At 40.2% G+C, this 252,041-nt stretch overlaps 11 protein-coding genes across 34 annotated transcripts in view; 2 read left to right on the top strand and 9 right to left on the bottom strand.

Moving 5' to 3' along the window:
• Positions 1–50,824, bottom strand: part of LOC109993119 (nebulin) — a 59,940-nt gene extending 9,116 nt beyond the window's left edge. For all 3 annotated transcript variants that reach the window (XM_065948754.1, XM_065948755.1, XM_065948756.1), the window contains exons 1-60: positions 50,697–50,824; positions 50,550–50,606; positions 45,532–45,863; positions 42,095–42,166; positions 40,628–40,729; positions 40,444–40,554; positions 40,166–40,276; positions 38,736–38,846; positions 38,223–38,333; positions 37,313–37,426; positions 36,686–36,796; positions 36,490–36,600; positions 36,082–36,192; positions 35,723–35,833; positions 33,854–33,964; positions 33,637–33,747; positions 32,020–32,127; positions 30,941–31,048; positions 30,722–30,832; positions 30,525–30,635; positions 28,872–28,982; positions 28,469–28,579; positions 28,198–28,308; positions 26,828–26,938; positions 26,333–26,443; positions 26,076–26,183; positions 25,357–25,467; positions 25,170–25,280; positions 24,754–24,864; positions 24,518–24,628; positions 23,952–24,062; positions 23,257–23,367; positions 22,519–22,629; positions 22,302–22,409; positions 20,479–20,589; positions 19,664–19,774; positions 18,408–18,518; positions 17,537–17,647; positions 16,858–16,968; positions 16,658–16,768; positions 15,710–15,817; positions 13,742–13,852; positions 12,530–12,640; positions 12,272–12,382; positions 11,839–11,949; positions 10,985–11,095; positions 10,270–10,380; positions 9,870–9,977; positions 9,299–9,409; positions 8,602–8,712; positions 5,733–5,843; positions 5,264–5,365; positions 4,531–4,635; positions 4,269–4,382; positions 2,397–2,501; positions 2,070–2,174; positions 1,836–1,943; positions 917–1,027; positions 406–522; positions 81–191 (exon numbers count right to left, since the gene is read on the bottom strand). In XM_065948754.1, coding sequence (XP_065804826.1) covers positions 81–191; positions 406–522; positions 917–1,027; positions 1,836–1,943; positions 2,070–2,174; positions 2,397–2,501; positions 4,269–4,382; positions 4,531–4,635; positions 5,264–5,365; positions 5,733–5,843; positions 8,602–8,712; positions 9,299–9,409; positions 9,870–9,977; positions 10,270–10,380; positions 10,985–11,095; positions 11,839–11,949; positions 12,272–12,382; positions 12,530–12,640; positions 13,742–13,852; positions 15,710–15,817; positions 16,658–16,768; positions 16,858–16,968; positions 17,537–17,647; positions 18,408–18,518; positions 19,664–19,774; positions 20,479–20,589; positions 22,302–22,409; positions 22,519–22,629; positions 23,257–23,367; positions 23,952–24,062; positions 24,518–24,628; positions 24,754–24,864; positions 25,170–25,280; positions 25,357–25,467; positions 26,076–26,183; positions 26,333–26,443; positions 26,828–26,938; positions 28,198–28,308; positions 28,469–28,579; positions 28,872–28,982; positions 30,525–30,635; positions 30,722–30,832; positions 30,941–31,048; positions 32,020–32,127; positions 33,637–33,747; positions 33,854–33,964; positions 35,723–35,833; positions 36,082–36,192; positions 36,490–36,600; positions 36,686–36,796; positions 37,313–37,426; positions 38,223–38,333; positions 38,736–38,846; positions 40,166–40,276; positions 40,444–40,554; positions 40,628–40,729; positions 42,095–42,166; positions 45,532–45,863; positions 50,550–50,606; position 50,697 — 6,633 coding nt within the window. In that variant the 5' untranslated portion in view covers positions 50,698–50,824. The remainder of the gene's footprint in view (positions 1–80; positions 192–405; positions 523–916; positions 1,028–1,835; positions 1,944–2,069; positions 2,175–2,396; positions 2,502–4,268; positions 4,383–4,530; positions 4,636–5,263; positions 5,366–5,732; positions 5,844–8,601; positions 8,713–9,298; positions 9,410–9,869; positions 9,978–10,269; positions 10,381–10,984; positions 11,096–11,838; positions 11,950–12,271; positions 12,383–12,529; positions 12,641–13,741; positions 13,853–15,709; positions 15,818–16,657; positions 16,769–16,857; positions 16,969–17,536; positions 17,648–18,407; positions 18,519–19,663; positions 19,775–20,478; positions 20,590–22,301; positions 22,410–22,518; positions 22,630–23,256; positions 23,368–23,951; positions 24,063–24,517; positions 24,629–24,753; positions 24,865–25,169; positions 25,281–25,356; positions 25,468–26,075; positions 26,184–26,332; positions 26,444–26,827; positions 26,939–28,197; positions 28,309–28,468; positions 28,580–28,871; positions 28,983–30,524; positions 30,636–30,721; positions 30,833–30,940; positions 31,049–32,019; positions 32,128–33,636; positions 33,748–33,853; positions 33,965–35,722; positions 35,834–36,081; positions 36,193–36,489; positions 36,601–36,685; positions 36,797–37,312; positions 37,427–38,222; positions 38,334–38,735; positions 38,847–40,165; positions 40,277–40,443; positions 40,555–40,627; positions 40,730–42,094; positions 42,167–45,531; positions 45,864–50,549; positions 50,607–50,696) is intronic.
• On the bottom strand, positions 50,783–77,544 carry nebl (nebulette). The gene is made up of 4 exons (XM_029279720.2): positions 77,284–77,544; positions 73,632–73,726; positions 56,367–56,451; positions 50,783–51,126 (listed from the first exon to the last, which is right to left on the bottom strand). The coding sequence occupies exons 1-4, from the start codon at positions 77,350–77,352 to the stop codon at positions 50,926–50,928; spliced, it is 450 nt and encodes a 149-aa protein (XP_029135553.2). The 5' UTR covers positions 77,353–77,544; the 3' UTR covers positions 50,783–50,925.
• A 13,765-nt stretch (positions 77,545–91,309) lies between these two features.
• On the bottom strand, positions 91,310–108,015 carry ezh2 (enhancer of zeste 2 polycomb repressive complex 2 subunit). The gene is made up of 19 exons (XM_020645948.3): positions 107,661–108,015; positions 103,485–103,608; positions 102,780–102,908; positions 102,572–102,691; positions 101,899–102,019; positions 101,579–101,758; positions 101,027–101,132; positions 100,694–100,857; positions 99,809–99,906; positions 99,408–99,648; positions 99,141–99,307; positions 98,920–99,055; positions 98,494–98,619; positions 98,231–98,409; positions 97,224–97,319; positions 96,020–96,101; positions 95,806–95,886; positions 95,632–95,716; positions 91,310–94,563 (listed from the first exon to the last, which is right to left on the bottom strand). Exons 2-19 carry the CDS (start codon positions 103,599–103,601, stop codon positions 94,503–94,505), a joined length of 2,289 nt encoding a protein of 762 aa, XP_020501604.2. The 5' UTR covers positions 103,602–103,608; positions 107,661–108,015; the 3' UTR covers positions 91,310–94,502.
• A 3,315-nt stretch (positions 108,016–111,330) lies between these two features.
• On the bottom strand, positions 111,331–139,700 carry LOC109993127 (cullin-1). Its single transcript, XM_020645937.3, has 22 exons — positions 139,543–139,700; positions 125,199–125,607; positions 122,013–122,187; positions 121,736–121,903; positions 120,967–121,017; positions 120,656–120,746; positions 119,670–119,833; positions 119,381–119,543; positions 118,590–118,720; positions 118,123–118,230; positions 117,896–118,002; positions 117,509–117,557; positions 116,600–116,731; positions 116,323–116,440; positions 115,449–115,525; positions 114,881–114,999; positions 114,601–114,706; positions 114,397–114,444; positions 113,420–113,502; positions 113,193–113,298; positions 112,514–112,627; positions 111,331–112,220 (listed from the first exon to the last, which is right to left on the bottom strand). Exons 2-22 carry the CDS (start codon positions 125,336–125,338, stop codon positions 112,140–112,142), a joined length of 2,331 nt encoding a protein of 776 aa, XP_020501593.1. The 5' UTR covers positions 125,339–125,607; positions 139,543–139,700; the 3' UTR covers positions 111,331–112,139.
• A 2,471-nt stretch (positions 139,701–142,171) lies between these two features.
• On the bottom strand, positions 142,172–149,583 carry zgc:194621 (uncharacterized protein LOC795037 homolog). Of its 4 annotated transcripts, none has more exons than XM_065948645.1 (7): positions 149,454–149,583; positions 146,756–147,167; positions 145,021–145,079; positions 144,826–144,909; positions 144,538–144,567; positions 143,377–143,453; positions 142,172–142,627 (listed from the first exon to the last, which is right to left on the bottom strand). In XM_065948645.1, exons 1-7 carry the CDS (start codon positions 149,536–149,538, stop codon positions 142,583–142,585), a joined length of 792 nt encoding a protein of 263 aa, XP_065804717.1. In that variant the 5' UTR covers positions 149,539–149,583; the 3' UTR covers positions 142,172–142,582. The 4 variants fall into 4 exon arrangements, with proteins under 4 accessions (XP_065804717.1, XP_065804718.1, XP_020501566.2 ...); XM_065948646.1 differs by having other exon boundaries at positions 147,310–149,562; XM_020645910.3 differs by lacking the exon at positions 144,538–144,567.
• A 47-nt stretch (positions 149,584–149,630) lies between these two features.
• On the top strand, positions 149,631–165,768 carry si:ch211-230g15.5 (polyhomeotic-like protein 3). 4 transcript variants are annotated; one of them, XM_065948641.1, is made up of 12 exons: positions 149,631–149,771; positions 153,816–154,458; positions 155,078–155,230; positions 155,929–156,027; positions 156,157–156,364; positions 158,036–159,169; positions 160,145–160,488; positions 160,848–161,013; positions 161,682–161,793; positions 162,129–162,249; positions 163,289–163,610; positions 165,056–165,768. In XM_065948641.1, exons 2-12 carry the CDS (start codon positions 153,835–153,837, stop codon positions 165,208–165,210), a joined length of 3,438 nt encoding a protein of 1,145 aa, XP_065804713.1. In that variant the 5' UTR covers positions 149,631–149,771; positions 153,816–153,834; the 3' UTR covers positions 165,211–165,768. The 4 variants fall into 4 exon arrangements, with proteins under 4 accessions (XP_065804713.1, XP_065804714.1, XP_020501565.2 ...); XM_065948642.1 differs by lacking the exon at positions 149,631–149,771 and adding an exon at positions 149,941–150,116 and having other exon boundaries at positions 158,051–159,169; XM_020645909.3 differs by lacking the exon at positions 149,631–149,771 and adding an exon at positions 149,941–150,116.
• A 300-nt stretch (positions 165,769–166,068) lies between these two features.
• Positions 166,069–171,609, top strand: cldn11b (claudin 11b). Its single transcript, XM_020645908.3, has 3 exons — positions 166,069–166,733; positions 167,706–167,870; positions 168,391–171,609. The coding sequence occupies exons 1-3, from the start codon at positions 166,508–166,510 to the stop codon at positions 168,648–168,650; spliced, it is 651 nt and encodes a 216-aa protein (XP_020501564.1). The 5' UTR covers positions 166,069–166,507; the 3' UTR covers positions 168,651–171,609.
• A 153-nt stretch (positions 171,610–171,762) lies between these two features.
• Positions 171,763–178,474, bottom strand: slc7a14b (solute carrier family 7 member 14b). Of its 2 annotated transcripts, XM_020645949.3 has the most exons (8): positions 178,333–178,474; positions 177,021–177,462; positions 175,817–176,053; positions 175,477–175,694; positions 175,193–175,339; positions 174,213–174,421; positions 173,355–174,139; positions 171,763–172,405 (listed from the first exon to the last, which is right to left on the bottom strand). In XM_020645949.3, exons 2-8 carry the CDS (start codon positions 177,319–177,321, stop codon positions 172,026–172,028), a joined length of 2,277 nt encoding a protein of 758 aa, XP_020501605.2. In that variant the 5' UTR covers positions 177,322–177,462; positions 178,333–178,474; the 3' UTR covers positions 171,763–172,025. The 2 variants fall into 2 exon arrangements, with proteins under 2 accessions (XP_020501605.2, XP_065804716.1); XM_065948644.1 differs by lacking the exon at positions 178,333–178,474 and having other exon boundaries at positions 177,021–178,318.
• Positions 178,475–183,516: 5,042 nt separating this feature from the next.
• Positions 183,517–185,568, bottom strand: rpl22l1 (ribosomal protein L22-like 1). The gene is made up of 4 exons (XM_020645951.3): positions 185,425–185,568; positions 184,322–184,435; positions 183,853–183,974; positions 183,517–183,721 (listed from the first exon to the last, which is right to left on the bottom strand). Exons 1-4 carry the CDS (start codon positions 185,524–185,526, stop codon positions 183,577–183,579), a joined length of 483 nt encoding a protein of 160 aa, XP_020501607.2. The 5' UTR covers positions 185,527–185,568; the 3' UTR covers positions 183,517–183,576.
• Positions 185,569–186,773: 1,205 nt separating this feature from the next.
• On the bottom strand, positions 186,774–192,333 carry eif5a (eukaryotic translation initiation factor 5A). The gene is made up of 5 exons (XM_020645932.3): positions 192,212–192,333; positions 190,602–190,789; positions 189,235–189,339; positions 188,737–188,868; positions 186,774–188,457 (listed from the first exon to the last, which is right to left on the bottom strand). The coding sequence occupies exons 2-5, from the start codon at positions 190,767–190,769 to the stop codon at positions 188,392–188,394; spliced, it is 471 nt and encodes a 156-aa protein (XP_020501588.3). The 5' UTR covers positions 190,770–190,789; positions 192,212–192,333; the 3' UTR covers positions 186,774–188,391.
• A 4,853-nt stretch (positions 192,334–197,186) lies between these two features.
• On the bottom strand, positions 197,187–249,029 carry tnikb (TRAF2 and NCK interacting kinase b). Of its 15 annotated transcripts, none has more exons than XM_065948627.1 (34): positions 248,199–249,029; positions 242,203–242,268; positions 234,847–234,903; positions 234,493–234,618; positions 233,488–233,598; positions 232,930–233,020; positions 232,497–232,627; positions 230,534–230,588; positions 230,109–230,187; positions 228,559–228,734; positions 228,406–228,472; positions 227,741–227,939; positions 226,624–226,740; positions 225,444–225,530; positions 223,208–223,405; positions 221,805–222,110; positions 218,600–218,764; positions 217,423–217,662; positions 216,728–216,834; positions 216,298–216,413; positions 215,818–215,909; positions 215,121–215,144; positions 212,866–213,047; positions 211,959–212,073; positions 210,903–211,049; positions 209,599–209,707; positions 208,942–209,118; positions 208,713–208,856; positions 208,115–208,249; positions 207,857–207,957; positions 207,347–207,496; positions 206,069–206,228; positions 202,158–202,297; positions 197,187–201,972 (listed from the first exon to the last, which is right to left on the bottom strand). In XM_065948627.1, exons 1-34 carry the CDS (start codon positions 248,304–248,306, stop codon positions 201,889–201,891), a joined length of 4,362 nt encoding a protein of 1,453 aa, XP_065804699.1. In that variant the 5' UTR covers positions 248,307–249,029; the 3' UTR covers positions 197,187–201,888. The 15 variants fall into 15 exon arrangements, with proteins under 15 accessions (XP_065804699.1, XP_065804700.1, XP_065804702.1 ...); XM_065948628.1 differs by having other exon boundaries at positions 225,444–225,512; positions 248,199–249,027; XM_065948630.1 differs by having other exon boundaries at positions 218,600–218,716; positions 248,199–249,026.
• Positions 249,030–252,041: the final 3,012 nt, after the last annotated feature.

Raw genomic sequence — 252,041 nt, 5'->3', positions numbered from 1 at the left:
AAATGTAATTTGTTCTGATTAAATAAATTTTGCCGCTGTAAGGATCAACAATTATCAAAAAACACAGACTGAGGAGTTACCTGGCTCTGGATCTCTGACGCTCTCTTTGCTCTCTGAATCTCCAGGACATCTGTGCTCAGCTCCATACCTTTACCCACAATCTCCCTCTCTAGATCTCTGCGATACTCCTTCTGCAGAGTCACACACACACACACACACACACACACACACACACACACACACACACACACACACACACACACACACACACACACACACACACACACACACACACACACACACACACACACACACACACACACACACACACACACACCAACAATGCTTAGATTAGAGTCACATCTTTAGTACTTTTTAAGAGTGTGTATCTGCTGTCCAGTTTACCTGGTTCAGTATCTGAGTGGCATTTTTGACCCTCAGCAACTCAGGTGTTTCCTCCAGCCCGATGCCGGATAAGCCCCGCCCCTTCACTTCCTGCTCCAGGTCTTTCCTGTACTCTTTCTGTAGGGAGAAATAGTAAGACTATATAAATCAATACTGATTCTGATATAATGATTTAATATCAGTGGAGTGCAGTGTAGAGGAAGTCAGAAAGATACTGATGCAGGACTTGACTGGGAGTCAATGAAGGTGGATAAGTGTGTGAGGGATTTGCTGCAATGCCATAATCCAGAGGAGAAGTGATCAAAGTGTGTATGAGATAAAATAAAATAAGTTAAAGACGGATTAAATCAACTTTTAGGATTACTAAAATACTTTAATTAAATTAATTATTAACTCTATACTATATAACTATACTTAAAAAAATACTGAAAGTTCTTACGTCTTTACTTTCAGAAATTACTTCAAAGAGTAAAATACTTCATCTCCAATTCTTTCCTCTTGTGTGTGTTACCTCGCTGAGCAGGCTGCTGGCGTGAAGGGCTGTCAGGTATCCAGGTGTCTGGTCTGCATCAACTAAAGCTTTCCCCTTTATCTGCTCCACATAGTCCCTACGATACTCCCTCTGAGAGAGAGAGAGTGAGAGAGAGAGAGAGAGAGAGAGAGAGAGAGAGAGAGAGAGAGAGAGAGAGAGAGAGAGAGAGAGAGAGAGAGAGAGATTAGCAGGTTGGTTGTCAGAGATAGGCTGTGTTATAGATCTAGATGAAGTTAGTGATTTGTGATTGATTTGTTTATAGATATCCTGATTGTGGTCACAGTTAAATATTCTTTCTGGTGTAAATTTTAGGGCAGTCAAACAATTAAAATGTTTAATGCTGTTAATCACCCTGTTTTTATTTTGAAATAAAGTAAGCACCTTCTAGTATATCTAAGGTTACAACATTAACTAAACCACAAAAAAAGGAAGTTGTTACAGATCAAAAAACTAAATGAAAGTAAAAATGGGAAATGTTTCATGTCATATCGTTGATTTTACTTTGACTCGAAAACTGAGATGTCTAGGAGGTTTTTTAAAATGAAATGAGGAGTTCAAAGATGCAGCAACGTGTTCTATTCCATCACTGTGACGACAGGAAGACACCGTGATTATCCACGTTGTGCCTCAGAGGACAAAATAGAATGCCATTTATCTCTACTTTAAAAAATGGATGCATTCATTTCAGACCTTAATTCATTGTGATTAACTGTGCTGACAGCCCTAGTACATTTTCATTTTTATAATTGACCCCATCTTTGCTGTGCATGAGTTTAGTTAACAATTCAAGGCCAGCTTCAATTAAAGGCAGGGTTATATCATAGGCTGAATAAATAAAAGCCTGGGCTATTATTTGAAGTTTAACGGTAGATAGGATTGAGGGTTGTGAGTGCTTTACCTCACTCTGAATCTTCTGAGCTTCTTTAGACACCTTGTAGGTCTGAGTGTCTCCAAACTCCATCTGAGAGCGACCTTTGTTCCTCTCATACTCCTCCCTGTACTTCACCTGAAACAGATTTTCACCTGTTAACTGAGAGAGAGAGAGAGAGAGAGAGAGAGAGAGAGAGAGAGAGAGAGAGAGAGAGAGAGAGAGAAAGAGAGAGCTGCAGCATGAGCAGTATCTGTCTGTCACCTGGCTGTGCAGCACTGCGTTCTCCTTGTGGTGGAGCTGTTCAGCTGTGTCCAGAGGGATGTGGTAGTGAGCCTTGGTCTCCTCATACTTCTTCTTATACTCCACCTACAAAAACACACACACACACACACACACACACACACACACACACACACACACACACACACACACACACACACACACACACACACACACACACACACACACACACACACACACACACACACACACACACACACACTCAATCAATAGAATCCCATGCTCCCATAAATTGGCTCATGTATTGACAGTACTGAGTTGTGAAGCAGGTGTGTGATGTCGTCGTACGTTACTCTGCAGTTTGCTGGCGTGCAGAACATGCTCAAGCTGCAGGAGGTTGGGCAGGTCTGAGGTACCTTCAGGTTTTTGGTTCTGGTTGAGCTTATACTTCACCTGGAGAACAGAACAAGAGTCCTTATTAGCATATTACATTCTCCCGTTATTTTCCAAAAATCTAGGAGCGTCATTTTTGGTCATTGGCAGGCTCAGATTGTTATTATTAGTGCCTGACAACAGTACAGAAAAGATAGAAGAGGAAGAAGATTTTTTTATAGCAAGTACCAACCCCTAATTTGCTCTCTTTACCACACTCGACTGACAACATTTTTCTCCTCAGAACACAGAGGGGTTGCTGGTCTACCTTTGCTGCATATTGAGTGAGATCAATCAGTTTTGCAGCAGCAGCAATGTTCATTTTGTTGGTTTAATCTGAGCCTGTCAGTGACAGTAACAACAACTTTTAATGGATGTTCTTAGATAATCGGCATCTTTCATCGCTGCTTGATGAGGCAATCTACTGCAGCAATTCCAAAACATTTTGTTAGTTTTTACGAGCCTTAAATGTTTTAAAATTGGGCACTTTAATTTGTCATTAAATGTAAACAGGACGTACAAGTGAAATGCAGCAGTAAATAATAATCAGAGCTTCTCTCTGACAAAAACACCAACTTTCAGCCTGCTTGGCAGCTCCTCGCTGAAAGAATCCAAAGGAGAGGTTCCCAAATGTTTTGTACTACAGGTAATAAGACTCAAAATATGGTCAAAAAAAATATGCCTCAATAACTTGTTAATTATGATCTTCCTCGGTTAGAGGTTATCATATCGTAATCATCAGCACTTTAACTGTATTTTGCTGTTCATTATATCTACTTATGAAGCTGTGTTTTTCACTTGACTGACAGTCTGTCAGAATGGTGACTGCCTCCTGCTCACTCCTACATCTCAGATAAAATTAGGACATTATGATTCCACTTAATGACAGAAATGCTGATGAACATTAAGCCCAACCTCCAACCTCCAGGCTACAAAACATCAAAACATCAAAACATCAAAACATCAAAAGCACCTCAGGGCTGTGTTTTCCTGCAGTTATAAAAGTGAACATTTAATTCATTTTCCTCACACATGCTCATGTCTTTGATATTTTTCTCATTGATTTAGTGCAATATTCTGTCCCATTTTGAGCCCCTTTTGAGAATGTTTCTGCTGGAAAAACTGATTTCACATGCAGGCATGTTGATACAGACTGTTTGTGGCTTGGTAAGAAGTTTTTTCTGTAAAGCAGCTGAACGTTCCTGAACACCAGGCAGCATTCAACACAACACCCTGTTATGTAACCTTGTGAAGTGAAGAAGCTCTTTTTCTGTGGCTGTGTGGGCAGAGAGCCGACTAAAACTGAACCATGGCATCATCTGTGTGTGTGTGTGTGTGTGTGTGTGTGTGTGTGTGTGTGTGTGTGTGTGTCTGTGTGTCCATGAAAGTGTGTCATCTTAATGTGCATTTGCATGTTTTGATGTCTGTTCCAATGTCTTATATGTATGTGTGTGACTGCATGTTGTGCCTTTTCTTGCATGTATGTGTCGATCAGATCATCAGGTGTGTGTGTGTTTGTGTGTGTGTGTGTGTGTGTGTGTGTGTGTGTGTGTGTTTGTATGTGAATAACCTCACCAACTTCTCTAACTCTCTGCCTACAATCGGACTGGATTTGCCTTACAAAGGTTGCCATGGAAACGCCCACACAACAGTCTGAGTTTCGGAGAGTGAGACAAAGTGAATGAAACACACACACACACACCCACACACACTATACTCTGGTCGGTGGTCGGTATGTACTTAATTTATGTCAGCGCATGAGAAATGATGTGACCGTGATTCACTCACCTGACTGGCCAGAGCAGCGGCAGCTTGTGTGTGTTTGAAAGAGAGACAGTCCAGTGGGTTGTAACAGGGTCGCTGGCCCTTTAAATCTTTGTCAAAACTTTCCTTATACTTCACCTGCAGAAGAGAGAAGAAGAAGTGAACTAAAGCTCATTCAGAGTGTCTCAAACTGTCAGATGTTAGTTCCCCAACATCTGAATAAATGCATGCTGGGCGGACTATGTGAGTGTGTGAGTGTTTGTGTGAGTGTGTATTTGTGTGTTACCTGACTGGCCAGTTTTGAAACGTCTTTGGCGTGCTGGATGTCTGTTCTATCCAGAAGAGAGCCGTCACTGTAAACCGGTAGCTTTGTGTTATTCTTATAGGCTGCCTGCGGAAATTACGCACACACAACACACACACACACACACACACACACACACACACACACACACACACACACATGTGTCATGCACATATTTTAATTGAAAATCTAGAAATGTAGACAAATGTACAGCGATATTCAAGGCACATACACCATCACACAAACCAGGGCATACCAACGCACGCGCACACTCACACACACACACACACACACACACACACACACACACACACACACACACACACACACACACATACACACACACACACACACACACACACACACACACACACACACACACACACAAATAATTTAAAACACACAAAGCTGAATTATATATTGAAAAATTAAAGAGGATTCAGCTTTTACTTATGAAAGATGTCTGACTCTGTGTTGAGAGAATGTCTGAGGAAACACACACACATAGACACACACACACACACACACACACACACACACACACCTTGTAGGCCACTCTCACATAATGGCAGTTCAATGTTGACAGCGGAACATTTTCTATAATTTATCAGCAGTTCAGCTCAGAGAACAGCTGGTTAATGGGACTGTTGTCATGGAAATTACTGTTGGAACATGTTCAGACACACACACATAAATCCTGCCTACACAGACTCACATCGTTGGCCAGTTTGGCGGCGTTGCTGGCGTTGACAATGTCCGGTCTGTCTACCACAGGGTTGTAGTGATGAAGCTCCTCTTTGCCTTTTCTGTAGCCGACCTGAGAACAGTTACTGTGTAGTATGAGCATGTATCCAGTTTGAATCAGCATGTATCACAGCTTCTTCTGTCATAATGCGACTTTCTCAGGAGCATTTTAAATCTGACTGATTCTCAGCTTTTAGAAACTGATATGAAATCCCTCGTACCCTTCTCTCCCTCATACAGGTCTGCTGTTAGTAATGCACAAAATGAATGCAACAAAAGGGTTAATATTTGTGCTGTTACACTCAACTCTACACAGATGAGCTGGTGTTGTTGCCCACACAAGGTGTTACATAACCACTTATTTCTTAGAGATATTATTCTGACATAGTACAGTATAAACGTGTATCAGTGAATGTGTGTGTGTGTGTGTGTTTAGTTACCTCACTCTGGTTCCTGTTGACCTCCATGGCGTGCTCCACCTCCGGCAGTGTTTTCATGTTGGTGTAGCTGGACTTGCCCTTCTCACGGTTATACTTCTCCTTATAGAACTTCTACTCAGAGACCGTGAGCGAGAGGAGGTGAGAAAGAGACACAAAGGAAAGACAAATTAAAAGAAGGAGTGTGAAGGATTGAGGGAGAGCTTATGATGACAAATTCAGCCTGGTGCTGAATACTGAGTGCAGACGAGCGGCTTCCAACTGTGAAGAAATTCATGCCATGAAAGAGAAATGAATGTTAAACTGAGTGAAGAAAAACAGGCATGAAGAACCAAACTGCTGCCATCTGTGTTCAGTTCTAGTTTAAATGTTTTTGTAATAAAGCCAACAGATTGGTAGTTCTGTCTAAAATAGCTTGTTTGTGTTTTGTGACACACTCTATATCATAATGAGGTGAAATTACGATATAATTCATTCAAAAAGCAACTAACACACGTAGATAAGAGTTAGTTAAAACAGAGATGGTTAGTTTTGAACCTTAAGCCCTATATGTACGTATTTTTAGGTCGGAATGATGAATGTGTACATCATGGGCTGTGGTGGCTGCATCATTTTTCCGGCTTGTAAAACAACATTCAGTTTAAAATTCTGCCTCATATTGTTTATCTGATAAACATAGTTACTTTTGTTCAACTCAGAAGCAACACAGAAAGAAACACAAATCAAGCCAACAGTAGAGAAGGAACTGATGTTCTGTAAGGTTAAACCAATGTTTTTTGACGTTTGTCCGGCGGCTTTGAAGAAAGAATGATATGAAAAATAATTTAGCCGATGACTGTTTCAAGACTTCTTTTGGTGTCAGACTCCCACATTGCCAACATTTTCTCTCGTGTTCGTCCAACGGCCGACTTCCTGTGCCCAATAAAAATCCTCCTCTCTCAATCAGCAGTCAGGTATACTAGCCTGCCAGCACTGAATACAAACAACAACAAACAAACATCGGCTACAGACATCTGTACACAGTATTTGCTGCTGGTAGGATGTCTGCAAACAGGGATGCTATCGGCTGATACCGATGTTAAACCGATGTATCGATGCCGAGTGGATGTATTTTGGATTATAAAGGAGTATACCGCACAGATTTAAAAAAACATAACCAGTTTGGTAACTCAGATGTAACAGGCTCTTGATCTTCAGCCTGCAGGTCTGAGATCAGTTTCATTGTATCGCTGCTTTGCAGACACTGGGACTGTCTGGGCTTGCTTTTGTCTCCGTGTTCGACGTTATACGCTCCAGTTAGCGTTTCATTGCTCGGTCAACAGACATGAATCCAGAAAGCATCAGGCCCGTGCCCCAGTTCCCCACCGGATTTATTTTCTGCCCTCTAGGGCTGACTGACACTGAAAACTAAAAGCTCTGTCGCTGAAGGCGTCCTTTCTGTAACGTTTTCAGACACTTAGAATAACAATCTGAGCCAGTCACTGACAAAAACAAGCAACTTTTAGAATGACATCACAGTTATTGCAGCATGTTTCATGGTTGCTGGATGAAATAATCGTACTGGAGGAATAATATTTTACCTTAATGTCATCTTGACCGGAAACTTAAAGTAGTCCAGGTTTAAAAATACTTTTATTTACACATGTGATGGTGTCTTCAGAGATGTCACTTTTAGAAGTGATCCTGTTTGTGCCCTAGTTTTTGAGCGGTGTGTGTGTGTGTGTGTGTGTGTGTGTGTGCGTGTGTGTGTGTGTGCAGTAGGTCAGTGTTCATGTCCTCAGGCAGTAGAGTACCATACAGCTGCTCTCTGTGTTTACACCTAAGCAAACAAAAAGATACCTCTAAACATCCTTGCTCTGTGTTTGTGTGCGTTTCTGTGTGTGTGTTTAAAACTACAAGCATGATCCTAGATTTCTAAACCTAGGTCTTATTTGTGGGTATTGTTGGTTGTAAATGATTAGTTGACACATTCAAACTGTTTTAGTAGATGGCTACAGACAGCAGCAGAAACAGGCTGTCATGGCTGCAGTGTAATGTTCAAAGCTCTTGTTTTTGTCACTGACGGTTGTACCTTTTTGTAAAGTCAGATAATTTTTTAAGGACTGTCCAAAGATTACATCTTTTAATCACAATCAGTGGCTGAATGTTATTAGTTAATCAATAGTTAACCGTGTTCAGTCACATGATTAATCATATGTTTGGATGTCTGTTATTTTGTATTTGAAATTATCAGTTTTGTTATGCTTTTATTTTGCAGTAAAATAACGCATAATAGATTTATAGCCAGAAAATCAGTAATAATGGTTAAAGTGTGTGTAGCATTGGCAGTAACAGCTAAGTATGATGATAGAATGATCAGTCTAATATTAATGTCAGTGACTTTAATGATGATGTAACGGGGAGGACTGATTATGTTTATTATAGAGGATGAACTTGAGCAGCTCTAACATTCACGACAAACATGCTTTTATTTTGAAATAAACTAAGGAAATTCCAGTAGATTGCAATTTACGTCATTAACTTAACCACAGAAAAAGGTAATTCCCTAACCAAGTTCCGACAGACTGAGCTTCCACCGCCTCGACTGGTCTCAAAAATAATCTTTGTCTGTTGGCTGATGTTCAAAAATATTTTGTAACTTTTAGATAATTAGACCTGTACATTTATAAAAACTAGAAAAAGTTAGAACTACTCTTTTAATGCTCCAAGTTAGTCTGTATTTTAAAATCCAAAACCATCATCTCTGCTGTCCTGCTGTCATTCTCCCAGCTCTTCATATTATTATCCAACCAGTGTGTTATTAGTATGAAGATGTTTAAACAGCTCCTATCTACCTGGAAGGATGCTCTTAATTTACAGTCATTTGACTCACATCGCTCTGCGTCTTGGTCAGCTCTTTAGCAAACACGGTCTCGATGGTTTGGGGCATCTGAGCATACAGGCTGCAGCCGGCCTCCTTCTTACCCTCCTCCCTGTACACTTTCTGCAACACAAAACAAAACATCACTCATTTTAATCTGATGAATATGTTATCAAAACATCAGTTCCTCCTCTCTTAAGGGAAGCAGCACAACCAAGCTTTGTTAAGTCACCTGTCCACTCTCAGGCGTGCTAGTATGAAAATAAAAGTTAACAAGAAGGCTAACCTTCCAGATTTAAATGATAAACTATCATAATAACATCATTCTTCATAACAATAAGACATATTGAAATCGTAGTGCTGGTTTCTGACCCATAACTGATTCTTAAGAGAATCAGATATGAGTTAAAACAAAGCAGAAACAACAGACACAAAATAATGGATCTTAATATGGAGCAAAATACAAATTTATAGAAACAAATTTGCAGATCTGCATTTTCATTGTCTTTGCACACAGTTTGTAATACCAAAAAATACTGCAAATATCGGGGCGTTGATCGAAAGACATAACTTCAGTCAAGATAATGACTTTACAAATTTTTATTTAGCTGACATTGGAGCTTTGATAAGAGTACAAGCGTGTAAGAGAGCATAAAGAGTCGATCGCTTGTTTACAAACAGCGACTTTTTCAGCAACCGTTTTTTCTACCTCGCTGTGTAGCTGGGTCTGCTCCTTGGCGTGCTGAGTGTCTTTGGTCTCAGGCAGCAGAGAGTACAGGCAGTTCACCCGCTGCTTCTTACCCGCCTCCTTGTATTTACTCTGAGAACAGAAAAACGACATCAAGATCAATATGGTATTATTCTTTGTCCATAAAAAAGCCCCAATGATCATCATCTCTTGTCTCAGTAGTTCTCTTCATTCTGATTCACTACTCTGCCATTTATTATGTTTAACTATGAGCAAGTTTATCTTTTTTTGTTAAACAACCACAAACTGAATTTTCCACAGCCGCCAAAGTGCAGACATAAAAGACATAACATTTAAACTTAAGACCATTTCTTAAATGCAAGGCCTGATATTTAAATAAACCAGGCTGTGAATAAAGCTCCCAAAGTAGACAAATCACACAAAACCCATTCATAAGTGCCGAGTCTCTTGATCAATTATTAATCTGTAAAGTAGGGAAATAAAAAATGGAGCAAACCCAAAACACAACCGGGCTATTTCAGTCAGACACACTAAAATATTCAGAGTAACACACAGAGGGAGTGTTTCTCACCTCGCTGTGTGTCTCGGCCATCTCTTTAACAAATTGAGTCTGCAGAGTTTCAGGCAGCAGAGAGTATAACGTGTTGGGCAGATCCTCTTTGTCCTTCTTGTATTTTGTCTAAGAGAGAAAAACAACATACAGAAAATGAATACATATTGATGCATATATATATTTCAACTTGTCAGATAGAATTTGAAAATTCCCTGTCCAAAAACAAGACTATTTGGCATAAACCAAAGACAGTCTGTAAAAAGAGGAGGAAATAAACATCACTTAGATACCTTTTTTTAATACTGTGCGTAAGCCTTTTTAGCATTCTTCCAAATACACTTCTTATATACAGTCTATGGGATACATATCTATAGAATATTGAGAAACATACAGTGACATACATGAACGTAGTCCTCACCTCGCTCTGAAGTTCAGAGATCTGCTTTACAAACTCCATCTCTTTGGTCTCCGGCATGTGGTGGAAAACACTGCTGCTGATCTCCTGTCTGCCTTTCTGTTTGTATTTAATCTAAGGAACACAAACATAGACAGAGAGCACAAAGATATGTGAAAATAAAAACTTAAACAAAAGGCTGCTCATGTTCTTATCTATTAGTTACTCTCTTCCGGCAAAAGAAGCGAAACAAATCAACCTACAGGGAACAGTTTATTTAATGCAAAAAAAGAAATGTATCCAACATTCACTTATCTATAAAAGTATGTTATATTTAGGGCTGCCAAACAATACATTTATTAAAACTGTCACTGCATCACAGGATTTCAATAGTTAATCGCGATTTATCTTCTTTTTTTTGATTGCATATTTGAAATTCCAGTGTTTTGGATTTCAATAGTTTTTATTATGCTTTTACTTGACTTAAGCAAAGGGCACAGTGATTCTTGTATGTGGTACATTTATGTGGCTTATTGGAATCGTGGCTCATGAACTGAGAATAAACGGATCAAAGACATCCTAACTGAGAAACACATTGGACATTGGTTTACCATAAAGAACTCATAAGTCTGACACTAGTTCCAATTCACCCCTCAGTAGCTAATTAGATAAATATTTGATTTGTTCAAAATAAGTTTCGACAGTGTGTGCCAGTGGAAGTTGATGAACGTCCACCCACCTCACTCTGAAGCTCCATGGCAGCTTTAGCGATCTTCATCTCTTCTGTCTCGGGCAGCACAGAGTACAGGTTGGTGCTCAGCTCTTTCTTACCTCCTTCCTTGTACTTCACCTGGAAAAGAAAGAGACATGTAACAGGCTGATGGCACGATACTGACTGAACCCTGATGCTGTAAACATGTTGTCTCTGAGTCTTCCTGCACTACAGTGAGAACATGTTGCAGGATGTTCCCAATACTGAAGTTGCTGTTGATTCAAAGGACAACACTGGATAATGAATATTTCTTAGAGTGAAGCTGAACAGCAATGTGTGCAAAAAGTTCACTGACACAGATCTGACTTTGTTTACATGGAGCCTACACTTCTGATTATAAGTTATTCAAAAGCACAAACATCAACTCAAGATAAATTCAGTTTCAACAAATGCATGAGGGTAGTTTGAACATTTTTAGTTGATGAAAAAATCTCAATGTGTTTTAGAATCCCAATTCATTGAAACAGATGACCGGATGTTTTCGAACTAAATAATTTATCTCTGAAATAAAATATCACTTTTAAGAAAAATGCAGCTATTGAGGCTCTTTTATCAATATTTGTCAAAATATATAAAATAATATGTAGCAGTGCGAAGCTCCTCAACTTCAACGAGGAATCACTTGAGAGTCAGATTCCTTATTTTTGAATTGAGCTCGTTTGAATGGACGTTTCCTGTATTCTCAATGTTGTGAGAGGAATTGAATTGTTTTTATTTTTATTGTCTAACGGTTATATGACTCTGGAGCAAAAGGACAATGAAAAGCTTATAATAAAAATACCTCTGAAAGTCCTGTAAACACAGTATGCACTGTACTGTACCTGACTCTGCAGCTCAGTAGCCTCTTTAGCATGTAGCGTCTCAAGAGTTTCAGGTAACTGGTGGTAAAGACAGCTGGTCGCCTCCTTCCTGCTCGCCTCCTTGTACTTGGCCTTAAAGAAAGCATTGCCTGTTAGACACTGTTTCCAACACAGACTGTGTTTTTAGGCTTCTTCTACAGGGTATTGCACATGTTCGTTTCACCCTCTCCTTCTAATACGTGTACATAGCTCAATCTATTTTAAAGATTTTAAAAGAAAAATCGATTTTAAAACATGAAATTGCTACAGCTGCACCTGTAGGTCAAAGTAATATAGACCCTGAACATGTTAAAATGAACAATGTTTCCATTTTCCCCTTTAGAGTGAAACATCTGAATTAAACCACAAAGCGATGAATTAATAAACATGCAAAATGTATGAATGTTTTCCTCACCTGACTCTGCAGCTCAGAGACACTTCTAGCTAACTGAGTCTCGGCGGTTTCTGCGAGCTGAGAGTAGAAGCTCTGAGAGAGGCTCCTGATCCCGTCCTCTTTGTACTTACTCTGAGTAGAGAGAGGCAGAGTATCAGACAGAAAAGATTCCAGTTATCCAAGAATAAAATCGACCAAGAAGAGGAAAGTCAGAGTGACCATCCGTCAATATCTTCATATGTGTCTGTGAATTCAAGTGTGTTCTTTTTTTTTTTTTACCTCGCTCTGTATGTCGGACATCTTGGCAGCGAGCTGTGTCTCAGCCGTCTGCGGCAGCTGAGCGTAAAGACTGGACGACATCAACTTCTTCCCGCTCTGCTTGTACTTGTTCTGGAGGAAACAGCAGCAGGTGGAACAAAACATGTAGGATTCAGTTCAACAAAGTGTAATTGCCTGCAAAGCAATCCCTCCAAGTGAATGAGCCTGATGAAAACACATGTAAATTCTTGTTTTTTGTCCCTGACAGACTCAGATTATTATTCTGAATGTCTGACATCATCACAGAAAGGATCCCTACAGCAGGCCACGGTTCTCTGGAGATGTGCAAACGTCTTTACGGCATTCGCTACTGTTTGATACAATAGCTGAGGCTAAGAGGACGAGGACGTGATGGGTGAAGCTCAGGAGAGAAAAAGAGAATTAGTGACTTAGAAGCAGAGTGTAATCCCTGCAGATCTTACTCAGAACAGATTGTGTGTTTCACAACAGTGCAGTTGCATTACGAGACCTTTGGGGGGCGCCAAAGCGCACCAAACCGAATTCCTACATAATGTTGCTTTAAATTCACTGTGTTGAAACTGAAACAACAACATCAACTCATCATCATCATCTTGTTTTTTTTGTCAGTGGAGTCTGGTAGCGATATGTCCAGCTATTTCTTTTTGAAATAATCCTCCTCCTCCTCTAGAACAAAAAGCTCGATCTCTGTGGATCCTTTCTGTGATGAAGTCAGACACTCTGAGCCTGTCAGGGACAAACACAAGAATGTTGAATGGACACACTTTGATCGAGAGAGCAGAGAACGCATCATTCTGCAGACTGCATAATACTTTCATGACTTCAAACTCTTGATCCCCCCCCCCCCCCTTCAGCTGAATACTTGAGCTACATTACATAAATGCATCTGTTGTGGGAAAACTTTGTTAATGCTTTCCCGGCTACAAACAGCATCCTTAATATCCACTGCATTTAGAAAAGACTCTTCAAAGTGTAAAAACATTATTCATTCATAAATGTCTTTGAGGAGAAACTCAGCAGCTTCTCTCCGCCTGAAATATGTAACACAGTCAGTGTGCAGAGTGTGAGTGAGAGAAGTAACCATTCTGCGTCTTAAATCTGTTTTTACATGAAATAACGCGAGTGTTCAGTCCCCCCCCCCGCAGGACAAACATGTTCTGTGAATATGTAAATGTGAGTCATAGATGTGTGTACCTGGCTCTGCAGCTCTGTGACCTCTTTAATGTGCTGCGTCTCCAGAGTCTCAGGCAGCTGGTGGTAAAGAGAGCTGCTCACTTCTTTCTTTCCTGCTTCCTTATACTTCACCTGCAGGACATTACAGGTCACACATCTGGTTCAAATGTGTGTCTGTTTTCAATAAAAATATCAGAGTCATTGACGATGTTTTTATTACTCTTTTTTGTTATGGGTGGCTTTTGTTCACGATTGTTTTATCATCATTAAAAGCTTTTAGAATCGAATGCACCACTGGGGCGCTGATGGCCTAGCGGTTAGATGGTGCCCCATATACAGACTGTGTAGTGTTATTGAAGTATTGAAAACTTTGACAAGTCATCATTTGGCAAACAAAGTCTGCACAATATGGAATGATAGCAAAGTATGTAACATTAAGTCAAAGCTGACAACACTGAACACATCCTGGGGCTGATTTTGTTTTGTTAAAGTTTAATTATTAAAATTGAAGAAGTGTCGTTTTTTAAAAATAAATCAAAGTTTCTCTGCACACTTCGGTGCAGGACAGGCTGAGTACTGAGTCCATACAAGTTAATACGAATGTTAACAAATACAATTAAATGATTTTTATAACCACTGGTATTGGTGGGCTATCAGGATCAGATCTGCATCAGGAAGAAAAAATAATAGAAACTGGAAAAATCCTGAAAGACAATTCTTTTTGTTTTTTAAAAGACTTAAATTGTCGCTCTTCTGCCTGCAGATGTAAAAACCAAAGAGCTGAGAGGAAATCATAGAACAGATCAACACAGAGAATGAGAGATGAGGAATAAGTTGTAGAGAGGAGGAGGAGGAGGAGGAGGAGGAGGAGGAGGAGGAGGAGGAGGAGAGGAATCCAGCAGCCCTGAATGTGTTTCTGATAAGACGACCAGAATAGACAACAGTGGTCAACTTATCTGCCATGTGTGAACAGATCAAAGTGTCCCAGATGGAAAACATGACCCCTAAACGTATCTTTTACCACATGGACACATTTCCTGGACACTTATTGTCAGAAAACCAGAACCAACATTTCATCGTCTGTCTCTAGATACTTCTGTGATCATGTCTGTGGCTCTCAGATTTCTAACAGACAACCTAAATCATCTCGTGTATCTAAAGTCTGACCAATGAGTCTCCAGAACGTAGATCAATAAAAAAGTGAGTGTTGATGCAAACCTGCAGTCCCTCACAGGAGCTGTAATGTTGTGTTAACTTTATGTAAGGGCCAGAGACTCATTTAAACCTGACATTTTTTAATAAGTTGGCTGTTATAGTTAAATTTACTCCATGTTGTTTGAAGGACACAAATCTGTTCAGAAGATATCTTAATGAGCTCAGCACAGAAGCATGTTATAAATTAAAGCAGCACGTTTATTAGGATCCAAAAACAACAGATTAAAAACTTGATCAACAAACAATGATCTATAAAAAATCTAAATAAAGAATTAACTTTGGGTAGCCTTAGTCTGATATAATTCAATAACTAGGCCTGGGTCCAAGGGGAGGGAGGGTGCTCCAGCCACAAGCTGGTCTCGGGCAGGGGCAGGGAATCTAACCTCTCACACAAGGTCTTTGCACAATAATGGTTTTTATTTGCAGATTGCATAAAGCAATATTTTGCATTTTCTCTTTATTAAGCCGGGACACGCACACCGATAAACAAGATCTCTTCTGCAAAAAAGTCCTGAAGGCAGCTGGTAAATGTCACACAACATTAAGCTGAAGAAATCGTTGTTGAAGACGCTGCTCAACAAAATGCTCAGAAAACTACAACAACAGTCACCATTTGATCTCATAAAAAATCAAGATAACCAATAAACTTGGGGAGTCAAATTATTTCCTGTGATTGGATCAACATTTTTACCTCCAAAAATCTTCAAGAGGGGGCGTATAAGACTTGGTCGGGTAATTTCCTGTGAGTGAAAAGAGTAAGAAGAGTTCCCTCACCTCGCTGTGCGTCTCGGCCATCTCTTTAACAAACTGAGTCTGCAGAGTTTCAGGCAGCAGAGAGTATAACGTGTTGGGCAGATCCTCTTTGTCCTTCTTGTATTTTGCCTTAAAACAAAACAAAATGATGTTGAAAAGATTTTCACCTCCTTAATTTGCTCTTTTTTCATCATGTTATGGTGTGAAATCACTGTTAGTGGATACGAGCTGCCTCTGTTGTGCACGTCTTTAGATTCTGTTAAAACCACCAAGATGACACCTGGGAGCTAGTTCAGGCAGACAACTCCAGCTGCACAGATTTTACACTGGCATACATCATTCTCACAATCTCAAATCACAGACTCCCAACTGAGCGGTCTATCTAAGCTGCAAGATTTCTCTCTCTCTCTGCTCTGTCACTGCCTTGCCGTCTTGTACCAGCGCTGCACTTAAATCCCCCCCCACCACCCCAGCATCCACCTGCAGGCTCCTGGAGGTTTAAAATATTATGTCATCACTCCTCAATTCCTGCATATATAAAAATAAAATAAATAAAATAATATAAATATATATAAAATATAAAATAAATCTACAAGGAGTGTTGAGGTCGGAGCCTAGACGCCAAATACAAACTACTTTCAGCTGCAGTAAATATTTCAAACAGGCAAACGTGAGTCGTCTGACTGAAATACAGTCATTGTCATTGTTTGTGTTCCGTTAACTCTCTCTCTCTCTCTCTCTCTCTCTCTCTCTCTCTCTCACTCTCTCTCACTCTCTCTCTCTCTCTCTCTCTCGCTCTCTCTTTCTCTCTCATCATTTTGTCCTTTGTGTCACTATTTCCTTCTTGCAATTTCACCAATGATGAAAGAAGAACAAAAAGAAATGTCAATGAAAACAAAATGTTAAAAACTCTGTAAGATCCTGATTGAGCAAACATCCACAGACCATAGAGGCGTTCAGGGTCCTCACCTCGCTCTGTATTTCTGACATCTGCTTGGCGAATAGCGTCTCCGCGGTCTCAGGGAGGAGCGAGTACAAGTTGGTACTGATCCCCTTCTTCCCGTCTTCTTTATATTTCACCTGACGGAGAGCGCACAGAGCTCGCTTTACCAAAAGTACAAAACAAACACATCAAGGTGATACGTTTTTACTCTGCACGTGTTTCCCACCTCGCTGTAAATGTCTCTCCGCTCTTTGGCCAGCTGTGTCTCTGTGGTTTCAGGAAGCTGGTGATACAGAGAGCCGCTCGCCTCCTTACAAACGTCCCGTTTATATTTCACCTTCAGAAAGATTCAAGAATAAAGGAATAACCAGCTACATCAAGCTCCTCTAATGGTTCAAATTTCAGCTTATTTTAGAAGACAACTTTGACTGTAGCATACAGGAAAAATGTTCAGTTCTTTCTGGAAAACCAGTCAACAGATCAGGGTTTTTACTTCTTTAGGAGGTTGGTGGTTTGCCACAGCTAAACTGAGCTGGACAGTTATCCTGCCCTGAGCAGGCTTGCTCTGATGGCTCAGTTACCATAGTTACTGAACTGAGACCCATATAAGCCTCGGTAATGGAACTCTCGTTGAAATTATCAAGAGTTATTGAAGACTCTAAAAAGTTCTAAATAAACTATGTATTTTTTTAACAAACTGCCCTTGTGTTTAATTTTGTTATGTCATTATAATTTTATTTTATACAAGAACTCACTGGACACAACAACCCTTTCATGTTAATTGTTGACGACTGAACAAACATCTAGTTACAGCAGCATCGATCTACACAAGACTCCCTCCATCACTTCTATCACAGCTGACTACAGGCCTGAACCTGAACACATCATACTGCACATGTACTCACCTGGCTCTGCAGCTGTGAAACTTCTTTAGCATGCAGAGTGTCCAGAGTCTCGGGCAGCTTCGAGTAAAGGCAGCTGGACGCCTCCCTTTTCCCCGCTTCTTTATATTTAGTCTGAAAAGAAGACAAAATGAGTAATTATTTTCCATTAGAAGTCAACACTTCTATGCTGGTAGCATAGTGGTTAGTGCGCACGGCACATTTACAGAGGCTGTGGTCCTCCTAACAGGCGTCTCGGGTTCAAATCCGACCTGTGGCATCTCTCTCTCTCTCTCTCTCTCTCTCTCTCTCCCCGATTTCTGACTCAACCAACTTCCCTACCTCTAAATAAAGGCATAAAAAGCCCCAAAACAAAACTTAAAAGAAGAAAAAGTCAACACTGTCTCTGAAACTTCAAATCATCAACCAAAGTCAACTGACCCATAAAAAGAAAAGCAATCTAACCTCTTGTACTATTTTCTTCTAAGAGTGCTCCAATTTGTTTTTTGGCAGAATCTCTATCCTCCTTATCAACAAGTTTAAATAAGTCTAGGAGCTCCTCAAAACATGTCTGTGAAGCTTCTTGTTAAAAATCCACTCTGATCCTGTATTTTATCATGACTATAAACGCCTCTATTCCTGAACAGAAAAAGCTGTTTCTACGTCTGTAGCTTTAAATGCAAATGACTTTGGTCTGACCACGCCCCTCTGGAAGGGCTTCGGTGGCTCCGGCTCTTGACAGTAACTCCTATGAGGTTAAATGACAGTTTTTTTTCCAGTGTAGTCTGGTCACTTTATTAATATTTAATATTCATTAAGCCTCCAGAGTATTTCTCATCAGGGCTCAGGTTCAAATATTAGAACCTCCTTTAAATGAATAAATATGTCGCCGTACCTGACTTTGTATTTCAGAGACAGCCTTGGCAAACTGGATGTCGTTGGTTTCTTGGAGCTGAGAGTAAACACTGACGGTCTGGCTCTTCTTCCCGCTCTCCTTATACTTGTTCTAAAGACAAAAAGATCAAATCAGACAAATAAGCGGGTGTGTGATCTTTAAGTACTGTGGTGATGTGTCTGCAGTGGGTAACTGTCTTCTTTCAAATGTGAATGTGCGACACGTTGTGGTTAAAGGCTCCGGGTTCACTTCTGTTGCAGAGATATCCACAAAAATGATGCGCAAGTCAAGAGAACTTTCCTGTCTAGTTTTGTTTTCAATATTTTTCCTCTTTTTCTTTGAGAAAACTGCAAATTGAGGACATTTCTCAGCTTTATACTGATGGTGGTGATGTAAGACTCTTTGAGGTCTTTGAGCTTTTTCTCTCTGTTAACAAACAGGCTCGCTGGACTTTGGGTTAAAGCAGAACAGAGAATCCATCTATCAGACTTTTATCCTCAGAGAGTTTTTTACTTAAGAGCCTCTTCTAAAAGAAGAACACAGAGAACAGACAGCATACATAGGCTGAAAACTCTCCTCTCTGGTTACTGCCTACGTTTCATTTTACAGCTTCATTTAAACTTCACATACCGGTGAACTGAATGGAGCCTCTGTTTGGACTAAACTCTAGTGCTGCTTAAAATATCCTTTTTCCTGAAATATAGTAACCTAATAATAAAGGGAATGATCTTTGATTGAAATTCAGTTTTTAATTTGAGAGAGCAGCTTTCTGAGTATCTTTGCACGGTCAAATCAGTGCAATCGAAGAACAGGATTTATTATTGTGTTATTGTGAGAAAATCACAACAAATTCAGTTTATTTTTCAGGTATTTACTGCTGAAGTTCTCCAGAGTACAAATAAAGATTGAACCCAGAGATGACAGCGTTTATTTTACAGACATATCTGGAGGGGTGATTTTTATTTCACTTTTGATCTGAACACATTGAAGCTTCTGAAGTTGCTAATTGGACTCTCTGGCTCTTAACCATGAACAACAAAATGTTTGAGACACAAATATCAGCTGCGTTTTTCTCATGTTAGTGGTACAAGTTGTGTTGTTTCTGATGATTTTCCTTCAAAGAGAGTTTTATCTACTGCGTGAGTGTGTGTGTGTGTGTGTGTGTGTGTGTGTGTGTGTGTGTGTGTGTGTGTGTGTGTGTGTGTGTGTGTGTGTGTGTGTGTGTGTGTGTGTGTGTGTGTGTGTGTGTTCTGTACCTCGCTCTGTAACTCGGTCATCTCCCGGGCAAACTGAGTCTCTGATGTTTCAGGGAGCTGAGAGTACAGAGACGACGTCATCTCCTTTCTTCCTTCATCTTTGTACTTTTTCTGTTCAAACACAAAAAATGAGAACGAATGCAGAAAATAAATTACCTGACTGATTAAATCGTTTTAACTTTTCATGTGGATGTTTTTCACAAACACCTTACGTTATAAAGGGCCAGTTTCAACAAATTTCATAAATGACTTTTTCTTCCACTTAGTAGTCTAATTCAAGGCATGTCGCAACCAACTATTTGTCCGACTAATACTCAAGTGTGTGGTGTCAATGTGATTATTTTAATTCCAGATCCTGCTGCCTTCGACGGACTACACACAACAGCCAATGAGAGCGAGCAGACCGGGAAGGCGTCACCAAGCAGATGCTGTATACTTTTACAGCTCACGAACATGTCAACAAACATGAACAATACTGTGCCATGAGCCAAGTGGAATATTGACAAAGACGATGAGTTTTCTACAGACAGCAGGTGTATGATCTTGTGGTCTGGCTGAATCGTCGAGTGAATGAGGTCAGGGGATTATAAAGTTAATAATCGGTTGAAACTGTCCTTATTTCTGTGGTTTCCCATGTTTTGAAAATCATTGTGTGCAGCCAGCCTAAGCAAGAAAATGGATGGAAATTGTGTGAACTCTTTAAAGTCATCAAAATGTGAGATACAGTTTTGTTAGCTTGTTTTTGAAGGCAGTGAGAAAACATTCAACATTTTGAATTTGAGAAAACAGATAGAAAGAGAAAGATAAAGACTCACTTCACTCTGGAGATCAGTTGCTTCTTTGGCGTGTTTGGTCTCCAGAGTTTCAGGAAGTGTGGAGTAAAGCGACGACGCCGTCTGCTGCTTCCCTGCCTGCTTGTACTTCACCTGATACACACACACACACACACACACACACACACACACACACACACACACACACACACACACACACACACACACACACACACACACACACACACACACACACAAATATAAACACAATAAACGACGACACACCTCTGTTCACACTAAAGTATCAAACATCACAGTTCTTTTTGAAACAGATGTTTAAACTTCAAAAGTAAGTAAGTAAAGTAAGTTTTCTCTGACTTCCTTTATCAGCCTTCATCCTATTGGTCATTGATATAGCAACCATTTATGACATCATCAGATCTATCAGCTAATAACCAATAGAGCGTCATATTCCAGTCCCACTTAAACGTGGACCATATAAGTGCCATAAAGAGACTTCCCTTTTAAAGGAATAGAAATGAAATGATGTGTTCTAGCATCAAGCTAACACCGAACTTCCCTTTGAAAAATTCTTTATGGAGCTGGCAGAAAAATTCTAGATACGTCGGAAATCAAAATGTGTCTGTTTGCGTTAAAAAATGCAGCTCAGACCAAACATTCCAGGAGTTATTCTGGAGTGTTGTGCATGTGTGGAAGCAGCATTCGAGAAAGAGTAAAGAGGCCCAGACTTCTTATCTCTGCGCTGTCTGTCTCTGCACTTAAACATCCGACACACTGAGTGATAACTTCACCAACATGTACAGAAATAAACTCTGACTGCTGGTTTTGAAGAGTCTCCAGCTCTTTGCTTTCTCTGTTAAGTTTCCGTTTTAATAACATTTGACATGTACCTTTAACTAATTCACCAACTGAATTAAATCTGAATGTGTCAACTTGAAACACGTCATATTTAATGCAACCAACACACGACACATGCATGCTAGCGTTAAAAAACAGATCCTATAAAATTAGATTAATGGCGATGAATCACTTCCTTTTTTAATCAACTTTTCTTTTTGCACTGTCTTAGGCTGAGAGTAGTTTACTTGCTATATTAATAGTACGGACTTCTGGTAGAGTGAAGGTTATGTCACAGACAAAGGAACTCGAGGAGCAGATCAAAAACAGTTGAACAGATCTAAAAGGAACGTTAAGAGTGAATGACATCAAATGTTTGATGGCATAAGGTGGATATAACTTTTGACTCGTCAGCTGAGCTGTCTTGAGTGTTTTTAAAGTGAAATGAGACGTTCAAAGATGCAGCAGTGATGTTCTTTTCCATCACTGTGACTCCAGGGAGACACTGCAATGCCTATGCACGGTGCCTAGCTACATAATATGTTCTTAAGAGCACCACAGAGGATACAGATATTCTAAAAACTGATCTTTCAAAAATGACTGAGTGTGACTTCACTCGTCCTCTAATGATTTTTAGATTGGATTTTGTTTTGAATTTTTTCCTTTATTTAGCCAGGACATGCACACGGACAAACAGGATCTCTGCTTCAAAAAGGTTCTTGTCAAGACAGCAGCAGGTCAAAGTCACATTAAAGTCGATATTACTCTGAATAAATCGTCATAGAAGAAGCTGCTTTAGTTCCACAAATACTCTGAAGACTACAACGATCTTGTCTCACTTTGATCTCTAAAAACTGAGATAAATAAAGAAACTTTGTGAGTGACATGTTTTCCTCGGTTTGGTTTTAAGCTTTAAGGGGGGGGGGGGGGGGGGGGGGGGGGGGGGTGTATAAGACGGGGGTTGGGTAATTTCCTGTGAGTAAAAAGAGTAAAAATAGTTCCCTCACCTCGCTGTGCGTCTCGGCCATCTCTTTAACAAACTGAGTCTGCAGAGTTTCAGGCAGCAGAGAGAATAACGTGTTGGGCAGATCCTCTTTGTCCTTCTTGTACTTTGCCTATTAAGGAGGAGGGGAATCATCACATTCATGCAAATAGAGTCATTTTCATATAGAAAGAAAGAAGAAGTGTGAGATAAGAGGAGAGTAGTACGGAGCGTGACTGCACCTCGCTCTGGATCTCCGACATCTGTTTGGCAAAGTGTGTGTCTGCTGTCTCAGGGAGGAGGTGGTAGAGAGACGAGGAGGCTTCCTTCTTACAGCCCTCCTTATACTTCAACTGCATCACAGAACAAAGACTCGGATCAGAACAAGGGTCTGCACCCGTCCCTAAAACTGTCTGTCTATCACTCCATAGTGATATTTATGTCCTCTGATTCCTCTGATATACATAACTGTTTATCAAATGGGAGGTTTGAACTTCAATGGACTGCTTCTAATTTGAGTTCATCTGACTCTTTGACTAAATCACTGACATCAGAAACATGGCACCAGAAACAAAGACAATTTATTTTTTTCCTGCAGGAAACAAGGCAGACAGTAACACTCCTCAAATAAAGACTATTGATACTAAACTAATACCATGCTATCGTCATGTAATATAAAAATAGTTCTTTATATAGAGATGAATTCCAAAAAATATAATCAATGACACGCCAACAAAAATCACAGAAATCAGCTCACTTTGTTACTTTTCAATTAAATGTATTTTATGAAGTGAGTCTGGTGGCCCTGAAGAGAGAGAAGTAACAGCTCTTCCTGGTTAAAAAGAGATCTTAACAAAAATGTCCATCTGTCCAATGATCATCCCTGTTATCAAGCGTATCCCAGTTTTAAAGACACATAGGAGTTAACAATGGTCTTCAGTACATAGAACAGACAGCTGCTGAGGTGAACTGAGTGTCACCTGACTCTGGAGCTCCGTCACTTCCTTGGCCAACTCAGTCTGAAGTGTCTGAGGAAGACTGGAGAACAGAGTGGACGACATCTCCTTCTGCACGTCCTCTTTGTACTTCACCTGCAGGGACAACAGTGACTCGTGTTTCTACGTCTGACTGATGAAAAGTTTGATCATTTACAAAAGTACCGATTGTCTTTAACTTGACTCACAATCTGCAAAAAGTACAAAAGTGCAGAGACATCTTCATGGCTAAATTTGAAATGGCTGCTGAGTACATTGGAAAGGGAATTGCTTGACATTGATAAGTTATCACTGAATTTCAGCAAAACAAAGATTAGAATCTTTGGTAAATCTCCAAATAAAAAAAATAATTATCATGATTCAGTTGAACTTCAAACCACAAAATAACTGACTTTGTCTCATATTCAGAGGTTGTTTGAAATCAGAAAGAGTCAGCATGAACTGACGGGATAAAGGTTTGAAAACAGCCACCGCCAACTCCTGGGTTGTGTCTGAAATGACACAATCATCCTCTTCTCCCTACTCACTCTATAGAGAGTTCTCTGTAGTGGACTATGTAGTGTACTCATTCGACACAATTAAAAAAAACATTCATACACTACTTGCTCACTTCTGTGTAATACACATATTAGATATAAAGTATAAACAGCATCATATCGATAGCAGTGTGTGATCAGTACCTGGCTCTGTAGCTGTGAGGCCTGCTTGGCGTGTTGAGTGTCCAGAGTTTCAGCCATCACAGAGTACAAGGAGCTGCCGGCATCCTGCCTCCCAGACTTCTTATACTTTGTCTGAAAAAGAAAAACTGTTTAAGATGTTTTTTCTTCACTTGGTCAGTTTGAGTCACAACGTTTTTCAAGACGAAATGTTTGCTTTTGATTTCAAGCATATAATTATACAGTGGGCTTTATTGAACGTCTAAAAGACTCAGATTCTTCATCCGTCTAATTTCTTGTGTCTAAAAATATGACCCAAGGGATCTCTTATGACAGTGATTCCCAAAGTGAGGAGCAGGATCCTCTCTGTAATGTTGTCAAACACGTTTCTTTCCTCTTTCCTATAAAGCACCATCAGCTCAATAAACACAGGTCACTGACAGATCATTAATAGATATATGAAGCTTAATACAATTTTTGGCTACAGGCAACAAAGCCACTAAAGAACAGGGTCACCTGGTTGAGCTTGTCATTACTCTCTGTTCAATCTGAGCGGTCTTATTTATGTGTTGGATATCTTTGTGCATCACCTCGCTCTGCAGCTCAGAGACAGATTTAGCAAACTGAGTGTCGATGGTTTCTGGCAGCTGAGAGTAGAAGCTCTGAGAGAGGCTCCTCATCCCGCCCTCCTTGTACTTGTTCTACAATCAAAGACAGAACACACATTTTGACTCGTTTTAAGCAGCTTCAACAGGTCTTGAACAAGGCTTCGATATTACAGTGTCATCTTTTATCACATTTTACAGTTGTTGTTTCTTGCTCTTACTTGGCTCTGCATGTCGGTGAGCTCTCGAGCAAACTGTGTCTCCAGAGTGTCGGGCAGCTGGTGGTAAACTGGACACGACAAATCCTTCTTAACAGCTTCTTTATACAAAATCTAACAAGACACAGAGAGGACGACATACAAACACTCACTGAGGAAAAGGAATAAAACGATGCAGTATAAACCTGGGAAACTGCAAAAACATGCAGAAATAAATGTTAAGCAGGGCAGGTTTTGACTTTGGGTTTAAAGAGTGGTTTCTATGTTGTGATGCTCAAACTGCAGAGTCGACTTATTTCATACAAAAAAAGGGAAATTGAGCCTTTTCATGTCTTTAAAGAGTCGTTGCTCCACAGATAAGACGTGGTGGTACTGTTGATAAGCAGCGCCTGTTAAAGTTTCATGATGCGCGTGGTTACCTGACTCTGCAGCTGTGAAGCCTCTTTAGCATGTTGCGTCTCCAGAGTTTCAGGTAGATGTTGATACAGAGACGTTGAAGCCTGTTTCTTACCCGCCTCTTTGTATTTAGCCTGGGAGACATGAAAAGTTGAGGAGAAAGTATGGAGGTTTGGGATGGGAAAGAATGTACACCGAGTATTCATTCACCTCACTCTGCATGTCTGTGAGCTCTTTGGCGTGCTGGATGTCGAGGGTGTCGGGGAGCAGAGAGTACAGGTTCATGCTCATCTCTTTCTTCCCTTCTTCTTTGTACTTGACCTTGTGATGAGAAAAAAAAAGCTCAAATAAGAGAAGAAACCGGCTGTGTGAGACACATTTAAGACAGGGAATAATGTGAGGGACTGTGAATTCTATCATTTTTAATTTATAGTCTCATTCATCCCTTTTGGCACGATCACTCATGTTTCCCCCTGTCAATCTCAAGCTGTCATTTTCTGGGACTGTCATTTGATAATCATTTCTCTCATCAGCGGTACTCATCTAACCAATGGCATCTAACCCCATAGAGTCCAAGCGCCACAGTATTTCTGTCAAGTCACATTTCCATGTTATCCATTGTAATAAATCCTTTTCTGAATTTACTTGTCTCTCCTGATTAAAATCAGGGAGTTGGTGCACACGTGTTATTGTTGGATACTTTATTGCAGCAGTTGTTGTTTCTTAATGTGTTAACTGTTTGCTCTCAGCAGCACATGCATTCAGATTTGCAAATAAATATTTTTCCTGGTTGCAAAGTATTCCCTTCTCCCGTGGTTTTATTGATTACTTCATCAGCCACAAGTACACATCAACTCGACTATTATGTCATGACTGTCGACTTAAAGAAGTCTGAAGTCGTGCAACCCTTAGTGTTGTGACAGTCTTACCTCACTGTGCATCTCCGTCTGCTCTCTGACAAACTGAGTGTCGATGGTTTCAGGCATCAGGTGGAACAGACTGCAGGCGCCGTTCTTCAAACTCTGCTTGTACTTCAACTGGAGCAGACGAGGTGTGAACACAGAATCTTAATCACCATTCATGATTCACATGAATCCAAATATAATAATGAATGAACATGAGGAGTTCAGAGAACAAGATAGAGCACTAACAACATATTTATATGTGATAATGAATATGTGCGTACCTGACTCTGCAGCTGTGAAGCCTCTTTGGCGTGTTGTGTTTCCAGAGTCTCAGGTAGAGTCGAGTACAAAGAGCTCATCACTCCTTTCTTCCCCGCTTCTTTGTACTTCATCTAAAACAGAAACTCAAAACCTTAACAGCTTGAAACTTCTTTTTCAATCAGCTCGCTTCAGATGACGCATTGGGATCAATAAACTGGGCTATACATCTGTCATTAATCCTGAAGGATCAGGACTCTCTAAAATAAGTTTGGGATTTTTGTCGTATCCCTAGAGTCTCCCAAGCAACGTTTTCCAGCTCCTCCTGGAGCATTTCGAGACTTCCCAGGCCAGATGGGATATATAATCCAGCGAGCTCTGGCAATAGGCCTGCAAACCGCACTAATGCCTGCTGGAGGTCGCAGACTAAGGCTAACCAAAACATAATACTTTGTAGGGAGAAACATGCTATGGAAAAGTTGTCAGTTAAAAGAGCAGCACTTCTTTCTCCTCCTCACCTCGCTCTGCAGCTCAGAGACAGATTTAGCAAACTGAGTCTCGGATGTTTCCGGCAGCTGAGAGTAGAAGCTCTGAGAGAGACTTCTCTTTCCGTCCTCTTTGTACTTGTTCTGGAAAAGATTAAATTGAAAGGATTAGACTGATATATAAAATGACATAACTTGATTTTTTTTCTTACAGTTCCGAGCAGGGTTGAAGAAACAGTGACAACAAAGTGAACTGAATACTGAGCAGCTATGAGACACCATGACAGATTAATTCTCCTTCCATCTAAATGAACTGATAAAATCTGGTATCACATAATGCCCTGGCCCCAGATCAGATATTGTTAATGACTGTCCTCTGATGCATATTGTGAACAGACTTAAAAAAAAACTTTTGATGCTAATGTGGCCTGATGAGTGTGTGAGGTATTGAAGCATCAGAGAGCATTGGATAAAGTTGTACTGATTATTTATAACTAATCAAACTGCTTTCTTCCTGTAGCTCTCTCTGAGCTCTGCTTATTTTAAGGATGCATCAGCTGAAGGAGCCTCCTTCATTACTTTATTTAATGTCACTTTAAGATGTTAGAGGGTATTCATAATCCCTACATTAGGGTACATGCAGCATTGTTTGTTCAGTTTACACCTTTAGCTGACAGCTGTAAAGATAAACACAAGATATGTGTGTTAAATACTTGTTTAAACCATCTAATTTCCTTTACTGATTTTTAAATATGACCTCTTTTATATGCAGATTTGTATTTACAGGATGAACATATTGTGAGGACAATTGGAAACACAACGAGGGGCTCAAGTCTTCCAGTAGATGAATTTATAATAAAGGCAGCTTAAAGCATCAAGCTTCATCTGAGTCGTCCTCTTCACATCATTCATGTTGAGAGATATCGACAGATTCTGCAGGAACATTGTGTTTAAATTTAAAGTGGAATTTAGGCCTCCAGAAACCAATCACAAGCACGTCCCTGCTCATTCCTCCTACAGCGCCCCCATCAGCACCTCCTCAACAAATTATGTTTCTTCACATTTTATATTGTTGTTGTTTTTTATATTTAAATATTTATCATCTCCTTGACTGTGGTAGTACTGTCAGTACTTCAACATTTTTTTTCCCATTATGAGTGTATACATGATTGATTTACGGCCAACACTTTCTGTAAAGATCTCAAAGACATTTAAACACCAGACTCTGACCAGTACGTCCTCTGAGTCCAGGTTTACATGTCTCAAACTTGAAGGTATTCCCTCAGGATCTACGTACATATCGCTATCACAAGACTGAAAAAGACACATGGATGAGGAGACATGTTTATTGTCTGTGTGGAGGATATACAGTACAATCATCATGTAGCTGTGCTTTAAGTTACCTCACTCTGCATGTCAGTCATCTCTCTGGCAAAGCTGGTCTCTGACGTGTCGGACAGAGTGGAGTACAGAGAGGTGGACATCTCCTTCTTCCCGCTTTCTTTGTATTTGATCTAAGAAATAACAGCGTAAAATAAAAACAGAGAAGAATGGATGAGGAAGGGCAGGACATTTGTTAACTGATTTTTGGAACATTTTCTCGATTTCGATCTCTGGGGAAATCATTTACATTATAACCAGGTCATATTATTTTTTCAGAAACAGCATGTTTACCTCACTAAGCAGCTCTGCAGCTTCTTTAGCGTGCTGCGTCTCCATGGTGAGAGGCATCAGAGAGTACAGACTTTTATTCCCCTCCTTCTTACCCGCCTCCTTGTACTTATTCTGCAGATTAAAATAGACAAAGACAAGTTGGGGCCTCTGTCGACTCTCAGACACCTTTACAGCCTGCTTTCCTGCGGCTAATTTATTCCTAATTACAGGGTAAGTAAGTCTTAGTCTGGAAGGAGGTACAACAGATGTCACTGGTCATAAACTTAGAACAAATCCAAGCTAAGTGAAAAAGAGGAATATTTAAAAGTATATTTTGTTTTTCTCTACAAAGGGATACCTTTTTTTTCCTGACTGATTTGTCCCTGGTCTAAATCATTGATAAAGTTTAAAATCCGCCTCATACCTCGCTCTGCAGGTCAGACAGCTGTTTGGCCAGCTGTGTCTCGGTGGTCTCTGGGAGCTGATGGTACAAACTGCTCTGACTCTTCAGCTTCAGGCCTTCTTTATACTTCACCTGTAGGAGAACAGAAGGAGAATCCCCTGTGTTCATGCACTTTCCAAATGATGTAAAAGTATATTCTCAGGTTTAATGGCTGCAGGAGATCATAATGTTTTACATTTATCTTGTTGATTCAGAAAGAAAGAGCAGAATTATTTCTCTCAAATGTTGCAATAAGACTCTCAAAGCTTGAACAGAAGCGGAAATCCAACAAGACAGTTATGAAATCCAACAGTGTATGTTTTAGTTTAATAAGTTTAATATTGATGTTGTAAAAATAATCTAATAAAAGGCATCTGCAAAAGGTAGAGTTTTCAGCCTGGATTTTAAAGAACTGAGATTTTCAGCAGACTTGCCATTTTCTTTAGGTTGGTTTCAAATATATGGAGCATGAATACTGAGCGCTGCTTCTCCATAGAACATGCATGTCTATTTTAGCCCTACTACACTCCATATTTAACTGGTATGGCATCAGCTCACACTGGAAGAGCTTCTGGACAGGCCCTGCCTCCTGGAGGACATTGTTGGCAGAGAAATGACTCAGTCGGAAATATTCTCTCAAATAGATTCACTCAAACTTGGATGGAAAGCAGTAAAATATGAAAGAGACCAAATATATTTTAGAGATGAGGAATGTTCCCCGCAGCGCAATCTACTGTTTTGTTATAGAGCAAATTAAACTACTAATTCAGTTAAATATCCAGACATTTGAAAAGTTGTTCTTGTATTTTTAAACTTGTGCCCTACTTATACTATATACAGTATATAGGCCCTACTGTATATACATATATATATATAGTATTGGTGTTGTGTCTGAAATTGTTACAGACAAGATCTCAACACAGATCTACCTTTGTTTTTATGCTGAGTATTAATATTATTTTTTTAAATCCAGAAACATGCATTAGTTTGTTCTCTTTAATGTAATCAGAATCCATTGACAAAAACAAGTCTTTTATACCACATATATTTAACATATACCACAGGAGGTGCTGGTCTGCCACTGATTTGCTTGATTGTTATTGGTTCACACACAAATATTTAGTAGGAATAAAAGAAACAACGTCACGCAATGACAGAAAATCATTTTAATATAAATTCCGCAGTAGACCAGCAACTCCTGTTCCACAAGGCCAAACCACCACCTTTATCAATGGCGTCTGGTTAAACATCTTTTCTGTTTAATGTAATGGGATCATTTCTCTAATGCAGTCAGACACTGAGAATAATCAGAGCCTATCAGTGAGAAAAAAATAGAACTTTAGGGAATATTACTTTATCAGGTGCTTTTCAAAGGATGACGTGACGGCCTTTACAACTTGTTTCTTGGCCGTTGGTTGAAGGAATCATCTGGAGCTTTTACAAACATTTTGTACCTAAAAGTCATTCAGACCTCGAAATATGTAGGAATAGGGCCTGAGTTTAGAAATATAAGAATTACCCTTTAAAAAAACCTGAGACTATTAGAAAATAACATATAACGTGTAATTCCCTAGCAGCTGGTGGACGAAAGATTCATAGAGATCTATGTGAAGCCAAAAAGCAAACAAAGAGTACCTCACTCTGCAGGTTGGACACCTCTTTAGCGCGTTGGGTTTCGATGGTTTCAGGCAGCAGAGAGTACAGGTTGATGTTCATCTCCTTCTTACCGTCCTCTTTATACTTCACCTTTAAAGACATTAAGAAAAATGCTGATTTCTTTAAAAACCCAAGGTTGCTATGACAGTAAAGACGTTTCCGTGCTCTGTCATTACCTCACTGAGGAGCTCTGAGACTTCTTTAGCGTGGGCCGTCTCTAACGTCTCAGGCAGCACGTGGAACAGACTGGAGGAGCCACCTTTCTTCAGAGCCGCCTTGTACTTCAGCTAAACACAACCCGGAGCAAAGACATTTATCCTCTCTCATTAAAATGCAGGGATGAATCTTTGGTTGTAACTGTTGGTAGGTGTGTGTCATGTAAAGACGTGTTTCACCTCGCTCTGCAGCTCTGAAGCCTCTTTGGCGTGCAGCGTCTCCAGAGTCTCAGGCAGAGTGGAGTACAGAGAGCTGGACACGTCTGTCTTTCCTTTTTTGTACTTCATCTAACATTCAGAGAAAAGATACTTGTTACACTGACATCTCAGGGAACAATATCAGTGATCATCATCAATGTCAACAACAGAAACAGCCAACTTGAATCAAATCAAATCCAAAACTTAAAAATGTAAGTTTCATGTCTGCAGCTGCTGTAAATTCACACAGATCTTTGGTGACCAGCGGGCATCACAAAACTGTAGAAAATGTATATTAATATAAATAAAAATATAGAGCCCTTTGGAAAATCCATGACAAATCCAAAGTTATGACAAAGTTATTAAAAAAGCATCAAGATGAACTTAAAATGTGCCAGGGTTTAAAGGGAAGAAGATGCACATACAGGGTAGAAATATAGAGAAAGAAAAACAATTCAATTAATACATAATACATTAATAAAAACCCTCTAATAAAGGTTAGTTTTATTGAACTTGCCAGAATAACTGCAGTTCCTAAAGTGGCCACTTGAAGCTGGCTCCAAAAATGAGTCAATCCCAATAGAGCCCCATGTTAAAATGTCAAACTTTACAGCAGAAGTTAACATGTTTACAGCCTGGTACAAAAAAGTTTTGGTCTCTGTAGCTCATTTCCCTTTTTGTTATCATATTAAGGCTTAAAGTGATGGCCCCCAGCACGGGGACCAGATTAATCATTGAATTATCCCTGCAGAGTAGTTGGCTCATGCTTTAGCTTTGAACTTCGACTGGACAGCTTTAATATCTTAGCATTGCTCGTTCTTTCCAGCTCCACCTACTTGTGATCAATTCTGGCACTAAAAAAAGGCTAATAGTTAGTCTGATGCTAATCTCAAGACTTCAAAGAAGTAATCAAAAAAATCAATGGGTGAAGTGATGGTGGCTATGACCACCCCTTTGTACATTTTAAACAGTCTATGCTTTAATCCAAGCACTGGTTTCTATCTAGTAGAGAACATGGGACCTGTAAGAAGAGTTTTTAAGCAGATGTGTGTTTTCCTCACCTCGCTCTGCAGTTCAGACACCGTTTTAGCAAACTGAGTCTCAGTGGTCTCTGGAAGCTGAGAATAGACGCTCTGTGAAAGGCTCTTTAGGCTCTCCTTGTACTTAGTCTATAAAAACAGAACATTCAACACATTAGGGATAATTCTTTGGACAGGTTTTTTGAACTAGTAAATCCTGATGTCTCAGGTTGCACACAAGTTCCAAATGATTTAGTCTCTGCTCTGCTGCTGCAGGAAGAACAAGCTGCAAGAGTCGGAAGATGTTCTCGAAATCAAACTTCGTTTCAAATATTAAAACATTTGATGATTAAAAAAAATTGAATGTCTGTTTTTCAATAAATAAAATGTACCTCTATTTATATTTATGGCAAAGCTTTCTTTGTAGCTAAGTAAATGAAATGATCTTTGTGTTTTGTCATTGTTTCTTTTTGTGTGTTTGATGACCACCTCATTGTGTCTTTACAATTTGAATATTAGTCAGGCCTCATTAATTCTGAACTGTCTCAGACCAACATGGTGGAAATGCAGATTAAAAAGGAGGAACACAGATAACCTCTTTGATCCTTTTTGATTCTAATGACGCCTGTGAAGACCAATTCATGACAGAAAAGATCAAAAAGATTGAGCTGAAGACACTGCAGCTTTCTGCAGATGCTCCTGCAGCTTTTGTCTTACCAAGAGCTTCCTCACATTGGCACTCAAGAATAAATGTGAAGACTAGTTTTAATGTTCATCCACAGATTTGTATAACCTCATAGAAAAATGCTAATTTTTCAATCTAGATTTTCATCGATTTCTTAGACTTTTGACACAATCCTTTTTTTGGTTTGGTCATATTCTCCGTGGCTCAGGGCATAGAGTGGGTCACACACATTTGGAAAGATTTGTGTTTGATTCCTAACTGCTCTAGTCGGTATCTTAAAATGTTAAAAAGAAATTGAAACATGAATTTCCACAAGGCTTTGCCACTAGTAAGTGATGCTTGTTTGAATGAATATTATGTTATAACCTATTGATTCTGCTACCACTATCAGAAGGGGTGGGTTCTTACGTTTGTATCACTTTTCATCACACCTTAGTCGTTATCTTAAATGTGCATTCCCAATTACCTCTAACAGACATTACGCCTCCAGAATACAAGCCTCTATGTAAAATCGACAAAAGTAGTATGGGAAGTAGAGCGTTCAGTTATCCATCCCCTCTCCTTTGGAATCATCTATCACTCAGGGTCCAGGAGGCAGACACCCGCTCTGCTTGTAAGAGAAGGCTAAAAACCTTCCTTTTTGACAAAGCTTATATATAGGTCCGGCTCAGGTCTTAGACCAGACCCTATCCATGCTGCTGTAGGCTTAGACGGCCAGGGGGATGTTATACACAGAACTTCTATCATGTTGTAGTGACCCCGTTGATCATTGTTGCAGGCATGTGAGAGCAATGAACCTGTCCAACTCAAAGTATCATCAGTCAAACGTTTATTTAAATGAAACTGATTATTGCTTATTTTCCTCATTATTCTATTGTTGTTAATATACTTGTATTGTAGAGGAAAACTTAGACACAAATGGGAGGACACTAGTGAAATTGCACATTACATCTTCTTTTCATGAATGCTGGTACCTCGCTCAGCATGTCCGTCATCTCTCTGGCAAAGCTGGTTTCTGAAGTGTCCGGCAGAGTGGAGTAAAGAGAGCTGGACATCTCTTTCTTCCCACTTTCCTTGTACTTAATCTGGGAAATGAGAAACACTACATTTTTATCGAGCCACTTTGATGTGACATGTATGTCCACAGTTTAAAATGTACAAAAAGTGAAAAGAGGTGAAGAGGCTCTTTACCTCACTGAGCAGCTCTCCGGCCTCTTTAGCATGTTGTGTCTCCAGAGTTTCAGGCAGAAGAGAGTACAGGCAGGTGTTCACTTCTTTCTTTCCAGCTTCTTTATACTTTGTCTGCACACATAACAAAACACAGCCTTTAAAGACACATAAAGGAAATTTAAAGCATGTGTGTAGATTTGGTAGAAACATGCAAATCAATTTTCTGAAAACCAAACCAAAAAGCAAAAACAGGAAAAAGAGAAAGAGATCTTGCCATCCTAGGGAATGACTAACAATTTCTCTGAGTCGTAGTTACTGTTCCAATTATACATTCTCTGTTCATAGGGAATTCCTCTGTGAAATAGAGGGATGGATTGAATTAACATTTTCATTCAATAAAATAACACGCCAATATTGCACTGAGAATTGGCCGAGGGATGTTAAATACAAAGGAATATTTCAGCCTGTCTAGTTGGATTAGTTGTCATTTTTATTTCCATGAAACGATGAATTAAAGGGCCCAATTTGTACACATTCACAACGACTGGTCCAAAAAGTTGCAGTTTCTGCAGTAGATTGCCTCATCCAGCAGCCATGAGAGGTTGAAATGAATGTATCTGTGTCTCTCAAAGCGAAAGCAGACGATCAAAGAACATCCACTAAAAGTTGCTGTTTTTGTCACTGACAGGCTCAGATTGTTCTTCTGAGTTTCTGACAATGTCGCAGAAAGAATCCTCACAGAGACAGGCCTTTGTGTTAAAGAGGATAATGATTTTGTAAACCAGAAACAGTTGTTACATCAGCCTCTTCAAAGTTACCAGACTCCATTGACAAATGCTGTAATTTTAGCTTTGCAGTTGGAGGTTTTGCTCTACCTCAATTTAGTAACATTTTTTTATTTCATAACTTAAAAATAAATAAATAAATAAAAGACTTCTGTTTGAAACCAGAATGTGACAAACACAAAAACACAAAATTAAATTAAATAACTAACAGATGCAGCAGTAGACCAGTAACTCCTGTGTTTGGTAATGTAAAATGACTATTTTTGACAAAGGAGTCTGGTGGCATACGAGAGAATGATGTAACAAATGTTCTGCCTAAAAAAAGATAACTTTTTTCTTTACAAGTACGGTAGGTCAGTCACTACAGGGGTTATTTCTGTCATGTTTTTAGATGTGAGAAGTAACTATCTTAGGCTGTTATATTACTCATCATATCTGTGTGCTACAAGTTCATCCTTTGACTCAAGAAATCATTTTACAAAAGCAGCAGTATCAACACATTAATAACGTTAATTAGGTTGTATGCCTCATTTAACAAGTAACTTCAAAAATCTGCCTCTGCCTCAGAAATCAGTTATTTTGGGTTTTAGTAGAGTGATTTTCCATGAAAGTGTTGGAAGAGTGGGAGGAGATGCTTCAGAGAGTTGAAGTAGTTCAAACTGCTTCCAGAGAGGAGCTCTACAGAATACAGATTTTTTTTAAATCTCATAATAGAGCTGCATATTTAGCTCAACCCTCTTCATGTAGGGTTTTTACTGCTTTACTAAATGTCTAGTTTTTACCTCCTGCAGTGTCCCTGCTGCTATGACTGAGAAAAACTGGATTTGATCTTTTGTGTGAAATATAAAGAAGACATTTTTAACACCTCTTTAACACGTACACATTTCTGCTGCAGTGCTCTGTCTCTTCTACACGCCAGTATCAGGGCCAAATAGAAGCCTCGACTGTTTTCATTTCATTTTATTGTTTTACCATCTTTAATCCATCAATCACAGAGAATCAAGAGATCAATCTCAATATTGACACCCCCCGACCCCCCCAAAAAAAACAAAACAAAAAAAAACTTAAAAATGGTGAAATGGTGACAGTCTGTGATGTCTTGTACCTCGCTCTGCAGGTCAGACAGCTGTTTGGCCAGCTGTGTCTCAGTGGTTTCTGGGAGCTGATGGTACAAACTGCTCTGAATCCTCTGCTTCAGGCCTTCTCTATACTTCACCTGCAGGAGACAGGGGTGAAGCAACGCACCGGAAATGAACGCTTATGTTGCTTTATCCTTCTGACAACACACAAACTCACAAAAAAAGGCTTCAGACAGTTTTTAAAAACTTAACATTTCAGACACGGCTTTTTGAATTATCAAAACAAAAAATCTTTGAAAACTGTCTAGAGGATCATGGTAATCAGAGATGATTACAACATTAATTCATATGAATGTATGAAACATCCCAAAGTGAAAAACAGTACCTCACTCTGCAGGTTGGACACCTCTTTAGCATGCTGGGTATTGATAGTTTCAGGCAGCAGAGAGTACAGGTTGATGCTCATCTCCTTCTTGCCGTCCTCTTTATACTTCACCTACAACAATACAATGATGATACAAGGGCATCTTGAAACAAAGCTGGGCAAAATAAAACATCAATTTCATTATGACTTGGAATAATAAGCACAATTTATGATCTCAGATTGATATTTCGCTGCTGGGAATTTAGAAAACAGAAAAACCCTTTAACCAGCAAAGTCCCAAACAAATACACATGAAAACTCAGCAACTCCTGTATTCTGTGAGGGTAAAACTAATGTTTTTGTTACATAAGTCTGGCTTCTTTCAGGAGAGTGATGTAACATTATTGTCTCTGTGTGATGTCGGTGTACCTCACTGAGCAGCTCAGACACTTCCTTTGCATGAGCCGTCTCTAAAGTCTCCGGCAGAAGAGAGTACAAACACGAGTTCACGCCCTTCTTGCCCGATTCCCTGTACCGCATCTAAAAATAAAACCATTTAAGCATGAATGTAGGCTTTTTAAAACATGCACACAGCATAAGAGAGAACAGATTTACAAAGTGTCACCTGGCTCTGCAGCTCAGCAACACCTTTAGCAAACTGAATCTCGGCTGTCTCGGGGAGCTGAGAGTAGAAGCTTTGGGAGAGGCTCTTCCTGCCGCCTTCCTTGTATTTACTCTGAAAGTACAAAAATAATCTGTCAGTAATGAGCCTCTGGTGTTTGCAGAAGATGTTGACACTGTGATTTATTTCACAAAAAGGTTTGGCTTTTCAGGAAAACAACAAACATAGAACAACTAAGTCACCATTGGACAAGGCTAAGATTTTTGTCTGCAATCTGTCGATCAATTCAAACATGAATCATGTGCTAATTTACAACTTTTTAGTGTCATCTCAGACTTTAATGCTGTGACAAACTGAATACCATCAGCTTTATTATGTTTATATAGAGAACAACAGCAACAAGACATCCCTAAGAGCTCTGAACATGTCACTATTTTCTATTATTTTCTGTGCTAAAACCAATCTATCTCTAAATGAAAGGTGTGCATATTGCAGATATTTATTATTGCCTGTACCTGGCCATATCAAATAAACTTCCAAAGTAAAAAGTAGGAAAGAGCTTTATATCCGGACAAAATCTTGACTTTCACAGTGGTTACATAGACAAAAAAAACAGTGGATTCACTTTACCTCACTCTGCATCTCAGTCATCTCTCTGGCAAACTGGATCTCTGTGGTGTCAGGCAGCTGAGAGTAGAGAGAGGACGGCGCTCCTTTAACGAGAAGCTTAGGGCGATAGTTCACCTGCAAATAAGAACATGAAAGTAAGTGACAGCGAGAGAGCGAGCGAGAGACAGAGAGAGACAGAGAGAGAAGAATACGTGGTTGTGCTTTAATGTTAACTCTGGTGTTGTCAGACCTGGGAACTTCAGACTGGTTTTGTCTGTCAACCCTTCACAAAGGTTTATTTCAAGACTTATTGGTTGAAGAGTTCAATGCTTATTTTAAACAAGAAGCAGATTTTACAATACTCTCTTCAAAGCCACCAGGCTCCATTGACAAAAACAGTAATTCCACATACAGAGTTGCTGGTACACCGCTTCCATGTTGAATTAGTTTACTAAGTCATAGTGAGACTTTGGTGTTTGAAATGATATGTTTTATCCAACACAATGTTAATATGACACACAACAGCACATACAAACTGAGCCATAGAGGTAGTGGTAGAGCAGAAACCCCCGTGGTCTGCAAGGCACAATCACTGTTTTTAAAAGTGGAGTCTGATTGCTTTGAAGTGAGTAAAACAATTCTGGTTTCAATCAGCCTCCTGGTCTTAAAAAGATTTCCCTCAGACACTTAAAATATCAACCTATCAACCAGGGGGCAATTCAATTCAGTAGCTTTGTGCACTGCCCCTTTCATAGAATCTACAGAAAGGTGTTGTACTGATCACTATGCATTAAAAACATACACCACTAATCCAAAAACCCTTCAAAGAGGCCCAGGTTTAAAATAAATCAAAAAGTCTGCTTCTTATTCTGATTTCCACCAAGGATTACCTGTTTGTTTTTTTCCCCTCTGTGTTTGCATGTTTGGTTACCTCACTCTGCATCTGGGACACCTCCATAGCATGTTGGATTTCTGGAGTTTCGGGGAGTTGGGAATACAGGGAGATGGAGGCCTTTCTCTTCCCTTCTTCTTTATACTTTTTCTAAAAGGAATAAAACAACATTATAAATAACATCTGATTGAATCAGATTAAATCTAAATCAACCACCTTATTTCCTTGAGTTCGCCAACGTTTTAAGCAGACTTTTCCCAAAGATGGATAAACTCTTTCTAAAATACACAAGAAATGTTGAATATATCACTTTACCCGTCAGTGGCTTTTGAGTTACCTTGAGTTCTCCTAAAAGCTTCAAATCTGATTTATGCTTTATTTGAATTTTGTGTTTAATGTATTTGCAGTGGGATGCCCTTGCAGCCTAATCAAGCCTGCAGCTGCTGCATAAAATAAACCCTGCTGAAGTTGATGCCCGGACTGGATATAACTGATGAAATATGTTGAAACACAGCTGCTGTTTAAGTCAGAATTAAAGTCGTGTTCGAGTACCTCGCTCTGGAACTCGTGGACAGCCTTTGCCAACTGCATCTCAGAGGTTTCAGGAAGCTGAGAGTACAAACTGCTGCTCATCTCCTTCTTTCCTTCCTCCTTGTACTTGTTCTGAGGAGCAGAGAGGGTTTTTACTGTGATGAGGAGTAAGAACCTAAATCTAAGCACTCTAATTTCATTTTTGAGACATCAATCATCTTCTCATCCTTTGATTTATCCGTCCCTTAAACCGCTAACCCATCTACTCACTTAACTATTTGTCATTCTTTATTCAACCACCCTTATATCTATTCATCCATCCATTTATTCGTCAATATAACCCATCAGCCATCTATTTGAATGAATCCATGCCTGTATGTCAGTCTATACATCTGAAATCCATTAATCTTCTAGCCATCCAATTATCGATCAATCCTTCCATTTGCTCCCTGTTCTGTCCATTGACCGTCTACAAATCTATCATTCACCTATCCTCCCAGTTTGCCATCATCCAGTGGTCCCAATCCATCCTTTCATTCTTTAATCCTGTAGTCATTTGATCTCATCAGCCATTATGTTAGTTCATCCATCTTTGTCAGTAAATGTATTCTGACTTTCTCAACTTATATATTCACCAATAATTTTGTTTTTCCTTCCAATCTATTAATCACCAAACCATGCATTTATCTTTCCATCCAATCCTCCATTCAACTACCAGCCTTCCATTGTCATCTGTTAGACCACTCTTTTTATGTCCATCCATTTACCAATCCATCCATCCCTCCATCCATCTGTAACTTTATTAGTTTATCATTCATTCATCCATTAAAACCAAATCCACCCATTTGTTGAACCATCCATCAGTCGCGCTGTCTGTACATCCAACCATTTCTCAACATACCAACTCTCCATCCAACAATCAATTATTTAATCAGTATATCCTTTCCATCTCTATCCATTAGACTATCCATCTTCAAACCCATTCATCCTTCAGTTTAACCGTTTAACTACTGGTTATCAATTAGTCCAACAATCCTTCCATCCATCCTTGTATGCACCAAACCTAAAATCCATTCACCTCTCCTTCCATTTACCAATCTACCATTCATCCATCCACCTATCTCTCCTAATCTAGCCAATCTGTTGGTACATCCATCCATTCGTCAATGTTCCATTTTTTCATCTGTTGATTCAGTCTTTTCAATCCATCAAACTATTGCTCTTCCAACAAATTCATCCTTGAGTTAAGTCATTTATATTTTAGTACTCCATTTATCCAGCAATCCTTTCATCCAATCCTTAAACCCATCAATCCGTAATCCGTTTATCTATCATTCCATTTATCTGTGCGTCATTAAATCATCCGTCTACCCATGTGCACCATCCATTTAGTCATCCATTCGTCCATCCATCGATCTATCCATCCATCCATCCATCTATCGAGTCTTCACCTCACTCAGCATCTCCGTCAGCTCTTTGACAAACTGAGTCTCTGTTGTTTCTGGAAGCAGAGAATAAAGAGAGGTGGAGATCTCCGTCTTCACGTTTCCTTTGTATTTAATCTAGAAAACAAACAAACAAAGCTACTTAGCAACATAATTATGCTCTCTTATTACATAAATCACTGCAAACAAACAAAGCTACTTAGCAACATAATTATGCTCTCTTATTACAGAAATCACTGCAAACAAACAACAAAAAAGCTCTCCTGATCTTTTTTAACATGTACCTCACTCTGCCGCTCTGAAGCCTCTCTGGCATGTTGGGTCTCAGGAGTTTCAGGCAGGATGGAGTACAGAGACATGGACGCCTCCTTCTTTCCCTCTTCTTTGTACTTTGACTAAAAAAAAACATCACGTCAGCCAAAATGATCAGATGGATATGAATGTGTCATGTATGTGTTTTGTGCAGACCTCAGATATGACAGCGCTGATGTTCTTGGAGTGGATGAGTTCGGCTCCCGGGACAAACAGACTCTGACCCCTCATCTTTTCAAAGTCCTCTTTATACTTCACCTGCAGGAAGATGTGAGAGTGTGAATGTGTGTGTGTTTATTTGGCATTCAAGCTGAACTTCTGCTGTACTCCTGCTCCTTCCCCAGGAGGAATGTTTTTTTTTAGCAGTTTTGCAATACATGAAAAACTATCAAACATATTGCTTTTTTATCTCTTCAAGTTTGATCGCATGAACTATCAGTTATAATTTTAGCCATTCATTTATCCAGTATTCTTTCCATCCATCTATTTATCCATTCATCCATTCCTCTATTTTTGAACCTATGCATCATAATAATCTGTCACCAATCCACTTCCTCATTCTCTCATCCATTCACCCCATCAAGCAATCATTTTTTCTTTTTTAAAACTTAATTTGGAATCACACAGAATCAAACATTATTTAACACTCATCACGAGTGAGACAACTTCCAGATTTAGTTAGTCAAATTATTTGTAGCACATACAAGAACTAAAGTGATGATGGAATTTATACCAAACATGTGCCACAGTTAGATATTTGGCTAAATCTGATTGTACGGTTAGTTTGGGATAGACTGGCAGATTTTGTTTAAGAGTCCCAGGAGAACAACTGAATTAATCCACAGACGACAAGCTGTCACCCCAATCTGTGGAAACTGCACCACAACAGAAACTGCTCCATGGTACCAGAATATATGTGATGCTTTTTCGGCTCATACTTTTTAACTCTCTTTGTTTGTTTTTTTTACATTGAAACCTTTTCCTTTTCAAATGTAAGCATGAAGCTGACATCACTGAGGAGGTGGATAAGAGGCAGCTGAGCCACAGCAGCTGGAGGAAGACGTGGAGCTGATTTTATGAAGTAGGTTGACTCGATCTGATGAGTCACTTTGTTTCTGCTGCTGCAAAGAGCAGAGCTGATGAGTTTGACTCACAGCGGGGAATCAATATCTCACCCTCCCACATCCTCCGACAACATCCACCCTCATTCAGCGCTTTAACTGCAAAAATGGGCGTCATACTGCTGCTGCAGGAATCTAAAGACGTTTTTTTCTTTAACTATACATTCCCTCTGTGTAAAGAAAAAAAAAAGGGTAACATGACAGATTCCCTAAAGTAAAGACAAAACATTTGGATCTCCCCCTACCGACTGGCTTCATTATAGCTGATAAGCTCCGCCTACTCCATGTTAACAGATGACACATGGGTCAAACTATAAAATCAAAATAAACTTCAAATAAATATTCCTTAAACACGGTTTCTGTCTTTAAAGATAGTTCTTATCATGCTGATTTATGTATCCACATTTTGGTATGAGGAAAGGGAATTTCAAGTTATCAGCTCTTTGATCATTTGTTTTAATCTGAGAAATAGAAATAGAAACCATACAATGAACAAACTTACATCACTGACGAGCAGGCTGCACCTCCTGTTAAATGCTGGGTCTGGACGTGGAGGCTTTGAATCAGAGGACGTCTGAAACAGAGAAGTGCACATAGGACTTGAGTTTCTCCAATGAGAGTTTCTCTCAAATTTCTAATGAAGTCAGTTCAATAAGAATTAACAAGTACAATTAAATCTGTATACTGTAGGTTGCAGCGGGATATAAGGTGCAGTCTGCTTTTGGGGATATAAGGTGCAGTCTGCTTTTGGGGATATAAGGTGCAGTCTGCTTTTGGGGTCTCTGTCTTCCTGTGTGATGATTTCCATTGTGATCAGTAAAGTTTGCAACGTACAGTTTCATGCAGCTGAGTAGCTCTTTTAGTACCTTCTGTTTTCAACACGTGGAGTCTGAAATCCTGCTAGCTATCTGTACGCTAATTGAGCTGTCAGCCTTAAAAACACTGATAGTTTTGAAGTACAGACCTACAGACCGTAAACCCTTGAGCACCAGCATGAAACCAAAACAACTTGCGCTGCATTGTTGTGTTAGCATGCTAATGCTAGCGATCTTTATTATGCTCGTATCTTCACACTGCATGTAAATTTACCTGAAATGACCGTGATCTAGAAATACAGTTAAGCAGTGAGTACAGTATGTTATTCTTCTTTTCTCTAGTCCCTCAATTAAATAACTTTTATACACGAGGGGAGGAGTCAGCAGCCGTCCCGGCGTTGTAAACAAAGTGAAGATAGGACTCGGAAAACTCGGAAAACATCACAGACAGTGGGACTCGGGTGTTACACCCATTGTAGACAGTCATGACTCACAGAGTTATTTTCAGAGGATATACTTGATTTCTATTATATTTAAGTGTGAAAAATCACATATAAAGCCTTTAATTGAGGAGTCTTTTCAATCAAACCAGAACTCCACAAGCTGTATTTACTAAAGAGTATACAAAAGTTTTTTTTTACAAATGAAGGATTATGATCTAAGAAGGAAAAAACCTGTGAAAAAGTGCTGCCGCCAGCCTGATCCATCACCATGTATCCTAGCAAGCTTTGTGCAGCAAAGCAGCCCCTTGCAATGAATGAGGGCTAATTTTCAATCATGTCAGGTCGCCTGCAGTGAGGGATGGGTTCTGGTAATGATAATAACAGTAGAGCTCTAAAATACCTCTGTCAGCTTTGTCTACTGGTGTATTGGTCCAACCTGTTTATATGACGCAGCCCACTATCAACATGAAAAAAAGGTATTAAAAGTGTGTCTGAAGCACCAGATCTTACAGTAAGTCAGCTATTTTAAATATTTATTTAGGTATTTTAGGAGCACAAAAATGAGTTTCCAGTGTTTCTTAGATGATCTTAAAAGTGGTGTGTAATGGCAGCAGGCAGTCCTGCATCTCTCCAATGCACCTTAGGCTGTTAGGTAATAAAAATAAAACACTGGCAAACTGAATAATCCGTCTGAGACTGAGAACCTGTGAGACAACCGAAGGAAACCTTCCCTTATTCATGCTCCGTTAATCCCTCGCCTCACTTAACAGGCCTGATAGAGTCCTAAAAATCCCGCTATCAAAAGCTAATAATGGCACATTTTCATTTGTAGTTCCACTAATCCTCTCTGAGCCTGCATGAAACCTGCAGGCCAGGCGATGCCCCACGCCAAGGTCAACACAAAGACTCTCAGTCAGAGCTGAGGCGGGGGTTTCTCTGCAGGCAAACTAAATCTGCCTCTCAGCAGACTTCATCAAAGAAAGGCAAAATCCTCAAAGACGTTTAGCAGTACACAGGACTCAGACACAGTTTGGGAACATTATGTGTAGTGGAGTACTGAAGCAGGAAATTTGATTAATAGAAAGAAGGATCTAATTAAAAGACCAAAGACTTGAAAGCTGGAAAATATGAGAAAGTGTCACCTTTTAAAGTCATAAAAACTGCAGAAAACGAACAGAAGAAGAAGAAAAAGTAAAGCTTCACCGTTGTTCGCCCATGCCAACGAGTCACGGTGTAGTTAACATCCATCAGTGTTTGCCACAGAACTTTAACTTCACCAGGTTTGTCACAATACAACTCTGATAGGATACTAGTCAAAATCAAAGAATATCTGGACCTGTTTTGATACCACGACAACAACAAAAAGAAGTTCTGAGCACCAAACATCAGGTCATTTCTTGTTCTCAATTATCAAAAATTGCATGCAAACTCCTGCATAATGTCGAAATTGCACAAATAGGCTAACAACATATCCGTACTGAAATGTTGCCAAAGTACAATTAAGTAAGTGCGCAGGAGATTGCTTGTAATTTTGATGGATTCATTCCTTTCCTATAAGCACCTGTCTTATGAAATAGATGTCTTTTTTTAAAGCTTCAGCATTTTTCAATGCTACCAGTCATTAAAATAACAGATTGCATCGTTAAAAAACACATGGTATCAAAAAGTACCAATACCGAAACAATTTTGACAACCTTGCACTTTATTGCATATGGTAACTGGTAAATGGACTTGAGCTTAAATAGCGCTTTTCTTGTCTTCCGACTACGCATATCTTCCCACCTCTTCCTCTCAACAGTGTTCTTTTTGGTCTTCAGCCATAACTATCGAAATTCAGACAAAATCGCCCCCAAAACAAAACAAGATATTTTGCTGAAAAGTACTGTGAGTACTTTAACTATAACTTTGTGCAAACAAGACTAAACTATTAAGAAAACCTATATTTCAAATGTACATGTAAGGATATCAGTGGACGGAGAAAATGTCATAATTCAATTGAAAAGATAATTCAAAACGAAATTCAAAAGACAACGGGTGCAGATGAGATTTGGCGTTCATGTGAATGAATGACAGACGGATGGGCAGACATAATGAAATGATAATACTTCTGGTGACTGTTGTCTTTTGTGCAGAGAAAAAATAAAAGACAATTTCTCCATTGGCTTTCTATGAGACAGATACAACTCCTGATTGGACAGACATTGCAATGATTTAAAGTAAAGGAAATGTACAATTTATACAATTAATCAATAAAAAATTCCATCTATAGTTTTAGCTTGAAAGATTCTAACTGGCACAAAACGAATGACAACAGGAACAAGAATTTGTTCAGCTTTACAGGTGATTAATAAAACTGAAAGTGTTTTTAACAAGCCGAGAGAAATCTTTCAACGTTAAAATGTTTTCCATCTCTAGAGAGTCCATGAAAAAACTCCATGAGCACTAAACCAAGTCTCATCTCGGAGATAACAAATTAATTACCTGATTCCTGGACTGAATTCAACACTGAACATATCTCCACAAGATCTGCAGGTCTGCGTACTGGCTGATCTTACTCCTTTATTTTCTGTTTTGGGTGTTATCTGATTGTTTTCAGGCCTTACCTGAGCTGAATCTTTAACGTTTGGTAGTCTATGTTTTGATTTCAAAGTAGCAGGAAGGACACACTCCAAAGTTCTCACCTCGGATTCCCAGGCTCCCAACAGCTTCTTCGCTCGGCTCTCCTCTCCCTCTGCACTCTCGTCTAGTCCTTCCATCTCTGCTTCATTTTCCTCCTTATCCCTCTCTTCTTCCTTCTCCTCTTCCTCTACCAATTTGTCAGTTTGGACCTCCTCCTTCTCCTCTACCTCCAGCCTTGCCGCCGTGTCCACAACAGTAGTCAGCGTTGTCACTGTTGTTTCCACCACCTCCAGTAAAGACTCCTCTCTCTCTCCCTTCACTGTCATGACTTCTTCTTTGTCGTCAGCAGATACTAGAGCAGCTGGGGCCTCCTCTTCCTCCATGTCAGTCACCTCTGAGGAAAAAGTTAGTTTACCCATAATGCCATTAAAAAACAGATGACAGAAGCAACAAGAAGGACTGAGGTGAGGATCATTGAAAGGGAATGTAAAAGGGTTAATTTGCACAAAAAACTGATGAGAAAAAAAAAAGGCAAAAGCACAACCTGGTGGAATCAAAAAGCGGCAAACGTGCACACATTGGACTTGGAGCCCCTCATCGTTTGACTCATACATTGGGCCCGACCTTCACTCAAAGATGACTGTACAGTCTTTCTACTCTACCTGACCTCCAACATGCCAGACGCCTGAAATAGTTGCTCTGAACAAACTGTCTCACATTGACATGTTTAACAAAGGAACTTTAGTGAATTACTTTATGTTCACAGCTGTTTAGATATCTGAGTTCATAAAAAACAATTACACATTATTAAACCTGCTGTTTGCAGCATGTTTCAATTTTGGTGTACTGCAACAAAATGGTTTAAAGTAGAAATGCTCCTGTAAGATTCTTCCTTTTCAATGGGATTTCAAAACTTCAACTCGCAAATCAATCGATACTGATCTAAAACAGGTCCAAGACTAATATTTGTCCTGCATGGATGTAATGTGTTTGCTATCTTTTTATTTTGCCCGGCAAACAGACGTCAGACAACATGACAAAGAACTTTCTTTTGCTTTGTAGTTTGGTCATAATTAAGAGAAATGGTTAATAAACCACTCTTGGATTAAACACTGATTCTGTTATTGGTTGTTATTGTAACACAATAGATGAATCTAATCAGTGCTTCGTTGCTGCTTTAAATGGTTTTGGTGGTAGCTGTCATACCTCCATTGTGGAAGTACACCACCGTTTTGTATGAAGGCTTCTGTTTTAGAGCAACAGCAAAAAAATGAGTTGATCTATTCAGGCTAATAATTCACATTATTGGATTGATGCACAGACGGGTCCTAGCAAATTTCCCGTCCCGCATTCTAGGCCTTATCAGAGGCATGCACACTTATTATGACATTGGTATCAGAACTGTGATTAAAAGTCACTCTAATTCACAAAGTCAGAAATAACAGTGCTAAAAGTTGTCATGTCTGGACCTGATGTGGTTGCTGCCATATTGGAAAAGTTATAACTGCTGTGGTTCCTAAAGACTTCTTATGGACAAACAACCAGCTGTAAGCCATCTCCAAGACAGAATAAAATCGACTCAAAACCAAATAATACTTGAAAGTACTACTCAATACAAAAACTACAAGTTACAACTCGCTGATCAATTCTTCGTTAAGAATCCTACACCTTTTCTGTGCTGGCCATCTGTCAAGGTCACCTTTTAAAATTCATCAAAGTCAACAAGTTAAGATCAGTCCTGGCCTTACTTTCAGATTCAAGTTTAAGATCATGATCACATAACCACAATCACTTCTCAATGTGGAAACATATTCAAGTTTTTTCAATGCATTTTGTCATCTTCTGGACCTCCACGTTCTTCTAGTCAATCTCCTCATTGTTGCACTCACCTTGTCTGTTTTATGGTTGTCTCTTAACAAATGTTCTCTTTTGACTTCCTTGGTGTTTGAGTTAGCCTTCGAGCTTACCAAACAAAGTCTCACTTGCTGATTCTGAATGTCTTCTTTGTAGTAGTAATGACTCAGTCCCCGTTTTATTAGTCCTCTACAGTGTCTTCGTCACCTCTCCTGATTCTGATTTTATTTTACGCTCCGTTTCTATGATGTTGGGTTTCCCTTCACTGTCTTTGTCAACCTAATTATTAATAAATCAGAAAGCCAGAAAACTGCTTCGTCTAGTATCTCCCGTCTCCTGCAATGGCTGACTGTCTTCTGTGGGTCATCGGTTCATCGGGTACTTCTTATCACTTTTTAGCTTCCACATTTAGCCCTCTACTCAAGACCTTATCGCTACCATGCCCTGCATCTCAGTCACAGTGCCAGTGTTGGGTAAAGTGTGTGTTATAAAACCAAAGAGTGGTATCCACAATATGAACATGTCCCTGTTGTCTGTGTGAAGGTCAAAGGGTTGAAGGTGAGAAAGCTGGAAGGAATGTTAAATCTATGACTCCCAAAAACAACCTAAAAAGCTCAGTGACGCTGAAATAAAACCATACATTTCCGTGTGTAGAATTCTGTTTTTGACGGAAATACTTTTTGTTCCAGATTCCAACCTTCCTGCCAAAAAGATCAACACTAAAGCTTCATGCACACTTTATATATTCTTGTTTTAGAAAGTTAAACTTTGCAGCCTAGCCTTTCTCCTTGTTTTTTTATTTTTTGGCTCCAATAAAAAATACTTTTGAAAAGTTTTTATGTGACTAATGGCAGACAAGAAAAAGGAATGTTAACAGTGACACCCAAATTTGCTTACAATAAAGTGATCCTATTCCAAGAGTAGGCCACCGAGATCAGCCTGCTAGCCTCCTGAGGTCAGCATCCTGTCTCCTAGCTTCCTGTCAGCTCGCCCACAAGAAACAACCGTAGGCTTGGAGTCCCATGCTGAAAGGGTGTCTCAACCTAACTTTCAGTCAATGTAACGACAGACTGGGAGCTGGAGCAGGTTTTAAACCTCTTGACATACCATTACATCAAAAAATACCCACACAGTGTGTGCCAATCGAGACATGAGTTAATCAGACCAATTTCATTTTCTGAACCATTTTGCTTCCATTCTGAATCTTCATGTCTGTTCCCTGTTTTCCTGGAACCATGTCATTGTACCCAGTTTTGTGCCAAGTTTTTACTCAGGAAAACAGAGTAAAATAAAATGTATGAATATTAGTCTATAGGGCTTCAATAATAAGTCAATAATATTGTGTTCTCTACATACAAAAAATCCAGAAGGATTTTGCAAAGAAATCCAACGATAAATCATAAAAGTGTAATCAACAGATGAGTATGAAAGCCCGAAGCTGACATGAATCCATACATTTGATTTGACTCTGTTTTCCCGTGATAACCAGTACATTTCGGTTGTTTTTCGCAAGATCTCGACTTGTTCATCTTAAAATAAGATGAATGACTGCATATCCTATTCAGACTTCTGTAGAGAAGAACTGATTAATCAGGTCTTTGAACACATCGTGCCTTTAGTGTTCTGATAACAGCTGAGTCTTGGCTGCACCTCGAGCCTGCAGTCATCACTGTCTCACCCAGAATCACAGTAAACAAAGCTCTCTGAGGACCCGTGGCTTTGGTGAAAATCTGCCTCTGCTCAGAGCTAAACTGGGAAAGACAGTTTTTAGAGATGGTTAAAAAAAGCTACAGACTGCCTTGTGACCAGGGACTGTCTTTCTCTCTCTCTCTCAGATCCTCTTAATGAATTTGGAAACACAAAGCTTTTCCTGGGAGAGTTCTGTGTGATCTTGTCCTGATGTGAACCAGGTTTACTGCCAGAGAAACCTCAGCAGGACAACACGTTTCTTTCAGTCTACTGGACTGAAATTCTGAGATTCATCTCAATCCAAACACATTGGCTATCTATTCTTTTGTTTCTTTCTTTGGACAAACAAATTAACAGACAGCTCACTTTGAATTAATCTGTGTGCAAAATTCAAACTCTGTTTCCTTCCTCTTATTAGCATCCTCTTCTTCCCATCTCCTCCTCCTCCCCCCAGGTCAACCTTGACAATAACTGAGTACTACGATAAAGAAACGTGTGGGCTGTTGAATGTCACACCATTTGATAGAGAGGCAGTGTGTGTATGTATCAATTAAAGTGGAACAAATGAGGAGGGAGAATGGGTGGTGTATTTACGCAGCGGAATAATAGGATCACACGGTCAGGTAAACAGAGGGGGACATGAGGGGGAGGGCAGGAGATGAGAAGACAATGAGACAGAAAAAGATGGAAACCAAAGAGAAAACAAAAGATAAGACTCCCTGGACTCGTTTGGTTATAAAGAGAGCTGATGATTTTTGACCTGATGTTGAAACAAAAGTTGAGTGATGAGTTTTTAACCCTTAAAACTCTTTTAACACAAATCTACCAGAGCCTACTCAGTTTTAGTTTGTGCAATGCCATTTCTGGCACTGACAAAACTAACTCTGCGTTGACATAGTAAAGACAAAAGAGAACATGTTCACCGACGATGTAACCAAGTATAAATCAACGTGACCCTTTTATCACAGCAGCACATACAGCAACAGTTCAATTCAATGTTTCCACGGCAACGGTAAACATTCTGTCTGTTATGGCGGCTCATCATGGCGGCCTCCTCAACAAGACACGTCCCGTTACAACTGTAAAAACTATAAAATTATGTATTTCTCTGGCTTTGATAACTGTTGGAAATATTTAAGTAATGTAAGTACTCAACAATCAAAAATATATAACATGGGTTTAGTTCATTTTTAATGAATGTAAACATTGTCATCAAATTCTACATATTGTACGTTTAATGGTTATTAAAGTAATTAAAGAACAACAGCTAAGTATTGTCACTTGATCACAAACAATGATCTTTCACGATTGTTTTGATCTCATGCTGTTTTAATCTGCATGTAAAGTCCAAAAATAGCATTTATTTGATCAGTTTAAACACAAACATGCAAACAACGACAGGCTGCAGGGAGGTTTGTTTCATTGTATTTATGTTTCACACCCAAATTGCTGATGTTTGTAGATGCTCAGAATAAAAATGTAAACGAGAGAGGGAATCTACTATAAGGGAGATATACCAGAGAAATAGTAACAGTACCTTTTCTGTTGATGGTCACCAGGACACGCAGGGGTAGAGAATCTGTACGTACACACACTCAAAACAAATCCCAAAAGTAAATATACATTTAATATAAATATTTGTCAATCCTTAGAATCAATCAATACATCAATCATGGTCACTTACTGTCACAGGTTCCAGGAGGAGCTCCTCTTCAAATAGTTGATATCGACAACACCGGAGGGCTTGATCAAGAGGACATTATGTGTGTGTGTGTGTGTGTGTGTGTGTGTGTGTGTGTGTGTGCGTGTGTGTGTGTGTGCGTGTGTGTGCTCACAGACTAAACTGCACCTCTCACCTTTTTTCATACATTTCACTTGCATTCATCACATTTCACAAACACACACACACACTCTCACATATGCAAACACCAAGAGAAAACTGTTAGTGTGTATCTGTGTGTGTGTGTGTGTGTGTGTGTGTGTGTGTGTGTGTTTGTTGTACATACAATACTGATCTGCTCCTGGGTCTTTCTGAGTCTTTGCATCTCTGGAGTGTCGGACACGATGCTGAACCCTCGACCTTTACTCTCTTCAAAGTCCTTCTTATATTTCACCTGCAGGGGGATTCAAACAGACAAAAACATCAGAACAAAAATTCTTCCTCAAGGTCTTATAAGTACTCTACATCTGTTTCACTGACATTAATATTTGAATATAAACATTTATAATACAATTCACAAAGGCTGCACAATGTGAGGTTAAAATGTTAAATGAATCAACTAGTTTTATAAACTTATTTTTCAAGCTGTCACTTTAAAATCCAAAGCTGTCACTAAAACAGACAAGAAGGAGGATATGAACTGGAGAGCAGCTTGAGGCCGGCCAATAAAGTGAGAATTGGAGCTGGAATAAAACATAACGTGTGCAGGTATGATTATAAAATGTTCTCAGGTAGCCTTCCTCTTTAAACAAATGGCTTCATTAAAGAATATTTAACGATGAGATAATATTTTCAAATTGTGCAAGTTTTTTTTTTCAGAGACTTTGTACATGTCCATATTCATGTCTTGATAAAAAAAATGAACAAAAAGAAAAAGCAACAAAACCTTAAACTCCCAATAAAATGATGACAGAGAGGGTATTTCATCTGGAGGGGATTTTGACCTTTGAATGCACCCACACAGCAGACTATATGAAGACAGACCACAGAGACAGTTAACCTCACACAGACTGAAAAGAACTGTAAATATACTATAAGTGTTTGTGTTATGTTTGCCCGTGGATTGCGGTGAAAAATATTTTTGGGGAAATTCTGAACAAAGACAATCATCTATTCGGTAAGGATTGTGAAATGTACGGCTGTGAAATCACTAGTTTCTTTTTCTCTTCTTATTTAGCTTCATCCATCACCATGCTCTTCCTCTCAGCCTCGGCATCAAACAGAGTGTGTGAACTACTTCTGCAGAGCTATACACACTTCTCACATACTGCAGTAACCAGGCAACCGGGGCACCTTGTAGACATGGGAGAGACGCCGGTGACCCTGTTGATAGTTATTTTAGTATTAAATCTACCTTTGAAAGTTTGAAACTACAGTTTGAAGTTGGAAAAGTTATTGCTGCTTTAATATTTTCATTTCTGGATGGTCTTCACTAATGTCAGCAGAAAGTCAAACTAGATTAAACAACCCCTCTATCCCGTATGAAACAAATCGAATTAATTGCAGAGTGGACGATTTATAGCCCACAGATGTCAACAACAAGCGAGCAGCAGGCTGTCATTCTTTACTCGACCTTTAGAGGAACAACCGCAGCTCATTGAGCCATGAAGTCATCCTGCTGGTGTCTATCAGTCATCTGTATCAGCCCATTAGCGCTCAGAGTTACATAAAGCTGTAAACTGCGGGACTATGACTCAGACAGGAGTGTGTGTGTGTGTGTGTGTGTGTTCTGGTATCCTGCTCTCACTGTGATTGTTCCCCTTCTCAATACGAAGCAGATTAAAAGCCCTTTCATTCATCGTGGGCTCCCTGTAGAGATAATATGCCGAGCTGACGAGGAACAGCACATACAGATGCACACAAACCATTTGGAGGCGACAGCACAAGCAAGGATCCAGACAGGAGGAAACAAGGTCAGCGAGAGCCAATACACACACACAGGTCTGATTGGACACAGGTCAGGTCAGGACAGGCAGAGCTGCACTGATCCCGACTGTTTCATTGTTATTTTACTTTATGATCATCATCAATATAATCTCCATCGTCAACACAGAGTCCAAAATGTACTTTTTCACTCACAGGCCAAGGTCGGGGTTAGAGCTAAAGATCCACCCGCAAAGCATATTTTTGAACTCTTTCGGAGTTAAAATGTTAGTTTTGAGTTGTGAAAAAAAGAGGAGAAACTTGTTTTGCAGTCGGGAAAAATGCTGCATCTTTTTTCATTTCTTAAGCAGCTGTCACTTCCTGTCAATCAAACACCTAAATGAGAATATTTTATTAAGACGTTGGAGAAGTGTCGCACACAATGAAAGAAAAAAACTCTGAAAACTGATGAATCTCATCAGCTGAATATATCCGTAGGTTTGGTACACCTCAGCTGTCGAGAACATAAAGAGTCCTTGTGAGGGCTTCTTTGTGTAGTTTTTCATCACAATGTCAAAATATACTCATCAGATATTATTTAATGAAAAACTCAACCAATAAAACCGCAGCGTCATACTAGGGCTGGGAAATATATCGAGTTTTTAAGCTATAGATATATTTTCAAACAAGATATAGTTTATGTTGCATTAAAATAACGTTATAGAGGTGCCAGGTCACCTTTTTCTCATCTCACTGATGATGACTGACTGTCTGTCCCTCTTAACCCTGCTCCTCCTCTCTCTCTCTTTTATTGTATTTAAGGAACATTTTTATTTTATTATATTACTACTTAAATTCACAAACAGGTAGTTTATTTTCCATGTGTTTTCACTGTTAATAAAATACATATCGATATATATCAAGTATTGCCATTCAGCTAAACAATATCGAGATATGAGTTTTGGTCCATATCGCCCAGCCCTACATCATACGCACTCGGCTGAAAGTCACCAGACACAGGGTCACTTGTTGACTGATCTTGTTTCTATTCGTTTTGACAGTTTTTCTTAAATTGAATGTATCCGTCTATTTAAACGGCATGTTTGTGTCTGTGCAGTGACAATGACACATCATATAGATGTAGATAATTACCATTGTCGTCCCTGCTGCTGTGTCGACTCGTTCACATCCCCTCTGCCTCTACACTGCTGCCCACTGTTCATCATACTGCCATTATTACACATACTTTCACCATTCATGCTGGCATTGTAGCCATCCCCTCTATCCCCTCACACCAACACAGTCTCAGCAGAGTCTGGTTCTGCTCCATGTTTCTGCCTCTTAAAAGGCAGATTCTCATTGCCACTGTCACTTTAATAAACGTTGGTGATTGCTGTGCTCATGGTGGATTAATGTTGGGTCTTTGATAATCATTTAACAAAGACTGCAGTCTTTTTCTTGAGTGGCTTCTTTTTTTTTTTTTTTTTTTACATTTGTTATGAATTGGCACTCTACAAATAAAGATTGATAAAAATAGATTATACTGCCTCTTGCTTGCATCTGTGTTTATTTTTGAGGAATTGCACAGCCGACATGCTAAACAGAAGCAGGGGAGGTGTTGCCGCCCCCATGTGTACATGTAGGTAAAAGTAAGAATATCTCCAACCTAATGGTTAACAGGTCGTCGAACATGATACCCAGGTTCTGCTCAGGGAGGATTTATTTGAAGAATAACGAATTTGAAAAGGATGCAAGAAAGGCTCAAAGCACACCGAGGAAAACTGCCACATAGAATATGTTGTCATTAAGTAGCTACAAACATGCAATAACTGTTCAAAAGGTTTGGATCTGATGGAGGAAGTGATGAAGGAGAAGATCTGAGGGAGTAAGGATGCAACAAAGGAAGCATGTGAAGATGGCGCGATGTTAAGAACGATGACTCTGTTTCCTGACAGATTCGATGATTTCACATCAGACGCACTTCGCCTGTGAGACGACACCAGCAGACATCAGCGGGTCACATGACGGTGATGTCACAACCACTCCTCTGCACCTCCTCACAAGTAGGTCAGAGACGAACATGTGGAGGTTTTCCCACAGTGTGTGCGTACGCTCACACTGCTCACTGTCATTGTGAGTTATAATCAGTTTTCTGCAGCAGGACTTGGGAGAGCTGCAGCGCTAATATGAAGTGATTTCAACCTCACCTCCGGGGACGACGCGCACACGGATCAGAAAAGTTAAAAGACGAAAGAAGAAGAAGAAGAAGAAGAAGAAGAAGATATGAATCATATTGACGCTTCTCCGAGGTGATGAGGAGAAATAAAGTGGAGAAAAACGGTTGTTTTAATTAGAGCAGGTGAGAAAGTCCAATCAAAACTAACCAATCTTTAGTGAAATAGATGTCAGGCTTCTATGGAGTTGTCGCCACAAAAGGAGAAGATCCATTTTTGCATGATGATATTTTTCTGAGGTGTGACTCTTTATTTTAGAGGAGCCACACAGATATCAGGAGAGTCCACTATACCACGCTAGCATGAGAATATCTGCCTTTATATCAATGTTACACATATTCATGATATGAACAAAAGACTGGAGAACATACTTAGTTGTAATGTAATGTAATTTGATTCCATGCATGAAGATTGCACCTGTTGTTTTCAATCCAGTCTGTGACCATGAGCCAGTCCCAGGACATAAACAACACCACCCTCTCCCACCCTATCACTCGTGGTAGATTTTCTTTAACATTTCCTGATCTGTTCTCAAATCACCCGCCCCCACCTCTGACTTCAGCTGTTGAAAACTCATTAAGGGGGCTGGCCAAAAATAAAAAATCTGGGTAAAGTCAGGATGAAAAATGAATGAATGAAAAAAATCCTTGGGTTCAAATCCGACCTCGGCCCTTTGCTGCATGTGATCCCCCAATCTCTTATTCCAACATTCCCTGTCTCTCTTCAGCTGTCCTATCATATAAAAAGCAAAATGGCCTAAATTCACGTCTTTAAAAAAAGAACATGTTTTTCTCTGTATTACAAAATAATACAAATGAACTGATTAAAGCAGCAGCAGATCAAAAAATCAAAAAGGTAAAATTGCTGGGTTTGTCATAGGAGTTTGGTGGCTTTGAAGAGAGCAGCATAGCAATCAGAGGTAGACAAAAAGGTCTACCTCTGATGGCATCCTCCATCAAAGATACAAATGTCCCCCCTTAAAGATGGAGTCAATAAATGTTTGATGATTATCAGAGAGAGACAGGATAGAGAAAACGAGCGAGTAAATCTCTTGACTGTAAATAACAAACTGGTTATAAATGTGTTTTCATGGGGGAAGAGCAGCAAATACACACACACACACACACGCACAGACCAAACATAGAAACACACATCCCAGGACAAACAGCACGTCCCCTTCTGCTGACTGCTGAGTGGACATCTGTCCTTTTGTGCTGCAGAGAGCTAGCCCACACACAGTCACACACAGTAAAACACACACACACACACACACACACACACACACACACACACACACACACACACACACACACTATGACATATGGCACAGGAGTGTGGCGTGTTTATTCTTTCATACGTGTTCTTTGCATCGTTTTCTGTGTCTGTAAATCATCACAGTGACTCATCTCGTCTTCAGGAAGAGGAGCTGTCAGAGCAGCTTTCAAAGACACACCTGAGAGAGAGAGAGCGAGAGTGTGTGTGTGTGTGTGTGCGTGCGTGCGTGCGTGCGTGCGTGCGTGTGTGCGCATGTCTTCACCTGGCTCTGTAGCTCGCTCTGCTGTCTCAGTCTCAGGTTCTCTGGTGTGTCGGCCACGATGGTGAACGACGTCTTGGGGTAATGTCTGCAAAGAGAAAGGGCAAAAGAGTGCTGTCACACATGGGAAGTTCTGACGTCATGTTTTAAGTATTTGACAACAATTCAGCCAAGTCAAGAGGAAAGTGTTTCTTCCAAAGAACGGCAACTGTTGTAAACTCGTCTCAACAAACGTAACAGCTCTTAGTTATTAATCACAACAATAATCTCACACTCACGTTGTTTTTTTTTAAATTCCTAAACAATGAAGACTGCTCCCTGACAAACATCAGAGGCCCCTCCATAATGAGAGGTACACAATATGGGAATGACTCCCAACAATGAGCCTTTGAGCTGTTTTCAAATGTAAAGCTACACCCTGCAAGATTACCTCTCCTTATCTAACTTGACCTTTCAGTCTCCTGATATTAACCTTTGGAATATAAAGCTTGCTTTCTGTCTAAAATCAGCATCAGTGGGTTTGGATTTAAAGCTGCTGTCTGCAAAAAAAACACAAAGCATGAAGAACAATGGAGCCCGGTACACATGTGAGAGCTGACGGTGTGAGGATGGTGGGCGGGGGACACAACGCCCACGCTCCACCTCCGTGAACTTTTCAAAAACATTTTTCCCTGAAAGCGTTGTTTCGCACAGGAAGAGAAACCCTCTGTGTGGGTGTTCGACTTTTTTTTTTTTTTTTTTGCCAAGAAAAGCTCCAACAGTCATCAGTCTTTGGACTTTTGTTTTAATCTGGAAATTCTCCAAAAATCCTCCAACTCCTCAAAACTGACATTTCTCATCACATGTGTAAAACCTTACCAACAGCTTGTTTCCAAAGTAACACCTTCTAAAGTAAAGGGTCGGAGGAATCAAAGGAATTCTGTGTGCAGTGCTGCTGCAGTGTGATGTTGTTCATTTATATGTAAGCTGTATATTTGAATGCCTCTGTGTATTTAAAGTTCAAACGTGGGACAAAAGAAAATTAGCTTCAGACTCCCTGCAGCATGCCGCTTTCTCTGCATCATCTCTATCATATTAAATAATATTAATATATGGGAGGCGCTACAGGTTAATTATAAAGCTTTTTTGATTCACAGTATGTAATTCATAAGTCTGCAGGGGAAATGACCACAATGGACGGGTGATACGTTCAATATTAATACCAAGCCAAGACCAAACAAACAACCATTCATTTCTAGTTCCCCACTTTCACATTTTGTGATCAGAAATACTGACAGAGAGACAGAATCCACCTCATGTACTCAGCGCTCTCAAAGTGTGCGTGTGTGCGTGTGTGTGTGTGTGTGTGTGTGCGTGTGTGTGTGTGTGTGTGTGTGTGTGTGTGTGTGTGTGTATGCAAATCAATGCCTGCAGCATATTCAGCGGCACAGTTTGACCACTCCACTGAACTGTCCTTCACTCCTCTCCTCCTCCAACTTCACCTCTTTCTGCCTCCCACGCTCGTTTACACACTGTCTAACACACACACACACACACACACACACACACACACACACACACACACACACACACACACACACACACACACACACACACACACACACACAAACACACAAACACGCACACAAGAACAATTTCAAATGAGAGCACTTTTAGCGCAGCGTCACAAACAGCTGATGCTGAGGGTGTTTTTGAGCTGAGGATGTTTAGAGCTGAAAACGTTGAACGGCATTGGTTTTGTGTTAAAAACGGGCGTCTAAGAAACAACTGCTGGCATTTCCATGGCTCCATTATTTTAAAGAAAGTATTTCATAAATGTTTCTTTATTCAAGGTTTTGTAGATTAACATGAAATCAGCTGAAGGCTCTTTGAGGTTACAGACTGTCTCTGCACACAGACTGGAGCTTTGATACTACACACCTCTGATCTGAACCAATCATCCCTCTAACTTTACAACACACACTCAAAGACACACAAATACAAAGCTACTCTCCTTGAGAACAAACCTCAGTGTGCTTTTATTTTATTCTCCCATTTAAAGACTCCAACGTCAAACATATAAAGATCACTCCTGACGTCACAAACAGCGTCATTATGTTTTTGTTGTAGCTGTTTTGCTCGTGTCACAGTTATAATCATGATAATCACTGTGTGTCACAGACAGTCTGATGAGGTCTGTTTGTTTGTGTGTTTAACTCATAAACAGTCATCATGATCTTCACTCGTCTCCGTGTCTCCCTGTGTGTTTGTCTACACAATAATGACCGTCTCATGGTTAGAAAAACCACAGACAGGAGCTGCTCAAATCTTTAACTGCCACTGCCTCTGTCTCTGTGCTAAAATAATATCATCAGGATGTTTCCATAGAAAAGGAATATAATCTGCATGGCAAACCGCAAAATGAAGAAACGTATTCCTGTTTCTTGAATTTTCATTCAGCACACTTCTCTGTTTGGAAAATAGAGTCCGGTGCACAGTGGAGGATTTTCTTTGATGTTATTGTGTGGGCCTGTTTGCTTTATTCGACAGGACAGCTGAAGAGAGACAGGAAATGTCCAGAGGAGAGAGTAGGGGACAGCATGCAGCAAAGAGTCGAGGCCGGGCCCGGACCCTCGGACGCTGCAACAAGGACTATAGCTTCCGTACATGGGGCACGCAGCATAACCGCTAAGCCACCAGGTGCCCCACAGTTGAAGATTTTCATATCATCCCTTATTATAATGTTTTATTTCACTTTATTTATATTCAACATTTGACCTTTTAAACTGAGCCTCCAAGCAAAAGATTTTTCATGTGTGTACTTGTATCATTGGAATGATAATAAACATCTTGACATAAACCTTCAAGTTAACTAAATTCTCTCCAGATATTTCAAGAATTTGACAAGAATGGTCCAGAATTCAGAAGAAAGGTTTTCATTCAGAACTTTATTTAGTGTCTTGATCAGAGTGTAAACACGACATTATTATAACTTCAAAACAAAACAGCGCCCTCTACCTGTCCTGTGTGGAAAAGTAAACCTGAAGATAATTGACTGAAAAATTGAAAACCACTGACAGCTCTGGAGACTATTCTGAATAAACCTCCTGTTTTTATCTTTCCAGTCTACTTCTGACTTTCTCCTCTCTCTCGCTCTCGCTCTCTTTTTAAAGATCTCACTCCTACTCTCCTTCTCTGACGCACAACAAAAAACACACAAAGACTTCCTGTAGCGGCTTTTTGCTTTATGGCGACTACCACAGAAAAACAGCCAGAGGCGACTTGAAGTGTGTGTGTGAAAACTCTGGCACTTCTTTCAACCAACAGTCCCTTTGTTTCACTTCTATTCCTCATAGTTAAAGATAAACACACACACACACACACACACACACAAACACACACATGTGCACATGCACACACACACACGTGCACACACACACACGTTCACATGCACAAGTTTTGTCCTGAAGTTTCATTTCACCTGTTAGCGTTGCTATGAGCAACCATAGATGCTTTGTTCGTTTGGTGCAACCCAATCCTCTGAGACAAAGAGCTACTCTGTGGGATATTACACACACACACACACACACACACACACACACACACACACACACACACACACACACACACACACACACACACACACACACACACACACACACACACACACACACACACACACACACACACACACACACACACACACACACACACACACACACACACACACACACAGCTAGCCAAGGTAACTGTGTGCTGGCTGGACAAGCAGCTGGGGCCAAAAACAGACGACTGCAACAGACAAACAGGACGGTCTGCTCACTTCTCTACACAATTTGGGTTCTATCCTGAATTGACAAAGTTACGGACTCTCGGGCCGTTCCATGCTCAAAGCATCAACACTGGAGCCTTTCCTGATGCAAAGCCAAAGAGTTTGAGTTGCTGAAAAAGTAGATGTGCATAATAGGCTGACAAAACAGATAAACATCATCACCCTCAATAGTCAGCAGCAGAAATACTAGTCAGTTAGACATATTCATATTTTATGGATGTATGCCCACAATGCCCGTTAAATATTGTATCTGGGATGTAACGAAGTCACCCACCACTAGATGGTGCTGTACCTCGGGTTAATGGGCCTACGCTCCCTGCTCAACTGCTCGGATGTTAACTAGCACACAGTGGGTGGATGGTATCTCGTAGCGCGGCGCAGTATTTTGATCGATATTATGGAGATACATTTTTTTGTCGGCTGTGTAAGTTTAAATTATCATATCGACCAAACATTAGCCACGCTCCACAAACTCACTGTGATCCCTCTTGGTTTGAAAAGATTACACAGCTCATTGTGACAACAACTGCTCAAGATGCACTTCCCCTCAACTTGATCAAATTGTGCTACATGTTGAACATTATCTGTGTTTTTTTTAGGTTTAGACAAATCAACTAGTTGGGAAATAAGTGCCTAGCAATATTTGTAATCAGGATATATAGATGTATTTCTTAACACAGCTTCTTTGACCCAACAACTTCCTAATCCTGATTTTTGGTAGCAGAGTAATCAGGGCCCTTTTACAGGATGGTTAACACCCACAGAAACACACACACACACACACACACACACACACACACACACACACACACACACACACACACACACACACACACACACACACACACACACACACACACACACACACACACACACACACTCTCTCTCTCTCTCTCTCTCTCAATAAATCACACATTAAGGAGAAAAACTATGACACTCTGAAAAACTCTGAGGTGTTTCGTACCTTCGTCATCCATGCCACAGGCTAAATATAACCTCTTTCAAAAAACAAGAACAAACACACACACACACAAACACACACACACACACACAGTCTTTTTAACTGTTTCCAATAATACCCTCGGACACATCCTGCTTTTCTCTCACTGCCTGGTTAAGACACCAGGTTTTACAATACACCAGTGTGTGTGTGTGTGTGTGTGTGTGTGTGTATGTGTGTGTGTGTGTGTGTGTGTGCGCGCACGTCTTTGTGGGCTCCCTGGTCTGTGTGTGTGTGTGTGTGTGTGTGTGTGTGTGTGTGTGTGTTCCTGTGCGTATATATGTGTGTGTGCTGCAATGTGCTGGGTGTGTTGTGGACACAGATTTAGAAGTACCATTGTCTATTATGTTTCTGTAACATTTGCTGAACAGCGACAGTCTCCTGGCTCCAGCAGCAGTGACGCACAACGTCAGTGTGTGTGTGTGTGTGTGTGTGTGTGTGTGTGTGTTCATGTGTAATACTGAGAAAGAAACTTAACTGTTTGTTGTGTTTATAGTTGCCGATCAATCAATTAAACACGTCAGATATCACTAGACAACATCAAAGCGTCTTTGAGGATTCTCAGAACTCATAGGCTGTATTCTAAGGACGACATATGAATGTGGGGACGATGGCCAACTTTAAGGTAATTCAGGTGTAGCCAGTGGTTAGACATACACTTAGTCCAGCCAAGACTTCTTTTCAACATTGTTTGCGGTCCAACTACCAACTTTAAAAACATGAGCTTAAAGAGACTGGTAAAATATCTACATTTTCAGCAGGTGACTGCCAGTGGGTTCTAAGACGGCAGGGACTTTGTTTTGTGCCACTAGTTCCTTTTTCTGAGTTTTTGTGTACAGTTAGAGTAGCAACTTAATATGCAAGAATCCTGTTGTTGACGAGTCGGCCTACAGAGATAAGGTCCAAAAATGAACAGCATGTTTGTCAGTGAAAGGTTTTGCACTGAACACCACAAAAACAAAGTAAGGACTCACTCACACTAGGTACAGTGCTCAAGCTCGTTTGCAAGAGCACAAGCCCGGGAACACAACGTGGACACGATCATACAATCCATCCCCGCTTTGCATAATCGAGAAATCCAGGAGAACGACTTGTTCCCGTGCCACTGTCATATAGTCTCTGGAGGCCATTTGATAGCTATCTGTAATTTGAAGGTGGAGTGTTTTCTTTAATGGTACTCAGGGCATGAGTTCACGTCATGAACGGTTAAAGGATATATGCATCATTTTAAATGTGCAAAAAAAAAATCAATCATCCTTTTATTTACTTTTTTTGTTTTGGGGCAAACAGCAAATGTTGCGGTACATTCTATTCTATTTAAGATGTTATGTTTAAATGTTGACCTGGTGTTGTAATAAAAATGGCTGCTGTGTGAATACTGTGAATTGTATCAGCGTTCTTTACACGTTGCATGCATTTTCTCTGCAGCCTACGATGGAAACAGCCTTAATGCCAGGTGGAGCAGGAGGCACGGCTGTGATCATGGCTGTCAATGAAAGCTGAACTGTGGGGGGGGGGAGTTGGGGGGGGGGGGAGCTGCATGATGGGGGCCCATGCCACAGCTCCCAGTCCTCCTCAAGTCAACAACTCCAACCGTAGCACAAAAGAAGGGGTGACGTGTTCAGCTACAGGACGGACAGCGATGCTTCGTGGCTGAGGTCTGAACCAGTTGACAGCAACATGGATGCTCTTTTGATGAATCACAGCGAGGGAGATGGAGGATGAGGAGGATGAGAAGCAGGGATGACAGCTGACCGTGTGTGTGTGTGTGTGTGTGTGTGTGTGTGTGTGTGTGTGTGTGTGTGTGTGTGTGTGTGTGTGTGTGTGTGTGTGTGTGTGTGTTTGCTGGTCAGTCTGGCCTCTCTCCATGTTCCTGCGTAGGTGTTGATGAAAATCTCAGTGTGAGCTCAGGACAGACTTGGCTCCTGTAAACCTCACTGACAGCTCAGCAGCACAACAGACAAACATCAGATAAACAGAACATACTGAATCCACCTGTACACAGTATGGTGCGATTATTACAGCAAAGTGTAAGGTTTCTGCAGGTCACACACTGACGATGTAAGTAATGACAAAACAGTTGACCACAGACTTTTTTTGGATGAGCCTTAATGAGAAATGTTGGTGTCATTTATATGTGGGCTCATTTTTTAAACACTTTGTTGTCATGATGGCTAAATGATATAAAAAGTTTTGGTTTTGCTCAAGTAGATTGCTTAAGCAAGCTATTAAAGTAATCTTTAGGGGCAAATGTGTTCAATCAAAGTAGGTCTGCTTCGTGTTGTCACTGACAGGTTGTTATTCTTTTTTTTAAGATTTATTTTTGGGCGTTTTGTGCCTTTATTGGAGTGATAGGACAGTGGATAGAGTTGGAAATAAGGGGGAGAGAGAGAGAGAGAGAGAGAGAGAGAGAGAGAGAGAGAGAGGGGAATGACGTGCAGGAAAGGAGCCACAGGTCGAATTCGAAACTGGGCCTCCCGCTTGGAGGACTATCGCCTCTATACATGGGGGGCGCACACTAAACACTAAGTCACCAGCGCCCCCCACAGGTTCTTATTTCTGTGCTCAAGCCGCTACACTTCCTCGGCCTTGGCACAGTTGGGAGAGGTGTGCTTCGGCACGTTACAGTTTCTCATGCACAAGCACAGGAATGCGATGTGGACATGATGTAAAATCGATCGCTGTCTTGCATTATGTAGAAATCCAGAAGTGTTAGAGGCTCGTATCTAATCAAAACGACTTTAAATAAGCGTCAAAATAAGGTTGCAAATTTGGTATCTATTGTTGGACGAGAAATAATTCACTAACATACCTTCTTTGGCAGCTATTTGACAGCAATACCGGAAGTTTAAAGATGAAGCGTTTTCCTTCATGTTATACTCATTGCATGAGTAACACATGCACACATCTCCGCAGTCCACCACGCTGTGAGTGTGTGTCCTAGTTTGACTTCAGACACGCTGCAGCATCTATACAGCCCCCAGGCTCAGACTAATCTTGTGAATGTAAGTCTCAGTGGGGGGTGGGGGGGGGGGGGGCTGCATGCCACATCACTAAATCACCACAATCAATCAAAATCCCCTTCCTCATCACCATCATCTGAGTCATGACTGTTTATTAACTAAACCTTCATGAGTGTTTTTTTTTTATTCCAGGTGAGTCGGGCCTGCAGCACCCTGCTGAGAAGGTGAGCGTCCTGCTGTCCAAGAAACTTTTGAGTGAGTCACATTTTGAACCTTCCAAAAAGCTCCGCTGAATGTGTGTCACCATGGAAATGAAAACTTCCGCACATGAAAGCTGAGAGTTCACGCTACCTGAGGCTTTTTAGTCACTAAAGAAGACCGATCATGCTTCTCCTTTTATCACAAATTCACACATGCTTTCACATATGCACTCCTGAAAATGTCTAGAGTATTTCAGGAGGACTACCCCTGACCTGGTTGTTCACACGTACAGCTCACAGCGGGGAGATATGGACATATTTACAGTATCAACAAAAGAGATCAAGCTAACAGCTAAACCAGATCTTTTGTAGCCTCTGGTATTACAGTATATTTTGTATTTATTTTTAAATATGTGAATATGGGACTCTATTGTATTTTATTCAAACTGTTCCACTGAAGTATAGAAGCTTCATATTGAACAAAGTTTATAAAAAAATTATAAACTGGATAAAGCTCTACAAGTAAAGCAAAAATAATGAGAGAGACTATACAGCCTGAAGTTTTGTGCTGACTCATGTTTAATTACTTCACCTTCATCACCAACATTTAACGCTCCTCACCTCCTCTCATGCTTTTCCATCGCAGGCAGCCAGTGATAAAAGGCTGTGACAAATGAGGGGACTTAATTCAGGCTGTGCTTTTTAAGTAAAAGATATTATCACCCACGGGATTTAATAGCCGGCTGCCGGGCTGATCCACAGCGGAGATTAGACGCAGAGCTGAGTCTTAAGAGAGGACATGGAGAGAAAGATGCTGAAAAAAAAAAAAAGATGGAGGAAGAATCCAAAACAAAGAGGGGGAAATCTGGAGGAAGATTACTACTAAATATTTCACATCTTCAGAAAAAATCACAAGGCAAACATCTTAAGAGCAAAGGGATTTGTTAACAGATGCATCATCTTGTGCCAGATTTTCTGTTTTAGAGGTTCTGCCACGCTTTAAATCTGAAAAATAGATTTTATTCTGTTATGTAATTACCCCAAATAAAGTAAGTAGGCATCAAATCCAATCAGCGGGGCCTGCTCCCATATTTTAGAGCTTTAATTTATCACACCTCTCGTTATGCTATAACGAGTCTCCCATCATCACTACCGTCAAAAATACTATTCTTCATTATTTTTTATGTTACAACTGACTAAAGGAAAGGTGTAACTTTGCCTTTTGGCAGGTCACAATCCAAAGGGACACATTTCTGTTAGTGTACGGAAAGAATACGAAAGATAGAAAGTGTGTAGAGGAGAGGAGAGGAGAGGAGAGGAGAGGAGAGGAGAGGAGACAGAAAAACTTTTTTAAATGTGACGAAATAAATGGGGGAAAGGAAATGAAAGAAAAGTGGTTAAATAAGGACATGGAGCAAAGACGAAGCAGGAAATGAGCAAAAAGGGGAAAGATATGATAATATAAGAGAAAAGAAAAGAACAGATGGAAAAATGTAAAGCAAAAGAAAGATGCTGCAGAGGGAAATTAAAAGAGAAAAGAGGGAAGGGTAGAGACAAACAAAATGAAAGGAATGGAAATGAAAAGAAAGAAGAAAAAAGAACAGAAAACACTGAAAGGAAAGGGAACGAGACAAGGACAGAAGAGAATAGATAAATGGATTGAGAAAAAAGTATGAAGAAGATTAGAAAAGAGGGTAGAGGAAGCAAAAGAAAGAAAAGTAACGGAATGGAAAGGATAGAGGGAAGGATAGGAGAAGAACAAAGGAAAATGTTAATGGAAGAAAAGAGAAACATGAGGAAAGGAAGGGAAGGAGAGGAGAGGATAGGCGAGGAAAGGAGGGGAGATAAATAAATAAAAGGGAAAGGAAGGAAAGGAAAGGAAAGGAAAGGAAAGGAAAGGAAGAGAGAAAAGAAAAAGGTAAGATGGAATGTAGAGGAAAGAAAGTAGGAGAAGATAGAGGATGGAAGAAGGAGACAATGACAGGAAAGACAAGGAAAGAAAATGAGCAAAGGAAAATAAATTGGAAAAGGGAGGTTAGGGAAGGACATGAGTGGAGTGGAGTAGAGAGAAGAAAAATAATACAAAATTGGAATAAATAGAAAGGAAAGAAAAGTAAAGAAGGAGCTAAAATGGGTTTGAAAGTTTGAGGAAAGGAGCGGAGAAGATAAGGAAAGGACAGATGAAGGAAGAAGAGAAGAGGAGAGGTAGTGAGGGTAGATGTTTTGGCAAGAGGGGAAGAAAGGAGAGAAAAGGAGGTAAAGAACAGGATTGGAGTGGATTGGAAAGAAAGTTGCTGGAGCATCTGATGAGAAAAAAAAACAACAGCAGCAGAGAAAACAGAGTGCTGTGTCATGGCAGCTCTTCTAACACCATGACACTGTCTCCAGTGATCTCCTCTCTGTCTTTCTCTTCACTCAGTCGTGCGTGACGCCCTCAGTCAGCCATCAATAGAGACATTTCTCTTCCTCTCTTCCTCTCTGTCTCTCTCTTTCTTTTCTACCACAGCGACGGCTGAGCCTCTCGCCCCTCTCTGCCTCTCAAATCCTTCACATTTGTGTTTATTTACATTCAACAAACTGTAACCCGCTCTTTGTCCGTTGTCCTCTCCCTGGCTCTTGTCCCCCCCCCTGTCCTCTTTCAGCAGATTCTCGGCTCAAAGATTAGAAGGAGTGTTACATAAGTTTCCCGTCACATCTCTCAGCAGCTCGCTCTCCATCTTTGTGTTGTGCAGTTGGATTTATTCTCGGTCTCTCCTCTTTGCATCCGTTTTCTCTCTTTGTCTCTCTCACAGTCATTTGTTAGTGGTGTTCCTGCAGTCTTAACTCACGGATCATTTTTAGTTGTCACCTGGATTGCTTTTTTCAAACTGCTCACCAGTGATGAGACAGCTGCATAACACTCTTTAGATGTATATAAGGTAAAAAAAACAAAAAAAACATTACATTGTGCTTGGTTGGAAGAGAGGGTGGAGGCAAAAGGAGTAAGAGGTTAGCATAACTGAAAATGTGAACAGGCAACTCCTTGATTTTTATCTTTTACTACAACCTGTCATCCTCCACTGCTTTATCTATTTGACTCTAAATGGGACCATAATTTATAAAATAAGATATACTATATTAATCCCTGAGGGGAAATGGACATCATGCTGTTGTAAAATAAAAACTTCAAACTAGAGATTGAGACCATAAACTCATAACGAAAGTGTTTCCTGAGGTAATAAATCAAGGGAATAGCTAACGTATAAATTAAGTGATCAGACTTCCAGTGAGTCCCCCTGCTGGTCATGAGTGAGAATGCAAGTTTAAGACAATTCTGCATTGGCTTTACTTTTTAGACATGGGGCTGGTAACAAATCATTTTAAGAATGATCTGAGTCAGATCAGGGCCAAGTCCAATTTCTAACCATTTAGGGATCATAAAATTTGATGTACAGGACGCACATTTACCGATTCTTCATCTAAAAAGTTGGCTGTTGGCCTTTGTACCAGTGCGACCAAATTACAATTTAAAATGCTGAGACATGCATTGCAAGTGGAGCCGCCACCATCACCTGTTGCACATGACCTGACGCGACTGTGCCTCATTCATTGTATTTTCCTTGCAGCAAATTTGCAACCTTCCCCTAAGGCTCAGCATAAGACGTGTGTTTCCATGGCAACAGTCCTGTAGCAACACCACTGTTGACCCCTCATCCTCCGCTTTGCAATCCACTGCTATTCCCTCAAAAATAAAAGGCCACCATGTTGCATAACTTTCATAACATTTCTTTAGTGTCTCTAAGATTTTCCGTTGTTCCACATTTACTTTTAGCACGTCGTCTTTGGACCATTTCCTTTTTACATCTTGCTGATTACGTTTGATTCATTGATTTTTTTATATCCATGTTCCTGTCAACGGTGGGATTAAAATGTATATGTCTGCAGTTTTCATTTTCATTGTTAAACTCAGTTGAATATTCAAAGAAAAATAATATTTCACTCACTGAGTTGTTCCAAAACTGAAACATTTGTGATGGGGTTGATGGACCTAAGGCTGTCACGATACCAGATTTTTTTTAACTATGATGATAAAAAAAAAACTAAGCTTTGCGTAAAAGATGCTTTTCCACATGAATTTAAAGTCCAGCTATTTGTTTTTTGTTCTATTTGATTAAATTCCTGTAACATACACCTCGTATAGACAGTCTGCATTTATTTATCTTTCCATGTCCGCGATTCAAAAACATGTTGTAAAAACCAGGGTCTTTGCCCCGCCAACAACATCCATTCATCTTATGTCAAACACACTTTGTCAGCTTTAAAGCATCCTGTAGCAGCAGCTAAATGCAGACACAATGTTAACACAACAAAAATCATAGAGCACATCAGTGGAGCCTTTTTAGCTCCTAAAGGAGGCTTTCCCTCAAATAATGATGGCTGCGTTTATGCCTAAAGAGAAACCACTCATCTACTTATTCCACCTGCTGCCTCTGAACAGGCACCTCTTTAATGTAAATGATATCATATCCTGCAGCTGCCGCACGATCTGTTCCCCTCCTGAAGCAGCGAAGAAGTGAGCAGGAATATTTCTCTCTGTGCAGCACAAAAAGACAGCAGTTATCTGGGTTATGTGGGCAGCAGTGTTACATAACCACACAGTCTTTATCACAGCGATCTGAGCTGCTATTAACATGAACTCGACATGTAAAAACCATGTTAGCGCGTCAGTTTAACACAGAGACAGAGCGTGGGAGAGTGAGGCAGAGAAAGTGACCTCTTTTATTCCTCAGATCACTCACATGTGTCTCCATCTCCACACAGGGAGCTGAGTTACATAACCAGCATTGATTTTTTTTTTTTTTTTACTAATTAGCATAACTGCTAACTTAATTAAACCAAATTATCTCACAGAGGAAGACGCCTGTTATGAATGTAGTTATAGACTCTTTGTGTTCTCCTGATTCTCTTTTATTAATCACGAGCAAGAACAGCTCCTGCTTCATCACTGGAGGTAGGCTGTATGTTGAGTTCACAAAAAAGGCACTGATTTACAAGAGAAACTATAAGAAAATGAGGCGTCCTGCTGTGATTTCTTTAGTTTTGCACCTTTCAAAAAAAATTAAGTTGGATGTCCAGACATCAGTTGGATACAAAAACTTGTAAAAATAAAAATATATCATATAAAAAAAACTGTCAGGGTTCAGTGAAACATTCTGCCAACCCAAAGAGAAAAAAATGCAGCAATGCTCCGTTAAGATAACAGCTCAGAGGTCATAAGGTGTCCTGGTTCACACAGGTCAGTCATACACCACGGATTAAATCTCACCACATGACCTCACATAGGTACACATATATACATCATGTTGTGGGTTTCTTTGTGGTTTGTGTGGCAGGTCGTCTTTTAAACAAAATAACACCAAATGCTCCTGATGTTGTTTTGTGAAAACTCTTTTCTGGTTGTGTTAGTCCTTTATTAAAGTCAGTTGGTGAGAATGTGTTCAGTCTCATGTGCTTCTGTAATCTCTCTCACCTCTCTCCTTTGGTCTGCCTCCCCCCCCCCTTTTTGAGCTTCAGAGGGTCTTAAGAAGCACGGGACCATCGTCAAATTCAGAGACCCTCCAGTTTCTCCTTTAGGGCTCAAACATTCAGAGAGAGCTTTTGTGTGTCCCTTATCCTCCAAGCACGCTTGAAAAAATCAATTCAGAAGTTTTCTATTTTTATTTTCATACTTTGTAATGACCTGGTGCACTGACCACAATGTTTATTGTCCAAAATTAAACCTATAAAATTATAAAGAATTGGGGAATAAGATTTTAAAACAGAAATCTTCTTTCATACTAGGCTGTAAACATTTTGGCTGTAAAGTTGGATATTTTATCAAGGGGCTCTGTGGAAATAGACCCACTTCAGTTAACAGCCTCAAGTGGCCATGTGAGGAACTGCAGATTTGGTGCTTCATTGCTGGCTTCATTTCTCAGACATGGATGCTGCAGATTGGCCACGATGCGCACTCCAAAGTAGCTTTGGCCAATAATTCTGTTTCACGCGGTTTAAAAAAGTGAAACAAGAGCAGCATAATGAGTGCAGGATTTACTCATTTTGTCTGGACAGTGATGTTTGATCCTGCGTATGATCAACTCTCTCTGTGCCACAGTGGCCTGTTTCGTTTTGAATTTTGTGGTCCCTTAATTGACAGGAGTACAACTCCACTACAACGACAAAGACTGCATGGACGCTTGTAGCCTAGTGGTTACTTAGCGAGCATGCCCCATGTACCTTCGATGTAGCCCTCCATGCGGTTGGCCCAGGTTCAAATCCAACCTGTGGATGTCTTTTCCTGCATGTTATTCCCCACTGCCTCTCTTCCCGATTTCTGACTCTATCCACTGTCCTATCTCTGAAAAGGCATAAAGAGTCCAAAAATAAACCTTAGAAAAAAGAAGAAAAAAAACAATGACTGCAAAAGATAAATGGTGTTCTCTTACCGTTAGACAAATCGACTGGTCTGAATGTAAAATATTTTATGGTCGACAGGGAAATGAATCATTAGGAACATCCCTACCAAGCCCCTCATCTGAAGCAGCTTCAGATAAAAAAAAAATGTATAAGGTCATGTAGGGCAGTGCTGAGGCCGTCACTTCAGATGTTTTTATTGTGAGAACTGCCACAGCTCAACAATGCAGATCACATGTATCACACAAAAGGCCAAGAAAAACGCAGCCGCCGGGCTTTTTTCCACAATACACACCAGTTATATGTGACTGAAAACAACGAGCGTCAGAGGGAGCCGGAGCCTCACGCAGACTTTAATTACAGGATGCTGGTTTGGACTCTGAGCGCGACAAGTGACACTGAAGTACAAACACAAAACTCTCACTGATGAGTAAGAGCTCCCTGCACAAAGTGTGCAGCTGTTTTCTGCACAGCAAACAAAGCTGTCATCCTAACTTTCCATGCAGAGAGAAGATGAGAGCTAGCAGGCAGCAGTGGAAGGAAACAATTAGAGAATCAGACAAGAGTACCTTTAACAATTAAGGAAACTATAACTGTAATCTGTCCTCATTGTATCTGTGATCCTTTTTTTTTTCTTGTTTCTTACATTTAAAGACCTTTGCTGGACATGTCTCCTCTAGAGGTTTGTTCTGTGACCAGCTATTTGAATTTCACCCACAAATGAACAAAGGAAGTTACCACAGTCCAGTCAAAGTGTTAAAGTTACCAGAAAGGCTAAAATATTCCAATTAATTTGAGTCTATGTTTCATACTTCTTCAACTGAAACCACCTACTGTTGTGTTTTTTTTTAATTGCAAAATTGAAAATAAAAAAACTACGGTTCTCCAAAGAATACGTTTCTTATCCAAAAAATAACTCAACAATAATGGAAAGGTTTTGTCTATGCACCAGATCAACACCACGTAGACATTTATATCCCATGACATCTTTGGGGATTTCTGAGGCTTTCTTTGATAAAACTCGGGCAGTAAATCTTCAGTGGTGTCACGATATGATGCGTTTATGATTATCCCGTCAACGATTTCGTTCCATTCAATCTCACGATGCGTCACATTTGGTTGCATGTTACTGCACATGGCTACTTGTTTACCTTCACTTTTTAAGGGCATTTTATATTCTTGGGTATCAGATATTGTGATGTCTCATTTTAGGATTGTATTGCAAATGATTGCAGAATGTCTGTGTCGTGATATATATCCTAGGTTAAAGTGGCTCCTTTCCTGCATGTCATTCCCCACTCTCTCGCTCCCTTGTCTCCTACTCTATCCACTGTCCTATCAAATAAAGGCAAAAAGTCAAATAAAACTAAGCTAGGCATCAGCTACACTCAGATTCAATTGTGCCAAGTTATAGGTGAGGGAAAAACAGCTCTGGATTTATTTTGGAATAAGAAGAAACATGTTGCAAATGCAGGTACTGTATAAAGCATGACTAACAGCAGGTAGAGATTCAAACTGTGAGTTAAAGCTAATCTGCACTCTTTATTTTCTGTTTATTTATCACATTTCACAACTAAATTGTATATTGCACATCACATGTACTTCTCAGAGCGTGCAGGCCTAAACGCGTGTAGATATAGATGAGAAACATGAGGCACAAAATAGAGTCAATTATAAGCTTCAACTCACATCCTTTATCATTTCAAGCAACCAAAAGTGACAAGGTCAAAGGTCACAGCTTCAGCATTCCCATGTAGCTGTAACACACTGACACAAAGCTTTAGGCACAAACTATCATTTCAGATCAACAATTGTCAAACACAGATACAACTGAAGCCTCCTTTGAGGATTTGTATCTTGTTTTTGCCTTTAAGGCCATCGCAAACTACATCATTTTTTGGGTGGGGCTGATAAAAGGCGGTGTGGTGAATCCTGTCGTACTGATAATAACAAACTGAGCATGTTCAGAGTTCAGAGAAACACACACAGTAAACAGAACCAGCAGCAGTGAAGGCAGAGAAGCAGGGCTGGGCTCACAACCAAAACCACCGAAAACAACCACGAACTGCAACCATCCAACCATCGCTGCTATAAAAAACCTGAAGGGTCGCCTCACAGATACGAGCAGCCTGCGGGCAGGACACAGATGTAGATAATCACACAGCAGACACAGCCAGAGGATGGTGTTCATGTTCTGAGAGGGTTCATACAGAGATGATAAAACACTTTGGCTGAACTTCAGCAGAAGGAAACAATAAGTTCATTGTATGTACATTACAGCTGTTATAATAAGATCACAACAGAGCGTAAAGAGGCGGTGTCTGTCTCCTTCCTGTGGGCCGCAGAGGACCTCACTTTGGAAAAGAGACAGACAAATAATAGATGTCATCTGTGTGTCATAAAACTACTGAAGTACACGGCTTTGAAAATACAAAGTGAAAGGTTGAAGGTTTTATGATGCACCCTGATGTTATACAAAGAGTCATGATCCCTCAATGCCCCCTGGGAGGGGTGGGACTTAACTTGTCTATTCTGAATCTGTGCGATCAGATTGACTTTACCTGAAAATTTCACGCAAACTACAGTAACTGAACTCTTTTTATACTTAACTTGACAGGAAAGGAGAGTGTTTTTGTGCTGATGTATTTTGACAAACTTGATTTGTGTAGTTAATGGCTCAGTTCAAAGAGTTCTTTGTCTCTCACCATTTACAAGAGTACATATTTCTTCAAGATCAGGTCTCATTGTGTTCCAGCAAAAGAGGAAGGACTTGGAACGACCGATACGATGCAAACACCAGGGGGTGTGTGATGTTATTGTGAGAATGTGAGCGCGTGAGAGAGAGAGAGGAGAAGGACTTACGCGTTGCAGTAGGGTTTCTTGTCGTAGCCTTTGTAGTTCTTCATGTTCAGTGTCATCTTGCAAACCTCACAGTGGAAACATCCTTTATGCCAGTTCTGCAGGCGACAGAGAGAGACAGAGAGTATAACATTAACTCACAAATAGGTGAGTCCATTAAAGGCTTAGATAAGAGCTCAAATATTAGGGTCTCTGAAATGACCCTTTAACTGTAGTTTTGTACTGACGGTGGGTGGCACTTCCATGACAGCTCGGTTATACATGTTATGGATTCTCTGTCCAAGTCAGGTGTGTGATCCCGGAAGGGCAAATGGTTTTGGGCCCCAAGGCACGATGTGTATTTCATCATAAGTTGGGAGTTTTATGTAATTGCTTTTACTGTTGTGGAAATTGTCCATGTCGTTGCATTCGGAAATGAGTGCTGGATGCACAAACTAAATGTGGGCAAGCTTTCAGCTCATGACCTAAACATGTGTTGGTGTAATCCCTGCAGAGGGGCGCTAAACGGTAGTTCCCTGATATGAAAGCAAGAATTCAACAAGATGGCTTCAACCCTCTACGCTGGCATTTAGAAACCTGTTGCGTCGGCTCTTTTCTCGCAGCAGCCCTCCTCTGACAGCCCTGCAGCGTTCTGCCTCCAGAAGACTTCCAGAGAGCAGGCCAATCAAAAGAGAGTGGTCAAGTGGGGAAGAGGGGGGCCTTAAAGAGACAGCAGCTGACCGTTTCAGGAAGAGGCTGAAATGCGGGATTTTTACGAACGGCAGCAAGAGAAATAAAGAGTTTTTTCAGCTGCAAATCATGGAAAGACTCTCTATGGGGTTCACAGACTGACAACATGAAAGGTGAAAATGAGGAGACTAAGAGAGCTTAAAATAAAATGTCTTTAGTGCAATCCTGTCTGGCTATAACCTGCATGCCATAAGGCACATCAGCCGGATCCCTCCAGTATCAAGCCTCTCAGTAGTTCAGTTCTAGACGGATCTCCTTTCACAGATAGTTTTGCTTGATATATATTCCGAAATTCATGTACATCACTGGTTTCCCTTTGAGTGTTATTTGATTTGGCAAAGACATTTTTTGTTTCCTCAAGTGTCAAGTCACCTTGTGAAGCTTCTATCTTGCATATAGTTATCTTCTGTTGAACTCTTTTGCAGGCCAAACTTCTTGAATTCCTATATCATACAGTTTTTGTATTCCTTTCATCTGTTTCGGTGTTTCCTCACCGCTCGTTCCCGACTTTCAGACTCTGGGCGAGACGTTTATTTCATTCCTAAGAATAACATCTCAGACATTGTTCAAAGATCGCAGAACTTCAAACGGCCTTGCAGATTCCTCGTTGATGAGCATCACTTCCTTACTTGTTTCTCTATGCACCGGGTGAAGACTGGAGGAGAAAACCGTGAATGTATGAACACGTTTGATGACTTCATCAAGGGAATAACAGGAACTGCTGCAACTCTGATCAAACATTTCTCCTCCAACACAAAGTCTCCTTTTAACAGCAAAAAAAACTTCAGGAACTTTTAGCGAGTAACTAACAAATTTGGTCAAGTAAAACTTAAATCTTATTAGCTTTTATTCACACATTAAATTTGTGTTCTGTTATGTTTGCAGGTCAGAAAGAAGATGCATTTTGTCTTGCAGAAGTCCTGATGAAATGAGCTTTTGTAAGAGACAGCAGGAGCTCTGAAGTCCTTGGATGGTCAGTGTACTTCTCTCTCTCGCCCTCACACTCTTTTTCTCACTTTCTCCTCACTTTCTCTGGCAGCCTCCTCCTCTCTAGATCACGTCCTCGAACATTAATTTTATGTTTTATCGACTTATTCGTGCTTCAAACGAGGCACGTCCCATTTTACAGGACAGCACAGAAGGTAAACGTAGTCCCTTTTGAGGGGTTTGATAAGACGGATCCGCCTCATGTCTGACATGTTTTAGAGAGATGATGAAGTTTGATGTTTCGTTGAAATGAATCATCAAAACAGTTTTGATTACAGCTCTGTGAAACTGGAGTCCTTCATATCATGTGCACTGCCTCCATGCTGTCGTGTCACCTGATGCTTCATACGACAGACAGAGAACGCATGAGACCGCTGAAGAGAAATGAATAATTCATCACCGTTATGCAACAGACTATCCCAGGTGTTACCAGACTAAAACAAAGTTATGATTAAATATGTGTCCCTATTTATATTATTATATCATCATTACTAAGTTAGCATATTTCACAGGCGTTTGTAAATTAATTTAGAACAATAACTCTTTGAAGATGACAGCGTTATTGGTGTATAACTGAAGTATTTTATTGAAAGAAAGCGCAATTATAGTTTGTTTTTTTGCAAAGTGGCATTACAAACTTTCTTTTTCATAATATGTCCCCTTTAAAGGCAGTTTTTTTTGTGCCACTGTAACTTATGTAATTTATGTAGCTTATAGTGCTGTGCTCATGATGGATTAATGTAGGGTCTTTATTATAACAAAGAGTATGGTCTAGACCTGCTGCTCTTTTTGTAACCTGTCTTGAGATCAAATGTGTTGTGGATTGGAGCTACACAGACAAAGATTGTTTGATTTATATTCACATAAAAATCCATCGATATCAGATCTCAATAGGGTCGAGCGTATATTATGGCTTGAGTTCGGCTGGAAAATCATTGTGAGATTTTGTTATACTTATCCAGAAAAGACATCAGGGTGGTGGTGATGCTTGATGGAGACTGCGTGGGACTAATGGAGCCAATCACGTTCATATTTTCTGGAACGGACAGGTTATTTGAACTTATTGGGACGAGATCAATGAACACAAAACACTAGGGGCAAACACTCACTTTCAAATGTTTAACTATATTTGGGCGATAAATTGTTAAAAAAAAAAATTAAAAACGTAGGACCTCGGCCCTCTCCATCCTTCTTTATCTCTTCCCTTGATGTTTGGACCTCACAAGGGTGGGTAGGGAAGCTGCGGCTCAGTCAATGTCTCTCAACCGGGAAGGTCCAGGTTTCTATGCCCAGCTCCTGCAGCAACATGTCCAATGTGTCCTTGGGCAAGACATTCAACCCTTAATTTCTCCCGCTGCTTCACCAGCGGTATATGAATGCGTTGAATGGGATTAGTTACTTCTGATGGCCATCAGGGTGTGATTGACATGCGGTAAAGCGCTTTGAGCAGTCAGAAGACAAGAAAAGAGCTAGACAAGCTCAAGTCCATTAACCATTTACCATTTACAAGAATAAGCTCTGGTTCATAAGTTTTAGCAGATGAATGATTTAAAAAATAAAATTTTGGAAAAGCAACATTGACCCTCAGGCCTTTCCTAATTCCCATCTGAAGCAGGACAAACAATAAACAAATAATTCACAGTGAATCAAGAAAAGTCTGTAAAGTAGTGAATGCAAAGGAAAACGATAATTTGCTGATTCAAACAAAAAGAAAGTAAAAAAAAAAAAAAAAAAAAAGCTTAATTTCGATGATACTGAGAAAAAAACCTATCCATAAAAAAACAGGTGGTATTGAAAAGTAGTCTATGGAAGTATTGAACATTTTGACAACCTTACCTCAAGGTGTAAAAATAATTGTATTGTTATCAGAGGAAGTTTCCAGAACATGAAAAGTCCAGAGTGACTGAGAGTCACTTCGACCATCTCTCAAAGTGCTCACCTTGTCCAGGCAGCTGACTTTCTCCGTCGGGTAGACGATCTTCCCGCAGCGGGCACACGGAGGGTTCATGCTCCAAAAACCTCCTCTGAGCTCCTCTGACGCCTGGAATCCGCTCGTTACACGGAGATGGTGTTAAAATAATCCACACAGAGAGACCTTTTACAGCCAAACGGAGAATCTGTGAGAGAGACGACGGCTCTGCTCTGTCACCCAGCGGCTCACCGTCCGGTCTGAAGTCTGGATGCTGCGCTGGGAAAAGAGCGCTTCATGAGCGTCAAGTGAACGGCAGTTAGCGAGGAGGAAACCGGAAATCAGCGCGAAGAACCGGAAATGCAGTTAACATGGAAAAAACAAAAAAAGGAAAAGTCCAAGTACCCCAAAAATGATTTAGATTTGGAGAAACCCAAACCCGGAGTTCTGTAAATAAATGTATTTTTTTTTGTTTGATAAAAGAACAACTACCAAAATAGTTATTTTATTCTAAAACATTTTGTACAACCATCAATTTCATAAACTATATAAACTATGTTTTGAAAAACAAACGGGATTTTGTTTTGATCTGCCCTAAGGAGGGGTAGCATATCTCTGTTTTTGGGGTATAAGTTCCTCTAGGCCTATATACAGTCAAATAGTGTCAATAATAACATGATGACATATTAAATCTTATTCAATTAAATTTAGCCAAATACAATTATTCTGTTTTGGCAATCTTACAACCCAGTCTGTGAGCATTGACTATGTTCCCTCTTATTATAGACTACTTATTTTACTATTTGTTCTTAGTTTAGTCACTTATTTGCATTGTACCACTATTTTTGTTTAAATATAATGCTTCTGTTTTGTTCCTAAAAGCCTATTCTGGGACAGTGGTTGCAAATTAGCCATGGTTAGAAACTTATATGCATGGGGTCTACTTTGTATTTTACATATGAAACAATGTTTGTGTTCCTGTTAAATAGATAGATACGATTTTTCTTTCTTTTTTTTTCTGCTTGTTTGTAATATTAAATAACAAAGAGTAAGGTGCTTTACATGCTTTTTGTAAAGTGTCTTGAGATAACATGTGTTATAAATTGCCACTTAAATACAAATAAAAAATGTGTTGATTTATTGATTGATTGAATAAAATACAAACAAAATACAAAAATGCCACTTGAGGGAACTTGGTTGGGGGAGTTCATTGTGGAATAGGTTTTTACTCTTTATTAGTAATCAATCATCCTAAAAGCACTTACAAAACACAGATTTAAGCTGGTTAAAATTCACTGATGACATACAGTAAATGTCTGAAATGTAAGAATTAGCCTCCTGTTCTTCTCTTACGTTCAACTTCTGATGATATTGAAAAAATGGTATCATAAACTATATGGATGGAAAAAAAAATAACAACATATTTTCTTTGCTGCAGCAAAGGTTGAAAAACATTTTTAAAAGAAGAAAATTGCAAACTATTATTGTACGGTTCAACATTAACTTGAGCCCCACTCTTCAATATGGTTTATTAACAAGCATATGGCTCCCCCTGCTGGCTCATTAAGATATACAATCAATTAAAGAAATTCCTTGTTTGGAGATCCACAGAGATATTATGATTGAAGGTATAAACAATTATGATTAAAAAAATGACTGCTAAAGGGAAAATGAGTAGGCTTAAAACATGATCTTAAAAGCAAAAAGAAAAACATATTTTCACTTCTATCATGTGGAATAATGATCTGACAATTATTGAAACTTTGTAAAAAAAAAAGAATGACAGGCTCCCTGAACATAGTTATTTAACCTCCATAACTTTAAATCATTCAAACAACACACAATTAAATCAGTTTGTCTTTTAAAGGTACGGGGTTCTTCCTGATGAGTAAAGCAATAACACAAAAACACATACTGTAATTGAAAGAAAGAAAAGCAATGTATGTAAAAATGGCACTTTGCATAGTAAAAATCACAATGCATTAACAAAGGAGTCTGAAACATCTTGATTAGTTTAAAAAAAAAAAAACAGTTTGTGATATAAAATAAGACAAGTTGTAACGTTTCTGAATTCAGCGATTTTAAAATGACACACCTGATGCACTCAGCTTACAACAGATATTTTTAAAGATCAGTTAGTAACCCCTGGGTCTCCATGTCCCACACCAAACATCTTCATTCAGCTGCAGATCAGTCCCAGGTGTTCACAGAGGAAGGGGTCGAGGTCACAGAGAGCCTTAATCATCTTTGAACTCGCAGCATCACCTTTCTTCCTCACCGTGTCGATTACGGAGCGAGCTTTGTCTCTTTTGTTTTGCATCTCGTCCGCTGACTCCCGCTCAGAGTCGTTCATCACCGTTTCCTCAAACAGTTTGTCCAGCAGACTTTTGAGGACAGGTGCTGATACCCCCTCAATGAAGCTGCACCGTATAGCAAACAGCCTCTGGTTTGCAGGCAGTTTCAGGGTGCTCGGCCCACAGGACCTGTTTAATCCAGAGGACCGAAGACAAACTAGTCTTTCCCAGACGCTGCAGGAGTCGGTAGTATGTCTCAAAACCAGCATAATGTGTTCACAAAGGCTCAAAAGGTCACTGATGGAGAGATCCTCTTCTTTTTGTTCCTCCTCACTGATGGGACCTTGGAGAACATCAGTGATCTTCTCATCTTTAGTTGCGTGTCTGTTTGACATGGAAGTTTGACTTTCTTCATTTGTGTGTAATGACTCAGATTTGTCTTTATTCAACTGTTCCTGCTCTGTAGGTAATGAGTCATCTGCAACCGTATTCCAGGGTCTAACAAGCTGAGGAGATGAAGACCAGCGGAGGGGCGTGGATGAACCACAATCAGGAAGGCTTATGTTGCAGGGATCTGACCTTTCTACAGGCAAATGTAAACCATGGTGTTGATATGTCGGTGTTCTACTGTGGTCAGGCAACAGTCCTCCTCCTGACATACCAATAAATTGAATAACTGGAACAGTATTAAAACCGCTGTAGCCTTTTTTTGTTTCGTGTATTTCGGATAACATTTTCTCCCTCCTCTGAATTCTGGTTTCAGGACTGCTGGAAGGGCTCCAGCTGCTGGAAAGCTGAACAGAGGGCCCTGCTCTAAGTAACTGTTGACTTGTATGTCTGCCCATTTTTTTAGTGGGTTCTTGAGAAGGAACAGGAAGTGGTTGGACAAGTTGTGTATTTAATAATGGGTCTTTTCTGTCTAAATTTATCTTCTCCACCTGTGAGGACTGGAAAGACCACCGGTCCCATATATCTTGTGCTACAATTTCTTCAGTGTCACTTGATTGTTGGAGATCTAAGGCCTGGGCTTCCATGTTCAAACTAGTAAAAGAACAGTAATCTGTAGGAGGAACCGGAGTGGATCGGGGCCACTGATCAGAATCAACAAGTGCAGAGTGTCTAGGCCTCGCCCCTTCGAGTGTATGATGATCACCCACAGACTTACTTTCTAACTGTAATGAAAATCCATGTTTGCCTAGTTTTCGTCCTTTGAGAGGAAGCATGGGGAAGACACTTTTGCAAACAAATTGGTCTGATGTTTCATGTGAGTGGTCATGTGGAAGACTAACATCATTTGAAAACATTTGCGATCGACATTGAAACGGTTCACAAAAGTTCAAAAGGTCACTGTTGTTGGAGAGATCCTCTTCTTTTTGTTCCTCCTCATTGATGGGACCTTGGAGAACATCAGTGATGTTTTCTGGGCACGAGGGGCCAGGAGCAGACTTGTTCTGTGAGCCTGACATCACACATCCTCCTCCTGACAAGTAATATGATGGATGATTCAGAATACACTGATTGTAAGGTGAGGGAAAGTATGCTGCCCGCTGATTACTTTTCTCCACCCACTGGCTCCTGCCAAACACAACAGAGGAGAGTGATTCAGTTGATTGTTGACTTTGTTTATTGTGTCCCAAAATCTTCTCATCTTTAGTTGCGTGTCTGTCTGACATGGAAGTTTGACTTTCTTCATTTGTGTGTAATGACTCAGATTTGTCTTTATTCAACTGTTCCTGCTCTGTAGGTAATGAGCCATCTGCAACCATACCCCTGTGTAAAAGCCGAGGAGATGAAGACCAGCGGAGGGGCGTGGATGAACCACAATCAGGAAGGCTTATGTTGCAGGGATCTGACCTTTCTACAGGCAAATGTAAACCATGGTGTTGATATGTCGGTGTTCTACTGTGGTCAGGCAACAGTCCTCCTCCTGACATACCAATAAATTGAATAACTGGAACAGTATTAAAACCGCTGTAGCCTTTTTTTGTTTCGTGTATTTCGGATAACATTTTCTCCCTCCTCTGAATTCTGGTTTCAGGACTGCTGGAAGGGCTCCAGCTGCTGGAAAGCTGAACAGAGGGCCCTGCTCTAAGTAACTGTTGACTTGTATGTCTGCCCATTTTTTTAGTGGGTTCTTGAGAAGGAACAGGAAGTGGTTGGACAAGTTGTGTATTTAATAATGGGTCTTTTCTGTCTAAATTTATCTTCTCCACCTGTGAGGACTGGAAAGACCACCGGTCCCATATATCTTGTGCTACAATTTCTTCAGTGTCACTTGATTGTTGGAGATCTAAGGCCTGGGCTTCCATGTTCAAACTAGTAAAAGAACAGTAATCTGTAGGAGGAACCGGAGTGGATCGGGGCCACTGATCAGTTGTTGACAAGTAATATGATGGATGATTCAGAATACACTGATTGTAAGGTGAGGGAAAGTATGCTGTCTGCTGATTACTTTTCTCCACCCACTGGCTCCTGCCAAACACAAGAGAGGAGCCTGATTCAGTTGATTGTTGACTTTGTTTATTGTGTCCCAAAATCTTCTCATCTTTAGTTGCGTGTCTGTCTGACATGGAAGTTTGACTTTCTTCATTTGTGTGTAATGACTCAGATTTGTCTTTATTCAACTGTTCCTGCTCTGTAGGTAATGAGCCATCTGCAACCATACCCCTGTGTCTAAGCAGAGGAGATGAAGACCAGCGGAGGGGCGTGGATGAACCACAATCAGGAAGGCTTATGTTGCAGGGATCTGACGTTTCTACAGGCAAATGTAAACCATGGCGTTGATATGTCGGTGTTCTACTGTGGTCAGGCAACAGTCCTCCTCCAAGCATATCAGGAAATTGAATAACAGGAACAGTATTAAAACCGCTGTAGCCTTTTTTTATTTTGTGTATTTCATATAACATTTTCTCCCTCCTCTGAATTCTGGTTTCAGGACTTCTGGAAGGGCTCCAGCTGCTGGAAAACTGAACAGAGGGCCCTGATGATTTAAGTAATTGTTGACTTTTATGTCTGCCCATTTTTTTAGTGGGTTCTTGAGAAGGAACAGGAAGTGGTTGGACAAGTTGTCTCTCAGATCTTTTCACTTTTTTAAGACACTTGCCCTTGAACGGGGTTGAGGTCAAATCCCTTTCGCTGAGCTTCTTTAAAAACTTTTGATCCATTGTATTTAATAATGGGTCTTTTCTGTCTAAATTTATCTTCTCCACCTGTGAGGACTGGAAAGACCACCGGTCCCATATATCTTGTGCTACAATTTCTTCAGTGTCACTTGATTGTTGGAGATCTAAGGCCTGGGCTTCCATGTTCAAACTAGTAAAAGAACAGTAATCTGTAGGAGGAACCGGAGTGGATCGGGGCCATTCAGTTGATTGTTGACTTTGTTTATTGTGTCCCAAAATCTTCTCATCTTTAGTTGCGTGTCTGTCTGACATGGAAGTTTGACTTTCTTCATTTGTGTGTAATGACTCAGATTTGTCTTTATTCAACTGTTCCTGCTCTGTAGGTAATGAGCCATCTGCAACCATACCCCTGTGTAAAAGCCGAGGAGATGAAGACCAGCGGAGGGGCGTGGATGAACCACAATCAGGAAGGCTTATGTTGCAGGGATCTGACCTTTCTACAGGCAAATGTAAACCATGGTGTTGATATGTCGGTGTTCTACTGTGGTCAGGCAACAGTCCTCCTCCTGACATACCAATAAATTGAATAACTGGAACAGTATTAAAACCGCTGTAGCCTTTTTTGTTTCGTGTATTTCAGATAACATTTTCTCCCTCCTCTGAATTCTGGTTTCAGGACTGCTGGAAGGGCTCCAGCTGCTGGAAAGCTGAACAGAGGGCCCTGCTCTAAGTAACTGTTGACTTGTATGTCTGCCCATTTTTTTAGTGGGTTCTTGAGAAGGAACAGGAAGTGGTTGGACAAGTTGTGTATTTAATAATGGGTCTTTTCTGTCTAAATTTATCTTCTCCACCTGTGAGGACTGGAAAGACCACCGGTCCCATATATCTTGTGCTACAATTTCTTCAGTGTCACTTGATTGTTGGAGATCTAAGGCCTGGGCTTCCATGTTCAAACTAGTAAAAGAACAGTAATCTGTAGGAGGAACCGGAGTGGATAGGGGCCACTGATCAGAATCAATAAGTGCAGAGCGTCTAGGCCTCGTCTCTTCGAGTGTATGATGATCACCCACAGGCTTACTTTCTAACTGTAATGAAAATCCACTTCTGCCTAGTTTTCGTCTTTTGGGAGGAAGCATGGGGAAGACACTTTTGCAAACAAATTTGTCTGATGTTTCATGTGAGTGGTCATGTGGAAGACTAACATCATTTGAAAACATTTGCGATCGACGTTGAGACGGTTCACAAAGGCTCAAAAGGTCACTGTTGTTGGAGAGATCCTCTTCTTTTTGTTCCTCCTCACTGATGGGACCTTGGAGAACATCAGTGATCTTCTCATCTTTAGTTGCGTGTCTGTCTGACATGGAAGTTTGACTTTCTTCATTTGTGTGTAATGACTCAGATTTGTCTTTGTTCAACTGTTCCTGCTCTGTAGGTAATGAGTCATCTGCAACCGTATTCCAGGGTCTAACAAGCCGAGGAGATGAAGACCAGCGGAGGGGCGTGGATGAACCACAATCATGAAGGCTTATGTTGCAGGGATGTGACGTTTCTACAGGCAAATGTAAACCATGGCGTTGATATGTCGGTGTTCTACTGTGGTCAGGCAACAGTCCTCCTCCAAGCATATCAGGAAATTGAATAACTGGAACAGTATTAAAACCGCTGTAGCCTTTTTTTATTTTGTGTATTTCATATAACATTTTCTCTATCATCTGATTTCTGGTTTCAGGACTTCTGGAAGGGCTCCAGCTGCTTGAAAGCTGAACAGAGGGCCCTGCTCTAAGTAATTGTTGACTTGTATGTCTGCCCATTTTTTTAGTGGGTTCTTGAGAAGGAACAGGAAGTGGTTGGACAAGTTGTCTCTCAGATCTTTTCACTTTTTTAAGACACTTGGCCTTTAACGGGGTTGAGGTCAAATCCCTTTCGCTGAGATTCTTTAACCACTCTTGAAGCCATGTATTTAATAATGGGTCTTTTCTGTCTAAATTTATCTTCTCCACCTGTGAGGACTGGAAAGACCACCGGTCCCATATATCTTGTGCTACAATTTCTTCAGTGTCACTTGATTGTTGGAGATCTAAGGCCTGGGCTTCCATGTTCAAACTAGTAAAAGAACAGTAATCTGTAGGAGGAACCGGAGTGGATAGGGGCCACTGATCAGAATCAACAAGTGCAGAGCGTCTAGGCCTCGTCTCTTCGAGTGTATGATGATCACCCACAGGCTTACTTTCTAACTGTAATGAAAATCCACTTCTGCCTAGTTTTCGTCTTTTGGGAGGAAGCATGGGGAAGACACTTTTGCAAACAAATTTGTCTGATGTTTCATGTGAGTGGTCATGTGGAAGACTAACATCATTTGAAAACATTTGCGATCGACGTTGAGACGGTTCACAAAGGCTCAAAAGGTCACTGTTGTTGGAGAGATCCTCTTCTTTTTGTTCCTCCCCATTGATGGGACCTTGGAGAACATCAGTGATGTTTTCTGGGCACGAGGGGCCAGGAGCAGACTTGTTCTGTGAGCCTGACATCACACATCCTCCTCCTGACAAGTAATATGATGGATGATTCAGAATACACTTATGGTAAGGTGAGGGAAAGTATGCTGTCTGCTGATTACTTTTCTCCACCCACTGGCTCCTGCCAAACACAAGAGAGGAGTCTGATTCAGTTGATTGTTGACTTTGTTTATTGTGTCCCAAAATCTTCTCATCTTTAGTTGCGTGTCTGTCTGACATGGAAGTTTGACTTTCTTCATTTGTGTGTAATGACTCAGATTTGTCTTTATTCAACTGTTCCTGCTCTGTAGGTAATGAGCCATCTGCAACCATACCCCTGTGTCTAAGCAGAGGAGATGAAGACCAGCGGAGGGGCGTGGATGAAGAACCACAATCAGGAAGGCTTATGTTGCAGGGATCTGACGTTTCTACAGGCAAATGTAAACCATGGCGTTGATATGTCGGTGTTCTACTGTGGTCAGGCAACAGTCCTCCTCCAAGCATATCAGGAAATTGAATAACTGGAACAGTATTAAAACCGCTGTAGCCTTTTTTTATTTTGTGTATTTCATATAACATTTTCTCCCTCATCTGATTTCTGGTTTCAGGACTTCTGGAAGGGCTCCAGCTGCTGGAAAGCTGAACAGAGGGCCCTGATGATTTAAGTAATTGTTGACTTGTATGTCTGCCCATTTTTTTAGTGGGTTCTTGAGAAGGAACAGGAAGTGGTTGGACAAGTTGTCTCTCAGATCTTTTCACTTTTTTAAGACACTTGGCCTTTAACGGGGTTGAGGTCAAATCCCTTTCGCTGGGATTCTTTAACCACTCTTGAAGCCTTCTATTTAATAATGGGTCTTTTCTGTCTAAATTTATCTTCTCCACCTGTGAGGACTGGAAAGACCACCGGTCCCATATATCTTGTGCTACAATTTCTTCAGTGTCACTTGATTGTTGGAGATCTAAGGCCTGGGCTTCCATGTTCAAACTAGTAAAAGAACAGTAATCTGTAGGAGGAACCGGAGTGGATAGGGGCCACTGATCAGAATCAACAAGTGCAGAGCGTCTAGGCCTCGTCTCTTCGAGTGTATGATGATCACCCACAGGCTTACTTTCTAACTGTAATGAAAATCCACTTCTGCCTAGTTTTCGTCTTTTGGGAGGAAGCATGGGGAAGACACTTTTGCAAACAAATTTGTCTGATGTTTCATGTGAGTGGTTATGTGGAAGACTAACATCATTTGAAAACATTTGCGATCGACGTTGAGACGGTTCACAAAGGCTCAAAAGGTCACTGTTGTTGGAGAGATCCTCTTCTTTTTGTTCCTCCTCACTGATGGGACCTTGGAGAACATCAGTGATCTTCTCATCTTTAGTTGCGTGTCTGTCTGACATGGAAGTTTGACTTTCTTCATTTGTGTGTAATGACTCAGATTTGTCTTTGTTCAACTGTTCCTGCTCTGTAGGTAATGAGTCATCTGCAACCGTATTCCAGGGTCTAACAAGCCGAGGAGATGAAGACCAGCGGAGGGGCGTGGATGAACCACAATCAGGAAGGCTTATGTTGCAGGGATGTGACGTTTCTACAGGCAAATGTAAACCATGGCGTTGATATGTCGGTGTTCTACTGTGGTCAGGCAACAGTCCTCCTCCAAGCATATCAGGAAATTGAATAACTGGAACAGTATTAAAACCGCTGTAGCCTTTTTTTATTTTGTGTATTTCATATAACATTTTCTCTATCATCTGATTTCTGGTTTCAGGACTGCTGAAAGGGCTCCAGCTGCTTGAAAGCTGAACAGAGGGCCCTGCTTTAAGTAATTGTTGACTTGTATGTCTGCCCATTTTTTTAGTGGGTTCTTGAGAAGGAACAGGAAGTGGTTGGACAAGTTGTCTCTCAGATCTTTTCACTTTTTTAAGACACTTGCCCTTGAACGGGGTTGAGGTCAAATCCCTTTCGCTGGGATTCTTTAACCACTCTTGATGCCTTGTATTTAATAATGGGTCTTTTCTGTCTAAATCTATCTTCTCCACCTGTGAGGATTCAGCTGTTTGCTCACTGCTGCCGGCCTCACTCCCAGCAGAGGAGGTGATGGCCGTTTCTGCTTTTTCTTCTTCCATCTTCTCTTTTTCAACTTGAATATCTTCTTTATGTTGCAGCTGTGTTTTCTTTATCTGGTCCCAGGCCCTTAAATAAAGAACAGAATGACATGTTCATTATTTTTAGTGTATAAGGATGTCTCTTTGAAACACAGTTCCACATTGATACATACCACATACAATCAGGTTCGCACTTACACTAGGCAATCCGTACCGTTTGACCCCCAATGTCCAGTTTGTTTGACTAGTGTGAGTGCTCCTTACATTGCTCAGACACGGTATACTTCCTTGGCCCTGGCTCAGTTGGAAGACGTGGACTATAGCACAGTGGATCATGCACAAGCAGGGGTATGCAACGAGGACATGACGGATAATTGATGGGAGGGCCATATCTGACCATGTTCTCTGTGTTGTTCTCCCTTAGACTGACTGATAAATAATAAAGAATAAAATAATAATCATTTTTAGCAAATGTATTTCTTAGTGTGGAAGTCAAAGGGTTGTTACATCCTCCTGTCATGTCTCAACATACCATAGAGGCGAAATAGTGAGGAGTCGTTCTGGTGTGAGTCGTATGAACTGCTTCAACGATTTAAGATGATACATCTATGATGCCTGTAGTGGCGATATCTATAGTCTATAAATAACAAAAATTACAAACAAACTATAAACTTCACACAAACTCATAATAAAGCCAGAGGCACCTAGAGGGCGAATCTTACACAAGATATATTAATAAGTCCATTGTCCAGATGATGATAGAAGGTTTTAGGGTGGTTTATTTTATCCAGAGACATCAAGCAGGCAACAAACAACAAAAAACGCTGCTGTCTCTCTTATCCTGTCATCTGCTGTTGGTCCTGGCTTCCTGGTAAAAAAACAGTCTCACCTGGCTAACTGGCTATATAGACACACCCATGTACAGACTCCACCTTATGCCCCAAGTAGCAAAATAAACGAATGGAAATAACTCATATGAATGTAAACAATAATAATCAAAATACCCCGAACATAATTCAGAGATATCTTGGTAATTCAGAAAACAGAGCATGAATTGTTCCCTCTTTTATTATATAAACCCGGAACAAGATTTCAATTCAACAACATGACTCATGACATTCTCACGAAGCTGTGTCCGCCGGTATATTTAATCACAATAGCCTACATTAAATAATTTTTGTACAAAAAAAACAACCTGTTTTCGTCATTTCCCACAGTGAGAGTTTTTACGGTTTTGACAGGCTTTGTGTGTGTGAGAGTGATGTTATCAATGTCCATTTACCTGGTAAGATGGTCTCAAGGTCCCTCTTTGGATCACCGTGTTGACTCCTCTTGTGGATTTTTTGGGTCCATTTTAGAGCTAATCCCTATCAGCGCAGTCTGTGGATACCGGTGACAGTTCGTACAGTTACAGCACAATTTATATTTGGATCTGGTCTGAACTCGGGCTACTGAAGATTCTCTGAGTTTCCAAGTCCCTTTCCGAATAGTCACAGGTCAGTAGGCAGTACCTACTTTTCAGTATACTGAACTTTAGTGGTCATTCAGTATGCATTTTTTGGGTCCACCTCAGTATACTGAACATTTCAGTATGGACACTAACTTCCTGGTTTCATACAGTATAGATCGGATGCATGCTTTCAGGAAATGAGTTGTATATTACCAACTACAATGCTGTGCGAAATTAAACGTAAATCGTCACTTCACATCTGCCTCCAAATCAAAACAAACGAGCGTGGATTCATTAATTGAATCTAGAGTTAAAGTCCCGACTGAAATCACTACTTTTAATCAACAACAGAAAATATAACAAATGTCTGCATTATTATAAAACATTTCCCCCTCTATTTAAATAATGATTTCACTATTTAAATGTCTTTATTCGTTTATTTTACTTTATATTACTGTCTTTCATGTGTTCTTTCCTTTATGTAGGCTACTGTATGTTATTTAGTTATTTAATCTGTCTTTTACTTGATTTACATTGTGATATTGTTTTTTGTTTACCTGACTGTATATGAACATTACTCTTCTTGAATAAAGCTAAACAAAAAAAACGGGTGGATGCGGCCGGTTAGGGAAACGTAAATGAGTAGTCTACTGTCTACTGTGCTGCATACTGAATAGTAGGTACTAACAGTATGCAGCACGGATAGTAGGTACTGCCTACTGACAGATTGGTTGAATCCGAATTGCCAAGTACCTACTCAGCTATTCGGAAAGGGTCTGAGTGAACACACAAATACATTTCGACGAACTTCAATTATCTTCAATAACCCTGTTACATGAGCACCAGCATTACAAGCTCTCAAAATCTGAGAAACCACAGGGAGGCACATACACACACATCCATTTACATTTCAAGGACAATAGGAGTCATCCATAGTTAGGGTAGCTGACATAATTGACAGACGGGCGCTGTGTAATGTTTGTCAGGAGGCTTAAAACCCGACTCACCTCTCAGCTTGTCTTTAGGTTGAATGAAAGTTAGGCTGAAATGGGATTTCCAGCATGGTGACGGCCTCTGGACCCTCTGCCAGATGGCTGACGTCACTCTGGCTTCATCCATAAATATTTACAACATATAGATTTATAAAAAAACATTTATAAAAAATCTCAATAACGGTACTCAGTGCCCTCTATTATATGGCACTGACGGTGCGAAGCTGTGTTGTATGTTTTATCATCATCACCAATCATACATTTGTGTTTGCCTGACAGTTGTGTGCTGTAGGTTAGTCAAACTGGGCTTCCTGCTGATGAGACTTTCTGAAGTATGTGCGCTTCGGGGAATCTCCCTGATGTGTTTTTGACCAGAACATAAGAGAAAACCTGAAGGAGGTTTAGCCCAACCTGCTGACATCAGAGCCACAAAGCGATCATAAAACGAAACCCAATGTTACAATATGAAGCCTGTAAAATTATAAGAGGTATTATTTTCAAGAAAACCACAAGACCATCTTTAATTAGAATCAGTTGAAAACGTGTAGGAGCTGTTAGATAAGAAACTCTATGTTTATGTTGTCCTGAGTTATGGTGTGAAGAGTGACCGTGATAACAGGCGACTCTCAGCAGAGTACAGCTGTGGTTATCGTTGTTACAACAGATTTGAAGACAGAAAGTGTCCAAACGAAGGCCTCTTTATCTTTTTCCACGTCAAAATATAGTCAACAAATGTGTCCTTTATAAATAAAATAAACAAAGAGGTCTTCACAAGGACACTCAACAGCCCTTTTCAGAGTGCAATTGCGCTACAGCACCTTAATGAAGGCCATCTGTTTCTACGCCTTTAGACATTCATATCGATTCCGCAATAGTGTAACGGCGCTTCTTGGATGATGTTGATTATCCTCGGTTGTCTTGCCGTTAACTATAATACTAAACATACTTAATTGAATATATATATTCGGGTGTGGGTAAGTAAAAGCACGGGAACAACTTGTGCCGTGCGTCTCATACTTTTTAATGTCCGTCCATAACAAAGCATAACATATCAAGACTGCCCAACAACAACAGCGACACCTCACTTGTCTTAAAGCAATATCACTCCTCAAACCGTAACCATGGGTAACCTTAAAGGCATAGTGCATCATATCAAACAGATACTCTTGTACAGTACAAATTGTAAATATAAATGAAATGAGCATTAAATCAAATAATGTATATTATTTCAACCTAAGAAAAATAAAGATCTATAAAATAAAACTTCACAAAAATGAATCTCATCTCCATCTTACAATAGCATAATATTGGTGTCCCAGTCTGTGAATTAATATTGCCTTACAGCGGTGCAGAAGTACAAAAGCACAGGGCATAGCCCCACGCACGCACGCACGCACGCACGCACGCACACACGCACACGCTCTGCTGATCCCGTCTTGCCCCTGTAACACCTGTTACTAACTCCATAGGCAGCACAGAGTGGGGTTCACCTCGTACCACCATGACCCCTCTCTGAAGGAGAAACGTCACAGGGACGTAAATATCACGCCCTGACAAGGCAGCCTGAATCTGGCAAACATTCAAAGAATACAAAGACAACACAAAAAACATTTATAATATTTTAATCTGCATCACTTTGAACAACAAAATCCCTGTAAACATTACAAAAATCAGCACCTGTGTCATCGGAGGAAAAAGTGGTCCTGGTTTGACAAAAAGGGGAAAACTTGAACGCAGTCTGACGTCTGCAACAATAAATAGCCTGCAGTTTAGACTTCGGCAAACGGCCGGGTTACATTACAAGTGTTTTGAGAATCAAAGTCAGAGATTTAGAAGATGGTTTCAACACTTAATGGTGTTTTAAATGAATAGGAACACTTTGAGGAACTTGTAGATCCGTCAAAAGTTTGTTTTTGTGTCTAATTGGCTCTTTTTTTCCCTTTTTCACAACCCTAATTATCAAATACACAACAACAGGAACCGTAGTGGCTCTGGGCTGTAAAAATACTGGTTCTTTATCATCCTGCTTAATGAAACGCATGAGAAATCAATTCATATTGGAGGCTTGATTCAAATTGAAGTGAAGGTTAAGGAAACAATAAACACATTCCTGTTGGAAATATTCACATGTTTGAGTCACTACTTGTAGTCAGAACACCGTATTCGCAATTTTTATGCACAAAGATGTCGCTGAACATGTGTGGAAAATACCCAGAGTTGATTTTCCAACACATGCAGGAACCCTGTGAGAGAAGCACCAGGTTTGAGAGACCGTTAAGTCTTAAATCATCAACTACAGACATCACAGCAGCATGAGACGTCCCTCTGAAGTGTGAGATAAATTACAGGTGAAAGGTAAGAAAGGTGGAGCTCGAACAGGAGAAGGGAAAAAGAGGCTGGTATTGCTTCAAGTTGAGTCTGTGGTATTTTTCAAAGCACCAAAAGTCACAGAAAGAGTCAAAGGGTGATTGTTGGTACGTTATCAAAAGGCTTATTTCACACGAGGAATCAAGATGACATCAATGTGATTGGATGCCATGAGGAGGAGGCAGTACAGAAAATTCAGAGGTCTCCTGAACGCAGCACCAAACAGATATGAAAATGTTTTTGTTTAGGAAAACATCATGCAAAGGTTAGAATCAGACATCTGATGCACAGAGAGGATAAATGGGTGGGTGTTCAGGACTGAAGGCACAGCAGAGAGGGGGGAGGGGAGGGGGGGGGGGCACAGGGGGACTCAAACAATTAACACCTCAGGAATATTTAACATGTTAAAGAGTTTCACTGTGCTCTACTCGGTCTGCTGGCTCTTCTGTGTTCTTAATGACTTTAAACTATCCTCTGAGGTTTTTAAACGACAAATCAGAGCAAAGCGCATTTTGAAGGCGTCACTTTCTGCTTCAGATTTCAAAAGTATACCATAAATCAATACATTTTCTATTTTGATTAACAACACACTCTCTGCTTAAACAACACTGTTGTTTTTTGTTACTGAGATATATATATATAAAGAGGTATAACTTTGAACCATGCAGTGGTATCCACATGAACAAACAGGGAGTGGATTACCTTGATACTGTCAGGAATGATAACAACACAAAGAGATCATTATGTGGTCACAGCAGGTGAGTTACAAACCTAAAAATCAAGAATATTAAGGGTTACAAGTAAAATTGTTTCTGTTTTGGTGTTTATAGAAGCATCCTGATCATGACCAAACAGGAGAGAACACGGTGGGCGGAGTCAGAGTGAGTAGAGCACGGTGCTGCTGGGAGCGTCACAGGAGAACATGTATGAATGAAAATCCTTCACATGTATCTCTGTGTGTGTTTTTGGTTATGTTTGGTGAAAGCAAAGCTGCTCACAGAGGAGCGCAGTGTGTTTTCACAACAGGAAATATTAACTACACACACCTTGAGTGTTTGTGTAGAGTTTCCTGTGGTGGTGAAACTGTGCTGTTTTTTTTTTTTTTGTTTTAGCACCTGAAGTGGAGGCAGCATCACAGAGCAGAGTCACTATCAGCAAAAAAAAAAACAACACAAACATGAATGAAGAATGTTTTCTCGACTTTAAACATAGCTTCTTTTGTCCCAGAAGAAGTTTGTAAATTTCCAGCATTCTGTAGAACTGGTGAGGAATGTTTTGATTTTTTCCAAACAGACAGTGAAAGCATCGTCTGACACTTCCCCAGTCTCAACCGATAAATGATTTGTCTTCTAAAGCAAAAGCCCAGAAAAATTCTGGTTTCAATTTTCTATCCTCCCCTCTATGAACTGAACAGTTTTTTTAATTAAAAGATGTAATCAATTATTTTGAGAGCAAAACAGGAAAACAACAGATGACGAGACATTCAATATTTGGACAACAACTTTGGAACAAGAGACTGAAACTAATCAAAAATCATTTGAAAAATTGATTATTATTGAGTCAAAATTCACAATTATTCTCTAGTTCCAGTTTTATCAGGCTCTCAGATGGCCACTGTTAAAGAGATTTAATAGGGCTGTCAAACAACACATTTTTTGTTTAAATCGCTCAATTTCAAGTAAATCGCAATGAATTCCATTCTTTCATCATTTAAAAAAATCAATGTGATCAAAAGACAACAAACAAACTTCAAAAGAAAATTAAAACAATAATTTCAGGCCTGAATTGATCAGGATAAACATGGTAATGCTGACAGTCCTAATATGAAAGTTACCTCTCAAGTTGCTTGTGAAAAAAAATCAGTTTTAAAACCTAACAGTGTGGGTAGTAGTATCCCTCAAAGTTGTGGGATTTGGTGACACTGCTCTGTGAGACGCTTCCTGTGTTACAGACAGAGAACTGGCACTCCGAGGAGTGTATGTCTGGTTCACTTCACACCGTATAAAAACACACAGTTAACACAACATGTGGCACAGAGAACACACAGAGTCCAGTCAGTGCGAGAGCTGCTGGTGAAGGATTTGTGGTCCCTGAAAGGTGAACAGACAGTCGTGGGTTTGTCTCCTCATGCCGTAAAACACTTTATGCTCAAATATATAAGGAAACACTAAATCAGCCTGTAGGTGAAGTTCACCTCCAGCTGAGGAAGATTTGTTGACAGGAGAAAAGTCCCAAGAAGAAAATTCAGAAACAGATATGAAAAGTGTTTGTTTATAGAAAAAAAAGCATCAAAACTCTGCTTCAAATATTCCCAGTTTTCCTGAAGCTCTCTAACATTTTGACAAGTTGTCTGGATTTCCTGAAGTGAAGGTGTGTGTGTGTTTGTGTGTAAGGCCTTTGTGTTGTTGATCCACAGGAGGTAGAAGTCAGACTCAGGCCATCTCCAACTCGCGCTCGATCCCCACGTACTTCAGAGCGTCCGCCTGGCTGTACCTGCAAGAGACATACAGAAAAATATGTAATCTCCTATCAAAAATAATAATAATTAAACAACCTAGCATGAGTTGCTGTGAAAATTTGGGGAAGTCCAATTTTATTCATTTAGAAAAATCCTTGTTTCCAGGCCACCTGACCTTCCATTTACAAAACCCTTTTACTACAGGGATATAATTGGACCATATTCTTAAACAAGTATCTTAAAGTCAGCAGGGTTGAAATATTTTGTAGAGTAAGTATGAATTATGCAGAAAGCAAATATAAGTATGTAACATAAGTAAAAAAGTAATCAGACGTCCAGGATGAAATATGGGCTGGTGTTGTAAAACTGCAACTGATTTTACAATACTTCAAAAATTCTGCTGGTTACAACTTTTAAAACGGGAAAAAACGTTTTAAATGTACCTGATTCTTATCACATTAAACTATGTTTTAGCAAAAAGCAGCGATAATACGTCATCTTGGACTCTTCAAATGTCAAAAAGGTGCCAGAAGCATTTTTTCAGAGTAAACTATTTATTAGAGGTGAGGGGAAAAAAACGATTTCTCTAAAAGCCGAGATTCTTATCTTCTGAGATTTTAAATAGATTCATAACTTCCAAAAATCGATTTTGGCTATCAGTCACTCCCTGCTAAGTGCTAAGGTTAGCTCTTTAACTCAGAATAATGCAGAAGAGAGCAACAAGAAATTCATCCAGTCTCACAGATGACTTGAGTAGAAATAGGTAATATTTCAAAAATAGACTTAGAATCATGAATCCAGAATTGTTTTGAATAGATTCTGAATCAAATCGTGACCCCAAGAATCGAAATCGAATCGTGAGACAACCAAAGATTCCCAGCCCAAATATTTATTAAGTGTGACAATGTTAGACTGATAAATTATATACATTTTGTTCTACATGGATTTAAAAACTGACTGAATGTCATTAAATATTCAAAGCAGCTGGACAATAACATGCTATAGATGCCGCAGAAACATTTCTTCTGATTTTTGAGTGATCTGTTTTTGGCTTTTTAGACATTCAAATCACTCATGCAGATCAGACTGCCAGTGTGACCGACCTGTAGTCGAAGAAGAGCTCCTCTCCAGTCTGGATGGCTCTCTTAGCAAAGATTCCTATCCTGTGATCCCCGTTCACCATCATCACTGCACAGCACAGACATGTTAAAATAAGATAAACACAAAATATTTCTTTGTCTCACGAGGCTGCAGACACTCCTTCTTCATCGTGTTACCTTTTGCATAGCAGTTGGGGTTTACAGAATGATTGGCAAAGCGGATCTTGTTTCCTTTCCTTGTGGCATCAACAACAAAGTCTGTAGAAAAAAACAACACATTTTATATCCAGAGTGATCACTTTGTTTTGGATGTCTTCAGTTGTATTCTTTTTTCTATCCAAGACAGAGAAAATCCTCTCATGCTGTGAATCAGTGAGCGTGTGTGTTTTACCGTTGTTGAGGTTGAACAGGAAGCTGCACATGTATTTGTCGTAGACCTTCCCTCTGCGGTCAGCTTCATCCTGAGAGATTATCTGCAGACACAGATGGAAATAATGAAATATTTTTCTACAGATTTTTTTCCCCTCATTTTAAATCACATGTTTGAAATTTCATCATTTTGTATTTCAACAAAAGCAAGCGTTTTTCTTAGGCTTTTATTTTGCACGTTGTACCGTCTACAGCTAAGTTTGTTTTAATTCCTCTTTGGTTAAAAACCTGCTTTTATCCTGACAGAAGATAAGGAACTACAAGTAGATTGAAATCAACAATAACTTAAAAAGAACTCAAAGGAAAAGTCAAAAAGTTAAATGTTTGATGTCACAAGATGGATATTACGTTTGACTGTAACTGAGCTGTCTGAGAATTTTTATCAAAGTGAAATGAGCCATGCAAAGGTGCCGCAGTATCGTTTAAGACAGCGGACCTGAAGGGACAAATTGGCAAGAGATTAAAACCAATTTATGGATTCCTTTTGGACCTTAGTTGAATTGAGATTAACCTGTTAATGCTGAGAGCACTAATATCAATATAAACTTTAGACATACTGTAAAATCCGGAATATATGTTGCACCAGTATATTAGACGCACCCTGTTTTGAAGGTCTCTTATAGAGACGCATCGCGTGCACTCAGATTTCAATACACAATGAATGGGGATGGGTTTTTAATCACGTCAGGTCGCAGTGATAGGGGCTGCGTCACCCGCTGTAATGACGGTGCGTGTTTCAGTATTTTATACTGGTATATTGGTCGCACCAGTGTATAAGACACAGCCGACTTTTAAGACGAAAAAATAGGTATTAAAAGTGCGTCTTATACACCGGATTTTACGGTACATAAAAAACTCATATTTCAGACTTCAGGGCTAAAAAGAGGCATTTAACAAGATCAGATAAGCATTTCTTAAATTTTTACATATTAGTTATTTCTGTGATAATTAGTAATTTTCCGGTCATTTGTCTTATTATTTGAGATAACAATAATTTTCAGGTAATGAGTTCAGTTTAACTGGTCTCGATTGTTTTAACTTCACATGAACCAATTGATCCTGACCACTTCAAAGTTTTTGAATAAACCCTTAAAAATTATCTGGAGCAAGCCTTCACACATCTCTGCTGTCTGTCTGATCTCTGCGGAGAAAAAGAAGAGCCCTACCTCTCCACAGTACTCCGAGATGAACTCGTTTTTCTGGACCGGCTCTTTGATGAAAATGCCCCAACCTGCCACGTCAGAGGGGGCGAGAAGAAGATGCTGGGAGACACAGAGAGAGAGAGGAAATCTAGTTAAAAACATCTTTTATATTAAAAAATACAAATACAGATGATGATGATCACACTCAGAAAATTCAAGTTTTAACTGTTTTAGTACAAATGACGTAACTTACCAGCTCTTTAGCCTTTTTCATACATGTTCTGAACTTCTGACAGTTTTATGGTGCGATAGCACCTGATGTTGTAGCTGCATCTTATCATGCCGACTCTATATAGACTTTTCCTTTAAGCCAACTGATAAAAAGTCAGGGTGAGTCCATGTGTGGCCACAGTGGGTAATAATCTGAACCTTCAAGGTGAGCGAGTGGGCAAGTTGGTGACAATATTTATGCTGAGCCAAGAGTCATCTTTTCTGCTTGGCTAGGTTTTTTAATGTTGTGTTTGTATTTAACATACTCCAACATGTTGTCGTGACATTAACACAAAAAGGGGCCGTTACTGAAAACACCTCCAAACCAAATGAAGTATGTTGAATTTTAAACGGTGAGTCAGACAGATAATCTTTCACTTTACAAAGGTTTAAACTGTATTCTTGCGTGATGATTTCAATCGTGTTCAGCAAAGCCCATAACCTGCCGTTTTTGTGCAGCTATGTAGCTCTTAGTAAAATCTGTTTTCCCCATGTGGAATTTGTAATCCTGCTAGCTACCGGTACACTAGTTGAGCTCTCAGCCTACTATGATAGTTGTGAAGTACGGACCTGCAGTTGGATGCTGGCGCATGTCTCAGCGTTTTATACTGGTAAATGAGTTACAGCGTAGCCTGCTTTTTAGATGAAAAAAAAGGCATCAACGGTGCCTTGAATTATACGGTACATATGTGAAAGGAAGGTCCTGTCCTGAAATCATCTAGAAAATGTCAGGAGTTCATGGAAAAGAGCTTCTGAGTTACCTTCTTGGCCCCTCTCTGAATGGAGCAGTTCTTGCAGGACACGTTCTTGCTGTCCCAGTGATCCGCAGCGCCGCAGGTCAGGCAAAGGTCAGGGTCACACTCCCTAACTGCCAGGTAGCATGGACACTGCTTGGTGTTACACTGAGCTTTGCACCGACAGCCTGGGAAGCGGTTCTGACCTGCATCCACACAGCAAAGAAAAAAAGGTTAAGTGTTTTTTCAGGAGACATAAGGCTGCTTTAATCAGGTGTGTTTGATCTTACACTCAGAGCTGCACTGGCAAAACTTCTCACAGAAGTTCTGAGCGGTGACACACGGGCATGAGGAGTCACAGGGCTGCCTGGGGTGGTCACATGGCTGGTAATTATACACGTGATTGGATGAGCCGTCTGTAGAGGGACAGAGGAGGTGTAAATTTCAAACTTGATCTTGTCAAGTCAATCCTACTCTGAATTTCACCGGGTCAACTAAAAACTTTTCTCCAGACTTATTTGTCTTTTTCTTTGTACAAATTAAAGTCAATAATTTTTTCGAATTGCAGAAAATCTTTGAGATGAAATTGTTGACACGTTTTCAGCCATGTCACTTAATCCAGCAAAAATGACAAAACAGGTATCGATGGTTAGATTTTTACTACCATGGTATCTTAGAATTAAGTTTTGGTATCCTGACAACCCTGGACCACTGACCTTTCTTCAGCTGGATCTTCCTGCAGTGGGTGGCCCACAGTCTGTGTTTCCTCTTTTTCTTTCTGGGCGGGGTGTCCTCATCTTCAGCAGGAGCGCGAGCGATGATGCTTGACTCTTTGACCCTGAACTCGTAAACCTGCAGCACACAGTCATGATAACATTCCATCAGAAACCTGCCAAAAAATACTTTATTTAAAAAACCGGTTGTGACTGACACTCACCTGTCTGCAGGTCTTGGTGCCAATGAGTCGTGCGATGGCGCAGAAGTTGTCGTAGTATGTTCCTATGAGAACCCTGAAGAGAGAAGCTTCAGCTCCGCTCCAGTCCACGGCTTCGGCTTCACCGGTCAGCTTCATCTTCACTGGAGTCTGACAACGCGAGTTTCCCTCTGAACACACACAAGAGAAGGAACATGCAGTGTTTGAGGAACTTGTGTACTACACCTGTGATGACAGCATGCGTTTCTTTTAACCAGTAAGAGACTGTACCTGAGCTGCTGCTGGTGTTGTCGTCCTTCTTGTCGTCATCGTCTTTGTCATTGTCTTGCTCGTCATCTTTGCTGCCCTCGCGATCACTGTCCGTGTCTTTGGTTTCTGAGGAAACCGTAGGGGTGCTCGGCCGGCTGTTGCTGTTTGGCAGTCTACCACGGCGACGACCTACAGTTCGTTTAGAGGGTGTCTTTGCCCGCTCGGCAACCACGCCTGCAGGAAACGCATTCACCATCCCATCCTGAGAAGATGAAACAGTGACACAATGATGCACTGCTGCTGCTGAAGCAAGTCAAACTAATATATTCTCAGGTTATTCAGCTCAGTTAAATCTATGGGAAAGTTTAATACTTTGGGAAAGAAATGAGCAGCACTAACACTTCTGTTTTAAGTTCACTCACCTGAACCGGGCTCATGTAGCAGTCATTGTCACAGGGTTGACTGTCCATCAGGTTCTCCAAGTTCTTGCGCTTATAAGTGTTTGGAGTTGCATGAAAAGCTAAAAGACAAAACAAAATCAGTTCTGTGAGTCTGTTCTCACAAGTTCAATCACTTCTCATTTAGTTTGAATTCATTCAGTTAATTAATCTGCTTAGATTTTAGTGATTTAAATTTTAATGCATAATATATTTTAATGTCTTCGTAACCGTTAAACAGAATCTACATTTTATCACTTAACAATCAAAGAATTGTGTCAAATCTCTCTTTTTGATATTTTTTTTCAATATAAATTGTATTTTACGTCTTATCTTCATATTTATCTATTTTTGGATCTTCTATTTTAATACATTTTGTATTTTAATGACCAATTTTTTCCTCAAGATTTTGTTTCCTTCATGCTCTGAATATTCTGTTTCTAATTAATAACTTTAACTAAAGTGCTATATGTATGAATGGGGCTTTTTAAATAAACTGGCCATGTATTAAAATGTAACTTTTTAACTGGATAAGAAAAGTTTCTTTTCTTGCCTTTATATGTTGTTTCAGACATTCTGATTTTTTGTGATGGCATTCCTGTCATAAAAAGGTAATCAAATCAGCTTCTTTAAGATATAGAACTAAAAAGGATTTAGCCAATACCAGGGCTTTCTTTGCTCCTAATTTAAAAGTTTTGTACACCTGCATGGATCTGATCAAAGTCACTTTTTTGGTAGAATAAAGTTTCTTCAACATTACATCGACCAATCCAGGATATCAGGGCTCTTCTACTCTATCCGAAGTTATTAAGATGAAAATTGTATTGACACACAATGGGTTATACCTGAAATGTATGTGTGTGTACTTACGGTGGAGAAAGCAGTCATATTTGAAGCAGCGTCTGCAGAACAGAGTGTGGAAAGAGTGCAGGCTCTGCTCACGCTGCACAGAGCGAGCATTCGGACCATCAATGTTCGGTGTGCATTCAGGAGGAAGAGCTCCGGGCAGCTGCTGCTCAGTCAACTCCTTATATCTGAAAAACACACAAAAATCGAAGATGCTAAGTCCATGATGTGAATTATATGACATGAAACAGAAAAATGCACAGATCAAGTGATTTTATTGTTATTTCATTCTATACAAAGTTGAGTTGTGTAATGATATTTCTATACACACTCTCTCACATTCAATAACCCACTTACTTCTCTTTGAGCTCCTCAGTGGAGCCTTTGTCTGGAAACATGGAGGAAATTGCTTCAAAAATCTTATCAGAGGGAAACTTCTTGTTGCTGTCATTGCTGCTTTGGCCTGCAGACGACACATGCACAAACAAAGTTTCAAGACACAAAAAATATTTCTAACCACAGATTTGACTTTTTACTGAAGTTTTGGGAAACAAATAAAAGCTTGGAAAGGCTGTTTAGTCATAAAAATAAAGCAAAATGTTGGATATTTCTGACCCCTAGTATTTCTTCAAAATGCATGCACTTCCTTGGTAGTTATATATTATAAACATTGACAGTTGAACCTTTATTTGCATGCCCTCTTTATACAATTTGTGTTTTCTTTTCACAAAAATAAAACTATTTCCAAATAAAAAAAAATTCTCACACATCACAAGTAGTCTAGAAGTATTTACAAAGCAGAAAAGACATGTTACTGCTCTGGATGTGACTGGAGTCTGCCGTGTTCACAATCTTTCAAATCTACACCACAAAAAAGCTGCATGCAGTCACCACATTCACTAAACTTACTCTCGTTGTTAATGAGGCCGTCCTTGCGGGAGTCCTCTGGATGCTCCTTGGAGTCACACATATCCATCTTGTCTACTTTGAAGTCCTGTTCGTCATCCTCATCGTCATCCTCGTTGTCACTGTACTGAGACAGAGCACTGACCAGCTCTACAAAAATCTCATCGTTGATGAAGCCGCACTCTGCAAAACACCAGACATAAATACAAAGTTTAGAGTAAAAAGAAAAAAAAGTTTACAACTGCCGTGCAAAATTATGATAAAAAATTACTGACATGTAATCTGAATCAAAAGATGCATTGTAAACCACCTCTGATCCTCACCTCTGTCTCCGTGGACTTTTCCGTCATAATTTTTGATGAGCTCTTCTATAAAAGTACCGTCTTGGTCCAGGATCTCGTCTCCCATGTAGGGAATGTTGTGGAGCACCGTCTCATCCTCCACCTGGTGCACAAAATGCAACACAACCATGAGATTAAAGGGAATTTACACCATGTTTTATGTGAAAGTTAAAACCGTGTTGGTGGTAGTGTGTGCTATATTGGCGGGTAAACGTTTTATTACTAGGGCAGAGATCCCTGAAGTACCAGGATGCTTTAATTCCGTACGTTTTCTTTGGCTTTATACACAAATATAATAAATACAGCTGCAGCCAAATCATGATCAAATGTTTCCTCTGTTTTCAGGATTTTAAAATTTACTGGTTGCCTTTTAAAGCTTTTAACTAGCACCACCATACCTACTGAACTTCTCCATGTTCATACTTCAGATGGAGCACTGAAGGCCAATCTAAGAAAAGATGATGAACTTCTAATATTCTAATCTGTCTAGAGCTCCTTAAAAACATTCCCAGCAATTATATTCTGTGATACCATTTTAAGCTGTTCAAGGTTTCTGTTCTGCTGAAAAAGAGAACCAGAACAGGTCTCAACCACTGACAAATACACTTTTTATTCACTTCTAAAACTGGCATAAAAAGTGCATAAGTTAACACACCATAAAGTTCTGCTGCAGAGGTGACCAGGAGTACATGACAGGAACTGAGGCCACAGCATTGAGTGTCTTAAGGGGGATGACCTGCCTCTGGAACTCAGAAAACCCGCTGTCCACTGTGCACTGCAAAGGACACCCAGAAAACTAAGTATACACCTTCACAGAGATTTTCAACATTTCATTGTTCTTAAGAAAATGTTTGTCCACTTACCTCTCGGGTTCCCCTAAGAGAGCCCACAGACGTCATGATGTGAACCGGCTGGATTCGCCTTGTCTTCCACTCCTGGTTCAAAATGTCAGTCCGCTCCAGGATTTTCTGACGGTTGGTGTTGAACATGCTCTGGAGGAGTAAAAACAAATTTAAAAATGTACTGCAAAGAACAACAGAAACACGTTGACCAGTTACCAATGATGGATTGTTTTTGTTATCTATTGATGCAAAAAACATGAAAACAGTAGGGAGAAAAAAAACAAGGCCCTATATAAATTTAAGTTATTATTATTATTATTATTAAGATATTACTTGGCAGCCATGTTAAATGACCATTAAATGTGATTATTGATAGCAAGAAAGAGGTTTCCACAAGCGTCTGAAACTTGCCAGATTGCAGAGTACTGCCTCTTATCCATCCTGACAAATTTTGTACCATTTCATGTTATCTTATGAAAGTATTCTTTTTAAATCCTTTTTAGAAATCACTGGTACTCTCAGCTGACTAAGTAGTTTTTCCACAATCCAAGCAGGAGATTTTAGACATGACCAAAACATCTCTGTGGTGAAGAAAATAAGAAAACAGAATGCAAGCAAACCTGTTGCGCAGGGAAGTAAGAAAAGATAATAACATCTATTATTCTTAGTAATATCCTTCTGGCTTGTGTGATTAAGTAGTTAGCGTGAAGGTCTGTGTGGACGAACCTTGACCTCGTCAGCCCGTCGGAAGCGTTTTAGCTGCCGCAGTCTCATGTACTCAGACTTCACCCTTCTCTTCCAGCAGGCAGGACCTTTCTCCGAGCGCTTCCCTGTCAGCACCATGATTAACCTGCAGCCAAATAAAAGAAGCACAAAATTTAAAAATCTGTCTTAATTGGGAGTTAAAGTGTTTGAATGAACAGGGCTTTCAAAAATAAAGCAACAATATGACAATGGACAGCACAATTTATCGTAATGTCATCATTATTGGGAAATGAGCATTTGCAATAATCACAAAATAAAAGTTTAGTTTAATCACAATCAATATTATTTCATGTATATTAACAGTGCTTTCTCGCTCAGTCATGCGTACACTTTATCCATTGAATAGAAGGTTGGGTATAGTGGTCATGCTTTCACTTTGTTGCAGTGAGATGAAGCTAGAGGAGGTATCTGCTGCTCTCAAATTAATTGGTGGATGTTTTTTGAAGAAAACATTTTTTTTTAGATTGATTTGGATTCAGGAGGGACATTTCGTAAACAGTTATTGTGTACAGCAGGGGTTGCCAAACTTTTCTCAGGTCGCGGCCCACTAACTTGAGATGCTAGAGACTGTAGGATCCCTACTGACTCTGGGGGTTGATGCCCCAAATATTGCACAGCCACACACTAAACTAACAGGTCTATCCAAACATTAGTAACACAAAAAACAGACAAGAGAAGAGCCTAAAACCATAACATTATTTTATATAGTAATTTTATGCAAGAAAGGCTTGACGCAGAATACAAGTAATTTCCATGTATGGGGAGGAAGAAGGAAAGGATGTGTTCCCTTTCAGTATTTTGTCCTTTGATTTTATCTAAAACTAGAATTATACAGTATGTCATAATTATATATATAAGTTTGACAGTCCTCCAGGTATGCAGGAGCAGTTAGTAAGCTTTTTACAGAATTAGTCTTTGACATTTTTGCAGAAGGCCACCTTTTTAGTCAGTACTAGTCCCTTCCTACCAGCCTGGCAAGTCTGACTGCAATCTCTCACTTTTGATCAGAGGTGTAAGACGAGCTGTCATGGAGACGTGTTGTTAAGCTATGTGTCAGATTGTAAGACATGAGTAGGAGTGCAGTGATACGACAAGTTCTGCCAAACTTAATCACAGACTGAGTCAAGATTTAAGATCACTTGTAAAAAATGGAGAGTTTGAGGAAAAGTCCTCAACAGAGCTTAATATGTGTTGCTTATAATATCAAAGTTATTGTGCATTAGGGTTGTCAGGATACTAGGATTATAAACTTTGATATGAAAAACCTGGGGCCGCTTTCTTGCCTTTACAGAAGTAGTTTCAGCAGCATAATATTGGGGCCAGGAAGGTGACAGACCATTGCATTTGTCTGAAATTGTCACATGTGATATTGTTATTGTTTATATATTATGTTGATAATAATGACATCAACATGACTTTTAATTAGTCATGATAATACCTTATAGGGCTGTACGTTTACTTTTTTTTGCCCAAAGCACTGGTACTACAATGGTTGATAGTCTTGAAACTAGCGGTGTTCAATAAACCTAAGAACGTGAAGAATAGGTTGACAATCTGCCAAAGCAGAGAGATCGTAGTATCCGGCTACAGTGTCCAAATAACTGGTGTAGTATGTGCTCTTACACAGATGCTTTCCCTTACGCTAATGCCCTTAAACGGTAGTTGCCACCCTCAGCTTTTGGGGTTTAGAGATATTTACAGTCCAACAAAAACAGACTAACATGCTCTGTTAACTGTGCCAAAGCCCAGTGAGGCTAAAACCAGCAAAACGACACACTAGTTTTTTTTCTTACCACTGTAACTTTTGCTGCTTTGCTAAAGTGCTCATGATGGATAGGCCGGGTCTTTGTAATATAGCAATAAGTAAGGTCTTTTACCTGCTTTTTGTAACATAACAATGAGTAAGGTCTTTTACCTGCTTTTTGTAATGTTAACAGACAAAGAGTAAGGTATTTTACCTGCTTTTTGTAAAGTGTCTTGAGATAACACTTGTTATGAGTTGACGCTATACAAAATAAATTGAAATGAACTAGGGCTGGGAATCTGTGGGCATCTCACCATTAGATCCGATTTCGATTCTAGGGGACACGATTCGATTGAGAATCTATTTCCGATTCAAAACGATTCTGGATTCAAAATCAATAATAAATACAGACCTTAATTATACTGCAAAAGTCACATCTAATACAGCTACATGTGAGAAAATATGAAAAAAGGTAAAACAAACATGATTTCATAAAAAGCCTAATTAATAATTCACATCCCACAAGGACCCATCTTACTCTGTATCTGATTTGCTTGTAAAACAAGAGAGACAGGCCAGCAGACAGAGACATGCCAAAAAAGCATTATAAACTGAAATGGAAATTGAGTGAGAGAATTTAATAAATAGACAGAGAATGAAAGAAAGAAAACCACTATTCTTTCAGGTATCCATGGCATATCCTATTATCATTTTTTTTTTAGAAATATTGTTGCAATAAATTTGACATTTCATTGTAGCTACTTACCACTGTGGGGTTTTCTATTTTATTTTACATAAACACACATACACCAAAGTAGGGCTTATATCAACTTAAATGCAATGTAGTTCCAGTAGGCTTATCACTATTTTAATCGTACTTCTGATATTATACTACTGATCATATAATTAGTCACAAAGTGTGCTCTGCAGAGGGGAAAGAAAAAAGAAAAACATTACTACCACGCAAACTCCCTGGCTTCTGCAGTTTTACCTTTATTAGTAATAAAATGTTTTAATTCTTCGCACAGCTCAATCAGCAGCGAATCAGGGATTGTTGAGCAGTTGAAAAAAAAGGCACTGGAATTTTCCCCTCTGTGACTAATTTATCGTCTTTGCATTCATCCATTCATTTTGGGTTTCTAATAAACTCCGGGTGCGCACACAAAGCGAGGCTATGCAAACCTGTCTTGAGTCAACCTTGATTTTAAATAAGACAGGATTGCCATTTAGATTGTTATTGATTTCACAAACAAGACATTTATATTTATGGAAATGTTTACGTCATGTTGACATTGTGCAGCTGCAGTGGCGGTTCTAGTCCACTTTTACTGAGGGGGCCAAACGGGGGACAGTTGTTTTGTCAGAGGGGAAAATTAAACCCAGGTCAAAAATAGACAAAGATGATCGCTTTAAAATAAATATATAAATATTATGCCAAATAAAAGCGCACATCATTAAATACCATGATTTATATTTGTTTCAGTAACAGTATTTAATACTAGATTGTGAGTCCGGTTGTTGAGTCAAATACCAGAGTGTTATTAGGGGGGCTCTTGCATTTGGAGGGGTGGCCACAGGGGGGGGGACCAAGATCAGTGTTACACCAGCCCCTGTTGGCCCCTGCCTAGAACCGCCCATGCTGCAGCAGCTGGCTGTTTATGAAACTGCTGCTTGTCCATGTGGATGGGACCGACTTTTTTTGTTATTTCTTTACAGGACAATATCGAGATATATCCAGTATGTTGTCATTCAGCCAGAAAACAGAAATATGACTTGTTGCCCTAACACTTTCTTTATTCAAGTACAAATAAAACATGGACAGATGGGTATTTTTTTATTGATCACGCAGGGAAATTGTGGTGGCTAAGCAGAAACCAAACTCAATCAAAACTCACGTAATAAAAGTGTATATCTAAAATATGGAGATATTCTGTCTAGACATGAGGCTTCTCTCTGTTTTCTTTTGGGTGGCAGTAGCTCTCTGAACAAAATAAACAAGTAACCTGATGCTTTCAAATCTAGTGTTTCAAACACTGTGAGTTGTGGATCCAATAACAAGCAGCCTCCATGCTCTCATGTCGTGCCAAGTTTGTGTCCCCCCCCCCCACCTCAAAGTGTTTGAACCACAGCTTTGAACACGGTCCAACATAATGTAACCTTTGTTTACATCCTGAAATAAATGTTTTTCTTTCCGTAAAACCAAAGCTAACAAGTTGCCATCTTTGCCCCATGGTGTCATTTCTGACAGGGGATACAAAATGTGGCACGACACCCTCCGGCGAGCTAGCTACCAGTTGTTGAGTTAACAAAGATTGTGAGGCGTCCACATATCATCGAGACGCCAATTGAACCCATTCAAATCAAAGACTGCGGGCCGTGACAGCTTCTCTTACCTGTACAGGAGAACCAGTCCTCATTCAATGGGGTGATTCTGAGTCGATATGGAGAACACAGGGCAAAGTCGTCCTTTGTGTTGGGGATTAGCTGAAGCGTTAGCTCCGCGGCTAACTAGCGGTTAGCTCCGGAGGATTCACTTTGACCGGCTTTACCTCCCGAGCAGTCGGCGAACTAACTGTCGTTTCACCGCTCGAGTCGAGGCAAGTTTTCACAAAATTAACTGTCTAAGATAATAACACGCCGTTTGATAATTTCGCCCGCTCTATAAAACAATTCGCCAATTTGTAACGTTTCCGCCTCAGCACGGTCCGACGGTTCAAAACCGCTTCGCCGTCTCGAACTCACCGCCCACTTCGGCTGCAGCAGATTCAAGAGGCGCCAAACGTTTCGACCAATCGCAGAAGGCGACGCAGGGTGTCCTCAGTGTGGTGGCCCACGGTTGGTCGAGCGGGGTGTTGACAGTGCGGCCAATCACATTTAAGAGCTTTTCGCCGGGGGGGGAGGGGCCTGCAAATGGGGACATGTGGACAGGTTCTTTGTTCTCTCTCGCATGTGTCAACGAAATAAAACTAAAAAACACAAATTGAATGTTTATTGAGAGTTTAATCAAATACGAATAAATGATATAATCTCCTTTATGTCGTTTATATGGATGCGTGTCAGTTGTCACATTTAAACAAGTAAGCTTAAACGTCGTCAGCTGGTTTTTATAGTCGTGCCGTGCTAAAGCATAATGTCTAATTTCTTGTCGTTCAAACGTGCTATCATGAACCTCTTTCACTCAAGGTGCGTCCCACTAAAGAGAAACTGTCTCCTCCGCCTGCTGACAGCTCAGGTAGAGAGAGGAGCTCAGGTGTGCAGCTGATGTTTTCGCAGCTCTTGACTGAGTGATGCACAGCTCATCTTTCTCCAGGAGACACGCACGAAGTCTTTGAGCATGTCCGCAAAGTAAATGAGATTCTGCGGCTGCAAGGCAGTCAGGGCAAAGGGTCGACAAGTTCATTAAGCCCCGCCCATTCGTAACACTCATTGGCCGACGGCTCGACGCTGTATTAATGCTGCGTTCAATACCATTGGAAATAGAAGAGGCGTTTTTTTCCACTCATGTAGGCCTACCTTCTGTTGATCAGTTATAAAAAATAAATAAATAAATAAAATGTTTTTATTTAATTTTGCTTTTTATTTGTTTGCATAGTTGTCTCGATAATTTTTGCATGCTTTTTTTCTTCTTTATCTGTTGTTGTTGGTCATGATGGCTCACTGGTCATGATCAGAAAGTACCGTGTTAAGTCATTTATTTTGTTATTATTATTTAATTTGTCTGTCCTTATCCTTAACCTTGACTTTGCACCTGAGCCCTTTTTATATGTACGTTGGAAGAAAACAAATTGCAATGACATTTTGTACGGTAGACCTAACAGGACCTGCAGCCATCCTTTTTATTTTGCTTTGCTTTCCCATGATACATGTCAGTTATTTGTCAGTACATGTATGTTTCCGTTAATTTCTTGAGATTTCCTTGACTGATCTAACTCATTATCATTGGATATCAACGCTTGTTTTGTTGTGATAAGATGTTTTCTCAAGACCTCAAGTTATTTACTTAAACTAGTGTTGTTATCCGGTCGATAACACAATTTATACGTCAAGATATTGTGACACAAAAAATATAATAATTATATGAGTGCTTGATATATGGAGCTTCTTTAGTGTACAATGACTTTCCTTTCCACATTTTTTTGTATTTGACTTCTTTTCCTATAACTTTCACAAATTAAACCTGCTTTTCAGATACAAATTGAAAATGTAGGCCACAGTAATACTCTGGTGGCAATAAATCAATAAACAAATAAAATATATAGATTATTGTTGATCATATGTTGTTGTTGGTGTAGTTTTTAATGTTGTTGAATATAATAATGAACATATTATCTATAGTGTTTTATATTTTATTGCACAGCAATCTCTTAACACCATGACCTTACAGCTCATATTATAAAAGTTTATACCAAGGCAGCGGATACTCGCTCACTGAATTTGATCCCAGACAGTACTTTAGTAGAATTTTCATATTTTTTAATATTAGAAAACCTTTTTCTTTTTTTTTTTTTACAGCTTTCCTTGTCATTTTCTGTATTTTATTTTTGTGTCACATTGTCTTTACTGCTTAATTTCCATCCACTCAGTCTATAATTGTAAATTGGACGTTACTGTGCTTGTTAAATTTGTATTTCTCAATTAATGAATAATTAAATACAACAAGGCTGCGGTGAACTCATCATTTCTTTTACACAATGACATTTCAGTAACTAAAGGATTTATCTATTATCTAGTCATGCTGCTATAGGCTTAGACGACTGGGGGAAGTGGCACCTTGAGCTCCTATCTCTCTCCCTCTCTGTGCATTCACATCATATTACTGCATGTCAGTGTCTGTAAATCTTAATCACTAAACACATCTTTTCCTGATCGCTCCTGAGCTCTCATGTCTCGTAAGTTCCTCAGGACTGTTGGTGGGGATGGCCTGCTGCTATGCTAGTTTTATAAAATGTAAAAAAAAAAAAATTAAAATGTCAAGTTGTCTCAAGCTTTGCAAAAGTGCTTTGCACTTTGTAATTTTGTTTTGCACTTTTCATACTTTTTAGTGGCAGAAACCAGAAACAGTCGCTTTGAAACTTTCTCCAAAGTCAGAAGGCTCCATTGACAAAAATATTAATTTTACCTTTAATAAAACAAAGGGTTACCGGTCTACTGCTGCCTTGAAACCTTAGTTTTTTTGTGTTATCATATGATTGTAAATGTTCTGTTTAATCCAACCAACCATTTAAAACACCAAAGATACACAATAACACAAATCGAATAATTAAAGCAGCAGGAAACCAGCCACTTCTGAGGTAAAATGTATGTTTTTGTCAATGGTTCAGTGGCTTTTAAATGGGCAGCTACTTTAAAATATATATATATATATTTAACAAAAATGTGTCTTTAGGTCTGGATCCTTTCTGTAATGTCAAATACTTAGAAAATGAGCCTGTCAGGGACAAAAACAACTTTGAGTGGCTGTAGTCTGAGTGAGCGCATTTGGCCTAAAAAAAAACTACTAAGACACAATAGAGCCTTTTCAGTTATAAAATTACAAGAAAGCAGAACTATTTTTAGAATAGTGATATGCCAATGACGCCGTAATATCAAAGAACATAGCCTAATATTCAGAGGATACATGGACATATTTTGAGAATAAAGCTACATATTGAAGATGAAATACACTTCATAAAAGTCCATATATCTTTTCAGCTTAATAATAGTAAGCCCTTATTTTCTGTTCAACTTCAGTTACATTTTTTAAGTTATACTTGAAAACAGGTTTCCCCACTAAATACTTCTAGCACAAGACTATAGGTTAACAATATAATCTATAATTGATCCTATTTCTTCTTGTACTGCTTTTTTCTAATAAATTAACTTTATTTTGAAAATCTCAGATTTCTTCCCTTGTTCTTCTTATTCTCAGTCGTACATTTAGAGTTTAAAATCTGTAAAAGGACCAAGGTCAGGAAGATACTTGAATACCCTTCAGAAACAAGGTGAGAACAGGTCTTTTAAAAACCAACAATGATGATGATGATGATGATTGTGTGAACAGAGTCTCGGGGGAAGAGACGAGCGTTAGAGAAATCTTTCCTTATTTTTATTTATCACACATTTAGAAAATGAACCACACTATACAAATGTCCACCGTTCAGTAATGAAACAGGCCTCCTGCATGAACCCCACCGACCTCAAACCAAAACTGAGACGACGTCAGCTGATAAAAGAAGCGTCATCGCGGCTCTGGACTCACCACCTTTCTCCTCCGGTTCAGTTGCAGACTTTTAAATAACAGGACCGGCATCGATTTCTTATCGTCGTACGGTGGACTGCTTCAGCTGCCCAGTGACTCGACTTTTATTTTTTAATCTTTTTCGTGGTCACTGTGGTGCAGGTAGGCAGTAGCATGCAGAAACCTTTGGATGCGGCTCTCCTCTGATTGGCTGAAGGCTAATTCATTACGTTTGCGCTATGTAGAGAAGGGAGTAGGGTTTTGTTTTCCTCTTGAGAGTCCATGGTTGGTATTTACAATATGACAACAAGGAAGTGTGTGTGCATGTGTGTGTGCGTTTGAGTCCTACAGATGGGACGGGACAGGCGAGCGTGTAGACAGGGTTTCCCAGTCTCATCAGGAGGGGTATTTGTTTCCTTCATGGCTGAAGGGAGAGCAGAAAGTTCACCCTCCTCCCCCCCGGGGGTTTGTGGTTGGTTGTCATTTGAGGAGGATGTCTTATTTTCAGCGACACACTCACAACATGGCCGCCGCTCAGAGGGATCCTCACTTTATTACTCAGACATTAAAATTAAAAAAAAAAAAAAAATGAAGAAGATAACAAATAAAAATAAATTTAAGAGAGCCGGCGGTTGGGATGGAGGGAGGGCGATGTTCAGGCCAGATAGCTGTACGTGTCCTTCTCGCCGTCCACTCGCTCCAGGTACTCCTTCTCTATCAGGATGTCGATGCATTTCTGTCCACAAGAGGGCGACAAAACACACACATGAGTGTGATTGGCTTATTTGTGAAGTTTGAAAACTTCACTGGGTTTAGTTCAGTTCGCTTGAATTTGCAAAACTTTGACATCACAACTATGTGGAGGGGTTAAAATATTTACATCCCAGTTTAAAACAGTTGCTCTCTGTAGTTTGAATTAATTAACAGACGTTATTTGTGAATTTTAGGATTATTTTCATCAGTGGATTATCTCCCATTTACTGCCCCAGTGTTACATTTCAATGAGTTAGAATAAGATGTGCATGTTACCTTGATGACGGGAACTCTGGGTTTGAATCGAGACGACAGCTGGTTAAGGACTTCAGCCAGGAGCTGCTGGTGCTTCAGGACCTTCCTCATCTTCATGATCCTCACTATAGCAGCCTGAAAACACACGCACACACACAATCAGTACTAATGCAAACTTTTCCCAGATGCTCTTAGGCAGGAAGATTACGATTCTTTAGTTTTCATTGATTTTAGATTTTTACTGGAAGCTAAATCTCTGTAGGTCTCCTCCTCTCCCAAACAAACTAACCCAATGACAAAAACAGTAAAAGAAATCTGTCTGAAGCTTCTGTTAATATCTGATGTTTATATCAGGACTCAACAGCTGCTAACCAAGCTCACTAGCTATTAAAAATCCCTCATCCTGTTAATGATCAAGTTAAGAAAGACTGTTGTGTCTTAAAACACTCAAACACATTCAGCAGGAACAGTCTTTGTGTCAGCTGGCGCTTATGGAAGATTCCGTTTAAGGTTACAGGTAATACGTGAGGTTTATGTAAGCTGTGTTGAACTGGAATCAACAAAAAAAGGTGAAAGGTGTTGAAGCGTTGTTTCACACAACAAAATCAGAATAACAAGGACTAAAGAAAAACCTAACATCTGAAGGATTTAAAACTTTTCGTCGTTTATTCATTCACTGTGTCGAGGTGTCAGCGGTCACCTGAATGAGGAGCTTTCGATCCTCCTCAATGTTCTTGTGAGTTGTCTCCTGCTCCTGTTTTTGCTCCGTCTTCATCGGGACGTTGATATTGACTCTCAGTTTTTTACTGTGGACGAGAAAAGGAATAAAAACTTGAAACTTAAAGCATCTTTTCTGCATCATGTGTGTAGGACTTGTGGGGAATATCAGAGTTTAAAATAACAGGAATAATCAAACCGGCTTCTCACTTCTTGTATCCGAGGAAAAGTTTGATGACGGTGTCCGGTTTGAACTCCACCTCGTCCACATTGGCGTTCTCGTCCTCCATCACCTGATGGACAGACAGATGGACAAACAGCGGTGAGGTTGCTGCACACTTTTATCATTTAGTTATTTTCTGACAGAAAGTATGAGGAGAGTTGGTTTCAGTAAGATCAAATACATACTGTACATCTGTCACTGATGATAAAAAAAAAAAGCTTGAGACACTCAAAGCTCAGACAAACATAGGTCTTATTGGGCGCCCTCATGGTTTTCATAACAAGAATTACAAGTCCTTTTTAGAACAGGAGTTTACATCTTTAGAGCCCCTTTTAGGCCTCAGTTATCTGTTAAAATAAGGAATATTTTCCTTCTGACTTGAGTTTTATATCGATGTTCCTCTTGGTCTTATTAAGAAAATACAAAAAAGTTTCAGGTCTGATTATGAGTGTGGCTGTAAGGAAGGAGGTAGTCTGATATAATACGTCTGGTTACCAAACATAAAGATGAGGCGGCGTTTAACAGGTTGTCAACAGAGTAAATGATCTGGTCACATGTCTGAAGCCGTTTATTGAGGTATCTGAATAATGTGGGGCTGCAATGAGTTATTGAACAGGAAACTGATTTTAAATTAAATATCTATTTTGTATTGATTTATTGCGTTTTATTCAGCTCAGCTTCTGAAAAATGTGACTGAATTTGTTGCTTTTTTCTGTCATTTAATACATGCTGTCATACTGTTGATCGGAGAAAAGGAGCAATCTGAAGACATCTTCCTGGTGATAAGCATTTTTATGCCATGTTTTAGCCTTTTTTCCTGGCTATAAAATTAATTGATTAATCCTGGAATAACTGCGATTAATTGATATAAAAAAAAAGTTTCTGCCTTCATGAGATGAACTTCTTAAAACCTGAAACTCGAATGACACAAGACAAAGGTAGCGGGACAGTTTGTTTTACTCACCAGCAGCTTGGATTTTAACAAAATCTGCAGAACCTGAACCAGAATGTCCTGAAAAAAAAGAAATGTAAGTTAGAAGGGACTTTAAATATTAGCCAAAGATAACCGGATAGAAAAAACAGATTAAAAGGAGAACTGAAAGTCATCTTGGGTGACAAAAGTAAAAGTTATCAGAGATTTAAGGATGTGTCGTTAAAATGCCCTTACAGTTTTGATCTGTGTGCTGTCGGTGAGCTGCTGGACAGTGTAGCTGTCCTCTGTGTTGTACTGCAGCAGGATGGCCATCTGGAAGGTGGAGGCCTGCAGTGTGTACCTGAAAACAAACATCAACAGGTTCAGTGTGAAATCAGCCAGCTCATCACAACTGCTCTTAAGTATCTGACAAACAAGATGCAAAAGGATAACAACAAACATCAACAGAAACTTTAACTCGGACTCATCATCCTAAATCTGCAGTTTGTCTGTAGACACAAACCACATCATGTACCTGTTTTTGAAGCAGTTTGTGACCAGCTCTCCTTTGGACAGGTGATAGAGCCAGGTCAGCTTTCTGCCACTGTGTCTGCTGGCATAAAATGCTGTGAAGCGCTGATAGCTCCTCTCCAGCTGCAACACAAGGCGAAAGAAAGAGGAAATTTTAAAGTAGAAATAAAGTGTTCACGGCCCTTACAGGCTTGCTGCAGTCTTAAGTCTGCAGAGTCAAAGAAAAGTTTGAGTTGTCCTGGTTGAAAGACGAAAGGTGCTCATAAAACAAACCTGCATCAATAAGTACTCATTATGTGCTTCAAAAACAAAACTCTGTAATCAAGAGCTCTAAAGGATCCCGGACTGCAGCCGCCTTCTGTCAGAAGAAGGTTCAACTCGGTCATCAACAATTATGTGTGACTGCTGTAGCAAGTAAGATACAGCCGCGGTGATGCATTTTTCTCATAAAGCAGAAGGAGAAGTACTCCTTTTGGGTTCTCAGACAACTTCCACATAAACAGCTTCATATTTTACTTAGAGGATTTAGAACAAAGAGAACTGGGTTAAAAATATGTTTGTGCATGAGGTACCTCAGAGGGCAGAGCGAAGGTGCAGGACTGCTGGAAAGGCCAAGACCCAGAGCTCAAAACCTGGATACTGAAGTCCACTGTGAGAGATAAATACAAAGAAAAATGATTCAATTATCAAACAATCACAACAAACAATATCATGACCTGTTTTGATTCCACACTGTCAAAAATTCACTAATACATTGGCAAGATCTGGGTATGGAAACTGATGTTTGCCTTCAATGATTGATAGATTCACTCCTCTCCTACACACCTGTCTTATGAATAATAAGTATTATTTTTTTAAAAGCTCTGTCACTTTTCAATACTTTCAATCATCAAAATAAAACAATGTATCCTTTAAAAACATGCGGCCATAAAAATTCTGAAAAGTATATTGTGCTTTGATTCGCAACAGTTCAGTGTAGTTTTAAATATAATTTAAATCTCTGTCACGTCGGGTACATTTCTATATCAACAAACTTTGCTTTTAAAAGAAACCATCCACAGTGTTTGTGATTTTGGTATGTTTACTTGGGGACTTGAGCTGAGGATTGAACTGCTGGTCTTCCTAATAATAAACAAACTGGAGCCACACCTGCCCACAGTTAGTGACATTTGCTCATAAAATGAGCACAACTGGCTGTTTGACAATAAAAAAAAGGTGAAACAATAAAACAAACGCATCTTAATCTGAATTGATTGGCTGAGTATTTCAGTCAATTTCTAATGTGGCTCTGGTGATATTGAGAAATCAATAAAATATCAATCTTTGGAACCACATCTGATATTAGCCACTGTCGGGCTTGGTCTTTCAGGATGGCCACTAAATGCTCCTTAGGTTCAATTGATTTATTTGTGATTGATGTGTTGGTGTGTGTTTGTCTCTACTCACAGTCCAGAGGCTCGGAGTTGGTCAGGTGTTTCTTGAACTGTTCGTTCAGGTCTTTACTGACTCCGATATCCTGGAACATTCGCTGCAGTTTGGACGTGTACTCGAACCCGCACGCTTGCTGCACAAGAACAAAAACAGAACCAGATTGTAGTCTGACGTTTAGAGTCTGCAGAGAAACAAAGCTGAGAGCTTGGTGAAATTTATGGATTAGTTTTCATGCAGAAACATGACATTCTGTATTTAATGGAGCCCCCCCCCCTGCAGGTGTTAACCTTACCTTGAGTTTGGAGATCATGCTGGCCTCGGCATCGTCACTGGCGCTGTTCTGGTGGACTAGACGTTTAGCCAGCATCTTGGCATAAAACTTTTGGAAAACATCTTTGTCCTCGATGTACTTGAACACAACCATCTGGAAGAGAAAAAACAAAATTCAGAAATATTTTCAGAAGATATCAGAAATACTTCCATGCTGCATACTGCATTTTGTGTATGTGAATGGGTTTTAAAAGTAGTGTAACATCTTCCAACTTCATTTTACAACTTCATACATTTTCAACTTTATTTGTAAAGCGTCTATTAAAATAAAAAAGCTCTTTATAAGTGATTGACATTTCACAGGAAGCTACAAATTGACATTTTCAGATGCATTTCACTAAAATTTACACACACCAAAAAACTTATTTTGGCATGTCTGAACACACTGAACATTTTCAGTTGTTTTGAGTCATTAAATATAAACAAATATTTAGTCGGATGTTTATTGTGTGTTGTCCTGTGTGGTTGTTGTTTTTGTCTTTCATGTTTTTACGCTATTGGCGCAAGACAAATTCCCCTCAGGGCATTAAAGGTTTCATCCATTCATTCATAAATAAAAGTTCTTTACCTATTTACCTTTACAGAAACTGGAGCCTTAAAAACAAAAACATTTGGACTGCGGTGAATACAGGTAATTTAAAAACTGCCACAAAAAAATACAGAAAGTTTAAAAAGATATGAGAGATATTTTGTGATTTCTATTCTGCTTTTGGGACAAAATAGGTTTTCTCTGCTGCTCAACTCTGACTAGAGCTCTGAGTCTACAACATGAACCTAACTAGGTCAGAAGTTCAGTGGCCCTATGTCACATCAACACCAGAAATCTGTGTTTGTGTACATTAGTGCAAACACAAAGGTCAAAGTGTCTCACCACTTGGTTGAGTGTGTCCTCCAGTTCTGCCTCCTCTGGGTTTTTAGAGCTAAAGAGAAAAACAAAGACACGTACAATAGCATAGATTTTATCATCAATTGGTGTGGGCAGCTGAAAAGAAAAGTTTGTTCTCCAACAGGGGGTTGTTATGAGTTGGCGCTATACAAATAATGATTGATTGATTGATTGAAAAGGAAAAACCAAAAGGCTGCGGTCTTTGACAGAGAATTCCGTCTACCTAGAGGGGCTGATCTTTTCAATTGCACTTGTTGACCATTGACTTTCAAAATAAAAACACAACACTGAGTATTAAATGCTGAAGATGGTTGGGGGGGAAGCAGTCATTTTTTGTAAATCATGTGCAAGCACATCCAGCTGAATACCTACCTCTTCTTCAGTAAAGAATCGCAGTATCTGGCCAGCAGCTCAGGAGATTTGCTGGACGACTGAGCCATCCTGGTTACGGCGTTGTTGTTGATGAAACGGCCACACGCCTGAAGATTTTAAAAAAAGTTGAGATTTTGACATGAAAATTACAACGCTGCATTATTGTCTTTTCTTGAGGAGGGATGTTTGGATTCTCTGCTGTAAAGTCAACTTGAGTGATTTCTGACCTTGTCCAGTGCCGCCACAAAGCCAGCGTCGTTGTTGAAGGCAGACATGACCAAGGCGTTGTACTTCTTATGGACGTCCAGAGTGGTCTGGACGTACACTTTGGGGTCCTGGAAAAATTACGGGCATGTTTGGTACCAATCATGATTGAAACTGTATTATTGACCAAGTTGCTCCAACAGTTTTTCTTTCAAACTGTCGTCCTCCAATTTATGCCCAAGACAAACAAAACAGAAGTCATACTAATAAACGTAAACAGTTTCATACGAACATTCTTGAAACACATTCCTGTACATTTACTGGTGCCTAAATAACTCGAGAAAGAAAAAGCAACAGCCCATAACTATTAGGCTTGTATTCTTATTGTTGACAGACTCCAAGCTGACTATGTCCACACTGAAGGAGGCTTTGATGGATGAAATCAGCAAGCAGATGGTTCAAGTATCAAAGGTAAGAACGCTGTGCGTACATTGAGCGCTGCCTCTCCACACTTCTCGATGGCAGCCAGGCCCTGGTTGTGGATGTGAGTCTCTAGAAGTTTCTTCAGTTCACCCAGACCGTCTGTGATCCGCGACACAAGGTTGTACATCCGGCCCAGATCTGACATGAGACACAGAGTGACAAAACGATTATCAGCAGGGCTCGGTAATCGTACTGACAGTAATCGATGTGACATTAAAAACAGAGGTCTTATAGAAAAACCATTTGGTAAGAAAGAAAGAAAAGAAAAGATAACTTGAGAGGTTAGATACATTTGGTGTCTCCATGGCCACATTTTCTACACATTAAGGTTGGATAAAGAAAACTCTTAGTTTTTTAGCATAAAGGTGTTTGGACAGTACACTGCTAAAGGCTTAGGCCATCATGACAACAATGGCATCACACTGCTGATACAAAGACATTTTCATAATACAATTCCGCAACAGCACCATAACAAAGCTCCACTGTCATTAAGCCTTTGTACATATATTGATTCCACAAGGCCTGAATATTAGTGTCTCTGTCTGAGAACTCCCACTGTGTTACGGCATTGTGGAAGCACTGGAAAGCACAGCATGTAAACACAACTGGAGCTCCACAAACCCACACCTATTGAAAGGGATCTGTCCATGAGCTGGTGTAAATGTGTATAAAGGTAGTAAATTGACTCAAAATTGGAGCCCTGGTGTTGCTGCTCAGTCAATATTAGCAGTACAGAAAAGAGTTAGCAGGCACAACAAAGGGACACCACACACATTAAAATAGAAATTGCAGGTTTACCTTCATTTTTGTCGGCATCCAGAAGATTCTGGAACTCTGTGTGGAAGATCTCCAGGTGTTTCTCTATGAGGACCTGCTCACACTTCCTGGCCAGCTCGTCCTGGGTTGATTCATGGAGGTAAACCTGCACACGCCTCTGCTCCTCCAGCAGACGAGCCTCCGCCTGAAGATGACAACAAAGCACCCGTTACTTTAGTTTGACTGTTACCACAATGACACAGTTTTCATCCCAAAAATAAAATGAGTGAACAGTTTTTGACTATGTTTCTGAGGTAAAAGCACAGCGCACCTTCTTCATGTACTCAGTGACGGGGTTCTGCTGCAGGAACTCTGTGCTCTCGCGTGTGTAAAAACGTTCTGTGTCAGTGAGGAACTGACATTCAAAGTACTCTTTGTACACGGACAGCGTGGGGCCTTTGGCGAAGGCGTCCTCCTCGTTCAGACCAAGCTCAACTGAAGAGAGATAAAGACAAAACAGGTGTTAATTTAACAACAAGTTTAGCTGTAAATGTCACAAATATTTCAAATTAAACAAAGACACAGATAATGCAAATTTTGCATCACCTGTTATAAACCTTAGTCCCCTAAGTTTCGATTCTGGTTTTTGGACGGCTCTCAGTTTGCCAGGAAAACAGCAAACCAACAGAGGTTGCAGCGATGGAAGAGGGCAAGCTAACTGGTTCAGATGTAACCGATTCCACCTGACGTAAATGCTTCAGCATTTTCCAATAAGTTCCACGACCAGAAACGTGGTAAAACTAGGATAAATATTGGAGATGTTTTTGTTAAAATGTAAATATGTTATAACGCAACACTGATGCAGAGCTTGTTAAACACTGAAGTGTCATTGTCCACGACATGGCAACCTGCACGTGCATCAACTCTAGGGAGGAGGGGGCAGGGGGTGACAGCTCTCTTCAATGTTTGAAGTTGGACTGCGGTTTTACCAAGTTTAGACGCTATGTGTCAGAGCTACGTATTGCTCCTTTATGTTGATTTTGGTGATGACGCTTAAGACTGAAGATAGTTTAAAATGAGCCTGACAGGCCAAATGAAGCTGTTGGGTTGTTTACATTCACAAAAGATGGTATCAACGTTTAGTAGCGATAGAGAGACTAGAAGGCCGTCCAATCTTTAAACTTTAGTTACAGCTGATTTCACAAACTGCTAATCCAGCCAATTTCCCACCATGAATTAAAGTTTCTTCTTTCTTTATTTAATGTTTGCAAAGAACAGGTGGTCTACTTTTATTTGCTGCTGTATGTATTGACCTACCGTATGACTGGACCACACCACTGATCAGTCTAGTGTTGATGGTCTCGCCGTTCCTCTCTCTCTCTATCAGCTTTAGCACAGCATTTGTTACCTATCAAAGAAAACTTTGTTTATAATTTGTTCATTATTCTTACATTTCAAATACAAGTTGATAAATGAAGGAAATAGATGGCACAGCAGGCAGGATTAAGACCTGCAAGCTAAACAAGAACCTTTAAATATTAATCAAAATGTGTTTACATTTCTTAAATCACTCCGTTGTGAGAGTCGTTATTTGTCACTCAACTCCTATATAAACAAAACAAACACACCTGTTTGTTGAGGGGTCGGAATAAACACTCCCTCCAGGTCACAAGTGCCAGCTGTGAGGAAACAGAGGTGTGAGAGGGGGGAGGGTGAGGAGGGGGAGACAGTGAGAGGGTTAAAAGGTTGACACTTCATGTTTGTTTGTCGCCTTCCCTTTTTGTCAGTACAATCCCCATCACACCAGAACGCTCTGAAAAATACTTAAATCACCGTCTTTTATAGTGAAGTTCAAGCCCCTGAAACACTTTGTATGAGCAGGACACGGCTCTGACAAAGGCCCCATTCTCTACTCTTTAAACTATAAAAATTAAATTATCCTGCTTAAATCATTTTGAAGTGATGCTGTATCAAAACAAACCACAAACACAGAGCCTCTGTCACATCAGACCTTCTAAGCATCACATCGTTTTATTTGATATTCATAATTCTCAGTGCATGATTTCACATAAAGGAAGTCAAACATACTGGTTAGAAATATCCTCCAAGCTTTGTTGACTATATTAGAAATTAAAATAAGAGAATGTATCATTTTAAAACAAGTATCAAAAAGTATAGAAGTAACACTTTGATTAAAACATGTTAACTTTTGCATTTGTCCAAAGTCAAACATGCAGCCTGCACAGACAATTTAGCTGATCCTGCTGAAGAAATCAACTGAGGTATTTCCAAAATGATTTGTAGTTCTTTCAAAATATTCATACGCATAGAGCACAGATAAAAAAAAAAAGGCACCACAACTATCTGTAAAGTGCTGAAAACAGATCTAAGACATACCGAGTATATCTCATAGATTCCTTTGCGTCCCTCATCACACTCTCGTCTGACCCAGTGGCGGTTGAGGTAGGCGCAGATCCCGTTGAGGACCTTACTAGAAAAACGGTAATCCTCCCACTGCTGGGTGTAAAACTTCAACACACACTCGTCCATTAGATCCTCGCCATCCTGAAAGACCAAGCCCGACAGGAAGAGAAATGATGCAGCAAGATTATACGAATCTAAGACATCCTGGAAATGAAAGTGTTATTCGGTCCTCTAAGGTCTGTGCCCTCACCTTGAGCAGGCTGGTCAAATAGTTCTTCAGAAACTCTTTGAGTCGCTTGTAGAGCTCCAGGCCTACAAACTGAGCCCCACCCGGAGTGGTGGACTTTTTGGAGGGCTTGGCTGGAGGCACAGAGCCCCTGCCCTGGCTGGACTGATGGACGCTGGTACAATAGTTATATACATGTCTGAGGGAGAAGTTAAGGAATAAACACAGAGATATTGCACATCACAGGCATAATGAAATCCTTGTCATTGTACTTGAAATAAAATCTGCTGGTCATGTTTGTAATCTTAAAATAATTCCATAGTTCCATCTTTAAAAACATTTGAACATATTTCCAACTGAAACGGTATAGAACCAGGCACAAGACAGCAGGCGGGATATAAGGTTGGAATTAATTTGATTGGATTGTTTTAATTAGCTGAAAAATGTGTTAACGCCTCTGAGTGCAGGATGAGTCATCAGACATTTGAAACATTTTACAGGAAGAGAAACCTCAAAAAAGGAAGAGGGAAAAAAAAAAGTTATTTTGGTGAAGAAATATCAGTTAAGTGATATTTTGAAATACATTTGGCAGATAAAGGAACATTTAACACAGGAACACATGATTTAAACAGGGAAAATGCAGTTTTCATTTCATAGGGACTTGAAGTTTAGTTTTGTTTGTTAGTCGTCCTCAAGCCTAATTTTTTCTGCTGGAACTCATTGCATTGGCAAACCGCAATCAAACAGGTTTTGGTCTTGGTAAGAAGGAAATAGCAGACATGTGCCATTAAGTACACAACACCACGCAACAAGACTGACCGTTGACTGAACAAGTGTCAAACTGACAGTAAATAAAATACAGAGTAGTGATTAGGGCTGCAACAATTCTGGATATAAAATTGAACTGTTCGGTGTGACATTGACTGTTTCATACGAACTTGTGAATTGCAGTATTTTCAGTTTTTGGGTAAAACTAGCTTCTATGCATGCAAGTAATTCTCTCCAGATTAGCTCTGTTTTGCGTGTTAGGGGAAGCTGACAACACTGGTGTCAGATTTTAAAAAACTACTTTTAAATGGCGAGCGATGAGGAGAGACAGCAAGTAACGTTAAAAAAAATGATTCATCAATGCATTGCAATTATTATTTTCCCAATTCAATATCTATTCAGGGATATCCTGAGATAGATTTTTTTTCATTGTAATGACACCCCTCTCCACTAGGGGCACTGTGAATTCAGGTAAGGCACAATTGTGCACTTCACATTTCATTCCAGCACTGTTATGTTTAACGATTTTGCTTCAAATTCAGCTCAGGCACAAATGTGCACTTTAGATCATACTGTACTTGCTGTACTTGTAATGCTTTATTATTTGTTTATTAAAGAATAATGCAACATTAAAATACATTTTTGAGTAAGTTTGTTCTAAACCCATACAAACAATGCATACATAATTATTTAACAAATATCAGAAAGCACTGTGATAAGTTATCTGGGTATTCCTGTCATCTGTATGTCTTAATAAATCGATATTGAAGCATATTGATACGAATCGAATCGAATCCTGACCCAAAGAATTGAAATCAAATTGAATTGTGAGGTTGTGGACAATACCCAGCTCTAGACAGCAGTATGAAGAAACACCGCCATCTTTCAAATCAGTGGTGTGGATACATTTCGGTTTCAGCAAGGAAGGGAAGAGGGTAAACAAAAAAATGTCTGAAAACATTGTTTTACACATCGCCTAGACAAATGGAAACACTATGGAAATTGTCTAAGTTTACAGCAACTGACTGCAGCAGGCAATACCGTTACTAACATGCTGCTGATTGTTATACACAGACACCAGCTGTTACCAGCTGACGGGGTGAGGGTGAACGGAGTACAGGGGAAGCAGAATTTGAAACTAGGACCTGGCACATTAAAAGATTGTTAAAATCTCAAACGATTTTGAAAATGTGAGAGACCCCACACGTGACAACAAATCATGCGTGATTAACAGTGCCGTTCTTATAGTGTGTGGTGTGCAACGAGACGATCAACTCAGCACACCACAAACCAATTCATTTACCGACAACCAGAGTCTCGACTATCAAAACTTTGTAATCCCGCGCGGACAAACGCCACCTAAATGGAAACAAATATGATGGTCCAGCTAAATGTGGCTAGCTGTTACATCCTAAATATTTTGGTCCAAATCCTTTCCTCGTCAGTTGGATTGTGGTTTGTTTTACAAGTCACATAGTATAAACACTCATGTTATTGCCACAAATCAACAAGTTGGTCCTGAATTTATGACACCCATCTAAATTAATGATTTGCGTTTGCTGTTGTCTGTTGGCTATTTTTGCGTTCCGCGTGACAATTCAGAGTCCTAGCAAGGCCGTTCCCTGTATTCTCCCCACACCACAGGATTTCTGATTGAACATGTTCAATATTTATGATTTCAAATTGTCAAATTGTCTTCAGAGCAGATTGTGGACGTTAAAATCACTTGTAACACATCTCAGACCACAGGAGAATCTGACAAGATAATCTTTGGATCCATCGGATAGTCGGGCCTTTGCTGACTTTGGTCAGAAGGGGGATGAAGTATATGAAACTATATATTTTAAAATACTGAAATGTCTTTCTATTTGTACAGCAGGTATACATGGCACTTCTTAGACGCTGCCTTCTTTTCACTTTACACCAGGAATGTGTATAATGAAAAATTGTTTTGGAATTATTTTTTTTAAAAGTTTTTTCATAACCCCTTTCTGTTCTTGTAAAATTTACCTAAAACTGCTGATAATAGAATAGGCTACGAAAAACAAACACTCCAACAGTACGGACGGTCAGAACGGAATTGAACCGAAAACTGCGAACAAAAAAAAAGAGAGGTAGATATTGAACCCTGGCATGAAAGTATTGTAGCATTGCTAGGAGTGATGGTTATTTACGAAAAATATATTATTGCCAACATTTTGTTCTTTAGATGTGATAATAATTTCCTCTATCATTTGTTCCTTTAAATGACAATAATGACAAATATTCATATTTCAAATTCCAGATAATTTCACCTGACTATAGAAAAAGTTAAAAACTTTCACAAAACTGTTGCCAATTAATTTCCTGTTTTGCGAGTAATTATTACAGAAAAATTCTATTAGACCATCAAACTATAACCAAAACTCTGCAGCGATACCCTCCCCTGCTCTTTCAGGATACGTGTAGAGTTCCATGTAGCGTGACTTGGCCATGCTCTGCCGTGTGTACACCTGCTGGATGCCAGCTCGCAGGTCGTCCCATATCTGGTCCAGGCCTATCTGTTTCAGTCCGTGGGGGTTCTGGGTCCTGTTTGACGACATTATGAAGCCCTTCGTCCTCTCCTCTCCCTTATGAAGAATGCCCTCCCTTTCCTGCTCCGGTGGGCGCTGTCCCCCGGCTCCTCTCCTCAGTTGGTTTCTGTCCTGACTAGCTCTGCTCTCAGAGTGCGAAGTCCATTTGGCGGCGGCTGAGGCGCTTCAGGAACCTGGTCGACAAGTTGTGAAGCGGGATGCAGTCCCACTCTGCACACCTGGGTGGCGCTGTCTGCCACTCCTCCACCTAAAAGCTTTGGCACTCCTCACCAGATGACCTTCAAAAGAAATAAAGGTAAAGAAAAATTATTAGCAATCTTTGATTTAGCTTTGATTGACTGTGCCCTCGAAACAAGCTACAACAAATCATTTCAGGATTGATTGTAATTCCTAAAATCACAACATAATAAAAAAGTCTCAGTTTCCTCAATACTTTGTTAGTAATCTGTCAGGGAGGTAATATGGATTTATCTTCAGACACCTGGCTCTGATCCCTGGAGACACGCTACTGACAGACTCTGACGTCACGCAGATAATAACAGATTAGTCCAGTTTAACGCCTCCCTCATTTCCCTCAACAGTACGGTAAAATCAGTGCCCAGTCCCCATGTCTTCCACATTTCTGTTTGGACACAGAGTTACATTTTACTTTTAAGCCTAATCTAGAGCTTTGAGCAGGGCACAGACTTTTATCATGCTGTTTAAGGATTTTAGGCCAAGACGAAATGCTTTGAAAATGCCAAATTAATGTTACCTCTTCAATTTTGGAGAACAGCCTTGATGCTATAACGGGGAGATAACTCAAAACAATGTAGAAGTGCAGGTCTTAAAAAAAAATCAAAGGTAGAGTGAATATATTTTTGGCTAAGTGTAAGTTTTGTTTGTTACTGTCTTAGTTTAATTTTGCACTCCACTCATGCTAGCTAGTCTCTTAATGGACAATTAAGTATCCGCAAAATACTTCACTTTTTCCATGTTAAGCTCTTAAAAGTTATACGTTTCCAAATACACAATGCACCAAATTACTTTGCCTTTTTGCATGTGAATATTGTACATCAGTGAGTTGCACTATGCTTTGATCCCTCAACTTGATCAGCAATGTACAAAGAAACATGTGGCATTTGTGAATCTGTTCACAATCATTCAGACAAGAATAACAATTCCTACATTAACAGATTTTTCCTCAGCTCAATATCAGGTCAGGACTGCAACACAATCACAAGAGTAATTTCAACTGGTTTGACAGTGACACTGATGTCTGTCCATGGTGGCTGCAAAATTAAAGGCTAATAGATCGACCTAAAGCTGTAATTTCATCCCCACCCAAAGGACAAGAGTGGTAGGTAAATGAGAGCTGGAGTTTGCAGCATCAACACCTTTTAAGGCACAGAGAGAGCCAGAGATGCACAGTTTTTATTGTTTTAACAAATTGAGGCAACGTGGTGGCACGTAGTGTCAGGACAGAGAGAACAAAAAATGTGATGTCCCAAAGTGAAAATCCTCAACTTGTTTTAAATAAAGCAGCAGACAGAGATGAGACATAAAAGAGAGTGAAATGTATACTGATTGATGTGCACGTTTAATTAAAAAAAAACTCCAACCTAATTTTCTTTCTAAAAACACCTGACATAGATTTAGAGAAAACATTTAATTGTGAGGAGCCCCAACTGATAGAACAATTAAAACATTTCAAGCTCAATATCATTCTATATTTCACAGTTAGACAAGACAAAACAAGGTGTTTGAAGCTGGGTAATACAGTGTAAGTGGTGAATTAATTAACGATAATAATCTTAAATTGCAGCCGATTCTTTATCCTGCCACAACACCAACAAAATCTGATACTTTTTTCTTGAGGCAAACATGATCATTTTGGTTGCGCAGCATGAAAACAAAAGATGGGAAGAAAGACAAACAGCTTAATAAAACAATGAGATACAAAGAATATTTAAGGGCTCATGTTGAATTTGGATACGCAGGTACCAAACCGAGATAATTGTGATTACTCAGCATTTAATATTACAGGAAGATAGCACTGGTCTCCCAGAAAGAAACAGAGCTTTGTTGTTTAAATGCAGCATGAGAGAATCAGAGACTAAAGGGAGGCTGTGCGGGCAGAAACTGTTGGGTCCATGTAGGCAGCACTTCTATATTTAGAAGGAGCAGGCATGCCGTGCTGCCCTTCTCTTGCCATTCACAGCTATTAGGGCCAGAGACTAGCCCAAGTGCAACAGTCAGTTAGTACCACGAAGGGAGGAAGCTGATTGACCTGCTCTGTGCATTTCCTGTCTCTGTCAGCGAGTGTCGGACAATGAATGAACGCCTGACGTCTGAGCAGCGTCAGTGACAAGACAGACCTGCTGCTGCTTTCAAAGACGTGGGAAAACAAAATATTGATGTTTGCTTCTTTTAATAAAACAATATGCAGTATGTAGGTGTTTGTGGCATGTTGCTCATACTCTTTATATACAGCAAACTATATTTAGATATTTATTTGGAATCCTCACAAGAACACAGCAATAACTTCTTTCAGCAAGCGAATCATATCTGTGAGAAATAATATGTGAAATTGATTACCCAAGTTTCCTAAAGCATAGGTTATGTATTCAAGCTGCTTGTTTTAACTGTTTAACATTAAAAAAGCTAAAGCAAATACTCAAATTTAGATTTTATTTTTTTTACGTCAATCAACCCATGGACTATGAGTTTCAGTTTTAGCTTCTTCTGCCCAAAGTAGAAAAGGGCAAGGAGATTACTGTCACTTCTTATTTTACACATCAGATAGATGAACTCATTGGATCCCAAATTGGGAGATTGTGGCATTATTTTTACTTGCAGCCAAACATCATCAAAAGAATCATGTGGTTTCAATTTTAAATGACTAGTTTAATCTCATGACTGAAACGTATGTACTGGTGTACTTAACATTAGCTTATACCTAAATTATTAATGGCTACAATTGACATTGTTTCTAATAATCTATAAATAACTTGGTTGATATGTCAGAAAATCTGAAAAATATTTGTCCCATACCTAAAATGATGAATTAATTTGCAACACATTACAGAGGCAACGAATGTTCTTACATGCTCACAACAGAGAATATATTTGGAATTTTTCAAGGATAAATGACTTCAATTATTAAACAATAACTGACAGGCGACTTTCTGTGGGCATGCATGACATGATAAAAATATATGATGTGTGATTACATTGCCCCAAACTGCAATAACAGTAGAAAGTTCAATAAATAAACAAATTCAAGAGTTCATATCAACTGTAACTCCATTTTTTTGTATCTGCTGTTCTTCATGTTTTACACCTGTGTTTGCAAAGGAGGCTGACATTTTTTTCAGGAGACCCGTGGCTCACAGGAAATATATACATTTGTTTTTTGTGCCCTTCAGTGAAGGTGTTTTGGATTAAGGCAAAATCCTTATGGCACATTTGAACCAAGAAAAGAATACAGGAGCATGCTGGACCGGGATTTTGTTTGGGATTGGGATGGGACTGGATTATTTTTGTGGAGGTGGGATGGGACGGGAGTAAAAAACCACTCCTGTGTCAGGTTCTAGTTTGCAATAGGTTTCTAGCGAATCCCAGTTCGTCACTATGTTGTTCTCCACTCTTTTGTGAATGTTGTCATTCCATTGGATTACACATAGCATTGATATAAAGGAAAATATTCTCATTATAACGTCGTGTAGCGGACTCTGTTGCTTCGGCCGCTACTTCTGCGTTGTTTATTTACGTCACGTCTTACCTCAGGAAATCCCCCGATCCCCCCTCCCCTCTGACAGGGAAAGTGCCCCACTGTGAGGAGCATATGTGAACGGCTAGGTCGGGAGAATCTCCGGAGCGTTCCTCCTGTAATTATCTAGATATCATCCAGAGTGCGTATGTGAAAACGGCCTGAGGGTAGCTGATAGCTAGCATGAGCTTCATCTGGCTGCACCCAAATGCTGTGAAAGCATGGCCAATATACACAGGCCTCAATCCAATTAATAAAATGTAAGCATGCCGAGTGTAGTAGTTTTAACAAAACTCTTAGAAGATTTTTTTAATTGACATAACATTTTTCTTGTGGTTTTCTGGGCATAGTATTAGAAAAGGTGATGACACACTGAGACAGACTAAAAAATATGACCCAGCACCAGTTCATCAGGACTTGGAGTCGGCCTTCATCAGTCACTAAAATCTGTTGTCCGCTCTACGCCTCTTTCTCCAGCATCCCTTCCCCCTCTGCCACAAACTGACCACAGCACTGCAGCTGCACTCTGCTAACACTTAATTACAGCCATAATAAACTACCCTTCTGTTTAGCAACATTTAGGATGAATGAGATGCTAAATGGGGGTTATGGGCTACATTGAATTTTGTGCCAATATCTGACTAAAGCTAGATCGCTTAAAGTGATAACAAGCAGTGTTTTTTTTTGCTCAGAATGACTCAACATCTTTGCACGAGTTTCAATTGAAAGGAACAGTAAGGCCTTTTCTTATTCCTCAACAGGATTAAGCATTTGGATTTGGTTCAGCTTCCAGCAACATGCAGGAAGTCACAGGAACTGGTTAATCTAAAAACTCTCAGGCCAGTTGAAGGTTCTCATTGGACACTCTTTTTCTGTTAAATTAAAGTAAGAACTCCAACGTGAGGATCATCTGTATTGTGCCACGATGGAAATCTGTCTTGGGCAACAGTGACAGACAAAACTGCAATCCCAATCAGTACATCTTTAAAAAAAAAAAAAAAAAAAAAAAAAAACAATAAGTCACAGAAGAACAAGGAAGTCTACTCTGACACAAAAATAAGATGATACCTTCAAGTGGCAAGAAAGTTTCATGGACCAGCGTATATTGCACCTGCCCTGCAATATTTCACCCTCCTTTTTCAATGACATCTTATATGACAGCAAATAAATAGTCAAAGAATGGTACAATATAAACAAGCATCAAATCTAGATAACAGATGAGACATGTAATATGCCTACGATGATGAAAAAAACTTGTTGTTTCAGGAATACAACAATGCTACACCGGAGACTAGAGGTGGGCGATATGGGAAAAATATCATATCACTATTTTTTTTTCATACTGATCTTAAGACTAGTTTGCAAGTAACTGACCAGTTCAACAGTTCCAAACTTATTTCCCTGCATCATGTTTTTAAATGCACAAAAACTGTGCTGACAAGTTTAGTCATATTTGAAAACCATCTTTGTAGGAGGTCTGGAGGTCTGGAGGTCTCCGGGATGCATATCACCGGGATGGAGTTGTTTTTGCGGATTTTACTCTTAAATTTTGTTTTCGTTTTCACCAGAGCAAAAAGGGAGGGGGAGACACGGCTGTGTCGGAGCATAAACTGTAGCATGATAGAATAAATACATTAGCCCGGTTCTACGATTTGGCAGATCTTCAGCACATTAAAATCCTTCACGATCTAGGATCGTTATATCGCACACCACTACTGGAGATGTACTAGTTGAAGCGGGAGCTTGGCAACAAAAACATATCATCAATACATCTTCAATGACAGTTTAGGGTGATGCCTGAGAATTCACATTAAATAGCCATATGGATGCTATAACCCACTTTACATTTGAAGCAAATCTCAAAGTCAATGTCTTGCCTCAGGAGACCCCCAGACAAGGATAGTAATCTGCTGTGAGGTGCATGTGTGAACAACCAGATCAGGAGGATTTCAGGGTCAGTCCTATAATATTCAGGGATGCATATGTGGAAATGGCTTACAACAGAAGCATCATGAATTTATTGCAGCATTTCAAACAGATGTGCATGGTCGAGTGCAAGAAGTGTGTTGTCGATATCGACAAAGACTAATCTTAATTGATTTTAAAATGAGATAATTTCTCCTTTTAATGAAAATATTTACTTTTAGGACTTTAACATCCCTGCAGGATGTAAACTGGTGGGCAGATCATGACCACCAATTAAAAACAGAAATGTACACATAGGGCAGATGGCTTATTTAAACTTATTTTCAAGCATCAACATAATATAATAATTTATACTTTGTTCATCCCGCAAGGGGAAATTCATAAGACTGGTAAATGGCTCTGAGAGAAATGTTTAACTCATAAACAGCTTGTAATAGCCAATTCACAGCACTCTCAAGTGTTTTTTTTATTCTGTCCTAACCTCATCATCGGCACTCAAAGGATGAAGATGCTGGTTGTCGAGTTGATCTAAGATGCCAGGTTTGATCTGTTGGCAGCGAGCTCACAAAGCTCAGCCTGGACTCCAGGCCCATTTCACCCTCTACTCCTCTTTGGCAAATACTCGCTTAACTCAGAAAGGAAGCCCTACCTGAGGTGCTCCTGCAGTTGCCATAGCAACCGGGGCAGACAATGCCTCAGAGTGGCCATTTGACTACAGAAGATAGAGTGTTCATTCTCTTCAGTGCATCTATTCACTGGTGGTAAGGAAAGGTGCCCTTCACAGCAGCTCTGGGATTAGATTTCCGATTACCAAAATAAAAGGTATCAGATGTGTGCCGCTCTACAGTATCTGACCTAGAATCAGTTTGACTGCTGTGTGGCCAGGAGTAACAGGATGTTAATGCATGTTGAGTGACAACAGTTTCTAGAGAGTCTATTTTGATACAGTAGTCACATGCAGGGTCATTGACGATGGATGCCCCGTTCTACCTCCACACGCAGCATGAAGGGAGCAAATGTTGAAGATCACAACTGGTTTCAGGGAACATGTTCTTTTCAGGGAACAACAAGCCTAGAAGTGTCTGGGCTGTAGTACTGTTGACAGTGTAGCAGGCCTGTTTGTGTTTATGATGCTGTCACTTGGCCATGAGAAGCTATAGAGCAGTTCTTTACTCCTTAACACAATAAAAGGGTCATAGCAGGAACAATTTGGAGACAGAAAGTTACACAGAAATTACTTTAATAACTGCTAAATAATGCTGTCACTAAAAAAATAAAATAAATAAATAAATAAATAAAAAGTAGAATATGACACATAACATTCGAACTATAAATATTAGTTAACAGCTTATTTCCAATCACTGGGTAAGTTTCTGTGTGGATACTGACATATTTAGACTGATGTGAACACTTATGAATTCCAGTTTTACTTCCTATGTCAAGATTAATCTCAATATTTCTTTATCGGTTAAGGTTAACTACTAACTAAGGCTGTCAGCATCAGGGTAACTATACAACTAGTTAGCATGGTATATTATGGGGAGTTTATACTGTTGATGTATTTAAAAATGAATCTTGTGATTTTGCTACGTTTCATCATAAAATTCGCTTTGCACAGGTAAAAGAAGAATTGATGTCCCTTCTAGTCAAGCATGTTATGTTAAAATGTATCTACAATGTTAATTTGAGTTGCTTTTAAATCTGTTACAAGCAGTATACAGTAAATTACTGCTCAGTTATGTTAATTATAAAGTCAATCAGTTGAAAAACATAATACAAATGCCCATTCAATTACAGTATGCGTTTGACTTCCACATAGTAAATGAGTAAAATACATTTTATAGGAAACAGCAGGCCACAGGGATTGCATCATAATCAGTATTGTGAGGAAATAAAGTTGGATTGGTGCCTCTCTAAGTGCAGTTATTTCCAGAAATTATCAAATGTTTTGTGACCAATGTCATGAGAGCATCACATGCAACTTTATCAGTATATTTTTAAACAACATTGTATGAGAAGAAAGGAATTCCAAATATGACTCTTGATTACGAAGCCTGGGGAACTCTTATTAATGGCACGACAAGGCAGCATTATTTAAAAAGCAAATAGCCATGGCAATATGGAAGAGACATACTCACAAGGACACTAACAAAACACTGTGGTTTGAAGTTTTACTGCTGACGAGCAAATTTCTGAGTGCAAAAAAATGACCCAAAAGCATGTTTCTTACCCTGCTGTTTGCAGCAACATGCCTCCAAAATCCCACCAGGTTTTCATATTTGGACGTCTAGGTGACAACTGTTCACCTGCCAGAGAAACCGGCAGGTAAACCAAACAGCCAAACCTCACCTGCATTTAGCCGGGGGGATTTTACTCTCCAGCACTGAAAAACTATTTTCTGCTGTATGTAGTAGAGTGTGTATTACAACGACTCAGGAATCAGAGTGTGTCGAATGTTTGTTTGAGATTAGCAGAATGGGAAGGATGCGGGACTGGTGGATAGAGAGAAGTGAGAAAGACAGTGATGAAGAAAGAGGGGAAGAGCAGTGCTCGTGGGAAAAAAGGCTCAGCCGAGTAAATCTGATTACCCTGGTCACTGTGTGTCCTGGCTAGACTCAACAACCTAATACCCTACATTTAAAAATACACAAACAATGCAAACTACAACTAAAAACAAACAGAGAAACTGCCATCACTTATGATTTCCACAGAACGCAGAGTCACGCCACAAAAACACATCTATGACTTTGATTACAGCGTTTCATCTCCTTCCTCAATTTTTGTTGACCAAAACAAAACCATCAAACTCTGACGGTGAGTCATGAGGAGCACTGAGGCTTCTGCTGATTCTTGATCACAGTGACGAGATCATCTTCTGCGACACAGACACACGTGTTGCTGAATATGCAAACCCATCATGTACTGGGTTGGGCAGCGGGGGAGGACATTTCATTAGCGTAAGCAGCTTTTGATTTCTCTCCTGCTCTGCTCAGCATTCAGAGGAGCACCCAAGCAGAGACCATCAGTCCCTTTGGATTGACTTTACAGTGACTGCCCTCTGTGCTGTCACTTCACTGCACCTTGTACATGTTAAACACACAGACCTGAATGGGTCAGACCGGGTAAAGGAGGAGCTAGGATAGACCAATTGTCAGACCTTGTTTTAAATCTCGGTTTGTCAGGAACGCAGTGAATTCATCTCACATTTGCACAGCAATAAGCATATCGGTTCTAAATCTTCATTAACTATTTCTACAAATCAATAATCCGCTTTACTTGAATTTTCAGATTAGCGTAAAATCCGGACTCACTTTTAATACCTATTTTTTTTACCTCTAAAGAGTTGGGTGCACCTTATACACCGGTGCGATCAATATACAGGTATAAAATGCTGACACGCACCGTCATTATCGCGGATGCAGCAGCCAACTAAAAGAGCGACAGAGCTGCACAGAAAATTCACGTTGTAGACTTTGCTGAACACAATATAAATTGTCACACAGGAGGACAGCTTAAACTTTTTTTTTGTCTGAGAGAGCTCAAAAACAGGGTGCGTTATATACCGGTGCGACTTATTTTCCAGATTTAACAGTATGTTTAGATTTATTAATTTTACAATTTGACTTCTATTATCATTAAAATGCAAAATCTTAGGATTTGACTCTGGCCTTTTTTTTTTAAATCATTTAGTTACTCCTCGGTCAGAGTGCATTTAATAACAAAAAATGTTATATAGCACCTTTTAAGAGCAGAGTCACAAAGTGCTTTACAAAAGGATTAGGATTTATTGACATTACTGAAACTTGCAATCAGGATAGTTTAAATGGGACTTTTAGTGTGAAATTAGCAATTTATTTAAACAATTATATGTTAAAACGCTTGTCAATAACAGTGAGGGAAAATGACATTGTGAAACATAAACATTGCATGTGATCAGCAGAATCTTTTTAGAATTTCTTAAATTGCCCTTAACATGCAGGAGTTTCTGATTAATAGTTCAGATATATGTAGAAATGATTTGGGACATTTATACAGCAAAATTAGAATATGCATATAGTATGTTTTTAGGCATTTTGCACACACAGCCTCATGCTTGTTTATATAATCTGTGTTTGAACAACCAACAAGCTAACAGTTTACAAGGCTGGGATCAATTGCAGCATATATTCCTGACTGTAAAGAGGAATATCATAGCAATACTCTTTTTCACCTGTAACAGCAAGAGAAGAAATATTCTCTTTGAAGAGTGTTTCCTGCGTGCAAACTTGGAAGGCATTTTTCCAACATGTTTACCTTGCTTGTTGTTTCTCTGTCAAATTTGACCACAGTGCCTCCAAAAGTGCTGCTGCAGATTAAATGTCATCTTTGACATGTTTGTATTCTTTCAAAATGCACAAAAATGCATTGATGATTAGAATTTAAAACTCACTTTGTTCAATTTGTCTATTTAGATTTGTGATGATGACACCCCTAATGTTTACATTTTGCTGATTTGCTGATAATTGCTGCATGATAATAAGAGTAGCATGATTATTTTTCTGCTCCAAAACACTAATGCAGACTAATTTCAGTCATGTATGCCAACATGATGGTGAACATGCAGAGGATCAGTCTGCTTAACTCAGCAATTGTAAGAAAACTCTTGCAAAAGAGCAGATCTGGTGCAACATGTGTTTTCTGTAGTACATCCCTGAAGAAAACACCTAAAATAGATATTTTCCATTATATTAAAGGTCTGTGCTCACTAACGCTATGTTTTTACACACTGGCAGTGCCCATTTACAATAAAGAAACAACGCAGTTCAGCGTTTTCAACACTCAGCGCAAAAAAGCCCATGGGGTCTCTTCTCTCACAGCACCCTAAATTGAAAACATTTGAACAGTTGGAACAGCGCCACACTCACTTCTCACTCAGCGACCGATCAAAAATCAAGAAAGTGTCAGACTTCTGATATCATCTTTGTCAACAATAGTGGCAGAGGAGAAGCTAATGTGACTTGTCTTTGTGAGGGAGCATATTAGAGGTGGAGAGCTGCTGCTAATGCCATGACAAGATTCTTTCACAGTATTTCCATGTTTTTTGGGTGATATTTCCTTAAATAAAAGCAAATATTTAGCACAGGGAGCTATCTATAGCAGGCTTAAGTGTACCTACAGAGAAGATGGAAGTTAACTTTCGTAACCAAACAAGAAAAAAACTGAAAGAAGCACTCTGGAACTGAAGTTGCGGGCGCTGCCAACCCAAATCGCCCCATCAAAGAATAAAGGCCCTAAATTATCAATCAGAGTTGAAGGACATGGAATTTATGAAAGTAACCTACTTGCATCTACAAAACATTAATGAAACCTCCAGGAAATGACTGCTTGCAGCATTTTACATCCCACAAGAGTGATAGATGGAAGTGAGGATACGAGCGCTTCCTTTGTTGCTTTTTGCCCCGGGGCATAAGTCTCCGAATAACCATGTTTGTAATAATGGATCAGTCTGCAGCTGCTTTATCCTACATCCATAATTGTCATCCTACAGTAGGATGTTCTGAATACCAACATACACCCACCCTACGGTCTGTAAAAACACATGCAGATCCTCCCACTCCAACAGGTTGATTCGGAGGGGGAAAGACGTGTCTGCACATGCAGTTAAACCTCGTTGCTCAATAAAATAACTGAAAGAAAACCATTCCATTGGCAGACGAAACTAGACAAAGCAACTGACAAGATCAAATAGAAAAGGTGGATGCTATTTCAAAGATGTATGCTCACAATACTAACATTTCACAGCAGAGCAGTCCCAGCATAAGCATGACATGAACTACAGATCCTTCAGGCTGACATGAAGTTAAAATTGGTGCGATAAATAACCAGTTTCTCGAGCATCAATTACTGTCAACCTCGATTTGAACAATTGGAGAATAGATTATTGACAATTTTGATTGAAAACCCATCTGATTATATATATATATATATATATATATATATATATATATATATAAATTATTGACCATACACTTTGACAACTTAGGTAAGCAAGAACCTAGGCCAACTGTGAGAAAATGAAGGACTTACTTTAAAGCAGAACAGAGGGCCCTGACTTTTTTTTGAAAGAAAACAAAATATAGTATGACGATAGAAATTGTCAAACAATAATTTTTGTCTGTGTCCTAATATTCTGTTATAATTTGTGATTTTAAAAAATGTGGAGAAAAAAAAACTTACATAGTTGATGAGTAGATGACAGGTTGGTTAAAAGTTGCTAAAATATGGTTTGGTACCAAAATTACATTTCTAACATATTTTAGTAATTTAGACAGACTGTAGGAGTTTGGTTGCCATTTTTGATAGATTCATTTCATCTGTCGGTTGCACCTGTCTCATGTGAAATAGATGAAATAGAGCTGGGAAATATATCAACTTTTGGCTGAGACAATATCGGTCATATCAAATAGTTTGCGTTGCATTAAAATAATGTTTATGTTTCGTCTGTAGAGCCACCAGTTGGCCTATTTCTCCTCTCACTGTCTTTCCCTTTTCACCTGCTCCACCACTCTCCCTCTCTGAGCACAACTACAAAAAACACCTGTATAACAAAAAAACACAGCTGTGTGTATCTTATTATGCAGGAAATGATCACGTTTTATATATTTTTATCTTATTCAAGGAGAACATTTATCTCATTATTTATTTGTTATTTCAAAAAGGGGAACAGGTACATCATCCAGCTATGTTTATATATTTGGTTCCCGTTGTGCTATTGTTCTCCATTGCACTATTATCCCCTTACTCATTCAATATTCTTCTATTGCATATTGCTATGTTTACATTGGTCTCCCGCTGTCAGCCTGATCACTGTACATTTATATCTTTATTCTACTTTACTTTTTATTTAAGTCTACCTTGCACGGCACTGAAACATTATGTTTCATGGTATTGCTTTATGTGCCTTTGAATAAAATAAAATATAGTGTTTTTAATTGAATTAAAGGTCATTTACTTTTACTGTCAGTTTTCATGTACATGTTTACATTGTGCAGCTGACTGTTAATAAAAGTGCCTGTGTGGTATTTGTACGGTGGCCCATGAGGATCTGACTTAGAACTGGCTTGTTTTTGTTATGTCTTTACAAATATTGAGATATATATATTGTGTATTGCCATTCAGCTAAAAAATACTGAGATGATTTGGTCCATATCTCCCAGCCCTTAAATAAAGTTATTTTAACGCTAGGGCACTTTTAGATACTATTGTAAATGTAAAGTTTTAAATCATATAATACAGGGGTGGGCAACTGGCGGCCCGGGGGCCACATGCGGCCCCCCCATCAACCCTCAACATGGCCCTCAGGTCAATTTTGAAATATCAATTAATTAGAAACATGACAAAATCTGCCATGAAATCATAAAAAACAGAAATATGTCCATAATAATATTTCATCACTGGTATATGTTGAGTTAAATTTGAGACATAATTGTTTTTTATATACTACAATTTGGCCCCTCTGGCAGTGAGAATTAAATGAAGGTGGCCAAAGTTGCCCATCCCTGATATGATATTAAGAAAGTATCAAAGTATGAATATGTATCTTTACATTAGGGCGACCGACAAAACCACAGAATACTAAATACAACTATATTTTCTCACCTCTTTATAATTTGATGTTTAGTCCGCTTTGAATCCAGCCTATTACTGAGATTAACACTCTTCATTTACTACTTCCTGTTTCCCCAATGATCCGAATTCTACTCTGAAGTTTTGTACAAAAACTTAATGAATGTCTGATCCGGACCAAAGTAAAATTTAAATCCATCCCTAAATCCCATTTTTAAATCATTTTTCACAAGTGGTTTTCCAGATTTGGGATTGGATTTAATCTGATAGGTATAATGTGATAAACAACATTATAATAACTGGGCCCAGGTCTTCACCAGGTATATCCAGGAGTGTGGGTGTCCTCCTGTGGCAGGTTCAAATCTCTACCCTTCACTCCGACACAGAGCAGGGCCGATCTGTTCAGTTTAATCACGACCTGTAGTGTTTTCAGACTACATAAAGACCTCCAACTCATCCCACGAAATACACCGAAGCTGTGCGTTGACCTCTTTTGAAAATATTTGTTGAGATTATCCCACACTAAGCTGCAAATGGTGTCAAGTCTCTGCTACGCAACATTAGCTTCTCAGCCCTCGATTAGCCAGTTAGCTTCGCATGTAAACGTTAGCTTGGGGTGGACTGCCTTTAAATCGCCGCACGGTCTCTGTTTTGAACGCGTGTTTTGTTGATTTACGAATGTGTGTAATGTTTGGAAAACATCTGAATTAGAATCTGCTGCGGTGGAGGTAACCGCAGTGGTCAGGACGGAGCAGCTGTCTTGTGTTGTTGGTGTAAAATGGCAGCCTAGCTTCTCAGGCTGCTCAATAATGAGTCAGGAAAACAGTTCGCTAACAGTTTAGCATTAGCGAGCTAGCTTTAGGCTCGACTGATTGTCGTCAGAAAACAAGCGTCTTCAGCGACCGATTTCAACTCTGAATTGTCTTCTTACCATTTTTTTAGGCAGTCTCTGTCGCCGTGTAACCGTAGAGTGTGTGGATTTAAGGACCCGGACGCTGTCTCCTCCGCCGTCTTGTCGTCGCTCGGAGTGTGTGTGTTTGCTGTCCGTTGCTAACTGCGACCCGCTCCGCTTTCGTTCGCACAAAGATCAGCTCAGCAGCCACCGAATCACGCGGCGTTCAGGGGCTGTCGGAAATGTTAGTGACGGCGAAAAGAAAGCGCAAACAAATGACGTAGGCCTATTAAGAAGAGACATGCGAAATGTTTCCTCAGAGCTCATTATGAACTAAAAAATATATAATGGATTTCTGTGTACAAAAATCTAATGTGTTTAATACTTACCTTTAATTATTTTTTATATAAATGTGTTTATTTCGTTTCATTCCCTTTTACTGAATTATATATAGATATCACTTTTTTTTTCTTTACATTTTAGTTCGAATTGTATGACTTATATTTTGTTGTATTGCAGTGCCTTGTTTAAAAAAAGCTATTCACGGTTGTATGTCAATGCCATGGCGTGTGTAAATGATATCCTTTCAATTACAATAAAAATATTTAATAAAATATGGGTTGTTATCGGGTAGCTTTCTAAAATCATTACTTTGAAATACTAATGTTGTTGCCTTTTTTTCACAGAACATTAAACAAACAACAGATAACAAAACAATGGAAAATATAAACGATATACCAGTAGGCTAATAACGGTAATAAACACAAGTAGATGATACATTTTATTGATACATTTAAATTAGTAGTCCTAGCATAATAAACATGCATATTCCAAAGATTCAAATTCAAAAAATGCACAACAAAATATCATTCTGGGTGTTTATTTTAGCAGGTTTATTTGAATAAAAATTAAATAGTTTTGCTTTCTATTTAGCTTTATTTTTTTTAATTTTTTTTTTTATAAATAAACATGATTCCTTGTTTGTGCAAAAGTAACACCCAGCAAATTTAATAAGAATATGGCTGTTTTATATCAAACCTCAGCACAGGAGCAAGGATTTGTAAGTATAAAGAATTGTACAATTCATATAAATAGTGACACTATTTCCCTTGATAGTTCAGAATTAAATGTTACATCACACATTGAAAAGAAAACATACAACTTTAAAATGTATAAGACAAATTGGAGTTAAGCTCATTCAAAAAGGTTTAGTGCTGCATTTGTCATAAAGGTTGATTACAGTTTCTCTTATTTGTATTTGAAGAAACAGATATGGACTCGTTTGCATAGATTTATATTATTCTAAAAATGAACAAATCACTGAAAAAATATGTATAGGCTTTTTCAACCTGCAATAAATACCCAAAAGAAATTCTGGAGGACGTTTTGAGATTGACATGCCCTTTCCTTTTTAAATATATTAGAGGATTGATGCACTTTTTTGCAAAAACAGTGTTTTTTCTGTGGTGATCCTTACATTTTTAATAAATCCCAAAATATGAAAATAATAAATAATTACATTAGGCTAAATAAATGTTTTGTTACCATTATGTTTATGCTCATAATGTTTGAATCCCTATTACCAAAGTAAGTCATACGATTTGTTTGATGTATAATGACACACATGAACTCCGATTCAGGAACCGCTGATAAAAGATATCAAAATAACATCCGTAGTCTCTGAGTAGTCGTCTTTGAAAAGCCTGAGTTTACGGGGAGTTCGTGAATGCGTCACCAGCGTAACAGAATGGCGTCTCTTTTGGACTACAATAATGGCTATACAAAACAATTGCAGCTGCTTCAAATGCAGCCATATCTCTCACGCATGCGCATTTGGAAGTTTCAGTCACCTAAAATGACATTTTTAATTATGCATGCCCGATCCAGACGCACGATGCTGACATTCAGCCCCTTGTCCTTTAACCTGTGTAATTGTGTCATCCAACTATTTTCTATGTAAAATGAGGATGCCCAAATGAAAAAAAAAGTATTATATGTTATTAACCTATGTATTATTATACAGCAGTGCAATGGTTCATTGTGTTTGGCTGTGACCTCATCTCACTGCTGTGTATCAAAGGTTCTATGCTCTGATAACATTATTTAATCTTTTTTAAATTTAAGTTTATCCCTAGAAAATAACAAATGTTGTCCAAACACATGCCTGTCATTTTAACATTATGCTTTATTTCTTGCACTTTCCCCACCTCTGAAAAAAAGGCAGAAAACGATCTCTGCTGGTGGAAAAGAGAATTACAGAAACAAACCGAGAGAATAATGAAAAGATTCAAATTGATCCCAAGATAATTATCTTTACCTTAACTGTTGAGATTATTTGTTAAGGGGGAAATGTAGGGGTAGTATATGTTGAAATTATTTTTTTAGGCACACCATCCTTCTGCTAAAAATAATCAGTTTTTTTTCACCAAATGTAGTGCAATGCACTGAAATATATTTCAAGTGTAAGCAGAGACCATTTGAGGAAAAAGAGGAAAGAATGAACTGCCAAATAAACCAAAAGGTTGAGCAAAATAAGACTGATTATTGCCTGTAGTGAAGAAATGTGAGTGTACACAGACACATTTAAAGTGACAGCACATTTACATCCCTTTCAACCTCTGCCATCATCATTTTCTATATGTGCGATATGTAAGAAAGACGTCATACATTTACAAGACATGCCTTTAATCGGACAAAAGAGTGTTCACTGTACTGTATATACATGTGGGCAAAGCAAAAGGATTTTCTTTTCTGTTGTTGTTTTTATTATTTTCAATAGTTTAAAATGGGGTTGTTTAATAGCAAGATCCTAACAAAACAAAATGTATCACGATACATAGGTCCTGAATAAATATATTGCAAATTATAAAACACATTACATACCTAAGGATTCTTTACAAAGTTTTCATTAAATATCAAAAAATACACAAGCAGTGTCAGGCTTTGTATACAAATAATGTTAAGTACAGACTTTTCTTTTTCTTCTTTTTCTTTCTATGACATGTTTTTAATCCAGTTAATAACCATGTGAGCTTTCTGTTAAAAAAATAAAAATAAATACAGCGAGGAGGGATGATGCTTATATTTCCAGAACAGGCTTTTCTTCCAATACCTGTGTCCTGATCTGAAACGACAACACCGAAACACTCAATGAACAACTTTGGCACAAAAAGTTATCTGATTTAATAAATGCATATGTAGAGAAAATACATTTAAAGGATTAATGCCAGACTTTTTGATTCTTCTACTGTTCTTAGTGTCCAACAAAATCCCAGAAAGGATCTCTACTGATATAGACCTATCTAGCACAAGAGTGCAGGGCGTGTACACACACAGCGAGAGCTCCACACACACACACACACACACACACACACACACACACACACACACACACACACACACACACACACACACACACACACACACACACACACACACACACACACACACACACACACACACACACACACACACACACACACACACACACACACACACACACACTCTGTTTCCACCTCTGATGCAGCCCCCCCATTACGTCTTTGTGACAGTCATAGTAAAGGTGAGATGTCACAGGGGTGTAAAGGTCACCCCTTGAACTGGCAGTCTCATAGGAGCTATATGAAAATATTAAAGTCCTACAATATCACTATGAAGACGTGTAGTTTAAGACTTGTTACACTGCATTCTGGATCTGGTTTACATGAATGTGGGGTGTAGTTTAGATAAAGCTGTAACAAAAAAAACTAACTTTAATTTGTTGACGTTATGAAGTGTAAAATTCTTGATATATCATGTTTTAAACGCCCTCTTAGCTTAGCTGAACTCTTAAAATGTAAAATATAAATATAAATGAGTCATAAGGTGTCTGACCGGCTTCTGTTTCCTCTTTGCTTTCATCATTTCCTGCTGCTGCTTCGAACGTACTTCCTCCAGACTCATACAGCCGCCTGAAGACAGACAAAAACACACACGCTTGCACAGTCTGATTAAAGGAGAATACTTTTGTTTTACCTGTAATCTATTCTACATTTGACTAACACGTATAAAACATGGAATTGTTTCTGTAAATTGCTTCAGACAAGAGCAGTCAAACAGGCTGATTTGGTAACAAATCCATGCTCCTAATCGAAGAGTGTTGTTTTTGTCACTGACAGGCTCAGATTGTTATTCTAAGTGTCTGATAACATAACAGAGGGATGCCTACAAAGATAGACCTTTTTGTTTAAGGACAATGCTGCATTCAGTCCAAGTCCTGAGTTGGGAAGTCTGTCTTCCGACTTCAGCATGTTGACGTGATTTCAGTTCGGAAAGTCTGAATGTTGTAACAATAGCACAAAAAAGCGTTGATGCTACGAAGAAGATCAGTGAAATGTTACTGTTACAAGTGATATTTGAGCAAAAAGTTGATGTGCAATACTAATAAAAAGTATGCTAACATTAACAAAACATATTTTGCCCCCCATCTGATGACATCAAGTCGGGAAGTCAGGCACCTAATTCTTTTCCGAATTTCTGAGTTGTTGTTCTGACTTGAGCAGGTGTTCATGAGCATTTTGCAACTTGGAAACTCGTTATTCCGATGTGTCCGACACCACATGAATGCAGCATAATCCTCTTTTTTATAACCACAAACAGCCAATAAAGCTGGAAGGCTTCCGGACAGCTGGCCAATCAGAAGAAAGTGGGCACTTGGGGAGGGGGCCTTAAAGAGACAGCAGCTGAAACTTATTGTTTCAGGCAGAGGCTGAAATTTGGGGTTTAACTGAGGCCAGTATCAGACAAATGAGTTTTTTGAGCTGCAAATTATGCAAAGCTACTCTATAGGTTTCACAGACTGACAATATGAAAGGTGAAAATGAGGAGAATAATAACAATCTAAGTCTGGAAGTGGCAAAACAAACACTAATTGGGCACTGGTTTGTCTAGGTCGATGGAGCAGGCGCCCCATTTACAGAGGCTGTCATCCTTGGTGCATCGGGCATAGGTTTGAGTCCTGGCTACGATTATTTGATGCATGCCTAACCCACTCACCCCACATTTCTTGTCTGTCTTCAGTCTGTCCTATCAATAAAGGCAAGATGCCAAAAAAGAAAAGAAAAAACAAGCACTTTTGAGCACACATTTGACTACAAGGAGGATTATGTTGCCGCCACTACAGCCTGTTTTGTGGCTTCAATCTACCGGAGCACTTCCAAGAAGTCATTAACATCCCAAATAAATGTATAAAAAATAGGGCCATTGTTTAAAAAAACTGAAATTTGACTTCTAATGAAAAATATAGAAAATAAAACATGGGTATATTCCTTTGTGCGCACTCACCAACACTACTGGGGTTGATGGAGACATACGCCATTGCTCTGCTCAGCCGAAGCTCCTCTAAAGCGGCGAGCTCCGCCTCCGCCTCTGCTCAACCAATCACAAATCACAATAAATGTAAACCCCACATGAAAGGATAAAGAAATCCATCATTTTTGAATCACACACCACAGACGAAACACTAACAAGAGGACTCACTTCTCTGGATCTCTCTTCTTTTCTTTGGGTTCGGAGGGATGACGGTGAAAGCTTTGTGGCTGAAACGGAACAACACGTTCTGATTTATTCTCTGCCGTGGATCACATCAAAGTTTTAGACACACAACTCATCCTCCACCAGCACATTCATGGACGGTAAGCATCTCCTGGCTGCAGTCAAATCTCACACAAAGCAAAGTGAAACAAAGCATGTGTTTTTGTGCAGCTTTACGGTCATTGACCTGCGGCTCTGTGAGGACAGTGGGAGGTAAAGCGTGTGGGATTAAGAGCAACAGATGGTGACGGACAGCAGCAGGAAATCTACCTGCCTTTGACACAGGTGATCCCAGTGACCTGCACACAGCCCACCAGTTTACACAGAAGATATAGTTTAATATAATCTTATTTAATCTGGCCTAACAAAGCAGAAATGTTGTATAAAAACATATCTTTAAACAGACATTAAAAAAATTAATTGACAAAAGACAGAATAGTAAAAATGATTATTTTACTTTCTGTCAAAGTTATTCCCACAGCTTTAGCTCAAAAGTACCTCTCACAAGTTATCCAAGTAAGAAAAGTTAAACAAAACTGTTTGAGGTTTTACTGATTATTTGGGGAAAAAATTGACAAAAAATAAACTTAAAGCTCCTGTGAGGAACTTTTAGTTTATGTGGAATTTGGCGCCCCCTTTTGACAAAGCCTTACCTCCATAATCTATGCTGTTTTTGTCCTGTGTGTAAATAGTGTTTTCTACTCAAAATATCATCCTGCTTTATTGTAAAGTTAAACGTGTCACTCATTGTGAATATTTGTTGTGGAAAATGTAAAAACTGTCACTTTCTTTAGTGAGATGTCAATCATTCATCTTGTCTGACAGGCATTGTTCTTCTGCAGACCACATACAAGTCAAAATATGCCTTTTTCTGACATGTGAAGTGCAAGTTCCTGCAATAAACAGTTCAAATAAATTCCTCCTTATCATTTTCTGATTGACATCAAAAGAGTTACAAAAACCACCTTGTGTCTGGTTGTCTGTGAATTCCTCCTGTTTTACTGTCGCTGGTTTAAGTTGTTGTGCTTAGCTCACTCTGTTTCATATGTTTCCTCACATGAATTGCATATGTTGCTTGTTTTATTGTTTAAGGTTACTGCATTTAGGCTTTTACTAATACCTGTTAAATATTGTATTTTTGAATGTTAGTTTAATACTTCTCGCTTGTCTTGCATGCTTCATGTATTTTATTCCTGTGATAACGTGCTTGCTCTAATCCTGTCATGTTATTTCTCTTTTTGGCAATGTTTCATTGCAAGGTGTTGCTTGAACCCCAAGTTCTGTGTTTTTTTCCTTTCTTGCTTCTTAGGGAGCCTGTCCTAAAATCTGGCCAGGAAATTCGGATGGAAACTAGTCTTTTGTCTAACCCTGGCACATTTACAGAAATGTTCAATAATATGCACTGTCCCCTGTAAAATAAAACAAATTTAAAAAAAAAGCTTCATAATAATCCTCTGCAGGCATTAAACAACAGAATGTAGAAATAATCTGCTAAACATTTTGAATGGGTTATAAAGAGTCATCAGTATTAAGTTTTGTAACAAGTTAAAAACGCTTTACAGGAGCTTGAATCCTCTGAATCCATTTAAATTTGAAGCAGAAGTACGAGCAAGTTCCTGCCACATATAGCCTTATATTAACTTTAATAACACAACCACACACCTGTACTGTTCCATCTCACCTTTGAATAGCATGTTTAGCCTCCACCCTGACTGCCCGCTGCTCCCTCTGACACGCGCTCATCTTCTGGCATTTTTGGTTCACATTGGCACTCCTCTGCGCCTTCCGACAGTCCGGGTTGTTTCTGTGAGCGGTGGAGCTGGACCTGGATCTCCTTTCACAGCCCAGTTTGAGGGCCGTGCGCATCACTCCGGTGCTCCCCTCCTCACACCTGTCCCGCTGCGGACACCTGGGGCAGCTTGACGCGCGGCTTTTACGCACCGAGGGCACTCTGAGTTCCAGCTGAGCTCCGTTAACCGCCTTCACCTTCACCGGTTTAGTTCGCTCGACGGTTTTTCTCGAGGCCTCCACCCGGGATTGCTTGATTACTTTTGTGGCTGGCATTCTTGAATTCAAGGTAACGCTTCTGTTTCCTGAAAGAAATCCGTCATTTTTTTTTTTTTTTTGTGTGACAATTAAAGAATAAAAAATATTAAAATCTCAACTCTTCCTCTGAGTGGTTCCGTTGCCATGGGGCAGTTTGTACCCTAGCAACTGTGGTCAAGTCAATTATACCTGGGAAGGGTTTCCGGTACGTGGTTTTCAAAATAAAGGCCTGAAAACATATGTTACTGACAAGCAAAGAGAACAGGAAAGGACACACTTTAAACAAAAAAACAAAAGGGTACAATTGGACAATTTATTGAGTTATTTTTGCAACCATCCCCCACCCCAAAAAAAAAGACTAACTTAGCCCATAGGTGTTTTGGGCCCCACATGAAATCTTGTTGGAAAAAACGTTGGTGTGTTCACATGCACAAAACTCAACGCAAATGACAAAAAATGATTCACCACAATTTCACCTGCATTACCTGAATTTCCGGCCAACCTCCTAGTCAAATTTTGCTGTGAAGTAAGAGGGTTGATTACACTTACATAACACGGTGACTGTCGTGCATATATAAAAGCAGCTTTATACTCTCTTTATGCTTGTCAATATTTTCTCACTCCTTATTGTATACTGAGAGGATGTCCAGTTACACACTGATAAAAAGGCATTTCAGTGTCAGACACTTTTGCTTTCTCTGCCAGTTCTGCGTTGTCATTTTCAGATCCTGCCTCCTGATTCCCCTCCTCCTGTCTAAAGGCCCTAACACACCAATCTCCTTGGTGCGTCTCCTGCTGTGAGGTCAGGACAATTCAGGGGCAGCCTGTCCTGAAATTCTCCAGAAATTTTCACAAGTGCATGTATGAAAAAAGCTTAATTGGCTATTTGTCTTGTGAACTTTGTATATTTATTTGGGACGTGTTACTTGTGCTAGGTACAAGTTTCTTTGCATTTCAATGTGACATATGTTATTCTTGTAGTGCTTTAAATTTTGAGTTGACGCATTAATCATTTTTTTCCCTTCTCCTAGTGTTTGTATTTATTTGTTTTGCTTTGTGCTGCAGTCCTTTAGCAAATCTTCATCTTATTTTGAAGGCAAGCCCTCCTGTTCCCTGTGTGTGTGTGTGTGTGTGTGTGTGTGTGTGTGTGTGTGTGTGTGTGTGTGTGTGTGTGTGTGTGTGTGTGTGTGTGTGTGTGTGTGTGTGTGTATTGAGTTTGATGCAGATTAAAGTAAGTGACGCAGCACCGTATTTGTTGTCATTAGGTTTCCGAGGCTCATAAAGTTAAGTCAGTCTGACCGACCAATCACAGAGCCTCATCCGATTACTAACCACTAACACGCTACTCAATTCAGGTCACATGACCGCACCGAATTTAGAAGCATAAAAAAACCACATAGGCCTACTAAATAAAACTCTTATGAGAGAGGAAACTTGTATTTGTATGTCCAGTAACAGAATAACTCAGCCTCTGATGCTAAATTTATCGGAGGAAATTTAACAGTTATTTTGGAGATGTAAACGTTTTATTGTTATATTGTCCTAAACTTTTTATCATTAAATAATCAAAACTTATTTTGTTCAATTAATTTTTGGTCGACTTCAAAGTCACATTGTTAAGCATCTCGTTGTCAACCAACATGTTGTTATGGTCAACATGAGTGAATTTTGACAATAAATAAATGTTTAATTAGAGATTGTTCCATAACTAATTGTCAAAGCCTTCCTGTGTCACATTTAAATAATACAAAATATTTATCTGGATGTGTTACATCAAAGTAGCCTGCCTGTATTTTATTTATTTTATTTGTAAAAATATGAAACTCTCTTCGTCTGCACTCACTTTTCTTACAAAGGTTGTTTTCTTTCTTCTTTGTTAATCCATTATGATTTTTATTGTTGTTATTAATGTAATGGTATATGGTTTTGTGACCTCATTCTGTTAAAGGTGTTATGTCACATAAACTTTATTATTATTAATTGAAAATGAAGTTCTTTTATATTTTATCTATTATTGTATCTGTCCCTGGTCTGTCCTGTTATACCTGTGCTCAGGGTTTGGATAAGTGAGTTCTACATTAATAATAAACAGTATAGATTATATTTCATCATCTTTAAATGGTTTGGTTAATTAGTGGACAGAATTTAGTTTCATTTTAATTGCTCAGTGAATGTAGTCCCTGAGTAGCTAAGTGTATTACAAAACTGTTGCACTGGCCCCAGTCTCCCCTACTTTGTCATTTTCAATAATTCAAACGTTCATGCAGGACTCTAATCTGAATACTTCGTTCACCTCAGTACATGAATAAACCTGTGTTATTCCAGTGCTTAACCTGGTATAATGTGCATGCTGCAGCCTGGCTGTGTGCGTGTGAGTCCTCTCGGTCCTCCTGAGCTCTGAGTGGTGCTGTCTCGCATCTTCCTCTCTGTGAAACCTGCCTTCCATTGCGTTTCTCCACCAGCGGACTAACCAGGCCCCTCGCAGCCGCTACACTGGGGCCCCGAGCCGGGCCGATTCCCCACGCAGACCCGGCAGGTGTGACTCTGGAGCTTCACCGGGGAACTGGCTGGCAAACGTAACCGCTCCGGATGCTGGATTTACGGACAGCTCCGCGGGAAAAGCCCCGAGCTGTGCTGAGACCATAATCAAAGTGCGACACACACACACACGCACACACACACAACACACACAAGCCCATGCACATCACAAGGGCCTGTCTGGCATTGTAACTTTGCGTTTTTGCCTCTCTGCGGGGGGATAAACGCACATAATCAGAGGTGAGGCTGCTGAGATTATTATCCGGGGGAGCGTGACGCGCACTCCTCAGCAGCTCCTGCGCTGTCAGACGAGGAAGTGAGGCTTCAAACACGCCCATTTCTGCCTGTCGAAGCCCAGAGCCGTTCATCAGATAACAGCAACAGACTTTATAAACATGCGTTCTCCCTCGGATGGACGTAACCGGGAATAAGCTACAGGACGACGCGGACATCAGGCGGTAGGTGACGGAAAGAGCTTTACGCAGCGCGGGGACATGACAGTTTGCCCAAATGTTTTTATCGTAAGACTTCTCCACTGTGAGGCCTGTCTCCATCTTTTTTTTTTTTTTTTTTTTTTTTTTTGATAGTCACATGCATGATCTCTGGCCTAACTGTCACCGACATGCACAATGACTCATTGCTGTCATAGTTTGGGGCTGCATGAATGTGGGGACGCTGGTTAGCACAGGTTACAGGCTGCGGGCCAGATGTCAGCATCAGCCCGCTGTGCGTGGAGTGGCACCTGCTTGCGTGGTGGTGTTGCGTGAAATTAGCTAAAATTCAGCCTGCAGAAACACATTATCAATACAAATTCAAACCAGCTGGATCCACCGTTAAGATCACCTCATGTGAATTAGTGACATATGAGTAGTCCTCTAAACGCATTGGGACCCTTGCACTCATTTTCTGTTGATCATGACTTGACAAATCTGTACACATAGATTCACAGCTGACACAGTTGGTGTATTTATCCTCGAGGTGATGCACAGAAATAGTTGGGAAGCATTTTTCTTGCTAATCACAGAGGTTTCTTTAAGCAGACGTTTCAAAGTTTCGTTGATCAGATGTGATGAATTGTGATTTTATCATCTTTTTCTCGAGAGATACACTTCATTAATCCTTTTCAGGAAATTACACAGTTATACCAGCCACACCACAATCAAGTCACATAACAACATTTAGGCACATATTGTAAAAACAAGACATCAAGCGTACTAAAATAAGGTTCTAAACAGTGTAAACGTGTACAAATTATGAATAAAAGATGTCTACGAAATGTGATGAACATATTCAAACACGAGATAGTTGATCAGACATAACTAGGCAGTTGGAAAAAGTCATCATGGGCTTTTGGAGCGTGTTAAATTGTCATTTGAAAAACAATCAATTTACTGCAAGAATAAGTGGCATTAATTCCACTTATGTGAGCCTTACTTTTAAAAAAAGAATATCGGACTGAGAATGAAAGTTATTGAAAAATTGCAGCATTAATTTACAAGATATGTGGGAAAATGTATTCTTGATGAACTGACTTTTCATTGGATGAAAAATAAATGTTCAAAAATGATGGAAAAACATGCCAACTGTTTTGCAACAATGTATGTGAAATAGAAGATTATAGTGATAATACCTAAAGATAAAAACTCTCACTCTCAGACAATAACTAATCATATTACTGTTTGTGGTTTGTGATAGTTAGAAAAACCCCACAAGAACTCTGAGATGAAATGAATGATTTGCCCTATGTGCAGAATAATGTTGTTTTTTTTTATAATAAGCTTTGCAATCAACATCATTGTGTATATTTATAATTCAACCTGTTGATCTGTCATGACAAAGCTTGGCATGTCATTGATTAATGATAATAATTGGTGGTTTCTGGCTTCAGGAGATATAAATAAAGTCTACTATCATCATAAACTCAGAGGTGAGCAGAACACTCACTCTTGTAAGTCCCTGTGGGATGATTTTCGCTTGTCTCTGCTGTGTCAGGTCACGCTAACGCTGCCATGGCTCTAATGCAAAACACAGCTGAAATTGATAGTGATGGTGTCGTGTGTCAGTCTGCAGAGAACCACGTACTGTCGGTGGTATGGTCTTTAAATGTAAAGGTTCCCCTGACTAATTTGAAAAATACTCTACAGCTAAATGATAAACATTTTGGTTTAACCATTTAGAAAAAGGGGATTAGGACCCGCTCTACTGCTCTACTGCCCATCTACCTGACAAAGAGCAGTTTAATGCTTTATATTTACCGAACATTGTGTGATTCAATAAATATGGCAGCATAAAGTGAGAACGTGTGCGGGAGCTTTTATCATCCTCTTAAATCTTTGTCCTTCTCTGCATGTATTTTTTTTCAAGGTTTTTCTATGCCATATATGAACCGAATTTTCAAAGGGGATCGCTTTGGCTTGAGACATCCACTGTTGAATAAAATCAAAAGAGATTTGTTGAGTTTTGCAGCACAAAAGCCATCTCGTTGTTTGGCTGACGTTGGTCATAAAAGCCTCTCTGAACTTTCTTCGCTCAGTGTTTTGCTCGTCCTGGAGTTGTGATAAAAACAAAACAAAACATACTACAGTACTTCAATTATGTCGCAGGCTTTTAGTCTTGGCTCTTGAAAATACTGTAATTAATGCCTTGAATATTCTAAGTCAGAATATTACACATAGAAAACAGGTTGAAATAAACTGATCAGTTTTCAAAATTACCCACATTGACTTTGTCGATTCCACACAGAAGATGATAAAACAAGACTGCACAGGTGTTTAACTGTACGGCTCTATGAGGCAGACCCGAGAGTGCTGAAGTAGTTGATTGATAACAGACGGGAGGTGGGGTCTGAAGAAATTTGGTGGCTTATTGTTGAGAGCGATGGATTTGCATACTGGCAGTTGTGGGTTCACAGCCAGGTCTACCTGTGTATACTTTCCAAACAGGAAACAGCAAACCAGATAAATTGTAAACATGAAGAGGACTGATGTGTCCGTTTCCTCCCTGAATGTGACGCTATAGTTGGAAACTTGATTGCTGCTAGGACAGGTTGATAGCACTGTGACGGTTAGCTTTGATAAATTAGATTTTTGTTGGTCAAAATTCAAGGTCACTGTGTCCTCATGTCAGGACTGTATATAAAGATGGACGGCTTGCCTCCATCTCCTCCCATTGTAAAAATATGATCCGAAATACCCCCGAGACAGGCACTGACATATTGTGCAGGATACGATACGGCTGTTGGAGATGCAGTGTAGGCATCCCCTCCCTCCCGCTACCCAAAACAAACTTTAAACTTACAGACAAAAGGTCAAAGGTCGCTCAGGTGGGTGCAGTGTACAGCAGAACAGATTCTTGTGTAGGTTCGAAGCAGATAAGGTTCAATGACTCTTGTGTTAGTGTTTGAAACGTTTCCTCTCACCGTTCCACCTCCACTCTGATGATCCAGTGCACTCAGCCACGCAGGGGGCATCATTTTTCAACAGAGCTGTCAATCGCGATGTTTCAGCATCAGATAACTAATCAAAGCTTAACTTGTTCGAAAAATAAATACATGGCCATAAATCTTACTTCAAAGACGGAAACTATTTTTGAGAAAAATAATTCGGCCTGTATTTAGATTTCTTTTTTAAAGATGTATTTTTTGGTGCTTTTTATGCCTTTATTTTAGAAAAAGGGGAGTGGACAAAGAGAGTTAAAAAAAAACGACATGCAGGAAAGGAGCCACAGATCAGATTCGAACCCGGGCATGCTGCACTGAAGGCCACAGCCTCCATGCATGGGGCGTGCGCACCAGGACACCGGAGACCCCCTGTATTTTGATTTCATAGTATGACCGTGTCCCATCTGTTACCATGGAGGAGTCTGCGCTCATGGCCTTTACTGCAGGCCAGTGAGTAGGGGGAGCTGCAGATGTTTTGGCTTCACTTTGAGAGGGCTTTTGTTGTCCATTTTTTACACAGTTGAGTTGAACGAGGAAAAGATTTGATTGGACTGGGAGGAAAAGATTGGATTATTATTTTCAGAATAGTTTTTTATTTTATTTTATATTTGATATATTTTAATTGAAGCCCCTCTCGACAGACACATATTGTCAATATTGTTGTTGCATCAAAAAACATATTAAAAATGTAATGTTTTGATTTCTCTGTTTCTTCCAGTTTGCTACAGTGTTGAACGATGGACCGGGAGCCACTTCGTCAGAACCAATCAGAACACTGCGAGGCCACAAATGGAACCAGCCTTTCGACATCCTCCACCACGGCTGACCCCTCCACCCCAACAACGCCCACCCCTCCCCGCCTAACCCCCAACCCAATGCTCCTGGACTGCCCCACTCCTATGCTGACGCCAACCACCTCCTCCCCCCCTCCCCCTCTCACCCCTGCTCCCTCCATCACCGCAACTCACATCCCAAAGGCAGCGTCGGCTCCGTCTCCACACATCCTCGTCCCCGCTCCACCTAAACTCACCTCCACGGCCATCCCCGCCCTCCGCACGTACTCTCGCCCGATCCTTCCCTCCCCGGCAGGTGTCTCCAAAACATCTTCGTCCTCCACCTCCTCCTCTTTTCTCCCTCCTACCTCCTCCTCCTCCTCCTCTTCCTCTGCTGTTGTAGCCAGCACCACCTCGCCACTCCTCTCCTCTCCTTCATCTTCGGCTTCTTCTGCAACGCACAGCAGCACTGTCATGGCAACCAAGACCTCCACCAGCCTGACAAACGGGAACACAAGGCCTGTTTCCACGTCGACCTCCACACCCATCAAGCCCTTTCACACACCAGCCAACCCACCTGGCCGACAGGTACACACACTCAGGCATGCACATATACATAGCGCCATTCTGCCTCGCCGCCTCCAACATTAGACATTACTAGCCCATTCCCCCCATTACCCTATTAAAATTAGGGCTCTGCCCTCACATGCAGCCTTTAAGGTCATAGTAACGGACCATTGTTCATCACTTTGTAACTGTTTTTAGCTGTGTTGCTGGCTGTTTTCTGGATATGTACTGTTTTCTCTGTTTGTTTGTTTGTTTTAGCTGATTTTTTTTCTTCTTTGCTACATGCTTTTATTTGCATCTCCTCTTCTATGCTGTGAGCTCGACGTCACTGTAAATGAGGGAAACCTCAGTGTCTTTCAAGTTAAAATAAAGGTCTTGAATTGAATTGAATTACACCTTTGTCACTACCTCCAATTGCAGATCAGAGGTGGAAGGACTTAGCCCCACCATTCTACGTTTCCATCACCATTATACTTTTTCAAAGTGTGTTTACCTACCATTAACGGTTTAAACCCGCTGAACACACACGTCTGTCTTGCTTTTTCAGTGAAATGTAACAAGAGGATGTTTTAGCTCTGAAGCTTTCCATGATTTGCTTCTTCCCTCACTTCTCCTCTCTCCCCCCCCCCTCCTCTCCCAGGTATCACAGACTCATCCTGTGGGCACACCTGGTCTTGTGCGAGCCAACCAGATCCCGTCCCCTGTCAGGCAGAGGGTATCCCAGCAGACCTTGCTCCTGGGGAAAGGTCTCAAAGGGTCTGGCCAAGACCAGGTGCTGCTCAGAGCTCAGATGGTAAACATAGAAACACACACAAACCACATTAGTATACATGCACATACATACATACATACATACATACATACAGTGAAGGAAGTACAGCGTCAGCAGGTGAGATTACCAGTATTTAAAGTACATAGTGGGGGGATGCGAAAGTCTGAGTAATGATGCATTCAAGGTAATTAGGAAATATGAACACACTCTGGGTAAGTTCTACACAATTTTTCTCATTTCTCATTTAGTAAATCATTTACTATACTTTTTATTGAATTGAATCAATTTGTTTCTAAAGATCCGCAGTTTCAGCAGGAACCAATGAGCTCTGAGCTGAGAGCCACAAACGTCAGACAGGGTTTACATTCACACTAACATATGGATGTATTTATTGGCGATTGGTTGTTTATAAGAGGAATGAATTAATGTGTTTTACTCTGCCTGGAGCTTTCTAAACAAATTTGAATCTAGGCTGAGGTACTGTAAAAAGGAATGACAGGGATAGAAGTTTGAAGAATAGAGGTAGAAGAGGGAGTGGATTAAGCCCTGATAATGGAGGACATGATAAATAAAGAGTAAATTATTCAGTCAACAGATTTGATTCTCTCACAAACATATCCATCGGGAAGCTCTCCCACCTCGTCAACTTCCTGCTCTCATTTTTTTATTTCCTCCTGTTTTTACTACTTTTTTTCCTGTCTCTCCTTTTCTACCTGCAGCTGATTCTTACATCTGCTATGCGACCTGCCCTGTCCTCCTCTTCTTCTTCCTCCTCCTCCTCCTCCTCTCCTACTTCCTCTAACCCTGCCTCCGCTCAGGTGAGCAGCCAAGCAGTACGACTTTTCTGATGTGAATGTTTGATTTTCATTTGCGGGGTTGAAGACATATTCTGTTTCTCTCAGATCTTAATGATCATCTCTCTCTGTCTCCCCCTCTCTCCTCGCCAGCTCCAGAGTCTCACCCTGAGGCCTCCTCCCCCCGGGGCCCTCACCATCCCTCCCTCACTTCGCCTGAAGCCGCCCTCCTCAGTGCCTCCCCCCCTCTCTCGCCCTCACGCCCCCCTCTTCCCCCCTCTCAGGCCGCGACCGCAGCCCAGCACCACGGCAACAGAGAGCCCGACCACGCCCAGCCGCCACCTCGCCGTCCCCCCGCCAAGTAGGTCCCTAAAGGCTGACTAACGTGTCATGATGGTTGCAAGAGTGTAATCATCATCTGGGCTTCATTCTGTGTTAATATTAAAATGTATTCAACACGATTAACCTGCAGGGTTATAAAGATAGAAGGAGGAGGGGGGGCAAAATTATAAATAAACTGTAACTGTAAATATAAAAAAATATGATTAATATAACTGCAGAAAGTATGTGAACAAGGCTGCCTATGAACCCATTAAACTCAGTGTAGGTAGGCTGGTAGTTTAACCTGAGAGGCAAAACCAGGGGCAAAAAAAATCTATTTAGCAACCAACTGTAGACGACTATAAAGTTGTCAAAACATTCGATACTTCGATACTTTTCAATACCCTGTGTTTTAAAACGATACAATCTCTGTTGTTTAACGATCGACAGAATCAAAAAGGACAGAAGCTTTAAAAAAAATAGGTCGGTTCATACTGACGTTTTTTAAGTCATTTCAAGAAGACGCAAAAGTTACATTAGGACTCTCACAGCTCTGTGTACAGGTTGCTTATTAAGAATGAAGTCGAAGTAGAAAAAGGCTTTGCAAACATATTTCATACGACAGGTGTGAAGGAGAAGAACGTGTCCATTAAAAAGTGTAAGCAAATAAGAGCACACTGTCTTAATTGTATAAATACTGGCAGCGACCAACTTATTTGTACATTGGAGACAGTGTGCTGGAGCTGCCCGCAATTTTTGGTGTTTAAAAAGAAAAATGTACTCAATGATGAGTGTCTAGGACTTCTATTTCTGATGCCCTGGTATCTAAAAGGTAACAATCTTGTTTAATTTTTACTTGGATCATATGGAAGTTCAAAATCTGCTATCGTGACAACCCTTGCTAAGTATTCTCAAATGTCAGGAAAATGAAAAGATGTTTTTAGAAAGATTTCAGCTCGTTCGTTTGTTAAATCAAAGCCAACTCGCCAGACTTATCAGGGATCTAAAATAAGATCACAATTTTTCACCGCTGAGCTTATAAGACTGCTTTATCTCACACTGATGGTTTTACCAAACAAACAAAGAGCAAAAGTGCTCACTTTAATGCCACCAGACTCCAATGAAAAAATCACTAATGTTACCTTGCAGGACACCAGAGTTGGACTTCTATCACTTTTGGTGTTGGAAGTAAAAAACATGAAGTGTTTTGTGTTATTGTTTGACTTGATTCATATATTTGTATCCAACTCAGTATTTATCAAACATAAATAACTATTGATTCAAGTGAGACGAGAGATTCCCACGTTCCCACCAGGTAGAATGACTGTTTTTGTCAATGGAGTCTGGTGGCTGTGAAGGGAGCAATGTTTCTAGTTTAAAAAACCATGAAGCTGTATCCCTGCAGGGATCCTTTCTGTAATGATATCAGACTTTTAGAATAACAATCTGAGCCTGTCAGTTGAAAATAACACATTTTGATGGGGATATTTGTGCAGGCTGAAGAAGTCTGTAAGAGCAGTACCAAAACTTTTTGCACATATAAGTCATTTTGACATGAGTGTGTAAAATCAGGTAACGATTGAAACTATTTTTTCCGCTTTTGCTTCCAGGATATTCTATCTGTTATAAAAAGCAACAGGAGTATGGATATATTCTGTGTCCTTCCTTCTTATATGTCTTCCTGTCGTCCTCTTGCTCTTTATTTACTCAGCTCTTTACTCTCCAGTCCGAGCCGTCCCGCTGAGACCCAGACTTCACTCTCCAAACGGCCACAGAGCGATGTCACCGCGGCTAAACTCAACCCTCCAGCCGATCGCTGCTGCCCCTTCTAGCCAGTCCTCCTCCATCCACAGGCCGCTGTCCGGGCTCAAGAGCTGTCCGTTAACTCAAACCATGCTCAGGCCCAGCCAATCACAGCACAGCTCTTTGTCAGTAACAAACCCGATGTCTGTTTCTTCCCAATTTGAGCGCTCGCCTTCTGCTGCGAGGCAGCTGCAAATCATCGCCCTCTCCTCGGGCCGCCAGACGCAATCCGGCACCTTCACCCACACTGTGCAGTCATCGCCTCCGATCGTAGAGTCCCCTGAGCAGTCCAGCCAATCAAAGAGGACTCTGAGTGATGAAGACTTGCTTCCTCTTCCTCTAAACCCAACGTTGCCAAAAAACGCCTCTCCTCTTTCCTCGCCTCCATCCCTCCTGAGTCCAGCATCCCCTCCGAGTCAGGCGGGTCCTCTAACACAAACTCTAACCCAGAAAAGAGAGGCCAAGGAGAGTGAGGAGCAGAGAGAGAGAGCACGAGTAGTGAGACAAGGAATCAGAGAGGAGGGGGGTGTCGGGAAAGACCTAAAGGTGCAGAAAGACGACCAAAGAGAGAAAGAGAAGGAGGAGAAAACGCGGCTTTCACCGGGGAAGGAAGCGAGCGGTCAGAAACAGATACAGGAGGTAGGAAGAGGCAAAGAGGAAGAGGACATGGAAGTGATGGAGGAGGGAGAGAGAGTCAGAGCGAGGATAGAAAGAGGTAAGGAGAAAAAGATGGAGGAAGAAGAGGAGGAAGAGACTGCTATGGACCAATCTGAGAACCTAAACAGTCAGGTTTCCCATCAGTTCCAGAACACAGAACCAATCCCAAAGCCTGACACTGTCAAAGACTCCAACGTGGATCCGAAACCCGTCAAGGGTCCCATATCTGCTCCAGTTCCAGCCCCAGTGACACTACCAGTACCAGCTCCAGTCCCAGAGGTCTCTGTCCACAGTCAGAGGCTCCCAGAGTCTCACCGGGACGTCCAGCCGGTCAGCCATGAGGACTTCTGTGAGAACATGTCAACACAGTCCGACAACCAGTCAGGTAACAGCAACTCATTGTGTAACTGCAACTCAACGCTGCAGGTCGGACAGAAGTTTTAAAAATGTGTCGCTGCATCTTCTCTGAAATCAAGGCTATCATGACTTTTCAGATTCCCACAATGAATTCCATTTTAGATATTACGAGGGATATTGCACTCAACAGAGCTCTTCATATCAGCAATTACAATTCTAAAGTTTGATGGACTGATGAAGAAGGACAGCGTAGGTCTCTGTTATGTACGGACTCTACAAGGACAAGAGTTGATGTTTAGTTATATGGGAGATTGGCATTTCTTTCATTGACTTGACTGTTCACAAAGTATCACAAAAGAGAAGCTGCTGTAAATATATGTCTTCTGCTTAAAGTTCTCCATCTACTGTGCCTACCTGTAGAATTGTTATCATTGTTTTTTTAATGTAACCTTTATTTTACCAGGAAAATGTTCTTGTTGAGATACCAGATTATTTTTTTTCGAGAGAGTCCTGGCCAAGACAGCAACATAAAAGTTTCACACGGTGAACAAAAAGACAGACAATAAACAGATGTTACATTAATCAACAAAGCAGGAGCGTTTAGCAGAGAAACATGTGCATATAGTGCTCAAATGATCCTTTATCCTGGTTTTAAAATGTTTCCAAGCCAACTACATGTTCAGGTTGAAGGTGACTCTGCAGCTCAGACTAAGATGATGAAGCATGTTCAGGTTATTGAAATGCATTTTATTTTTGTGGCCTTTGCTGGTCTATTAGCAGTTTATATAGTCATGCAGTCTCTCTCCTGCCATCATGAAGGTGTCACAGTATGAAGTTCTTCAAATGTCTGGAGTTTAGACATTTTAATTCAGCCTGAAGTCTCACAAATGCTGAAGCTTTAAATGTTTCTATTATTAAAGCTGAAGAGCTCAAACGATAAAGAACAGAAGTGTCTGTTTGTATCCGTCAACACTAACTCTCGTCACTGTCTCTCTCCTCCCAGCGCTCTCCAGCCTCTCCTCTCAGTCCCCGCCCTCCTCGCCCTTCGTCACCCCATCAGCAGAGCACCCTCCTCCCCTCCTACCAGCGCTGACCGCCCACCCGACCGACCTCAGCCTACCACAGCGCGAGGCTGAGAAGGTCGACAAAACGGTCGGAGAACCACAGCACCTCACTGAAGCCGAGACAGAGACAGAGCCTCTCGGCCAATCAGAAGAAGACGAGTCTGACAGCTTCAGCCAATCCCTGAACAGACCCTGGGAGCCGAGGTCGTGGCCTGAGGGACGACAGGTTCTGACCCACCTGGTGGAGGGATTTGTCATCCAGGAAGGGCTGCAACCGTTTCCTGTAAGGACACACACATGCACACACAGACTGAGGACAGTTTCTAATCTGTTTTTTACAATCTGTTAAAGAAATCACATTATTGATTCATGAATTTATAATGTAAGCAATGGTTGGTCATTTACCACTGACTTGAACTGTTGGGTTGGGTTAGGGTTATTTAGTGTAACACAGATATTATTTTGTTCAGAGTACTACAAAATGCTGAGAATCCAGACCCTTGTGTAAAGATTCTCCATCTGTAAATATAGATTATTTTCACAATAAACCATATCTGTGTTCTGTGAGGCCTATTTTAAAACATACACACAGACTCATAAAAAGCATTTCTTTGTATATCTAAGTACCTCTTGATCTTGCAGGTGAACCGTTCGTCCCTCCTCGTTCCAGAGCAGGTGACCAAACCACAGGAAGTAAACGGGACCAATGGGAAAGCAGCGTCGCCTGTGCCGGACACGGCGAAAAAAGCTGAAAACTCCACGGAGTCGGAGGAGGAGGACGCCGGAGACGTAGACAACCACGGCAACAGTAAGCAAGCTTTAAATTCTCCAGGATGAATCCTCTATGATATATTTTTTATCGTACAGCACGTTTTGGTTTCATCATGTAAGATTAAATCATTTTTTCCGGTTTTTCATTCTTGTGTTTCTGCATAGAAATAGACAATCCACAGCAGCTTGGCCTGAGTCGAAATGAGTTAAACAAACATTTTATTTTCATTTTTGTCTCAAGTTTTCAGACAAGAAATAGCATCAGTTTATAACTGATAAAACTTTAGCTTTATCCTAATGGAAAAAAATATTTTTTAACTACATAAAAATAACTTGACACAACTATTTTAAGATTTTTTTTTTCTTTGTGTTTTGAAGTTTTAATTAGAAATCAGACTTAAAAGATAAATCACTGGAATTTTCTCTTGCTTGCCTCTCAGGACTCCTGTACAGAGTGCAACTTACTACTTTCACTTAAATTGTTTTGAAGAGTTAAACTTATTTAAAGTATATTTAGCTAATAATGTTTATGTACGTTCATTTGAGTTGTAGTTTAAATGCAGGGCTTCTTTTTTAAATAGATCAAAAAAGTCATTAATGTGTTCATTCCTTTTGCAGCTCTGCTTTTTGTCATGTATTAACGAATGGCGACTTCAAAATAAAACCCAGTTCACCGTGATAATGTTTTTTATCTGACACCTACAGGGTTGACCCACAGGGACCGGACGGTGCTGCACTGTCAGTTCTGTGGGAAAAGAGGCCACGCCCACAACTTCATGAGGTCCAAACGCTTCTGCTCCACGTCCTGTGCACGCGGGTGAGACCTTGGTTCATTGACTCGAGTGCAAAAAGCAGCCCTTTGTTCTGTGTGACCTGAAGACATTGTTTCTGAGATGCAGTTTTGTTTTTCTGGTGTTTCTGAAACCCAGTGCTGACAGGATGTGGTGTGTGGCCTATGAACAGAAACACACACAGGTGTTAGCAGCAGATATGAGCGTGGATCAAAGCATCAGAACAAGGAAATAACGCCTCATCTGTCATCTGCTCCCCCCCCCCCCCCCTCTCTCTCTCTCTCTCTCTCTCTCTCTCTCTCTCTCTCTCTCTCTCTCTCTCTCTCTGCCCTTTTTCTCTCTCCTCATCTCTCTGTGGCAGGTTCAATGTTCGTCTGACAAAGCGTCTGCGAGCTCTGAGTGCAGGGAGTCGGTCAGAGAGGCCACGCCCTGTTCTGAACAGGGCGGAGTCTGTTCCTGGGAAACCACTGTTGCTGCGGCTGGTAGGGACCCTGAACTAACCATCCCCACACACTGAACAAACCTCACTACACTTTCCCAGGAGCTTACTTTCCTGTTGCTCTGAGAACACTACTGCTACTTTTAGAAGAAAGCGTTTGGTAAAAGAGAATATGAAAAAGCTGTTAAACCTGAAACTAAAAAGTAGCTACTAATCTAATTTTTTCTGAGTACTAACTATAAAGTCAGAAGCCAGTAGGGGAAGCTCCCCAAAACACTGTTGCTTTATATCGTGTATTATTTAAACATAATCAACTTCCCACTGTATTTTATTAGTCATGGAAGTAATGATAGGTAACTGCCAACACATGATGTAACAGTTCGAGTTTCCATGTGTTAAGAGGACCTGTGGAAATTAAAACTCACCCTGAAGAAAACATGAATTTCTCAGGTGTATTTGGATTATAGGTTGATGGTGAAATACAGCCTCCTGTGGCCATTAGGAGTATTACACCAACAAACACTTTTTTTTTTTTTTTTTTTTTTTTTCACTTGTCAATGCTTTTTTCTTCATGAGCTGTCACAGACACACACACAAAAACAAAACAAAAAATGATCAAGGCTAACTTGTTTTATAATTCATTGACCCCTTTTTTTTATTACTTTCTCAACGTAGAAAAAAATAATACATAATAATACATAATACAACTATTTCACTTTTTCTTCCGTCATAGATCAGACCTAGATAATGGATCACCAGAATTGTTTTTCTTACTTGCCTCCCGGTATTCCAGACAGGAGACATTTTTCAGCAAATAAACTAATTTTATTTTGAGTGATATTTAAGGCATATTTATCTGTTAACACTTTTGTACATTTAATGTAATTGTGTTTTAATTGTAGGACTTTAACTTGAAATAAAAGAGTTTTACATAGTTGCATTAATAACACATATATTGAAACATTTAAGAAGTACAAGTTTTAAACCCCTTCATCCTCACATATAAAACAAATTGACGAACTCACCTGTTTGATCAGGGCCGACATATTCATTACTTCTTTTTTCTCGTGTGTCCCTTTTAGCCTCGTGATCTGTGGAGCGCCGGTCGGCGGGAGAAGGAGGGAAAGGAGAAGGCAGCGGCTGCAGAGGACGAAGAGGAGGAGGACGATGAGGAGGAAGACATGGAGGCAGGAGCGGAGGAGGAAGAAGAAGAAGACGACGGTGGAGAGGAGGATCCAGCTGTTGCCATGACAGCCAGGATGGAGCGCCGGGCGGTCCGGAGAGGGAGGAGGGCGTCTGCACCAGCCCTGACCTCCTCCTCCTCCACACCCACGACCACGTTTAAACCCGCCATCTCCCAGTGGAGCGTGGAGGAGGTGACGGCCTTCATACACACCCTGCCAGGTAGACACACACACACAAAAACACACACAGCACACACAAGAAGATATCAGACAACATCTCACATGTGGAGATTCCTGAAAACTGGCAGTCTCTGTCAAAGTTGTCAGTTTGATTTATAAATACATTGAAGCGACTTAATTGTCAGCAGATGATGGGGGGCTCCTTACCCAATACAGTGTTTCGCAAATCATTAAAATTAACTGCTGAGTGTCCTCATGTGCATACTTTTAACCACAAACTGTCAGTGTGAGTAACGTCACTGTGAACATGCTGAAGAAAACAGAAACACCGTGAAAGTTCGAGTGACATTCCCAAACTCAGTCTGAAAGGTTCACTTCAGAAAGATATGGTTTTATGGTGAGAGATTTTCAGATATAATCCGGGTTAAAGGAGCACTGTTAGAACCAGATTGCAGAGCATTCATTTAGTTGTCTTCATTGGTCAACCCAGGAGGGAAATCACATCATGCATGTTAAGAGGAATCTGACGGCCAATTTGTGGGCGCTGCCATCTAGCGGGATTAAACAATAAACAGCTGCTGATGAAGGAACCTTAATGAGACGTTATTGAGATTTTACTTATTGAACATTGTTTATAACAAAAACCTGATTACATAATAAAGAAGAAAAACTCAACCATCAGCCACATATTTATGATGAAGGGCTTTGTTTTACAAGCTAGTTATCTTAGGCTGGCGATTATCTTTACAGCTCCTGATCGAGTCAGCGCCTCCCAGATCTGGAATCCCCCATGTTTTGTTTTTTTTCAGATTGGTCAAGATTTGAAAGTCGTCTCGTGCGTAGCCATCCTTAATCAGTTAACAGCTGCATTTAATATCAAATACTAGTTGCACTGAGAAATACATTTCTTAAGATATTCATTATAGCTGGTCTTCAAAGATTAAACGCAGCTCTTACCGGATTATGACTCGAGTACATGAATAGAAGATCATCAACTTCTAAACACCATCTACAAGAGCAGGAGCCGGTTAAAATGGAATGGATTTTCTCAAAGCTCCAGAATCTTTTTTAAAATTCATTAAGAGAAAATATTTTTTTTTAAATAGCTCACTCATATTTAAATCATTTATATTTTTGTGTCATTAAACGCTACCACAATACTACTACAGATATGGTCTTAATTTTATCAACAGGTTCCACTTTCACTTAAAATATATTTTGGAAAACATTTTTCACCCCATAACAATATTTGACGGAATCTCAAACTTTTGAAGTGAAAAAAGGGATTGATAGGGATATAGTGTTTACTTCTGACTGACAAAATGAGCTGCACCTTTTGCTTCACAGTCAAAAACCACTACCTCTGACAGTGACTTTACTGAGCTGCACTCAAGCACCCACCATCAGTACTAAAACAACAATAAAATGTTCATATAAGATGCCCGATGTGTTGGCACTTACAGTTTGTGTCTTGCTGTCTTTCAGGCTGCAGTGATGTGGCTGAGGCTTTCCGTCTGCAGGAGATTGACGGTCAGGCTCTGCTGCTGCTGACCGAGGACCATCTGATGACCAGCATGAACATCAAACTGGGACCAGCTCTCAAGATCTGCGCTCACATCAACTCACTGAAAAACCAGTGAGCACACAGACAGAAGGATGCAGAGAAGAAACACAGAAATTTGAAGGCAAACTGACAACAAAAACATGGAAAAAAAAGAAGGAAGGAAAATCAAAAGCTGACACCAAGGATGACAGAACAAAGTCACAAAAAGGGTTAAAGGTAATTTATGAGATTAAAAATCGAGGAGTGGCCTTAGAGGAGGTTAAAGAAGCATGAAGACACCAGAGTCCAGAGGAAGATTCATCATTTTTTGTCCCTCCGACTGTAGCAGGAGAGCGGGGGTGTTTTTGTAACTTTGTGTACATTTTACATGCAGCTGGAGAGTGTACATTTGAAGCTATTTCATGAAGGATTTTGAACATTTAATATATAAATTTGTCTATTTAGTTTTTTTAGAACGTGACGTCAATGACAAAAATATCCAGTAGCTAACATAACCAGTGTGTGTAAAAAAAAACAATAATAATAATGATGATGATAGGTAGACTTTGTAAGTGATTAATGAAAGTTTAATGTTTTATATCACTATATTCTGGACAAAACATGTCTGTGGATTAAAAAAGTCACTATCAGGGTAGAGACTGGTGTCTTTAATCGTCACATTTTTATGGTATCCTGCTTGAAATTATTTAATAAATGAATAATTAATCAAAATGTATTGTTTATCTTACTGTTTGAATTCAATTGAGGCTGTTTGATATGAGGAAGGCGACCAGCAGGGGGCGTCGGTGAGCCAGGTGAGTGAGTTTAAACTTAAGAAAACTGGATTTGGATTCATCACCTCCAGACCCGATCTAAAAACCTCTCATTTGCGCATGCGTACAGGTCAGTGAGTATCTGCTGAGTCTCTGATGGAGTTGGTATGCCTGTATCTCTGTGTCTGGTTTAGGTTAGGATCTCACACGCGCTCTGATTGGCTCAGACGTTAACTGTTAGGTTTGTTTTTTACCACACCCGATGATAAATCTTATTCTAGGCGTTTTATCTGCTGATCAGTCTGGGGCGCACTGACGGGACGCAGTTGGATTATTTTTCAATTTTATACTTTTCTGAGCTCAAACTCAATCAAAAACAAAACTTTATTAGTTTAATCCGAGATCTTTCGTGGAATTTTGTTTTTATTTATATTTTATAAACTAACGAGGAAAAAAACAAAAACTCCGATTTTACATTTTTTAATCCTCTGTTGAAACAAACTAAATATTGTTATCCATACATCTCCAAAAGATAAGGAAGAAACATCTAAACACTGCGACCTGTTTTAAAAAAAACTTTTGATTATTCTTTTTCGCTGCGTAAAAACGCACAGCGGATCCATGGCGCACATGTGCAGACAGATCGTGGGCAGCGCAGCGAGCTGCGCGGGCTGGGTGGGGATCATCGTCGCCACGGCCACCAACGACTGGGTCCGGACCTGTGACTACACGGTGGCCACGTGTGTCCGTATGGAAGAGCTGGGCTCGCGGGGTCTGTGGGCGCAGTGCGTAATCTCTCCTGCGCTTTATCACTGCGTGGACATCAACCAGATCCTCACCCTGCCCGGTGAGACAGAGGAGGAGAGGGGGGTGACTCATGACTTATCCTGACTATAATTTCATATATTTAAATAACTGTTTGTGTGTACAGTCATTAGGGGGATTTTTCTTTACGACCCATAATGCATTGTTCTGTTTCATGAGGGGGAAACTTAAGAGATGTGTAGTATTGATTTTTGGTGACTTTTTTTTAACGTCTACACTTAAAAATCTGATTTTCTTACCTGTAAATGGAAATTTTGTCTTCCCTCTATCAAGGAGAACCCATAACCTGCTGAATGTTCATTCTAGATATAAGAACTCCTCTCAAAAAAATTGTTTAAGTACAACAAATTTTAAATAGTACAGTTACATCTAAACATATTTTAAGAGCTTTTAGTCTCTGACAAAAGAGCTTCTTTATTTTTATTGGCTCCCTCCTCTGCACACAGATGTGGAATGCAGAACATATACTGATGCTCTGTGCTGAAGTAGGTATTTGTACTTGAATTGAATATTTAAACTTTATCCAATCCTGTACTTTTACTCAAAACTTTGATTCGCAGTTAGTCATTTATCTCAAACTTTTAAATACTCGTTTCTGTCTAGATGTGGGTTTTTGATTGTTTGTTATTATCAGGGTAAAGATGAATCTACATATTCATGCAGCAGTGTTAAGTGAGATTTAGTACCCATGACTTTGACTGCGCATGTGTGTAGATTCCTGACTGTTCTCAACTGCTTGGTCGAGACCCCAAAGTGGGTCTGGAGCCTTTTCCAATGGGTCGCAAATGTGTGCCTGGAAGAAATTAGTCAAAAAGTCTGTGAAGACATTTTTCAAACAGGTTTGATTTTCATAAAATAAATCTGATGTCAGGAAATTGAATCAACATTTCTCATGAAGGATCTGTTGGTGGGTCCTGGGGCTAGACCAGTTGAGAACCTCTGAAATGTGTAAAAAAACGAGTAAACACATGCTTCTGTTGTATCTCTCTCTCAGCTTACATCCAGACATCTCGCGCTCTGATGATCTGTGCATGTCTGCTCGGCCTACCTGCAATGCTGCAGGTGCTCATGTCGATGCCCTGCGTCAGGCTGCAGAATGACACCGCCGCCATCAAGCAGCGCCGGGCTCGGATAGGAGGCGTCCTGTTCCTCCTTATGGGTAAGGAAAGACACACTGCACAAAAACTTTTGCAACATTTCAAAAACATTGCCAACATGTTTGTGCAATTCAAACAGTGTGCAGGATGACGTCCAATTCCTTTTGTTGGAGTCCTACAGTGGATTTACATTTTTTTTTGATGAGGGATTTTTTGGAAATTAGGAGACAATGCTTTTATATATATTTTTTTTAATGATTCTGGTTTTAGAGCAGAGTGGCATGAGGATGTACATTTGTCTGGTTGTTCTCAGCTTTTTTTTGGAGGGTGGAGAAGTAAGGAGGGTCATGGTCTGTCAGACTAAACCTCACCCTGACTGGGTTCATCCATCAGACTGGCCTGTTTCCTGTTGGCAGAGACCGGTACTTCCTGTCAACAGCCTCAGGGATGGGCAGCCAGATGGTTCCAGACTCCAACAGAAACTCATGCAACTTTCGATCCATATATAACTTCATTTCTTGCCTTCTTTTTCTCTTTCATCTTTAAAACCCTCTTCTGTGTCTCCTGTATTGTCTGTTGCAGCTGTGTTTGGCATCATATCCACCGTCTGGTTCCCGATCGGCGCTCACCAGGACGAAGGCCTCATGTCGTTTGGTTTCTCGTTGTACGCCGGCTGGGTTGGTTCTGCCCTCTGCCTCATGGGCGGCTCCATGATCTTGTGCTGCCATGGCGTCGACCCCGGGACCCCAAGCAGAGACAACAGCTTCTACTTCTCCAGACAGCGGGGCACGGCCACGCCGCTGGACCCACCCGCCAACCATGCCAAGAGTGCAAGAGTGTGAAGATTGATTATAGACTGTGTAGACTGTCATAATCAAGTCTGGTATTTCTTTTTCTACATTTAGCGTATTGAGACATATTTGGGAGTGATTCATAATTTCCGTGCATAGAGCCATGATAACAGTTTTTTTTACCAGCCATTTGTTAGGACAAATATTTTGTGACATTTATCCCTAAATTCCTTTACGATAAGCTTAAGAGCCACACTTGTATGATCCTTTTCCTCTAGTCAAATTTTGCAACTCAAGCAAGCTTTTGGTTTACATCAAAAGAATATTCAGGGAACCAAAAGGTTCCTTAAGCCCCATTCTGTCTGTTGCTATGTCTCATTCAGTGGGCTGCATCCTTCAAAGGACTAAGTAAGACAGTCTGGACTACAGAAAATTACTTGTTTGTATCACCAGCTGTGACGGTATTACACTTTATTTTTCTAAGCGTCACCCTATTCACCTAGCAACCTCCACATCTGCCCCGGAACTAAGAGAAGCTTCACCTTTATTCATCCTACAACGGAGACATTTAGTGTTATCGCAGCAAAGAGCAAGGACAGACAAAAAAAAAGAGCACACAGTGCACAACCAAGTATATGAAGAATTAGTAAACATATCTAATGTCTCGTAACTAAACTATCAATATTAAAGATAATCTGTAGTTTTAAGGCCCCCGTTTTTTTTTAACAATGGTATTAGTATCTATTTGATTGAGTTGAAACCAGCTACATACATTAAAAAGTGTGTTACTCGACCACTTCAGAGTCTGCCAGCTCGTTTGAATTGATGCGATGAATCTCCGTATATGTTAGTCCAGGAAGGATGCAGCAGATGAATCCGAGACAGACTTCAACTAACCTCTATGATGCGAACGGTCTTCAAAAGCTCACTCCAAAGGATGCATCCCCTGGATTTGGACATGCATAGTATTTCAAACGTTTCTTAAGACTGAAAGAAAAAACACAAATTAGTCTACAGACATTTAAAAGGGACAGCTGTTTTTACCTATAGTTTTTTTTTTCTACACAACAAAAGCATCATTATTGGCACTATATTCATTTCAATAAAATGCTCAGAAATATTCTTTAGGGCTTGGACTTCATTTTCCTCCATCTGTTGTACAATTTCATCTGTAACTGCATCAGTTTGTCAACAACAAGAAATACGTTACTTTGTGGCTTAAAATGTCTAAAATGGCAGCTGAAAAAAAAAAGACAACCAATCAGAATCATTCAATGATGGAAGCAACACCCCCAAATGTTCCTGCACTTTTTGGAAACCCTGGTTCTTTGTTCTTTGAATTGAAATCGCACAGAGTTCCTCTAAAGGTTCCCCGTCCCTGGGGAAAGTTCCTGCAGTGGAAATGCGGCTTTTGTTTGAAAATCAAATAACAGAAATAGCTTTCATCGAAGGCGCAGTCCAATTTGTTCGGAGATGTGTGCAGTTTTACAGATTTCATGCTACTGTTGCTGTCCACCATTGTAGCAACTGAATGCCTCAACTTTTTTATTTAATGGTCTTCTTGTATATTCTTCACAAGCTTAAATACCAAACTACGACTGTTGTACTTTAGATCATGTGTTTGAAAGTCTTTATCCTCCTTAACATGTACCGATCTGCATAATGAAGTGGTGTAAAGTAATCCCCCCGCCGCCCCCTTATTTCTTTTTGAATAGTTTTCTTTTCCATTGTTGGTAACATTATGTGACGTTGAGCTTCTTTAAATAAGATTACAACAAAAAGTATATTTTAAAAGCATAAAAAAACAACTCAAATGTATATCTCCTCTGTGAGCATCTTGGTGATCATATTATGCCCCTAAAATTAATGCATAAATAGCTTCTTTTTCATATTTTGGTCCCTTGCACGTTTAAGTGACCCTTTATAAAACTGACTTGAAGTAAATCATGTCCGGTCATGAGAATTATATTGCATCAGCACTATGTTGAAATAATTGCCTAAAGGATTTTGTAGACCTATTTACACAACACATTCATTTAATTTGTTTATCTTTTTTTGCGTCTTACACATTCTTGATTTGAAAACAGCAGCTTTAGTCATTTTAATTTTGATGACTTCTGTTCTATTGGTGATTATCTGACTTTAAATTGCATGAACACATTTCTGAAGTTTAAACTGAAGCACATAGATTGAGTAATTTTGGTTTGATATAACCTGCTCTTGTTAAACTGCATTTCTTTTTGCATCTTGCTCCATATTTACTCTAATATATATATCTGTATGGTCAGATTTTTAGATGACGCTGCCAGTAAGACCATTTTTAAATAAATAAATAAATAAATAAATAAATTCACTCCAAATGAGAAATTTATTCCGACAACAAAAAATAAATATAACACTTATCCTCATGAACACACATCAACACAACCCTTTTGTTTTTGCTGCAGCCCCTGAGTCGAGCAAATCCTCCTTTACTGTAAAAACCATTCACTCAAACAAGAAACACAAACTTTAAATGAACTGTCAGGGCTTCAAAACGCTGTCATGAGTAATATAAAGAGATGCAATGAACAGTAACAGTCTGTTTGCAATATGCTAAAGTACGAAAACATATCAAAGCTACATTATGAAACATATCTGACACTTTTTTTTACTTTAACTGTTTCACAATGTTAGCCATGTGTTTCTTCTTGTCACCTGTATTTACCTGAAGCACCAATACTCATAAAATGCATCAGTGTGAAATGACTCGATGGTGATTTCACGACTCTTTTAGATGATGGTATAAGAGTCAGTGGTGAGGCATGTCACCTGCAAGTGTTTGATACTTTGATACTATTTCAATACCAATGTGTTTTATTATGATGCAATCTTTGTTTTTTTAAGTATGGACAGTATTGGAAAAGTACCAAAGCTTTAAAAAAAAAAAACTACATCTGTTTTATAACATGTGCTTTGCACACCTGCACATATGGAAAAGTTGTCAATAAATTCTACAATTTAGACAGTGTGAAGGAGTTTGTCTGTAATCTTTGCTCATTATTTTTGTTGTTGTTCTTGGTTTGAGTCCTTTAAGTATTGAGCTTCACAGATTAGTTAAGATCCTAACTTTGATTCAAAGGTTCATTCTTTCTGATACAAAAGAGCTCTTCAGTGTAACTGTGAAAAAAGCTCCTCTGCAGCTGCTGCAGCCATCTTACATGATCTCTGAGGTGGGAGGTGTCCGTTACTGGATCCACTCCTCCACCTTCATCGCTAAACTCCAAAAAAGATGTTCCTCCCAAGCAGACAAAGGTATGAATATGACTATGATCGCCATGTAGATTATTTGAGTCAGTGTCTTATGCAGGAGGCACTTTCAAAGTTTTCTTAATTTATTCATAATTTCAGATTTTTTCATTTCAAGAGGGGAAAAATCAGGAAGTATCAGTCCTCTTCTTCATCTGCATCAAAGCCATGATTGGTCCGTCCTGTCGTCCTGCCTCCTCTGCTCTCATACTGGTCTCCTGGTGCAGACTGGTACCCATACTGGTCCCCAGTGACTTCATACTGGCTCGGATGCTGCTCGCCATCCAGGTCCTCGTATTGCTTCTCCTGCTGGTTCGGGTGTCCGCTCTCCTCTGGAGCAGACCAGCCCTGGTAGGGTTTCTCCTCCTGGTCCTGGGGGTGAAAGTTGTCATCGGGGGAGAAGGTGTCGTCAAGGTGGTCGTCGTAGCGCTGGTAGGAGCTGGCGTGCGCCTGCTGCTCCCGGGCATTCATCTCCAGCGTGCTGTGCCACACTCCGTAACAACCGTAGATCAACAAACCTACAGACGGACACATGGTTACCATTAAAGACAGAGCCTGAGAGGGATAGAAAGCAGGTAAAGATGCCAGGTAGAGAAACCGTCTAGCTGGAAGGATTTATACCAGAGAGCCGGAAACTTTTCCCTTTCTTCTTCAGCTGTGACACAACTGCAGAACTAATACAAAACAAAGAGTAGTTGTGCAGTTTCTTCTTCTTTCTGCTGTGCTCAATAAAAAGAGAAAAACCTGTCATCCAAATCTACATCCACTTTTATACTTTACCTACTAGTTTGCAATGATTTCTCAAAACTAAAAGGATAGAAACATTTCAATTTTTTCATGTTTAGCAATGTTAGCAAACTGCAAATTCATCAGTTGTATACTGTGTCGAGATTAAAACTACTTTACAACGATCGGATCAAGTACAAAACATTTTTGGTGTACAGAAAAGAAACTTAATGGATTCAGTGATTTGGAGAACAAGAGAAAGTAAAAGGGAAGAGCTGAATCAGCATGAATGATGGACAAAAAACTAAAAATAAGCACAGTACAAATCTTCAGTCTACTCCAACCACATGCCAAACCAGGTGTTCAGTAGAGCCTCTTTAAAGGGGAATTTAGGTGTTTTTATACTTCAACATATTTTGGGGTCTATATCAGTAATAGTGACAGAAGTGTTGAATGGTAGATTACTTCAGCTGATGGACGTGACACAGGCTGTTACAGCTGCAATGTAAACCTTTGTGGCAAATGTGCAAGATCAAATAACATTTACTACAACTTCTTGTTTTTGCCACTAGCAGGCTCGGATTAATATTTTTAGAGCCTGAAAACATTACTGAAAGAAGCCCTACAAAGGGGCCCTACGGAGATAAAGACTTTAAGTAAATGTTTTACTGTAGGACTATCAACTGCTTATATTTAAACTTAATGGTTCTGATCAAATCCATAAAGAATGATTCGTCTCACCTATGAAGCACCAGACAGTGAACCTGGCCCAGGTGAGAGGAGACAGTTTGAGCATGAGGTAGCTGTTGACCAATATGGCTGCCGCAGGGACGAAAGGCACACAGGGCGCCATGTAGGGCAGTCTCCTCCCACTCTCTGGCTGCTGTATGATCGTAATTAAAAGCTTCACCCAAGACCCCGCCATCAATGTGGCCATGAGGCCTGAAAACACCGCCCCAGCACCTGCTCCCTGCTCAACGCCAAAAATAACAGTGGACCAGAGGAAGAAGGACGTGAAGAAGAGGAGGAGGGTACAACGGGTCACTATGCGACCGGTGGCAGGGGTGGGACGAGCTGATGCATCTGGAATCCCCAGCCGCAGCCGCAGGGTATAGTAATGACCTCCCAGAAGCCTTTTTAGCAAAGAGGCGTGGCCTGTGTGGAATTCCGAGTCATCTCCTTCTCCTTCAGTCCCTCCGGCGTGGTAAGACGTCGAGCCATCACCGTCCGCACCTCCAATCAACATCTGGTCGTCTTTAGTGGGGACAGCTCCATCATTCTGGTGATTCAGGCCGTCCATGTCATCCTGGGAGGTAAACTGGTGTGTGTCCGTCTGTTCGTCAGGCTGGTATCGCAGTAAAAGAACACACACACTGACCAGAGTGTAAGCGAGCAGGGTGCCGATGGACATCATCTCGATCAGGTCTCTGAGGCTCACCAGCAGAGCAAGGAGGGCCGCAAAGCTCCCCGACACCACACACGCCACAGCGGGGGTGTGTGTGAGCGATGACACATGTGACAAGAACCTGGAGAGACATTCAGCCAAAGGTTAACAAGGAACAAACCACAACCCCTACCTGTGTTCGAGTGTGTTCTTACCTGAAGAGCAGTCCGTCCCTGGACATGGCGTAGATGACTCTGGGCATGGGGAACAAAGAGCCGAGCAGAGAGACGGTGAGTCCGGCTATAGAGCCCACAGCCACCGTGTATTTTCCCCACAGGAAGCCGTGCACCTCAAACATCTCCATGAGAGGGGCAGAGCCGTCTATCAGGTTGTAAGGAACCATGAGAGTCAGGATCACGCTCACCTGCGGAGAGAAAGGGTGCAGAGGGGAGGCCGATGAATTATTGTCGTTTTACAAGTGCTGGACTAAAGGACAAAGCTATCCAGTATAAAAATAAAAAAACACTCTTAGACTTTCTCTTTCTGTGCATTGTTTAATAAATGATTATATATTAATGGAACATCTTTGTATGTTTGAAGTACTTTTGGGTCCAAAAATGAAGATAGTGAAGGCCTGAATGTTTAGCTTAAGGCTCCAAAGCAGTAACCAACAAATAGAAACGTAGCAAAGAAAAGAGATGACATACTCTATAAATCTTGAGGGAAATTCAGTTTTTCTCTCTGTTATTGGACACACACATACAGTAGGTCAGAAAAACGCACACATGCACAAACTGTGGACATCCACTAACGGAGAGATTTCAGAGTGAGGGGTTTTATTTGAAAGAGCACCTCTGCAGTGTCGGGATGTAGACATCTCTCCAGCAACCAGACACATTTCCGTAATTCGTTCTGTACTAGATCTTGAGCCAAGGACCCTCTGATTCCCATATGACTCACAGGTGGACACATTGTAGCTGTTTGCCAGGAGTGTTAAGCCTCATCTGCGCCTCTTAATTAACCGAAAGTGAGCCTAAGGTCAGCCTTTCCAATATGGCACCGCCAAGATTTGAGCTTCAAAACCCCTCTTCAGAAATCAGTGGGTGATGTCACTGAGGCTACACATCCATGTCCGAATTTTTGAAGAAATTAAAAATGTTCTGCAACCATAGACACGCAAAAGCCGCGTACTGACCGACACGTAGGCAGTGAGGCAGGTGACCAGTGAGGCGGTGATGGCGTACGGGATGGAGGTGTTTGGGCTCTTCGCCTCTTCTCCTGTCGTTGCGATGATGTCAAAGCCGATAAAGGCGTAGAAGCAAGTAGCTGCCCCTTGCATCACCTGAACAACAACAAGAGTTTCCAAAAACCTGTTATTGTGTAAATCAAGAACTGTTAAGACTGATTTTAATATCATTATGAAAGCAGTTTGGGGATTTTAAAGAGAACAATTACAACCAAGCTGAGTAGATATCTCACCCCTGACCAGCCGTAAGGCAGGAACTTTCCACTCTCCCAGTTGCTGGCGGAGAGGAAAAAGAGCCCCGCAATGACCATGAAGACCCACACCACAAGATTGACCACATTGAGGATGTTGTTGAACCCCACTGTGTTACGAACCCCGAGAGCAATAATCACTGTGACCAGCAGTACGATAAACAGGGCAAGAAGGTCAGGGTACGTGTCCTCCCCTTTACCTGAGACAAACAGACATACCAGGACCATTTGAGTTTAAAAAAAGATCCAGATTCAGACTGTTTTAATCAATAGGCGATACATTAATGAGCTAGTGAATGTTAAACATATTGATGGTACTGACCGAGTCCTCTGATCGTGCCCAGGTGAGTTATCATGTAGTTACTGATGCTGTGATTGGCCAGAGAGTCGAACATGCTGCTGAGAGCCGACGCCCCCGCCGCTGTGCCGATCAGATACTCCAGGATCAGGTTCCATCCGATGAAAAAGGCCACAAACTCCCCTACTGTCACATAGCTGTAGGTGTAGGCCGAGCCGGTCGTCTTTGGGACCCGGACTCCAAACTCTGCATAGCAGACACCTTCAGATGAAAACACAGAGGTATAAGGTTGTAAGACGACTAAACTGTGATTACAATGAATTAACAAATCAGCAACTGAACATTCAGTCTGTTCTGTTAATTTACTAAATCATTTAGTTTGTTTGTCATGTTCTATCTTTTCCTCAATTCCCAAAGTTAATGTCATTTTATTTACCCATAAGTCATTTATTAATTGGTGCAAGTAGAAAAGGCTCAGCTTATACATCCTATTGAAGCTCTGCTCTTGATGAGGTGAAAAAAAACAAAAAAGAGGGCAAACTTTGATGATATTGACCGGTGACAACAACATAAGCTGAAATGTAGTTTCTGCATGGAGGACCGAGAAAAAGTTCAAAAGAGTATTTCTCTGGTCTTAAAATAAGTGCATTCCCCAGGAGTGCATAAATCATTAAGATATTATTTACATTTTCCAAAAAATGTTTCTTCCTCATGAGCCACAGAGCTTAATCTTGTAAAAAAAAAAAAAGGATTAAGAAACTTGAACATTCAAGCTTTTTTTTCATTTTGAACATTAACTGTATAAAACATGGACAAACTCTCAACAAGGTCACCCGCTGGTTTCTCAATAGGTGTTTGAAGCCAAACGATGGTGGTCGCCATATTGGATACTGACTAAACCTAACTTTAAACTTCTCGAAACAATGTGCCTGACTGTCGGAGAAAAAAGCTGTGCCACTAATTAATTTATCAGCACCTGTCAGGTAAATGTAGCTCATAAAAAGTGGAATGAGAGGCTTTTAACTTGTAAATGACACAAATACACTTGTTTAAATTTACACAGGCTTGTATCAGAAAGCGACAGACAGAATGTTCTTCTTTGCGTTTCCAGACTTTTAGACCCATTAAGTGTTACTCTTCGGAAATGTACAACAAAGATCTTCCTCAGTACAGTTCCAGAGTAAATCAATGTATTCTCCACCTCATGTCAATTAATGTTTTGTCTCACCTGACAGTATTGAGGCCACAGCAGCAATGATAAAAGACAGGATGACTCCAGGACCAGCCATCGCCTTAGCAACCAGCCCGGCGACCACGTACATCCCTGTGCCAACGCAGCTGCCCACCCCGAGCGACACCAGGTCCACTGTGGTCAGGACCTTGGCGAGCCCGACCCCTGAGCCTTCTGCAAGCTCGGTAAGGTCGTCAGAGCTCTGAGCCATGGAGCCCACAGGTTTGATCCTCAGGAGGCGAGAGTACATGTTGTACCAGGCGTCGCCCAGAGAGAGCCGGCTGAGCCACGCCGCCATCACCGCACCTGTCTGTTACCTGTTTATATGTGTGTGTGTCTGTGACCTTCTACTGTTTCTCTGACATTCCCTCTTTCATTCTTTCACTCTCATGGTTTAGACTTATTCCTCAGCAGCCACAAATCCAACAAAGGACAAAAACTGTAGAAGGCATAGATGTAAAAATTATTCAGATTGTTTACTGATGTAAACATGTCAATAAAACAAGGAAAAATATACCATTAACTTTCTTATATTAAAGTTTACAGACAACAAATCTGCAACAGTAAATTTAGCTGCTACATTAATATATTTGACCAAGTAGTTTTTTTTTTTTTTTTTTTTACGTTTTAGAAACATCTGCAACTAAAACTGTCCTCAAAGCCACGTCCTCACTGCAATCACTTAATTTCAGAGGAGGATTCTTATATGTTTTGTTTGGTCAAAAATGTGAAACTTAAGAATGCAAAATCTAAAGAACATACTTGTATCTGCCTACATTTTTTATGTGATAATGTGTATTGTCCAATTAAATCCTCCTCTCCTGTCTCCAGGTCAGGACTGCTGCTCAGAGAACCTTTTAATACTTAGAATATAACGCCATTCAACCATGAACACCTGCTTTTAAATAAGTGGCTGATATCATGCAAGTAGGCCTGATGATGTTAGCCTGCAGGGGAAGATGGGATACCATCAGCTGTTTCTTTCACTCACTAGAGCGAGACTCCCTCTCTGAAACATTAATGAAGACCAAAAAGATCTGATTTCACAACGGAAAGGTACGACTGTGAAGCCAAAACTGAAAAATTAAAACACATGAATGACTTCCACAAGTCTGAATTTACCTCCTAACTACGCAAAAGGCATGAAATCAAAAACCTGAATTGGAATCAAACACTGATTAACATCAACAGGTTGAATTTCTCAGAGAGAAAACCTCAGAGGCTTTTCTCACTGTTGCACAAAGATTCTGATAAAACCACCGGAATGTAGATTAGAGGAACACATCTGAGCAGACAGGTAAACACTCACCTGTTGTTCTTCTGTGTATGTTGAGTCCACGTCCTCTACAGAGCTGCAGGAAATAATGACGAGAGGAGACGGCAACTTTAATCATTCAGACCTGACACCATGTGACCCGGCTGATACATTATTCAACACATGAGGCTGAGCAAGTGTGTGTGTGTGTGTGTGTGTGTGTGTGTGTGTGTGTGTGTGTGTGTATAGCTACCACCATCATTCATTTAGTGAAGGGAGGATAGAAGCTGTTTATTTTTTGCAGCAGATTAAATCGGTGACGTTTCTTTACTTTTTGTGTGTACAAGGCTGGGAACTGACCAGATGTTTGTGTGAGAAAGAGAAAAAGAAAGAGCGAGAGGGACTGTGTGTGTGTGTGCGTGTGTTTGTGCGTGTGTGTTTGTGCAATTATTCAATAAAGTACAAGTGAATATTATTAACCAAACAGACAAAAATGTGTTTAAACACATCGATTCTTATGAGGGTCATTTTTGACCCCCTTATGGTCTGATTACTTCTGAGTGCATCTATGGGTCAAAACATCCATTCGTCAATACTCAATCAAATATTGGGGATTCATCTTGTGGAATTAATATGTGGAAAAAAATTAATCGGTCTAGTTCAGTGGTTCTCAACTGGTGGGTTGGGACCCAAAGGTGGGTCGTTGGGTTGTTTTCAGTGGGTCATGGACCAGATGAATGCCACACGTCTAGCTCCAAGTGGAGAATTCCTACTGGTTGAGTACCACTACAAATGGCTTAGTGTTTCCTTTCATCCATTTGACTTCCTGATGAAGTCTTAATGCTGAAATACGTTGAAGTTGGAATTCTTTAGGCAGGCCCAGTTGAGTTGCTCTAGGTCATCGATTGTAAGTCAAGACCTGATGTAAAAAGAATGATTCAGAAGTGGCGGACGAAGCAACAGAATCCGCTATAGGAATATTTGACTTTATATCGATGTAATTTGACAGAATCAATACCAACAAAAGAGCTAAGAAAACATACTAAGGAACAGAAAGCAGCAGTTTGATTACGCTCACAAAGATCATAGCAGTCGCGTGCATTGTTGTTCACCAATCGCAGGGAATGAATGTCACTCCCCCTTTTATATTTCAATATATTAAACTTTATGGATTTAAAATGAATCCTTACCAACATGTGCACAGTGTATGGTTGTAAGTTGTTTGCATGTATGTGTTGTGTTGTTATCGGTTCGTAATCGGATACGCAGAGTCAGATTACCTGCAGACGTTGTAACATAATGCATACAGCAAAACCAGACTCATTTTCTTTACACAAGCTTTTTTTTACTGACAGTTTTAAGGAGAAAACAGGGAATATTTCTGTCCAAACCCTGAGCTCAAAGTGCTTTCATTTGCTTCATCTGTTGGCAGAAACCTTCAGCACCAAATAGGATCTGGTTGATACAACTGCCAGGTATGAGAGAGCTCTGATCATGTCGGATTTTTGGTAGATAATCAGATCCAGTTAGCAGCAGTCAGACCTGTAATATCTCTGAATTGGACCAGAATACAAGTGTATTTAGAAGCATTATTCACCATGCATGATATTAATATGAGGCTGTTTGACAGAGCTGTCGTTTGTGTGTGTAATCACTTCTCTCTCAGTCTTTTTTCATGGCTCTAGGTCTCTTAAGGGTCTTAAAAATCCTCCTCACTCCTCCTCCCAGTTTCTCACCTTAGGACCTTTCTTAAGGGCCGAGATGTTCTGTGAATTACTTGTATCTTTACCAGGGTCCAGTCTATATCTTTGAGGGGAAATTCTTAGAAAACGTCAGGATTCTTAGAAAATTATTTTTTGTACTTTGGAGGCTTTGTGGAGTTTTGTGTCTGTGTGTAATAACTCCCTCCGCTGGGTCTGCTACATCCACCTCAGCCTTTTTCCTTTGTTTGGTTTGCTGCACCCATCACAAGCATCACTCATTATCACTCGCCCCCACACAGAAATGACTGACTTCTCATACTGATAAATGACATTACTTTAAATGTTTGATACTTTATGTAAAATAAAACTATTCCTTAACTGCTCTGTGTGTGTGTGGCTTTCCTTTTTGTAACCAGCCCTGAGCCGGGACGTTAACAATGAGAGCTCGTCAGGGATTGTAAGATTGAAACTAGACTGAAACATTATTTGAGGGAGTGTTTCACACAGATGTTTTTGGATTGCTCTGGTGTATTTAGGGAACAACAGCTAGGCTTTTGTTAGCAGCCTGTTTGTATTCCTGAAGGTTTCGCTTCCTCCCAGATTTTGGCCTGAAAATGTTAAAATGTGGTTTTGATCTTCTAGCAAGAGGCTATACTGCTACATCATGTGTGTCCTTAATTCTTGTTAGGCATAAGCAATGAGAGTCATCAGGTTTGTTTCCTTTAGAAACATTGATCATACACAAATAATATTGTGTATCATTCAGATACTGTACCAGGGAATATGTCAAAGCAGAAAGAAGCTATAATCCTTGTGATTAAAAGCAAAGATCCCCAAAGTGGTTTATTGCCTTTATCGAACACATAAATACAAAAGATACTAGATACCAAAGATAATATAAATGTTTGTGTGGTAGAAATTTATTGTGATTTTATATCATCATCAGGATATGACATATCACGACGCTCTTAATGTATTGCAATAAACAAGAGAGACTTTTAATGTTATCAAAAGAATGCTTCGAAAAACAAGTTTGGGGGATTAAGAAGGGACATGCTGCAAACACAGGTGTTGTGTTGTGTTGTGTTGGGGGGTGGGGGTGTGTGTGTGGTGTAATAGTTTGTCAAGAGGTTTTAAACCTTCAGCTCCAGCTCTCAACCTAAAGCATCATTTTGGAAATTAAAGAGTTATCTACTGAAATATGAGAAGGTCAAAACACAAGACAATTTTTTTTTTAAATAAATGCTTATTGGAACAAAGCAGTAATGCAGAACGTTTATGGAAGGAACTGGGAGCTTTCAAAATATGAGCTGGGGAAGTTTCTCAGGAGATTGGGTGGTACTTCAGCCAGAGTAAAGAGCAGCTGAAGAGGAGGTCATTGTGCAACTTACTTAGTTTCTCAACAGGAGGCCTACTCTGACAGGGCAAAAAGTGAGTACATAATAAGCAATCTGTGACCTTAAAAACAACAAGAGCCCAGGGGATGATGGGATTATTTCAGAGTTCTTTAAAATGTTTTTCTCCATTTTAAATTAAGGTCTTCTCTTAAGTAGTGAGTTAACTGTATGTCTATTTTCTGTTATAATGTTATATGTATATATTACAATAAAAAAAAAGAAAATACAAAATCCAGCTCTCAGCCTGTCGTTAGGTTGACTTATAGTTAGGGTGAGTCAGCATTTTTAGCATGGAGACGGCTGTCGATGGGACTCGATGTTTTTTTTTTGTTTTAATTCTTCTTGTTTGTTTTTTTTTTCATGTTTTTGAAATGTATGAAGGTATAAAACGTATAGAGTGAGCGTATAAAAGTGCCTGTGCGTGTCGGCGTGCTGACTGCACAGCAGCAGAAGGTGGATACATTCCTGAAGATACACGCTTTATACACAACAGATGAGCAAGTGAGAGTGAATCCAGACACACACACACACACACACAGACTACAACATCCCTTTCTGTTTAAGAGAATAAAGGTTTTCGTTGGCAGCCTGAAGAGTCTCAAACGGGACAGAAGCAAAGATCAGACGGAGGTGGACACTGTCTCATCATGCCAGTCTGAGCAGCGAAACAGATCATTTCGTTTTTTGATGTTTCTTTAATCCAAGAGAAATATTCAACCACTAATTTTTCAGACACTGAACCTGGGAAACGTTAAGATAGAAAATTGTATCTCGTCATCCGTCGACAACTACAGCTTCCATGAGGCTTTGAGAGCCCAAGCTTGGGATTTCCAAGGCTTAAATAATGACCAAGGAGGATATTTGTGTTACTTCAATCTGAGTTTGAGACTCTCATAATTAAAGTTGTAATGTAGTGATTGCATTAGTACCTATACTTTTCCCCCATCTCCTAACATGACTATTTTGAACACAAAAAACAAACAAGGTTGAACTGTTACTGAACATAAAGTATTTGCTGTGCATTTTAGATTGGTATTGATTTTCGGCTTTAAAACTTTCCAAAGACTTTGCTTCTTTTATTCCTTTAATGCTATATGTACACTACTGTTGTTTTTGTTAATGTTGATATTTTTTTTTATTTGTTCCTATCGTTTGAATACAGCATTTGTAATATATGAAGTCAAACAACATTAAATCAATAATGATCATCCTGCCTTTATATTCTACAACAGAAAAATACATTTGAGATTTTCTAAATGACATGTCAAACTATTCATCTATTGATGGATTTATTTAAAGTACTGATCCTTTAGTACACTTTAGAAAACTAAGCATGCAGGTGTGATTTGGAGTATCTGCAGCACCACCTAGTGTTTACTAAGTATTAAGTAGTGTTTATCTACTGCTGAACAGACTTCTGTGAATACCAGTGGACCAGCATCCGCAGTGAACTTCACATAATAAACCCCTATTTTATTATCAGGGACACCACGATAATGTAATCAAATAACATGTACTTAGCATACCTCAAGTTAGTTAAAGATCTGTTTCTATAACTGACCTGACTAAAAAAAAATCTAAGTGAAAGGTCGATAGGACGTAGGCACATTTCTGCTGAACAGTGTATGATTGTACATGAATCCTGGTGAACACCATAAACTGAAAAACAGATGTGCATCAATGCAAGGTACATCATTAATCATTTCAATTTGTTAAAGAAACGCATTTAGAAACACAAGTCCGCAACTCAAGAACTTTGTGGTGAGTCTTTTCTTCTAAAGTCTAAAAAAAGAAAAGAAAAAAATTTAATCCGACATTGCTCGGTACAGAAAAACAGTTCTCCATTTAGTATGAATTCTGACTTATTCGGTGTATCAAAGTCCTTTTTAATGGTGACATCTTAAAGATTGACAAAAATGTCTTGACCATATAATTTAATGGGCAAATTGTTTCATTCACCAATTAAGATGAAGGTATTTCACATGGAATCCAGTGTTGACGCATTTACACGATCAAGACATTAAAAACAAAACTCAAACAACTTTTCTTTTTTTTTTTGGTATTAACTGGAACGCTAATGTGTGTTAAACATTCAAAATACATTTGGGATTTCCACAACAAAAACCAAACACAAAAGGTTCTTCTTCCAAATTTATTCTCCTGACAAACACACAGGCTCGACTCTCTGCAGCAGCTGTTCACTCGTCTGTCTCCGACTCCTCGTCCTCCTGACTGATCTGGAAGTAACGCAGCTCGTACGTCTCCTTGTCTGACGCCACAACTCTGAGCCAGTCTCGGAGGTTGTTCTTCTTCAGGTACTTCTTCGTTAAGTACTTCAGATACCTGATGGAGAGAAGCGGAGGCATTTAAAGAAAGACAAGACACTTTCCTGTAGACACATTTTGAAGAGTACATTGACTCCCGACTTCCAGTTGAATCATTGTTTGAGATTAAGAAGCTGCAGCTGATCTCACCTTTTAGAGAACTGTTTGTCCGACGACACGTTAATCTTGTTCTTCATCCTGCCGACCTGGACCGTGTTACCGAGGTTCCCCGTCTTTCCATTGACCTTTATCCTCTCTTTGAGGAAGGTTTCCTATTAAACAGAGCACAGTGACGAGCTAGGGAAGGGAACCCTAGTCGATTAGGAGCTAGGGAAGGGAGCCCTAGTCCAGACACGACGTTAGCTGCTTGCAAAGGTAACTAAATTTACCCCGAACCAAAATGTTCTCAGAGATGATGCTTATATCGTAGTGCAGAAACAGATCACAGTTGATAATATTACAATCGTATATATATATATATATATATATATATATATATATATATTTTTTTTTTTTTGTTAGTTTTTTTATTTCTTGAATTAAAAAGTTCAAAACCGAAATCTCTTTACTTAAAACTTAGAATTAAGCAAGTGTTTAAAAGAGATGCAGTGTGACTCACAAAGTTAGCCGAGTCTAGGATGCCGTCCTCCACAGGGTGGGTCAGGTCCAATGAGAACTTCCACAAAGCTCCTCTTTTGGCCTTCTTGCCAACAGCTGGCCTCTTCTGTTTGAGCTGCAACGTTAAGAAAATCAGAATTGCATTCAGTTACATTTGCAAAAAAGATATAATGATTAAGGGTCTTCAACCTAAATATTACATTACTGATTAACCCGTAACTGAGCTGTAAAGGGTCTTTACAGCCTTTCTCTACATCCATTTAAAATGATTTTCTCCATTTCACGTTTAAAAATTAGCAGTACTGGATTGCCAGTTGGAGTAACAACAGAATATTAACTCTTTCCTGTATAGAAATAAGCAGCATCTATAAAGGGCAGAAACTTAACTCAAGACAACTACTTCAAATAAAAAGTAAAACTGGTTATCAACAGGATGCAACCCTGGTTTCTTCTCACGTAAAGAACATCAGTATATAATTGAATTTCCTTGATAAACTGTAGATTAACATACAAGATAAGATAAGATAAGATATACTTTATTCATCCCAGCAGGGACATGTAGGTGTTCCAGCAGCCAGCATACATACAAACACACAACACATATATACATACATATCCCACCCATACAAATAAAACATGAGCCCACAATACAGTTTGATATTTGATATATGCAACTCAGGCTAAAGTTTAAGTTTAAATGTCTTCTGTCCTCACTTAAAGGGGAGTCGCAGTAGTTAAAAAAAAAAGTTTTTTTAAATCTTTGTTTTGTTGTGTCAAGCTGACTACTCCTACATTTAGAATAGTAGCACACATCATGTCAATCAGCCAACAGCATGAAGAAAACACCATTTATTCCCGTGTAGATTGGCGAGCTGTCATGGTAGGCGCGATGAATGGAACACGTGTTCATCTACCACCAGCTAATGCTAACTCTGCTAGCTTCTAGTTTCATCTCCACGCCGAACAACTGGATTCTCACAGACTGCTAACACCATCAAAGCTTTACTTTACTTTAATTACACAAATTAAGACGAACATATGCAACTAAGCAAGGAATCATTAACAATAAAACGCGTAATTATGAGGGAGGCTGCGTTATCTTACCGGAGCCATGGTTGAGAGATCGGAGGGGAAAGGGAGAACCGGACGTGACGTGACGTGACCTGACGTCGGCGGGCTTTGTGCCGCGTGGAACGCCCTTACCATATATGGTAAACACGCTCATGCAGCTCAAGTGAACGTTTCCTCACAGGGATTTGGACAATTCACACTCTTATATGAGTTTAGTCATGTCAAAAAATAACTTTTAGAAGCGTCTCTAGGCTTTATTAAATGTTTTAGCCTCAATAAAGACTGGATTAGTCTAAAACACGGGTTTAAAGTAGAAGTTTTGCCTGTTGCTTCAGCACCTGCCTGTGATGAATGCCGCAAGTCCAAAGGTCAATTTACACACCCTGATAATAAACCTGCTGAGTCTGGTCAATTATTCTCTCTCTCTCTCTCTCTCTCTCTCACACACACACACACACACACACACACACACACCTTCCTGCTCAGCACTGGGCCTCAGACAGTCACGTTTTATTCAGCTGCATTATGATGAACACAGAGAAAAAAGCTTTTCCCCCTGTGACTCAGAGAAGCCATGGCTGATCACAGGGGCACATAGGAAATAAAGTCATGCCTCCTTCTTTCCATCATGGTTCTGTTTTAGGCTCACACCACTCAAAATTCAGGATGTTCAGACTGTCTGACGTGTCTGTTGCCATGACTTTAAATGCAGAAACAACACAAATATGTGAACACAAAGAAACTGAGGAACACTGCATGTTTTTTTGTGTCTCTCAGTAGTTTTTCACATTTACTAACATACCTAGATTTCGTTTAAACCTTGGTAACTGACTCATTTTGGGTAAAACATTCAATTTGTTTTCTTCTGCAGTTGACGAATAGTTTGAAAACATTACTACACTTACTGACAGGTTTGTGGACCAACATAGATTTTCCTTTATGAAACTGTCAATCTTTTTGTTGTAACACTAAGGATGAATTGCTATGCCTTACAATTAATCTGTACTGGTGTTTGATGGATTTCACATTTGAAGATGCTGTAACACATTTCATGAAAAGGATTTTTTTTTTTTACTTCTCGAGCAACAGTTAGTTCCGACTTTGTTAATTCTGGTTAACACCATGAGAACGATGCAGCACAATCATAAATATTTGTCATGGAGGACCCTTTTCTGACTTTAAGGGCCATAGTCTTCAAATTTCCATGATTGTCAGTTCTTTCAGCACCTTCAAACCATTTTTAAAGAAAGTACATCGTTTCCCTCTGCTAAGCTGCTACTTTAAGTCACAGATGCCTTTCCATAATTCATTACCATCCCAAATGATATAACTTAACCATTGATACCCAAGTACATCACTGGCAGTAAAAAAAACAAGCAGTACACCTTTGCAATAAACATTTAATTGCATTTTTAAGGATTTTCATAGGAAGCATTAGAACCTTCATGAAAGGCAAGGTTTTGATCCAAAGCTTTGTACCTTGAGTAGTTTGGACCATTCTTTGTGTTTTGGGGGAATAAAGTATTTTTCAAAGGGTTTTAGCACTAACAGCTGAGTCAGGAAATCAGCTGCCAGAATAAAGCAAAATGTGGTCTATGGCATGTAGTAAAAAAAAAAAAAAAAAAAGCTAACTCACTTCCTGCCACCATGGCTCTAGTTGGTTTTCATTTTGTAAAAGGCCATTTTTAAGTTATGGACACTCAACGTTTACATTTTTTTATTATTGATTTTCCACATCTAGTACTGCTGGAACTCAGAAGTGGCATATACGTTACTAGTATAAAACTTGATTGATAATTTCAGACCCTGTCCAAGATAATGCTCCTCCGTTATTTTGTCTGACTCCACCTAGATATATATATATATATATTTAAGTTACTCGATACATTAGAGACAGAAAACCAGACATAGTTTGCAGTTTTTGTCCATTTGTTTCATCGTTTTATTTTTGCCATCTCCAGTCAGGTGACAAAGGCCTCGAGTGAACAAAAAGTTTGCAACTCAACCACCCTCCCCCTCCCCGATCGAGTCCCTCAAAAGAAACACGCCTCACTGCAAACCACCTCCCACAATTTGGAGGCCCACAACGCTACACACTCATGCCTCTCTAAACAAAACATAACACTCCTTTGTATTGGGGGATAGTCAGGGCAGTGGGGTGATCTCGACTGCCTCGGTGGACAAGAGGCGAGAGGCGAGAGTGTACAGGACGCTCACGCCCCTCAGACTTCTACACAGACAAGAGACTGGCATCATGAGGGTTAATCACTGAAGTTTGCTTCTGTTCTTTCGTAGGGGGGGGGGGAGAAAAAAATAAACATTTCTATTTTCTTGGTTTTAGAGGTTTTACATGCTGCAGTGGACCTCAAGTGCTCTGAAGTGCTAGCCACCACCAATCTCAGCTACTGAGAGGAAAATAGACCTTGTCGTGACCAATCCACTTGGGAACAAGAGCACGGGCCATGCTGGAAAGCGTTATGGCTGCTAGAGGGAAAACCTAAACCAGAATTTAGTATCTACAGGGGAAACCCTCCCGCCCACTGCTTTAATAACTCAAAAACTGCCCCCTTCCCTCTAAAAGGCTTTAAACCTGCTATATTCAAGAATATAAAAAATAATCATACAAAAGCTGAATCCCGTTGTTATTTAAACATTCAGGAATGTGAGTGGCAAAACCAACACGTTGAAGGCAAAAATAAGCAGGAATGAGCAACTGATCCGTTATTTTTGAAGTTGTTTTATATAAAGTTGATCGTTACCAAACAAAACCTCAGCAATCAGACAGAGGACCATGCAGCGAGCTGCAGCAGAACTCTACCAACAGCGATGGCAAAGAGAAACGATGAGGGGGAGGAGAGAAAAAAAAGATCATTGATGAGAGAAATTACAACAGAATGATTGAGGTTGTCTGTGAAGGCCGACGCTTTGGTGACAGAACCAATGAGAATGCGAGACTGGTTGTGGGTGGTGCTTTTTGCCTGGGCAGCAAAGTCTGTCTCCCTATTTGTTGGCCAGGACCTTGGTAGCGACGGCACATTCCTCCCCCATGGCAGAAATCACGGTGACCTGCGAAGAGACCAAAACATGCCAGAGTCAATCTAAAAGCTTAACAGATGCAGGATGCACATGTTCCAGTGAGACAACTTGACTGACCAAATAGGATAAAAAAATAAACACGGCAGACATTCCTGTTTCACCACAACATAGCATTATGTTCTCACTGATTCCAAACGTAAGAATTTAGCAAGAAAGTCCATTATATTTCACTTTTATAACTCACAGTGAAGAACCAACACTGAACAGGTAGTGTGTGTAGTTTTAACAAAATAATTAAGAAGTCCTTACCATGAACTCATCTCCAGATTCAAACTTTGTCTCAATATCCTTGCCGATATCGCTTTCAGGGACACGCAGGTCCTCTCTGATTTCACCGTTGTCGCTCATCAAGGTCATGTAGCTTTCATTGATGTTAACCAACTGGGAAGGGCAGAAAAATTTAAGCCATTAACCAATATTATACCTATAAAAGATCAAATTCACCTGAGCATTCAATCTCAAAATAGTTCCACCATCTAATCTCAGGTGGTAGAAGCATGAGTAACAGTTCTACATATTTCAAAAGACAAATATCACTGAAAGATAAACAGAGGTAATGCCTACTTAATGCTTTGTTAATTACCAAAAATTACACAAGTTAGTCTGCAACAAACCACTGATCTTAAAGCTGGAGAAGTGCTGACACACAAAACAGCTGCCACATGATCGAGATGATCAACACGCCCTTTAAGTGCTGTCACATCTATGTGATAGAAAGTTCCAGAGATGTTTGGACCACCTGCCTACCTGGTAGTCTATCCTCTTGATGGAGGGGACATCCATGTTGTGGGTGGAGGGGCACATATCCTCATGCTTCTTGTTGGTGAAGATGTCGATACCAACCAGGTTAACCTACAAAACAAAGTTAAGTTTATTTCACATGTTAAAGAGGAATTCTGAACAGGTAAAAAAAATAATTGAAAGGTTAAAATAGCACACAAAAATCTTAATCCCAGCTAGGTGCCAAGCTGTTCACCGCCAAAACAATGTAAGGGAAATAACTTTCTCTCAGGTGCTTTGACATGTTTCCTGCATTGATCAGAGACATACTATTAAGAACACAACAACAGTTAGTTTGCAGCATTATAAAATCATGTAAAAATAACATCTGTAGCCATGAACATGCAAAAATATAGTGGTGCTAAATTGATTCTAATCATAATTTATAGTGTTGTTGGTATTATAACACTTATAATAGTATACTAGTAATCCCAGCATTGCATTTCTAATTGAAAGAGCACAAAATAAATAACAAACTTAACCATTCCAAATAAATGTATTGGAACTTTTTTCTGGCTGCACATTCAAACAGATGACAGCAACAACTGTTTGGTTCAAGTTCAAGTCAATATTGGATCTGATACCGATATTACATCAGATCTTTTGAACCTCTATTTCCATGGGAATTAAAATAAAATTCAGACTAGGTGATTAATATATTTATTGGACTACTAGAATTTTAAACTTAGATATGAATCAAGTAAAAATCTGACCATGTTGATACCCATATACAATACCATGGCAGCAAAACAGAAGTTATAGGCACCCAATATGGGTTAATTTCTTGTTTTTTGGCAACCAAAAACTGCAGGAAACTCATGGACTCAAGCGAAATCGAATAAATACAATTTCGTGCATTCTTGCAATTTAGAGAGTACTCCTTTTACAGCTTTGGTACTTTTTGATGCTATATAGTGAAGATAATGTGAAAAGCCATGGTATCAAAATATTGAAAAGTATGTCAACCTTTTATTGGTCAACTTAATGAACACTAGACATTAACATACATGGCTCTATAGATTCACCATGTTAGAAATCAGTGATAACTGCTTTGGTCATTAACAGACCAGTAATCCTTAAAATGTCTTTAACAAAGTGAAGGAAACTGGAGTACAGGATTTAACAGAAACACTACTGATTCTACAATTTGAAGTGATTATCAAGACAACTTTCTCACAGATTCTGTCTGTGTATTTTAAGAGTCTCAAAGGACAAAGAACAGGTGGCAGCACCCAGGTGTATACATAATAAGTATACATAACGGAATGACTAGGACACCGCTTCAGGATTATTAGACTGGTATAAGTCTAACCATGTTTTGGAGGGGATTTTACCTTAGCGTGCCCGTGCTTGCCAGTCTTGGAGGTGGACATCTCCACAATTTTGCAGGGACGTCCCTTCAGCACCACGTAGCCGTTCTTGCGCAGAGCAGAGCACTGCATGGGGTAGGTGGCCGAGGCGCCAGAATCGGCAGTCGTGAAGTCAAGATCGGGATCTGCCATGGTGCGATGGGTCAGGGGCGCTGAAAGACACGTTAAGAGATTTATTTGATTCATTTTCATTCATTCAGGATCAAATACCAAAATGTAACAATAAACTTCCCACCACCTTGCGTAAAACTGCAAAGCTTATATTTCTACTAAAATTTCATTCCCACATTTTTGTATTCACATATTATAGAAAAAGTCATTATTTATGAGAGTTGAGAGTTGATGACACTAAAAAATAATTGGAGTTTCCTAATGTGCTGTTTCAGGTGTTTATACAGCTGACATCCTCCCTGTAAAACACTGAAATGCAACTGAATTTGTCTGAAAGGTGCTGTATAAATAAAGATTGATTGAACACGAGGCTGCGCTTTTATCATGACCATGAAGTGTGTCATGTTGAGGGCAACTCAAACTTTACTACAGATCTAACCACAAATTGCCCTTTTAAAAAAAAAAACAAAGTTCACAAATACTAATTTGATGAAACAACTTTGGAGGAGATTTGATTGTATAATTGATTAGGATAAAACACACTCAGCTAGTGAGAGCTTTAACAAAGTCTGGAGTTTAAAGTGCTGCCAGATAACTGTACATATAAATCTAACAATACACATTAAAACAACAATTACATTAAATGTGGACTTAAGACAATATTTTGAATTTACTTAACACTATTTAAATAAGCATATGGTGCCTGGAGGTTTATTTACCAGCCAGCATGGGCTTTTGAGTCTGAGGCAGCAAATACCGTTAGTCGGTGTTCTATCGAGAAATGCTACCCCTCGAGGTGTGTTCCCATGCAGCTCTGTGCAGTAAAGGCTTTATTGTTTGATTATACAACACCAAAACGGGCTCACAATACATATGCAATGAGTAGTTAATCAATATTAAAATGTTTTTGTTCTCCCAGCATTAACATCTAGGTACACATGTGCTATCTGCTACCGTTTAGCGCCGTGTTAAGTGTTTTTCGACAAGGCAGCACATCTCGACACAACACCGGCTGGGTCGGCTAACTGGATGCTAAAAGCTGCTAGTCACGCTAGCCATCCATCGCGCTACATCCAAATTAAAAGAATTACGCTCCGTCGACAGCGTCTGTTGCGACGACTGTTGTTTTAATTAAACCAGCGCAATAAATACACCGTTGATAACGAAGGTGTAAACAAACGGGAAAAAAAAAAATGTAAACATTAGTGAAGATAACGAGCAGCGACGTCCAGCGACCGCGCCGTCGAAGGCCGCGTGTCCCTTTGATTCTAGCTGGGAACGTTAGCTGGAACACGGACACCCACACCCCGCCGCCCGAAAATCAACTAACTACTTCAACAGCTTCTCAAAACACCACACGACAACTTTAATACCTCAGAATTTGTTATCAGATCACATAAATAGTCGTTAGGACCACCGTTTATTCCCCCCCAAGGTAGAAACACGCGCCATGCCACACTTACCTTCCAAGAAAAAGAGGACCGAGAGCGCGCATGCGCGGCCAACTCTACTGCAGCATCCGTAGAGGAAGAGGGAGTGGAGGGGGAGGGGGAGGGGGGGGAGGGGGGAGTTTATGTGTTCCGGTCGGGGCCTGGCAGAAAGGGTTGCCAGATCGGAGGATGTCAAACATGGCAACCAGTCGGTTCAGTTCTCGACCACAGAGTTTAAAATGTGTGAGGTCTATTTTAACAAATTATTTTCCCTGCTCGAAACAACATTTTTGACCAAGTCACAGTATCAAAACTGAGAACAAAGCTCTTCAAATATCCAGTTCCATCAAAATAAAACAAATGCAAGTCAAGTTATCATTATTGTCATTTCAACCATATACAAGTACTACACACAGAGAGATGAGATTTTGTTCCTCTATATGCTACATAAGACATTTGAGATTTAAGTAGGCTATTAAGAGGTAGAAGCAAAAGATTAAATGCAATAGGTAGCATAAATAACGACTTGTGTATTGATACAGTGAAAGTGGCTTAAAACAGTTGAACTTGCAACAAACACTTAAATTGACTAAAACGGATAAAGTGACAAAAAAACAAAATAATTAACAATTAAGGTGGCAAAGAAACAGTTTACAGTGACATTTAAGAGGCTGGTGTAGCATGTGGGCTAATTGTGAATTTAAGTCAAATTAAAATTTGGAAGAAATAAGGTAGGTCTCTCGGAGCTCAAAATGTGAATACCAACAAAAATCCAAACACAGGTAAATTTAAATAATTATTATTGTATTCACAAAAAAAAAAAAAAAAAAAAATACTTCCAAGATATCAAAACAATAAGTTCAACAACCAACATAAATATCCTCTTAATCAGGAACCGCGGTTTGGGTCCATCAAAAACCGGGGAAAAAAAATAAGTCAATGTCTTTTTTATCCTTGTTCGAATGTCTTTAGAGATCCTACCAACTTGTAGGCAGGTTAGATCTTACAGGTGTTAACTCGCCATCTCAGCGCTGTAACGCAAATACACAAATGCGCTGTTTAAATCATAAACTCGTCCCGTCTTGTGCAAACCAAACAATTCTGCAGCACGCGATGAGGTGAGGGGAAGTGACCTCGTGAACTGGATATTTATGATGGGTGGGAGGAGTTCTGATAGGTTGAGGATTTTACCGGAGTTCAAATGAGATTATGGAATGTTTTAGAAAAATAAAATAGGGAAATAAATAAAATACAAAATAAAATGAAAACCAATTATTCATAAGTTATGGAGGTTCACGGAGGTCCCTCCCCTCTCAAAAGAAAAAATAGAGGGCTAATATTTAAATAACCTGTTTAATTAACCTGGGTTACACTCTACACTCAAGGGGCAACCTCGAAAAATGAAGCCAATGCGGAAGTACAAAAAACTGCAGTTCCTCGAGGTTCCGCTTGAGGCTGGCTGCAGAAGCGCCGGAAGTGCCATAAGCCCACAGCCAAAAAAGCCCGTTTTTACCACAGGAATCAACATGTTTACAGCCTAGTTCAAAAAACGAGATATATCTGATAAATTGACGGCCCCTTCTCCTCACACTGTGGGGGGATATATGTGGAATATCATTGTGTGAGTGAGAGAGCTGAACTGCATGATTACAATAATGTTTATCTTCTTCACTTTGAATAGATGTTGATTACCTGAATACTGTACCTTTGTTGTCTGGGTAGTACACTGTTGAATTTATAAATGTACTCTTACACACAGATGAATACAGAAAAATAGATGAGAACAAAAAAAATGATTTAATGAATAACTGATATTTTCTCTCTTTCTTTGCCATCCTGAAGACCCCGCACTAAAAGTCCATGTTCTCCCGGATCCATGTCACATGCTCGAGCTTCTTCAGAATGACTTTTCAACAGTTGAAGTTTTGCTGAGAGAAGATGGCCAGCAGATAAGACAGCAGTACATCAACAAGCTCCACAGGCTTCAGGAGGAGGAGGAGGAGGAGGGTTTGCACCTTAGAAGACTGTATTCATGCTGTTCAAATAAAAATAGATCTCCTCCAAACAACCTGCAATCAAACCATTTTCTTCCCATTTTAAAACCCTTTGTCCAGTTTAGCTGGGAGAAGTTGATATTATGTGATATTGATCAGGGAAGACTACATTTCTAAATCATTTTTAACTGTGTTTTTATTCACAAGTTATTGATCTTATTTACTCTCCATGTATCTTGATTTAAGAGTGGGGCTGTGTTTAAGGGCATATTTTTGCAATGACTCTGTTCCATCCCACTTTCAGAAATGAACTGCATTAGTATTTATCAAAAGAATAAGAAGTTGTGTAAAAGTAGACTTCCTTCCCTAAGCTATTGAGTTGAGCATTAATGCACATTTTAGTCTTGTCATTTCAAATCTGAAATGTATAAAGGAGTGCATTTATATAGAAATATTTATTTAATCTGAAAAATAACATTAAAAAAAGTCTGTTTTTACAGCAGAGATGAACATGTTTACAGCTTGGTACAAAACAAACAAATAGGTGTGATTAGCTCATGTCTCGATGGACACACACACTGTACGGGGGGTGAATGTTTTGATGACTCATCAGTTTTGATTTGATGAAGGATAAGAGTTATTCACAATAAGGCGTGTAGCTGACCAGGTTGACAGGCGGGTGCGGTGTAACGGTTTGTCAAGAGGCTTAAAACACACCTCAGCTCTCAGCCTGTTGGTGTCATCACTCAGGCCGTCCGGGGGAGACCTCCCTCACAGCGAGCTGTTGAAGAGAAGCAACCGAAGTCCACCTCAGAAGAACCAACAAATACAGATGTTGTTGAGGCTCAGGTTTCTTCCTCTGTCTCTGCAGCTCTCTGGGCACCTTGACGGACCAGTCACCAATAATCCACACTGTGTCTATAGGAGAAATACAAAGGTGTTCAATTAATGCCTCAGACAACACAAAATGTACAGTTAACTACATGTGACATCTCAGGCTGTTTTTTTTGTTATGAGCCACATCTGCAGGAATAATATTGAACAAGGTAGCTGCAACTCATAATAATGGATGCCAGTCTTAAACACTATTTTTTCTAATACTTAAAGTTTTTGGTGTGAAGCTGACACTGTCCACAGACTCCATGACTTCACAGGGTTCAAGAGAAAACAAATGTCTTATAATAAATACTAAATCATTATTTTTCAATTGTCATGTTCACCTCATCGCTGTTGACATCAGTAAATATAAAACACAGACATTCCTCTTTGTGTCAGAACAGTAACATGAACTGTATGCTTTGTAATATTGATTTCTTCTGGATGTCTCATATTTATTTACAGTTTATGGATAAAACTTTGTTAATGTATTTCTCTGCTAACACTGACAAAGTCTAACTGCTCTAACAAATAACTAATAACCATGATTGTATATTTAAAAAAGTGTAGTTTTAAGACTTTAATTAAATATTTGGGTTGAATATAATTCGTTTTAACTGTGTTGTAGAAAAGTTAAATGTTAACTTCCTCTTTGTAGAGTTTTCTCAGGACGAGCAGGAATAGTTGATGATAGCAGCCTAGCTGTTAGATATGCTGTCAAGTGGACTGCTGACGTCGAGCTGAATGGGCGGAGTTAAGTCCCGCCGGTCCCGCCTTACTGCTGTGGTTAGGTTGATCCGAAGTTAGGTTGAAACCGAAACTGCAAATCCAATATGGATCCGGCCGTCGATTAGACTTATTTTCTGCCTATGTCACAGACGGGTCAGGGTTCGTCCAGTAATATTTACAGTCTATGGTTACACTGAGGTAGTTTAAAGACAGATCAGCAGACTATATGCAGGATACACAGTATACGTTTATTATACATAGTGCAAAAAGTTCAATAAATAGACATTTATACAGAAGAAGTGGAAAGATTGAATATTGTTGTGCAACCATGTGCAAATTTCTTGAGAGTTACAAAGTAATGAATAATTTCTACTCTTCTAATGAATTTTTAAGATTAAGATTTGGGAGCATTTAATGCATTTGTTGCAAAGGAAAAACTGAGACAGAACAGAACATCTTTGTAGTTTAGTTTATTTGCACATAAATGAAAGAAAAGAGACAGAGAAAAAGGTGAATTAAAAATAAATTACATGTTTAGTCAAGGTAGAAACCAATTGTGGGTTAATGTCAAAAGCTCACTAATAAGATAAACAAAAATTAAATAATTACTGACAAATATGATTTACCAAATTATAATTATAATTGTAATTATAATTACAGACAAACATTAAAAAAATAAAATAGATCAAACCAGCACATACTGTCTCTTTTGTTTCATGGTTGAATACCCAGTTGTTCTGGAAACGATTAATGGAATTATCTAGCAAAACCAGTAAGAAAACTGGCAAAGATCATAATAGCAGAATCTCAAAAATATTGATACACAAACGTATCAAATATTATAACCTTTAGACTTTTTTATTGTTTTAAGTTTTATTTTTTGGCTTTTTGTGCCTTTATTTGAGAGATAGGACAGTGGGTAGAGTTGGAAAGCAGGGAGACAGAGTGGGGACTGACTTGCAGTAAAGGAGCCACTGGATGGATTTGAACCTGGGCCGCCTGTTTGGAAGACTATGGCTTCCATACATGGGGTGCGTGAACTAACCACTGCGCCACCAGCGCCCCCAGGTTGATGTTGCTTGATACTGTTGCTTCAATAGTTACAGCTTCATGGTGTTTTTATTTCTTCACTAATTGATGTTGATTAAACATCAGAACGTGTGCAATATTGGCAATGAATTTTTTTTTTGATTGTTGTTGTAATTAGCATATTCTTCCTTGTTTATATATAAATTGTCAGTTAAATAGCAGAGTCCCTACCCCCTGCCCTTGTAAGGTGCATGTGTTTACAACCAGATCAAGAGAATTTCAGGAGCAGTCCTCCTGGAATTCTCTAGAAGTGTATATGTCCCTAATCCTCTTCAGTAGAGAACGGCTTCAAATGCAAAGAACAAAGACACTGAAGCAGGTTCTGTGGCTGTACAAGGAGAGGACATTTATTGTAGATTTTCAAACATCACAGATGTGTGTTACCAGTTTGAGGCCGTCTTTCGACTGATTCCAGTGATTTAGACAAGGTGAAAACATCCACTCACATGCATGTAGCACCCATGTGCACACACCTACCCACACACACACACACACACACACACACACACACACACCCTCACAGGCTGACAGCCATACATACGTTCACAGTCTTGATACGTACAAAAATTGAAATACAAATACAAATAATACCACAATAAAAACGTTGTATTTTTTTTTTTTTTAGAAATTCTTATAGCTATGTTCTCTATTCTGTAGAAAGACAACTAAGCTTTAACAAGTGAACATTATTTTTTTTGTCTTCCTCTAAAATGATCAGTATGATATCATCATAACGGAAATTCTTACAGTATATATATCTTTAATCTATGGTTTCTCAAACAGACCCTGCCTCCTGACCTTTATTCACAGGGTGTTTGTTGCTGCTAACATCCTGCACATTTAAAAGGGTTCAGCTGGCCTTTAAAGTGGCGTCACTTACACCTGTCGCATCCTTAAAGACCAATTTTAAGAAAAAATCAAGTAAAAATGAACACATTTCCCTCTCTCACAGCCTGTTCAAAATTCCACAAACACTAGCATTTAGGGACCATCATCAAAAGGTCAACCGTGCCAAAAATAGAAAATGCTGTTCAAAGTGATGCTGGAGTCCCGTCCTGCTCGGTCTGGGCGTGACCGTCAACAAAAGATGTATTTAATGCTAACTTTTCTGTGTACAAACTTGACCTATCTGACTGTTATTTCGGAGAAAGCCCAAATGCTAAGATAATAATAGCTAACTTTCATTTTACAGTTTATACTTTTTGTTTTAGGGCTCCTGCAGAAAGTTCTTCTCTTGTTGTCCAGCTAGTACAGATAGATCAGTCAGTGTATTGCCTTAAACTTACAATTCATAACAAGTGATGTCAGGTAAAACATGTATGTCACCATGCAAAATGCACAATTAAATAAACAGTGATGGACTACAGAGAAAAACATGTGTTAACCCAAACCAAACTTTTTGTTCAGCTCATTGGTCTAAAAAAAACCCAATCTGAGAGAAACTAACAGACATTTTTCAAAGAGGTGTAACAAACAAAAAAAAAGCCAGACCGTTGCTTATTTTTTTCTTCAGTCTTCACACCTGCTTTTGCAAAGTCTGCCCTTAACATCAAAGTGAGTATTTACACAGGTGCGGTATACACAGAATAGTAGGGACAGAAAAACAAAGGGCAGTTAAGAAACTTCCAGAAGTTGGCAACTACTCTACGCCAAGTTCTTTTTTTTTTTTGTGAGAAATGATGTGTAGTTTTTGTGTTGCTGTTACAGCAATAATACAATATCTACAAGCTTCCCTTCCTTATTAGTAAAATACCAGGACAAAGTAGCCGCAGTAGCTGTGCAGCATCCTCTATGACAGGTGTAGAAGTGTGTCTCATTTCCCCTGTGACTCCAGCTGCTTGTTTGTTGTATTTTTCTCTTCTAATGGGGAACAGACACAGAAGGTTTTTCAGCAAAAGCAGCACTCGAAATGAGTGTTCACACTGTGAGCAACACCGTCATCAAGTCCAAGAGGGTCAATTCACCTCCTACTGACAAAGCAATGATCAAGATGTCTGCAACAGTTTTACACAGTGGACGGATTCTGATGTAGCCCTCTATTTTTTTTTTTTACATGAGGAAAAATGTCTGACAGCGCAAGAAGACATCTGTTAGTTTTTGCTACAAGATATTAGCCTAAGAACATCTATTCATCACTATCAGAAGGGGTTTGGGTGATAAGAATAAAAAGGAGTCTCATAATTGTGAATAGAATCCAATAATATGACATGACACACATAGCCGGTTAATTAAGAGATGTTTGAAAATGCCATATGCCCAAAATAAGTTGTTTTTTGTAAAGGTCTCTGTTCAAACTTAAAAGGGATTCCTCACATTTGCTGCACGTCATCCTCCATTCCCAATTTTCTGCAAACTTCATACAGATAAAGGCAAAAACAAGCCCAAAAATATCTTTAAAACACATTTTGGAGCTGTCAAAGTGGCTGTCAGGACTGCATTATATTAATGTGGGCGCATGCATGAGGAGACTGTGAAGATCACAATAGAAGACAAGAAAAAGCCCATTTTGCAAGTTGAATTTGACTTGCTTGAGCTGTAGCATTTCATTAGCTTGCTCCTTTGATTCTTTATGCCGTGTTTCAACTCGATGCTTTGACGATATGAGTCACAGACTTCATTTAGACTCCACAGTGTAACACTGAGAGTTTAAATTAGTCTGTATTGATGACCACAGATTAAAATATTTTTCTCTCATGATTGTCTTGTATTGTTTATTGTTTTACTGGACGTGCCAACCAATATAGATAGATAAATAACTAAACTGAACAGCTAACATCTTTTCAACAGTTGCTGAATAGGGACCTGTTGTGTTTTTTTTCCCTCTTTCTATCAAGAAAATTAAATATTCTAATTTCCTATGTTTTTATTGAACTTACCTTCAAGTTTAGAATAAAGGGGTAAACATCCAAGTGGCTTTTAATGCCTAAAGTGATTTGTTGTTGCAATATCACAATTGGCCATCAAGAAATAAACTGCATACTACGTACTCCAGCAGTATATACTGCATACTACTACATTTAGTCTGAAAACAATATACAATTGTTCAGTATTTATACACCTTGTAATCATTTTAATGTTTTATATTTGACAACATATAAAACATATTACAGTTTGGTTACTTTTATTTGTACGTCGCTTTTTGGCTGGCTGGCCATTGGATAGTCTGCGGCCCCTTTCACAGTTCAGTGGACTCAGGGGTGAAGTTGCAACACCGTTGGATTTATCATTTGTTTGCTTACACACTGCACATTGTCAAGCACATAAAAGCTAGTCAAATGTTTTGTACTGGAGCCATCTGCCACTTGTTTGGGCTGTAGCTCAGGGCAGTGCGGATACTGTCATCTGGCCTAATGCTGCACTATGACCAAGAAGTAAACAGCAGGACAGTGGAAGAACGGCATCTGGTAGCACAGCGCAGTTTGGCAGTAATTTGATCTACAAAATGGAGATACAGTTATATGTCCGCTTTGTCAGGTTAAACCATAGACTGTAAATAATAATGGTTATATACAGTCTAACATTTGCGAACCTATTTAACCTTCGCTGTTTATTTTGAAATATCTGGCAAAATTCCACCCACAATGCACTGCTTTTTGGTTAATGTCCCTTGTTTGGTTCGGATCGCATTCTCACCTAAGGCGAATCGAACACCAATGCACTTGGAAGCGAACCGAGACCCCTGTTTTCTTCCAGACCAGAACTCGGTTCTTTGGTCCACACAAGAGTTCGTTTGAGCATTCATACCACCCCAAGCCAAACAAACTATCCGACTAAGCGTGCCAGAGTTTGTTTCAAACAGACCAAACCGCTCAGGTGTGAATGCACCCTGAGAGTCACAATGCATTCTGGGGTGCTTTAGTATGACCAGTGTGCTCCTGTGTCACACTTGTAAAAAATCAGCCAGTCTAGTATATAACCGGGTATTTCTCGCATACATAAAATTGCATGCTGGGATTTTGGAATGTACAATGTGACGTTCTTGTTATTAATAGTATGAAAGTGTGCAGTTTCAGACACAGCCCAAATCTGTGAAACCACCCCAGAAAAATCTAAACCCTTGGCATGATTCCGGACTGCTGGCCAAAAAGAAAGAAGTGAGCTATCATAGAGGGGGCCTTTAAGAGACAGGAGCTAAAGCAGCTTGTTTTGGACAGAAGTTGAACTGCAGAAACAGTCAGTATGAGGATTTCAAAAAAGTTGACTTGCCTGCCCACAGTATAACATTTGGTCTGAGTTTTAGGATTCATCACCTTCTTTTGGGTAAAAAGAAAACATCAGCTCAGGGTGGACATGAGGCCAAAATAAAATAGAAACTAGCTTAGAGTATATGTTCTGATTGCCTGTAAGGGATTTGGGTTTGCACATCTTAAAAACTGTTGCATCTAGTTTTTGGGTTAATGACCATCTGAATTTTCTTTCTGCTATTGATGCTACCTTAACAGCCAAAAGTGTCCACCCATTACTTACTTAAATAAGTCAGAGATGCTGCAATAAATGCAGTCATAACGCCGACATTACCACCAGCAAGCAAAGAAGACGGACATATTGTACTCGCAGTGTGAACACCCTGTAAGGAATCAATAATGTGCTACACAGAGAATGTCTCTACAGCTTCCCATTCGACCAAATGGGGAAGTCAAAGGCTACTCGGCATGATGTCAGTGTCCGCTAAAGTTTGGATCCAAACACTTCAGAACAACCATCAAAAAATCCACATGGTGAAGGAATCGCCCACTGTTGATTACGGTGTCCTCCTTGTTCAGTAGGCAGTGTAACCATCAGTGAGGCCTGCAGCGCCCCCCGTAGTTGGAGGGTTTCTGTGGATGGGACACACTCCTGTGGTCTAACTCTTCCTCTAGTTACTCAAATGTTTTTGTTCAGGAGCTTGTGGTTTTCTTCCAGGAACACACACACACACATCATAAACACACACAAAAAAGCTGTCCCTTCGCCGTCCCTCCCTTCTTATGTCGGCCGATGCTCAGAGTGAAGAAGAAGACGGTTGTGGGTCGAGGTGAAGGGTTACCAGTTCATCATGGAGCTTCTGTTTAGGGTCATGAAGAAGACTTGACTGCTGCCTCCAGAACGCACAGAGGCGAAGAAGACCTGCAGACGAGAGGAGACACCAGTGAGCTCAAACACCCGCCTGTGGTGTGTTAGAGGTTTATGTATCCATTTGTGATGTCGTTTATTCAACCAGTTGTGATTTAAACAATATCTAAACAAAAAAAAAAAAAAGGGTATATCCTTGCGTGAAAGTTTCACAAATGTCCAGGTGTCGCCAGACTCACCTTGTCGTTCCTCTCCGACAGGAACTTCAGTCGCTGAGCTCGCTTGTGCATGAAAACTCCGTCGAGGTGTCCCGTCTCCACGGAGCGGATCTCAATGGCCTTCTCTCCCCAGCCCATGATCTGGTTGGAGTGGATGTAGGCTGCAGGGACAGGACAGGGTATACACACACACACACACAAGAACATACAGACACACGCAAGCATCACACACATAAAAACACACACACACACACACACACACACACACACACACAGGGATTGGGACAGGAGAAAACTCAGCACCAGTCTCACACCCAAGCCAGTCACACACCTACGGGAGGAGATTATTGCAGCAGTTTCTGACAGATTCCAACGATCACGACCTCTGAGCTGTATACCTGAGAAGGAGCTTGGTGTTGGGGAAGCGATTGAAATCACAGGATTACTGGGTAATCCATTGATTTTGATCGGTTTGATGTTAGTATTTGATTTAAATGATGCTTGTGGTCAGAGTTTTGCGTGAGCTCCAAAGAATACGATTGGACAGCATCAGTGTCAATAAGGCTGAGTTTCTTTTTCACAATTAAATCCCCCCCAATGGTTCTTTAGGGGAACATTTTAATCTGAAGAAATGTGTAGCTAGAATTGGTAGCTTCTTTGCACAATAAGGCCACCTTTGAAAGCATGTCAAAGATGATTAAATGGAAAAAGCGAGGCTGCTGTCTGTTCAAAGTAAGACGTATACGTCCCAAACCGGGATCAGAACGGGCGTTTCGGGCTGATTTATACCCGATCTCTGCCTTTTGACCATCTGAAGAGGACTCTGGTTTAGGCTCTTGGTCAGTACACATTTTCTGCCAAGGGTTTCTGTTGAAATCCTATAGAACCCAATCTTAAATCTCCAAAATGGCTCACAGACTCATCAGAATATGATTGTGGAGAAGCCGTCAACACAGGTAGCCTATTCATCCATGTGTGTCAGATTAGGTGATCACAGAACCATAAATTTGTGCTGTGACTCGACCGAAAGACAAGACAGACTACACAGCGGTACCCGACCAATCATCACCACAGATGGATGACGTTGGAAGGAAAAGGGGCTAGAATGTTTACTGTTGCTTGGCAACACCCTCGACCGCTCAATCTCCGTCTGATCTTCTCTCAATCATTGGCTGTGTGGATTCAAAAGCAGCCTAGTTTGAAAAACATTTTTAATTAAAGATGGAGTTTACACACTACTTACGTTTAAGTTGTTGGACCACCTGCGATAGTTCCAACACCGGCAAAAATGACAACTTAAATCTTAACCCTAGTTCCTAGTAGTTGTTCATTCCTCTGTTAAATATGGTTGTCATGGTGATAGTTTTAAAGATGGAGGACGAGGATAATGTCGGCAACATGTTCTCTGTGATAGAAATGTGTGATGACCAATGCTCAAAATGTAATGATGTCATTTTCCAGCTAACCTGGGCCAAACATCGGTACAGACAATGGTTCAAAACTCCTTGAATTGTAGGGAGAGGCCAATGGGTCATAAATTGGCTGTAACTTCTGTATTTCAACTTCTTTTAGGATTGTCGTCAAAGCAAAAATGTTGGGACAAATACTAGAGCATATGAAAAATGCTCAATAATCCTGCTTTGAATGGAGATTCTTAGTCTGTGGGAAATAGTGCAGAAATATAGCTGTGTGCGTTTTTTTTGCAGAGAAAGGGTATAAACCAGCGTGTTCAGTGTGCGGATAAAACGTACGACGATGCAGGTTTTTCTTTGGTTTTCCATTTGATCTGAGGGGCTGAGGCCAGGCTTGGCTGTGAGAAACTCTGGTCTGACAGTAAAATACACACAAACATGTCAACAAGAGATGATGTCCACACAAAGAACACACACAGTACACCAGCAGCGCTTCATGACACAGACACAGTCAGTCAAACATTAATGTTTAATCAACCCACGTATCGTACACTGACATCTGAGAATCAGAGAGTGAGGGCCGAATGGAAAAACAGACGACTTGGATCATAAGATCCCAGATCCATCCTTGATGTGCTCGAGTTTCCTCTTCGTGTGGTTTGACTGAGTGTGCTGGTAAATAATAGATCAGTTTAGATGCACTGCGCTATGCTATCATCTCAGGCTAAACATTGGTCTCACTTTTAGCCTGCTGTATCTCACAAATATCTCATTATTTCTCCTGCAATCAAGGATGAAAGTCAGAACAGATGAGAAGTCTGTGTTTGAAACAGTTTGAAGTAAACAACTGAACAGAACGAGAGGACAAAACTCAACAGAGCAGACTAACAACACACAAGCATTTCCCCCAATGCATAGATAAAGATATATATTGTATATTTAAAATAAGTGTGAAAGGAAGAGAAGTTCAGTGTGTGTGTGTGTGTGTGCGTCTGTATTAGGATTTTGGTGGGGTGGAGGATAGAGGTAATGCTCTGTGAGATGTGTTGTTGTCAACTCATGCAGAAGATGGATGTTCAACACTTGACATTAAAGAAATACACTTTTCAGTTTTTGGGTTAAAATTCTTTAAATGAATACACTGCAAAAAACTCAAATCTGAGCAAGTGATACGTCTAACTTCTAGTCAAAATGGTCTCATTACACTTAATGTAAGACACACCTAACAAGTCCGGATACATTTTTGATTTCTAATAAAGATATTAAAAGCAAAAAATAAGGTATTGTAATGAATTGCTTATAATGAGCAAAACTTACTGGTTTCTTCAAATATGCCAAAATATCTAATTTCAAGAAACTTAAACAAACATTATATCATATTGAACACATAGTGCTGTTATGCCTGACTGACTGACAAGTTTTAGTAATATTACCAGATTTTGCTCTAATATGTCTCTGTTAGCATCTACAGCCCGTTGTAAAGTCAACCTTTGGTGTAAGATGGATTTATTTGCTTATTTGTCCGCAACCCTGAGACAAAACTTGGGTCAGATTACTTTGGGTTACGTTGCAATCTGTTATGAATAAAATCTGCAGGGATGTACACTCTGCATCTTGCTCTGTAACCAAGCTCAGCCGTCATTACATCTTTGTAAATTCATAGTGATTCCGTGACGAAGTAATATTGGACTTGTCAGATAAATATGACTTAGAGTAAGCGTATAGAGATATTTTTTACTAGAAATTAGACAAATAAACTTGCTCAGATTTTAGTTTTGCATATAGACCATCAATTTAATAGGAACATATTTACTAGGGTTAAAAATCAAGTGGCATTTAAGCATCTACTTCTATTCAAGTTCAGTCACCCCCTGCTGGCCATCAGAAAGAATGCAAGTTTAACCCCCTGATTGTAATTCTTAAAAATATAAATAAGTAAGCCTAAGCAAAAATGTAAATTATACCAATAAGCAATATTGGTAATATGATTAATATAATGTTAGTTGTCTATTTTTTCATACATGCATATACTGAAATGTGGAATGCCGTATAAAGCCAGGATTGGACTTTGATTTATAACTTGCCACAGCTAATGGTAATACTTAATAAGTCTGATATAGTTTGTAAGAAGAACTGCTCATTCAGAAATATGAAAGCTACAGGCAGGTTCATATCGCCATTCAACACAGTTAAAGTGAAAGTATTGGCATGAATGAATATCAGTCATTTTCATTTGGATGACTTCAGTCTCTACTCTATGTTTTCATCACTTTGCCAAATAAAGCTGAACAGTCTGATCTACCTCCCAAAACCCTCGTTGTATTTCTTTAAGCAGCTGATGAGACAGGTGAGACTAAAATCTGAGCTTCTTGTCTACAGGTGTGACTGAAAGCAAAAGGCAGGAGGAGAGAGGAGGAGAGTTGCTTTGAACGGAGGAGGTGTGAGGGTGAAAGATGATCTGCTTTAACCGTTTATAGAGGTCAGGGGGTCAGGGAGAAGCGAGCTGATTGGTTGACGTACCGACGGAGGTGGGCATCTCGCCCCACTGCAGCACCACGTCTTTGGTGATGCGTCCGTAGGTGTTGACGTAGACGCCTTCGTCCTCGTAGCACAGCAGCATCTCCATGCCGTCCGTCTTGGGCAGAACCACGATGGCGTGCGGGGTCACCTGACCCTGAATCTGCCGGGGCAACACACGGGAGGGGGATTGGAGGGAGGTGGGGCAGGGGATTAGGAGCTGACGTAAGTCTACATGGGGGTCTGGACCGCCCCTAAACCCCCGACCTTCCCCACCCTGAGAGAGGAGAAACTGCTGCAACAATAGTGTCTCCCACTCCTTAGCCACGCAATTGCCATGGAAACAGACATGAGCACAGCGTGATTCATGACTGCCAAGAGCATTGTGAGGCGGTTGCTATAGTTACCGTCTCCCTCCAGAGTCCTTCTCTTACAGTAAGTAGACCAGGGTTAGAGCAGGACACCAATCCACCCACTCCACCACTCAGTCATTCATTCACTCAATTACTCTCATCCATTCATAGACTCACATATCCACTCACTCACTCACTCACTCACTCACTCACTCACTCACTAACTGATTCACTCACTCACTCACTCACTCACTCACTCACTCACTTGGTCATCCACTCCTCACTTTCCTTTTTTGTCTTTTCACTCAGTCATCTCTTCATGCAGTTGCTCGATATCAGTGGCCGACCTACAATATGTTTTCATTACGTTTCATACATTCAGTCCCTGGTTGACTCACATCATTACATCTTTCATTTATTCATATTCTGGCTGATTTAGTAAACTTTCCAGGGAGGAAGTTACTCATTTATGCACACAATCAGTACCCTGACTGTTTACTTACTTATTATTCACTTACTGGCATGCTTCTCTACACCATCAAAAAATTGTGCCGCAAACGGTCTAGCGTGTAGCCATCCTTAGAAACTAAAGTTTCCACATCCCAAGTGTAATTAACTCTTTTGCTCATTTCTAAATGAGTAAAATTGATTTAACTGTAAATAGGAATTGATACACTTTCTCTTGAACTTTCTGTTTTCTATGTCTCAAATCACTTAAGGTTTTCAATCACCCACTACCTCTATCACTCTTAAAGAGTCTCCCACTCTATTACTCCTCCATTCATTAAAAAAAACAAAAAAAACATGATTTTCTGAAAATCATTCACTAGCCATCATGTACATGCAAGCAAATGCATTCAATGTTGAAAAAGTGATTTGTTAGATCATTTAGACACACACACGCATGAACACACACACTCAGACTAACATGTGAGGGGATGTAGATGTCGTAAGGGTTGCCCGAGTCGACATCGATGACATGGAAGCCGACACTGGAGCCGTAAATGACTTTCAACCTCTGTCCCTCCTCCACGGTCAGGTCCACTAGCTGGGGGCGATGCTGCAGGTCAGTGAACGACTGAAAGACGGAAAGATACACAGATTGGATAAACACCTGAAGGACAATAATGAGAGAAAAAAAAACGCTTAAACTGTGCAGGTTCCCCCCATTTCCACAGCTAAAAAGTTTAATGCGATAATTGTTTACATTTTAAAATAAAGCAGGATGACTTTTGTTGTTAAAACACAACATACACAAATACAGAACAAACTCAGTCAAGAGATAAAAGGTTCCATTATGACCAAAAGTTCCTGACAGGAGCCAGAGCAGATGATGTTGTGGTCTGTATCTCAATGAGCCCGTGTCATCTACATTTAAAAGTATTTCATTAGTTTTTATTCGACTCTGACAGTTCGATCGCATCATGACTCCTCTTACCTTGAAGGCCATAAACTTGTGGTAAGGTTTCGGCGCCCAAGCGTAGATCTCCACTGAGTTCTTCAGAGCAATCACCAAAAATTTAATCCTCTCGTACTTCACTGCAGGAGGAGAGCAGAGCAGTCTAAAAAAACTCAAGAATTGATTAAAGATTTAAGATTTAAAACAGAATTGCTAACTTTTAAATGGACCAGCTTTTGGGCCCTAATTGGGATGCGAGTCCTCATAACGTTAACCACAAAAAAATGTTTTTCTTACCGACTTTATAATGCACACAGCCCTCCAGCTCCCCGACAGTGATCCAGCCCTGTTTCTTTTCCACCTCAGGGTCGTTGTGTAATATCCTGTTCCTCAGCCAGGACAGGTAGTAAACACGCAGCTTGTTCTTCTTCCCTGGTTAGGACAAAATCAGAGACATACATATCTGTTTTAATCTACAGGTTTGACTATTAAGGCATAGGTGGGGTAGAGGCGATAGTCTTATTGATACTGGGATAACAATTTCATTCAACTCAATAAACTTTAATTATCCATGAGGAAGTTCATTTGTGTTCGAGCGTCAGTGCTGACACAACACATACTGAAGCAGGCGGAGACGAAACACAAAAAAGGAAAACGTAAAAACATCACCAATTAGATAAACTTAGAATTTAAAATGTCCATGAATAAACACATCAATAATTGCTTGTGAGTAAAGCCTCCCTGAAAGTGAACTTCAAATACATTTATTTTTGTAAAAAAAAAAGAGAACATCAGACTTCAGATGCTGATACTTCAATTATGACAGTTAGACATTTTTGATGAAGCAGTCCCTTCGTCTCTCTCCCTGCGTCCGTCTTTTTGTCAGCATACCAACCTGAGATGGTGACCAAGACGTTGAGTCCCTCCAAGACGTCCATCTGCTGGAAGCGCCGTCGATTAATCAAGTTGTAAACTTTGCCCTGACCGCTTCGATCCAACAACATCAGGCCGTTCTCCGTCCCCACCAGGAGATTCACTCCTGTAAAAACGTACATTTTATTTTGTTCACAGCCTGTCTTGTAATTGAGATTATCATTGTGACGGTGTGCTGGTGACTGTCTCACCCCACAGAGCTGCACAGAGGATCTCGGAGTTGAAACGTTTCTTGTATTTGCGGATCTCGGGTGTGTCGCTGTGCGGTCTGATGTTGGTCGGGTTCACGTTGACCACAGAGATCTTCTTGGCCTCGTTGAGTCTCGCCTGTTCCTGCTCGTGCTTCAAAAGCTCATCAGCAAACAGCGCTGCAGCAAAATAACACAATACACATATTAAGCAAGTTTTCCAGTTCACTGTGACAGTTGTAAAAAATACTCAAACAATTGATACCAATTGCTACAATTTTAACAACTATTACATGCCAACAGGTTAGCCACACACTGAGAATTATCATTGGTGTGACTCTACATGGCGCCATTATTTACAAAATGAACATAACCCTGCTCTGAAGAAGACTCAAAACTAGAGATTTAGACCATAAAATCAATAAGAAAATGCTTTATGAGAGGGTAAGAGGTAGGGTGCTTTTTTTCATTTTCACTCCGTTACTTCTTTGTTGTTGTCATATTTTGAGAAATCTTACCTTTTAAAGAGTGAAGTATAAGTAATAAGTAGTTCAACCAAAGAGTTATAACCTCCTTCAGACTGTTTTAAGTAATCATTCCGAATAAAGTTGTCTCCATATTTGAGCTGTTTTCTTCCTATCATCCAGAGAGTTAGAGTACCTGAGGCAGAGATGTTATCATCGTCGTCAGTCGGGGACGTCCCGTACACCCTCGGATCAACGAACGGTGTGAAGGACGACTTGGAGCCCCCGCTGCCTCCCATTCCGTACTGCAGATCACAGAAACACAGGAAACAGTCAGCCATTTGTTTGTCAGATCGTTTGTTAGCTCTTTGGGATAACAGGTAGCTGTCAAAATAAAGGAGACTCAGCGTGGTTGTTGAAGCCTTTTTGGTCTGTGACACGAGTTTGTTCCTTGATTCTTTCTTTATGGAAACAGGTTTTCAGAAACCATGAAAACTAAAAGACAAGTGTCCACCAAACGGTGAAAAAAATATTGTAAATGTAAAACGTTCAACTGTTTAAATATGCAAAAATAAGGTTAAAAAATCTTGTGAATGATAAAACACTTCATGGGCATGATTTTGTGTAGACATGCAACTAATAAACAAAAGTGCATCGTTTTCCCTGAAAAAAGTTCACTTTTGATTTTTCAGCAGACGTTTCGTATCTGCACCTTTTTGAGAGCAGCTGTGATCAGATTGAAACTTTTAACTATCCGCGTTTCCTTTACTTTGTCAGCCACTTGTAATATCTGCTCAAGGTGGACTTTGCGGATATAAAGGCTGGAAAACTAAGAAAGAGAGAGGGAGAAAGGGGATCAAACGGGAAGAAGAGGAAGAAGGGGAGGAATAAATCCACGAGGAATAAATTCCATCCATCTGAAGGAAAAACACAGGAGCCAAAAAGTACAGCAGGGCAGGAAATTAAAGGGGCCACATGTTGTAATGCTTTGAACTTCATTTTTATAAATCAAATATTTTTGATTAAAGTTTCTGAAAATTTATGACAAAAGTTTATACTAAAAGACACCCAAAGGAGACCGCTATTCTGCTTTTGGCATTTACATTTTGCTACTTGCTTAAATCAGCATCCCAATCAAATCAGTTACTGTGGATCACAGGTGAACTTTTAGATCTTTTGATAACTAACATCTTGTTCCTCTAAAGATCCACCCTACAATCCAAATATGTGTTGCTCTTTAAGGCTCCATATTTTATTTTCTGCTCCCGCTTCAACCAAAAATCTCACAAACTCTACTGCTTTATATCTGAATAACCAGCTGGTGGTGGATTGGTGGCTGTTTTGTAATTTCCCGCCCTGATAAAGGTGTCAGTTGGTTGGTGGCAGGTGGAGTGTAGCAGGGTGACAGGGTGAATAGGTGACAGGGTGCTAGTCTGTCAGGGTCAGGTGTGGGGGGGGGGGGGGTTTCAGGGGCCAACTTTCAGGTGCAGCTCCACCTACTTGGGCCCCAAAGGCGTCACCAGGGGAGACCAGAGGGGAGGTGCTTTGCTGCACCAAATCAGGGAGATTGGCGTTACCGGGGAACAGATTAGCGTTGCCGGGGAAACCGTTGCTGGCGGCAGAGCTCCGCCTCCGTTCTCTATGTTTCTGGAAAAAGAGAGAGAGGGACGGGCTACTGTGTGTACAGGACTGTGACTGACAGGTCAGGTGGTGGAGGGAGGAGGCTGAATGCTGCTGTGTGAGGGTGCGTTTGTTTTTGTGTCTGTGTAGATTTTCAGTAAGAGGGCGAGAGGGCACTGAACCCGGAGGCCTCAGAGACAGAGTGAAGCACTACACACATGTTTTACACACACAACATGCAGCACACACACACACTGAGATTACTTCCTGCATGCCAACTTTTTATTTTTTTACTTACTGGGTGATAGATGTTCATTTAGATTTGAGGAACTCTTCAATTTTACAGACTTAACAACAACTACGTATTAAATTAAATATTGAGCAGACTAATTCATAAAGGAAATCAAGAAGGTATACTTAGTTAAACTGAAACATAAGCTCTGCAGCCTGCTGAAGCCGATCTACGTAGATGTCCTGATTTTTTGGAACATTTTATTAATTAAGACCCCAAAAAATAATAAATAAATAAAAATAAATAAATAATAAAAATAATAGCCTATGTTTTAACATTTTGTATCTAAAGTGAACTGAAGCGTACTGCTGTATCAGAACGAAATTTAAATGTGATTTTTCAATATATTTAAACAAACTTTTATCTCAGCACGGGGGAAGCCCTGACACTGATAATGTGTTGACTTCTATAAACATTTTTGGGAATTTGCAGCTAAATCTGAAAAACACGCACGCACGCACACACATACACACACACACACACACACACGCACACACACGCACACACACACACACACACACACACACATATCAGATCGAAAACAGGAAGCAGCGAGGCATGCAGAGCCGGTGAATTAGTGTCTGAGCGCAGTGTCAGTTTCTGATGAGTCGGCGAGGCTGCAGCTACACCTTGAGGCGGCTCACCTCACGCATCATCAGGGTGCTGTCCTGGGAGCTGTTTCCATACGCGTCGTCATGGGTGTCATTGTGTCCTCCTATCCCGCCAAAGGACTCGTTGCTGCCTTGACCTGCAGCTGGCCTGTAAGACAGAAACCAAGATGTTTCAATGTCTCTCTTTTTTCCATCTTCATAAATTGACTCAACATTCTTTTAAAAAACATGTCAGTGCCTGTTCCTAGTCCTTTCACTTCCTGTTGTACCTCAAGTTTGACTGAAAACAAAAGGAGATTGTTCCTATGAATTAGCTCCGACACTTAGAAACACTTTTTTTCTTGAACATACACTCTGGGCCTGCAAATAATTGGGCCGATCTTGGGCCATATAATATGCAAATAAGTCAGTCAGACACCTACTACTTCACAAAACCCACGCAAAGTGTTGAATGTTACCCTTTCTGCACTGCGGAGCAAACAGCGTCTGTGTGCGCTAGTGTTGTTTGCATGCATTGAAATTCACTGCCATGCATTCATTTTGGGGAAAAACTGGCCCCTTACTATGCAAATCGTCATTATTGCAAAGAGTGCCTAAATCTCAAACACCTGCGCTGACGGCGTCACTTTAAGAAAGTATTGTGATGCTGCTCTTTTTCCAAGATCCAGTTGCCAAATTTGTCAGACCAAGGAGTGTTATCAGAATTTTAAACAAAGCCCTGATTTTGTAGGCTGCAAAACCAAAATAATGACACTAAATGTAGGGAGCCCGATGATTACGAGATGCTGTGATTCAGGTTATATATTTACAAATGTAGGGATGATGAAAGATCTTTATGACTGAGCGTAGTTGGAAATCATGTCTTGGAATAGCGTCCCCTTCCTGCAGTCTGCAATGAAAACGTGTTGAATTTAACCAGAAAACAGACAACAGTACTCACATAATGCGCGGTATATCGCTGACGGCCACTGATCCGTCATTGGACCTGCCCTCACCCTCCTCGTCCTCGCTGCTGTGAGAGTCCTCGCTGGACGACGAGTAGTCGGTCACTTTGACAGGCGGGCGACTGGTTTCTTCCCCCTGTCGCAGCTCCCTCAGCTCTTTGGCCAGAGCCGTCAGGTCCTGGAGGACGGGAAAACAACCGAGACAGTCACAAACCAAAGCTGAGGGTTCAAACTATGGGGAACAGCTTTATCTGAAGACCCGGTGTTCAGGGTTTTCCTTCCAGCGTCTGAATGAGAGACTGATCTCGACTGACTACAAGTGGCATGTGATGGAGTCCTTCATGCATTAAATTGAAGTTTTATATATCTAACCACATATGTATCATTAGGGCTCTATCTTTAAAAAATGCATTGGTTTTGTGTCATTCCTTCATGGACTTTAACATTTTATGACAAATGTTGGTTTTGCAGAAGAAAAGTTTATGTTTTTTGCGTGTGTTGCAAGTTTACAATGAATTTCTTTTGGTATATGAAGAAGAGGATTAACGGCACATTGCACGTGGTTTGAAAGATTTCTTTGCAGCCACATTGTTGAGTTTGTGAGTGTGAGGAAGGGCAGCGAGCAGCAGAACGGCGCAGGAGAAAGAGGAGGAAGAGGAGCAGGAGTATCATCATGCCTCAGTGCAGGAGAGCCAAAGGGTTAAAGCTCACAATTCAGCCTCTGTGACATCTCACTGTTTCCAGCAAAAAAGTTGTGCATGTCAGAGGTCAAAAAAAATAAATGTTTGGGTAGTTTGTGGTGGTGGGAGGAATGGGCAGGGGGATTATCTTACCAATTCCTCCTGATGAGAGAGAGAGAGAGAGAGAAGAGATAAACAGGGAGGAGAGAAAGAACGACAGAGTGTGACTATGGAGATGAAGCATGAGAGCAGAGATGTCTGAAGGGATAACAAATAGATGAAAGGAAGACATGGGTCCTACACTAACTGATAACACATCAATTACAGCTGTAGCCCCTGATACAACAGCAAAAAACAAGAGTAGAGACCATTTTTAAAACTCAAGAGAGTTAAAGGTTGTCTGAATTTGAGGGCTGATGTCAGTTTATATGCCGTCGTTCTTAAAAGGTTTTTATTTACGTTTCAGCTTTCTAGTCAATTGGACGGCAAAATATGCTGAAACATTTTTTTAAAGGGCCTTTAAAAATGCATCCTTTTTTTTCACATGGAAAATGAATGGCTACCGTTAATACCGTATTTTAACCCACACTTGCTGTCTTGCTTCAATAAGTAATTTTAAACCAAAGGACCAGACAGGCTGGCCTTTTCACAGCAGAGGTTGTTTGTTTAATTCAGTAACAAGATTTGAAAACATTTATAGGCAGATACTAGAAAAGAGGAGATCGACCTTGTACATGGACAATGACAGGCTTCGGTTTAGCCCTAGCTGCAACCTCCTGCAGAAAAAAAATTAAGCCAATGCAAAAGTGCACAACTGCAGGTCCCCAAGTGTCCACCTGAGGTTGTCTGCAAGAGCCAATAAACCCCGACTAGTTCCCATACGAAAGTGTGCACAGCAGAAATAAACATATCTACAGTCGGGTTAAAAACTGTTTTGGTCTTGTTAAGCTTATTTCTTTATTGGCACACACTGTACGGGTAGAATGTCATATCCATTTTGATTATATAGTTTAAGAGTTATGCATACATTTGCATAATGAGGGGTGTGGCTTGTTCGACTGACAGGTTGGCTTGTTGTCGATGTGTGTGAGGAGGCTTGAGGTCTGCCTCAGCTCCACCTCTTTGTCTGTTTGTAGATTTATAAAAAGTAAGCGTCATCATTGTCTCGACTTCAAAGGTCTCTTTAGAAACCAATGGACGACGTCCCTGACACTACGTCCATGTTTTATACAGACTGTGGTTTTGCCCTAAGTATGTCTTTGCCGCCTGCCCTTTACTGAAGCTTGACATGCACCTTCAATGATACAAGTAAAAAGGCAAGCCATTCACAGTACAAAACAATCTGTCAATCAAAAGTGTGTCAGAAGACCATCAGACTGAGCTCATTTAAAACAGAGACTGATCCAGTGCTCAGAAAGATCTCCATGAACTGATTCTGATCTGAACTTAAAATGCATTTTTTTCAGATGTGACAATGATTAAAAAGCCGACTTCAAGTGAGAGAGGTGTCAGAGAGGGGGTGAGACAATGAAAGGGAGAGAGAGGGGTGAGTGAGAAGAAATGTCACTGACCTCGTCTACAGCTTTCTTATAGCTCTGAAGGAAGATGAGAGGGGGATGGAGGAAAGCATGAACAGCAGCATGGTTAGTTCAGAGAGAAGAGACCGTCTGTCAGAGTGTGTTTGTTTTTTTCTACAACATCACCTACCGGTACTTGTGCAGAGTACTCCCATATTAAGACCGTACAGTAGAAGAGAATGTTTGGGTTGCTTGGTAACAGTCAAGTTTCAGTTTAATGGTGGAGCTAGTTGAGTTAGTCGAGTTAAATAATAAAATAAAATAATATGTCTTGAGTGTGATATGTACTGTACATCAAACTGAAGGTCTTGATGTTGTTCTAGATATCAGCATCTGTTGTGATGATCTCATCAACAGTCACTGATATACAGGACAACATCACTCCCTCTCAGGCGATATGGCTTTTAATTGTCATAATGCAGATTGCACAGTGGTAAAATAGTAAACATCATTTATCTGGATTATATTATTGATGCATAATTGATGTTAAATTTCTCATTTTAATTCATTTTTTAACAATACAACTGTTAAAATTCTGTATTGCTAACATATATCTGCGGTGTGATGAATAGCTGTCGGATATTTATTGGAGTAAAAAAGAGAGAGAGAGGGAGAGAGAGAGAGAGTGTGTGTGTGTGTGTGTGTGTGTGTGTGTGTGTGTGTGAGTGTGGGTGTGTCCGCGTGTACTTACTGCAGGCCTGCTGGGTCGTGTCACCTCTCTGCCGTCATCTTTGGTCTCGTGGGAAGAAACTGTTGAGCCTTCAGTCATAACGGCTGAATTTCCTGAAAGCAGAAACAACTACAGTGAGGGTGAGGACGCTCGCGAAATAGAACTTAAACCTGTTTTGAGCTGAGTTTTAAAGAAGCTCTTAAAAATGGGCACATTTTTGGACGGCAAGGACAGTCTAGAGCTGTGAAAACCTTTGAGTTAACGTTTAGGGGAAATTGAAGACTCATCGTTCAGGAAAGTGAGGACAAAGATCAAAGACGATTTTAGAGATCGGGGACAATAGAGAGATTAGGGATCTAGATATTTAGAGAAAATCAGGGTTTGGGCAAATTGTTGCACATTTTAGCGAAATCAAGAAACATTTTGGTAAAGGGACTTATAAGGATGAGAGCCCTCACACACGTGATGTACAGACATGTTTGTGCATGTGTGAGTGTGCACCTCGTTCGTTGGAGCCTCCCTGGGAACTCGGGGTGCTGGAGCTGGAGGAGCTGTTGCTGCTCGTCCTCTTCAGGGGCGTATCCATAGAAATGTCTGTCCTCCGCAAGTCAGGGTTGCTACGGCAACACAAACACAGACAGCGCTGTCTCATTCATGCGGGAAAACTGTTGGAATCCTGCTCTGAACTAACAATGAAAACATGTCACACCTGCGCTTCCACAAACACAGCTCCCACACACGGAGCTGTGTTTGCATCATATCAGAGCACAGGGCTTGTGTGTCTCTTAGTGAGTGTGGTTGCCTAGAATGTATAAGGTGTGCTCCATCAGTATGTGTGTTAGAAAAATTTGTATTTAAGAATATGACAAATTAAACTGCATGACTTCAGCATGAGAGTGTGTTTGTGTGTGTGTGTTTGTGTGTGTTGTACCTGGCCCGTATGAGGTGAGCTCCGGCCCGAGGTCCAAGGCCAGGTCCATTTCCAGGAGAGTGCTTCCTGACCAGAGCCGGAGAGATGGAGGTCGTCCTTTGAGGAACCTTGAAACAAAAGACAGGGTCAGAACCTCCATCGTGATTTAATATCACACGCTCTCCGACTACAGCAGAGGAAAGCAGAATCTAAAATATAAACATTAACATGTGACTCTCAATCTTAATTAAAAGCTTCATTAAATAATAATATAAAGGTGAAATAACAATAAAGGTAAAATGGCTTTAAAAAAGTATGATGTTAATATGATTACCTCAGGGAGTGGCATGACTTATTAAGAAATGGACCATTAAGTCAAGTACATTTCCTCTGAGGAAGCACACTTTTTGTTAACTTTTTCATCTAAATTTGCTTCGTAAAAAAATGTTAAAATTTACAGCAATTAGTACTCTTAAAAAAGAAAGTTAATAAGATAATATAGCGCACACCACCTGTTGTAAAAATAATACAAAAAAACATTGGCTATAAGGAGAGAGTCCCACAAAAGAAACTCAACAAATCAAACAAATGATTAAAAGTTTACCCAGAAAAAAAAACAACAGAATTTAGACAAAGAAAAGCTTCAAGCCAAAAGGTTCAACACACAAACACACACACACTGGGACAGACACACTCAGGTGGTGGCATGCAGAGACCTTGGGGGGCATGTCGTCGTCCTGTCGCAGCCACGAGCTGCGGTCCAGCTTGTCGAGGGGGGGCGCCAGGCGGGATAGGGGCGGGGGAGGAGGGGTGTCGGAGGTGGGGTCAGAATTCTGCCGGGGCATGGGAGGCCGGGATGGGGAGGGTGACGCCGAGGAGGAAGAAACGCCGTGAGGATCGTACAGGGACTGGGAGCCTGACAGACCGTGACTCTTCACTTGCACTAGGTGGGCCATCTGAACACACACACACACACACACACACGCACGCGCAGGAAACAGGCAGGGTTCAGGAGGAAGAGCAGAATCAGGATTTGGGTTCGAAAAAACGTGATGATGAGGAGAGATGCAGGGTTGGAGGAAATGATGCAGAAGGAGTGATGAAGGAGAGAGATGAGGCGAGAGAGGAAGGTACAAAACACATGCCTCAGGGTGCGTTCACGACTGTCATGTTCAAAAACTGGGCTTTTTGTTCTTTGGTGTTGTGGAAAATGCTGACTTTGACCCTACAAACCCTGAAATAACACTGATCTCTGGAAAAGCTCACATCCAGCAGTTTGTAATTGTTTGTCTTGATAAAAACAACAGAGTCAAAGCAATCTGATGTGAGAGTGAGATTGAACAAACGTCATCAACTCATCAGATTATCTTTGTCCAATTGTGGACAAAAACATAATCATGTAAGTCAAATTCTAAATTTGAATCAGTCCATCCTTGAGTCCAAGTTAAAGTTTGTTACAAATTCCCTTCAGGGACTACAGATGTAATGAGCTCAAGTGGCTGTACACTGTCCCTGTCAACATAAACAAATACAAAAAAATGTAAACAAAATTCCCTCCAGGCTACTCTGACTTATGATCGTGATGATGACCGATGTTCACCAAAGCTGGCTCCCCTTAGCTTTATTTTAAGATTATGTCCATAAAAATCTGAAGAATGAATGAAAACATGCAAACTGGGCATAGATTCTGCAAGCATGGCACCAATCACCTGTCACTCTCAGGTTTCACCTCACTGACCACACCCACAGATCGTTCTTTTAAACCTTCTCTCATCTAACCTTCCTTTATCTGTCACTACTCCACTATGGTTGCACCCTGAGTGTTGTTATGTTGCGATTCATGCAAACACACACGTACACAGACGCAGACAAATAAAGACATAGAACACACACCTGCGGCTCGACAGAGCGGTGCATGGGTGGGGTCCGGGCCTGCTGGATTCCTCCACTGCTGAACGACTCGGAGCGCGGCGGCAGAGAGGGGTCCGAGATCCGGTTTGAGACTTTATGCTGCAATGCAGGAGAAGTCTGTCTGTTCATCTTATAATGCTCCTCCACCTGACACATACACACATACATCAGACCACAATCACTCACAGCATGCAGTGAGGTGTGTGTGGAGAGTTTAAATCTGTTAGCACACACTCATGATCTGTTTGTTTTATGGGAAGGCTATGATCTCATCCATCATTGGTTATATGTGAAAAGGCATTAATTGTGGTTTGTTAGTCCAAAAATGAAAGTGTTAAGGAACATTTTAATTTGAATGATAGAAGTTTATATTTTGACTTTCATGAATTCCACTCTGCTATTCTGCATTCAGATTTTTTTTTAAATCATTCATATTCACGAGAGTTGGCTCAACTTTATCACAGTCATGTTGTTTTGTTACTGAAGCGTTCACATGAGAAAATAAACTTTTGCTCTGTTGAACGAGAACCCACTCAAAGCAGCAAGCATTCCCTGACCAATTTTATTCGGTTTGGGTTTGAAATATGGGGAGATACTTGTGTCTTTGGGTAAAATCGGTGATATGTTATTAGTTAGTTTGTAGACTGCGCAGGCAACTTAGACTTTTGCAGTTCAGCCGCAAACCTCACTCTGACCTATCAGGATCAACTGTGCCGATAACACCAGACATGAATCCAGTTTGGAAAATTTGCAGAATAAAAAAAGGATATCTGGCAAAACTTGGTTGCAAGAAAATCTTTTCAGAGCTTTTTGTTGCTTAAAGAACCAGTTTTAAATCATTGTAGAAGGTAGAGTGCACCTGGTACTAAGAAGATACCAAGGACTCCCTCAAGGATAAGTATCAAAGTATAAAGAGTTTTCATTTTGCCAAAGACTGCATGGACAGTAACACTAAGGAGAAAGGTCACAAACTCACTTCCCACCAAAGTTAGTTTACTTTGATCGAGGACATGAGACTGCTTTAATCTGCAGAGATTTACTGAGGAGATTTTTTATCGTTTTGACAGATCATTCTGCAGATAAAGGCAGATGAGAATTTGACCCTTTTATAGCAAAAGTCTCAAAAGTTACATGTGTTAAAATGTGCTGAGTAAGAAGTTAACACTCTTGTTACTGTAGTTTGTTGGTAACCTGCACTCTTTTCTTCTTTAATTGCTGTGAATTTTAAAAAGCTGTCCTGCTTGCTCTAGAGAGCTGAACTTTAACACCTGCAGTCGTTTCATATGAGAGGTAATCATCTGTTTTTAGAGAAGGACTTTTTGTCTGTGCATGATGGAAATATTTCTCCCTCAAAGGAAATCCTTGGAGGCTGAGGTGAGGGTAGACCTCTCTGTACGTGTGTGGGTTTCTTTTTGTGTGTGTGTGTGTGTGTGTGTGTGTGTGTGTGTGTGTGTGTGTGTGTGTGTGTGTTTCCATGCATGGTGTCCGCAGAGAGATGGACTGATATAGCTGCAGCTGCCCTACATTAGTCCATTAGCTGCCACCAGAGGGCAGGGCTGCAGATCTGCCCTAAATGTGTGTGTGCGTGTGTGTGTGTGTGTGTGTGTGTGTGTGTGTGTGTGTGTGTGTGTGTGTGTGGTGTGTGTGTGTGTGTGGGTGTGTGTGTGTGTGTGTGCACCAGGGAGGGTTTCATACTTGTGTATAAAGAGCTGACCTGTATCGCCTTTACTAACATCTTACTTGACTTGAATTTAAAAACTGTGTGAAAGTAACAAGATGTCAGGCTAGAGGAACGAAGAGGAGTCACAGCATCATGTTCGTTAAGTGTGTGAAGCTGAAAATGTCTAAATAATAAACGTAGGAAAAAGGAAAGACTTGAACTAAAGAGAACCCTGGTAGGTTAATGAACACAAAGAAAGCCTGTAATGTCAACGTTTGTTAAAGTTAGTATTTGTTAGATATTTGACCCAACACCACAAAAACATGCAAGAAACCAGTGTTTTTACTTCTAGTGCTTCAACCAAATCAGGAGTAAAACTCTGTGTTTCCCTTCTTTTTAAACGCATTTGTCGCAAGAAAGATGAACAGGAATAAAACACGTCGTAACCAGATCAACAGTATTGCCTATTTTCTTTAAGTGAATAAATCAAACAGAAAAATCCCAACAGCTTTTAGTAAAGGGAACCAGTCAATGCTACATCCAGTCAGAAACCTGGGAAATGAAGAGTGAAAGTCAAACATCAAGAAAAGTCGAGATTATCTGAACAGAAGGAAACACGTTAGTAGATAAAAAGAGAGAGAAATACAGGGGTTAGTTTCATGTGGACTACCTCTGTTGTTATATGTTTCTGGGGATTTTTTTTTACACCCATTACTTAAAAATAAAACCATATTGCAATACCACAACAAATTTAGCATTTAGGATCCTTAAAAAAAAGACAATCTAGTCATGTAAATGTATTGCTAGATGGCTTCCAAAAAATGTATAAACCTCGAGGATGACTTTTTGATGATAAGATTGTTTTTCACTGTGAGTAGCGCCACCATGAGGTCAAGTTATTGTACTTTTCAGTGTAATATTTTAACAACTATTGGACGTGTTGTGACTAAATCTGGTGCAGATATTTGGCTAGCATCCGAGATGTGAACAGAGGTCCCGTGCAATGATTTGATTATATTTATGCTAATTAGAATATATCACCTTGCAAATACGATAAACATTCAACCTTAACGTTATGGCTGTCATTGCACTCAGGCTGATTTTAGACTTTAGTAAATGCTTATTCACAGCCTCACACAGCTGCTGCAGATTTGTAGTCTTGTACATCCTTTAATAAGAAAAGTCTAATGTGATTCAGAGCTGTTATACAAGAGGTGGGAGTTAGTGTCAGTGTTGGAAGGAAGCTGGTTGGAAGCACCGACAGAACTAATCAAAGAGGAAATTAATCAAAAGATTCCTGTGAGAAAAAGATGAGATGAGGGGGTGAGAAATTGGGGTGAAAGAGTAGACATTATAATTCTGCAGCCAGCCCAGAGTTAATGTGTGAGTCCGCCTGGTTAGAGAAATAAACTGTTAGGAGGAATTAAAGAGGGAATCATTCCTGCACACGAGTTAGTACGCAGCCTGGATCAAAAAGAAGACGAAGAGATAATAAGGAATAATGAGTCTGCTCATCCTCCAACTGACCCGGCGGCCGGGGCTCCGCCCTCTGGAGTTGGGGCTCTGCCCTCTGGACTTGGGGCCCCTGCGGCGCATTACTGGCTGAGAAGAGTTGGGGGCGGGGTTAGGTTTACAGGTAACACGGATATGAGGCACATGGTGGTGATCTCTGGAGGGGCTGTTGTGGGCGGGATAGGAAGGAGGGCGGGAGCGTCGAGGTTTGTAACCGGGGAGTAAGAGTAGGTTGCCGAGGTTGACATTTCTTGGCTCCCTGAAGGAATGATATTTCTTTGGAGGGATGCGAGGAGAGTTGCTCTGAGCTCGATGCATCACCTGGAGAGCAAGGTGAGTGTTTAGACACAAGAACATATACATACATACAGTCTGGGAATGAAAAGGCAGGCGTCTGTCTGGGGATGTAACACACCCTCTGACACAGGTGTTAATAAATCCCCTGAAAACATATCAACAACATACATTGTATATGAAAATAGACAACACGTCTCTACCTCCATCCGTTATTTAAAAGTGAAGCCAAAATACCCCGAGCCTCAGCCACAGACATGTTGCACATTTTGAGGCAAGGTCTGCACAGGAGAGATTTGCTGCTTGACATCCTGCCCTTCCTCTTACCAAAACAAAACATCTAATTTAGCGATGAAAGGTTCTGGATTTAACCATCAAAAGCCCCCTGGGGGGTTCAGTCCACAGCAGAACTGTTTCTTGTGTCAGTTTGAAGCAGACACTCATGGTTTAGGAAAGTTCAATGACTCTAGTGATAGTGTTTGTTACGTTTCCTCTCACAGGTCCTCCTCCTGTCCGTGAACAGAGCGCTGAACAAGCCTCATTTGTGCAACAGAGCTGTCCATCATAATGTTATACTCTTTTTTTATGGCATCGTATAAGTGGTAAAAACTAAATAAAATATGTAAACATGGAGGAAGCAGTTTTGGCTTCACTTTAGGAGGACAGCTATGTTGTCCATCTTTTATTCAGTCCATGGTCCGCACACTTTTAACATCAGTTTGTTTGACTGAAAAACAGATGATTTATGATTTATTAAAGCACCAAAGTCGGAGCAAAGATAAATGTTATTTTAGGAACTCCACCTTTGACCAAAGTATTTCATTAACAAACGTTCAGTTGCTGCACCTAAAAGAGGCAGAACACATTTGAAGCACCACCACACACAGAGATCGACTCTCATCTGCAGGTAAAGTAGAGATGACACCTGGAGGGCAAAAACAAAACCTGCAGGGAGCTCTGCTGGCCTGGAACCAACGGCTATGAAAACTAAAACTTTACAAACAGGGTATTGTGGAATCAACTATTTACAAAGTGAGGTGTTAGGAAAATATGTTTTTGAAGAAAAAGAAAAGTTTTCCGTCGTTTTCTCTCCTTGTGTGTGTGTTTGTGTCTCCGACTGTTACCTCTTTGGCCCATGCGGGTTTGTCGTTGGTGCCGGGCGCCTGGTCTTTGTAGTGGTACAGCTGCTTCTTGTCCTGTGGCGGTCGAGTCGGCTCCTGCTGCTGCTGTTGCAAGGACACCAGGTAGGCTCGCTCCTGCTGCAGCTGCCTCTGCAGCCGCTCGGCCTGCCGCTGCTCCTCAATCTGCTTCCTCTTGTACTCCTTCACAACAGAGGAGAGAGATATGATAAACGTTCAGGCAAACGTACAAGGTCAAAGTAAGTCCTCTAAAAATTATTAGCCAAAAAAGTTAGGTTAGAAATTTGTGAAATCTAAATTCCATCCTTTGGTTCCATGTTACAGTTCCTCAGTTTTTAAAGAATTATGTGAATTTTCTTCTACCACTTAGTTTGGAGCATAACCACCAGTGTCCACTAGAGGCTGTCTCCTGCAGTGAGTCAATCCTTATAAAGCCCAATGTTAAAATGTCCAACATTACAGAAGAAATAAGCATGTTTAAAGCCTCCTACAAAAACTGTTTTGGTCTCTATAGCTCATTTCTCTTATGATTAAGACATTAGTAATAAAATAACTCTGTAAATATTCATATTTATTATGTAGTCATTATTTTATGTATCATTATTTATGCAACAATTGAGTTTCCCCAATGGGAAATCAATAAAGCTTCTCTTTCCTGAATTGTATCTTATGATTATGGGCGTGGCCTCTTTGAGTGACAGCTGAGTGCTTTGAGCTGCCTGCTAGGTGTCACCTCAGCTAATATAGTCAGAGGCTGTGTCCGGATCACAAACTTCTCACTGTTTAATGAGTTCCCCATTTTGTAGTGGTGTCTAGATTCTGAGTGAGCATAACATACCCTATATAGTGCACTCAGTGTATCCCACAATGAATTGTAAAAAGTAGTGGTCCCAGTGCAAGTAATATAAACCATCATGCATTGCGGTTGAAAGCTTTCCTGCGAGCAGAAGGTGTTTGACTGCTCTCAGACGGACAAGAGGAGCAGCCAGCGTGAACACAGAACACAGAAACACAGAAGAGTCTTTATTCTGAGGCATTTGAGCTGAAATCTAGAAGCTGCTCCAATAAAGACTAAAGAATTTTAAACTGAAAGATTATGTCAGGCAAGAATCCATCATCAGTGAGCATAAATAAATTAGTTTTGGTGTGAACATATGTTTCATTATTTATGAAAAAATCAGTATTTTTAAATGTATCTATTACATGTAATTGTTTCATAAACACCCTTGGTAAATTGTCAGTTATCACTAAAATTCATGCTGTTATTTACCATTATTATTAATCCTTGGCCGCTGTTAAGCTGCAGGTTTTAGATGTGTGACAGAAATGGTGTCACTGCCGGCGAGTGAGTGGGTAGTGTCTGAAATGTTTTTTTATTGTACCAAATGAGTTCACGAGACAGTCCACTAATACAGAGAACTCACTATGAAGGGAGTAGGGCGTATGGAACGAGTGTGTGACTTCAGACACAACCTCTGAACTTTACCTCTCTCGGCAGTGTTTGAGCTGTTTGGAGATTGTTTTAACGCTCACATCTCTATGCGCTCCAGTATTTTTTTAAGCGAGTTCAATTTAACACCTTTTTGATCATGCATTAGCGGACATTCTCGCGGCTTGTGCGTGGAAGGCAGAATTGAAGTTGGATATTCCCTGTGGAGAAGACAGCAGAGCATGGCGAGGAGAACCACTAAAGGCGGGTGGCTCAGTTCTAAAATGTCTGTGTGTGTGTTTCTCACACCTTCCTGTCATGTCAGAGGTCTGGTATTTATCTGAGACGTGTGTGTGAAAGTCTGCAGCAGTGAACATGTGTGTGTGTTAGTGTGTGTGGACTGCTTGTTAAACAGCTGCTTGTTTATGGAGGACACGCCGCTGTCTGCTTTCATTTCACTGAAAAGAATGACGACATCATCAGGAACAATAAAGCTGGGTAAAGTGTGATTACTGAACTGTCAGCTACCGACAGACACGCCTGCCGCTTTCTGTGTTTATTGATTTGTTGTTTGCTAACTTTTCTGACGTGTGTGACGTCTTGCCTCAGTATTGATCGAATATCGACTGCTTTCGCAAATTCCCTGTGAAAATAACAAACAGGCCGACAACACATCCTCAAAATCCTGGTATTGGGTGTCATGAAAACTTTTGTCACTGTTGTAGCTCAAGGATGAGCCTGCACATCCTTATTCCCATAAAAGTGTGTCTCTGTGGTTGTGTGTGATGTTACCAGCAGTAAGGCCTGCTCCTGCAGGAGCTGCTGCTGCAGGATCTCCAGCTGCCTCTGCTCCTCCTCCAGCTGTCTACGGATATACTCCTAACCAATCAGCACCAGGGTCGGTGCGAGGACGCAGCCAACCAGAGAGCACCGATGCAGGCGAGAAGCAAATCAGAAGCCCCAGGCAACCAGTGACATCAGCAGAGCAGGAAACAAGAGAGAGTAAAAAGAAGAGGACGGAGCAAAGTGGATTTAGTGAAGAGGTGTGAGAGCAGCGGTAAAGTCAGAAATAGACGAGAGATAAAAGAGAGTAGCAGCAGGGGGCCATCGTTAGTAGAACAAGAAGTCATGCTTATTAATGAAGGAGGAGAAGTTCACCATCAGCATGAAATCTTTAAGTGTTCAGGAAGAGTTGAACTGCAGTATAAGTTCACCATTAGTCGTGCAGTCATTTGCAAAGCATCCTGTCTCCCCTGTTATACTCTAGAATTAGAAATCTGTTTTTTTTTCTTTTAGTTTCTGTACACCTTTCTTCATTTATCATACACCACAGCCCATTGACATGATGTGTTCTCTTAGCATGAAAGCAGATCAGTCTTGGGCCGTCAACATATCCAGTAATGGAACCTTCATCTAACACCATAGTTCACTGCGTCATAGCTCTTGAACTTAAGATTATTCTAGAAAAAGGAGCACGTCCCGTCTGATGTTTGGATGGTCTAAGGTTCCATTTCATTCATTCATTTCATTTCATTGTGTGAAAGCTGCAAAAACGTTCATGCATTTCCCATGATGAAGCTCAATACTTTAAAAGTACTGCACATTCATTTTTGACACAAGTTTTCATTTTTGAAATTCCAAGCTGAGACATCGCTGTTAGACATCAGGGTTGTTTTCTCCCTCATCTTCTCTAGAGAACAATGTGAACGAGACGTAACCCCTTAAAAATCATCCAGTTTTAAAGCTAATGCTTTTTCTGCTTTCCTATCCTGGTTATCATATTTTGCCTGCACATGTAAGCTGTAACTGTATATTCATGCTTTGTTTCAAACAAGGGGAGATGATGAAAATAAATATCTCAACAAAACTCCACAAAAGGCACAGAGCAGTGATTTTTCGGGAGTTGAGAGGCCACTCCCCTCTGGATGACACCTGTGACGTGACATCTGTGGTGTTTCAGGTGTTGTCGTACCTGTTCCCTCTCTGCATGCCTCCTCTCCTCCTCACGGCGGATCTGCTCCATCTCCTCGTACCTCCTCCTCTGCTCGCGCTCCTGCTGCTTCCTCATCTCACGCTCTCGACGCTGTTGCTGCAGGCAGAGGAGATTTAACACAAGAAACTCCTTAGCTGTGTGTGTGTGTGTGTGTGTGTGTGTGTGTGTGTGTGTGTGTGCGCGCACATCAGGTGTGTTTCTCTGGCATTTAGATAAGCTGAGGTGCTAACATCATAGGTGTGGTGAGTTTGCTTTTTGAATGGGAGTCATTGAATAATCAAAGCTGAGATGTTTTTTAAAGGTGAAAACAGCCTCAGGCTGAAACAGGGAGCTTCATTCTCATCTATCTGATGTGATGATGAGGTATTAACACTTCATCTTCTCAGGCATATTTTTTATCTAAATATGCTTATGGGAATGGGGCTTATTTTCTATATCATATTGTTCAATCTGAATGACATACATGTACAAAAAGTTTTACAATTTCTTAAACAGTAAAACTCTTGCCATCAAGAAGTTATTAACCCTTTAACCATGATATAAACACCCTTCATCACATGGTGCACTCATGCTGACCTGATGGGAATTCAGTCTTTTTAAAGCCCCTTGCTAAAAGCATCAGGAACACTAATGTATATTTTACAATTTCCTGGTGATGTCTTTAAAGGGCATCTGAGGATTTGAGAGTAAAAACCTCTAAGATCTCTGCACAATTTATTTCAACATAAACCGTATATAAGACATGGTCACAGCTTCAATGTGTCAAATGTGCTGAAAACATCTGAACCCGCCCCTGTTGTGGCCACCCAAAGTGTGATGTCAAGTTAGCTATTCACTTCTGAGACACACTATGATTATTTTAAATTGTATTTTTGACTGTTTGCCTTCATCTAGATTTCTATGTTTCTTTTTCTTTGGATTTGCAATTTAGCCTGTTAAGAAAAATCGATCCCTTTCTTTGCCTTTTCAGCTGTTCACTTGCAACACTAACAGAGGCGATTATTCTGGTAAGTGTGACATCAGCACTCCAATGCCTACATTGCGCTGTATTTTTCATCTAATGCAACTTGTCGACAAATCAAAGAATAAAAACTACCTCCTCCAGCCGTCGCCTCTGCTCTTTCTGCTCCTCAATGCGTTTCTGTCTTTCAGCCAGCAGTTGGCGCTTGTGTTCCTCGTTCTGCTGCTGCTCCAGCTGCTGACGACGGATCAGCTCCGACCGCTCCTTATTGGCCAGCTGGAGCCGCAGGAAGTCCCGCCTCAGAGTAGACTCTCCGGGGATGTTGATGATTGAACTAAACAAGAACAAATCATGACAATTTCAAACTATCAGCAGAGGTAGGAGTGGCTGTAAAACCAGTAAATCAGAAATGTGATAAAAGCTAGAGGAGACACAGTAGCAGCAGTAGCACCACTAACCTTAAACTATATAAAAAATATGGTTGACACTGGAGCTCTCGAAACTGAAGCCAAAATATTAAGAGCTCCCCCTACTGCATTATACGTGGACATCAATGCCATGGTTTCAAAAGAAGATCCCTACAGCATATCAATCCTAATGCAAATGATTTCATTACCGGTGATGGGGAATTTGGCTTCACTTTTGTAAAACAGGAGGAGGTGAAGACATATTGTCCATCTTTCTATACAGTCAAGCCTTGGTCGTAATAGTATTAGCAGGAGAAGTGGAAGTAGCAGCCTAATTAACTGCTAATAGGTCGCACTGAGGCAGCTGAATTCAAATGGCAGTATTAGTGATACCTGGGCTCTCCAATGTCCCTCTCTTCATCCTCCTCCTCACTGCCGCTGTACTCGTATTCTGTCTCATCTGGAAGAAAAACACAGACTTCAGGTTAGCTGCATTCACACATGCTGATGCAGGTGTGAGGTGATTCAGCGGGGGAGCAGCCTCACCCCTCTCCCCCCTCCTCTTCTTGGTGCGGTCGATGTGGTCCTTCAGCTGGATGCGGACCTGCCGCTCGTTGGGGAGGTCTCTGATGAACGGGTGTTTGAGGAGCTGCTCGGTGCTCGGCCTCTGACTGTGACTCTTCACCAGACAGCTGTCTATGAACGACTGGAACTTCTTCGACCTGGAAACACAACAACACAAATGTATATAGCGGCAGCAGAAGAAGCTAAAGTAGCAGTAGATAATAAATAAACACAAATACCATTCCTAGCCAAGATAATCATTAACTGGATCCAGATCATTATGTTCCATGATGATCAATAAAAGGTAGTACACCTGTTCAGTAAGGCAGCATCGGTGCAGACTCACGGTTGGACGGTTTAACGACCCACTCTCACTCCACCCTCAGAGGTTTTTGACAGCACTCAATGTGGATTTGGATTCCCTCGACTCTGTTCAGTACCCTTTTGTTTGTGTTTTTGTCTTTTGTTGAATAATTCTGTTTTTTTTTTTAGTCTGCAATAGGGTTCGCTTTATTTGCAAAACTTGACATGGCCAAGACAGCAGAATAAAAGTATTATAAAGAAACAAACAACTAAATACAATTTAGAACACTTGCCTGGTTTTAAAAACATCAAAGCTAATAAAATGCTTTAGTTTAAAGCGAGCTACACACTACAAGATAATCGGGCTAATTTGGGGCCTGATCCCCCCCGGTTCTGACCCAAGTCCGCAAAGGTCAGTTCATCTGATGGTTTCAAAGATTAGCATGCCAGATGTTCCTGTGGTGTGAGGTGTGTTAAGAGCTCGGTTTGAAATCATAAATATGTTCAATATTTACAATCAGAACTCCTGATGTGTGGCGAGAACACGGAGGACAGTCGAGCAAACAATAACCAATCAGGAGGCAAGCTGACTGAAACAGGAAGCACAGCAAATGCATACATGGGGACCACAACTAACACTCAGCATAAAGTTAGATGGACGTCAGAAATGGAGAACCAATTTGTGTTAATAGAAAGACAGGAGTCCAAAAACAACTACCGATTCTTCCTGCTTGTTGTCGGCGGTACTTCTTTCGTCTTCAACGCACAAGATTACGAGTTTTGACAGTCGAGAATCTGGTTGTTGGTGAATGAATCTGTTAGTGTGTGGTGTGCTGAGTCAGTCATCTTGTTGCACACACCACACACTATAAGAACTAGACTGTTCAATCTGTCAGTATGTGTTGTCGTGTGGGGTCTCTCACATTTTCAACATCGTTTTTAAGATTTAAACAATATTTTGGCTGCAGTACTTTAAAAATCATACACATCTGTTTTTCCATGTAAAGCAGATTATTATTAATCCCTGTAGATGCACTTTTACTCATAACAAGTGTGAGATTTATTTTGAAGACAGAATTCTGCTGAATGTGTCTCAGAGTCAGAGGAGGCTCAGTGTGAAGCTGACAGAGGATAATAACCACAGAACATGTGCAGTGCGTGTGTGTGTGTGTGTGTGTGTTATTGTGTGTGTGTTTGTGTTTGTTGTAATGTGTGTTTGTGTGACTCACCACTTCTTTGACTTGAGTCTGGGGGCGGGATTTCTGGGGATGAGGAAGAGCGCTCTCATTGGATGCATGTCACATAGAGCTGAGGAGGAGAGAAAGAAAAGGGGAGAAACAAGGAGAGGAGGGTGGAAGAGGGAGGAAAGGAAGGAAAGAAAGGAAAGGGCATAAGAGGAAAGGATGCAAAAAGACAAAAGAGAGGAAGGAAAAGAAAGAAATCAAAATGAGATTGATGGGAAGAAGAGACAATACAAGAGGAGGGGAGGAAAAGAAGACAAGACATTGAGAAAACAAACATGAAAAAGAAAAAGGACAGGAATGAAAGAAGAAAAAGGAAAAAACAGAGACAGATTTAGACGTTTAACTACGAGACAAACTGTTCTCTGTATCCGTTCCTAAAAAATGTCATGAGTCTGAGGTTTCACACTTACGTGGTGCTCCCTCTGCCATCTCGATGGCTGTGATACCGAGCGACCACAAATCACTCTGCGCACAGAAAAAGAGAGAAAATGAAACTTAACAGACTTCACTTATTAATAATTCAGTCTACTGATCAGTGTTCTTGTTGAGTCATAAAAATACAGACACAAAAACTACAAATCGTCTGCTGTTGTAGACATGCACAATTAGTCATGACTTAAATAGGCAGTGTGTTTTTAGGCCGTGTTAAAGCTTCTTTAAGTACTTTCAGTTTACATACATTATAGCACCCCCTGTGGAAAAGGGATATCTCTCATTTCTTTGCTTATATTCTTTCTTCACCATGAATCTTTGCCGTGAAAATGTAAACACAGATTGTTTATGCAGCATGCGGAAGCACACGTCGGCATGGCAGCAGTTAAACAATTAAAAAAAATACTTAATAGACATGTTGAACCTTGTCGCCGATGACTACTTTGTTTTTAAAAGTCATGAAAAGGTACAACCAGATAAAAACGGCTTTCTGAGTGTTTTTTTTTAACCTTTAAGACTAATAGACTAGTCTGAATTTAAATATCTGTTTCATCGACTTTAAAATGAATCTCTAGAAACACCCCTAGTGGTGGATCTCTGGCCTCATGCAAACATTTTATAATCTCTTTATTTGACTCTATCTGCATATTTCAGCCATCAGACGGCAGTGTCAAGTTGATGTTTTTATTGCGAGAGGATCTGAGGGTTTATTTAAGCCCCAGAGGGTGGGAGTTAATGGTGTCATAGCAGAGCCATGTTCATCCTCCACAGGCTCACCACAGGGAGCCGTCCTGTCCCCATTACTGCACATCCTTCATACAGAGACGACGGCTCCAGTCTCACTGCAGAGTCTGTCCTTTCTGTGAGGAGGTTTTAAACCAGCCTGTGTTTGTGCAGTTCAGTGGAGATGATCGGGGATTAAAGGATTGAAAATAAAAAGAACTGATCATTGAACCTTTTCAGGGATGATAAAGGTCAGTAGGTGTGACTTATTCCCTGGTAGAAACATTTCAACCCTGCCTGATGAGAAATTAAACATTGGAGATTTAAAAAAAAAGTATTTATTGTTTTCACTCTTTAAAACAACCCTCTGATATTATCCATCTTCAGTTCAGAAGTGCATGTGTAGATCTCTTTGCATGGTGTCTTAAATCATAAACATGTTACAGTTACATGAACAAAGGCGAAAGCCAGTAGCCATGATTTGACGATGATTTTTTTTTAGGGCAACGGTCTAAAGCTGCTGTCAACGCCCGGACAAGATTCCTTTCCAAAGTTTCCTGTTTTATTTGAAAAATATCCTTAAATAAAAGAAAATATTAAGCAAACAGAGGAACCTAAAACAGGCTTGATGGACACTAAGGAAAGTGAACATGGTGAAGGACCACTTTCTCAACCTATCAGTAATGAGTGCAGGTAAAGTGTACTTTAAAGTTGAAGTGACGGCAAAAACAGTCAGGTGACACAGACCCTCAGGCCAACAGTTGGTTGAACCTGCCTTTCTCAATAGTTGTGTAATTTACATTAAAACAAATGACCAAATGTGGCTTACTGTCCTTCTACGATCCACATCTTCTCTGTATTGCTATGCTCTTTAAACCTATTTAAGTTCATTATTTTAATCTGTAGGACATGCTTCACATTCAAGTCGATTCATTTTCACAAAAATGTAATCTATATATATATATGTAGATGATATTTATAAATATAATAATATATATAATTCTCTGGTACTTATTCTTTGCACTTAAAAAATGTTAAAAGTTGTTTCCAAGCAGCAGATATTTAATACAAATAAAGTGCAAAGTGTCCGGTCTATAATCAGGACAACAACATATATAACATATATAACAAAACTGTACAACATGTGCTCATGAAGCCAGTGATGTAGCATCACATTCACAAACACTCACAACAGATGATCACAGACATCAGGTGTACCTTGAAGTCATATGTAGCGTCAGGATTCTCGTCACAGGCGATGACCTCTGGGGCCATCCAGTACGGCGTCCCAATGAATGTATTCCTCCGTCCAACTGTACGGTCCAGCTGAGCGCTCACACCAAAGTCCACTGCGCACACACACAAACCCACACAATTTAAGCTAAGCCAAATAATAACACATTGATATATCATTAAACTTTTATATTTGTTAAATGATGTGATTTTTAAAAGCTTAATATTATTTTAGCTGCTAAAGTTTGGTAAGCACCAGCAAATACTGCTTAAGATGACAAAATGTGTGTGTGCAAGTGGCTGTGTGTGTGTGTGTGTGTGTGTGTGTGTGTGTGTGTGTGTGTGTGTGTGTGTGTGTGTGTGTGTGTGTGTGTGTGTGTGTGTGTGTGTGTGTGTGTGTGTGTGTGTGCAGTCTCACCCAGTTTAACCTCTGCATTCTCTGTCAGCAGCACGTTCTGGCCTTTGATATCTCTGTGGATAACCTTGTGCTGGTGGAGATGGGTCAGACCCTGGAGACAGAGAGACAGGATCATCATAGAGTCTTTACTATGACAGTAGGGTAGTAGACACTGTGGTAGACATGTTCCAACTATAGTAGAGGCTATCTGACGTGAATGTATGCTTTGATTTTATTTACACTTAGAAGCTTTGACAGATTAAGTCCACTCTCCCCTTGAGTTAAAGGTCAGAAAATCATTAAAAATATTGTTAATTGCTGATTGTTAAGCTTCTCGGATTCCATCATGAAGTAGGGACCATTGACTGTATTTGACTAAGTATCTCTTTCTCCTTCTGTTGTTCAAAAGTGAAGCCATGATACCATGGTTCAGACCATGAAATATTTTGCTGGTGACTTAATTTGCTGCAAAGACATGTGAAGAAAGGCACCTGCTGACTAAACACTGACAGAGATTTTCAGATGTTTTCATGCAGACACATGTCTACTTGCGATGCTCATTTGGATTCTTGTTCTCACCCGGAGGATCTCTCTGCAGATGTAAGCGATCCACTCCTCCTTCAGAGAGTTCCCTTTGGTGTTTTTGATCAGATCTGTCACAGAGCCGGCCCCGCAAAACTCCATCACCAGCTGTACGTAAACACACACAAAGAAGAGTAACATTACTGCACAGGTTATCATACATCTTTTTGAGAACTTTATTTTAGAATTAGAACTTGAAAGCAGCAACACAATTAAAAAAAAATGCTTTACCTTTAAATGCAAGACATTAAGGCCTTCACATTCATGTTGCAAAGCATAAACTCAGGTTAAAAAAAAAGTTCAATTCAGTGATATTTACTGATATCTAGAGAAGAGTCCTTCCCCTCACACTGCTGCTGGACACATCTTTACACATTTTTGATTTTTGAGTAATGTTAGTTAAAAAGTTAACGCAAGAATTAATGTCAGGATCAGTAGAAGTTTGTTCTTTTGTCCCACCACAGGGACAGCGGAGCGTCAAACAGCATTAATATGCATCCCCTCATCTATGAGTTTTGTCTTGTGGGTTAGTGCAACCCCTTGGAAAACTACTGTATTTTGATTTAAAGAATTAAAACTGGTGAAAACACATAGCTGGCAACTGAGACTGATAACTTCTCCACACTGTACAGAGGTAACAAGCCTTTAATGCACGCCAGTTGGGCAGTTTCATTAGTATGTGACGTCACGTGAAATCTATTAATTAAATCGACATACAGATATATACACTTTGTTAGTCTTCTGTGGAAGGTTGTGGTTGTTCATCTTTTGTAATTGAATACATTTTTGAAAATATAATTTTTTTTTGTCTTTATTACACAATACTTTTTTTCTGGCTTTTATGTGAATCTCCTCTGGTAGCTACCCCAAATAAAAATTACAACAAACTTCAGTTGGGTTGACAAAGAGTGTATCTGAGGTGTTTTCTTAATTATGTGAATAAAGGGTGCATTAAGGCTCAAAGGTGTGTTTTGTTGCTCTTTAAGTAACAGATAAATGTACCCAGAGCTGGTCGTCCATTCCCGGAGGATTCTTCTTGATAAACGCTCCATAATATGTTGCAATGTTTCTGTGGTGGCTGTACTTCTTCAACATGTTGATCTCTGCTTTAATCTCCTCCTCTTCATCCTAAAAACACAAAAAAATCACACACACACACAGAGACAGCACAATAAATACCAAAATCCATGGATTAGGATATACAGCATGTGGTCCCAGAGAAAACCCTCCCGCAGAGTTTACAAAGGACAAATTGCGGCTTTCAAACCTGGGCGTATATGTTCAATGCTGATATGTGTGTCTGTGCATATACAGATTCAACAAGACACTTTGTCTGTCTGTGTGAGGGTCACTTACTCCGGTGACGTCCATGACCTTAATAGCAGCGAGCTGGCCGGTTTTGACATGTCGACCCTGAAAGACGAAGAGAACAAGTACAAATGATGATTTTCAGGTATTTTATTGTTACATTAAATATTTTACTGTGATAACCTCCCCCTGAGAGTCAAATGGTAAAGATTTGGACTGTATTTAATCACATCTTTTGTGTCAATTGAACACAGAGCAACGCATCAGACACAGCATAGCAGGCTATAAACTTCACAGTGTCTTAAAGTTACCCTTCAACCCTTCAACCATCATCTTTTACAAGGTTTCTTTTTTAAAAGAAGCCGGTTAAGCTAAAGGAGAGATTTCCTCCTCTTCCAAAAAATCAGAATATACAAACCATACAAGCACTGAATGAAGCCATTTTACATAAACAATCAGAGCCTTTAAGACGTTCTTAACGGTGGAGTCAGTTGCATTGTTCGTTGCAGCTTGTAAACTCAATATTCAAACTGTGCCCCTCCTCTGGATGAAACACCAGAAACATCAGAAACACAGGCAGAGGGTCTCTGCAGGCACAGTCACCACCACACTGGTATGAGCAGCATTCATTTTGCATAAGGCTAATATTTTATTCTTAAAGAAAATGCTACTGACTCTACCTTTAAACAAAAACTTGAGACTGCGAGCGCTGCAGCTTACTTGAGCTCAGTTCTAAAATCTTTTATCTGGTTCAAGTAAACAGTTCAAATAAACCTGATTTGACTCCAAACAGTAAGAAAAAAGTCATCTGGAAATGTTAGAAAGGCGCTTATAAAAAACTATATCTCACAGGGGAAATCTGCCACCAAAGGAGACTGGTTAAGCAATTTTTGAGGCGCTTAACTCAATATGAATGTACAGAGTCAAAGTATCGTTATTGAAAGGCCATATTTGATGAGACTAAAGCCCTTTTCACACATGCCCTCCTGAAAATGTCAGAACAGCCTGCCCTTGAAATCTTCCTGAATTGCTCTTTCACACATCACAGGAGTCTCAGGAGGCAGGACATGGCGTACAAAGAACACAGTGGACAACAGCATCCAGCTGTGACAGTCTTTGCTTTCATATCGATGCCACGTTAATCTTCAGATGTAGGAATAAAGTCAGGGTGAATTTTTTGTCTGTTTGTGTTCACACATGTAGCTCACTCTGAAATTTTGGGACATTTTCAGGAGTTGTCTGCATGTATAAAAAAGCTATCGGACACATTTCTGAGTTGGTTAACAGACTGTAACCGGCCCCGCCACAGCTCATGTGCTCCTTAACAAGGTGCTAAAGCTGCTTTCAAAGTATTTTCCCTTTTTCATAGCCAAACATATGTCAAAAACAAGCACAGCAGCCAAACAGAACTTGGTGTTGTAGAAAACATCAAAGGTCTTCAGTTACACAGATTACTTTGTTTGAAGGATGTTTAGATATCTAAAACAGAAAAAGACTTATTACATGAAAGGAGCGAAGATTAATTATCATCTTTCTCCTCTTGGATCCACTCAGATAAACCTTGTGACCCCCTGGAGGGTCCCGACCCATAGATTGGGAAAACAAGGCATCGATTCTGAGTTATCCTCCTCCCAACTACAGACACAATCACAGCTGCTTGAGCCAGAAAGTAGAAATGCATCCACCTCACTGCCACCAGCCCACCACCTCATTACACACACACACACACACACACACACACACACACACACACACACACACACACACACACACACACACACACACACACACCATCTCCTCATGGTAACCTAGCAACAGGGCTGGCAGGTTTTTTAGCGAGGGAAACGAATGGGGGGTTGGAAGAGGCAAAGTGATGACAGTCTGTGTGTGTGTGCAGGGAGGCCACGATGTTTCACACTCTGGGTCACTCAGACATGAGAGCTGCTCGGATTCACACACACATACACACACACACACACACACACACCCCCACACACACACACACACACTAACAGAGATCTTGGTTTCTCAGTGTTGCATCAGACACTGAATGAATCTTGGAGTCCGAAACCACCTCAGATTGCGGAAAGTCTCTTTTCACATCTTTATGTCTTTCATCTTTTCTATTTTACTGTCTCCATTAGAGGGGGAACTATCACAGGGTAACCCACCACACCATTCCAAACTATACCACACCATTCCATTGCAATACAAAATGAGACTACACAATATGATACGATACAATACACAATATCAAACAACAAAAATGATATGATACATGACACAAAATTAAATGATACGGCACTATACGATAGCCAATAGGAAGAATTGAAACACAGCAATATGACACCATACAATATGATATGTTACCTGCCGGGTTTCAGTGATTCTGTGAACACGTAGCCTTTATATTGAATAATATAAACTTGCTCTAAAAAGTTAAAGACCAGGATTAATGTATTATTTCACAACAATTTGTTGGAAGTCACCTCATCTCTTTCTTCTTTAATCGGCTTTCTGACATGACCTTCTTCTTCTTCTCCTTTTTTTAATACCACTGTCAACTTCTTTGGCAAATTAACCCTATGTTCCCGTTACTCCCATGCATGTCATAAGCGCAGCTGGGAGGAATCACAAAGTCGTGCCAAAAAGAGTGAAATTGGCAGAGAAAAGTGTCTAGAACGCCATATTTTTACAAATTAATTTTTGAAAATTAGCGTCAGGGAATTAATCATTGTGTCACACGAGTCAGGATGACTATTTATTGCCATATAAACATTTTGTACCAACCCATAGTCTCCATCTCTCTCTTTTGTCTCTCTCTAATGACAGCAAGGAGGAGGAGAAGTTGGAGGATATTGAGAATGATATTTTCAATCTGAGGCTTGATGTAATCTTGTTCAACACTTATCAGGTATCATTTAATAACAAACGGCGTTCTTCCTCACTCTGCACAAAGCTGTCATTTCAGTTATGGGAACATAAACATAAGTCAGTTCTATCTAAATAAATAGCACCAACTATGATGTCATAAACGAGGCAAAATAACAATAAAGCCCAACGTGGAGGCTGCAAAAGTGTATATGTTGTGAATAAAAGAGTTATACCTCATGACTGTCAGGAGACTGGGTGTTAAAATCTACAAAAACTGGGACACTTTGGGGGCTAGCACAAATGTATTTATTTATTTTTTTAAACATTTATTCAACAGGTGCAGCTTCTGCTTTAGGACAAAGGTGCAGAGTCCTCCTCGCAAAGAAAATATTTATTTAAAAAAAAACATTTCAGTACGGAAATGTTGCCAACACAGTTACGCAATTGCAGAAGTTGCCTGCATTTCTTTGGTGATCAAAAACAAGAAATGACCCAATATTGGGTGCCTAGGACTTCTATTTTTGTTGTTGTGGTATGAAAACAGGTATCAGTATCAACTAATTGTTACTGACATTGAAAATCCTATGTGTCTACTGAGGCAATATTCTATTGTTACAGAATGTCATTAGAAATGCATTATAGAGTCTGCCTTTAGATATTTCAGTGTTTTGTTTTTAAATGGAAATTTTAAGTTGAAAAAGGTTAAACTTTCAAGCTGTGGGCTAAATTTATCCCTGAGTAGCAGCCTTTTTGACAGGATTAAAACATGCCACATGTGATACTGTTTCAGGTCTCTGACTGAGCTGTTTCCAGAGCTTACAGAGTAATCCAGATAACTTTGCTTCCACATCAGCCCACGTAATGTTTAGATTTTTTTTTGGGGGCAGATTTAGTCAGTAAAGTTCTTCTCTATTTAACTGAGTAAACCTGCTCTCAGACCTGGGGTTAAGCCGTGTGAAGTGCTTGCTGTGACCGCGGGACAAATGGCAGCGATCGTTCCACGATGAAGCAATAAAAGACAATGCTGATAACGGCACAGATGAGAGGAAGAGATACTGCCGCAGACTGTCTCTTTGTTTTCATATCGCTCTTCCTCCAACGCCGACGGCCGGCCAAACAATCTCCCAGAGGTGACACGCAGACCCTGGAGTGTGTGTGTCAGTGAGAGATTATGGAGAGAGGAAGCTGTATTAAACCACCCAACACAAACACACATTTATAATAAAAAGGGAGGGGGAGATACAGGCAGAGGGGTAACGGAGGGAGGAGGTGAGGAGGAGATAGAAAAAAGGCACAGTAGCCTTTAGAAGCACCTTGAGGCGTAAAAACACTCCTCAGGTCCTGCGTTCAGACAAGCCTCACATTCTTCACCTGAACACAAGCCCTGACACATAAAGGCATTTCAGCACATCTCACAGTTTATGCATTTCACAATTGTTTTGTCTATCGGCTATTAAGACTTAAATACAGCCAACAATCCGGATCAAAGATAAAATCAAAGCATTCCCAGGATTGTTTGACAAAAAGTGTAACCTTCTCTTGTAGTTATAGTTTAAGTTTTTATCTATTTCATCATCATATGAACTACAAACAAAGACGTGAATAAAACAGACGTGATAACAAATTCACAGTCAGTAAAAGGAGACAGAGAACTTCCTCCCTCATTGTGAGACCATCAAAATGTGAAATACTGACTTTGTTAAGCATGTGTTGCCTTGTGCTGTGCCAAAGACTGTTATATATATATATATATATATATATATATATATATATATCATGTCATCAGGGATACAGAGGCCCCTTAAAGCAAAAGAATAAAATAAGATAAAAGGGAGACTTTTTAAAGTCAATGTTTTTATCCCACATTTTGTCAGTGCAGAGTTGTATTTTTAAAACTAAAACAATCTCCGACAATTACCTGAAGTGAAAAGCAGAGGCCAGCATTTGGCTGCTGAAACACTGAGAATCGTGCATGTTTGGCATCATTTTCCAAATGTCGTTCAAGAAATTGTTCCTCTAAAAACGTCGCCTCAAAAATTGAGCGGTTAATCTGATGTGACATCTGAAAGTTACAGCTACAGCTATGAAAAAGATTGTCAGCCTGCAAACAAAAGGCTGTGACATCACAACAGCAGAGAGTCAGAGACACACTGACTCATATCAGTTTGCATTGTTAGCTCAATCCAATATTTCAGTGTGTGTCATGTTTCAATCTCTTTGAGAATAAAAGTCTTCCTTCAGTGACGAGCGTGAAGACACAAAGAAGAAGAAGAAGAAGAAGAAGGAGTATACTGGAGGGCTTTAAAATTAGATCTATGCTTCACAAGGATGTGGACATGAAGGCTTCCAGAAAGTTTAAGACAAATGCAGAAAACATGTCAGACTTTCTTCACACATGAACGTGAACTTTCATGGTTACCATGTGTGAATTCTCCTGCACAAAAAAGGAGCCAACTTGTCTTTTGAATCTTTAATTGTATCATCATCAGTTGTTGCTGCATTAGAAACCTCATTAAACCCAGAGAGTAAATTAAAATGTCCTTCTGATTAACACTGACACCAGTACAGTGGGACTAAACAAGAGAGTCGTTCAAAGGCAAAACTCGCAGGCTGCAGGAGCCTCAGTCAATAAAACACATTGATTAAACTCCACTTTGTAAACGCTGATAAATCAAATCCATCAAAAACTCTCAGCCGGTTCAGACGGCCTCATCCCTCTTCGTCTGTACACATCTGAAATACGAGGTAAAACTACGACAAGTGGGACCAAAAACATACATACGTCCTTTGCTGCCGTGCATAATTGAGAAATCCAGGAGTGTTAGAGGGCCGTAAAGTGACTCAAAATAAGCCACTGAGTCAGTAAGGTTGCAATCATGTTGTCTGTGTTTCAACCTCCTCCAACTGTGCCAGGGTCAAGGAAGTGTACTCTGTTGAGTACTCGTACTACTCAAACAAACTGGACTGAGGGACTGATGCACACACCTGCACAACTGTACAGCTCCTCCATTGCACCTTTTGTACAATTTTGTGTTCTCTATTATATATTTCATTTGACTTAAGATTCTTATCTCTTTCTATTAATGACCCCGGTCGATAGGAGTACTGCTGTTTTATAGCCTTTTACCTTTTTATTCTACTTCTATTTTAATATTTTATGCAACAAACACCTCATCGATCAAGTCGATCATGTTTGATGAAAAAAAGGAATCGGAATACTTTTCAAAGCTTAAGATATGAGCGGGAGCGCAGGACATCCTGCAAATTGATTAAGTGATATAACCCTGACTGTTGTCACAGTTTTTCTTTAATTAATACCAAATTATCAACTTTCGTTCCCTGTAAGTTTCTTCAGTTTACGTGTGAAATAAAGCAGAACGAAACCGTCAGCTGAGAGAAAATGGGGGACATTTGGTTATCAGACTGGTCAGAAAGACAATATTAAATTAAGAAGAAAATAAACAGTAAAAACAACTGTATTATTTTTATCATTTTAAAACTGAGATTCATCTTTGTGTTGTAAAACTGTGTAAAATGTGTAAGGTGGATGTCAAATCAACAGGATTCTTATGAAGGAATATATTTTAGTTTTCTATAAAGAAAATACTTCATTTTCTTTTTATGTTTATTACTTCAAAACGCACAATCAGCAGTTTGTCATTTGTGAGTCATTTCAATTCCTTGACACTGAAATCCACAGTGAAACAATCACAGAGGTTTAAAGTGCTGTTATTTGACGCTAATGCAGAATAAAAGAGTGTTACTCAAATGAGGTGACATTTCTTTCACATTTTTGTATTATGTGAAGTTCTGACTGTTAGGTCTTCATTTTCCCATCATGCAGTTTGAGCGATTTTTGTTCCATCAATCACTCCAGTGGAGGAGGCGTCGCCGTGTTCGAACAGCAGATTAATACAGAACATCAGCACACAGAGTGAGTGTGTCTTTGTGTATCAGAGGACATGTGTGAGTGCGTTAATAGGTTTCAAAGTGGAGAACACACACACACACACACACACACACACACACACACACACACACACACACACACACACACACACACACACACACACACACACACACACACACACACACACACACACAGGCTCTCTGCTCTCTCTGCTGTGTTGTTGCTGTCTGTGTGGGCGCCTTCCGCTGCCGAACAAAGAAGAGAATCAGTAACTTCAGTTTTTGGTCAGAAATTAAACCGTGTCGTTTCTTTGAGTTCATGAAGCAGTCGGAGGAGGAAGTGACTCCTTTTCCAAACATCTTCTAACACACAGACACTCTCAGCACACAACACAAGTCGAAACACATTATAGGAGCCATAATGTTTGATGTGCCCATGTCACCTCATCGTTCTTTAACGTGTTGCCAAGCACTGTCAGTTAATTACACCTGGGTGTGGTTTCAGATTCTTCTAATGAAACAAAGGCTGATCATAAAAGTAGCTTGTTTTTCTGCATATCTTCCTCACAAGACGAAGCCTCACACACTTGGCAGCGAAGGAGGAACAGTATGAAGACTCACCTTGTAGACCTGCCCATAGGTGCCATTTCCAACCAGCTCAACCAGCTCAAAGATACCAGCCGGGTCCTGTGAGAGAGAGAGAGAGAGAGAGAGAGAGAGAGAGAAAAGGAGGAGAAAAGATAAAAAGACAAAGTGAGTCAGGAGATCAAAACTGACCAGGGTCGGCACAAGATGGACGAGGAATTTTTTGAGGAATTTAACCTTCACACACGAGCACACGTGCAAACACACACACAGAAAGGCTGAGAGAGCTCTGCATACCTGTGGCATTACCCTGCTAAAAGCCTCTCTGTATCATCACTCTGTTATTATTCCTTCAGGAGGTAACCTCAGAGCTCACAGCCGTTCTCCCGTTTCATTCTTACAGAAACTCCTCTGCAGCTACTTTCCCGTTAACTCTTCTTTCATTGGTTCTTTTTCCCTCGGTGCAATCTCGGATTCAGTGTTTACTTGAAATGAATGATTCCTCCCCTACAGTTAGCATATGGACCCAAGTACAAGATGGTGTTGTTCTACTTGAAACACACCTGAAAAACACTGTCTCAGGATTTCTTTGAAATGCCAACAGACGGAGCATCTCATCTGCATAGAGGGTGTTCATCTCATGACTGACGAAACCTGTCACTCACAGCTGCTTTGCCAGGGGGAGACACCAGGGGGCGACACCAGGGGGCGACACCGGGTGTGATATGGTGATTGTCAGAACAAAGTGGCTCACATTAACTGAGGTTGCAATGTTACAATTCACTTAGCAGACGCTTGTATCCAAAGCGACGTACATCAGAGAGTAAGTACAACACTAATCCATTCATACACCGCCACTGAAGCAGCAGGAGCAGAGTTAAGTGTCTTGCCCAAGGACACATCGGACATTCGGGGGATTGAACCCTTGACCTTCCGCTCGAAAGGCGACAACTGAGCCACAGCCGCCCAGAGGTGGAGTTATTATAACAATTTCAAGACAACGGTTATCAACGCAGCATATCATCTGTGGAAGTTCATCATCAAACAAAAATGTTTTTGCAAGAATTTTGCTTATTTTTCTTTAGGGACGCACCGATGCATCGGTTCAACACTGGCAAATAATGTGGCATCAACCGATGTCAGCCGCTGTTAATTTGTTGTGACAAATCAATTGAACGCCGACATCTTGTGCGCCTGACTAATGATTCAGAGACAAGGTTTTTGTTGGGCAGATGAAGTCACCTGTAGAACAAACTGAGTAGTTTTCATCGTCAAACATGAGAGAAAATGGTGGCATGAAACTAACCCCAGTATCACAATCAGCAATGTGCTTAGTTGTTTTTTCAAATATTTTCCCAATCGGAGCATCTCTAAAAATAATTCTCACTTAATAATACTCACCAACTTTTCAATTACACCTTGAGTTTACACCTTCAATTACACCTGAAGTTATCTCTCTGATATAACAGAGTGTCATGTCCCACTCTTCATTTGCATGCTCATGTGGATCGAGTTTCAACGTCGGAAAAAATTCAAAAAAACAGAGAAACACAGAGTGAACACTGACAATGACAGAGGAAACATCCTCACAATATGTACAGGTAAAACACACACACACACACACACACACACACACACACACACACAGGAGATAATCTGATCTCCTGAGTGATTAAAATTCAATAAAACTCCCAAAACACAGATCTTGATCTTTAAGCAGTGTGTGTGTGTGTGTGTGTGTGTGTGTGTGTGTGTGTGTGTGTGTGTGTGTGTGTGTGTGTGTGTGTGTGTGTGTGTGTGTGTGTGTGTGTGTGTGTGTGTGTGTGTGTGTGTGCATACAGTAGACCACAGGAGGCCGTTATGGACCATTACAGCAGAGCCTCCAGAGGGGGATTAGCTTAAAAAGCAGCCTTCATTTTCATTCAAGGTCAAACAGAAGCTCATCACACCCCTGCACACACACACACACACACACACACACACACACACACACACACGCACACACACACGCTAACATACACACACAGACACACACACACACACACCTGTACGTGCCTGTTACTGCCCTCACCAATGTACTGCATTAATAAAACAACACCAGCCAAAAAAGAAAGGAGCATACAGGGAGCTCATTTAACTGAGGTCCACCTGCCGATTGTTAGCTGCTAGGAGGCTAATGAGACATGAAGCACACTGATACACAAGTTTGTACCGAAGAGCATTAATATGAGACGGTGTGACCACAGGAATGAAATTTCCCATGAAACATCCGTCCTTCACATGAGGGAGTCTGACACTACAAAACACTATCTAAACACATATATCTCATACACTTGTCTTATTTGCATCAAGAAAATTAGGTGTTCTGTGCAGTTTTTAAACACTAAATAATTATTTAGCACAAACACCTGGTCAAGAGCAGGTTTTCCTCAATGAACCCGAGTTTCTCTCCTCCTTCTTACAGAGCCAGAGACGCAGTTTTATTTCCTCGTTCCTTCATTCAGTCTGTATCACATCTGTTAGTGGAAATTCCCCATTTGTCTGAACAAAATATGTTGAATGTTGTTTTGATAGTGACTGTGAGGCATACTATAGCCTATAAAACACTGTTTTTTTGTTAAACATGGCACGTTCTTTCGTCGATGAGCTTCTTGATGACAGGGCTGCATTATTTCGCAGGGGGTTTCATTTACGACGGGAGATGTTCATTTTGGAACCAAACCGGATAGTGACAGGAAATGTGAAACCCACATTATGTTGTGGATAAAGGTTATGCACATTAAAATAGCCCCTCAATGATATTCAATAACATAAGGTAGGCCTGTTTGTTCTTCTATTACTTCAGTGGACTTGAGCTTATATAGCGCTTTTTGTAGTCTTCTGACTACTCAGAGTACTTTTACACCCATTCACAGCCAATCACACACTGACGGCAGAGGTTGCTATGTAAAGTAACCATCAGAAGTAACTAATCCCATTCGTTCACATTCATATGCCGCAGATGAAGCAGTGAGAGCAATTCAGGTTTAAGTATCTTGCCCAGGGACACATCGGACATGTTGGTGCAGGAGCTGGGGATTGACCGTCTTCTGGTTGAGTGATAACCGACTCTACCAACTGAGCCACAGCCGCCCACTTTACATACCTATTTTGGTAAGACAGTTGTGAACGAGAGGAACCAGAACATTGCCAACTAGTGTGTAATTTAGAAAGTGTGCAGGCGTATACTTGCAGTTTCTTGCAATGACAACAAGAAACAACCCAACTTTGTGAGGACTTACATTTTTGTTGCAGAGCTATCACATAGGTCGGTAAAAAGGGATCAATATAGTTGACTTTTACTAGTATCGTATCAAAGATAAAAAAAAAAAAAATCTGGTATTTTGACAACCCTGGAGGGAGGCAATATTGACATTTTTGATTAATATTTACCTCTTTCTACCGGACAAGAATGTTTATTTTGGACATTACTTCAAAAGCCCTGAAGATGCCGACAATGCTGCGGCTGCTGCTGCTCAAAGTTTGTCCGATGAAAGTTTTTTTTTTCTGCAACTGTCATACTCAGCCTGTTATTTTTAAGTGTCTGAATAAATTCCATAAAATATCCCTTCAGAGATGAATCTTTTTGTTCAAGTAAGATCATTTTCTTACTTTTTTCCCTCCTTTAAAATCCACCTGACTTCATTGACAAAACCAGTAATTTAATCATGCAGCACAATAGTCTACTTCTGCCTCAATCAGTTGGTCCTTTTCAAGATATGAAAACTAATTGACAGATGGTTGAGGCTGTAGACCAACAACAGACCAACCAGAACATGCACGTGCAATACTCGCAAGCACCAGACATTTCTTGTGCACACTCAACACCTTCTCCTGCTCATAGTGTTTTTTCTGCTGCGCACCACAAACTTATTTCAAAATATTCTCTCCGCCGATGTCCCGTTAATCGCTCTGTACCTTTCAGTATTTGTGTACCGTGAAATATCTTGAAAAAGACCCAACTGATTGAGGCAGCTGTAGACCAGCAGCTACTGTGATCTGCTAAGGTAAAATAACTTGAAGAGAGTATTGTAACGCCTGTTTCTGTTTTTTTTTTTAAAGCATCATGCACTTCTACAAAAAGGTTCTGTCTCTGTTAGGATCCTTTCAATAATGATGTCACACATTTAGATAGCAATATGAGGAGTGAAGCTTTGACCAAACTGAAAACTGGAAATAAAGGCACAGGATGGACACAAAAATATTTTTCCCTTAAGGAGATCATTTAAAAAGCACAACCTTCCCCCCTCCTAACGCTTTGTATTTTTGTCATGATAACAGAAAAGGATGCTGGGTAACAAAGGATACCAAGGACATGCCCTGTGTGAAGCTGTGTGTGACTCTCGAACAGCTGGTAATGCTGCAATTTAACCTCAGTGTGTGTGATGTGCAGGACGGAGACTTCCGGCCTGATGGGACACATTGAGAGGAGTCGGAGTCGGTTTGGAGGTAAACTGAGGAGGGGAAGATGGCACAAAATGCATGAGGAGATGATCAGAGGAGATCATTTGGGACGTGAGGTGCTGAAGAAACAGGAAGTGTGTGTGTGTGTGTGTGTGTGTGTGCTTGCGACAGGCTTTACGTCACGCTGAAATGTTTCCCCCCAGCTCCCTCTGATCCGTCCTGGGTGACCTAATTTCTCCTCGTCATGCCACAGAGGGAGAGAGCAAGGATTCTCGTTTTTGTACAAGAATATGCACATCGAGTCTGTTTTTATCTGCCCCCCCCCCCAGTCTGTATGTCAGTGTGTGTGTGTGTGTGTGGGTGTGTGTGTGTGTGTGTGCTTCTGTAAAACACACGCACAGTCATGCAGTCCCACCCGCTCCATCATGTCCAGACTTGACTGTTGCTTTGCAGGTAAGACTAAGTTGTGTAAGCAGCAGGAGAAAACAAAATAACACACACACACACACGCACACACACACACACACACACGCACGCGCGCACACACACACACACACACACACTTCATCTTATGTTGAGCACCTTAATTTGCAAGTTTATACTTCTCTGAATTGGTCATCACTGCCTCTCAGTCAATCACACACACACACACACACACACACACACACACACACATTCCTGCACTATCTCCTTCTGCACATCTTCCATCCTCGCGCGGCTTTGTACAGCACTTGCACGCGCCCAGACACACAAACAGCGACGGCTGCTGCTGCTGCTGCATGCGATGCTGCTGTCGCCACAACATCACGAAATGGCGGAACTCGCTCCTGTTGCGGTTATCACCGTTTTTATTCACGTGTGTGTGTGTGTGTGTGTGTGTGTGTGTGTGTGTGTGTGTGTGTGTGTGTGTGTGTGTGTGTTAGATAGAGAGGGTGAGCGCGTGCCAGTGTGTGCGTGCATCTGTATCTGTGTGTGTATCTTTGAGTGTGTGTGTGTGTGTGTGTGTGTGTGTGTGTGTGTGTGTGCTGTGAATCTGTCAGTGAGCAGGCAGCTTAACATCTGCCCCACATAGTACAGACAGAGCGGCCTCTATTATGCCGCCTGACTCACGCGCACGAGGGGTGAGTGCACGCGCGCAGCAGCAGCAGCAGCAGCTCAGGGCCTCATTACATCACGTCCCAATTGTTAAGAAAAAAACATCAACAACAAACAACAAACAACAACAACAACAGGAGGACACATGATCTCACTCTGATACATCAGACCTGGTTTCCTCAAACAGAAACCAACGTTCACGAGCTCAACAGCCAACACACACACACACACACACACACTCACACACACACACACACACACACACAATTGAAGGCTGATTTGCATGCACGCGCACGTACACACGCACACACCACCGAGCGGGCGGCTGTAGAAGCAGAGGAAGGCGCAGAGAGACGCATCCTTGCTCGGTAAAGAGGAAGGCAAGACGGGGGGGGGGGGGAGGAGGAGGAGGGGTGGAGGACAGGTGCTCAACGGCCGCACGCGCACATAAAGACACAGACAGAACATACACGTGCACAGAGGGAGACATTTACCCGGAGTGCAGACAGGTCTATCTCGTCCAGACTCCGCGCAGGGGAGTCGCTCGCCATGGTTCTTTCGGTATTCACGGGACTCAAGATGGAAGCTTCCTCAACGACCATCGACCGAGAGGTGCAGAGCGGCGGGGATGAACACTCACGGAAACCTCCTTTAAATTAAATAAATCCCCCCCACCCACCCCCCGCAATAAAATCCACAAAGATTCCTGGTGCAGGCGTTGATTCCCCGCGAGGAGACGGGCGCTCCGGGTCCAGGAGGGAGAAGAGGAGGAGGAGGAGGGGGGAGCGCAGGAAGGGAGTGCGGTGTGCGCGCTGCTCCAGGTGCTACATGCTGCTCGGCGCGGTGAATCCGGTGCTACATTCCTCCACCTCGACCCCCCCGCCCCCAAGTCTGGACAGGACAGGGGTTGACACGCGTGCACGAGATGATGGAGATAGGACGAGAAAAGGCTCGCGCGGCAGGAGAGCGCAGCAGTCGAGGAGGAGCGGCGAAGAAGAAGAAGAAGAAGAAGAAGAACTCACTCCGTCCGTCCGTCTGTCTGTGTGCGGAACAGCAGCGCGCTTCCCGGGAGTGGCCTGAGAGGAGGCTGCGCTACAGACAGAGACGCCCACAATGTTACACGAATACACACACACACACACACACACACACATACACACACACACACACACACACACACACACACACACACCTTAAGACACAAAATCTCAGCTGTCTGCTCCTGTATGGCAGTTCATTAAGGACACAAGAAATGTAACTGTCATTGGGCAGAATATTGCGTTTCACAATCACACACATTCAAGTGTTAACTGTCAGTGTACACACACACACACACACACACACACACACACACACACACACACACGAGGGGACGACCACCCTGGTGCCCTTTTTCGGAGAAAACTGACCTTTAAAGCACTTATGAAACAGACTGAAATAAATGTTGGTGTATATTAGATTGTGTTTGTCAAAAACATTATTACAGGTCAAATCAGGAGGACACAGGGGGTTCTGTTTAAGGGGGGTGGGGGAGGGTGCACCAAATCCATCATCAAGCAAAAGTCCCTGACAGAGGGACTTTAAATAACTCACTCTCTGCTTCATTAATGTGTCCATGTCTCATCTAAAGGACATTTTAGGTCCTTGGTTCTCAGCTGGTGGGTTGCAGACATGATGCAGTGCGTACAGGGTTTAGGCTAGTTCATTCACACTGGAACAGTATAGGTGGCCTAAATGCACCTTAGGGCTGGTTGCCATTGTGGATAAACAACAGAAGAAGAAGAAGAGGAAGAAGTGTTCAGTTTGTTTTATTGCTGATATTTTTGCATGGAAAAACACAGCCACCACACTGAATACATAAATTAAAAGTAAGATGAGCAGCCAGTGTTGTTGAATATTTTTCTTATTATCTGCTCCTTATTTCTGTGATGCTGCAACAAGCAGCATAAAATGCATGAATGCACTTGCTTACCACCAAACAAGGTTAAAATACGGCAAGAAACAATATGATTCAACACAACACAGGACACACAAAGATTCCTGTTTACATTTTCAGACGGCCTCTTGTGGATCAAACCTGTGTTTGAACCTGTCTAACTCCACCCCTGTGCACCTTTCCCGCCACATTTAATCTTCCTCCCTCACTAAATCTGCGTGCTGAGGATTCAGAGAGCGTGCATGGAACAGATTAGTAAAAACACATGTTGTGATTTCACACGCCCTGCTGTCACTCCTCTCTGCAGGTGCTCACAGAGTCTCCACAACTATCACCTGTTTCACTCACCTGCAGGACACGCCCATCATCTGCTACGACGGTCATGTCATGTAAGCAAATGAGAAAATTAGAAAACTAAGACAGGGTGATGCATCGTTGCATTGATGTGAGAGCTTTTTGCAAAGAAATACCAAGAGTAAAAAGGTATAGACCTTTATAAGTTGTCCCTTTCTAATGGGTCAGAAAAAATTAGATGGTGATTTAAATGTAGCAAAACAACAAGAAAACAAGTCATTTTTATAAGCTAGAGTGGATGCATCCAACATGATGTCACCAAGCGGTTTGTGGACAACAGCTTTGAGGCCCCATAATACCAAAAGTTTGGCATTTTAGCGGTCAGCATCTTCTTTCTTTGGCAGACAGAATATGAGGGTTGAGCTGGATGCCAAGTAAAGTAAATGATTTGTTTTCAGCAAAATAAATTAAGCTTTTTTTTAATGGCATAGTTCACAGTAGCTGTGGTGCAAATTTAGTCAAGATTAAAACAGGTTTTAAACAAAATGCAGTTACTCAAAATAATTGTCTGACTGCTTGGAGTGTTTTTTATTCAAAGCAGAACAAGACATGCTTCCTTTTCCTCTGGAAGCGATTTGTCATTATCTGGTAGACATGCTCTAAATCCTCCCCCTCATTATGACCAATTTGAATCTAAACGTGACATAATTCACAAAATGAACACCATGCTGCATTGAAGAAGACTTGAAACTATATTTTGAGACCATAAACCCAGCAGGAAAGTGTTTTCTGAGGGAATAAGTCAAGTGAGAAATATTCAGTACAATCAGACTTCTTTTCCCAGCTTGAAGTGTCAAGTGTTCAAGTCCAACCTGAGGCTTCTGTCTCGAATGTCAATCCCTGCTCTCTATCACCCTCATTTCTGCTTTATCTACTGTCCTGTCCAAATGAATACAAAATAACCCCAAAATAAAAATATATTTTTTTAAAGAGTCTTTATTGTTTTTAATTTTTATTTTGAATATCTAAATGAATTGTACTTGAACAATATATAACAAAAATACAATAACAATAGAGTAAAGACTAAAGAAAAAAAGAAAAAAACATAAATTATAATGATAATAATTAATACAAGAAATAAGATACAAAAAGTCATAAACCATGATGTATTACTAAATTGACATGCACCATAATTTATTCTTATTCACCAGCAGCATTGAAGATAATATATTATGTTAAACATCAAGATCTTCATCCAGTGTATTTCAGACGTTCATGAACCTTCAACCAGTCACTGTGAATCAGAGTAAGTGAAGAAAGGTCCCTCAATAAATACATCAACAGTAACAGACATCTGAACATGGAAAGGCTTAGTTTTCTCTCTCCACGAGTTCTTATATTGTTATCAATAATTAACCAGTAATAAGTCTAATGTGTCTCTTCCTATTGTACATGTACAGCCAGTAAGGACACACCTAAATCAGTCATGCCCAGGCAGGTATTTCCCACACACACCTTGGCACTAAAACACATCTTCAGAAGGATGACAATGTATGAATCACTTGTTTTCAGGTCCTAAAATTACCCAAACAAATGATATTTACATGTAAATGACTTAAAACTGAACAGTATTATTTTCCTAAAGATGTAGTTTTTGCAGATATATGATTGTGTTTGAGTTTGCAGGCCTTAATTTCTTGAATTCAGATTTAATGATAACATGAAGGTGGAATAATGTGTCACAAAGTGCAAAAACATCAAACGTTACATCATGTTAAAGGATTCTAAGAGAAGATCCATATTTTGTTTCTGTGGCACCATCTAGTGGCCCAGGTGAGAACTGCAGGAGGGACCAATGTGGGCCAGTGGAGGTTTTCTGAGGACAGAGCTGTTTTTATATCTGCAGTGACATGTTTTTCACTGCGGTGACAGCATGATAGAAATGTGTGCAGACTGAAGGAGACGAAGGAGAAAAATATTCAGTGATCAGAGAAGAAAAAGGAGGGATGATGGCCGAAAGAGATATGATGAGACATTTGTTTAAGATTCTTAAGATTTATGTTTTTATATATACTGTATATATTTTGGGTTTTTTGGTCATTTTAAT

The sequence above is a fragment of the Labrus bergylta genome, chromosome 20 (genome assembly GCF_963930695.1).
Source record: "Labrus bergylta chromosome 20, fLabBer1.1, whole genome shotgun sequence".
NCBI classification, from domain to species: domain Eukaryota; kingdom Metazoa; phylum Chordata; class Actinopteri; order Labriformes; family Labridae; genus Labrus; species Labrus bergylta.
Note: the sequence above shows the minus strand (reverse complement) of the source record. Positions and strands in the feature narration are given on the sequence as shown.

Bases quoted from the DNA above. Each gene is read 5' to 3' on its own strand.
- eif5a (XM_020645932.3), bottom strand. From the start codon at position 190,769: ATGGCAGATCCCGATCTTGACTTCACGACTGCCGATTCTGGCGCCTCG. The intron at 189,340-190,601 runs GTAAAATCCCCT...TTTGTTTTGTAG, and splicing joins GCAAGCACGGGCACGCTAAG to GTTAACCTGGTTGGTATCGA. The intron at 188,869-189,234 runs GTAGGCAGGTGG...TGCCCTTCCCAG, and splicing joins TCAAGAGGATAGACTACCAG to TTGGTTAACATCAATGAAAG.
- rpl22l1 (XM_020645951.3), bottom strand. From the start codon at position 185,526: ATGGTAAGGGCGTTCCACGCGGCACAAAGCCCGCCGACGTCAGGTCAC. The intron at 184,436-185,424 runs GTAAGATAACGC...TTAACGTTGCAG, and splicing joins ATCTCTCAACCATGGCTCCG to CTCAAACAGAAGAGGCCAGC. The intron at 183,722-183,852 runs GTGAGATCAGCT...TCTCTCCATCAG, and splicing joins GACAAACAGTTCTCTAAAAG to GTATCTGAAGTACTTAACGA.
- cldn11b (XM_020645908.3), top strand. From the start codon at position 166,508: ATGGCGCACATGTGCAGACAGATCGTGGGCAGCGCAGCGAGCTGCGCG. The intron at 166,734-167,705 runs GTGAGACAGAGG...TCTCTCTCTCAG, and splicing joins CCAGATCCTCACCCTGCCCG to CTTACATCCAGACATCTCGC. The intron at 167,871-168,390 runs GTAAGGAAAGAC...TGTCTGTTGCAG, and splicing joins CGTCCTGTTCCTCCTTATGG to CTGTGTTTGGCATCATATCC.
- si:ch211-230g15.5 (XM_065948641.1), top strand. From the start codon at position 153,835: ATGGACCGGGAGCCACTTCGTCAGAACCAATCAGAACACTGCGAGGCC. The intron at 156,028-156,156 runs GTGAGCAGCCAA...TCTCCTCGCCAG, and splicing joins CTAACCCTGCCTCCGCTCAG to CTCCAGAGTCTCACCCTGAG. The intron at 159,170-160,144 runs GTAACAGCAACT...CTCTCCTCCCAG, and splicing joins ACAGTCCGACAACCAGTCAG to CGCTCTCCAGCCTCTCCTCT.
- nebl (XM_029279720.2), bottom strand. From the start codon at position 77,352: ATGAACCCTCCGTGTGCCCGCTGCGGGAAGATCGTCTACCCGACGGAG. The intron at 73,727-77,283 runs GTGAGCACTTTG...TGTCGCCTGCAG, and splicing joins AAGTCAGCTGCCTGGACAAG to AACTGGCATAAAGGATGTTT. The intron at 51,127-56,366 runs GTGAAGACATGC...ATCCCCCTGCAG, and splicing joins AGAGCGAGCTACAGAGCCAG to GTGAAATATAAGAAGGACTT.
- LOC109993127 (XM_020645937.3), bottom strand. From the start codon at position 125,338: ATGTCGTCAAACAGGACCCAGAACCCCCACGGACTGAAACAGATAGGC. The intron at 118,231-118,589 runs GTACGCACAGCG...TAATTTTTCCAG, and splicing joins GTGGAGAGGCAGCGCTCAAT to GACCCCAAAGTGTACGTCCA. The intron at 115,000-115,448 runs GTACCTCATGCA...CTTGTGTTGCAG, and splicing joins CCTTCGCTCTGCCCTCTGAG to CTGGAGAGGAGCTATCAGCG.
- zgc:194621 (XM_065948645.1), bottom strand. From the start codon at position 149,538: ATGCGAGACAGCACCACTCAGAGCTCAGGAGGACCGAGAGGACTCACA. The intron at 143,454-144,537 runs GTGAGTGGGTTA...GTCTGTCTTCAG, and splicing joins AGACAGACAAGAAATGTGGG to GCGGCTGTATGAGTCTGGAG. The intron at 142,628-143,376 runs GTCAGACACCTT...TTGTCGTTTCAG, and splicing joins CAAAGAGGAAACAGAAGCCG to ATCAGGACACAGGTATTGGA.
- tnikb (XM_065948627.1), bottom strand. From the start codon at position 248,306: ATGGTCGTTGAGGAAGCTTCCATCTTGAGTCCCGTGAATACCGAAAGA. The intron at 230,188-230,533 runs GTAAGTGTGAAA...TCTCCTCCTCAG, and splicing joins GATGGCAGAGGGAGCACCAC to CTCTATGTGACATGCATCCA. The intron at 207,497-207,856 runs GTAAGAGGAGTC...TCCGTCTTTCAG, and splicing joins ACAAGTTTATGGCCTTCAAG to TCGTTCACTGACCTGCAGCA.
- ezh2 (XM_020645948.3), bottom strand. From the start codon at position 103,601: ATGGTGCTGACAGGGAAGCGCTCGGAGAAAGGTCCTGCCTGCTGGAAG. The intron at 102,909-103,484 runs GTTCGTCCACAC...TTACTCCTCCAG, and splicing joins GACGGGCTGACGAGGTCAAG to AGCATGTTCAACACCAACCG. The intron at 99,649-99,808 runs GTGAGTGAACTT...TCATCTTCTCAG, and splicing joins GCTACATGAGCCCGGTTCAG to GATGGGATGGTGAATGCGTT.
- slc7a14b (XM_020645949.3), bottom strand. From the start codon at position 177,321: ATGGCGGCGTGGCTCAGCCGGCTCTCTCTGGGCGACGCCTGGTACAAC. The intron at 175,340-175,476 runs GTGAGATATCTA...GTTGTTGTTCAG, and splicing joins TGCCTTACGGCTGGTCAGGG to GTGATGCAAGGGGCAGCTAC. The intron at 174,422-175,192 runs GTCAGTACGCGG...TTCTCTCCGCAG, and splicing joins GCCTCACTGCCTACGTGTCG to GTGAGCGTGATCCTGACTCT.